The sequence below is a fragment of the Anolis carolinensis genome, chromosome 1, assembly GCF_035594765.1.
Source record: "Anolis carolinensis isolate JA03-04 chromosome 1, rAnoCar3.1.pri, whole genome shotgun sequence".
In the NCBI taxonomy this organism is placed as follows: Eukaryota; Metazoa; Chordata; class Lepidosauria; order Squamata; family Dactyloidae; genus Anolis; species Anolis carolinensis.
Window position 1 is genome coordinate 90,105,601 of NC_085841.1, and position 288,358 is coordinate 90,393,958.

General features: G+C 39.7%; 3 protein-coding genes and 1 long non-coding RNA gene across 10 annotated transcripts; 2 read left to right on the plus strand and 2 right to left on the minus strand.

The window, feature by feature from the left end:
* Positions 1–18,830: 18,830 nt before the first annotated feature.
* echdc1 (ethylmalonyl-CoA decarboxylase 1) lies at positions 18,831–127,268 on the plus strand. 6 transcript variants are annotated; one of them, XR_010005628.1, is made up of 11 exons: positions 18,831–18,945; positions 34,695–34,919; positions 38,240–38,382; positions 44,985–45,037; positions 48,478–48,558; positions 77,984–78,009; positions 97,183–97,261; positions 102,274–102,361; positions 106,374–106,455; positions 125,208–125,410; positions 127,089–127,268. XR_010005628.1 is itself a non-coding variant. In XM_062978967.1 (7 exons), the coding sequence occupies exons 2-7, from the start codon at positions 34,697–34,699 to the stop codon at positions 97,212–97,214; spliced, it is 558 nt and encodes a 185-aa protein (XP_062835037.1). In that variant the 5' UTR covers positions 18,831–18,945; positions 34,695–34,696; the 3' UTR covers positions 97,215–97,624. The 6 variants fall into 6 exon arrangements, 2 of the variants coding, with proteins under 2 accessions (XP_062835037.1, XP_062835027.1); XR_010005625.1 differs by lacking the exon at positions 97,183–97,261 and adding an exon at positions 104,461–104,500; XR_010005623.1 differs by lacking the exon at positions 97,183–97,261.
* Positions 64,574–77,660, minus strand: rnf146 (ring finger protein 146). 2 transcript variants are annotated; one of them, XM_062978952.1, is made up of 4 exons: positions 77,449–77,660; positions 74,775–74,815; positions 68,239–68,396; positions 64,574–66,307 (listed from the first exon to the last, which is right to left on the minus strand). In XM_062978952.1, exon 4 carries the CDS (start codon positions 66,304–66,306, stop codon positions 65,254–65,256), a length of 1,053 nt encoding a protein of 350 aa, XP_062835022.1. In that variant the 5' UTR covers position 66,307; positions 68,239–68,396; positions 74,775–74,815; positions 77,449–77,660; the 3' UTR covers positions 64,574–65,253. The 2 variants fall into 2 exon arrangements, with proteins under 2 accessions (XP_062835022.1, XP_062835018.1); XM_062978948.1 differs by lacking the exon at positions 74,775–74,815.
* Positions 96,895–164,872, minus strand: rspo3 (R-spondin 3). Its single transcript, XM_008122349.3, has 5 exons — positions 164,739–164,872; positions 125,111–125,302; positions 123,873–124,019; positions 122,868–123,062; positions 96,895–97,943 (listed from the first exon to the last, which is right to left on the minus strand). Exons 1-5 carry the CDS (start codon positions 164,836–164,838, stop codon positions 97,759–97,761), a joined length of 819 nt encoding a protein of 272 aa, XP_008120556.1. The 5' UTR covers positions 164,839–164,872; the 3' UTR covers positions 96,895–97,758.
* Positions 164,873–165,083: 211 nt separating this feature from the next.
* On the plus strand, positions 165,084–198,793 carry LOC134298524 (uncharacterized). Its single transcript, XR_010005632.1, has 3 exons — positions 165,084–165,218; positions 172,109–172,167; positions 196,370–198,793. It is a non-coding gene; the product is annotated as an uncharacterized LOC134298524 (long non-coding RNA).
* The last annotated feature ends 89,565 nt before the right edge of the window (positions 198,794–288,358 follow it).

Sequence of the window (288,358 nt, forward strand, 5' to 3'; positions counted from 1 at the left end):
TCAGAATTTTGGTTCCATCTGATGAGCGTAGGGGCTGTATGCCATGGTTTCTTGGTCTGTAAATGATCTGTGTGGCTTTGAAAAATCCCTCAGAATCATGGATATCTGCAAGGTGTTGGATTTCGTCAGCCTTCTTTGCCCACCAGATGTTCTTGAGTTCTTTGGTCCTTCTTTGGACCTCAGCTTTTGCACTGGCATAGATCTTTTTCTTGGCAGCACAGTTGGTGTCTCTCTGCCATGTCTGGAAGGCTTTCCTTTTGTTATCAATTAGCTGTTGGATCTCTTTGTCGTTATCGTCAAACCAGTCTTGATGTTTCTTAGTTTGGTATCCAATGGTTTCTTTGCAGGCTGTGATGATGGAGGTCTTCAGTTTGTTCCAATGTTCCTCAACATTTTCAGGGTGTTCTGTGGGTAGATGATCTTTGAGTGCTGTTTAGAGAAGGGCTCGTTTGGAGGGCCCCTGAAGGGCTTGGGTGTTCATTTTATGCCTTGTTTTTCTTCCTTGGAGTCTGCGTTTGGGGATGATCTTGATAGCCATCGTGGATCGGATTAACCTGTGGTCTGTCCAGCAGTCATCAACACCTGTCATGGCTCTTGTGAGAAGCACATCGCAGCGGTCTCTGGCACGTGTAATAACATAGTCCAAGAGGTGCCAATGCTTTGACCGTCTTGAGCTTTGATGTCTTGAGCTTGTTTTTTTGGCGGAAGAGCGTGTTGGTGATGACAAGGTTGTGCTCTCCGCATTTGGTGAGAAGCAAGATGCCATTCGAGTTGGTGTTTCCGACCCCGTCTTTTCCTATGATCCCTGGCCACAGGTCGGAGTCCTGTCCGACTCTGGCATTAAAGCCCTCCAGGAGGATGATTTTGTCCTTCTTAGGTATCTTTGATAGGATGGTGTCCAGCTGACAATAAAAAAAAATCCTTGATGTCTTCGTCAGCATCTAGAGTTGGTGCATAGGGCCATATGATGGTTGCCTGTTGGTTTTTGGCAAGGTTAATTCGGAGGGTTGAAAGTCGTTCATTGATGCCAGTGGGTGCCTCAGTCAGGTGCTTCACCAGGTCACCTCTGATAGCAAAGCCAACTCCATGTATTCTTCACTCTTCTTCAGGCAGTCCCTTCCAGAAGAAGGTGTAGCCTCCTTTTTCTTCCTTCAGTTGTCCCTCTCCTGCTCTCCGGGTCTCCTGAAGGGCTGCTATGTTGATCTTAAAGCATCCCAGCTCCCTTGCAATGATAGCAGTCCTGCATTCAGGGCGTTCGCTGTCAGTGTTATCCAACAGTGTCCATACGTTCCATGTTCCAAAGTTCATTTCTCTTTTTTGGCCACAGAGTGGTGACTCCTCTGGACGCGGCAGTCCAGTCAGGGATAAGAGAGGCAGACTATGCTTAGGGCACCTTTTCTAGCCCCTTCCCCATGTGGGGTAAGCAGAGCGGATCCTAAAAAGGGCTGCTCAGTCATGGATACAGCTGCCGAACTACTCAACTGCCTCGGTCCTTGAGGTAGAGCGACTGAGTCCATATCCACCGCCCATGTGCCAGTCTGACTAGGGGCTTCCAGATTTCACAGTCCTGCCCCCGTCGCCACTCGCTGATTGCCATGGGACTTTTGTAGATTTGTTTTTATTTTTGTTGGAAGATGCCTGTGCGTGATTTTTTTAAATGTGAGGAGGTCGGTGCACGGCCGGTCAACACACAGTCTTCACAGAATGAGGTTCCAGCAGTGGTGTGGTTAACACAATGAGAGAGGCTTTTCATTCTGTTGCAGCCTTCTTCCGCCTTCACAGCCATTGTAACATGTACCATGTTATCCTCCGCCTGCTCCGCCGTTGAGGTCTTTGGGTCTTCGGATTGTGCTTGGTCTGGAACCTCCCCTGCGGCCACTTCTGGGAGTGCATGACTCCAGTGGTTGTGCCCGCAGGTTCATCAGAACACGCAAGCCCCCTCACCACGACAAGGTGACAATCCATCAAGGGGGAACACAGGATTATAAGTACAGGATTATAACTGATTTCTTATATCGCTGTTTCTTTTGATATCCTACTGTAATTCATCTGAAAGTTATATCCCAACCAAAATATGAACTAAAGTAATGGAGAACATAAAGTTTATAAGTTTCACTGATCAGCCATAAGAACACGGTCCAGCTGATCACATTCAACTGAATATTACTGAAAATTCAGTTGTTCCTTATAATTACACTCTTCTTAGTTACAATGAAGTACAGTGCTTGCAGTGAATCTTGGTAAGAATTGCAGCTCTAATTTCAGTACTTTGATTAAAAAAAGAGACTGTTTCACAGTGGTGAATTTACATGGTTGGTTACCATCAGCAGATAACTGGTATCAAAAGGGCCCATCCAGGCAGGCCCATATCCCGGGACCTGTCTGGGTTTTTACTGGAGGCGTCCAAATGAATTCTCTGATAAAAACAAATTAATCTGGAATAAACCAGGAGTTCCCTGTTTAGTCCTCAATTAATTAAGTACCTGATAAGATCTGCGTCTTAAGGTAAGATCCAGGTCTTCTCAGGTGTGGGCCCTGTGTGGATTGGACCCGGGGACCATGTCAATGATTCCTGGTCCCAATCCCCACAGCCATCTGTGTAGATCCCACCCTCTTTTCCCAAGTCTCCAATCTACCACTAAAAATAAAGTAAAACATACCTGGTTGCCATAAGTCCCCTCCCACTTCCTGGCACATCATTTCCTTGCGACAGGAGGACATAAAGATGCAACTTATGGTGGCTAGGGTAAATGGGGGGGGGGCTTTAGGGGGCTGCATGCTATCCCAATTTTAATCAAGGTGGCATGTAGCCAACCCCCAGGGAAATCCCAGGCTTTTTGGGAGGAGTGGGGACACAAATCTGCACAAAAGCAGGTTTTTAAAACCCGCTTTGGCACGGATTTTGGTGCTGTCTGGAAGCACCCTACGAGATGCATGTCATGCAGCACACCACCTGATTACATTTTAATGTGTAGATCTATTGTGCCTGTACTTCATGAACAGTGGTCACATGGACAGGAAAGATTTGGAATTGTAACACAAAAAGTAATTTTTACAAGCTTTGATCAGAATTTATTGTCATGTAAATGACCCTCTAGTTCAGGGCTGCACAACCTGCTGCCCTTCAGATATTTTGGACTTTAGCCACCAGAATGCCTGGACATTGGAACAGCTGGCTAGAGCTTCTGTAAGTTGGAGGCCCAAATACCTGAAGGGCCACAGGTTGTGCAGGCCTGTTCTAGCAGATGCCTAAAGAGACTAGAAGCATTCATAGTGAAATAATAGATTACTTGAAAATGGAAGTAGATGTTTTTCAATCAATTTCTTGCATATCACATAATGGGAGGGGATAGAGTGCACAAGCTCAATGCTCATTCATGTAGCTCTTAACTATCTGAATGTAGCTAATGGAAGTTAAGCCTCTAGGGCTGACAGGGTAATTTTACCTTTTGTGAGATACACATTTTAAATTATGTTACACAGATCATTTAGGGAAGAGAAAATGGCTGCAGGAAATGAGAGAGCAAAAAAAATGGACTGTTTTCATTTTATAATGCATTGAGATAAAATAATGCAGCATTTTCCTGTTTTTCCTTGGGGAAATGCCTTTCAATTACTATAAATATATATTTTAATTACTCCAATAGCAGTAAACCTTCTTCTGTATGAAGTTGAGCTGTGATCAGATGGTTTTAGACTTCATTTTCAAAATGTTGAAGAGCTAGGTGCCACCTAGTGACCTTATAGGAAACAGCAATATTTCCCCTACATTTTAGGCTTTATCTAAAAGAGTTATTCCAGTAATAAAAAAATACTTTTAAAAAAATCAATTAAAACCCATTTGTGGTTATTATCATTTAAATGGGATAAAGGACAAAGAAAATGACCTTCTGATGCATTTTTATTCATTTCTGTTGCATGGCACAGTGTTAAGCAACAAAATATGCATGACTGTAGATGACTCAAATTATATTTCTTCTGTAATAGAGACAGCTGCATTGAAGCCTAAGCATCTGATATCTTGTTTGAATCTTTTTTTTTAATTGATGCACAGCATGAAATCCTCCCACACTCTCTTCACAGAATAATAAACAATGAGTTGTTATAAATGTTCCCATAGTACTAAGTCATCATAGAAAGAGATGAGTGTGAGTGCGGAATATTCAGGACAAGTGTATCTAGGAGGAAACAGTGTAAGCTGTTCGCAGCTCATGCAGTGCTTCACAACTGTGACTACCACTCACCATGGGGATTTTTTTGACAAACCCTTTATTACTGGATACATCCTATACCAAAACCTTCCTCCAATGAAGTCAAGACAGTTATCTCCTTCCCAAATTCCTACTTTATCCTCACAACAATCCTAAAAGTAGAAGAGTGCAAGACTGAAATTTGCCTAAGGCTATACCATGAGTTTCCTGGCTTAATGGGGATTGAATGTTGGATCTCTCCAGTCCAACACTGTAAACCAGTTCATCCCAAGCTACCTGACTGGAAATTTTATTTTCCCAGTTGTGCCACAGATTAGTACATATATATTTCACATGGCTATATTTTTTCATTATTTTCTGGAACCTTGCTAGGGAATCACCATAGACTCACCATGAATCAACATTGGTCTTGGGATCACCATTTCAGTAGTGTTGCATCAAGCTGTAGAGTCCACTGGCTCTCAACTAGATTTGTAAATAAGGTTTTAAAAATGCATTGCCAGGACCAATTGTTGCTACTCCATTCCCATGGTGTTCTGGGGAGGCCCTGCTCTCAGTCCCACCTCCTTCACAGGCGCAGTGGTGGGGACGAGGCACAGGGTCTTCTCAGTGATGGCCCCTCGGCTATGGAACTCCCTCCCCAGTGATCTTCAATCAGCTCCTCCCCTTCTTTCCCTTCAGAAAGAAGTTAAAATTTGGCTATGGGACCAAGCTTTTGGAGAATAACTGCAATGCAATACATGAACATAAAATCTGTGCAATGACAATTTGGAATGGCCCTGGAGTGAGACTTTGGATTATGTAATTTTAGTAATTGATATAACTGTTTTTATTTCTTTTGATTCTTTGTTTTTAATCTAGATGTTTTACCAATTGTATGTTTTCAAGACATACAAGCCGCTCTGAGTTCCCCTCGGGGTTGAGAAGGGCAGGGTACAAATACGGTAAATGAATCAATAAATTTTTAAGCAGCAATATACTCTCCAATATTTCACAGGTAAAAACCAGGACATGTGTGCCCAAAATGGCCAAAGTTGTTAATGAAGAAGAACACACAAGTGATGAAAGTCTACAGTTTCCTTTTACCCATGCCTACTGATAAGGGCAAACTCTATCCCCTCTTCTCTCCTTTTTTTTTAGGTAATAGAATTTTATTTTAAAATTGTAAAACATCCACAATACACATTACAAACATATACACATACATAGACAACCCACCACCCACAATACAATTACCCCTCAATCCACCCCCAGTGCAACCCACCACCTTGACTCCCGACACTGAACAATGTAGAGTTTATGCACAATTTTGTTTAACCCTTTGTGCTTCTGGGTCAATAAATTCCCCTTGTTTTTATCTTGTCTTAGATTCCCTGGTAGGATATGCTAAGGCCAACTTCCAATTTCTTTAAAAAAGAAAGAACATGGCTTTCATGTTTCAGATTGCTAGAAATCTTGGCCATCTGTGCATAATCCCTCAATTTATCCTTCCAATTTTTAATACTTAATGTTTTTTCACCTTTTCAGTCCCTGGCAATCATTATGCATGCAGCCTCAAAACTGTACAGTGTTCCCTCACTACTTCGCGGTTCACTTTTCGCGGATTCGCTGTTTCACGGTTTTTCAATAAACTCTAAAAGACTATTATAAATCATAAAAAATTACAATTTAAGGAAGGGAGGAAGGAGACACCAAAGGGAAAGAAAAGGAGCCCAAGCAGCAACGTGAGGAGAAGGAGGCAATTTATCAACACACAATTTGTTGATAAAGAGTTAAAATAGTGTATAACTACTAAAATAATGTACAAGTATTAAAATAAATATAGTGTCCCTATTTTGCGAATTTTCACTTATTGCAGGTGGTCCTGGAACCTAATCCCAGTGATAAGTGAGGGAACACTGTACATGCAGATTTCTCTTTCCGGCTGCACTAGTTCATCACAGAATAACCCTAATAGACACACACCCCTCTTCTCTCCTCACACTGAGTTAACTGAGTACACACTATTTTTGTTGTACTATGAACTTAGTTTGAAGCAGCTGAAGCAAGCTGAAGACAAATGGGGAAGGTGAGAGGACAAAACATTTTAAAAGCAATTAAAAAAGCGGGACAAAATAGGATTAATTGGGATAATCCCTGTCCAGTCAAGACAATTGGAGGATGCACAGCAAGTGAATGATATGTTTCAGTAAAATATTTTGTTATTTTATCATTTCCTCTGGAAATTGCTACGGATTCTTGCTCATATTAGCCAGATTGCTAAATGTGAGTATTGTTTCCGTCTTTGGCTGGCAGCATAGGTCTGTGAGCTCATAAAATTGACAGTTGGTGTTAACAGCTGTGCAGCACTCATTACATGTTTAGAGTTGAAAGATGGGAGCAAACTGGATGTACATGTTCAGGTCTGACCACATCAACCATCTGCTAGGGCAAGTGTAGGCTGAATGTAGATCTGGATTTATTGGAAGAGAGGGTGAAAGGTGGTTCTCAAGATGATGGACTATAATTTAGTCATCCTTTACAATTGACCAAGGCTGGTGAAAACTACACTCCAGTAGCAACTGAAGTGGCAAACATTTCCCACTCCTGGTCTACTGGGTAAATCTCTAATTTGTAACAGATTTACAAAAATGTCTGACACTTAATTATTTAACAATTGCTTTAAGGTGAATCCCCCTATCTCCTGCCCTAAATTATATTGCTAAAATGGAGAAAACTTACGGTAACTCAGAGAAACTTGTGTATGAAAGAACAGTGAGGTCCATTTAGTTTAAAACAAATTGCAGAGATCAACATTGTAAATACTGAATCATTTTCACCAGACGTTGGTTGATAAACCTAAAACCAAAACATGCTGTAGATCCTGCAAGCTACTGTGCAATGAGATGAGTTCATTGATTTGCTCCATTATCCCATCTTATCTTGAAAGTAAAACAAGAGCAGAGCTGGTTCATTCTTGGATGGAGATCACTAACAAATAACAGGTGCTATGGAGTACATTTCAGAAGGACATGCTGGCAAAATCACCTGTGAGTATTTTTTGCCTAAAAATTCATAGGATCATCATAAGTCAATAGGCAACTTCAAAGCACACACACACATAGTCCTGAACACTGCAGCCCCATTGTAAAAATCAATTGATGACTGGATATTTGTTGAGTCAAAACCTAAGACTGGTATCTGCATATGCATATGTAGTCGTAACTGGCTCTCTTTCACAACTAGAATTCATAATCTCGTAACTGGAAATTGTACACACTGGGGTATACAAACTGGTGCTCATAGTAATTTAGACTGAAATAGTATACTTGACTAAGGAAAGGTAATGTAAGAAATGATGGAGATTTGTGTGATTCTGACCTATTTTCTGACACTATCTGAATGTAAAAATAGAGCACAGGGGTACTTGATGATTAATTGGCCTATTTCTTGTTAACAGTTCATCCCTTGAAGATTAGCATGAAATCAATTTTGTTGAGAAGGGGCCACACTCTTATTCAGAGGAGTTATATTTGTATTGGTGGAGGGAATAGAACTGCTATATATAACAGAACTCTCGGGAACTGCTGACATTGCAGAACTGCAATGATAGCCACCAAATAACCACTTCACTCAAAAGTATGGACTATCATAGAATCATAGAATCATAGAATAGTAGAGTTGGAAGAGACCTCATGGGCCATCCAGTCCAACCCCCTGCTAAGAAGCAGGAAATCGCATTCAAAGCACCCCCGACAGATGGCCATCCAGCCTCTGCTTAAAAGTCTCCAAAGAAGGAGCCTCCACCATGGCCCGGGGGAGAGAGTTCCACTGTCGAACAGCTCTCACAGTGAGGAAGTTCTTCCTGATGTTCAGGTGGAATCTCCTTTCCTGTAGTTTGAAGCCATTGTTCCGTGTCCTAGTCTGCAGGGCAGCAGAAAACAAGCTTGCTCCCTCCTCCCTATGACTTCCCTTCACGTATTTGTACATGGCTATCATGTCTCCTCTCAGCCTTCTCTTCTGCAGGCTAAACATGCCCAGCTCTTTAAGCCGCTCCTCATAGGGCTTTTTCTCCAGACCTTTGATCATTTTAGTTGCCCTCCTCTGGACGCTTTCCAGCTTGTCAACATCTCCCTTCAACTGTGGTGCCCAAAATTGGACGCAGAATTCCAGGTGTGGTCTGACCAAGGCAGAATAGAGGGGGAGCATGACTTCTTTGGATCTAGATGCTATACCCCTATTGATGCAGGCCAGAATCCCATTGGCTTTTTTAGCAGCCGCATCACATTGTTGGCTCATGTTTAACTTGTTGTCCACAAGGACTCCAAGGTCTTTTTCGCACACACTGCTGTCAAGCCAGGCGTCCCCCATTCTGTATCTTTGATTTCCATTTTTTCTGCCGAAGTGAAGTATCTTGCATTTGTCCCTGTTGAACTTCATTTTGTTAGTTTCGGCCCATCTCTCTAGTCTGTCAAGATCTTTTTGAATTCTGCTCCTGTCTTCTGGAGTGTTAGCTATCCCTCCCAGTTTTGTGTCGTCTGCAAACTTGATGATCGTGCCTTCTAACCCTTCGTCTAAGTCGTTTATAAAGATGTTGAACAGAACCGGGCCCAGGACGGAACCCTGCGGCACTCCACTTGTCACTTCTTTCCATGATGAAGACGATGCATTGGTGAGCACCCTTTGGGTTCGTTCGCTTAGCCAATTACAGGTCCACCTAACCGTAGTTTTGTCTAGCCCACATTTTACTAGTTTGTTTGCCAGAAGGTCGTGGGGGACTTTGTCGAAGGCCTTACTGAAATCCAGGTACGCTACATCCACAGCATTCCCTGTATCGACCCAACTCGTAACTCTATCGAAAAAAGAGATCAGATTAGTCTGGCATGACTTGTTTATGAACTATCAGGAATAAAATCTCTGACAATATTGCAGCACATCTAGTTTTACTAGGCTGTACTTATTGACAGATACTTGGAGTTTGACAGAAAAAACCAATGGAAGTCCAATATCTTTATGACAAACTTAGAAGAGGACTTGCTCAGTTCATGTCACCAAAGGTCTCCTCAACAACATCTTGATTTTCTGGACTCACGGAGGGTAGATGGTTGAAGACCACCAGAACTTAATTTACTTTTTCTGTCAGCCTTTGACCAATATATACATGGGTAACTTGGGGCCTCATCACACTTCAGCATTTTCCCACTTAAATCCGTGACTCCTGCAGAATTCTGGGGTTTGTAGTTAGAGACACTCAGGGCTTTTCTGAATGAACAGTTTAAAGGTCCTTCCCTAAACTAAAAGTGGATTGAAGTGGGAAAATGCTCAAGTGTGATGAGGAATGCACATATAAGACAATTTTATATTGTACACTTGAGAAACATTATGCATACTTACATACTTCTAGTTTCTATCAAGAACAACTGTTGTGGATGAGTCTCTGAGTAGTAGTAACAACAGGGAGTTGGAGAGTAGGCAGGCAGAAAGGTCTACTCGGGAACAAGATCCTATAGAAGAGCAACAGCAGGAGAGGATTCGGCAAATACTTACTGAATCCACTGATGAAGGGTCTTTTGAAGGGTTTGATGGGGATGCTGGGTTTGACAATGAAGCAGTTTCTATAAGAAGTGCTGGGTGTGACACTGATGAGGTTGTGGATGAGATGGATTGGACAAAAGTAGCAGAAGTGGGTGAGGAGCCTACAAGTAGTGGCACATTCAGAAAATCTGTTGGGAATGAAACTTGGAGGGAAGATGATTTGTCTGTTTTTGGGAGGGTGTAAGTAGAAGCAAGAGAAGGGCCGCTTGGCAGGCAAGGCAAAGAGCAGCTCGGGCAGCACAACTGGCAGCTGAGTGTGGGGTGTTGTCTGATTCTAGTTTGGAGGAGAATGCAGAAGTAGCTGAGGGTGGGGTGTTGACTGATTGCAACTCAGAGGAAGGTTTGTAATAAAAGGAGGGCTGGTTGCAATAGGGACCTTGCAACTGGCAAAGTGTATGCTGGGTTGCATGTTATGCTGGGTCGTGATTCCCGTGAGCCCTGTGATTCCTGAACTTTGTGGATTCTTTGGGATTTGCTACTGTTTTGGTTTGGACCTCGAATCACTTCTGGACATCGTGTTCGCTCTTGTGCCCTGACTTTGAATTGGACGTTGATGCTGCTGCTATATCCTGTTTGCTGTGGATGACCTCTGGACCGGCTTGACTTGCTGCTGTATCCTGTTTGCTGTGGATGACCCCTGGACTGGCTTGACTATGACTTTACTTCATCTTGGAATGTGTTCGCTGAAACAATAGCGAATACCTCTGCCGGGTATTTTGGTTAGTGGGTTGGGATTTTTTAGGACTTTGGGACTCTCTGTTTTACCTCCTTTTCGACCGGTTGGTCTGTGTTTGTTTTTGAATACTATTTTGCTGCTGTTAAGCATTTTTGATTCTGTTGAGCTGTTTCTTCATTAAACTATTGTTACTTTGTACTTGGGACTGACTTCGTGGTATCTGCACCTTGACAGATTGCCAGTCACCCAACACAGCTCAAATATGGCCAGTTTGCAGGATGCGTTGGATCAAATAGACTTGCTTAAAACCAGGATCATCCAGATGGAAGCCGGGTGGCAGGTTCCAGCAGTTAAAGGTCGCATTATGTTGCCTGAAAAATCTAACTGTGACCGGGATGCTTTGCCAGTATTTTTTGCACAAGTTGAACTTTATTTTGGGCAGATTTCACCAAATGAACTGCCAACAGACACTGCAAAAGTATCTTTCATGTTAAATCTGCTAACAGGACCAGCTGCAAAATGGGCTGTAAGCCTAATCACTGGGAACAGTCCTTTAAAAAATAATTTAGTTGCGTTTCGTAAGGAGGAGGCTTTTGGGGACCCGATGCAGAAAGAATCAGCAGGATGGGCACTATATAGACTGAGACAAGGAAAAGACACTATTATTTACTATTTGACTAAGTTTAAGTTGTTAAAAACCAGCTTAATTGGGGAGAAGAAGCTTTATGTTACATTTTACAGCTGGTTTGTCTGAAGCAATGCAAGACGAGCTGGTTAGATTTGAACCTGCTACCACCTGGGATGAGTTAATCACCAGTGTTAAGAATTGACACTCGCATGGAGTTTAGGAAAAGAGGGCATTTGGGGAAAGAATTATTACTTGCACCTAAAAGTCCCACTGTGTCTAATAGTGAGGAAGAACCTATGCAATTGGGGGTTGATAGGAAATTGACAGAAGCAGAAAAGACCTGTTGAAGAAGGCTTAATTTGTGTCTATATTGTGGAGGTGGTGGACATTTTGCAAAAGATTGTGTCATTAAACCATCTAAGATGCAGGGGAAAGGGCAGCCCTAGTGGGAAGTGAGTCCAACTCACTGGGGCCAGCAAATAAGTTGCCCAGGCGTACAAAACATGTCTTTGTAGAGATTAAATTAAGATTACCTAATGGGAGCTGTGTCTGTACTTGGGCATTAGTGGACTCAGGCGCTACTGGATAGACTTACATAGATGAGCAGTTTGCATTGGAACATGATATCCCTATAGTATCAAAGCAAATACCTGTTCAGGTGGAATGGGCAGATGGGAAATTGTTGAGTACACAGATGGTTTCTCAAGAAACATGGGGGGTTTCGTGGGGATTACAAGGGTTAGTGGATCAGTTTGTGTGGGATATTACATCATTACCTAAGTATACCATAATTTTGGGCATGAGTTGGTTGACTAAGGTAAATCCAGATGTAAACTGGGTTACAAGAACCATCACTTTAAAGAAGCAGCAATGTTTAACCATGTCACTGCCAAATGAAGATTTGGAGGGAGTACCTTCCATCTATTGGGAATATCGGGATGTGTTCTGCAAGAAGGAAGCGGATAAATTACCACCGCATAGACCATATGACTGTGCAATTAATTTGGTAGAAGGGGCTAAGTTACCTTGCGGGCGGTTGTATGCATTGACAGTAGCAGAGCAATAAGCTTTGAGAGAGTATCTGGATGAAAATTTAGCAAAAGGTTTCATTAGACCTTCTAGTTCACCTACAGCTGCGCCAGTATTTTTTGTGGCCAAGAAGACTGGGGATTTAAGGTTGGTGTGCGATTATAGGATTCTTAATAAGTACACCATTAAAGATCGTTACCCTCTTCTATTGATATCAGAATTGCTTTCTAGAGTGCAGGGGGCAACTATTTTCTATAAGTTGGATTTACGTGGGGCTTACAACTTAGTACGCATCAGAGGGGGACGAGTGGAAGACAGCGTTTAATACGTGTTTCGGAGCTTGGGAATCGTTAGTTATGTCGTTTGGTTTATGCAATGCTCCAGTGGTGTTTCAACGCTTCATGAATGATGTATTTTGTGACCTGATTCATCGATTTTTGGTAATTTATTTAGATTATATTCTTATATATTTGAAGACTGAACAACATCATCAACAACATGTACGTATAGTGTTGGAGAGACTCAAGAACCTTGACAACTGTGTTGCCATCATGACCAAGATAAAACAAAAATATATTATCAGTCTGTTCTGGATAATGAAAATCAGAAGCCCTCTTATTATGTTCAAGGATATTTCAATATATGTTTCCTACCCATGGCCAGCAGGTGAGGTGCCAAGGTCTAATGCAGTGGTTTTCAACCTGGGATCCCCAGATGTTTTTGGCCTTCAACCCTCAGAAATCCTAACAGCTGGTAAACTGGTTGGGATTTCTCAGAGTTATAGGTCAAAAACATCTGGGGACCCCAGGCTGAGAACCACTGATCAAACACATGAAATCCACATGTGTTCTCTTGATATTTGCTCCTCTTCTATAATTGTATAAAGCTGGCTAGGGAACAGACTTGTTTTCTGCTGTCCTGGAGACAGGACTTGGAGCAATGGGTTCAAATTACAGGTAAGGAACATTAGGAAGAACTTCCTGACAGTACAAGCTGTTCAACTCTGGAACTCTCATCCTCGAAAAGTGATAGAAGCTCCTTGTCTTGAAGGCTTTTAAACAGATGTTGGATGGCTATCTGTCGGGGGTGCCTTAATTGTGCTTTCCTGCATGAACTAGATTGAACTAGATGACCCATGGTCTCTTCCATTTCTATTATTCTATTTATGTATTAATTTATTTCAATTATTTATACCCCGCCCTTTTCACCCGAGGGGACTCAGGGCGGCTTACAAGTGGCAATTGATGCCGTTACACTGTTATACAATGAACTAAAACGTTAAAACAGACATAAAATACAATATACAAAATTTAAAACAATGCAAAGCGCTTATGCCATTCATCCACCAGACCTTATACAAGAGCCTTAATTCAGACCGCGTCGAAGCCAACACATGCTTATTCTTCAAATGCCTGCATACATAGCCAGGTCTTCAGTTTTTTTCTGAACCCCAGAAAGGATGGAGCCTGCCGAATGTCACTGGGGAGGGAGTTCCACAGCCGGGCAGCCACCACCGAGAAGGCCCTGTCTCTCGTCCCCACCAGCTGTGCCTGTGAGGCGGGTGGGACCAAGAGCAGGGCCTCTCCAGATGATCTTAAGGTTCTCGTGGGCTCATAGGGGAAGATATTTTTCGGACAGGTAAATTGGACCAGAACCATTTAGGGCTTTGTAGGCCAAGACCAGCACTTTGAATTGGGCTCGGTAGCATATCGGCAACCAGTGAAGCTGGCTTAACAAGGGAGTAGTACGCTTCCTGTATGCCGCCCCAGTTAACAATCTGGCTGCCGCCTGTTGTACTATTTGGAGCTTCCGGGCCGTCTTCAAAGGCAGCCCCACGTAGAGCGCATTGCAGTAATCCAACTGGGATGTGACCAGAGCGTGGACCACCGTGGCCAAGTCAGACTTCCCAAGGTACGGGCGCAGCTGGCGCACAAGTCTTAGTTGTGCAAATGCTCTCCTGGCCACCGCTGAGACCTAGGGTTCCAGGCTCAGCGATGAGTCCAGGACCCCCAGACTGCAAACCTGTGTCTTCAGGGGGAGTGCGACCCCGTCCAACACAGGCTGTAACCCTATACCCTGTCCAGCCTTACAACTGGGTTCATTAAATAGACTGGGTTACAAAACACTTAGACAGATTTATAACAAGAGTGAAAGCTTTTAGCTAAACAAGGCTGAGACTTCGAATGAAACAGCTGCATATTAACAGTCTCTTTAAAAAAGCAATATTGAAGATTAACTGCATAACGTTTGTAGGCAACTTTATGTTAAGACAATCACTTTTATATAGTCTACCATGATATTCAATTTTCTCTTAGTGAATACGGTTAGCATCTGCTTATGCATAATGGGCATGGATTTCTATTTAGTGTGTTTGGAAATGGCATGTAGATTTTAGGACTTTTGATTAAAACTGTAATTTATTCTGTTCAGCATCAGCCCCTGCAGAAATAATGAAATAATTAAGTAGTAAATACTAGAGATGCTAACAAGATTCTGTGCATTGGAATTTCCTTTTACATTTCAATGTTCTGGTTCTGCAACAGAACAGATAAGTTATTGAGCTATTGTTTGTATTTTTTAAAATGTTGCAAATATCAAGTGCACATAAAATTGACTGTTTTCTGTTTGTGCTTTTTTTCAGGTCCAAGTTTCTGGTGTGCATCTGTGGCCACAGACAGCAGAAAATGTGATCTGTGTGCAGACAATGCAACAAAACACTTCCTTGATATTACAGTATCATCTAATCAGAATTCCTTTTTATGATACAATTTTATTAGTACATCTGGAAAGAAAAGGAGCTAGGGCTTGTTCTTGTTAGGCAGAGCCAGAGAATTGTTATAGATCACAGCTGGTAAGAGACAGTAGTAATTTACAGCCCCTATTTATTGTTCCCTAGTCATTATATTCCCATGATAGCCATCCAATCTGGCCTTTAATTATTACACCTTTAACTGGTGCTACACAGCCCGGGCTTCTTCCACTAAGATTCACCAGACCTTAAGGTTCAATTGCCACCCATTGGGCTTCTGTATGTAAAATGGATGAGAATGCTGTATTGAGTTGGCCTTGGATAGAACCGTTCTTCTGCGCAAGAACATTGATTCATTGGATAGGCCAGCAAAATGCTCTGACATTGGGCAAGTCACCTTCTTTCAGCCGGAAATGACTTGAAGGCACACAACAACAACACATATGATGGTATCAAATGATTCTATTCAGCATATTCTCTCATCATGGATTTTTTTTCTTTCTGGTACCAAATTTAAGAAGATTTCAATTAGTACAGCTATTTTTATCATTGAAACCTTAACATTCTAACCTTAAATTAGTATGTTACATTTCCCACACTCTTAAAATCTTTGAGAGTTTTCAAGCACTCTTTTTTATGTCCCATTTGACATATTTTCTGTCCCTCTTAACATTATATTTTGAGGGTTGCTGTTTTCTGGGCTGTATGGCCATGTCCCAGAAGCATTCTCTTCTGATGTTTCGCCCAGATCTATGGCAGGCATCCTTAGAGGTTGTGAGGTGTTGGAAACTAGGCAAGTGGGGTTTATATATCTTTGGAATGTTCAGGGTGGGAAAAAGAACTCTTGTTTGTCTGAGGCAAGTGTGAATGTTGCATTTGGCCAGCCTGATTAGCACTGAAAAGCCTTACAGCTTCAAAGCCTGGCTGCTTCTTGTCTGAGGGAATCATTTGTTGGGAGGTGTGAAATGGCCACAATAGTTTCCTGTCTGGAATTCCCCTATTTTCAGAGTGTTGTTCTTTATTTACTGTCTAATTTTAGAGCTTTTTAATGGAGCCCCCGGTGGAGTAGTGGATTAAAGCCTTGTGTCACAACCCAGGCTGCAGAGCACCAATAACCATACACCGAGGCCAGATTCTATCTAATATCTTTATTGAAGGAATATATAAAGTTAATAAAAGCAAGTGTATGAAATAGTCCAGAAATAGACCTTTCAGGAAAGGTCAAAATTAGTCCAAAGAAACAATGTCCAATATGAAATATTAAGGTCCAAAGTTGTAATCCAATAACCGAAACACTCACTTTGCCAAGCAAAGTGAAGGGAGACGACAAGGTCCTTTAGTCCATGAACTAGAGCGAGGCTAAGAAGTAACTTGATTCTTGGGAAAACAAGGCTTGATTCAAGGCAACAAGAAAACGAGGAACAAGAACAAGATCCGTGGTAATTTACTTGGCAAGGTCCGGGAAACAAGGCAAGGCTGAGTCCTGGAAGGCAAGGCAAGATCCGTGGAGCAAACAAGGCTGGAAACGAAGGCTTGGAATCAGGAACAAAGGCTTGGAAGCGGGAGTAGCTGTCCACACACACTACTCCAGTAGCTGACGAATTGACTCCGCAAGATCCCTTCGTGGGCAAAACACCTAAATAGGGTCTAGTTTTCCCGCCAAAGAGCAGTTCTCTGGAGAACCAGAAACGAAAGCTATTCTCTGAGTCCAGATGCATGACTCCTTAAAGTTTCCCATGGAAAGCAGGCTTAATCAGCTGAATGCTTAGCAGCTATCCTAGCACTCCTGCAAGACGCCTGTTGAACTCCCCTCTGTTGTTTACAAAAATCATGGCGAGAAAACGGGGGAGATTTTGGCTCGGGGCTTGTTTGACAGACTTCTGGAAGACAAATCTCTTGCAGGTGCAAGGTCTCCAAATCTGGCTGGGAAAGTTCCAATTCTGGCTGAAACGGTGAAAAACCCAAGTTTTCCTCTTCATCTGGCACAACAGTGCCAGGAACGGGACTACATGGCCCATGGGTCATCACACCTTGTGACTTGAAGGTTGGGTTGCTGATCTAAAAGCTGCCAGGTTCGAATCCCACCCGGGGAGAGCGCAGATGAGCTCCCTCTATCAGCTCCAGCGGGGACATGAGAGAAGCCTCCCACAAGGATAATAAAAACATCAAAACATCCGGGCGTCCCCTGGGCAACGTCCTTGCAGACAGCCAATTCTCTCACACCAGAAGCGACTTGCAGTTTCTCAAGTCGCTCCTGACAAGGAAAAAAAAAGCTTTTTAATACTGGTAGCCAGATTTTGTTCATTTTCATGGTTTCTTTCTTTCTGATGGAATTGTCTACATGCTTGTGAATTTCAATAGCTTCTCTGAGTAGTCTGACAGGGTGGTTGTTAGAGTGGTCCAGCATTTCTGTGTTCTCAAATAATGTCCAAGCTGGTTCATCAAGTGCTCTGCTATGGCTGACTTCGCTGGCTGAGTTAGTCTGCAGTGCCTTTCATGTTATATTTTCTTCCCTTTGCTCAGATATACACCCACACAAGCCAGCCTTTATTCATATGTTTTTATTTGGCTAGTAAATTGTTTCTGGCTCAGGAACTGCTGCAGTTTTGATTTTAAGGGGCATGTTCAGCTATAGGCAATGCCCAAATATGACAACGATATTATGAAATACAATTAAATGCATTTAGTTGTCCTTTTAGTCATATTAAAATATAAATTTCTTACAAGCCCCCAGTGGCGCAGCAGATTAAACTGCTGAGCTGCTGAACTTGCTGACTGAAAGGTTGCCAGGTTTGAATGTGGGGGGCAGGGTGAGCTCCCACTGTGAGCCCCAGCTTCTGCCAACCTAGCAGCTCGAAAACATGCAAACGTGAGTAGATCAATAGATACCACTCCAGCAGGAAGGTAATGGTGATCCATGCAGTCATGCCGGCCACATGACCTTGGAGGTGTCTATGGACAATGCCGCTCTTTGCCCTAGAAATGGAGATGAGCACCAATCCCCAGAGTTGGACACAACTAGACAATGTCAGGGGAAAACCTTTACTTTTACCTATGTTCAGCTATAGGCAATGCCCAAATATTATAATATTATGAGATACAATTAAATGCATTTAGTTGTCCTTTTAGTCATGTTTAAATATAAATTCCCTACAAGCCTTAACAGCATCCAAAGGCTAAAGCACTCCTTCCACCCCTTAGCTAATAAAAAAACCATTATTTCCAGCCATCTGTGACATGTCTCCCTTCTCACTTATGGATTTCATTGAATGCTCCCTAGGTTGGTCCATACAGAGTTATTGTTATTGTTGCAACTATTGTTGTTGTTAATGCCCTGATTTTATCTCTGGAATTAAGATTAAAAGAAGCACAAAGCCTAAAAGAAAACTATAGAATGTAAAAACCCACAAAACATAAATAATAAAATAGAATTAAATGTTGCCATTATGTAAAGCAATTCAGTTAAAATCATATAAAAAAACACATAAGGATAGAATTGTTGTCTCACTTTCATCAGTGGGAAAGAACTGTGAAGTACCAAATTATTTATGTATTTGCAACTATTTACGGTCTAAGCAGGCATGGGCAAACTTCGGCCCTCCGGGTGTTTTGGACTGCAACTCCCACAATTCCTAACAGCCTACTGGCTGTTAGGAATTGTGGGAGTTGCAGTCCAAAACATCAGGAGGGCCGAAGTTTGCCCATGCCTGCCTGGGCCTATGCCTTTGCAGCTCAAAGTGAAGCCACGCGGGGGCGCATGCAAGCAGCCACTCACGGATGGGATGCTGCGGACTTTTGTTGTGCTTTGCTCCGTGGAGAGTTTAAAAGGCGTCTTATATATTCTTCTGAACCCATCCCTTCAAGGCCAGAGTAGCCAAGCAATCCCTCTCCCCATAAGGTTTCACAAAGAGACCCTAAAACGCCTCTTTCGCAAGACTGAGAGCCCACTTTCGGGGTGTTTTCAGTCTGCACTGAGGCGGAACGTATCTCTCCAGCGACGGTTTCCTCGCGGAAGCCTTTTCCTGTAACACCAAAGACTCACAACAAGGGGGGGTTGAGAAGCTGTGTCCTGCTGCAGGTTTGTGATGCCCGCTTGCATGTGTTTGTGTGGCACTGGGCGCGATTGCCTCCTTCCCTCCCGGGCGGAAGACCCTGGGCCTTTCTAGGGCCCTTCCACACAGCCATATAACCCAGAACATCAAAGCAGAAAATCCCACAATATCTGCTTTGAACTTCCTTATCGGAGTCCACACTGCCATATATTCCAGTTCAAATTCAGATAATGTGGGATTTGATTCTGCTGTGTGGAATAGGGCCCCAGACAGGCCCTATATCCCAGGATCTGATCCCAGGTTTTCTGCTTTAAAGTGGATTATATGAGTCCACACTGCCAGATAATCTGGGATAAACAGAAAACCTAGGATCAGATCTTGGGATATAGGGCCAGTCTGGAAGGGCCCACTGCATCTAGGGGCCCTTCCACACAGCCATATAACCCAGAATATCCAGGCAGGAAATCCCACAATATCTGCTTTGAACTGGGTTATCTAAGTCCACATGCCATATATTCCAGTTCAAAGCTCTGTGGAAGGGGCCTACACTGCAGAATGAATGGCTTTTAACAGCCATGGCTCAATGCTCTTCCTCTGTACATTGTGGGCAAGCATACAGGTGCTGAATTGTTCGTTCTGCTCCACTGTCGCACAGGTGGAGGGGGCCATTCATTTTGGATTTCCTCCCTCGTGGGAGTTGTCAGCTGCTGAGTATACCTGTCCTGTCTGGCACAAGTCTGTCCATGCAAAGCAGGTGAACATAGTAAAGTAAAGGTAAAGGTTTCCCTTGACATTAAGTCCAGTCATGTCCGAGTCTGGGGGTTGATGCTCATCTCCACATTTGCATGATTTTGAACTGCTGACCTTTCAGTCAGCAAGTTCAGCAGCTCAGCGGTTTTACCCGTTGCGCCATCGGGGGACCCAGGTGAACATAGCACTGAACAAAACATGAGAAATAATCCCAGGATGCCTTGAACCTACACCTGTTGATAAACTCTACAAGCTAGCTGGCATTCCCCCCCCCCCCCGTCCCCCATGTGTGACGGGAAGTTGCTGCTCACTGTGAGAGAAATAAGGTTGAACACCGTGAAAGCTATCCACTGCATGGCTATCAGTCTCCTCCCAGTAAACTCAAATCAAGGAAAAGCTTCATGAGAACCACCACTCCTCTTAATGTTCCTCTAGCAACAGCAAGGGTATCCCCCTGGGCAGCTAAACCAGGCAATCCCAACTGGATGGTCTCCCATGAGGGCCTGCCTCCAGGGGCAAACCAAAAATTGGCATTTTGGAAGTTCCTGAAAAGATTCAGAAGCAGAGTGGACAGATCAAAAGACAACCTGGCAAGATGGCACTACCTGGAGGAATCCTCCACCTTGTGTGACTGTGAAGCAGAACAAACAACTCCGTACCTGTATGCTTGCCCACAATGTCCTGCCTCATGTACAGAGGAAAAGTTGTTTAAAACTACAGACAATTAGGTTGCTGTTGCATTGGTGTTAAACTGTTTATCTGTTTGTGATCCCTTTATTTTATCAGTTATAAACGTATTTATTATTATGCAATGCTTCTGGCACAACATAAAAAATGGGAGTTGTAGTATTACAACAACACTTTTAGCCTTCTCTGCCAAAGATTGCTGATGCCTCACCAAATTACATATCCAGGATTCCATAGCACAAAGCCATGGTGGTTAAAGTGGTGTCAAATGGCATCAATTCTGCAGTGAAGATGCACCCAGAGCTTGACCCTCATTCTTCCAAATACACTGCCGCTGTGTTTTGCCTTTGCTCCTAAATGTTGGGAAGTTCAATTGTTTTATTTCCCCCTTTGGCTTATTTTTAGTACAGGCTGAACATTCCTTTTCCAAAATATTTGGGTCCAGAAATATTGTTGATTTTGACATTTTTTAAAAAATAATCTGGCTTTTGGAATACATGTGTTTGCATAACTCATAGTTAAGGATGGGAGTGAGATGAGAGGAAATCTATCCTTCGGAAGGGGAATTCACTCCTGAAAGAGTTATTATCATGGGGAAAAGGTGTCTCTGCTTAAGCTTTCTTGCCAATGCTTGTTTCCACAACAAGCCACATTTTTCAAAATCCAATTCTCACAGGGATAGAAAGTGCAGTGAGATGTGTGTCTGTGTGCTTGTATATTGGCTGGAGCTACACTTTAAAATGTACCTGTTCTAACTTGCATACAAATTCAGCTTAAGAACAAATCTACAGAATCTATCTTGTTCATAACTTGTGGACTGCCTGCACATACATGGAAGAGTTATCTTAGAGGTGGGACTCACATTTAAGAACATAATGCATTTATGTTTGCAATACCCCTTTTCCACATAGCCTGAAGGTAATTGTATACACTATATAGTCAATTCTCAGTTAATCTGAACTCTCAAAAGAATAACACTGTATTCACAAAGCTGTTTTTCTAATACACTAAAATGTGTTACATTAAACTTGTCTTTATCTTATTTTAATATTCAATATTAATAACAAGTCAATACAGAGTATAGTATGGTATAGTATGGGGCATAGTATTAGTTAGGCCTACTTTTAATAGTAACTCTCAAGCAACCAAAAACTACATTTATCTACCATCTCCCAATCTCTGTGAGTGCCATTTAACTGAGAGTCTACTCCTGTATTTTTAATGATCTTGTGCGTGAAGGAACATTAATGTGCACTGAACCATCAGAAAGTCAGGATTTCAGATTTTGGAGTATTTTGAAATTCCAAATAACGTATTCTCAACCTAGGGTTTCTCCCCGTCTCTTGTAATTGAGTTCTCTTGTTTTGCATGTTTTGTTTTTTCTTTGTTTTCTGCTTCTTTTCTTCCTTTTCTATTGTTCCTGGAGTGTGTACACCTGCATGTTAATATTCAAGGAATCAAGTTCAATCTGCATCATAATGGCAGTGTAGATGCAATCCTAATACAGAGATATTAATCTTAGCAAATAGTGAGTCATTAATTGGTTTCAGGTTTACAGCTCCATTACATCTAGCACTTAGGACTCTCAGGGCCCTTCCAGACAGACCCTATATTCCAGGATCTTTTCCCAGGTTTTCTGTTTATCCTAGATTATCTGGCAGTGCGGACTCCTATAACCCAGTTTAAAGCAGAAATCCTGGGGTCAGATCCAGGGATATAGGGCCTGTATGGAGAGCCCTCACTCTCTTGTGTATGTGCCTTTACCATGGATTTTAGTATCTTTCTGTGTGTGTCTGTATTCAGATATAATCTTTTAATGTATATGCTTTGGAATGCCCCCTGCCTATTAAATTCTGAGAGTGCTACTTAATAATATTGCAGGGTCTCATAGATTATGTTTCTTTCTATGCTTTAGATCAGGACTTCTTAAACGTTTCCCACTAGTGATCCCTTTCTGCCCAAGAATTTTTTTCATAAAGTCCATTGTAAACATTTTACTTTTGCAAAAAAAATTGCGACCCCAACATTGAGCTAAAGGGACCCCATTTGGTGTTGTGACCCACAGTTTGGGAAGCAGTGCTTTATATAACAATTTTAAGACTACTTATTGATGAAGTCCAGTTGACTTTCTGCATGTGTGTGTTGTGTGCCTTCAAGGTGTTTCTAACATATGGTGAGCCAGAGGTGAGCCTATCATGGGGTTTTCTTGGTGAGATTTTTTCAGAGGCGGGGTTATCTTTGCCTTCTTTTGCAGCTGAGAGAGTGTGACTTGCCTAAGGTCACCCATTGGGTTTCTGTGGCGGAATGGAGATTTAGAACTTGGTCTTTATAGTATTAGTCCAACACTCAGACCTCTACACCACACTGGCTCTCTTGCCTCTCTCTTGACTTTTCGTTGTTTTCATTTTCAGTCAATGTTCTAATTAAACATGCGTATGTCACTAGTAATCTGGATACGTTTGCTTTGTAGACTGTTTTCTGTAGGTCACCATCTCTTTGCAGTGACCACTGTAGTTTGGTTTGTGTCGAATGAACTATGGAAACCTGGAGAATGGGAAGGGATTGCATTAGATGGTTTGGAGTTCCATTGATTGTATCCTGCCAAGCTGTGATATACTGATGATGAGGAGAGGTAGCCAGTTTTCCCTTATTTTAAACGAAGAAATACTTGGCAGCCCCTTTTTTCTGTCACTCTTAGATTTGCATATTTATGTGCAATCTCATTCACACAACGGAAATAACTTGGGAGTAAATGTGCATGCAATTGCTTCCAAATTTCACATCTATCTCCTGTTGTTCTCCTGTTAACTTCTTGTTCTCCTTTTGATTAGTTATAAAGTAATTAGAGTTGATGGTGTGGAAAAAAGGTTTTCCTGAAGCATATCCTGAAGCTATTACACAGTTTTCTCTTCCTAAAGCTTATATATAATGAGTTGACAGTGAAATGTGAGTGCACTGAATTATTGTCACTGATAGCAAAAAAAATATATCTAAATTTTATTACCAAACTGACTACCAGTTTAATGCATATATCATTGATTATTTCCAACGTTTAAGGTGTATATCATTGATTATTTCCAAATAGTTATGCTATGAATGTCTGTTTGCTCCTTGTAAATCACTACAGCTTGAAATGCAGCCACATTTGTAAATATTAGGGTGGAGGTTGACATACTTGTCTAGGCAGAAATTATGTTTATAAGCAGAGCAAATTACAACTCTCACTCCACAAGATTTGGGTAAGGCTGTTTGCAATTCATATCAGCAGCTCAATGCATTATTCTAGCACAGAAATGTAACTTGGAAAATGGTTTTCTGGGTTGGTATATCTATCTTTAAAATATTGCTGTTTTCTAAGCTCAAGCATAGGAAAGTGTGGTGTTAGGCCAAGGCAAGAATGTGAAAGCTTCCTCCCCAGATGTTAGACTCCAGCTCCCATCACTCTTTACTCTGTTAGCTGGGACAGATGGGAACAGCACTCCAGCACCATCTGAAGGGCTGTACATTTGCCACCTAGTCCCAAGAAGTGTAAATGTTCTTACAGACTCGAGTTTTATAAGTTTAGCATTGTCACATAAGGACTGGTATCTAGGAAGTGGTGTCCTAATTGCAGAATGATCAGAAGGGAAAAAAAGAAGAAAAACCAAGGAAACAAAGCCCATGGTTTTATTTTTCATGCTGCAAGATTGTAATTTAGAGATGCATGCAAGGTTTTATGCTCTCAAGTTGGAGAGCAGTGTGTAGATGAGAGCTATGGTGTAAGATAGTCGCTCACTCAAAAAAGTGAGTGCATTTGTTCAGTCCTGCATTATGGGGCTCTTGGGAGGGAGATTTATTTCATGTTTTCTATATCAGAGGATCTCAGTTTGTAATAAAGTACAGTAGAGTCTCACTTATCCAAGATTAACGGGCCGGCAGAACATTGGATAAGTGAAAATCTTGGATAATATGGAGGGATTAAGAAAAAAAGCCTATTAAACATAAAATTACATTATGATTTTACAAATCAAGCACCAAAACATCATGATTTACAAGAAATTGACAGAAAAAGCAGATCAATACACAGTAATGTTATGTAGTAATTACTGTATTTACGAATTTAGCACCAAAACATTGCAACATTTATTACAAAAACAATGACTACTAAAAGGCAGACTGCCTTGGATAATACAGAACCTTGGATAAGTGAAGCTTGGATAAGTGAGACTCTAATGTAATATTTAAATTCATGTCTTTCTTTTGTAGTGTTACCATATTATCACTATGTTCAGGTTGACGGGTTAATACAAGAGCTTTGTACAAATTAGCCGTGGCCCTTTCCAGTAAAAACTAGGTTTTAAACCCCTAGTGCAAAACAATTACTCATTTTACTTGCAGTTTCATTTTGAATATCCAGTAGATATTAGATATAATGCGGAGATCCCTTTTTAGTACTTTGAAAACTATTTTATGTACAGTCTGTATATGATGTACATTTAGGAAGAAAGGAAGCTACTGTGTTGTTTATTTCTTGTGACAACATATTGCTTACTTAAAGGCAGTAATTTTCACAGATATATCAGCAACCTACTCAATTGCATTTTAGCAATTCTAATTTGAATAAATAATATTTAGATTGGGTTGTTGTGAATTTTCTTGGCTGTATGGCCATATTCCAGAAGCATTCTCTCCTGATGTTTGGCCACATCTATGGTAGGCATCCTCAGAGATTGTGATTTAGATTGACATTCAGACTGACATGTGAACATAACATAAATTGTACTTTTGAAAGGGTATGTCTAAAAGTCATTTTTGTGTTCAGAAAGAGAAATCAGATATTGTGCCCTGTAGCTCCTGAAAACATAAGTAAGTGGGCCCTAAAGGAAATCCGAACTCTCCTTAGAAGGCAAGATGACTAAACCGAGTGCTGTAAGGAATGGAATTTGGACATGGTTTTTAACCTGTTTTAACCTTGTTTTTATTAATATTGTGTAATTTTTCATTATTGTTTTATGTGATTTGTTTTTTGTCAAATGTTCTGTACAATCTATTTGAATTGTTTAGTCTATTGTCGTATTTTACGGCATTGAATGTTTGCGTTTTATGTTGTGAGCCTCCCTGAGTCCCCACGGGGAGATAGGGCGGGATAGAAATAAAGTTTTACTTACTTAACATTTAAAATCTACTTGACTACTGGAAAGTCAGTGATTAAATGAATATTGTGCTCATAAATACAAAAGTAGCTAAGATTTGTAAAAACAAACCCTCTGAACAAAAGAGTAAGATCACTCCTGTAATTTTGCTGTGTTTTGTCAGTTGTTGCCACTTCTGTATCCACTTGTTCCTCATATTTTTAAAAAACAAGTCTTAAGTTACAGCAGTGGAAAAAATCTCTCCCATTGCAGCCCTAATCATATTTTGCAGGGAAAGAATAGGAAAAATGGGAGGGGGGACATTTTCCTAATGAAGACAGAAGAGAAGCTCTTTTCAGAGATAGGAACATCTCAGGAAATCCTGGAGAAATAGAGTTGGTTTGGCAAAAGACAGAACAGAAGAAATGTTGAGGGCAATGGAACTGATGAACCATAGTTATGGATGCAGACATATGCCTTAGGATTTTTTTTGGTAACAATATATCTTTTTTAAAAAGCCCTCCCAGGGTGGAAATAAAAAATTGCAGTCAGTACTAGGAATTGCCATCAAACAGTCTGGGTCAATGGAAACATCATCTGGGCATTTTATTTTATTTTTTAAAAGAACTCCCAACTAGAAATACTGCAACCTCTTGCACTATTTGCTCCATCTGAAGCAGCCCGTAATTACATGCTGTGTGCCAACAGTGTGCCTGGTGTGTTATAGATTGCTGTCCGAAGTGTGGTTTTGTTACTTCTGAAGAGGAAAAGGCCCCTTTCACCATTGCAGGTGAATGCCAGAAGATGATTGACGTTTTCCTTGTAACTTTTCCCAATACACCATTCTCATATTTCCGAACAGATTGTTGTGCAAGATTATAACTTTATTTCCCCCCAAAGAGAGCTGTATGTTTCATCTTTGAGTGCAAATATAAGATGTCCTGTCTGACTTTACCAGTGTGGTCATCAAGAGAAAAGAATGCCATTTGAGTATAATTAGGAGTTTTCCCAGACTCATACCCCATTTCTAGCCATCCTGTGGTCTCTGTTGGCTTGATATTCCATATATGAGTTGTTTATCTTTTAATTTTGTACTTTTCTCTGTGACTATACAAATACTGTTGCTTTACAACTCCCACAGTCTCTTACCATTTGCTAGCTGATGATGGAGGAGTTGTTGTAGCCAGCTCAGCTCACCTCGGAAGTGTGAGTTGTGATGCTGTGTGCATAAGATGTTAGTGTTTTTAAATGAAGAGTAGGTGGGAGACAGGTACGTTCAGTCTAAAATAATCACAACAGTATTAATTTGTTTAAAAACATTGTTATATTCTGCATCAAGCACCAGGAAATTATGCAGCAGACACAGCACAGTGTGACTAATGGCCAGTTTGTCCCTGTTCTTGGAGGAGAAACCGGACCTCCTAGGGCCCTTCCAGACAGGCCCTATATACCAGGAACTGATCCCAGATTTTGGGTTTCTCCCAGATTATCTGGCAGGGGGGACTCATATAATCCAGTTTAAAGCAGAAAACCTGGGATCAGATCCTGGGATATAGGGCCTGTCTGGAAGGGTCTCTAGTCATTCAAAATATTTCTCCTGGTAGTTATAGCCCTTTGTGTTGGCCCAGCAAGTTCCCCGTTTCTTTTAAAAAGGCATCTCCAAAAGGAAAAAAAAATCTTTCTGCAAAAGTGTGACTACTCTGGTTGATATAATGTGTTTGGTGATTATCTGTGTCTGCCATTACAAATTATTATGACGATTGAGAGGCCTCCTGTGTCATTGTTATCTTTGTCACCTCATCTGACTCCACAAAAGTGATTGGAAGAGGGGGGCAAAATGTGCAACTCTCAAAAGAGCTATTAAACAATGGAATGTGTCACCTTTGATTGTGGAAGGGTCTCCTTATCTGAAAGTTTTTAAACAAAGGCTGGATGTCCATCTGTTGGGGATGGTGTTTTCCTTACTTTAGGAGCTCCCTTATTTTTCCTCATCTCTTAGACTAGACCTTAAATATCAAGGTATTCTAACTGGAAACTTAGTAGAGGTGGTCATCCCAAACAATGAAAGATTTACTTCCCTTCCCATACTAAGTTTCTACCCTGTCTTTAAAAATAACATATTGAACTGGAGTAAATGTAGGAAACTGTCATCAGAACTATTACAGAATACAATATTTAAGGAGAATAGTGGAATAGAGCTGATATGGGTAGTGGCCCAGTTGATTGTGGTGTAAAACTGAGGAACATGAAACTCTTCAATAGTGAGACTGAAATTTTTTTCACCTTCTTTACTGTGCTAGCTGGGTTGGTGGGAATTTCAATCCATCCATGCCTTAGATGATCACATATTGTCTAAAAATAAGTATGATTCCTCAATGGCATCACTAAAATACACATAGTCTGTGATAGGTGCTGGGACGAAGAAGTTCATTCTCAATGACTCTGTTGGATTCACAGACGCCTTAAAGGGTCAGACTTAAAAGTGTCTTCAAAACAGAGTTTATTGAAACAAAAGGAAAAGGATGCAGAGATACTTAAAGGCAGTTCCACTGGTCAAAAACTCAAAAACCCAAACCAGACCTGGTTCAAAAGGGTAAACAGAAATGTAATCCAGATCAACTGGATGCAAAAAGCAACAAGTCAAACAAAGTGCTCTAAGGCAAAACAAAAAGGCACAGTACACAAATGCTTAACAAGGAGTTGCAAGAAGAGAAGCGTCGTCAGCGAAGTCCAAGGAATCCAAAGCAGTGTTGCTCCCAACTGCAGATCCGAACATGAAACAGGCAGCAGCAAGACTATAAGAAACTTTCCCAATAACCAGCACACGAACACACATCAACACCTTGCTATCTGCAAAGACCTCTCATCCCTGAACCCACTTTTATCTACAAACTGACCACCACCCGATCACCATCTCCCACTGCTGCTCCCAGCTCTTCACGTGAATTCCTTTGACTCTCCCTCCATTTCCTCCATCTCCTGTCAAGACTTAGATCTCCCCAAGAATCAGTTGGATCCCCTGATTGTCAGTCTTCACTCCCAGAGAACCCCATAAAGGTATCACTAGTTGTTGGTGCCTCACAAATTGCTTGCACTTCTCTTATCTTAGTCCAGTCCATGGTGTCTCCTTCTCCTTCACTCATTGACCCATCATCCCCAGAGAATCCCTCAAACGATTCTTCATCTGTAGGTGCTGTAAGTATGTCCCGAATTTTCTTTCTCTGCTGCTCATCATCAGATTCTTGCTAACAAATAACCCTTTTTTCCCTTCTAGCACCCATACTACTGTTTGTAACGTTACTCACAGGCTCTACTACAACAGACTGCCTTTGTTTTATATCTGAGTTCCTTGACTGCTCTTGCTGGTATGACCCTACACAAGACAAGGCAATAAAATATTTTATTGTTTGCCATAAAGCTAATCTGTAATTTAAAAAATGCACATCCAGGGCTGCTCACCCGGTACAGATGGAAGCTGTTTTTTATTTTGCCCTTTATGACTACAGGTAGTATAGGTAACAGCTCCCAGAGATAGCATATTCCTGCTTTGGTTACAAGTTGCTGCTGGTTACTTTCAAGGACTTCCGTACTTGGGCTTCACTCTTCCTTCCACTATCCTATAGAGGAACATTTGGGCATACAGAAGGTATGAAACAATAACTGATTATCATTTGACATCCCACCTAGCGTTCTTTAGCAACCCACCTAGAACAATCTTTCTGAAATTATCTAAAATCTTCTTGGTTTTTTTTCCAACTTTTGAGAAGTTGGATGAAGTATCTCTTGTCATTTTGGCATCTGATTTGAATTTAATTGATCTGACATAAGATATTCTCTGTGTGTTTGGTTTTCCACTATATTGTCTGTCAGCTATTTTCAGCTTTTTTGGATGAACTCAATATTAATTCTATAACTATGATTATAGTTGTAAAGGGAAATAAAATGTACAGGTGTTGCTCCATAAATTTTGCTGGGAAGTTATTAACAATTACTTCCCCCTCCCCCCGATTAATTGCTTTGAGTTTAGGGCAGAATGAGAGAAGGTATGGGCCAACTCTTGTGGTTTTTCCACTATTATATCTGCTTTCTTAAAGCCTCTTTTACTACTTTTAAAGTGAAAGATTATTTATGAATACTGTGTAAAAAAGAAGTTTGTATTTTTCTGAAAGACTTTGCATGTGTATATACTAATTTTGATGCAAATAGAGTAACTTGATGTTCTTATATAATTTTGCATGCATAAAAATAGAGAAAAAGAGAGACTATTATTTCAAGATCTTCCTTTTTTGCCTTCCCACCACCAAATGAACAATATCTGAAACTGTAATTCTGTACCTATCTAAACAGTCTAGAGGTGGGCTCCATTGAACTGAATGGAATTTATTTCTTATTTTTATTTATTTCTTAGTAAGTTTGTATGGGATAGCACTGTAAGCACTGACAGCATATTTTTGACACTAAAGACAGGACTATTTTCACATAGAAAACTCCCAAGAGGTAGCAACCGAGGCAGTGCACACATGTTCCAGATTTTGCTCCTTAATGGATTTCCTTTTTTTTGGTCCTTCAGAAAAAGACAGGCGAGGAGAAATAACTGGAGAATTGTAAATGTAACAGCCCCATGTAAAACGCCTTGTCTTAAAGGCATTGTGTGTACACTCACGCAAATGTATTTCTGTTGGCCTTTAAAAAAATAATGATCTACATAAGATCTCAGTGACTTCATCCTTTCCTGATATGTGGGCCTGTATCTCCCTCCATCCATGTTGAGAATTTTAGGCCAATATCTCATGCAGACCTAGTTGTCGAAGGTTGGGCTTCTATGAAACATCAAAGGAACAAATAAAATATATCAGTACATGAATATTTCTTATTCGTAATGGTCTGGACCACTTATATAGTAAACTATCTTGGAGATGGGAATCCAGTTTCAATATGAAATTCATTTATGTTTCGTGTATATCACATACATGTAGCCTGAAGATAATTTTACATACAATATTGGTAATAGTTTTGTGAAGGAAACTAAGTTTGTGTACATTGAACTAACAAAGAAAATGTGTTGTTACTTGAGCAATGCATTAGGCGAATTTTGGATTTTGGAATATTTTGGAATTTTAGATAAGAGATGCCAAATCTGTATAACTTTGGAAAATCTTTCATTTGTCATATATATATAGGGGGAGGAGAGGGAGAAATATCGTAAAACACACAGTGCTATAAATGAGATGAAGCTAGGCATAAAAAATACATGTTAATGGAAAAGCAAACAGTAAAGAGCTCAGGTGTAATTTTGTTAATGAATGCTTTCTTCATTCCTATCATATTTAGCTTAGGCAAAGAATTTCTCATTCAGAGGCAAAACTGAAAGTACTGTAACAAATTATTGTTGCCTTTTGTTCTCTTTATTTGTCTGAAAGGTTCAGGATTTTTATTTTTGTTAATGCAACAAAGAATGTAAGAATTATAGTTTTACTAGATTTTAATGTAATCACTATGAATGACAATAAAAAAGAAATATTTTCAGGGTTGCCTGAGTTGACCATGCAGCAAAATTGAAAGTCACCAAATTATTCTTAGGCCAGTCAAGAGGCTTCAAATACATTGTGCTTTCCCTCAAAATTCACTGGCTTCTTCATCACACGTGGATGTTAAAAATAATACAGGAGAAGAAAAGTGATGATGATGAAGCCGTGATGGGTCTGCATCTTTTTGAGAAGCTGGTGTTCAAGGTGGTCTTGACTATAGATTGATATAGCCAGTGGCCATAGCCCTTCCATAAGAGGATTGGGGGCAAAGAAAATAAAGGCCAGGCAATAAAAACTTCTGTATTGTCAAAGGCTTTCATGGCTGGAATCACTGGGCTGTTGTGTGGTTTCAGGGTGTATTGCCGTGTTCTAGCAGCATTTTCTCCTGACGTTTTGCCTGCATTTCTGGCTGGAATCTTTTAAAAAAGCTGTTTCTATTGACAAAATAACTCCCTTTATGGAGATACATCAGTCAAGAGTAGGTACCTTTGTAGATATTTCTGTAATAAAAAGCTCCTCTCCAACTCTCACAGCCCCAGCATGGGGCTTCCTCTTTTGTTGTAGCAATACATAAAATAATGGTGAAGGAAGAGGTAGAATGAGAGTAAAAAATGTAGTCTTCTAGGTATTGTTGGACTCTAGCTCCCATAATCTCAGGCTGACTACTGTGTGTGCAGGCTAATGGGCTTTAGAGGAGATCTTTGAGCTGTTCGCTTTATGCTAGAGACATAACTTGGAGGTAAGAGTTTTACATATACAGTAGAACAAACCTCAAAACCTATTTATATTTTTATGTTCATTTATTTATGAAATTCCTGCGCTGACCTTTATTATTATTTTTAAAAAGTTCTTCTCAGTTTGCAATCAATAGAAGTGTTTTAAAACAGGAAACAAAAAAAATGAAACAATACTGAAAAAACCTAAAGTGTACACCATAGGTTCAAAGTTGCCTTTCAAAGTCTGTCTTCTTCCAGTTCAGGAGGTCCTCTGTTGCAGTATCGCAGATGAATGGCAGAATCTAGCTCTGCTGAATTAACTCCATTGAAGGAGAATCTACCACCTTCTGGAGCTTTGTCTGCTACTCAAACAATTTGAGGAGGTTTTATGAAAATCCATCTTTTAATTTGAACTTTTTGAATCAGGTTCTGCTCTCTGAAACAACAACAAAATGCTCCTAATCTGTGTGGCAGCTCTCCAGTTATTTCAGGCTGGTTATTGCAGTGCCTTTTAGTTGTCTCCTTTACAGGCTGAATATATTCATCTCCTTCAGGATCTTTTCTTAGTTTCCAAAAACAATTCATGGTGGCTAAGACATTTTCTTATAAAGATACAAATTTAAAACTTGTATCAACTCCTATAAATAATCATCTCCTCCCCATAATAAAAGATGGTTACTAGGACTGTGTGATCAATTAAAAAAATGTTTCAATACTTATTATGAGATGTAGATTCAACAATTTATTGGAACTTATTAGATATAATTTACTAATGAAATTATGAACAGCCCTAATGGTTACATTTTAGCAAACATACTTTGAGCAGCTGTCTAAAGCAGCATTCCTCAACCTGGTGTCTTCCTACTTGAGTCAGGGTCTCATGGGAGTTCGGCAAGACATCTAGGGAGCATTGGTTTGAGCAAGCAAATGATCACAATGCAGACACCAAAGGAATAAGTTAAATGTAGTGAATGTCTGAAAATGCCTAGTAGATGTAATACAGTCTTTCCTAAGATCCCTCATCCCTCCAGCTACCAACTTTTCCTACTCTTAGAGGAAGAAGTATCAAGAGCCAGGCACCCTGTAGTGGGGGAGGCACTTGTGCCAGTCCAACTTTATAAAGGGGTCAACTGTAAACACTTTAACCCCCCTCCCCCAATGGCCCTTCCATTGGGTTTAAATCCAGCTCTATGATTACTGTTTAATGAACTTCATAACCAATGATGTCATGTTTGGATTTGTCATTTTAATTCTTCCTTCCCAATCCCACTTTTTGTATCATTTCTTTTAGCTGGCAAACAGGAACTGTCTCATTTGTCATATTGTAACCCATCCTGGGAGTCTTTTGGATGAAAAGTTGGGGTAAAATTATGTTCAATAAATAAACTAAAGAGAGAACTTCAAAATATTCTTGGTGCCTGTTTGCTTAATTGGAACAAAACTAAACTGTCAAGGAAGCTTTGCAAAAATGCTAATTAGCTATTTATATTACCCAGTTTATCAAATCAAATGTCACGCATTCAATAAATTAAAAACTTCACCATGAATGAAATGTTAGTATTTGTCAGGACCCAGGCCGCAGAGCACCAATAACCATGAGCAGAGACCAGAATCTATCTAATATCTTTATTAAAGGAATATATAAAGTCAATAAAAACAGGTGAAGAATATAGTTCAGAAGTAGACCTTTCAGGAAAGGTCAAATATAGTCCAGAAAAACAATGTCCAATAGGTGATATTAGAGTCCAAAGTTATAATCCAATAACCGAAACACACACTTTGCCAAGCAAAGTGTGGGGAAATGACAAGGTCCTTTAGTCCAATGGAGCTTGACAACAAGGCTGGAAAACAAACTAGATTCTTGGCAAACAAGACTTGATACGAGGCAACAAGAAGCAAGAAGCAAGAACAAGGTCCGTGGCGAGGTCCGGGGAACAAGGCAGGCTTGGAACTAGAACAAGGTCCTGGAAACAAGGAACTGGAGTAGCGTAGTCCACACACGATCTCACTCCCGAAGCTGACGAATTGACTCCGCAAGGATCTCCTTGCGGGTAAACACCTATATAGGATCTTGTTTTCCCGCCCAGGAACACTTTCCCTGGGGAACAAGAAGTGAAACCCAGACTGTGTCCAGATGCATGACTCCTTAAGATTTCCCAAGGGAAACAGGCTTAATCAGCTAATTGTCTGGCAGCGATTCTGGCGCTTCGGCGATTCGCCTCCCTAGCGCCTCTATCTCGATTATAATTATCCTTGCGAGAGAACGGGGGAGAATTCTGCCCAAGGCTTGTTTGGCTGACTTCTTGAGGGCAAACATCCTGCAGGTGCAAGGGCTCCAATTCTGGCTGAATCGGTGGGAAACCCAAGTTTTCCTCTTCGTCTGCCACAATAGTACTAGGAACGGGACTACATGGCCCATGAGACATCACAGTATTCTGGGGAGAAGAAAGAGAATGAAAATCAGAAAACTTCTTTTCAATTTGAAAGAAAGCAAAGCATTTTATTATGATGCATTCTCACTGGTGCCATGTTCTTCAGAGTTAATGTTAGAAATACTGCAATCTCTCTTACTTTCTAGGTGTTTGAACTGAATCAAGAGTTGAAGGGTGTTACCTTTGAAAGCTTGTAAAGGGATGATGCAGTCCCCCCATGTAGTGTGTGTGTGTGTGTGTGTGTGTACACACATACACTTCTTAGAAGAGTTCTTGTTCACATTTCCCTCAAGTTTATGGATAGGGTTAAACACTGTATACTGTATAATGGGTCTGTTATACAGAAAGATCAATGTTTCTTTCCTAACAGCTCCTGTCCTTTCCTTATAACCTCTCTTTCTGCATGGCTGTTTTGTGACTTTGCTGTTAAGTTGAATCAAAGTTGTGCTCTACTTGGGCAAAGCAGAGCTGTTCAGTCTTGAGGGTGGTTTCAAAAATGTAATGCAAGAGGCACTTGCCTAGATTGATTTTTCTCATGTTTTCCTTTCTAGAAATGACAGTCTCATTATTATGGAAGCCTTTCCATCGAATTGCAAATGGCAGGCTGATGCAGCAAAGGACAATGTCTCTTTATAATCAGACCCATGGTTTTCGGGAGGATGAAATCAAAGCAAAGCTTCAACAGTTCACTGGTGGATCTGTTGACCTTTCAAAGGAAGATGATGGGATTGGGATACTCACGCTGAACAATCCAAGGTTTATGAATGCATTTACAGGTATTACAAATTCTTAATGGGTTTGCGGCGTCTTAGTATATGCAAGGATAAAAATGATACTTAAGTTAGCACCACTAGCAGTGACAAGAATTTGATATTGAATATAAAGTTGTTAAATGAGTCTTGTGTTTCACAGATACTTCTTAATAATGAAAAAATACTTTATACCTTGAAAAAATTGTCAAAATAGTTCACTGAGCCTCCGCCATAAGTCCCAGTTCTTTCCGCTTTGTGGGTCAGATCTGGCAGCTTGTTCTGAGGTACTTTATTTCTTTCTTAATTTAAGGGAAAAGATTGTGACCACCCAGCTTTGAAAAATGTTTGTATAATTTTATATACAGTATGTCCTTGCATAAAATATGAAAAGATATGATCTTGATAGATAATTTATTAATCGATTTCTTCATTATATTTACTTCTGGTCTTTCCCTAAAACTCCAGCTATGCAGCAATAGTCATAAGGACATACAATATTAAAGCAGGTAGACTTCAGTCATAATTCAGTCATTATCACTCAGTGCTCAGCTACTTACAAATCTCTTGTACAGCTTTTGCATATGTTCTGATTTTCTTCAATCACCAGAGGAAGGCACTATCAGCTGTCATGCATACATCTGTATACCCTCACTATTAGTATTTGAAATTCTAGGGATTTATCATGACTGACTGGGGGAAAGATCACAGTGATGGAGGATTTAAGACAGAATATACTGAAACCAGCACTAAAAACGACTAGGTGATAGGCAGTAGCAGAAACCACCCAGGCATATTCTCACAACATGAGCAGGGCTTGGACACTGAACAGTACCAAATGTTGTGAATGTGAATGTAGTGGGATTTTCACTTCAGCATCTGCTTCTAAGTATTCTTCAAGGCTGAAGAAAAGGGCATTGAGGCAATGTTAGTCTTCAGGAACAGGAACTGTCCCCTTTCCTATTCTACTGATAGAAGCCATTTTATAGTCAGGAAAATTTATTGGATACAATCCATGGTTGATTCTATCACCTCAGTGTTTTGGCAGAATATTTCACTGATTTACATCATGAAGTAAACTATTGTTCAGCATCCAAACTATCCAGTATTATTAGGATAGTCCAGATGCAAGGTAACCAAGCTATGAATTATATCGCTGAATCAAAATATGAAGGAAACACATCATAGTATTCCCCCTGCTAGTGAGCACTTTAAATTTTGGACAGCAATAAGTAGTAAATAGTAGAAAGTCATAAATAATGGTATGCCATAAGTGCAGCTATTAATGTCAGACAACCTTGAGGTTTATAGATAAAGTTTTCCCTGTTTTATAAATAAGGTAAAGAATGGATGTCCTGCTGCCATTTTGCTTTCTCCTTTCTCTGCATCAAACTATTCTAGCCACATTCCTGCAGTGTTGCTGAGATCTTTCCTTCTTCCTTCCCCCACAAAAATACTTGTGGAGGAGAAACAGATAAGGAAGAGTCAACTTTATAGAAATTCATCTTCTTACATGATCTGTGTCTTAATTGGATTGTTAATGCACATTGATATTTTTCCTGCTCTCTGAACCATCTGGTTTTCAGAGCCAGCAATGTCACTTGTTAGTGCAAAGGTGAAAGACATCATCTGTTCCTGTAAATTGCAGGAGGCAGGGATGTTGCCAACAACAGTGTTTGCCTGTGGGGAGAAACAGTTTACTCTTCCCATCTTGCTTGGTTTAAAGTAGGAATGGTCACCTGGGGCCCTCCAGCTGTTTCTGGACTGCAGCTTCCCTACTGCTTCATCTTTGGCTATTCCGAAAAAGTTGTTGGGAACTGCAAAACATGTGGAGGACCAGAGATGTCCACCCCAGCAATAAACCTTCTCTGGCTGCTTTGTTGCTTTTGAGTAATACTGTATTTCATCCAATCTAAGGTGCACTTTTTCCTGTTTAAGGGGTTTCAAAAATGAGGTGCGCTTTAGATTCAATGGCACTTTAGATTCACTGTTTGTGAATCTAAAGTGAATCTTACCTTCGATAGTGAGGAGGGATCCAGCCTCAATGGCTGTACCAGTTCCCCTCTATTTTGTCCTCTGCCTCAGCCAGATGGCTATTTGGCATCTGGCTGAACTAAGCACTGCTTTCTGCTTTCACTGCCTCCCCAACAGGCCCATAGACTTAGTAAAATACACACATGCAGACAAGATGATTTCTTCACACCCCTCCTCTTCCTACAGAAAAGATTGTACTACAAAGCCACATTCAAACAAAAAGTTTGCATGCAGAGGAAGTTCTAAAACTATTCTAAGAAAATTGTTGGGTTTTTTTACATTGACATTTTGTTGCACCCCAGCGAAGGTCCACCTTGCTCTCAACACATCACTGAGACAGACTTGGTATAAAGAGTTTATTCGTAAAAAGGTAGTAAAAAGTAAGGCAAAATGCAATAAGAAAATGCAATCATGAAAATAGAATTCAATAGAATCCAAAATCCCAGGAAACAGTAAATCAATCCCTAGATGTCAAGGCTTAGAACAGGAACATGATCTTCAAAGCAGAATCCAAAGTACATGATACAAACAGGAATATGAAGGCAAGAATACTTTCCCAAAATACATAGGCAAAACCTGAACTAGAACTTGAGGCTTGAAACAGGAACAGAGAAAGCAGAGAATCTTGCACTAAAAGCAAAGTTGCTTGATCTGAGATGCTCTCCCCGCATCTCCTCTATTTACCCATTTTTGCAAGACATGAATGCATTCCTTTGCCCTTGAACTCCCCTCTTCCTTGCAGAGATCCTTAGAGAATGCCGGAGAAGCCTGGTTCTCAAGAGTAACCTCGCCTCTCTGTCTAATTGCTGCTCTCTATCATTATCACTATCTGAAAGTGAAACATCTGGGGATTGTTGACTTTCCTCATCCCGTTCAGAAGGCTGGGAATCTCTCCCCACCGGGTCATGCTGATCTGAAGCCTCTGCTATCTCATCTTGGCTCTCTGCCTGTGGCACACTCAGAGCTTCTTTCTGCTGCTGCTCAGACTGCACAACATTTTCAGACTGTAAAACCCCAAATACACCTTCATCATCAGACTGAGCCACAACACATTTCAAAAATGGGGTATTACTGGGCTTGGTCACCATGTGAGCCGCCCTGAGTCCCTTCGGGGAAATGGGGCAGGATACAAAAATAAAGCTGTTGTTATTATTATTACATTTGATGGCATCATAGATTTGGTAAAATATGGTAACTTATTTTATCAAAAAGGATAGATGCCAGTAGCACATCTGCCTCTTCTGTTCTCTGAAGCTTAATATAAAACTGCACACTAAAGATATCCCTTGGCTGTTCTTTCTCTTTAATGGCAGGAACGATGATGATAGAACTGCAGGAGAGAGTTGCTGAATTGGAAAGCTGGAAGAATGGGAAAGGGCTTATCGTCCATGGTGCAGAAAATACATTTTGCTCAGGATCTGATCTGAATGCTGTCAGGACACTGTCCAGACCACAGGCAAGTGGTAACTGGAATCAATTTTCCATGCACTCTTTAAAGTTCTGAAAAGTTAATAGTTCAATGGAAGACAATCCAAAAACATCAGTGTTGCAGAAAACTAATAATAAAAAATTGAAATTATTCTGTTCCAAGGTTGGGTGCTGAGCACGCTATCAGTGTTCCAAAGACTAGTGACAAATTACTAGTGTACATTTGATTTATTACCTAGATTTCTAAAGTTACATCACCTTCCTTCAACATTTTTAATCAACATTTTTTTATTTTAAAACTTACTTTTTTCCCTTTCAGACCATTCAGAGGAATAAGAGTTTTTACAGATAGAATGATAAGCATGATAGATTTCCCATATTGCTAAAGAATATCATTTTCCTCCATATCCAATTCAGTAAAAGAACAGGAAAGAAATCAGAGTTTGAAAGGAAGCTATGTAGACTGTTGTCCTATACACACTTATCTGGGAATAAGTCCCATTGATCAGAATAAGTTCAATGAGAGCATTTAAATTTACATTAAATTTACATTAAAGGTTGTAGATTTCTGAATAAATCCCTAGTGTCGAATTGGCTATTATCCTTATCAACAATGTGTGTTTGCTAGTTTTCCCTACCAACATCACATCTTACTGAGGAAACCTCTGTGTAACTACAGGGTCGCAGCCTTTGTTAAATATGGACAACAAAATAAACAATCATTTTAAAAAAGCCTTGAATGATGGAAACTAAGGGCATTGGTTCTGGATAATCAGTTTGATACTGTAATGCAATAATAGGCAACATGTGGTCCACAGGCTGCATTTAGGCAAAGCGTGATCTTGGTAACTTGCACATGACCCTCCAAGCCCACAGATTCCACCCCATTTTAATTTTAATTTGAGTCTTTTGGGGGACAAATCTTTGCCTCCAAATCACCACAGAATCCTGCTATAGTTTAGTAACCACGGTGTGAAATGTCTTTTTCCACGCAATTGTGATATTGGGAGTATAGTGAGCATGTTGTGAATGAGGTTGATGCTTTCTTGGGGATTTCTTACAATCGCCAGGAGGAAAACTCCTGTCTATTTCTGATGATTGTACTGGAGGAATTCTGTGATTCCCAAGAGAACAAATGTACTGTATGTTCATTCTCCATTCTTTGGCACATGTTAAAGTTAGTCTTTATATTTCTAATAATAGAAGCATTGCATTAGTCCTAATGTTGCAAGAAACCCCTCAGACCCCCCAAGATGGATAAGAAGGGAAAGCCCCCCAGGCCCCTAAGATGGATAGGAAGGAAACTCCTCAAATCCTCAAGATGGATAGGAAGGAAACCCCTCAAACCCACAAGATGGATAGGAAAGAAACCCCTCAAATTCCCAAAATGAATAGGAAACCCCTCAGACCCCCCAAAATTGATAGGAAGGAAACCCCTCAATCTCCCAAGATGGATAGGAAGGAAACCCTCAGATTCCTAATATGATTAGGAGGGAAACCTCTCAGACTCCCAAAGTGGATAGGAAGGGAAAGCCCCCTAGACTCCCAAGATGGATAGCACAGGAACGCCCCCAAAACAACAGGCAGCAGCAGGGACCAGCAGCGGAGAGCTGAGGACAAGGAGGAGGATGTTGGGGCCTTGGGCTTGGTGTTCCCAAGTGACTGCTGTTGTTTCTCCCACTCGTGCACCTTTTTGGATGGCTAATGCACTCCTTAACCAGTTGGCCTTTGCTTGTGGGGGCAGCAAGGTGTGTGTGTGTGGAGGGGGGGAGCAATCCCAACCAAAATGCTTCTGGTTCTAGCAGCATCTTAATTTTTAGGATATTTTCAATGTTCTTGTGTATTGTTTTTTTGGCTTTAGGGTCTGCCCATCACATGTGGTTAAAAGTTTCTTCTTTTTACTGACATTTCCAACAAACTTTTTTAAAAAAAATTTGGATCCATCTTTGCTATCCTTTCCGATGTCATGTACCATCTATACATCATCTTGTAGAAATTTCTCTTAGTCCATAAAATCTTGTGAATTTAATCTTTGTTTTCCACATCTGTTCCCACTTTTCTAAATTAATATTATGATCCCATTCTTTGCCCATTGAGTCATACAATCTTTAACCAGATATTGTTCTGTATCTAATTTTGATGATATTTTATAGACTTTTACAATAGACTTTTGCAAAGACTGGAACAAAACAGTATCCATTTTGTTACCTTTCCAATCAGTGCCTATCTTCTTGTCCATTTGACATCTTCCTTGTAATTGTCCATATTGAGACCATGAAAATTGTATTCCCTCTTGTTGTAGTTGGCTTGGTCTCCACCCATTTTTGTCCAATGAAAGGCTTCTTTGGTTGATGTCCGCTTTGAGTAGAATATTGGTTTGTACTTTTTCCATACTTTGTATAGTGTATTTCTTAAGAGATGGCTCTTAAAATTAGAATCAATTGTTTTCTTATATACCAAGTATCCATGCTGTCTGTATCTTAAACCATGCCCTTCTAGCTTCAGTATGTTGACTATATTATAGAGGAAGGAACTGGAACAATCTCTGAGTATTCCTTGCCTTTAAAAACCCTATGAAATTCATGGGGTAGCCATTATTCAACAGACAGCATGAAGGCACATACACATACATAATTCTTCATAACTTATGGCACATCATAAATTTGGCATCCATCATGTTGACATACCAGTGTCTCGGCAGCTTGTTTTTTAAAAAAACAACAAAAACAAAACAAAACATGTGACAAGATGTGAGAAGGTTGTTCACCTAATGGCTGATGTCATAGCTTGCGGGAAGAGCATTCCAAAGTTAACATTAATTTTAATAATGTACTGAAGGCATTAACAACTGGTAAAGAAAACTGTTTAAAATGGAATACTTTTTTTCAGAGGTGAAAAAAACCTACCACAAAGTGATTATAATGATTTTGAGAGGAGGACAGAACGATCACTCAATAAATCTTACAAGTTAGGGTTGCCTTAGTTTGCATTATGCTGGGGCATTTGGATCATTTAAATACAAGAGTTGGTGATACCTGAATAGATTGTGTTTATATACTTCCGTTGTTATGCTCTGGTTTCCCTTTTCAGTTCTTATTTTAGCAACAGACTACTTTGTGATTGTGTCCAAAATGACTGAACTATGGCTTGCTGAGTGTGGAGATAAGAACAAGCAATAGTTTACCACTTAGCTGGAAATAAGGCAGAAACAGTACTCGAAAGAGAAGGTTCCTTCATATGTTGTAGTGCCTTTTCATACAGACCCAATTCATGGGTCAATTCATTGTGATGTTTTACTTCATATGGTTCATGGTGAGCTTTACACTGCTTCCTATGAATTTTTCAGTATTCAAAAACACGAAATGCAGAGTTGTATGTAAACACATCTGGATCAAAGAAGGCTGGTGCATTTATCTATGACATCCATTAATTTTAAGGCCAAAGATTTCCATTCCAAACCTTTTTAAGTTCATCTTTTCATGGACAAGAAAAAACAATCCAGATTTAATGATTTCTGTGAAATGAAGATAAACATACAGTGGCTTGCAATATGGGATTTCTATGTGTATCATGGGCTAAAAACACAGGCAGACCCTGCAATATGACATTGCATCCCTTGTTGCTGAACTTAGCTGAAATGTATCAAGAAAATGGCAGGATAGCTGCATGATTTATAGTTTTCTCTTTCGCAATCACACCCTCCCTAAATACACTGTGCACTAGTCTGATGGTCTCAGGGCAGGCTTTTAAACCAACCCAAACATAGCAGAGTCCTATATCAGTTGTCAGGAGAGATTTTACTGCACAGCTTGACCTTGTACCGCTCACTGTTTAAGAAAACTCTTTGACTCAGTTTTCATTTGAACTCACAGTGGAAGCTTTTAATTGTGACACCTTGCTTGTGGAGCCCCTGATGGTGCAGTGTGTTAAAGCGCTGAGCTGCTGAACTTGCAGACCGAAAAGCTGCAGGTTCGAATTTGGGGAGCAGAGCGAGTGCCTGCTGTTATTTCCAGCTTCTGCCAACCTAGCAGTTCGAAAACATGCAAAATTTGAGTAGATCAATAGGTACTGCTCCGGCAGGAAGGTAACAGTGCTCCATACAGTCATGCCAGCCACATGACCTTGGAGGTGTCTACGGACAACGCCGGCTCTTCGGCTTAGAAATGGAGATGAGCACCAACCCCCAGAGTCGGACACGACTGAACTTAATGTCAGGGGAAACCTTTACCTTTACTTTACCTTGCTTTATGATGTCCCATCAGTAAATGACATATGCAGAGATATACTCATGACAGATATCAGCAACAGATGCTAAATTTGCTGCTAAATTTGTAAATACAGTAATTACTACATAGCATTACTGTGTATTGAACTACTTTTTCAGTCAAATTTATTGTATAACATGATGTTTTGGTGCTTAATTTGTAAAATCATAACCTCATTTGATGTTTAATAGGCTTTTGCTTAATCCCTCCTTATTATCCAACATATTCACTTATCCAACATTCTGCTGGCCCGTTTATGGATAAGTGAGACTCTACTGTATTATATGTATATACAATATATTATATTATTATGTATTATTGCAAATTATGTTGTATATTGTGTGTGTATATGCTATGCTGATAGTATGCTCCTGTATACAATAAGGTTACAGTCAATGCAATCATATATAACAGTGCTCATAAGATTGTGAATTTAGGGAATTATCTTCTCAGTAGGAGGAACTGCAAAGGAGAAGCTGTAGTTCAAAACTGCTTTTTTTTCTGAGAGTGAATTGTTGCTTGGTGTGATATCATGACTTTGCCAACATGGTTTCATCTTAGCACCATTTTATGTGCTCAATTCCTGATTAACTGAGATGTTTTATGTTTCAGCATATTAATTGCCACATAGCGTTTTCTAAGAAGTTTTGTATCTTAAAAACAAAAACAAAACCTAAGCCACTAAAAAAACCCAATAATTTTTAATAACAGCCACTTTCATACAGACACTTCCACTGTAGTGAGTAAGTGTTGCATTATTCTGTGCCCTCACCTTAAGTCTGCCAATTATGGCAATCCTAAAGTGAATCTTTCATGGGTTTTTTTTTTTTTTGAAAGATTTGTTCATAGGGGCTTTGCTTTTGCCTTATTCTGAGACTGGGAGAATGTGGCTTGCCCAAGATTACCAAGTGGGTTTTCAAGATAAAGTCAGGATTTGAGCCATGATCTCTATAGTTGTAGCTAAATATTTCAACGACTACATCTTGCTAACTCTCAAGACTTGAATAGCTAGTGTTTAAGAAGGCTAATTGACTCCTACCTTCAGAGAAGATATGCCTTTGAATACCAAATACAACAGTGAAAGGTCTATTGTACCCGTGTCTTGTTCTTATGTGCTTCTTATAGGCATTTGGTTTGCCATTGTGGAATCCAGATACTGAACTATATAAATGTACTGAGAAAAGTTATTCTTCAGTTTAAACTATGAGTGCATTTCAAAAAAAAAATTAATGACATTTCAGTTGTGTTTAGATATCTTCAAACATTAATATGTTTATAAAGGTCTACACTCCACAACTTGTATTTCTGGTTACAATTTGAAAGTTCACATTGACTGTGCGAAAGCAGAGACATTCTAAAATCATTAGTGTGCCTTTGTATTGAACATTTCCACTGTGAATCATTATTGTTATTTCTTTTTCCTTCTCCTCAATTAACACACACAGCTTTGTGTTCAGTGGCTGTTCAGCCCTCTGTTCTGGTTTCTTTGTCTGCTTTTTAGTTGGATTTTTTTTTTAAAAAAATGAAATAATGAGAATGCTAGTATGAGAAAACAGCTTTGTTCTCTGGATCTCTGAATGTTCTTCTTGTATTTGATTCTGATTAATTTTATTTATACGTGACTTTTGGATTGTACCAAGGATATGTTTTGATAGAATAAAAAAAGTCAATAAAAAACAATCTTCCTTCTCTTGCTGCTCAGTTTCACAATCTTACTAGGTGTTACTGACTGCTGTTTTAGGCTATCGGTGATCCAGATTCTCTCCAAGAATTTAGGAATCAGGAGGAGGAGGTGGTGGTGGGGTAATGATAATGTTTAAACAAGCATTTAAATAATTTTTTTAAAGTAAGGACCTAGTATATCTTCTGGAGGAAAAGAGAAGCAATATATGTAGAAATTATTCAGTTTATATATAAAAAAAATCAATAGCCCAGAAATGTAAATATTTGTAAAATATTGTACCGGAGAAGCCTGCCCATCTCTATATGCGCGTGATCTGTGAGTCCATTGATTGCTAGTGTTGATTTGGCTGGCTAAGCAGGTGTCCCCTTCTTCCCTCACTGCTCCATGTGTGTTCCTCCCAAAGCTGTGTGCTCTGTGGAAGAGGACAACCATCCCAGATTGAAGGAGTACTGTTCTTCCATCAAGGGTATATATGATAACTGTCCTGTCCTCTTAGAACATTCAAACAAATTCAGAGTCAATTTGTAGGAGAACATAGAGTGTATGTCTACACTGTGCCACAATTTAAGAAGTGTATTGGTTTTGCACAAAACCCATTGTTACTATCTTTCTTAGGTTTTCAGTAAGGCATTTTCCCCTTCAGCGTTTAAGGTTAATTTATTCTGCTTTTCTAATTTGCAGGATGGGGTAAATATGTGTATGTTCATGCAGAACATCTTAACCAGACTCATGAGGTAGGTTCTGGCTTTACATTTCCGTTTTATTTCTAAAATGTGAAGACACTCAAACTGATGAACAATCAGCATTTTCAAAAATGGCATTGAATATTTAGTGCTATTTGTAAGGCTGAAAGGTTTTGGAAACTGGACAGTTGGTTCATATAGACACATCTAGCATAATTGCTAGATTCTTGGGTTACAGATTTTTGCAGAACACTTCAAAGGAATAAAATATACTAGAAAGTAAAAAAGTACTGGAGGTGTTTTTGAAAGACATAGAAGACAGTAATCTTTCCAGAGTGGGCATGAAATATCACCACAATTTACACAGGGGCTTAGGAGGTACATGTAAAAAGGATAAGAATGTTAGTAAAATTCAGACCTGTTCTACCCTACTCCCCTCAAATAGGTTTTTTTTTTCCTCTCAGGTTCATTACTGTCTCCTCAATAATTTAAAATTCATATTTCTCATGCGCATGTGTTTTGTGAGTTATTTTGGACCTTAAATTTAATGTTATTTATTTATTTTGTGTACCGCTCTTCTCCCCCAGGGGGACGGAGTTGGAGATGAGAGAAATGTTCTCTATACCTCACATTTTAATCCAATTCTCCATCATTTGAGACATTTCTCTAATGGATTGTAGATTTATTGCTTGCAAGGATTTGATCATAGGTATAAAGCAATCACTCTTCAAGGTCATCCAAGAATAACGAAAATTGAATGGCAGACTAAGGTGAACTAGAAAAAGGTATTCTAAAATGCTTGGGACCCAGAGGTATTTTTTAATTTTTTAGATTTTGGAATATTATGTTTGCACATACATACGTAGTGAGATATCTTGGAGATGGGACCCAAGTACAAACTCAAAATTCATTTATGTTTCATGTATGCCTTATACACATACCTGAAAGTAATTATATACAATAATTGAAATCATTTGTGATGTAATACAAGATTTGTGTACATTGAAGCATCAGCGAGCCATTTTGTCATTATCTCAGCTATCCATGTGGGCAGTTTTGGATTTGGACTATTTCAGATTTTGGAATTCAAATTAAGGAATTCTCAACCTCTCAAAGATTACCTAGTCCAATCCCAGGTCAGTACAGAAAGTCCACTATTCTAGCATCTGTATTAAGTAACCATCTTTACTTAAAAACATTAAAGTCCCTAACTTTCTGAGGAAAGACATACCCAACACCTCCAATTTTTCCTCATTGGTTAATGTTCTCTTTGGATTTTCATCCTAACAAAATATAGTTTGATATTCTTGCCTTTTACCTATTATGATTTGGACTCTATAATTCCATTAAGGCAGCCTAGAATAATATTCACCTTTTTAGCTGCCATATTCCACTGCCAGCTCATGTTAAATTTGTTGTCTTCTAACACCTTTAGCTCCTTTTTACACATTTTGCTGTCAAGCCAGGTGTTTCTAGTCCTGGATTTATTTGTACATCAGATTTTTACTAGTATAAATGGAGAACTTTTCTTAAAATCCATTTTGTTAGGTCCATTTCTTCATCCTGACAAACTTGTCTTGAATCATGTTTGGCTTTTAGTGACACAGTTGGTTTAGGAACATCTTTTCTGTTTCTTTGTGCAAATGGATTATAAAGATTATTTATAAATATGTTGAACAAAACTATGTCCACAGCATCCTTTTTGTCACTTAGTGAGTTGATGATAATGCATAGTTCACCAGCTTGCCAACACGAATATTGTGAGGCAGTGTGGTTCAACCTTTAGTTACCCGAGGGCCAATCAAACTTTAGTATAGGAATGTGAGGGCCAGAGAAATTCCAGAAAGAAAATACATTACATATTGTATTCAAAAATAATTTTTTTTAAAATGTTAAATTAAAATATTTTTCCAGTAAGAAGGGGAAGGGCCAACAAAAATGAATTGGTTGGACCACACTGTTGAGGAATCTGTGTATATATTTGAATGTTGAGTAAACTTTACAATTTTCCCTGAATAAGTGCTTTGGTCATGCTTAAAATTGTTATCCTAAAATGTTCATGTATTGGTTCCCCAAACTGTAAAACTGTAATAGTGAGCACACACAGGTGTGAGTGGTTTTTACTAACATGTGTACCCTAGTCGTTTATTAATCGGTTCCATCGTTTCTTACGAATGAAGTTTTTCCCCCCATCAGTTTAATATACAGAGGAAGCCAAACCTTAGGCCTCTTCTAAGGTACTATTTTTGTCCTGGAAAACAAAGCTTATGACAGTTGTCATACACATTCTACAATGCTTGCTCTGCATCTTTCTTCTAATCATTTTGAACCCACAGGGACTCAGGTTGACAGAAAGTGTAAAAGTTAGATCACTAGACTGTGAAATTAATATAGCATTTGGTTTTAGGGCTGTTGAATATGCCCAGCCATATTCACTTTGCGCCTTGAATGACATTTTTCAGATATCTCAGGGATTGCATGGATATTGCTTACTGGAAATGCAGCTCAAACCATCCCCGATGGTTGACATAATAATGGGACTTTCTCAGAATTTACCAAAATGAAGTTCATGTTTTCTGAATTTTATGAGAAGGGAACGGCAAGTGATATTTCATTGGTAGAATTGCACTCAGACCCGGTTCTTCATTGACGCCACTGAAACCGCCGCTTCGGGTGTGCAGCCCGCCAGCAGCGGCGACCATTGGGTCGCTCGCCGCGGAACCAGGAAGTATTTTGTATTCTCGCAAGATCTTGTGAAATCTCGTGAGATTTCCGCGAGATCTCGCGAGAATACGAGCTACTTCCTGGTTCCGCAGTGAGCGACCCAATGGTCACCACTGCCCGCCGCCGCCAAGTTTGAGGTGGGGGTGGGGGCGTAATTTCGGAGGTGGGGGCGCGGCCCTAGGTTGGCTTACAACCTGAAAAAACCTAGGGCTGCTCCTGATTGCACTTCAACTTCAAAGATATCTTCTGGATTCTACACTGCCCACATGGTTACAGTGATTCTTTTAACTGTTTTGGGCATAAATAGGGTGAACAATTCCCAATTTAAAAGGGACAGTGATAGTATTTAAAAACAAAAATGCCAGAGTTGTTGTATGCATTTCCAATGTATGTTGACCCTAAGGCGATCGTATCATGGGATTTTTTTAGGGCTGAATGTGTGACTTGTCCAAGGTCACCCAGTGGGTTTTCATGGCTGAACAGGGAATCAAACCCTGTTTCTAGACTCAGTTCAATTCTCAAACTATTATGCCATGCTGGCCTAAATAAGCCTAAAGTATTTCAGTCTCTTGTGTGTCAGTATTGAACTTCTTGCTGACACAAGTTCTTCAATGTACGTGTATTTAGTAGTGTGGTATTTATTTTTTGCAAAGCAAATATTGATCCTGATTGCAAATAAAAAACTTCTTACTATTTGATTTTGCTGACTGCCTTTATGTTTGCAATTTCAAAATGTATTTTTCCTCTTGACTTCTTCCTTGGGACAGGTTGCCTTTAATTACAGTTGCATTGATTCAAGGGAAAGCTCTTGGAGGAGGAGCAGAACTGACCACTGCATGTGACTTCAGGTAAGATTAAATGTATCGCTGAATAGACATAGACTCCATGCATACTGGGTCCCCCTGGGGGAGAAGAGAGGCATAAAAATTAAATTAATTAATTAATTAATTAATTAATTAATTTTCACTCGGGATTTCACCCTGAGGAAGAGTGGCGGTAGTTCTCTTCGACTCCCTTGCCTTTTTCTCTTCTGGGCTGTAATATATTTTAGGCTTTTATTTAATTTCATTTTAACTATATTTCACTTATAGTCTTTATGCCTTGGGTGTCCAATGGCAGACAAACAATTAACATTTTAAATAAATTATAGTAAAATAATTAAAAACAAATGATAAGTTTTGACTAAAGAAACCAGGAAATCCTATATGTGTTTGAATTCTGCAATGAACATAGGAAACTAGACTCCCTTTAAAAACCTGATATAGAGGCCTCAATTCTCCCTTAGAGCATGCATCCAATCATGATACAGATCTCTTCTAGCTACACAGATAGGAACAAGTCTACGCCACTCCCTTGAGTCTGGTCTACTAGGGACAAACAGGAAATCTATTTCAAATCTCACTTTTTACTTTCAGCTTTCTGGGTTGGGGGGACATGCCAAGTATTTATCACATCACGTTTCTTGTCCCATTGTTGGACGTGCTCTGTCAAAAGCTGTCATTAGATGTGTGCCACCACTTACAGGGTGATACCTGTTTGTGGTGTTAGGAGTGTCCCCCACAAGACGTTGGTCCTCACTTCTCCTCAAACTGTCCCCAGCTACCTACTGCTGCCACCTCCCATTTACAGACAACAATAATATTCTGTTTTCTGCATGCTGACCTATGTATAGTCATTTCTTAGTGTCCATGGACTCCACCACTGATGGCTTAAATTTAAAAAAAAATCTAAAAAGCAAATCTTTATTTTGTCATTATATATAAAGAACCTTCTTTGGAGGCTTTTAAGCAGAAGCTGGATGGCCATCTGTCAGGGGTGCTTTGAATGTGATTTCCTGCTTCTCGGCAGGAAGCCCATGAGGTCTCTTCCAACTCTGATTCTATGATTCTATGACACCATTTTACTATTCCATTGTATATAATGTGACTTATATAAAATGGAACAGTATAATGGGAATTGTATACAATGGAATGGGGAGTCTAAAACCAATCCCCAGCAAATACCAAGGGCACACTGTACTTTATATATAGTATGAGGAGTGAGATGTACTGATCTTAGAATACATAACTGAAATAATAAACTCAGATTTCCTTATTTATTGAACACAGCATCTAGAACAAACACTCATTTCATAATAAAATAAAAAAACTAATTCTATATAATAATCTATCATGTTTTCCTTGTTCCTAGCTATCACCAGCTTACTATTTTATTTACTTTCATGTTTACATAATTAACTCCCTTCTTACCTGCCACAAACAGGAACTCAGGGCTTTTATGCCATCGTTATATCAATTCTTCCTTTTGTCTATCACCCATTCTTCCCCTTATTCTTCATTTAGAATGAGTAACTACAGAATCCTCATCTATTTTAGCCCTGTTACTCTCCTTTACCAAATCTAGAGTTAAAATGGAGATTATTCCCTATGAACATAGATCATTATTTATGAGTTACCATAAGGAATTCTTGTTCCTTGCAAGTGAGTTTGAGAATATTTCTTGTTCCTTAACACCCTCCTCTCCAGATACATAGGTATCTGGTCCCATCTGTTCTAACCTTGACCCACATATGGGAAGTGGTCCCCAGTATTCTTCCTAATCGGTTTCCAGGCTGAATTTTTCCTCATTTCTGCTGTAGTGGAACTGATGCATCTCGTTTGGTCTACAAATCACTTTTTGTGTTAGTAATATACCTTTACATTCAGACTTGGAGCTACTTATCCTGCGTGTTTCAGCAGGTATTACATGCCCAAAACATCCATGTCAGAAGAGTCTGAAATGGGGAATTACAGTGTGGGAATATGGCAGTAGGGTGGTGATCTTTGGGAGCTCCCAGAGACGCAACACCTTGGACGATCAGGTGAGCAGTTGCTCCCCCCTTTCCAGGCGTATTGAGACCGGAAAGGCTGCAAAACCCCACAGAGGATCGAACCGACAGCCCAAGAACTGTTTTTCCCTCAAGGGAGGTGGTCAGGGGCCTGGATGAGACTCCACAGGGAAGCGGATCGCCAAGGAAGCAAGCCTGAGGACTGGATAGAACTCAGGACTACTGCTGACCCCCCACATTTTAATAGATAAGAACAAATGACTACAAGAACATGAGTAGAAGAAAACTCTTTCTTCATGGTGGAAAAGCATCTATTAAAAAAAGAGAAATTGAAGGAGGAGAGAGAATGGTGGAGGGAGGAAGGGAGGACTAACAAGGAAAAGGACGAGGATAAGTAAAGAGCGTAAGAAGGAATAGAAGGAGACATGGAGGACAGGAGAGGGTTGGGAGTAAGAGATGAAACAAGACAGACAACGAATGGCATCAATTAAAAAAGAACAAAAAAGCAAAATAAAATAGAAGAAAGAAGTACAAAATTAGAAACGAGACAAGAAAGATTTGAGCAACAACAGATGGAATTTCAACTGAAATACAGAAATGTGTTAGAGGATTCAAAAGAAGATATCAGATTAATAATAATAAATATAATGGCTAAATTGATGGAATACACAGAAGAGGATATGGAGGAAGAAATAGATAAGGTGTACAGGATTTCTACCAGCTATGCACGACAGAACAAAGTGGAAAGGGATGTTATAGTACACTTTACAAAAAAAAAAGACAAGATATGAAGTTTTAAAACAAAATAATACGACCTCTTTATACTTTAAAGGAAAGAAAATAGCAGTACTGAAAAAAAATACCATCATCGACTCTTACAAGAAGAAGGAAATACCTATTCTTGATGGAGGAAGAGATACCATATTACATTCCGGTGGGAACGAATGGAAGGAGTAATGGTGACATACAATGAAGAACGATACTGGCTTACAACAGAGGACAAAGCACAAGACTTCTACAAAAGATTAATGAAAGACATGGAAGGAAAAGACCCAAGGAAAAGACCCAGAACAATATCTCCAGAATAGATGGAATTGCCTTGTGGAGTGACCCCAGCATACTTGGACGATGTAGATGATGATGATGATGAAGAAATTAAATATGGAATGGACAATTAAATGCTATTCAAATAGGGTTGTTGTGTGTCTTTCGGGCTGTGTGGCCATGTTCCAGAAGCATTCTCTCCTGACGTTTCGCCCACATCTATGGCAGGCATCCTCAGAGGTTGTGAGGTACAACCTCTGAGGATGCCTGCCATAGATGTGGGCGAAACGTCAGGAGAGAATGCTTCTGGAACATGGCCACACAGCCCGAAAGACACACAACAACCCTGTGATCCTGGCCATGAAAGCCTTCGACAACACGCTATTCAAATAATTTGAACTGCGTGAACTCCCCAAATAAAAGAAATAAAAGGTTTGACCAAATAAAGAAAGGAAACTATGATTTGATAGCCCTACAAGAAACACATATAAATCAGAAGCATGTAGCCCATTTAGTTAGAAAACATCTGGGCAAAGAATTCTATTTGGCAGCACCACAAAAAAAAAGAGAGGAGTAGTGATCTATGTAAAAGAAAACATTTTGGCCAAACTGGCATTTAAAGATAATGAAGGCAGAATAGTAGGAGTTTGTTTAGAAAAAGGGGAACAAATATTATTAATTTGCAACTATTATGCACCAAATGATCCCAAAAGTAAATTTATAAAACAACTTACAGATTAATCATGAAACAAGAGGTCAATAATGGGAGACTTCAATGGAGTGCGTGACAATCAGCTGGACAAAAACACCCAGGGAAAAAGGAAAGCTCAACAGATCTGGGAAAGCTGCCTTAAAATTTTATTAATTTACAGAAAGAGCTGGGAATGCAAGATGCGTGGAGAACACATCATCCAAAGGAACGGGATTATTATTCAAGCGGACACATGAGTTGGTCCAGAATTGACATGGTCTGGACCACAAAAACGATCACTACACAAATTGACACAATTAAAATACTACTTAGAAGAGACACAGACCACTGCCTGATAGAGACTGTTATAAACAAAAAAGTAAGAACCAGGAAATGGAGATTAAATGAAAATTTGCTGCGTACAGAAGAAGATATAGAAAAGAATAAGAAGTTACTTAAAGAATATATTATCCTAAATAATACTCCGGGAATAGAAACCCAAGTGATCTGTGATGCCAGTAAAGCGGCAATGCGTGGAAACTTCATACAACTAAATATGATGCAAACAGAAAAACAAGAAAAAAGATGAAATTCAACAAGATACCAAAACTACAGAAGGAAAGTTAAATGTAAATCCTAGAAATAACAAATTGAAGTATGAATTGGAATTATTACATAAACAAACAAATCACCTAGAAATGGAGCAAAGAGCAAAAGATCTGAAATATATAAAACAATATAACTTTCAAAATGCGAATAAGCCAGGGAAATGGCTTACAAGAAAATTAAGACAAAAGAAGAACGCAAAATCGGTATTGCAAATATCAGATGAGAATAAAACCTATACCACAGACCAAGAGATTTTGAAACAATTTAACAAATATTACAAGAAATTATATAAAAGTGACCAAATAAAGAAGGAAGAGTTCATCGAATACCTAGGAAAGCAAAATATCAAAAGACTCTCAGAAACAGAAAGAGAACTATTAAATAAAGACATAATGGAAGAGGAGATAGATAAAGCAATAAAAAAATTAGACACATCCAAAGCTCCAGGACCCGACGGCCTTTCAGCAACATATTATAAAACACTAACAGAGGATTTAATACCCCCTTAAAGATAATTATGAATTAAATACTACATGACAAAAAAATGCCAAGTTTTTGTAAAACGGCAAATATCACAATGGTTCACAAAGAAAAGACAGACATAACGAAAGTAAAAAACTACAGACCCATTTTACTATTAAATATTGACTATAAATTTTTTACAAATATAATTGCGGAACGATTAAAAACCTTTCTTTCTACATGGATTAAAGAAGAACAAACTGGCTTTCTACCCAACAGAAACATAAAAGACAATGTAAGAAATATTATCGATGTAATAGAATACTACGAGACCCATAATCAAAAAGAATTGGCAATTTTGGCAATAGATGCAGAAAAAGCATTTGATAATTTAAACTGGGATTTTTTAATTAAAAAATTGATACTAAAAGAAATTGATGCAAGCCACTATTTTATCAATGTAATTGAAACAATTTATGAAGATCAAGAGGCCAATATTTGGATAAATGGTCAGGAAACCAAAAAAATAAGGGTGGAAAAAGGAACAAGGCAAGAATATCCCTTCTCCCCTTGATTTTTATACTAGCACTAGAATTTCTGTTAAATAAGAGATGACGAAAACCTTAAAGGAATAAAAATTAATAAAGAATCATACAAACTGAGAAGTTTTGCTGACAATCTTATCTGCACGATTGAGGACCCTTTAAATAATATTGATCAATGGCTACGGAAAATCGAATAATTTGGAAAAGTTTCAGGGTTCAAAGAAAAATCAATGATATTACCTAAAACAATTTCTAAAACAAGACAAGAAAAACTTCAGGAACTTTCAGGGCTCCATATTGTAATAAAAATCCGCTATCTGGGTATAAACATCATGGCAAAAAATTCATAGCTACTACATAACAAATATGAAAGTAAATGGAAAGAAATTAGAAAAATCTTAAGAATTTGACTTTTCTAAAACTGTCTTTACTAGGTAGAATCTTGGTAAACAAACATTTTGTTTCTTTTCCAAAATCTACCCATTATTAGGAATAAAAAAATTTTTAATGAGTGGAATAAAGACATACTAATATTCATATGGAATAATAAAAAAGCCAAGGATAAAATATACAAATTTGACTGAGGACAGGGAAAAAGGCAGGTTTGGATTATGAAATCTGAATCTGTACTTTGAGGCAAGTGCCCTAGAAATGGGTCAAGGACTGGACAACCTTAAGTAAAAGATAAACTCTAATACTGCAAGGACATGATCTATGTGCAGGTTGGCACGTGTATCTATGATACAATAGAAAAAAAGATAGAAAAATATTTTGGAAATCATTTTATACAATCATCGAGATTTGGGACAAATATAAAGGAAACTTCTACAATAAATCCCCTTTGTGGGTTCGAAAACATGCAAACGTGAATAGATCAATAGGTACTGCTCTGGTGGGAAGGTAACAGCACTCCATGCAGTCAGGTCAGCCACATTACCTTGGAGGCATCTATGGCCAACGTCAACTTTTCGGTTTAGAAATGGAGATGAGCACTAGCCCCCAGAGTCGGGACACGACTTGGCTTAATGTCAGGGGAAAACCTTTACCTTTACCTTATATTCTGGAGCATGTAGTACCATCATGTATCATCTTTGCTGATATTCAGGTTTGCTATGCATCTCATTGTATTTTTTATTTGCTGATATTTTGGAAATGGAAATGAAGATATTTACACCAGTTTTTTCTGTGCATTTTGTTACAGTTCATTATATGGTGCCTCTTTATGGTGATATTTGTCTTGGGCGACTGTTTCCCCACCTGCATAGCCTCCTTTGAATGTGAAGTGTCTGGCTCATATCCCATCAACCAAAGCTCATACTACAAGCTGTAAATGTCAGGTCTTTGTTTTTTTTTAAATCTGTAATTAGATGGTAGACATAATATAAATTTTGGCAGACAGCCCTAATTAAGATATTTGGCACTGAACAAGATGAAATCAAAAGAGCCTGGTGCAGAAATGGCTCTTCAGTTTTGCAAAAAGACATTGTAAAAAAGTATACATTGGTTATGCAGTTTGGATATTACTGTATAATTACAGTCACAAAACAGTTATCATTAGGAACATGCCTGAGGTGAGAAGCTTTACTTTGATATCACATGTTTTATTATTCTAACTGATGATTTGGCTTTGACTTCAATCAGGATAAAGAGCACCTAGCATTGTGTTGTCGAAGGTTTTCATGGCCGGAATCACAAGGTTGTTGTGTGTTTTTTGGGCTGTATGGCCATGTTCCAGAAGTATTCTCTCCTGACATTTCACCCACATCTATGGCAGGCATCCTCAGAGGTTGTGAGGTATTATACAACCCTGCAACCAGCATTATTATCAGTAACACTGCAATGGCAATAATAGGGCCATTGTAGAGTATGCCTTGTTTTTATGTTTGTTTGTTTTAACAGAATGATTTTCTCTTTAAGAACATAAGAAAATTATGTTGGATCAAACCAAAGATGAACTTCACATTCAGCTCACAGTGGTCAACCAGATAGATGCCTATGGGATCCTGTTGCCCTCTCCAGCAACTGGAATACAAAGGAATATTACTTTGATGCAGGATAGTCCCAGTGGTTCTACCTCAGTACTGTGGCATTTTAGAATAAATGTTATTATGAGAGACTCATATCACAAAGACTGAAACAGAGTTAGCACTAACAGAGCTGGCTCCATCCTTTAATAAATTCTTGGAAATGGAAAAGGGGGATTTCTGGGGTGTTTACTAACATAGTTGTCCAAGACTGTAACTCCTTTAGGAAACTTGCTACTGTTATCTGTATATCTCATCTATATGCAAGTTTCTCCACGCCAACCATAGTAGTGCTTCTCAACATATCAGTAGTTTTGAGTACTGTTCAGTCTAGGTTTGCTGAGCGAGGCTTAGAGGCCTGACCAGAATAGCAACTGGAGGGTGTTGAATTCTCCAGCATGAGAGGGAAGTAGTCAATATTAATTTTGGGTAATACAGAGGCCAAGTAGAGTGTAGCAAGACCTGGCACATCTTTTGTGGGAGATTAAGTTTAACAAAGCAGTCAGCAAAGTATTGAGCCTAAAATAACATTGTAATAGCTAGTACGTTTCCAGTGAATTAAGGGGCTAGGGTTAAGAATGAGGCAGGGGCAGAATAAAAAATAGCCACAGTGTAAGCCATTAGAAATAGTATTAGTGAATTCTAAATGTGCCCTTTCTGTTGAGACTTCACAAAAAGAGATGACGTTGGGGGCAGCTGAGGTAATTGTCGTATCTAAGATTTTCCATATCCAAGACTTCAATGAGCTTGAAAATGTAGTGGGCAATTTGTATTGCCACATTGAACTAGAAATTAATTCTAACTTCTTTATTTGCACCAGAGAACTGTAGGTGTGCAGAATAAACTCAGATGTGTGTAAGAGAAAAGGGTAAAGGATGAAAAAGAGTGCTAAGGAATGTGGGTGGAATTTAGGCACAAGCATATGGTTTCATAACACTGTGCCTCTTCTCTCCCCACTCACCCACACCCTCCTTGCTCTCCCATTAATAAACAACATAGCTGTGGTAGACAAGATAATTCTATTTTTTGTTTCTCCTGAGAACCAAAACAGTCCTTTCAAATCATTGCCCTTTCGGCCCATTTTAATTTTAACCTTGTAACAATAAAGAACTCACATTTTTTTTCTCTTATAGTAGTGATATTAATCTGTTTATTTCTTCAGTGGAAAACAGGACTTGGATTTAAAAATAAGTTTTTAATTTTTTAATGTATTTGCCTTTATTTAGTGGTCTCTCTTTGGCCTAAATTTCATAGAGCATTTGCATATTCATGAGTTCTTGAGAAATGCAAGCTGACAGGATACTGCTTCAAGCTTGGCAAGTGTGTTTGTGCAAGCCACTGATATCTCTGAAGCCACAGAACAGTATGGAAAACAGAGCTTGTCCCCCAATACGTGGAGGCTAGTGAATGGTGTTTGGTTTCTGTTCTTTTGAGTCTTCTATTGGTCTGTTCTATGCCTTACCTTGAATCAGTGTTGCCCAACAGAGATCTGTGTGTCATTTTGGAATATTTGCAAGATGCAAGATTAAAGTGTTCAAAATACAAATCACATTATGGCAGTTCACAAGTTCCAAACATGATAGGATCTGCAGATTTGTTCTTAAGTTAAATGTATATGTAAGTCAGAACAGGTACATTTTTAAGTGTAACTCCAGCCAAATACACATATAGTTTAGCTTTGGATAGCATAGGGGAGGAGGGTTAACACGGTTAGCTTTTTTGAGCCACCTATGAACTGAACTGCACCCATAAAATTCTGTTGGTGGAGAGAGGACATTTTTATCTGTGCACATTGAAAAGCAGCTCTGGAGGATCAGCAGCAAATGTGAGATATGGTGCAGAAGGCTGCAGGAAGGATACACCAAAATCTCCTCTTTCCTGATAGACAAGCTAAACTAATTTCTGGTGGCTTTGGCAATCCGGTCTTTTTGACAATAATATTTACACACATTTTAATGACTCAGTTGCCTCTTAGAAGTTTTGCTTGTTATACTTCGTTTTGCTCACCACCCTACACCTATGGCAGCATCTCTTAATCTCCATGTTGTCTGTGAATGATCCCAACCTCAAATCATATACTTTCTTCCTCCTTCTTAACTATATCCCCACAATTTCCAATAAACATACTTTTCTGTCTACTTGTCTCTTCACACTCCATCTGTCTTTGTCACTTTTCCACAACCCTGGATTTCTTTCCTTATCTATGCTGCTTTTTTCCTCTATCCTCCGTAAAGCACTTTTTGGCAAGGGTTTATCACTGCAAACACAATACAAGATAAGGAAGATTTAGAGATGTTGGAAGAGATGTAAACTGCAGAGCAGTAGCTGCTGGCAAACAACTCACTGTGGGATACCTATTCAAATCATTGGCTTTGCCCAAAAAGAGATAGAAATGTCATTAGCATCCGTTATAGTTTTCTCCTGCAATACAGCATTACATTTAGGAATGTGCAGTGTACTGTGGTCCGCCTCCTCTCTTTCTTCAGTACAATAAAGAATGGGAGTATTTTCATGAGATGCAACAAAATGCAATATCCTCCCTTTACTGGCAATTAAGCATTCCCTGCTACATTGCTGTAATATCGAATTAAATCCCCAGTTCTGCTCTTGGCCAAATCTGTATTTTCTCTGCCATTGTTCCATGTCCAAATACTGCAAGTTGTCTGATTTGTTCTCTAAAATGCCATTCTCTTGATCTTGTCTAAATTACAAAACTGTCTTTGACTTTCTCTTTTCACACAAAGCACACGAAAAATTGGCTTTCTTTTCAGTGCTCTAATCACTATCTGGACTGGTTTCAAGCTGACTTGAACCAAAAAACCTCAATAACCTTCAGCTCTTTGTGTTACATCATGTATTTTATCATACCCGTTATTTTACTGCAATGTACTTTCATTCTACCAAATGTACTTTTCTGCATGTTCCCCTTCTGTGCTCCAAATATTCCCCTACTATTAAAACTTCTCCAGGATCAGCTGCAAAATATCTGCAAAACTCTTTCTCCACAAATAAGTCTTTAAATTCTGCCCGTGTGCATTGCCCAAACAGCGTAGCCTTTGTTACAGAAAGCTCTTGGAATGTCATTGCTTTATAATCCTGGGCAGTAGATAGAATATTGATTCAATCATACTTGAAGTAGATAAACCGAAATCAATGTTCTGTGCCTTAACCTAATGGTTATAAGAGCTCAAGAAAACAAAAGAGGACAGTGGCTGACATCCTGTTCAGAAGTTACAAGACTGGGATTCATGTTTAGTCTGCTAATGCCTGAATCTGACCTCAAAACTTACCTTTTGAGATTTTTGAAAGCCTCTTTTGGTCACATTGAGAAGCAGTACCTTAAAGGGTCTCTCCAGCTGCCTGTTCTCAATGCATCTCTTGGACTGAAATAGCACTAGAGGGTCGGCTAATGGTCATGATGATTCTAAGTTTTATTAAGTATAGACAAGTCATGCACTTGTGTTTTGATTGGTCCTAGTTCTGCCAATTATGGAGATCCTATGCTAATAACAAATCTGTTCAGATATACACATGTGTCCTTATCTGAATAAAATCCAAGCTGATGCTATTGAAAAAGATTCCCTCCTGCCCAATATTATGCCCACTGAATTGACCACATTTCTGAACTGGAATACAAATGTTATACCTAAATATGAATGTTTGAACACACTGTATTAAGGGATTTTGGATTATTTTTACACAATCAATTTGTTTGTTTTGGATTTTTAAAAAAACCTGAAAATCACTTCCTGGGTGTGCCTGCCTGACATTAGAAAACGTATACTGTCTGCAAGTCTTGCTGCCCAGAATTGTGCTTTGCATAGAAATGAAGCAGAGGACTGAGAAGGCCTGACTGCTAAGCTTCAGTATAAATTAACAACAGAATACTTATTTCTCATTGACAGGTTAATGACCTCGGAGAGCGAAATGAGATTTGTCCACAAGCACATGGGCTTAGTGCCAGGCTGGGGGGGAGCTGCCAGGCTCGTCCAAATCCTTGGCAGCAGCCCTGCCCTCCGGTTGCTTAGTGGGGCTGAGAAAGTGGATGCCGAGAGGGCCCTTTGCCTTGGCCTGATAGAAGTCGTGTTGCCCTCATCAGAGGAACGCAGACCTTTACAAGAAGCACGCACCTGGCTCAATCTGTACACCAAGGGTCCACCTGAAGTAATTCAATCTGTGAAGAAAGTTGTTTCAGCAGGAAGGGAGCTACAGCTGGAAACTGCCTTAAGGATAGAAAAGGAGATTTTTGGAACTGTTTGGGGTGGTCCTGCCAATCTGCATGCCTTGGCTCAGAGAACAAAACATAAATGAGTAATGCGTAAAAGAAATGGTTCTTTTGCAAACAGTTTCGTAGGAAACCATTATGAAAGTTTATTACCTCAGTAGGCATTAAACTTTCTGGGACATCTGCCCCATACCTTCATTCAGTAATGTAGCATCTGTTGGTACCACAAGTGGGCATCTACCATTGCCATTTTTTTTAAAAAAAATCAATTTTACTAGGTAAAGCAGAGCAATAGTTTCCTTTATCCATCTTACTTTCATTTCCCGTGGTCTCTGTTCTTTTTTTTTGGCATACCCACCAGCTAGGCAACTATAGCTTTGAGGTAAAGGAGAATAATTCTGCTACCCTGGGAATGGGGAAAGATCAGGCAGCAGATTGAAGGGTTGCGTTTGTGGTCTTACGATAGGAGGGACCAAGGGTTTATATTACACATTTATGCACGGATGTTTGTAGGGCTTTACACAGATGCAGAAGCTTCTCTATAGCCTGTGTTGGGGAAATGTTTGAGACTGTGATATTAGGATGTGTATCTTTGCTTGGTCATGATAAGTTATTGAGTGACCTTGAGTGGCAAGTTACACTCTCAGCCTCAGAGGAAGGCAAGAGCAAATTCTGCCAAGAGAATCTTGTGACCAGAGTTGCCTTAGGTTTGCTATAAGTCAGAAATGGCTTGATGGCATACAAGGGCTTCCCTACATATATGACTTGGGTATTTCAGAGTCCTTGTAACCTAGAAGTCTCAATTCCCTTCTAACCATTTTGTAATTAATGGGAGATATCAGAGACACATGACTTTGGAGAGTCACAAGTCTTGAAAATGTGGCAGAGCAATGCCCGTCTCTACACAGAACAGGAAATTGCTGCTAGAAAGCAGATGATGTACAGGATAAGCATAGATCTACATGTTAAAAAATAGGATTCCATTTAAAATCCTGGGTAGTTAAAAACTCACCATGGCAACTATGATTGTACCCAGAATAGTTCTAAAGTGCGCATTTGCCCCTAAGTTGCAAATCTCTAAATTATCTCTAAAATGGGGATAAAGGAATTTTGGTTTTGAAAAATCCAGAGAGAAAGCATATAATCATCCTCTGTAGGCCCCAAACATTTCACTTCCAGTAGTTTGCTGTATACTGGGGGTAGTAACTGCTTGCATTTTTAACTACACTTTACTTCCAACACACTTTCATCTGGACAAGATGGAGTAGGGAAATCCCAGTTGCAGGTAAATATGCAGATATATTTTTGTATCATCGGATCTCTGATTGATTTGGATGTGGTGATGTTATTTTTATTTGTGTCACAGAGTATGGCTATATTTTTTGAAATGTATATCTCCATAAAAATTTAATTCTAGTAAAAGTAGTTACTATTTGAGACAAATTTTGTTGGTGGTTTCCTGGCTCCAAGCTCTTTAAGATAATCATGAACAAGTAGAACTTTTGATGTATTGTATATACATCATGCACAGAAAACTAGCACATTGAGAACTGACCTAGAAGCACAAAAGTAAATTGTAATGGGTCAAGCCTGAATGTGACCAGTTCTTAAACTGCATGGAAACAATTCTCACAGCAGGGCATGTTATTTTAAATATTCCCCCCAATATGTAAAACTTAGGTTTTGTTGAATTTGCTTTGATTTGCACACTCAGTCCTCTTTGACTGTTGTACTCTGGCTGATGTTGCAGAGCTGAATCTATTGAAATGAAGACATACTATCAAGTTATAAACAAGTATGTTAAGAAGTCTGTATATATCTCCATGACCCATTAAACAGACACATTAAACAATTTATCAGCTGGAAATACAGGAATAATTAAGATTAGGTATGCAAGGTAGTGTGTGTTACACTAATTTATTCCTATAATATTAAATGTTATCACTTAAGATGGTTATATATTTGGGGAGACATATATTTTAATTGTAGGATTTCCCATGGATACCAAAATCCAGGGATGCTTATGTGGTTTGCTTTTTGGATATTTTTTGGGGAGAGGGGTATTTTGAAGCCATGGCTGGCAGAATCCATTGATATGGGGACTGACTGAATATCTCTGATCTACAAACCTAAATTATTTTGTGTTAATTACCTCTCAAGAGCAGTTTTTCAAAACCCAACATTTTCTTTAGGTGTGTGTGTAAAAAAAAACTACATTAGAACTGCCCACACTCTATAGTAATTTGGTAAGTATCATTCACACCAAACACGAAATTTGATATATAGCATGACTGCTGTACCCATAGGACACTTATGTATTTATGTATTCTGTATTCTGACAAAGTATATAACCTCTAGACCAGTGACTCCCAAAGTGGGCGCTACCGCCCCCTGGTGGGCACTGCAGCGATCCAGGGGGGCGGTGAATAACTATTACCTTTCTATTCGAAGTTTAAAAAATAGTTTCATAATTTCAAACTTCAGTGTTTCTAATTTACACCTTTCTTTACTATATTTTACAAAAGGGGTAGAAACATTAATATATCTTTCTGTTTAATTGCTATTAAAAAATTAAAAAATAATTTCCAAGGGGGGCTGAGTAATATATTTTCTGGAAAGGGGGCGGTAGGCCAAATAAGTTTGGGAACCACTGCTCTAGACAGTTTCTTGGTCGTTCAGTGGAAGTTTATAGCATTTCGGGGCTGGAAATAATTTGTTTAATTAGGATTTGCTTTTATTCAAGTTTTGCATATCCACCCAAAATCCGGGTCGATATCTCCCATAGATGGGTGGTGATGATGGTATTGTAATTTAGGTGATTGAAATAGGGCTGTCAGGAATTTCCTGGATCCAACAACCAGCTAGCTACCATGATTTGTTGATTACGAGACTATGGATTTTGTGAGCTACTACACACAATACCATAGTTTAATATATTACATTACTACATTATTTCCACTTTATGTACAATATAACACTTCCACATGGTTCACCCTAAAACTTGCAGACATTTAACAACACATAGGGCTCATATTGAGTTTTCGCAGTGTGCTCAATGTCGACAGCCAATTATGATAGCACAAGGCAGTGTCTGAAATAAAAGACTCTTGATAGTTCAAGGGCTATTATAATTTCATTTTCAGATACCAAATTCTACAATTACTACATTCAAAAGACATCCATTAAAATAGTCTCACTGAAAAACACAGGTAATTGACAAAAGTATCATTTTTCCATGTTTAACAGCCTTGAAGCAAAAAGCAGCCTCTATAAAAGTGTTTTCAATGCAAGGTCTTTTTTGCAGAATGTACTGGTGAACAAAATAATTATACAGTAGAGTCTCGCTTATCCAATCTTCACTTATCCAACGCAGTCTGCCTTTTAGTAAATGTTTTTGTAGTCAATGAGCAAGCCAGCTGCAATTAACTGCAATGAATCACTCTGACCAGGAGGTCATGAGTTCGAGGCCTGCTCGGAGCCTATGTTTGTCTTTGTTCTATGTTAAAAGGCATTGAATGTTTGCCTATATGTGTAATGTGATCCGCCCTGAGTCCCCTTCGGGGTGAGAAGGGCGGAATATAAATGCTGTAAATAAATAAATAAATAATACATTGCGATGTTTTGGTGTTGAATTCATAAATACAGTAATTACTACATAACATTACCATGTAACTAACTGCATGTAAACCCTAACTGCTTTTTCTGTCGATTTGTTGTAAACCATGATGTTTTGGTGCTTAATTTGTAAAATCATAACGTAATTCGATATTTAATAGGCTTTTCTTTAATCCCTCCTTATTATCCAACATTTTTGCTTATCCAACGTTCTGCCAGCCCATTTATGTTGGATAAGCGAGACTCTACTGTACTACTACCCCTTGGACACCTCCAGCAGTGAACAGCAGTCAGTAGTATCGTCTCAAATACCCTTCTAGTACCACAGCATGGGGCCCTGAATTCTGGCTCTATTACTGCAACATCTATGCAGTGGCATCATTTAGTACTCACTGTCACACTGTACTGCTGTAAAATGCATATTAAAATTTTTCTTGTCATACGTTACTTAAATATGGTTGGAAAAAGTACATTCTGTCAGATAGAGCTCTGGCAGAAAGCCAAGCTACAGGTTACTATTTTGGTATTTGCACTACATAACCAAGTTTATATCAATTCTATAGGCTGATATATATATATAATAGGCAAATCAGGAGAAAGGGAAGAATTTTAACCATTATTATGCCTGTCTTCTCTTTTCTACAGGACTTAATGTGGTAAAGTCTTTATTTTCCTCATACACACTAATACTCTAGTAATGTCCAATTTTAAAAGCTGCACTTACATCATAGAGCTGGCCAAAGGCAGTGCCTTACCTTCCTTTTTTCAGAACTGCCTGCAATGTGACATGGGTACCATCCCATGTGGAAACAGCTCAGATGGTTGATAAAATGTAGTTTATTAAATTATAAATTTTGTAACAAAACCAAGACAGTACGAGGACGCAAACAAGCTACAGGGACTAGACACAGAGCCAATGAAGACACCATGAAGTGCTTACAAGTAAAAACTCTGCAACAGAAGTGATTTTACATTTCAGTCAGCAAGATGATTGGTTTTAGTAAAACATCTGAGCTTCAGAAGTCACACCTACTTTATGTTAAAATTAAGCATCCTGTTCAAATCCAAACTCTTGTTCATTTCCAGTTTTAATACTCCTTCCATACATCAATCCATGCAGATAGTAAATATACTTAATGCAACAAATAATGACAGTTTCAAGTTGTACAGTGGATATACATTGGTCAAAAGGGGAACAGGAGTTTTACTGGGGGAAAGGGCATATACTACAAAATAAAATATGAGACATTTACAAAACTGGGTATAGCTAAGTAGTCATCAAACCATTAACATGTACCCAGATGTTTTTAACATTAAGTCTTCCAGCCAAGACATGTTAAGAGACTATACATAAGGTTAAAGTTGGATGATCACGTTTGCTTTTCTCTTTCCCCTTCTCCCACATTGAAACATTTTAAATACACTGTGAGGCTGGAGTGCAATGCCAATACAGACAGGATGTACACATACAAGACTGAGTTTTAAAAACATGGCTCTAGATTTAAACTTCAGTTATTGTGCACTGTCCATCAGGCCTCCTAGATCTTACGCTGGTGCTTCCCGCCCCACTCCCTGCCACTGATCTGTCCAAGGCTGGCTGGTTTGCATTCAGGTGTCTCTGCTGAGCAGTGGATACAGGCAGCTGAAGTTGGGCAGACACTTCCTCACTATCGCTGCTAGCATCCGATTCTGTCTCCTCAACGGAGGTGTCAAGAACTGGCACCCTACCAGAAGACGATGATTCATGGTCTTCCTCTCCCTCACCCCTATGACTCATTTCAACCATACTGTCTCCATTTATTTGCAAGTTGGCAAAAGAGTTCTCTAGAGTGCTTGCATCAGGTGATGGCGTTGCAGGACTTGTCAGCTGACCATCTAGTGAAGGGAGGGGTCTAATAGCAACGGTTGCTAGAGGCTGCCCAGCAGCAGCAGCTCCTAGAACTGGTATACTGTCTGCACCATCGGCAGAGCTCTCTCTTGCTAGGTTGATAGCATTAGAATCACAGTCCAACCTAAGCCCAGCCACTCCCTTCTTTGGAATATCTATTATGTCCCGTTTTATTTTCCTACGGCGTCCATGCTCATTTCTCCTATACTGAACCATGTTTTCAAGATCTGCCACATACAAGAACCCAGCAATTAACATTTCAGTGCTCTTTTTACCTTTAGAAAAGGCATCTTCCAGTTCCCTACTGGTACGTTCATCATATTGCCACCAGCCATTTCGGCCTTCATAGTACCAAGCATATTCCCCATTTCCTCTACTGGCTGCTTTCAGTTCCTCAGGTGACAGTAAGGTTGGCTTATCAAGAAAGTCCTCTGGGATCTCCTGCCGACAGAGTGCACAGCGCTTTCCCAGCCAGGAAGCTCCTTTTACACACAGATAGCAGAAGACATGTTTACAAGGCAGACTCACAGGGTGGACACATGTTTGCAGACAAATAGCACATTCAGGGACCATAAGGGATGGCCCTGCACCGGAACATGATTCATTTGTCTTCTTGTTAGTTGGAAGCATATTGATTGAATGATCAATTTCACCACAGCCAGCCATCCTAGGGAAGAGTAAAAGTATTACATAGTGTGACATGACTTAAAAAAACATTTTTAGCCCCAACAACTGAATATTTTAAAATTACAAAAATATGCAAAGGAAATAAAGAATCATTTAAAACAAATGGTTGTAATATATCAACTGATAATGAAGAACAACATATATTAGTAAATGTACACGGGGCAGAAAAACTAGATTCAAACTGCTCTTTAGGAGTGAAGTTCATTATTTCCTTAGATTCTTAGAATGCTGAAATGAGGCACTTTAATACATACTACCCAGAATCTCTGGAAATCAGAGTTCACAGAATTAAGTACAGTAGAGTCTCACTTATCCAAGCTAAACGGGCCGGCAGAAGCTTGGATAAGCAAATATCTTGGATAATAAGGAGAGATTAAGGAAAGGCCTATTAAACATCAAATTAGGTTATGATTTTACAAATTAAGCACCAAAACATCATGTTAAACAACAAATTTGACATAAAAAGTAGTTCAATACGCAGTAATGTTATGTTGTAATTACTGTGTTTACGAATTTAGCATCAAAATATCATGATATATTGAAAACATTGACTACAAAAATGGCTTGGATAATCCAGAAGCTTGGATAAGTGAGGCTTGGATAAGTGAAACTCTACTGTATCACAGACATTACATGTATGTTTGTATAATGTATCAGGATAGCTCTCCCCAGATTCATGCAGTACTCCCTGTATTTTAGAACAAGACCAAAAGGCCAAACTACTATATGCTAGGGCAAATGCAATTTAGGATCGTATGGTGCTCTCTAAAGGTGAGTTAATTTAATAAATTCACAGCCTACTGGCTGAAAATTGGCAAAAAAAGGTATTCAGATATGGGTTATCTGAATACATTTTGTTTTTCCTTATAAGTTGCCCTTATGGTTTATTTATAATGAGAAGATGACACTTAAAAAAAGACCATTCAGTGGCTTTAAAGACCAGCTGCCTAGATTGGAACTGGGCACATTGTGCTTCTGTTTGTGGGTAGAGGATTACTGCCTTTATTGTAAGGGGGAGATTATTGTTTGACCGCTTGGGACTTATATTATGAGCACCAGCAAAATTTAACTGGAAGTTTAATAAAATGCTGCACCATTTTACTTGAAATTCTCAGGTGAAAGTTACAGAATGCTGATGCAAGTGAAAGCAGGTGCATGGCTTTCTAAGACATCACTTTAAAGATTAAGCAGGTCACTGGCATTGTTTCCATAAAAATAGTGGCTTTGATCAATAGTGCCTCACTCTTCCCTTTTTGCCCATAGCACAGTATCATAGAACAACAATGATCAGGCAATTAAGCCAGTCTTTTAATCTAAGGATGACAAGGGTGATTTTGTCAAACTAATTTCTCCCGAATTAAGATTTTAGAAATTAGACCTACCCCATATAACTGCCACATTTAAAAAAAGAAAGTAAAAAAGCTTTCTAGCTGAAATTGCTGCCGAAGGTATTCCTACAGATTTGGGGGTGGGGGAAATACTTATGCAAACAGAAAGCACCAGTTTGTTTTTGTTTATTCAACCTTTACATCCTAACAAAACAATGTTTCACCTTTAACGTGTTGAGTGTCTTGCACATTTTAAGTAATATAAAATGTAGAAAAGTTAAAAGGGGGAATGTGAATATTTCTCCAAGACACCATATGCTACGTCTCAATAAAGTAACAGCTCAAACTGGTGCGTTCCTCTGCTGGCATCCAGAATTTTACTAAGCAATACAATTAACCTTCTGTTGCAAAGTTATAGAGAGCTTGATGACAGCCGTAATGTGCAGTAACCAATGCTAAAAAAGAGGGAGTTACTCACTTGTTCCAGTACTGCAATATTTATCTGCTCTGACCCAGAGACTCACACAAGTTATTTTTTAAACTCCCAATTCACAAAGTATTTTGATCACTCTGATGACCTTACCTTTCTTTTCTTTTTCTTATTGCTCTTCTTGAAACATATTGCAAAATTAATATGACATATTTCGATGTATCTGATGAAAACTTTGTACCCTGTTTCCCACTGATAAACTTATTCCTCTTGCATGCTGTTTGCTGAACACGTTATGCCAGAATGAATTCCTCTGCAAGTTAAGAGAAGGGGGAAAAAATATCAAACTATGATATTTAGCTAGCATAACAAAATATGCACATCTGTATAATCTTAAGTACTAATAAGCATTTTACGCTTTATAACAATGGTTAACGCAAGGCGTATTATACAGAAGGAGAACGAAATAGGGAACTAATAGGGAAAATAAGCATAGTGAGGCAGCAACTATTTCAGCTGGGATGGCCATTATTTTAGACAGTTCTGGGAGAGGAGAACACAAATGACAGTTGGTCCTAATCAGGTTAATGGAAAGAGCAAACAAGTCATTTCTAGAGCCATGGCTCTGTAAACCAGTGGTTCTCAACCTGTGGGTCCCCAGGTGTTTTGGCCTGCAATTCCCAGAAATCCCAGCCAGTTTACCAGCTATTAGGATTTCTAGGAGTTGAAGGCCAAAACATCTGGGGACCCACAGGTTGGGAACAGTAGTTTTTTCAATAGAACTCCATAATATGACTCAAACATTATATGTAAAGGACCAGCTAGTCCAACCCCCTGCTATGAATGCCCTCAAATTCCTTAAAGATCAATGCAACAATCAATCTACACTGGTAACTGAAGTAAGCTGCCACTGTAAGGCACTTTACAAGGTTAGGGACTTTGGAAAGAATGTTTGAAGAGTTGGGTTTGTTGCAACAAATATGCTCATTGGAATAACTGAAATAGTACTTGTACAGGTTCAAACCCCGGGAGCGGCATGAGCAGCCGCTGTTAGCTCCAGCTCCTGCAAACCTAGCAGTTCGAAAACATGCAAATGTTTTTGGCGGGAAGGTAACGGCGCTCCATGCAGTCATGCCGGACACATGACCTTGGAGGTGTCTACAGACAACGCCAACTCTTAGGCTTAGAAATGGAGATGAGCACCAACCCCCATAGTCAGAAATGACTGGATTTAATGTCAGGGGAAACCTTTACTTTTTCCTTTACAACAGAAACGACCCTGAAACCAGTTGTTTATTTAAAGCATGCATTCTGCTTGATGCCCTCTTGCTTAGTGGCTTCCAGAGCAGATGCATCCAAGTTCAAGTCTCCTCACTTAACCAAATGCAGTGACCATTCCCTTCTGTAACATCTTCAACATCCTCTCATGGCAGCTTACTATTTAATTCGCCAATTGAAATACTCTGGTTTCGTTTTTCTAGACAGCTATTTAATCAAGAAACATTACATTTCATTTGCTGCATGAGGGGTTATATTGAAAGGCATTTCTTATTACACTTGAGTATACAGCACTTTTAAATCGCCAAGACAGATCTATTTAAGGGAAATTTTAGGGCAAACATTAGAATCATCTCATATGTATGCAGGCAAGTAAAGCTAAGAAATTGACAGGTTGTGCACGGAGGTTAATGGTAATATGTATTTCTGAAAAGAGCACTGAGAAAGTTTAAACTGGTCTTTCAATTATAGCTTTGGCGTATTGATCTTCATTCTAAAATCATCCATATGCTTATGGAATTGTGTGTGTGTGTGTGTGTGTGTGTGTGTGTGTGTGTGTGTATATAGAGATGGAGCAAATTTGAATATCACAATGCTTGCAATATCTATATATAAATGAGTGATGGCATCACGGCGACCAACAAAACAAAACTACAGGCCCCCCAACCTCGAAATTTGACAACACAACCCATCATCCATGCCTCTAGGTTGATACAACAAAAAGAAAAGAAAAATAAAGTCCTAATTAGTGGGAGAGCAATAATTGTTTTTATCCAATTGCTGCCAGTTAGGACTAATCTCTGCCCACTTGGTCTCCTAGCAACCAACTCAGCCCAGGGGACAGGCAGACTTAGGCCTCGGCCTGTTCCACAGATTATCTAATTTGCACTGGATTATATAGCAGTGTAGACTCAAGGCCCTTCCACACAGCTATATAACCCATTTATAATCTATTATCTGCTTTGCACTGGATTATCTTGACTCCACACTGCCATATAATCCACTTCAGTGTGCATTTTATACAGCTGTGAAGAAGGGGCCCCATATAATCCAGTTCTAAGCAGATAATATAAGATTATAAATATAATATGTAATAATTACTGTGATATAGAATCATAGAATCATAGAATAGTAGAGTTGGAAGAGACCTCATGGGCCATCCAGTCCAACCCCCTGCCAAGAAGCAGGAAATCGCATTCAAAGCGATTAATAATAATACAGAACAATATAATCTCTAAAATCAGGACAGTAAATAAAGAGCAACACTCTGAAAGCATAAGCCACAGCAATGCATGGCCGGGCAAAGCTAGTGTGTATATAGTGTGTAAGAGATGGAGCAAATTTGAATATCACAATGCTTGCAATCTGCAAGTGTGAACCAGTTCACTATACATTTGGAGGATGATGAACCATCAAAGTAGAGTTAAAAACTTACATCTAAAGTATCTGTCAAAACTTGATATCAAAATCATATCTTCACATTTACAGTATATCTTTTACTTAAATAAAAAACAACAAATTACCTCTATAAGACTAATCATAATCAAATCTATATTTTAAAAAGGAAGCTTTTTGGCAGCTGAAATTCAGTTAATCCCTGCATTGAAGCTGCTTTTTTAAAAAGTTACATTATATGTGGATGATTTGTTCTGCAGTTGTACTGTTTAGTTTTCTGATTTGTTATTCTTCCTTCCCTCTGTGTGAATATGTATATGGTACATCTTTGGCACGACCCATTGTTTTTACTTGTTAAACTGTATAAAGTGTCATGTGCATTTGATGCTGCTATATAAACAACAAAGATGTGTACACATCAAAATGCATGCCTTGATGTAGATGCTACCTGCCATGCTAGATTGCTTGTAACAGCATGTTCATTTCACTGTGCGGTCTGGGTTATACTAGAAACAGATATGGCAGCTGAAATCAATGATAGTATATGCACTTAAAATGCTGATTCCAATGAGCATGGATTTCAATGCTTCTCTATATAGTTTGACCTGGTGGTTGTTAGAGTGGTCCAGCATTTCTGTGCTCTCAAATAATATCCTGTGTCCAGGTTGGTTCATCGAGTGCTCTGCTATGGGTGACTTCTGTGGTTGAGTTAGTCTGCAGTGCCTTTCATGGTCCTTGATTTGTGTTTAAGCAAGGCTGCGTTTGGAATTATGGGAGTAGGAGTCCAAAACTCCTGAGGCATGGGGAAACTTGGGCCCTCCTGCCAGGTGTTTTGGACTTCAACTCCCACCATTCCTCACAGCCTCAGGCCCTTTCCTTTCCCCCCTCAGCCGCTTAAGCTGTACAATGGGAAAACAAATATGCTATGAAGCCAGGAAATATACCTGCTCATATTTTAGGTGAAAATGCCATTTTGCTCTTCTATACACAGCAGCTGTGGTGCAAAAACTAGCTATAAAATAATAATAATAATAATAATAATAATAATAATAATAATAATAATAATAATAATAATAATTTTCTTAAGATTTAACCTACAACCAAAGCATCCCTGACATGTAGTCATCTCTATTTGAAAACCTTCAATGAATGAGAGCTAAATCTAATTCTAATTTTATTTCTTACTGGCTTCTCCCTATCTTATAATGAAAATAACTTTTTCTACAGCAGTTTTAGACTGTCATAGAGAGACAAATGAGCATTAGTAATAGCATTCTATGGCTTTTGCCTGAAAGAGAAGATGTTTCACCGTTCGCAGTGAAATCAATACTAATTAGGGACAAAAATTATTTGTTCACACATTTAATCAAAAACAGATTTTGATTCCAAAATGTTCAATTCCAAACACACATGGCTATCCCAACATGTATTGTATTGTTGTGGTTACCAATGTAGGTGGATTTGTTCTATCCTTATTCTACTTCTTATGGATGATATAAAGGATTTTTTTCTGATCATGTACTTGCAACAAGCCTTAATTTGTAAAAGAAAACTGGCCCACCATTGTCTTGTTTACTGACTTCATTTTGTCAAATGTGAACAAAAAACAAGCATGATCAAATATGACCAAAACTTGGGCCATCTTGCTTCCGATGACAAGTTTTGCAACTTGCAAGCAAGCAAAATCTCCTGTGTTCATTTGTAAAAAAAATAGCCTACAAATAAATTTCCATCTCTTATATACCTGCAGTAAAAACAAGTGAGGAAATCCCAAGGCTCCTGATTGCTACAAAGAATAGGAATGGTACTTTCATTTAAAGCACTTAGCTGCCACCTTTAAGGGTTTTATATTATCAAGTACATATTCTACATTCCATTGCCTAAGTTCACTTTACAATATAAATCTGAGTGGTGGGGAAAAAATTAAATGTCACCAAAAAGTAAATACAACTTAATAGTGCAAAAATGACACTACCCGCCGAACCATGTTTACAAGCATTGGGGAATAGAACACAAATCCAATTGGTGCTGAAAAGAACAATATCTATAACCTGAACTGCAGCCATTGATAAACATCTGCAGGCACATTTTCATTGACAAAATACATTCTGATCTGGACACAAATTACCGTCAACTATTTCATTCCTCAATCCTGTAATTGTGTATTGCGCTTCCATTAGCAGGCCTTGTGTAGGTCTGAGATGGGGAGGAAGATGGTTTTCATCTAATGGTACAAAGTATGTCTATACAAAGATATACTTTGTGAAGCACAAAGCAGTGGTTCCAATCACTCTAGTAAAGAATCTAGAGCCCACCATGCCAGAAACAAAGGTATTATCTTCAGAGAATAATATTTATACATTTACTGTAATTCCGTTGCATTTATAATATACAGTAGGATGATGGGATGTAAGAGGGATTAGAACATATCCTGAGCATCTAAAGTTACTATTAATATGCCACTTGTTCACATATAAATACCATGTAGTCTCTCCAAGAGATGTGTCTTACACTTGCAAGAAAACATGAAGACTGACGGACAGTGAATTCTTAGAACAATAGGAGTATACAGGCTCCTATTGTGTGTCGTTCCCTAGGCCAGTGTTTTTCAACCTTTAATTCTCCAAATGTTTTGTATTTTCACATTCAGAAGCCCTAGCTGACATGACCAGCACTGTAGAATTTGAACAGTATGAAATATTGAGAGGGAAATAAATCATTGACATACGTAAGACTGCCTTCATCTAAGCTTTACTCTCAGCTAACATTCATCATGTACAATCAACAGTACTTTCTAGGCAATAGGTAATCTCTTTCCCTTTTTAGTGATTAAGAAACTTTACCTACTCACATTATCAATAATAACATGTATTCAGTTACATCCATAAATCTTCAAAAAGAAATGCAATGGCCTAATTTATTTGTTTGTTCCAAATGTGACTTAAAAAGTGAGTTCTAAACATTAAGAGTCATTCCTCAAGATGGTAAGAAAACTTGTACTTTGGTCAGCAGATTAAAGAAATACAGTCATGACAAAGTAATGTTCACTGTTTACTGTTGCATGTAGACCTGTTCAGGTTTGTAACAAAGATACCAACATTAAGGGGACAGATCATTTATGATTAAACTATGCCCCATAAATACTGTAGCATGAAAAAGTCTGGATCCATCCCATAATAAGATAGAAACTATATGTCTGTCCTATCCACTGAAGTTGTTATTGTTTAAGCCTCAAATATTTTCCAGATGTAACACTGCAGTGACAAAATCAGCAACAAGCCCCATGGGTGAAGAGAAAACATTTCTTCACCCAATATGTTTTCTTAAAACATTAAAAACCAACCAAATTACATGCCAAGGTTAAATATTTAATAGTAGTGCAATGCATTTCAACTGTAATGGTTCTTAACGTAGCTAACAAAATTTTATCTATAGATATGGATCGTATTGCTCTCACAATAATAGACCTGAAGTATCAGGTGCTGTCAATGGTATCATGTGGCTCTTTGTTCTGTTCTGCTCCCAACAAGGAGGGGGAAAAAACCATCCTGGCCATTTCCCTATCCATTTTTTCTGTTACCATTTGAGGTGAACAGTACAAGAACACCATACCAAATAGTTTTTTAAAGTTTGCAATAATGTTTCTAATTACATCATAAACAGCAAGCCACCCAAGGAAAAGTTACCATCCTGTTTTTGTTTTTAAATGCTGTACAGGTATAAAAAGCAAGGCAATTTCTCACCAGATTCAGAACAAGACAATCTCCTACTAAAGTCACCCTCTTTTTCTAACCTCTCAAGATTTGGCATGTTGTGATTATTTTACAACCACCCCCCCCCCCCCAAAAAAAAAGAAATAAATAAATTGGGGAGAGAAAGACAGTGAATAGAAGGCAGAAAACTGAATCAAGCCCTAGAAACAAGTGCTCAGTGACAGCCAGGAACAACATTGTTGTCTCTGCCTCATCCCCCACTCCATCCACAAATACAAATAAGATAAAAATTCCCCCACACACCTCCACTGCAGGAAAGTCAGCCTCTGGTGGAAGGCTGGTATCTGGAGGAGGACAGCGAGGAAGAAGGCGGTTACATTAATTCTCTTTTAATATTCAATTTCTGTACGTTTCTGACTGCATTGTTCTTTTTTAAGTGAACAGCTTTGAAACCCAATTTTGAGGGGAAAGTCAGATATAATAAAGTATAAAACACCATAATAAACATATAGTAATAATAGCCTAATTCCATTTTAATATTCACTTTGCATAGGCTTTTTCTTGATTTGTTATTTTTTACATTGTGAGCCACTCTGAATCGCAATGTGATGGGGGAATGTATAAGTAGAACAAATATTGTAATAAACGTAATACTGTTATTAATAACAGTCTAATTTTGTTTGAATATTCACTGTGTAGGTTTTCAATTGCATTGTGACTGCATAGTGAGCCACTCTGAATCCCAATACTGAGGGGGAAAGAATACTGTAAATAAGCATAACAAAATAATAATGTAATAAATATAGCAATATTTATTTCTTTATTTATATACAGTAGAGTCTCACTTATCCAACACTCGCTTATCCAACGTTCTGGATTATCCAACGCATTTTTGTAGTCAATGTTTTCAATACATCGTAATATTTTGGTGCTAAATTCATAAATACAGTAATTACTACATAGCATTACTGCATATTGAACTACTTTTTCTGTCAAATTTGTTGTATAACATGATGTTTTGGTGCTTAATTTGTAAAATCATAACCTAATTTGATGTTTAATAGGCTTCTCCTTAATCTCTCCTTATTATCCAACATATTCGCTTATCCAACATTCTGCCGGCCTGTTTATGTTGGATAAGTGAGACTCTACTGTACCGCTTTTCTCATCCTGAGGGGGAATCAAGGCGGTTTTAAACATATAAATGGCAAAAATTCAATGCCATCATACATAATAGAAAATCGTAATACCTGAGCAATAACATATAACTATAAATTAAAACCATTAAAACCATTAAACATAGGCATAAACATTTAAAACACTAAGACAAAGAATTAAAAACATCCTAATAAAAATATTAAAATCACATGATCCAAAAATCGTACACCATGGCTGTTGCGATTGTCATTGCACATATTTCCTAATTATTTCTTGTACTGCATTACTGACCAAATGCTTGGTCCCACAACCACGTCTTTGTTTTCTTTCTAAAGGCCAGGAGAGAGACCGCTGATCTAATCTCACTGGGGAGAGAGTTCCAGAGTCGAGGAGCCACCACTGAGAAGGCCCTCTTTCTCGTCCTAAAACCATACTTTGTTTTAATACCCGCTTTGCATATGTTTTCTTCCATTGTAAGCCATTTTGAATCCCAATTTGGAGGTGAGAGCATGACAATAACAAAGCAATACCATTATAAATGTAATGATCTTAACACTAGGAGTATGATATATAGTAATGAGCACACAACTCCCCTGTTGCACCAGCTCCACTGGCTGCCAGTCTGCTACCAAGCACAATTCAAAGTGCTGGCTTTAGCCTATAAAGCCCTAAACAGTTCTAGCCCAGCTTGCCTATCTGAACTTATCTTCCCTAATGAACCACCTCGAAGATTAAGATCATATGGGCAGGCCCTTCTTTTGGTCCTGCCTCCTTCGCAAGCGCAACTGGCGGGGAGGAGAGACAGGACCTTCTCAGTGGTAGCCCCTCGGCTGTGGAACTCCCTAGCGACATAAGATTAGCCCTGGCTTGGGGATCAGGCTTTCAGATAATAGCACAGTGCAATAACAGATGTGTAATATGTGAAATGATCATGGGACGGCTTTAGACTACGATTTTTGGATGGCGTGGTTTTAGCTGAATGTAATGTTTTTAAATGTTAATATGTATTCATTTTTAATTTACAAATACTTTAAGCTTATGTTTTATATGCATTTTTAAGGCACTGAATAATTGCCATATTTTAGTTGCCCTGAGAGCCCTTCGGGGTAGAGAAAGGAGGGGTATAAATAGGGTAAATAAACAAACAATCTCACTGGGGAGTGTTCCAGAGCTGAGGAGCCACTGCACAGGAGGCTCTGTCTCTCGTCCTAAAACCTACCTCTATTTTAATGTCCGCTTTGCATAGGTCTTCTTACATTGTATGCCACTTTGAATCCCAATTTGGATTCAAAGGCATAAATATATATTTAATATAATAAGTTCTGTTTTAACATCCACTTGGAGTAGATTTTTGACTGACCTTTTAAAAAAAAGTGAGTCGCTTTGAATCCCAATTTGGAGGGGAACTCGGGATATTAAAAAACACATCATTGTGATGATAGAACAATAATAGCAAAAAGAATAATAATAATCTGCTGCACAGGCCGCCTTGCCCAACAAGTGCCCACACAATCCTATGGGAGGAAGGAGAGAGGACAGGCTCGCTGGACTGACAGAGATAGTCTCCTTTCCCTCCCTCTCCCCCTTGCAGGCCGGCTTGAATCCCAGGGCCAGGCGGCAACGGAGGGGGCCTTTGTTCGGCTCCGGAAGGAGAAACGGCTGCGGAGGGGAGGCGGAACTAAGGCAGAAGAGCTGCGGCGCGGGGGGGGGGGGGAGAGCGAGCGAGCCCAGGAAGAGGCCCGGCCTCCAGAGCCCTCAAAATAAACGTATAGAGAGCGCTTTCGTCGTCGTCACACAACCCCTTCCTTCCTTCACTCACCTCGCCAATCAACCCTCCGCCACCGGTAGGAGCCGATCTACAGCTGTCGCTCCGCCGTCCCTTTCTCTCTCAAGCTCTCTTTCTTTCTTTTCCCCCCTCCTCCGCCGCCTCCTCCTCCTCCGCTCGGTGATGAGGCTGCGCCGTCCGTCCGTCCTTCCTTCCCTCTTGCCTGCCTTCTCCCTCCGGCTAGCTCTGCCGCGAGAGAGCGCTCGAGCTCCCCCGACGTCATCACGCATGACGGGAGACCGAGGTGGGCGGAGCCAAAGCGGGAAGAGCAAGCAGAGCCGAAAGCAAAAGGGCAGAGGACGGCGAAGGATGGGGGAAGGGGCGTGGCTTTGGCCTGGGAGTGGGCGTGGCTTTGGCCGAGAGACTCTGCAATAGGTTCTACACCAGGCGTGGCCAAAGTTGGGCCCTCCCGCCAGGTGTTTTGGACTTCAACTCCCAGCATTCCTCACAGCCTCAGGCCCCTTCCTTTTTCCTCTCAGCCGCTTAAGCTGGGATCTAAATCGTAACATGAAATTCGTTTCTGTTTCAGGTACACCTTATACACAGAACCAGAAGGTAATTTTATACACAGTATTTACATCATTTTGTGCATTACCCAAAGTGCTTGGAACCAGAAGTACAGTAGAGTCTCACTTATCCAACATAAACGGGCCGGCAGAACGTTGGATAAGCGAATATGTTGGATAATAAGGAGGCATTAAGGAAAAGCCTATTAAACATCAAATTAGGTTATGATTTTACAAATGAAGCACCAAAACATCATGTTAGACAACAAATTTGGCAGAAAAAGTAGTTCAATACGCAGTAATGCTATGTAGTAATTACTGTATTTATGAATTTAGCACCAAAATATCACGATATATTGAAAACATTGACTACAAAAATGTGTTGGATAATCCAGAACGTTGGATAAGCGAGTGTTGGATAAGTGGGACTCTACTGTATTTGGATATTTTTTAGAATAACTCACAGAATCATAGAGTTGAAAGAGACTCCAATGTCCATGCAGTCCAACAACCTTCTGCCATGCAAGAATACATTACTAAAACACTCCTGACAGATGGCCATCTTTAGGAACCCCCAAAGAATGAGACATGTGTTTGCATATATACATACACACACGCAGACGAAACCTAAATCTAAACATGCAATTAATTCATGTTTCAAATACACCTTTTACACGTAGCCTGTAGCTAATCCTATACACATTTCTGTGCATGAAATTAAGTTAATGTAGTGACCCATTAGAAAGCAAAGGACTTTCAGCCACCAATGTGAACAATTTGAAATTTTGGAATAATTGTAATTGCAGATATTACAGAAGATGACTAATATAGTCATCTTCTACCTTCTGCATGCTTATATGGAGGTGGCATCTCTACCAAGTTGAGTGTGTATATATATATATATATATATATATATATATATATGGTGTCAGAAGCGACTTGAGAATATACTGCAAGTCGCTTCTGGTGTGAGAGAATTGGCCGTCTACAGAGATATTGCCCAGGGGACGCCCGGATGTGTTGCTGGGAGGATTTCTCATGTCCCTGCAAGCTAGAGCTGACCGATGGGAGCTCACCCCGACTTGTGGATTTGAACCAGCAACCTTTAGGTCAGCAACACAGCCTTCAGGTCAGCAATTCAGCTGGCACAATGGTTTAACCCACTGTGCCACCAAGCTAAATAGAATTGAATAATCATCCTTATCCAGGCAAAGCAGGCTTTCCCCATTGTAACAGTAAACAAGCCTCATTTCCTGGAGACGTATGTTCTTTAGCATCCTTCTCTGGAATAAATATGTTCGTTATCAAAAACGGACAAATCACTTTTGTCCGCCCTTATCAGGAATACTATGTTTGCCTTCAAGTCACCTGTTGACCCCAAAGGATTAGATTCTTCCTTTGATTAGTCTAATTCTTCCTCTGAAATATAGTATCCAATGGTGCTTTCCCATCCAAGTGCTAGCCAGGACTGATCCTGCTTAGCTTCCAAAATCCAACAAGATCTGGTGCCATTAGGGTATTTCAGCCATAAATGTATTAAATCATGCTTATTTAATGACGGTATCAAAAACACTGTTCCGTAGTTTGTGGCCAAATTGCCTACCCCTGGAATGCTCTGAATGGGATACTTAATAAGCTAGTATTTATCCTTTCAGACCTGCCTCTGTGCCCCTGCTTCTCTTGATCACAATTCAGCTGCCATAGTTACATAGTTTTTTATTGGAACAGTATAGCTTTTCATTCAGTACACAAGCTGGTATTATCATATCCGTGTTGTGCCAAGAGACCATTTAAATGTGATCTCCCAGCTGTGCAGCCCTTACTGCAGGGATGCAAAGCACAATGTAACAGTCAGCCCTCCATATCCATGGATTCTGTATCCATCTATTCAACCATTCATTGATTGAAAAATAAAATCCAAAAAAACAAACCTTTATTTTGCCATTTTATGTAAGGCCCTATCTACACAGAAGTTTAACTGCATTTAACCGCATTATCTGAGTCTACACGGACCATATCATGCAGTTCCAAACATTATATGGCAGTGTAGATGGGGCCTAATGGACACTATATAGTGGATCTTGACCATCCATGAACTTTGGTATTCATGGGAGGTCCCATTGAATTGCCAACTATGGCATTCAAAATGTTGGATTGCAACTCCCAACAATGCTTGCAATCATGACCAAAATTATGCTGGGAGTCACAGCTCTACTTTATTCACTCCTGCCTCAGTGAATCAGAGGATAATGATAGAATTGTAAATTTTATATGCTATCATCTGTTTTAATGATTCTTACTTTTGGTATAAATGTGTATTTGTTTTGGGATTTGGGTGGGATGGGTATTTACTTATGTTTGTTTTACAGCATTGAATGTTTGCTGATTTTGTTGTTCACCACCCTTAGGAAGGATAGGAAGGTATATAAATAAAGTTGTATTTATTATTATTATTATTATTATTATTATTATTATTATTATATGAATTATTTACTGGTAACTTAAGGATAACAAACTTAAATGTGCTCACTGCACTTCTGCTCTTTGGCTAATAATGTTTGAAACATTGACTTTTAAGTGTGCTTCATTAACAAATGCAAAGTTTTTTTTATAAAGCACCATATTAACTCTCCAAAGATAATTGCATGAAAGTCTTCTGCTGCAGAGCAAATATAATGATGATAATTGCTGTGTGCCTTCAAGTAGTTTTTGACATGGCAATCTTTCATTGAACCTTTCATTGGGTTTTCTGAGGCTAAGAGCATGAGTGCCTCAAGGCCTTTCACTGGGTTTCCACAGCCAAGCAGGGATTTGAATCCTGTTCTCCAGAGTTATAATCAATTGCTCAAACATCATACTTTGGACAGTACATAATATATCAGAAGGGCAGGAGGCAGGCAATATACTTATAGGAAATATTAGTATGATGGACCTCAGAATGAAATCCCTTGAAAGGATGAGACAAAATTTGATTACCAAGGCTCTTGTGAAGGGCTTCAATACAAACAGTTATTTTAGGATTAATGAAGGCTATATTGAACACATGGAAGGAGTTTCTAAAAGATATTGGCCATGGCCCCAAGGTATCAAAATATAACAACAGGGTGTGATAATATTCTGACATTTGACTTCCATTTTCCTTTGTATACCAAATCCCAAAAGGACTCTTCCTCAAGAATCCCACTATTTCTACTCTGCTAATCTGACCTTCCGTTTATGATAAGGTCCAAAACCGTAATTCCCTTGTTGCCACCACCTCCTTCTAACCAATGGAATTGTCTAGAACAGTGATTCTCAAACTGTGCTCCTCCAGATGTTTTGGACTTCCCCACAATTCCTAACAACTGGTAAGCTGGCTGGGATTTCTGGGAGTTGAAGTCCAAAACACCTGGAAGAGCACAGTTTGAGAACCACTGGTCTAGAAGGCAAATGAAGAATATGTTGGCTCTTACATGCAAGAGGTCTCCTATCAATGCTATATCTCTCCTTTATGAACTTATGATCATTTTTTCTAGAAAGACATCATCCAAGTCTTCAATCTGATTTGTGGATGCTCTGTACAGAAAGTGAGAGTCCCAGTCGGGGGAGTGGGTAGTTTCATCTGTATTAACACCAAAACGTTGCATTTCAAGCTTGACCAGTCAAAATCCTGCCCCATTCCCCCCAAGAAAACAAAGCAGGGTTATAGGATGAAATATCACCAAACTATCCCTTTGGACTAGTAATGTTATTAATGTCCTTGCTGTTTGCAATTTATTTATTTATTTACAACATTTCTACCCCTCCTATCTCACCCGAGGGGACTCAAGGCGGCTTACAAAACTGGCAAAATTCAATGCCGATAATACAAACCACAGTAATAAAATAAAACATAAACATTTAAACACCTAAATATAATCAAATAAAAACAGTATACAAAATTTAAAACATAATATTGCTTACTTTAATTTAAAACATAATATTACTTACTCATTAGCATTGAATATCTGGCTTCCTTTCTGGGGGCATCCTTTGTTCATTAGTTGCCCTTGGCTCCCGTGTCTGGTTTTCAGAGTGTTGCTTCATATTTATTTACTTTATTTATTATTAACAAGATAATTTTACTGGAAATAAAAGACATAAGAACAGTGGTTCTCAACTTAGGGTCCTTGGATGTTTTTGGCCTTCAACTCCTAGAAATCCTAACAGCTGGTAAACTGGCTGGGATATCTGGTAATTGTTCGCCCTCATCCAATCTGACACAGCAGCCAGACACCGGTTCAGGACCTGAATGGCCTCCTTAGTGACAAGTGGGAAGGAGTGACAGAGCTGGACATCATCTGCGTACAGATGACACCGCACCCCGAAACTCCAAACTCCAAATGATCTCTCCCAGCGGCTTCATGTATATGTTGAACAACATGGGGGACAGTACTGATCCCTGCGGGACCCCACAAGACAATGGTTGTGGGGCCAAGCAGGTGTCCCCCAGTGACACCATCTGGGAACGACCCTCCAGGAAGGATCGGAGCCACTGTAAGACAGTACCTCCAAGCCCCATCCCGGCAAGGTGTCCCAGAAGGATACCGTGATCGACGGTATCGAAGGCCGCTGAGAGGTCCAGCAGAACCAACAGGGACACACTCCCCCTGTCCAGTTCCCGGCATAGATCATTGACTAAGGCGACCAAGGCTGTCTCGGTACCATGCCCCAGCCTGAAACCAGACTGCGCCGGATCCAGAAAATCAGTGTCTACCAAGAATGCCTGGAGTTGTGCAGCCACCACACATTCCATGACCTTGCCTAAAAAGGGGGGATTGGAAATAGGCCGATAGAAAAAAAAAAAAAAGGAAATAGGCCGATAGATGTCCAATTGAGTGGGATCCAGTGATTGGCTTCTTCAACAGCGGTTTGATCATAGCCAATTTAAGGCTCGCTGGAAAAATGCCTTCCCAAGGGAGACATTCACCACCACCTTCACCCACTCAGCCAATCCCCCTCTGGCTTCTCTCACCAGCCAGGATGGGCAGGGGTCTAGGATGCATGTGATTGACCTCACCTCTCCAAGCACCTTGTCCATGTCCTTAGGCTGAACCAATTGAAAAGAATCCATCAAAATAGGACAAGCAGATGCTCGTGCTACATCCTCGGAGACTGCCATTAATATGGTGTCAAAACCAGAGTGGATCAAAGTGACTTTGTCCGCAAAGAACCAGGCAAATGCTTCACAGCGGGCTGCCAAGTTGTCAGGGATCCCCTCTTGAGGGACGGGATATAACAAACCTCTGACAACTCGAAAAGCTCCCCCGGACGGTTCTGGGCATCACAATTCAAGAGGGATATTGACAAGCTGGAATGTGTCCAGAGGGACCATGTCCTCTGAGGGGCAGCTTAAAGAGCTTGGTATGTTTAGCCTGCAGAAGAGAAGGCTGGGAGGAGACATGATAGCCATGTATAAATATTTGAAAGGCTGTCATAAAGCAAAATGAGCAGGCTTGTTTTCTGCTGCCCTGGAGACTAAGGCCCCTTCCACACAGCTGAATAAAATCCCACATTTTCTTTAAACTGGAATATATGGTAGTGTGGACTCAGATAACCCAGTTTAAAGCAGATACGGTGGGATTTTCTGCCTTGATATTCTGGGTTATGTGCCTCTGTGGAAGGGACCTAGGACTCAGAGCAATGGGGTCAAATTACAGAAAAAGAGATTCCATTTGAACATTAGGAAGAACTTCCTGATCATAAGAGCTGTTCAACAGTGGAACTCGCTGCCTTGGAGTGTGGTGGAGGTTCCTTCTTTGGAGGCTTTTAAACAGAGGCTGGATGGTCATCTATTGCGGATGCTTTGACTGTGCTTTTCCTGCATGGCAGAGGGCTGGATGGGAAGGCCCTTGTGATTTCTTCCAGTTCTTTGATTCTGTGATTCTATGATTCTATGTAGCAAGTGACACCTCTTAATAGGAAACACAGTCATGTTTGCATTGAAGCTCTCTTATCTGAGCATGAATCCAACAAAGCCAATGATATGAAATTGTAGTGGTGATTCAGTGCTAAGTTAAGGTAGTTTGGTATGCTTTTGGAAATCTAGTTTGGTTATAGAGTTGTTCCATACTGCACAAAATATGATGGACGACAGTTCTTTCATCAGCGTTGAGCTAGTAAAATGTCTGCTATGTAAAGACCTAACATACACTAGTACCATTTGACAAATTTATCATACACTAGCACAATTTTACAAATAGGCCATACTCCTGTATGCTCTGTTATTTTATTAGCAGGACAATAGATAAGAATACTGAGGAGCAGTGCCCAATGTATGGGAAAACTAGTTGTGAAGCTAAGGGCAGCTTCCAGAAAACATGCTCTGGCTGTCTACAGAAGGGCTGTTACAAAGAATGGCGCATCACTCATAAGATAAACCACTCTAAAGAAACTTTACGTTTTGGGGCAAAAAAGAATGCCATAACTTCATTAACATTAGGTCTTCCAGCAAATAATGTTCCCCACCCCAATTTGCCCAATTGGGACAAGATGGACAAAACACTATGGTTTGGTTTTGTTTTCTGATGGGAATTATGCAATGTTCTTTATCTATTTATGTTACGATGCATGTTAAAAGATTAAAAATGTGGCTAAGATCAGGTCCCAGATTCTCAGCCTCAGGTGAAGTCAATAGCAATCCTCCTCTGAACAAATCTTGCCAAGAAAACCTTGTGATGGATTTGCCTTTGGTTTGCCCTAAGTCAGAAACGACTTGAAGGCAACAAAAATAAACACAAATATTTGTATCGGACCTCGCAGTTGTGTAGCAAGTACCTTGAATTGTACAATGGCAAATCAGTTCCCTACCCACTAGTTGAAAGTGTGTGAGAGAGGAGAAGCTATGGTACATGCTTACAAGAACGATTGACTACACTATGGCTGGTTTTCCATAACCTCTAAGGAAACAACCAACCTCTTGTGCAATGATTTTTCTACTAGCCTAATGCCCTAACAAGAATCTGTCCTTTCTATTTACATTTTTCAAAGAAAGCTATGGCCAGGGCCGGCCCCACCATAGAGGCCACGTGACGGCGCCGCCTCGGGCGCAGGTCCCGGGGGGCGCCGTCAGGCTGGGCGGGAGGCGGGGCACCGCTCTGACAGTGCCCCGCCGCCCGACCAGTGCGCCCTGGCCTTGTGGCTCCCTCTTTCGCCGCCCAGGGAGGGGAGGAGGGATCCCATCCTCCCCTCCCCGGGCGGCGAAGCCTCCCTCTTTCCAACCCTGGCCGCGCCTCCCACCCAGCGTGGGAGGCGGGGCCAGGGCACGCTGGGTGGGAGGCGGGGCCAGGGCGCAGGAGGCGGGGCCGGCGGGGGGCGCTTTTCAGCACCCCCGCTTAATATTTAAATTTATCTCTGACCGGCCCTGGCTATGGCTTTCAACTTTTCTTAAAAGAAAAGAAAAGAAATGGAAGGGAGAATGTGAAAGAGAACCTTTCAATTATAAAACCAAACCTTGATGCCTTGACTAAAAATATTAAAGGGGTTTCAGTCTCTAGAGTGCTAGTTAACACTCGGTGCCACTGGTGCCATGAAAGCTCTGGGCTGGGCAGGAGGGGCAATCAAAGCAAGGCACGAAGCAACTTAGTATAACACCTGAACTCCAGTCCCTTTTCCTTCTCTCCCTCCCCTCCCAAGGTTATTTGGGTTCTTTATTCACAATTCCAGAGGCTCTTGTTTTTAAAAGTAATAAGGCAGAATGTAACCATGACAATGATGTTTTGTTGCTTGGAAGGGCTATAATTAAAAATGGGAAACATCTGTGGCAGCTCCTGAGATTGTTTTCTGGGAGGACTTGAGGCCTCTGTCTTTTTATTACGCTGACTTCACTGGGACTAATTAGGGTGCACCCATGCATATGCAATGTGTCGCACAAGAGGGCACCAGATCTTAATTAGGTCTCCCCACCCCCACCCCCACCCCCTTGCATTGACTGTGGCAAATTAATATGGCATTAAGAATTCATATTTACATTGACTAGAATGGACTGCTGTCAATTACCCAATTCTCTTGTGGGATGCGCCCATTTTATCTTTCCATCAGTAAACTATTTGTATTCCAAGCCAGTGTCATCTGGTTGAAAACATGGGAATTATGGCACTAATGCCCATAACGTCACAATAGAAGTTCTACCGTCCATATAGAGGTATGAAACTAATATGTTTCATACATGTGTCTATTTTTGATGTTTTTTTATAGTTTTAATTGTTTAATCTACAGATGTATGTTTTTATTTAAATATGTGATATATTTTTTATATATGTAAGGCTTTAATTTTGCCTTTTATTATGTTGTAAACCGCTTTGAGTCCCCCCAGGGGTGAGAAAAGCGGTATAGAAATGCACTTAATAATAATAATAATAATAATAATAATAATAATAATAATAATAATAATAAGAACAACAACAACACAGGCTCATGAGTCACATGTTGGGAAAAAGGAGTACAGGATTCTCCATCAGCAAGCCAAGTATGTTTTGGAGTCCTGTTTGTTTATAAATACCCCGGGATTTTGGTTTTTTGGCAGCTGAGTTGAATTTCCTGCCAAATTCATCATATTGTTGGGTAGGGGCGTTAATGCACCAAATAAGAATTCAGCTCCCTCCAAATGAAAATTTCCTTTAGTCCCCACATTTCTGGCATTGTGGCAATTGATTTTCAGTGTCTCACTCTCACTTACTATCTCATTTTCATGGGTTGTCATTACGTAGTAATACTGTGGAAATCCAAAGGCTTCCTGTTTGAAGTATTTTATTTGGCAGCTAATCCCTACTGTTTATAGGGTGTATCAATGTATTTTTAATAAGGATAGGAAGTGCAGATTTTCTTTTTTTGGTGCCCCATTTTTCATCAAGTGGTTATGCTCATCTTATCTCCAAACACATCTTCTTTTAATGCCCCATGTCTATTCTAATCTTTTGTTGTCTCCATTTTTGTCAAAATAGAGATTACAGTCTTCTTGGAATCAAAAACACTTCTGTTTTGCATCCCGTATTCAGTAAAGTGCTGTAGATTTTGATGCTGCTCTGTAACAAATTGATAATTAAAGTATTTTATAATCCCTCGATTAGAGTTCACTATTACCTCTGTATCTGCTGGAGATGTTTTCCAGGATGACTCGTGGATACTCAGAAATTATGAATATTGGTAAACTCTGTATTTCTTTCTTTTTTTAATGATTTTTATTCAAATTTTCTTTTGTGTACATAGGTTAAAAAGGATAGGGTAAGTGAGGAAAGGATGGTAATGGGATTGGGATACAACAAGAAAAAAAGGGGATTGGGTAAGGGTTAACAGGATTATGGGGAATAAAGGGTGCTGTTTGGTCTTCCACTTTCTGTCCTTTGTAGTTTAAATTTCATTTCTTGTTCATTTTCCCTTTATAATCTGGTCTAGTTCACAATATCCATTCTCGGGTTCACCTTTTGTTTATTTTTCCTTTGATTTTTTTCTTATATTCTTCATATTTTTCCCAGTCTGTACGTTTTATTGCCTTTCCTCTACTTAATTTAATTAAGTATGTTATTTTATCTATATCATATATATCATCCAATTTCTCCAACCATTGTTGTTTTGTTGGGATTTCTTTTTGTTTCCAATATCTCGCAAAGGTTATTCTTGCGGCTGTCACTGCATAAGTAAAGATAATGTCCTCATTTTGATTAAAATTTATCATATTTTTGTCTTATTTCTTTTTGGATTGTTAATTGGTATTGTCCATTCTTTTTTATTAAAATTTCTTTATATTTTGGCCAGCTTGTCCATACCAAAAAAAATTCTGGTTAGCCTCTATAGGTGATATACATAGGGGTATTTTGATGTAAATCTTTTCCTTGTATCTTTCCCATACTTTTATTAATGAGGACCTGATAAAATGGTTTCCAAAATTTTTCTCCACTAACCTTTTTTTTGTACCAGAGATATCCATGCCAGCCTCGTCTCAAGTCAAAACTTTCCAATGCCAGAATATTGTCTTTTTTCAATGTTGCCCAGTCTTTTATCCACGTCAAGACACATGCTTTGTAGTATAGTTTCAAATTTGGGAGTCCAAATCTGCCTCTTTTCTTTTCATCTGTCATTATTGTATAATTTATTCTTGATTTTTTCCCCTTCCATATGAATTTTGCTATTTCTTTATTCCATTCCACAAATATTTTATTATTCTGTAATATTGGCAAGTTTTTGAATAGATACAAAAATTTTGGTAACACATTCATTTTAATTGTTGCTATTCGGCCCAGAAGGGAAATTTTCAAATGTTTCCAATTTTGAAGATCCTTTTTGATTTCATTCCATTTTAATTTATAATTATTCTTCAATAATTGTGCATTCTTTGCCGATAGCCAAATCCCCAGATATTTAATTTTTGTTACTACAGTAGAGTCTCACTTATCCAATATAAATGGGCCGGCAGAATGTTGGATAAGCGAATATGTTGGATAATAAGGAGGGATTAAAGAAAAGCCTATTAAACATCAAATTAGGTTATGCTTTTACAAATTAAGCACCAAAACATCATGTTATACAACAAATTTGACTGAAAAAGTAGTTCAGTATGCAGCAATGCTATGTAGTAATTACTGTATTTACAAATTTAGCACCAAAATATCACAATGTATTGAAAACATTGACTACAAAAATGCGTTGGATAATCCAGAACGTTGGATAAGTGAGTGTTGGATAAGTGAGAATCTACTGTATTTGGATATCTGTCTTGTCCTCTATTTCTTCTTGATTCTTCTTTGATATATTTTTTGTTAAGATTTTTGTTTTCTTTTTATTTAGATAGAAGCCCGCCACTGATCCATATTCTTCTATTTTCTTTATCCACTGTTGAATTTGGGACTTCGGATTCTCAATAATACAGATAAGGTCATCAGCAAATGCCCTCATTTTAAATTCATAATTTGCTACTTTTGTTCCTTTTAACTGGTTATTATTTCTGATGCTCCTTATTAAAATTTCCATTGCAAAAATAAAAATTAGAGGTGAAAGTGGGCAACCCTGACGTGTTCCTTTGTTAATCTGTATTTCTTTTGTATATTGTACATTTACTAAATTTTTTGCTTTTTGTTCAGTATAGATTGCATCAATAGCATTATAGAATTGGTGTCCTATATCAATCTCTTTAAATAATAGTTTAATAAATGTCCAGTTTAAATTATCGAATGCCTTTTCCGCATCGATCGATAATAGGGCAAGTTCTTTTTGATGATACATTTCATAGTATTCTAAAACGTCTACTATGCATCTTATGTTTTCTTTCATATATCTTCCCGGAAGAAATCCCTTTTGTTCTGGCCCTATCCAAGTATTTAGAAATTCTTTAAATCGATTTGCCAATATATTAGTAAAGATTTTGTAATCCACATTTAGCAAGGATATAGGGCGATAATTTTTTACATCTGTTTTATCTGTGTCTGCTTTATATATTGTAATAATATCCCCTTCTTTCCAAGATTCAGGAATAGTTTTCTTTTCCAAAGCTTGATTCATTATAATTTTTAAAAAAGGGAGTTATCTCATCTTTCATGACTTCGTAAAAACTTGCTGTGTAACCATCCAGTCCCGGAGCTTTGTTGGGTTTTAAATTTTTTATTGCCTTCTTAATTTCCTCTTTTGTAATTTCCTTATTAAGATATTCTCTTTGGGTTTCTGTAATTTTGTCTAATTTTTGTTCTCCTAAATAAATTGATATCTTATCTGGATCTTCTTCCTTTTGATTATATAATTGGCTATAATAATTTCTAAATTCCTCTCTTATTTCTTTATCCATCGTATATTCTTTCTCTATGCCTTTAATTTTTATTATTTGTTGTTGTTGCTTTTTCTTTCTTATCTTCCTTGCCAACCAAGCCCCCGGCTTATTAGCATTTTCAAAATTATATTGTTTCACAAATTTTAATGACTTCACTATCTTTTCCAGTTCTAGATTATGTTTATCTCTTTTTAATTTTCCTAATTCATTTATTATTTTTTGATTCTTGGGATTTTGTTTAAGCATCAATTCATATTTATCTATTTGCTTATTTATTTGTTCTATTTTAAAATTCCTTTTTTGTTAACTCTTGCTTTCTGCTGTATGAAGTGACCCCTCATTACAGCTTTGTATGAGTCCCATACTGTTTGTTTTGTTACATCGTCTTTGTCATTTATTGCAAAAAAATCCTTTGTCAATTTCTTATTTTCTAATATTTCTTCTTCAGATTTTATGGGATTATCATCTAGTCTCCACCTCCAAGCATTCCTTTTGTAATTCATTATCAGTTCCAGTGGGCTATGGTCCGATTTATCTCTTGACAGAATATTTATCTTATCCATTTTGGTTATCAGTGAATTTGTGGCCCAGATCATATCGATTCTGGACCACGATTTGTGTCTATTTGAATAGTACGTGTAATCTCTTGTGTTTGGGTTTTTGATTCTCCATGCATCCTGAAGATCCAGCTCTCTTTTCAAGTTTAGGAAATTTGTTGGAAGTTGGCCAATTTTTTCTTTACTCTTCCTGTTTGTCTTTCTCGATTTATCCATTTTTTGATCTGTCACCCCATTAAAGTCTCCTAAAATGATTATATGGTCTGTGCTTACTTTTGAAATTTGTTCTCTTAAATTGTTTGCAAATTGTGTTTTGGGTCCATTTGGGGCATATATATTGCAAATAAGGATTTTCTCTTGATTAATTGTTATTTCCACTGCCACCACCCTTCCCTCCGAATCTTTTAATTTCAATTATGCTGGGATACTCTCATTAATATATGTGACCACCCCTCTTTTCTTGTTCAAATTGGCTGAAAAAAAATCTTTTCCCATTCTTTTGTTTTTCAGGTGGGCCACATGTTTTTGGCAAATATGCGTTTCTTGAAGGGCCACAATATCAAATTTTCCTTTATTAATTTGCTTAATGATACTTTTTCTTTTATTCGGAGAGTTGATCCCATTTACATTGTTTATGTATATTTTTAACTGGCGTGTTATTTCACTTTTCATCTTGACTGATTTCATTTATCTGATCCACCTCTTCTTCTTCATCCGTAATATCCAAGTCTTGAAGTCTTGCCTCAGCTCCTAATACTTCCTCTTCTGGTGAGTTGTGTCCCGGTCTTTTTGGTTTTTTCTTTTTTGCTGAGGGTGATGTTGAAGGTCCGCGGTCTGTGTCTTTTTTAAGTACTTTGTGAAAGGCTTTTGTTTTGTCCACCAAAGTTAACCAGTGTTTTTCATTTCTGTAAGTCACCATTATTCCCTCTGCCTTTTCCCATCTGAAACAGATTTTTTGTTTCTTCAATTCATCTGTTGAGAAGAAATAATTTATTCTTTTGTTCAATGTTGTCAGCGGGAACTCCTTCAAGATCACAATTTTTATCTCTTTATGATGTATTGGTTTCTTACTATTCTGTATTAATATTTCATCCCTTATTCTCTTTCTTGTAAAATGTACAATCACATCCCTAGCCACTTTGTTCTTCTTTGAGTAGTTTGTCTGGATTCTATAACATCTACCTACTTCCATTTCTAACTTATGTGGAGGGGTTTGTAAAAGATCGGCAGTTAATTTTAATATTGTTTCTCTTATGTCCTCATTCTCTTCTTGAATATTTCTAAATCGGAGTTGAAATTCTAATTCACATTATTCTAATCTTTCTTGTAGCTTCTCTATTTTTGAATTCTTAATTTCTAGACCTTCTATTTTTTTCTTAATTTTATCTTGAGATTTTTCCAGTTTTGCACTGTTTTGTTTTAATTCTTTTATATCTTCAAGTGACCTTCTCATTTCATCCTTCAGTTGACCAATTTCCTCTTTTATTTCTGCTCTCAGTTCTAACATTTGTTTTTTGTATTCTTCTGATCTTTTTTGGACTTCTATTTGGTAGTTTTCCTGTTTTTCAGCCAGTTTCTGAATTTCCTTCAAAAGGTCTTTCATAGATACATTCTCCGATGGTATTCTTGTCATACCTTTATCTTTCTCCATTTTTAATTTAGGTCCTGCCATTTTTAGTTCAGTCCAGTGGTTTTCTCCTAGTTATTTCTTGTTAAATTATATGTCTGCGTGTTCTTTATCTCACCAGGCCTTATCTCTTCCTCTCTTCTGTCGCTCTTCTTCTTTCTTCTGTTCTTCTAATCTGTTCTTTTTTCTATCCTCCGCTCTCTGTTGTCTTGCCTCTATCTGTCTTTCAGTCCTTTTATAACTTCTCCTGCTTTCCGTATCCATGGAGAGCTCTTCCCATATCCTTAGGTTTTAATCAATTAACCCGGCAGTCTTTGGTCATCTGTAGCGTCTTTTCTCTATGCTCTTCAGCCTCCTGTCCGTCCTCCTTTATATTCCGTGTATGCTTTCCTCTTCCTTTTCCGGTATTTATCAGGTTATTACTTGGATAGGAGGCTCAAGTTCCTAGTTCCGCCCTTACTTCCGCCCTTAGTCCTCTTTATTTTCGTCTCTCTCCAGCTTTCCCAGTCCCCGGATAGCTTCAATTCGCCACTTCTGCCCTGGGATTGTGCTCTGCAATTTGTGTCCTTTCCGGATTTTCTCTTCCTCTCTCGTATTGTTTATGAAGAAGAGCGATGGTAGACACAACAATATGGTTCCCAAGGTCGCACGTCGTCGCCTTGGTTAGTACTTTTAAATTCAGCCTCTCCTCTTCTGTATATTTCAGTCCTTTCCAGTCTATTTTGCCGCTTATAGCGTTCACTTTTTCAGTACTCCCAAGTATCCTCTTTGCTTTAATTTTGGACCTCCCAAAACCCATAGTTTCTATAGCCTTTATTTTCATAAACTCCTAGTCCTTATCTCCACATAGAATAGAAAGCTTTTTCTTTGGGAAAGCACTTACTTCTCCTGCCGTTGTGGCTTGTTAGTTCTTCTTCTTTTCTTCAAATTTAAAATGGGCCGGCTGGCGGAATTTGCAGGGTTTTCGCCCTGCTTCTCTCCTCCCGGACTGCGCCCTCCGCGACACACCGGATCCGGCAGGACACTCGCCTTTTAGCAGTGCCTCGGATCGACTGTTGCCGCCTCGGAGGCTTGCATCCCTCCCTGACTCGATCTGCAGGGAGAGGGGAGCTAAAAGCTCTACCCATCCGGCGAATGGAGATGGCTTGCTAGGAGCCCCTAGCAAGTCTTGCCCACTGCCATCGTTGCCCACCGGAAGTCCAGTAAACTCTGTATTTCAATTACTGTATATTTGGGCTGGAAACACACCATAGAACCACACTGGAGGAACTAGAGAGGCCCACAAACACTTCTGAGGGGGACAGTGTTTTTGGAGAGTCGAATCTTTTGGATATCGAATCTTTATTAGATTCTTTCGGATGGCCACAACTATGCAATCCACTTTGAGAGTTGAGACATAAGGGTATATTGTTCTACAAAATGTACCAGAAATATTTACCCCAGAGGACTAAATTCCTACCGATTAATTTGATTCTGAAATGCTTGCACTAAAAATTTGCAGTGGAAATTAGGTCCACGTATCTCCAAATTAATCTGTGATTATTTCTCCATGTTGGCTTCTGTAGAGATACATGGAAGTATATCTGTTAATAAGATCTTCACATTTCCAGTAATTGAATAGTACATGGAACTGGAGAACAATTGTCAATGTATGGAAAAAGATACCAGTCAATTTTGAATTGATCAGCCACCATACAGCTCATACAGCTCACACATAGTGAGTTAACATAGTACAGTAGAGTCTCACTTATCCAGCACTCACTTATCCAACGTTCTGGATTATCCAACGCATTTTTGTAATCAATGTTTCCAAAACATCATAATATTTTGGTGCTAAATTAATAAATACAGTATTTACTACATAGCATTACTGCGTATTGAACTACTTTTTCTGTCAAATTTGTTGTATAACGTGTTGTTTTGGTGCTTAATTTGTAAAATCATAACCTAATTTAGTATTTAATAGGCTTCTCCTTAATCTCTCCTTGTTATCCAACATATTCGCTTATCCAACGTTCTGCCGGCCCGTTTATGTTGGATAAGTGAGACTCTACTGTAATTAAAAGCAATTTCTAAAAATTGCAGTCTGTCATTATAAGTTTCCTGGTTGGAAAAGTGGCATTTTTGCTTAAAATTGAGATTTAATCATCATCATCAGCATCATCATCATCGTAGTAGTAGTAGTAGTTACTCCATCTATATCATTTTTTAAAATCACAGACATTCTATTTGGAGCTGCTCTGTGGTACAGAAAGGTTACCTGTCTGGCAAAACTTGCCTTCTGTTGTAGCTTACCTTCAAATTCTTCCTTCTGTTGTATCTTCCTATTTTGTTAATTAACAAATGAAGCAATGACCAATGCTTAGCTGATAGGTAACATCATATGCAAAGAAATGTTTTTACTTTATTTTAAAAATAGTTAATGTTAATCATATTTTCACACCAAGACAGCCATTGTTAACCTCTCTGTCATTCCAAGCATGAGCATCATAAATCACATTTTGAAAATATGAGTCCAGGCAAGACTGCCTGTATTCCAACTTGCTGTTTCAGGGAAGAAGAAATATGTGTCATCACTTTGACTTCACTAAACATCAGTGCTCAGTAAATTTGTGTTGCATATATAAGGTTGTATAAGGTTCCAAGGACTCTGTCTTTATAGAAGTCACGATGATCTATGTAGGAAAAGCACAAATATTTTAAATGGAAAACGTAAGAAAAATATGTAGAAAATAATGTATGGACATAGTCATTTCGATTGCTAGTAGTAGCAACATCATAAGGCAAACTAGTTTGAAGTTGGGTCAATGTCTATCTTGAAAGTAGGCTTTGTTCAGAGTTCAAGATTTATTTATTTTTTGTGACAGGAGCAATTTGAGAAACTGCAAGTCACTTCTGGTGTGAGAGAATTGGCTGTCTGCAAGGACATTGTCAAGGGGATGTCTGGATGTTTTTGATATTTTTACCATCCTTGTGGGAGGCTTCTCTCATGTCCCTGCATGGAGCTGGAGCTGATAGCAGTGGTTCTCAACCCGGGTTCCCCAGATGTTTTTGGCCTTCAGCTCCCAGAAATCCTAACAGTTAGTAAACTGTCTGGGTTTTTTGGAAGTTATAGGCCAAAAACATCTGGGGACCCCAGGTTGAGAACCACTGTGCTAGATGGAGATCATCCGTGCTCTCCCCAGGGTGGATTCGAACCAGCAACCTTCAGGCCAACAACCTAACCTTCAAGTCATCAGTCTTGCCGGCACAAGGGTTTAACCCACTGCGCCATCAGGGGCTCAAGATGGTTGCTTATAAAAGTCTGAAAAATCTGCACAATAATAACACTAGTCAAACTTTGCTGTTATAACATAATCTTGTCGTGTTTTACCTTAGGAAAACTTTGAACTTGGTTTCAGATTTTTAAAAATGAAACAAAGGCAAGTTGTAATAACTCTTCAACTTTACAGGAAGTTAACACCAACACTGATTTCTACAGTTTTTGGTCTCTTCTTGGTTACTACCATGAACTTCAGATTTATCTATGAATGAGAGAGCTCCAGGTAACCCTATCTACTCAGGAGATTTTTCTACCTGCAGCTTAAGCTTGATCTACATTGCCAGTTTCAGAATGTAGATCAACTGCATTGAACTGGATTATATGACTCTATACTGTCATATAATGCTATCCGATGCAGTTAATCTGCATTCTGAAACTGCATTATATGGCTTTGTCGATGGGGCCTCACTTTAACCACATTAGCTCCTGGTGGAATTACAACAAGTGAGAGGAACAAAATGAGCCCTGCCACATTGCCTATTGGTTCTTTGAATAGTGTAAATTCGAAAGCACAACATGTTGTTATTGTTGTTTTGTCCAACCAATAATAGAATTTGTTTCACCAGACTGGATGAATAAATGATTGGTTTATTGAAGTTTGAATTTTAGTCACTTAATCTAGTGCTTTCTCCTTGAAAAGTACCTTTACTTGGCTGGATAAACATGTTAACCTGTAAACAGTTGTAAGATGTTGTTGTAATTGTTGATGTGTGCCTTCAACTCATTTTTGACTTATCTTGATCCTAAGCCAACCCCGTCATTGGGGTTTCTGAGGCTAAGCACTTGGGATTTCCCCAAGATTACCCAGTGGATTTTCATAGCTGAGCAGGGATTCAAGCCCTGTTCTGTAAAGTCTTACTACCACAACAGATGGACAAAATTGCCTCTCGTATGGTGCTCCCTCTTCACTTGTGGCACGGAGCCCGTCAGAACCCATCCCACGACGCAGATCTCCTTCCGGCAGAGCTCCGTGGCACAATTGAGGAGGGAGTGTTGGCAACACAAGAAGCTTCCTGTGTTGCATAGGCAACAATGGGAGGAAGCCCAGTGGTGAATGCTATCCCCCCATGGGATGGGGTGAGGGGGAAGCTGGGATTCCCCAGGCCCCCATCCAGGCCCTGCTGCATTTGCCACGATTTGTGGCAAATCCCAGTCTTAATGTGATGAAGTCCTTAGTCCAATGCTGAAACATTATACCATGCTGATTTCATCATATCTGTTACACTTCTCAACATCTTTGCCTGTGATTGATGTGACCAAAATCCTGGTTCAAAGCAAAGTCTCTCTTACTTTTAAGTTTAATATATTCTACCCACAAATATACACATATATACTTTACACAAGCAGACTTCCATTTGCACAATGTGACTTCCATCTCTCTCAATTCCCAGGAGCCCCATCCCACCATAAAATCTGTCATGGAGGGTCTGGGATGTTGCAAAGGAAAGGAAAATTGTCACTCCCCATGTTCCGTTGATAGAAGGTGCTCCATTAATGGAAATGCTTACTTGGATATTGCCTTATATACGTATTTAGCAAGGTTTACCAGTACAATTTCTAAAGACCAGCATCTTTTTCCTTGGCAACAAAATAGGTTGTGTGAGAATTTTTAATTAAAGTGGGAGGGAGGGGAGGAATGAACAGTGCAAATGACATTATATATGTGGTCTATTTTTCTCTGTTCTTTATTCACTTAGTGTTTTTGTCTGTTTTCTACAAATATAATTTGTCAGTCACTGGAGGATCTGAAATTTGATTTAAGTTACACAGAGTTACACAAAGCATAGAACAACACACTCTGTATAGTTATAGTTTAGACCATTAAAATTTTTTGCTGTCCTGCGGATAAGAGCGCTGCATAGCTAAACGCCATTGCTGGTCTTTCAGAAGAGCTCTTAAAATGTTTACTGTTGCTTCTACTTCTTTTCTCCCTTTGCTTTCAGAGTCCTGGAGCAGTTCGTTCTGGAGTTTCTGACTGCGCTCTGGGATGAAATCCTGACAACCACAAAGTTCCTATAGACTGTGGGTTATCAAACTGTCGACTCCCACAACTTCTTGAGAGATTTCTTCCTTTTGATTCATATGTAACATATATAAGTATGCGCATAGGGATACTGCATCTTTTACTTAGATATCTCTTGCTTCATAAACAATAGACTGGAAAAAAATTGTACAAAGGAAAAAGATGTTTTTTTCCAGATGTCGTTCAATATATTGCTATGACTTATACCATATTGATACTTATATACAAAACTTTAAGTTGTCTCTTAGAGATGCATGGAAGCATTTAATATAACAGTTTGAAAGTATCCCATTTACCACCAAAATCTTGGCTCATGTCAGTCTCTTGAATAAAATGTGACTGCATGATGAATATAATAGAAATTATTTGGAATGTTGGTTAAGATTTACTAAAACTGGTAATATAGTCTTTTTGTGGCTTAACTGGGGAGCACCAGGTCCAGGGACCTGGTGGAGATAGCAGCAGCAAAAGTCTTTAAAACAGTGGTGTTAGGCAGTTAGTGTGCAGTGCTTATGGGTGCTAGTTTCTGCGGTTTATCCTGTGTTCTTCTTTTCTTGGGTTGTGTTTTACTTTTGTTTTCTCGTTCTCGATTTTGCCTTCTTGCTTCCCGGCCTCTGTTTTCCTGACTGGTTTCCTTGCTTTCTCCCCTCTTTGGCTTTTTCCTCCTTTCCTTTCTTCTTCCTGCAATAGACGGTTATAGTACACAATAAGAGATAATTTTTTTCAGAAAGCATAGTTATTTACCCCCATAAAAATCAGAGGTGATAAAATTCTGCATTCTTAGTTCAGAAAAGGGGGGGGGGGACACAGACCCTAACATAGATCCATTTCCGATGTATCAGATACATCAGGAGTGATAGCAGACAATGGCAGAAGATAGCCTCGGCCCTTGACGAACTACACTTATTTTGTTCTTTAAAATATATAAAAACAATGTATTTATTTCCTCAATATCACCATACCTGAAATTTGGCATCCTTTTTAGTCAGCATTCATTAAAAAAACAGACTGTCATGATTTGTCCAGCCTTATATTTTCCGCTATAGTCAGTAATGAGTAACACAGATGATCTATTCACACCTATCTATAAACACATAGGCACACTCTCAGACTAGTTACAATTAGCTATTCAAGTTGTGTGTTTATTTGGAGCTTGAGCCACTTATGTGTACAAACTATGGAAAGCAATATGCATAGAAAGTTTAAGAGTTAGAAAATTATTTACAGTGTACTGGTTGTGATGCTTCTTTAATGATGTGGCTTAAAATAATGTGATTCCTACAAGGTAGATCCGCCCCGCCCCCCAATAATAATTAGAGAACAAATCATGACAAACAAATAATTGCCCTGATTCAAAACAACCTGAACAGTTTACATTGCTTTACGTGAACTAACAATTGAGATCCACTAAGAGGCACCATTGAGCTACAGTCTCTTACGATCTGCACAAAGTGGAATTCTTTATTAAGAGAAAGATTAAAGGAGAGTGAAGACAAGCATTACACTTGTTCTGGCTGTATACATTCTGCATACATATTCCCTCTTTTCTCCCATTGTTTATGTTTTCGAGATCAGTCTGGTTTACTATATTGAAAGTTCACAAGGATGGACTTGTGCCAGCTTACGCCTTATGATCAGTGGTGGTATTTAGTAGCAGAAACGCTGATGTGATGACTTACTAGGTCTTATTGCTTAACTCATAGAGAACAAAAAACATGAATGTAAGAATAAACAGATATGATATCAAGACAATATGTTGACCAGCATGGAAGAGATGTGATGGATAAACTCCCATAGACAGTGGGACATTGATCCAAATTTTTTGATTACAGATTGGAGCATTTTGCAGTTTGGCTATATTTTTCAATAATCTAAACCGTGTAAAAGGGAAGCATTGTATTGAAAAGATCAGTTGTTTCTCCAGCTATTCACAGTGAATTCCTTATTTGTTTACAAACGAAAATCAAAATAGGCATTTCACTTTACATCCAATGAGTTTCTTCCATCCCAGCATGATCAGCTGGAAATTTAGTCCCCAATGTGATGATAGCATGGGTCTCTATGGCGGAAAGCTTAGGTGAGGTATACATAGCCTATAGGACTTGTGTCATCTTGCCCTTACCCCTGTAAAAACCATTAGTCAGTATGGCACAAAAAGGAACAAAATATTTGTAATTCTGGTTAAAACATCCATGATAGATTTTTAGAAAAAGAGAGCCATCTAGAAGAGTCAGCATTTCAAAACATAACCAAAATGCACAACCTCTGAAGTGATTCTTGTTTTGCTCCTGGGTCAGCTCTGCACTACCTATAGTCCATTAATGCAATGTTACGTAAATCCTGGGCTCCTTTCTCATTTCCAAGAAGAATGACCAATTTTCTGGAGAGAAGCCAGCTTCCAAATACACTCAGACTGAACTCTACAGCTCTCTGCCAAAAACATAATTTTACGGATCCCACTCCCAAGGCTCATATTAAGAACAAAATAGATTGTGTTTTCATTTGCCAAGCTTTCTTGTTATTATTATTATAATTTAATAAATAAAATTCTCCTCCAATATTTCAGGTACACAATGGCCTTGTTCCATGACTGGAGGTCAAGCAGGCTACTCATTGCCTCGAAAGAAAATTTCTACAGTCCCTTCTAAGACAATTCAAATGTGTAATTAATGCTCTAAACCCAGCCTAGACCTTCATTTCACAGATCTTGCATCTGACCCGTTCTTGGTTATATATAGTCAACCCTTCACATTCGCTGGGATTAGGGGCACATATCCCCTGTAAAAGTGAAAAACCATAAAGATATTACTCTTTTGTCACTGTCTACTGCAGTGTTTTCAACCTGTGGGTACAGATGTTTTGGCCTTCAACTCCCTAGCAGCTGGTAAACTGGCTGGGATTTCTGGGCGTTGTAGGCCAAAACACCTGGGGACCCACAGGTTGAGAACCATTGTATCTATTGGACACTGACCACAGAATTGCACTGGAAGCCCTAGAGATTTCTAGAGGGTGTTCTCTCTAGAAATCTCTAGGGCTTCCAGTGCAATTCTGTGGTCAGTGTCCAATAGATACAATGGTTCTCAACCTGTGGGTCCCCAGGTGTTTTGGCCTACAACGCCCAGAAGTCCCAGCCAGGTTCTCCAGCATGACTGAAGGAAATTGACCAAAGAGTCACAGTACAGGACTTAGAGACTCCCAAAGAGAACATTTCTTTGTAAAAATGTTGATAACTGGGGTTTGCCTGTATTGCCATTTCTGGTATCAGATGTCTATTAATGTGACATTGGAACTAGAGGGTTCATTCTAGAGGGAACTAGAGGGATGTAGGACATTGTGGGGAAATAACGGAATGTATCACATTGGAAGGTGAACAAAATCCACAAAAGTCAAAACCACAAATGTACATAGCTCCTGAATCTAAAAGACATGTTCACCAGCAGAAACAAAGACTATAGATACTGCAACCAGATACAGCAAACTCGGGGGCCAACTATGCACACACATTTTGTTTGGCTAATCTACTACTGACATAATTGTGTCATCCTCAACACCAGGATTCAGTTGTTCACCTTCCAATGCGATACATTCCGTTATTTCCCCACAATGTCCTACATCTCTCAACAAAGAATGTACCCTCTAGTTACAATGTCACATTAATAGACATCTGATGCCAGAAATGGCAATACAGGCAAACCCCAGTTACCAACATTTTTACAAAGAAGCTCCTTTTTGCAAAGTCTTTTCATGGAAGCCCCATCCAGTTCTCCTTGATTACAACAAGCTTGTTTTCTTCCACACAGAAACACAGTAATCTAAATTAACATAAACCATATTATTGCCTCAATAATCAATAGTACTAAAGGGAAATTTTAGTTGGAACATGTATTAAATGACCATTCAGTGACTGAAAAGCCAACACATGGGTTGATTAGATTGTTCCTTAAATTTAACTGTTTTAGTAACTGAAGATGAAACTTACAAAAAGTCAAGACTTCTTTCTCAATGTGAATTTGCGCTATTAGTAGAAATACCTGTATTGGAAAAGCTTGCTCTTGGCCATTGACAGCCTAATCCCTCCCATTAGATTCCCTTGAGGTCATGCAGAGACATTAGTTCATCTGGTGGAGGCAACAGACTGAACCAGAAATACAAATGTGATGCTGCCTTATGTCAGAGCTGCATGTTTAGTCTGCCTTTCGAGAGATAATCAAGAAAAGTTTTACATGATAAGACACAGATGCTTCCACCTACAAGATACCTGAACTTTTTCTACATTACAATAGAAAAGCAACCAAAGGAAATATCTGATTTCATGCTAAGCCATTTTTTCAATCCAATAACTTTGAAAGGAACAGCATTGGATTTGTCTAGAAACTCCTACTTAAATTAATTGTAATAAGCCAACAAGTAACACAGAGATTTGAAATAGTGTGTAACGTAACATAGATTTTTCTTTTCTCAGTGTAGTTTATTTCCTTTATTCCATAAATCATAGGGCTACAATCAATCTGAAAGTACAAAGGCCAGCACATCTGTCCCAGAAAAATACACCTCCCTCCCTCCCTCCCTCCCTCTCTCCCTTTCTTTCTTTCTTTCTTTCTTTCTTTCTTTCTTTCTTTCTTTCTTTCTTTCTTTCTTTCTTTCTTTCCCTGCCCCCCTTCTCCCTCCTTTCTCTGCAAATTAACACACAATGTGGACTACATAAAAAGAGAAAAGAAACAGTGAAACTCTAATATATATCAAGGGACTTGCAAAGAAGATGGTTCCCATCTGACTTAGAAAAGTAAGCCAAGACCAGTGTTAACTGGGGCAGAGAAGGAGAAAGATATTCTTTCCTCACCAATATGGCAATGCTTCCTGAAATCCAATACAGAAAGAAAAGCACAGTAAAAAGCAAAGTACCTCATATAAGGCAGAGGTGTAGGGCCATGTCCTAATACCAGAGAATAGCCCTGTGTTTGAAAAGTTGCCTGAGAACAGACCTCTAAATGAAAATGTTCTCTATCTGAAGGACTTTCAAGACGGTATGGAAAAAAAGAACTGTAAAGAGAGAAAGAAGGAGCCTTGAACAATTTGCTCCAGGACAGCAAACTGAACAGGTACTGAGATCACTCTGTTACTACTTTTCCCTCTATGGTGAGCCATATTGTACACACATGTCTCCACAGTTATGGTTTGGGCTTTTGAGGATTTGATGATTCCCAGATTTGATTAAAACGTTCTTTCTAGGAATCTCTAGGTCCTACAATGTGCCTCTATTGTCAACTTCCTCCAGTCATGCTGAAGAACCTAGAGATTTTCAGAGAGAATACCTATGTAGGAATCTAAATCCTCCTATGCAATTATGTGGTTGGCTTCCAGTGGAGGATGACCACATAGTGTTATCGTGTCAGAAGCAACTTGAGGCAAGCTGCTTCTGGTGTGGCCATCTACAGAGATGTTGCCCAGGGGACACCTGGATGTGTTACCATCCTGTTGGGAAGCTAGAGCTAGAGCTGACAAATGGGATCTCACCCAACCTTCAGGTCAGCAGTTCAGCTGGCACAAGGGTTTAACCCACTGCGCCACCGTGGCTCCTTTATGAGCACCATTGAAAGGAGGAAAACTCATAGTCTTGAAAGACATTACATTTTAAAAACGCAGCTTTTGGAAATATCTAATTTTCTTACTATATTTTACTAGAAGAAAATATTTATATTTATTTCAAGATTTAAATACTGCCTTCTCTGCCAAAAGAGAGTATCTGAAGTTGAGTACAAGAAGAATAAAACAACAGTAAAACACAATAATTAGAAAAATTAAAACACGTATACTTCAAAGCCATCAAAAACCAAAATGATAAAATCACACTATTTGTATGAAGACTTTGCAGGCCGAACTCTGTACCCTGACATACTTCCTTGAGGATACTAGGGCTGGCTAATGGATGTTTGAGCATCCCTACTGTAGAGACGAGCGGTTTTGGCAGTCATTTCTGAAATGGACCTGCCAAATATTTTCTGGGGTGCAGAAGCTTCTGAGTTTTATTGTCTGAAAATGCCTTGAAGATTAAATTGGCTTCTGCAAGTGGTGCCAAAATATAAGCAGAAAAGTTAACTGATGACATAAATAGAATTTGATGAAATAAAAATGCTATAGTTGGGAATTATTCATTTTATTATTCAGTTCAGCTTTAGCCAGCATGGCTGGCCTGGCAGCCCCCATATGTGGCACAGTGAATCCATTCTGGATTATATCTCAAAGCTGAAGTTGCCAAACTTTTTTCAAGTGATAGGATTTTGCACTCTGGAAAGCCTGTTTAAAGTTCCAGCTGCTTGGTGTTACAGGTTGAGTAACTCTTATCCAAACTGCTTCTGTATGGGATTTCGGGGTGATGGTAGATTTTGTCAAACCTGAAACTACATATACATATTGTATATACTAATGTAGAAGTTTAGAAATGTTTGTCTAAAAAAAAAAAAAAAACCTGAGTCGACTTTCCCACTGGTAGTGTGGTACTGTACTTTAATTGTTATAAAAAACAACCATATGTTTCTCAGAGTACAGGGCAAAAGGCAAGAGCTTAATCCATGGAGAAAAGTTGTGAGGAGAGGCGGATAAGAAATAAAATTATTATTATTATTATTATTATTATTATTATTATTATTATTATTATTATTATTATTGACACTAAGACAGAGTGTGGTACAGCAAACGAGATGTATATGCTGGATTTCATATCACAAAATCACAAGTCGAACACTTCCCAAGTGTTTAGGACTGTGTGATGTATTTTCGGATGCGTTCAGATCCCAGTAAGGTGGCCTTTTGCAGTTGGCAGATTGTAATTTTGTCAATGTCTATTGTTTCCAAATGCCAGCTGAGATCTTTTGGCATGGCACCCAATGTGCCGATCACCACTGGGACCACCTGTACTGGTTTCTGCCAGAGTCCCTGAAGTTCAATCTTGAGGTCCTGATAGCAGCTGAGTTTTTCCTGTTGTTTTTCGTCAATGCGACTGTCACCTGGGATGGCAACATCAATGATCCAAACCTTTTTCTTCTCCACAACTGTGATGTCTGGTGTGTTGTGTTCCAGAACTTGGTCAGTCTGGATTCAGAAGTTGTTGTTGTTATTATTATTATTATTATTATTATTATTATTATTATTATTATTATTATCATCATCATCATCATCATCATCATCATTATTATTTCAGGAGAATCTAAAAGAAGCATCGACCTTCAAAGTATTCATGGGTAATATCTAAACTTCAGCATGCCCTTGAGTGATACATGAAGTTGCCTTGTATATATAGATACAGTACATAATGAAATAACTTGGAGATTGTATCCAAGTCTAAACACAATGCACATTTATGATTCTTGTATTCTATGTGCACATGGACTGATGGTAATTTTATACAATATTTTAATAGTTTTGGGAAAAGAAATATGTGTACCATGAACCATCAGAAAGCCATGGTGTCTCTATCTCAGCCACCCATGTGGACAATTTTGGAGGATATTAGATTTCAGCATTCTATATAAGAGATGCTTAACCTGTAATTCTAAGAAATATCAGATGTAACAGAACTTGTATTACTTACAGGAGGAAATACAGTATAGTATGGTATAATATGGTAGGGCACCTCCTGCTGTCCCATAAAATATTTGCTTTAAGCAAATTTACTGAAGAGAGAGAACAGACTACTCAATGAGTAAATAATTTGTGTGCTTTCTGTATTAAGACTCTGCTAAAGAAACCTTGCAATTCTTATGAGAGTCATTAATTTTGAACTTAACTTCTTTCCCCTGCATATACTTCGGCTGCCCTATACCTCTTTTGATTCCCCCCAAATTACAGCTGTATTATACATAAGCAAAACTGTAGTGTCATGTCCCATATTGATTTCATTTTTTGCCTCAGGTCCAAGAGCAAAGATAACATGAGAAAATAAATTGTATTTAGTTGCTTTAATGCAACTTAATCTTTTATATGACTCTTACAAAGGTAAATGTTATTCTCTTTGACTTTTGTAAGAATGTAATACGTTTATTCTTTTTAAATCCCCAAAAGAACTTGCAGTGAATTTATGCTTGTTTGTAATCCCACAGCTTTTAAATTAGTTGAAATGGGCAGCCAGCTTTTAATAAACAGACCAAAGGAATGTAACAGATTACTTCTCTGATTCATTCATGAGATGACTGAGGCCTATTATTCAATAGGTGGCATTATGTGGGCGTTTTAACAATATGTTGAAAGACAGTCTGTCTTGTCTTTATTTTTTTAATTACTAACATTTTCATTTCATGTCTTCATAACTCATGTGATTCATAATCATTTTTGGGAAAAACGTCATGGGCTAAAATAGTCATAATTCGATGTTTGGAGATGCAGGTCAGATAAAAGACAATATTTTTTTTCACAAAATACATATGAAAATGTGATGTGGAGATGACCACACATTTAGACTGATGACTTCAGAAGGAGTTGGGAGATAAATAGAGATACTGGAACAGCTGTTAGTAGCTGATACTGTTTTTGACTAGCATCAAATTATGTCACTGAATTTCACTTGCTGATGGATATCATCAGAAAAGGGTTGTTGTCCAATTTATGGATTTGCCATAAGCATCTACTTGGTCATTTTTTTCTGCTCTACATAAATCACTTGTCTGATCCAGTATGACTTATTTATGATCATTAGGCAATGTGATTTGCACATGTGAAATCCAAATGTAACACTGCCATCACATAATGAAGTACAGCACTTTAAAATTAATTTTTCAACATCTTTTAGTGAGCAGATGGCCTACTTGCTGTTAAAAAACTTGCGGTTTACCGGCATCTTTCATATTTATACATCATGAATCAACAGGGTTCCCTCCACATTTTACCTGGTATTAACAATCTGTAATCTCTTTTAGATATACCAACATACATGTCCTAAGTAATGCACATTTGTTAATAAGGAATGTTGATGCTCTTTAGCAGAGGATCAATGGCAACTTGCATCTATATAGATTGACTAAGGATGATTACAAGCAACAGTTTAATCACACATTTACCCCTGATGTAAGTTTACATTATTTCAGCATCATAATTTTATTTTCTTTGCACTGAAAAAAGGAAACCAAGACCTATGGTGTTCCCATCAAACCACTTCTCTTAACTTAAGAACAATTAAAAGGAGCAATAAAGAATGAAAAAGGTAAGTCACTATATCTCAATCTATGCATATCTGTATATATAGATATATATCCATGTACAAAACTAGATATTTTAGTCACAAATATGTCCAAAAAGCCTGGGTTGACTTATCCTTGGGTCAAAGTACACACTGTATCTTAATTGTAATAGAAAAAGGAACCACCCCTTTTTCTGAGCAGAAAGGCGAAAGCTTGGAGCTGAGTTCATCCCAGGAGAGCCTAAAAGAAGCACTGGCCTACACTACATTTTCTGCCATGGCATCACTTCTGGCCTTTTTCAGTGCCTAGGTGGGAAAACAGCTGCAGCAGAGACAGGGAGTGGCTGCCCCCTTAAAGTAGTATATGTGATATTTCAGGATGTGGTAGCAAAAATGATGTCTATCTGATTGCTAGCGAGCTTTGGATGGCACATTTTACTTTTGCAATGCAGGTCGTGCTGCACATTTGCAATTCTAGTAGTAGTTATGGTTGAATCACATGAAAATGTCTCATGATGATGTTTCATTTCTTCCTCAGCCAGAAATGATAGATGATCCCTCTACCTTAGCTAATTTGTAATGCAACTGATGTGAAAACAGCCACCAGACCACAACAGAGGATAGACCTATTATTTCAAGTAGAAAAAAAACCCCAAAGATTGAGATTAGCTTGCCCAACAAGATTAGGAAAAAGAAAATATTGGAACTGGGGAAACTGGGAGATGTGCATCATATGATATTGTTGTTAGGCAGGCTGATCTGAGAAAAGGGTGAGAGGCTATCTAAGGTGCTGGATACAATTTCAGGAAACCAGCACCTTTGAGTCTGCTTGAGAGATGTGTGGGGATACAAATACTACAAATAAACAAAATAACATTTTTAAAGCCCTAGATTAAAATCTGTGGAGGATTTTACCAACTATGAGCTGACCTATTATCACTTAGTGCAAATATGAGTGTGTTTGTATTGCACCTGTCAAATATTATGAGTATTATAAGTGCTTTTTCCAAACTTCAGCAAGCAACACTATCTATTTAAAGGTGGTCAAAGTTTAAACCTGGAGCAGTATGCCACCCAAAAGCCGGTAATTGCAATCCTGACCCTCCCCACAAACTATTTGAATAATGTTTTTCTGGCAAAAAGAGTTGTCTTTTTTCTCCAAGAAATTTGCAGGATCAACAATTTACTTTGAATGGGTTGCAGGTCTCCCCTAGTTTTTTTTAACCTAAACCAGAAGTGATTTTTTTGCCATTTTGATTTTCTTTTTATTTAGTTGTGTGTTTTGTTTTGTTTTTGTATTTTTGATGCCCCCAGAAGTTTCCACATGGAGAAACTGGCCACTGGACTCATAATTTAATGTCATGAATCTTTGCAAATCATTTGCAAGATTACAATAGATTCTTAAGACAATGTCAGCACTATTCCTGTATGAGGAAGCACAACATCTTAAGTGCAATAATAATTTCTGAAGTATAAGAAAGGGTGAATAAATTACATTACATTTGTATATATTTTGGAATTTCAGTACTTGGATTCCCCACTGGAAATCTCCCCTCTCCCCAATCTCTATTCAGCTGTCCAAATAGTCAAGTCAGTTTCTGGGAGTTTAAACTAAATCCTCCTGGTTTTGCAATACACATTTCTACTTAGGCAATAAACATCTGTCATCTGCCATTCATTAATATTAATTATAAATGCTTACATGTTCAGAGCATCCAAGTCCAGCAGCTGAGATTTTTCCATAATCTGACCTTGTCAGAGTTTGTATAGAAAGGGTCCTGTTATATGGGCGCCTTCCACTCCTAGCCAACAATAAGTGGAGTTTGGAACAAGAAACCAAGTGTCATCAGTAAGAGCGGTAGAAAGGAAAAGGAGGAAGGAAGGAAATTTAGTGGGAAATTTGAACTTCTTGACCTGATATGTTTGCTTAAAAAAATCAACAGACATTGTCCATTGTGACAGCGTGCCATCCATTACATGGTACTACAATAAAAGGTTATGTGAGGTTGTTTGGAATATACAATGGAAAAAAACAGTTCCTGGTTATGTTTGGGTTTTACGGCTTTGTCCATTTAGTTTATTATTTCACATCAAATAATGCACTTAGTGTTACTCATAACAATTAATTTATTCTGGGTTTTTTTTACAAACAGTTCAAATACTCTGGTGAAGAATTGATATATATGTAATTACATAACACTTTATGAGCCAAAACACAGCTTAATTCCAATATCATGGAAATACTTCTATAGCTTTCCCAACACTTCACAAAATGTACTATCCAAACAGCTCCTGCATTATATGGGTCTCTGAGTCAGTCCTATGTATCAGAAACAAACAATGTGCCATTGTTAGAACTGTAATTGTTATTATTCCTATTGTTTTATGTGGAGAAAAGAACTTTGATTTCCTTAACATTTCAGCAGAAATATTTTTCTCATAGAAATGTGTGGATTTCTCCATAGGTTGTGTGTCTATTGCCATCATCACAAGCACATAAACATTAAGACCTGTTATATCACTGATATTGGATATTTTCTTCCTACTCTCCCCTGCCTCACAAAATGTTAACTATAATTTCTGAACAATAACTTTATTTAAAATGCATTTCAGCAGGCAGGAAAAACAACCCCTGGCACCCTTATATAAGCAGAGCCTACAGGCAGGCATTGTTTCCTTTAGATAAAACGAAAGATTGATTTCATACTAGTTTTGCATTAGGAAACCCATGAAGAAAAAGCCAAACTAAAATTTAACTTGATTTCTGGTTCCTTTTTTAAAGTCTTGGTTCAGGTTTGCTTGAAGGAGTGCCACTTTGCTTGACAAATATGGTTTGTATTAAGCAGGAGTCTAGACGAGATGATGATTTAACCATCCTTTTTGGACCAGATGCTGTTGATACATTGCTGAAACTGTAATTGTTTTTTTAACCTATGTGCTTTGACTTGGATACTTTCTAAACCACTTCCTAATAAGTGGAACTGACTATGCCTTGCAGAACTTCTCTCTATAAAACTTTGGTTAAGGTGATATTTTGTCTGCAGAAAGGAGATTCCAGTGATTCAGTACCCTTATGAAATCAACCCATAAAAATTCTGGCTTATAGTACAATAGAAAGTAAATACTACTTTGCTGTGTGGTTGACACTGCTATAACTGTGTGGCTATACATGGAAATATTCCATGGAAAAATAATTAAACAGTACTAAGTTTTGCCATAATTACTTATAAAAACATCTCTGTGGCTGACATTCCATAAAGTTTTACATGCTTTGGCCATTTTTTTAGAGGTGCTTATAAATTATTCATTCTTCTCTTCCTTGCTGTCCTTCCTTTCGCCTCCACTCATTTTATTTCCAAATTTTAATGACTGACATTTCAGATCCAAAGCATGCATACCCACTGACACCATAGATACTGGATCTCAGGGTAGACGCTTCTCCCTTCAGCTAATCATCATCATCATCATTTAATTACTTATTAATCGGCCTCCATCCAAGATGCTCTAGGTGATTTACAAGATAAAATTGTAAAGGATAAAAACATACATACAAATATTGATAAAATTAACATAGATCAAAAGCTCTAGTAAAGATAGCCCCAAAGTGTGAGGCAATGTGGCTACTTTAAGAAACTTCCCAATTGGCATCCACAAAAAACTTGCTCATTTCCTGAATGGGAAAATCTATATTTATATATTTATAGAATAAATACAATTTGATACCACTTTAACTATCATTGCTCAATTCTAGGGAATCCTGGGAGTTGTTTGGTGTGACATCAGTACTCTTTGACAGAGAAGGCTAAAGACCTTGGAAAACTAGAAGTCCCAGGATTCCATAGAATTGAGACATGACAGCAAAAATCTGTTGTGACTACTAAAAAGGTACAAATGTTGTACATAAATGTCATGAGTTTCCAAGCACTTCAAACACATCAGGCAAAACAGTAGCAGAAGAAACAGGTGGAGACAAAAATTTGGACAAATGTATGGAGATTGCAGCTTAGTGGTGACTATGAATTTTAAAGTGTTTGCTGGGATGTTTGTTAATGGTTTCTCTCTATCACCACTGACTAGAGAGTTGGCTGAGTGACTGTTTCATTGGGAAACAGGATCTCTACCTCCACTACTTACAGCATGAGCATTTTTGGGGGGCAAATGCTGGGCTCATTAAGCTTTAACTGAACTTTGCATGAACCTGTCTTCCAGAAGACTAGGAAAAGAGCAGGGGTGGGAGCTGTGGTGCTGGTGGCAAGGTATGAAATCCAACATCTCTCTCTCTCTCTTTTTTTTTTTTTAATGGCAGGGGTGGTTCCCTTCTGTAGAAGTCTGACTGTTGGTAGAAAAAATGGAGAAGCAGCTGTTAAAACTCACCTCTTCCTAAACCAGCTATCCTACTCACTATGAAATATATTGTAATGTTTCTATATATTTCCTGTATACTGTACTTTTCTTCATTATTTGTGTGTGTGTGTGTGTGTGTGTGTGTGTGTGAATATATTGGGATATATATACTTTTTCTTCTTTCCCCCCCCCCCCCCCCAAGTCTTTACATGAGTTCTCCTGCTACCATCAAAAACCTTATTTTCCCAATTATTCCTGAAAATACCTCTTCCCATGATTCTATAATTTCCCTCCTTTGCTTTCCTTCATTGCATTCTGCCCTCTCACATGCTTTCATTTCCTTCTCTTCTGGCGTCTCCTGTGTGTTTCTCGTCCTCCCACACTATGTTTTTGCTCCTGTTACATCCTGGTCCTGTGCATACTTTACTTAGATAGATTTTGCTGAATTGACTTGTGTTATTCTCTCCCTTAATGGCATCGTTCTTGCCCCCTTTTCCCTTGCCTTCAAATTTCTCATCTCTGCCTCCCAAACTTTTTGCTTTTGATACAGCATTCTTTTCATCCTTCACTACATAAGCACAGAGAAGACCACACACTGACAATTTTTGTGCTGTGTGCCAAATGCCAACAGAAAAGCATTCTGCACATGCTTAGGGGTAAACAGTCACCCACTTCTTGCTAGTTCTCTCCCCCTGAAAGGAATGAATTATGACAAAACCATCACAGCTCCTTGCCAGACTCTTTGATTCTATCCCCTGATGCTTGTGGCTAAAGGAAAAAACAGAGACAAACATACTGATGATAATTGTTTGGTGACACTAGGCTCAGTGCTTTAATTAAAATTATAGTATTAATAGGCTGCTCAGCTGCCTGCAATCAGGTATTTGACTAGCTCTGCAGATGCATTTAATGTTTGATATTAAAATACCTGATCTGTATTAATCTAGATGTCCAAAGAAATATATTTAGTAGTAGGGCAGTAGAACCAAATTCCATTTTATTCAAGTCACAATAGTTTTATGATTTAAGTGAGTATGAAGCGCAAATTGTGTTCATTTAAAATCAGATGGGACAAATACAAGGACTGTATACATTGCTCAAATATTAAGAATTTGGAGTTAAGTCTATTTGTCACCTTTTCACATTTTCTGTGAGTAGAAAAGAACAGCAATTATAAGGCATGTGATGGTGGCAGAGAAAAAAGTGTTAGCTTTGTGCTTCGCAATTCCTATGGGTTGTGTTAAGGGCATAGCTTTTTACATTCAAGAACAAAAATGGTCTAGAGTAGCTGTATATATACCATTGTATATGCCAGCCTATCTCCATATGTCTGTCCAATTCTCTTTCTCTCCACTATGTGTCAGTATTTTACAGGTAAATAGCAGTCATCTGGCAAGCTGTGAGAAAGCAGGTTGCTTGTATCTCTTCTTGTAGCAGTGTGAACCCCTTGTAAATAACAGTCTGGGAAAGGTGCCAGGTAGAGAGACTTCAATGCATGGGGAGGACTGGTGGAGCAGACATTGTTAGTGTAAATGCCTGGTTTGTTTTGCATTGATTGACTCAAATCTACACAGATCTATATGACATTAGGTTAAAGTCCAAGTTGTCTGGCACAGTCAGGATGCTGTTAAATCTTCACAAAGACTAATTTTAATTTATTTTTCTTCCTGTAAATCTTTGTTCTAAAATGGATTACATATCATTCTAAATTGATTCTGTGAATCATTTCTTTTGTTGATTGGGGCTGCTTTTACACCACATCAGTCGAACCACCTGAAAACAAGCAGTTCCACTAACAGGGTTAAAACTGTACTGACCCACTTGAGCGAGTTCACAAATGGCTTCCCAAATGGTTTGAAAAGTATAGCATTAATTGTAATGTGATAATTGGACCTTATTTCCATATATCAAGCATATCTATTTAGAATAACAAATGTAATACACCACCAATTAGTTTGGTGTGATAATTATGCAAAGAAGTAATTAAAGTATCTAAAATAATCTCAGTACTGCAGCTCATTACATTTTTCTATATGGCTCTCGTGTTTTAACAAATCTCGATGCTGAAATCAAACCTCTGAATAACAAAGAGTCAATAAAAGAGTGAATTTATTAATTTGCTTTTTCAGCAATGTGTAAAAATAAAGTGGAGCCCCTGATGGTGCAGCGGATTAAACCACTGAGCTGCTGAACTTGCTGACCAAAAGGTTGGTGGTTCGAATCCGGGGAATGGAGTGAGCTCCTGCTATTAGCCCTGGCTTCTGACAACCTAGCAGTTTGAAAACATGCAAAATGTGAGATCAATAGGTATCACTTCTGCAGGAAGGTAACGGCACTCCATGCAGTCATGCCGGCCACATGACCTTGGAGGTGTCTACGGACAACGCAGGCTCTTCAGTTTAGAAATGAGCATCAACCCCCCAGAGTTAGACATGATTGGACGTAATGTCAGGGGAAAACCTTTATGTTTACTTTAAAAATAAAGTATGGGTTAAAGTATAAACCCTCTCCTCCCCCCCCCCCCCCCCCAATACAGGGTGTTTGAAAAAGAACTCCCTATTCACTATTTAAGTTGAATGGTGATGTATTTTCTCTAGTAAAATGCTAAGAGTATTCAGCATATTTAAGTGTTTCAAATAATATAACCTGATTAATAAAGCTGTTTACTTGCATCACATCCAGCATATTTTAAAGAAAAGCTTAGAAGAGGTGAGAGATGCCAAGTGACCCCCTCAGTTACCATTTAGCTTGTACAAAGAGTGCAGAAGCAAAAGAAACTGAAAAGATGAAAAGTGCAATCAGTACTCAAAATTCTCTTGGAAAGCCACAGGCAAGGATATACTTTTCCCCATGTGGAGCAATGAAACTGGTGTAGAATTTGAAATAAAGGAGCTCTAGAAATGCTAGACCTTTTCACACTGTCTTCTGCTTTGCCTCCAGCATTCCTGATCAGCAGGGTTGTAGCTCATACCACAAAAGCTGGTACAATACACTGCAAATCCAGTTCACCATTTATAGATGTTACTTTCCCTGCTTGCACATGATTTCACTTTCAGAAGTTAAGTTTGCTTGATTTACATTTGTTTGTGCTCTGAATTAGACAGGAGATTTTCATTTGGAACACCATCCATGGTATGCGCTTTGCATGAAATATGTCCTGGGCTTAACTCTTGGCAGCTCTAGGTGAAAGATCTACTTTCTGTCCTATGAAATAGTTTTCTACCAGCTCCTGTGTGGCAATGGGAGAGGAGGAGAATTCCCACTCATATAGAACAGGGAGGTGGTTATTTCCTGGAGCGGAGATGCAATTTGTATTTGCACCTGAGTATCTGTCAGATAAGTACCCCCACATGGTGCTTGGAATAGCATCCCATCACTTTAGTGTACATGCACATTTTACACATGTATCTTTTAATATAGTTATTGGTAAAATAATTACAATATATCATTTTAAACTGGTGGACAGAATGCTACTCACTCATTTATCATCATGGCATGACTACTGATGATGTCTCCTATCATTCCAATTAGCACTAATGATAGCAGTGTAAAATAGACAATGCCTATTACAGTAGATAACAAAGTGCTTAGACTCATTTACCACCAACAGAATCTTCTTTTCTGATGTGAATACCTTTTGGTTGGGTGGAATTTTTAAACACCATGATGAGGGGATTAAACTCATTAAACTCTTCCACCCCACACAGATATGCTGCTTCTTGGGCCACTACAAGGCTTCCCCTCAAATTTTTCAAGCACATAGGCAGCTTTTTACCTTGATAAATTTAGAGAGAAGTAATGAATGTTGCTTCTTTCTTTTGAGTTGTATTCGGGTCACCAGGGTTGTATTGAGGGCCTTCAACAGAGTTTTTGTATCTCTTAACAGTAGACAACAAGAAGCAGAATCATGCTCTGCTGGTTATTGTTATGTACTTTTAAGACATTTGTCAAGGTTTTTTCAGAGGTTTGCCATTGCCTTCCAGTGAACCTGAGCCCCTGTCCACACTGTCATATAATCCAGTTTCTGAATGCAGATTATCTGCTTTGAACTGGATTATGTGAGTCTACGCTGCCATATAACACAATTCAAAGTAGATAATCTGGATTCAGAAACTGGGTTATATGGCCGTGTAGATGGGGCCTGTGAGATTACAGCTTGTCCAAGGCTACACAGTGGATTTCCATGGCTAAAGAGGGAGATTTGAACCCATGTCTTTCTGGTCCAAATCCAATACTCAAACTATAACAGCACACTGTGCCCTCTAGTGATCTGCTCCCTCAGTAAAAATCCTTGCAAGAAAAAGACACCAAAAAGAGAAAGGATCTTTTTGGCAGAAAACCTTCTACAAATTAAAAACAAGCAGCCAAACTCTTCACAAGAGATTCCTAATTACAGTAGTAGCTTGGAAGCAAGAATCCAAGTTAAGATGACCTAGCAGCATATGCATAATGTCAACATAGTCAACAATGAGATATGACCGTTAGTTTAATGTTAATTTCAAAGCTTCAGCAGTCTGGAGAATAACCACAAATAAAGGGCATTAACTGCAACCACACTGGTGTCATTCACACACTGTTACTAGAGAAGCACATTGAAGTGATACGTTTCAGCTGCAGGTCCCTTAATGCTTACTGAAAATAACACAAGGCAATTTTTTTTTTCACGTAGAAGAGGATAGGGAGAAACTTGAAGCAAAATACTTCATTTCCCCCCAATACACATAGTTCTAATTTGAGAGTTTTGTAGCATTCTTATTTTCCATTACAAACAGAGCCGACATTTTTCAAGTGTAGGCGAACAGAATTTTGGCGCCCCCCCAAACCAATCACTGAAAAATAAAAGCGTTGGATAAGCGAAAATGTTGGATAATAAGGAAGTATAAAGGAAAAGCCTATAAAACATCAAATTACATTATGATTTTAAAAATTAAGCACCAAAACATCATGTTTTACAACAAATCAATAGAAAAAGCAGTTCAATACATGGTAATGTTATGTAGGAATTACTATATTTGCAAATTTAGCACTAAACATTGAACAGGGATATAGGGCAGTGTGGACTTAGATAACCCAGATAGCCCTCAGTATTAAAAAAAACCCTCTAAAATCAGGACAATAAATAAAGAACAACACTCTGAAAACAGAAGAAATCCAGACAGTAAACAATCAGGGACAGCTAACACCTCCCAAAAAAAGATTCTTCCAGGCAAGAAGAAGCCAGGCCTTGAAGCCACAGGGCCATTAAATGCTAATCAAGGTGATTAATTACAACATTCACACCTGCTTCAAAGAAAAGTTCTTTCTCCCACCCTGGACCTTCTACAGATATATAAACCCCACATACCTAGCTTCCAAGTTCCTACAGACCTCACAATCTCTGAAGGCCCCAAAGGTGGGCTTGCGTGGTGCGAAGGTGGGTCTGCGCTGGCCGGAAGGCCCAGCGCGGCCGCTGGAAGGCCCGAAAGAGAAGGAGGTGGAGAGTGGTGCCCTCCTCCCAGGGCGATGGTGCCCCCGGGACGATGGCGCCACAGGCAAATGCCTATTTCGCCTTATGGTTGGACCGCCTCTGATTACAAATTATAATCTTGCCACCATCCCACTGTAGATGGAAGAACCTTCGGAGACTAAGCTGTATTAACTCTTTAGTCTTTGTGCTCTTAGGGTATTTCTGCACTAAGAAGAATTCCAGGTGAGGATTTTATTTCACAACAACAACACCTTGTTCAAAGGGGTTTACTGGAAATCTAGACAACACTAGTTTCCACAGCTATCCTTCTTATATTTTCACACCCCATTTTCTGCTTATATTCTTACCAAGAAAAATAATGATTGGGGGAAAGATGGGTTAGCCACACAATTCCTTTCAAGGGTTAGTAGCACGAGCTTCCTATCTAGAAACATCACTCAGCTGCTGAAGAATCCAGAGGAGCATCTTTTCCCTCTCACCTTCCTCTCCAGTATTCAGGATATTGAGCTACAGCAAAGCATTATTTCGGACTAAAACTGATGTCTTATGGCCTCATTAAAACAACTTTTTAAATCCATAAAATGAATATCGTTAATTGAAGGTTCTACATAAACTCTTTTATGCTTTGACATCTTGGACAGTAGTCAAAGGCCAACATCCACTTTTGTCCTTGGTCTCACCTGACTTTAGTTAACACCTGCTCAAATGAGGTGTGTAGTGTTGTTTGGAGGAGGGTTAGCCAGGTAGACTAAACTGTTGTATTATCATAAAACATACTCATCTGGGAAGATCAGGGCAGTAAAGATGGGGCAGCAATGCTCTTAATGCTATTTCATTGCTCTGACTAATGGAATTGTAGGCCATAGCTGTGCTAGTCTAAAATATCAATGAGTGAAAGGACATTGCAACATCCTTGGAGACAAAAGGAGGGTGCATCTACACTGTAAAACTAATGCGTTTTGACACCACTTTAACTGTCACAGCTCAATGCTATGGAATTGTGGGAATTGCAAGGTTTACTAAAAAGGTAAAGGTTTCCCCTGACATTAAGTCCAGTCGTGTCCGACTCTAAGGATTGGTGCTCATCTCCATTTCTAGGCCAAAGAGCCGGCGTTGTCCATAGTCACCTCCAAGGTCATGTGGCCGGCATGACTGCATGGAGCGCCGTTACCTTCCTGCCGGAGCGGTACCTATTGATCTATTCACATTTGCATGTTTTTGAACTGCTAGGTTGGCAGGAGCTAGGACTAACAGTGGGCGCTCATTCCGCTCCCGGGATTTGAACCTGGGACCTTTTGGTCCGCAAGTTCAGCAGCTCAGCGCTTTAACACACTGTGTCACCAGGGGCCCCTTGACTAGTGTAATCCTAAACCTCATAAGGCTCAGGTCAAGGTGGTCTGAATGACTGCATTCTTCCTTCCGAACCTGTCCATGCTTGAGATCTCTCTATCCTGCCAACTTCTAGATTGGATTTTAGTGGGAACATTTAGAGGGTCTTCCCAATGGCTGCCCCCAAGCTCTGGAACTCCCTTCACAGAGACATTAGACTGGTGTTCTTTTTGACCTCTCTGTGCAGACAGGTAAAGACTTTTGTATTTAGAAAGACATTTCATGTTTCATTGTATCTCCTTAACAATGTGCTAGATCTTGCTAAATGTTGTGCTGGTGTGCTTGTGTGTATGTTTTAACCTGGTTTTGATTTTTTTATAATTTCATTTGTATTTTCTGAATGCATACCTATGTACTTTTTAACATATTTTAAACATATTTTTAAGCCACTTTGGGTCCTAAATAGGAAAAAGGCAAGCTAGAAATAAATATAACCACCACCACCACAACCACTATAACAAATCAACCTAACATGATAGTATTGACTCTAATAGGAAACTAGAAACAAAAGGAGCACAAATGTGGATGTTGGTGGACATCTTTAATATGGAGCAAATGTCAACAATATTTTCGGGCAAACATTCACGTTAGCCTCAATAAATCCATGAGTTGTTATAATATAGCTTGTTTCCTTGATTATAGTAATGTGAAAGCTATATACATTAGTATTATGAAGCCTTCTGCTAGAGGTAAAGCATTTATTATCTACAAAAAAAAAACCAAATCTGCAAGAAGGTATGACATAATAATCTTGGTAGGCAAAAATCAGACAGCTGTAAAACATTACAGCATGCTTCCAGATAACATACTTTAAAGCTATCTAGTAAAGACTGCACATTTGAGAATGCTGTATTAACTTCATGTATTCAGTTCATATATCCATCATTATATTGGGTCAGCAAAAAGCAGTAAGCACTTCAAAGACAAAAAGAATTGACTGCAATGGGATTACATGGGCTTTGAAAATGTGCAAGATATTTGAAAGGAAAGAGGAAGCACGTGTTTCATCTATTTCATAGGCAATGCAGTTGTAATGCACATTTACTTGGAAGTAAATCCAGTTACAATCAAAAAGGAGGAAATTTAGAAAAAGAGATATTCCCTGAGACTTCAGCCAAGACCTTGAGACCTGTCTGAAGGATTAGTCTTTCTCTTTCTTCAGTAGACCCAATTATGATGTTTCTATTGGGACTACTGGGGGTAATTTGATTGAATATTAATTAAATCTTTGCTCATACAAATAAAGTTGCGCAGATTATTATAATAATGCTTTTTTAAGAACATTAAATTAGTTGCTTATTTTTCAACCCATTACATTTCATTGTACATGTTGGTGTCAGCAAGAGAAATCTAATCATTTAATAACTTAAACTCATTTAAATTGTGTTGCATTGTCTTCAGCAAAAAACAACAACAACAACAACAACACACACACACAGCTAATACAATACCAATGAATAGCTTTCAAAATTCTAGTTAAATAGAATTTAGCTGAAGATCAACCAAAAGCCAACATGACATCCAAGAGGCAACTGAATGTTTATCAAATCTAGTCCACAAATATATTGGCTGCTCTACATGGACTCAAGGAGCCCCGGTGGTGAAGTGTGTTAAAGCACTGAGCTGCTGAACTTGCAGACCAAAAGGTTGCAGGTTCAAATCCCGGGAGCGGAGTGAGCACCCGCTATTAGCTCCAGCTTCTGCCAACCTAGCAGTTTGAAAACATTCCAATGTGAGTAGATCAATAGGTACTGCTCTGGCGGGAAGGTAACGGCACTCCATGCAGTCATGCCGGCCACATGACCTTAGAGGTGTCTACGGACAACACCAGCTCTTCAGCTTAGAAATGGAGATGAGCACCAACCCCTAGAGTCAGACAACACAGGACTTAACGTCAGGGGAAACCTTTACCTTTACCTTAATACATGGACACTCATAGGAATGCATGGACTAATGGGGGAAGGAGAGATGAATAAAATGATTGTGCCAGAATTATGTCCTTCCTCTCTTCAAAAAAGAAAGAAAGAAAGATTTTTATTTGGATTCAAATGCATGATATAGATGTAACAAAGCGAATCTAACACCCCAAAGGAGGGCAGATGTTAGATCAGATCAGATTGTCAGGTCTCAAGGTCTTAGCTGAAGTCTCAGGGAATTTCTGTTTTCTTAGATTTCCAGGTAGGGAAACAAATCCCAGAGTTGGAGACACTTGAGGAGAAGTATAATTGATTTCTGTATGTAAGCTGGATTTCAAAGTTGAGCACACATCTCCACCCATTCTGCACTAGAACCAAAAATCTATGGTTAGCATGAAGGTTCTGGTATGTGTGCTGCACTTATACACTGTTGATGCATCAGAAACCCTGGAGGGATGAATACACAGAGAAAAACTGGATATGTACACTTGACTGTTGCACTGCTTGGGGTTAAGTAAGAAGTGAAATGTCAATGGTACAACTCAAGCTGTTTCAGATTGCACAAGCCTTGGCAATAGGGCTGCTGTGTCTGGCCTTTTTCTCCTGAATGTGGGCAGTGAGCCTTCCATGAATCCCACCAAAGCCTGGAAGTACACCTCAAGTGTCATGTAAGAGCAGCCCTGGACCTACTGGAGCAACTGGATAATTTTTACTGCCTATCTTGCTGTACTGAAGCAGAACTGCTGGGGAATTGAGGTAATCTAAGTTGCTCTTATTCAGATATATTTAAATATTTGTGCGCTACCTCAAATCTTGAGATGACTGGGAATCTCACAAGAAAATCAGTTATATCAATTTAAAATTGGAAAAATAACAATTTCAAACAATAAAAACAATTTAAAAACATTAAAACAATTGAATCTATGGATTCACATAAATATAAATATAATTTGGCCAGGTTATAATGAGGCAGCAGAAGGAAACTATCAATTTTGCTTCCAATGAGATATAACACTTGAGAAGGTCCTTCCCCATGGCCACATATAGTGTATTTCTCCAGCTGATGGATATAGAGGAGGGCAATTTATGGGATTTCCAATCCTCTCTTGGCTTTTCTCTACCATAACCCAAAATGTTGTAAATTAGATTGGATTTTGACATGTTGAGCTGTTTCAGCTTCTTAAATTTTTGCTCACTTTAATATTTTAATGTGATTTTCATTGCTATTTTATTAGTGTTGCTTAATCTTTTTTTAACTTACTATGGAAAAGCAATTATGATTGCCTTTTAATATTTGTTTTTGGATCCTGTCTTGTTAGTACTAGATGTTATCTGACAAACAACTTAATAGGTTTGAAGAGTAAAACAATTGAGAGGACAAAATTCAGCATTAATAAAATAAATTGCTACACAATTGTAAAAACTAGGGAAACATGTCTAACTATTGCTCATCCTATGTTGCTTCTGTTAGTTATTACACTATTCTAATTATAGTATTTTCTTTATTAAGAAGGCAGAAGTACTGAAGTCATGTAAAAGAGGGCCTTTCAAATTATTATTTTTCTCTCTTGTCAATAACCAAGAAAATAATTATTAACAGAAGGAAAGGAAATGTGAATGGAAAAAGGTTTGTGGCATGGTATGATTTACTTCTTTAGCAAAATAAAATGACTATCCATTTACATTACGATAATAAGAAACAACAGAAGAAAAGGTTTTCTATAAACAGCTGATTTATGAACTTGTAAACAAGCATCGGAGATTTTCTTGGAAGCATGATTTCCAAGAATAAATAGTTTTGCCAAATGACCATATTGGATATCCAGAAGAGGTGTAATAATTGTTCTCTGTTATCACTTGGCCATCGTACATATTTTTCCATGTAGATATTCCAGAAGAGAATAAGGCAATGTATGCCAGACAACAGGGCAGAAGGCCCAGTACATCAGAAAGCACCATCAACAGCAATGAATGGAGACACTGAAGTAATGGTCAGCACAGCTCCCCTTTTGCAGCCATAAAAATGAGGTGGACTCATGCATAGTTCAGAAAAGGAATAGCAAATTATATATCCCTTCAGAGACTTAATTCACTTCTTTTTGTTGCCAAACTTGATGCTGACCACAGAACTGGCATTTAATTCATATAACTCAGCAGGGAGGAGTGTGCGGGAATAAATGCTTCCTGCTCTCCTGCCCAGTCTATATTACCACAAAAGAGTAGAGGAAATTGTCTAACTCCTACCATGACCATCCCTGCACAGAAACATGCATCAGAGAGGCTGTAACTCGGATGGCAGGACCTGCAACATAGGACTGTCTTACTCTGACCTCATACTGTGAACACTTTGAGTACAGGGAGGACTCTGGTGGAAATAGAACATACAGAAAAGTATCAACAGTTTCCCTTTTTTTCAGATATTCAGTTGGCAGACTGTTTGAGGCAGAGTACCTTTTTGTACAAAAAGTCGACCAAATGAACATCTATAAAAAGTGTCCTTTAAATTTGTCCTCTGTGAATTGCAATGTGTGTCCTCCTTCCTTCCCTTTGTATGATACATCTTGAGACCACCATGCATGGTTGATTCAAATACCTGCCTTCAGGACTCTGGGAACTGTCAGTGGATCAATGCTGACTGGACAAAGGCAGATCATGTAGTGGGGTGCTCATACATTTACTGTAATGGAAGACTTCCTTTACCATACATACAGTAGATCCTTCCATGTCTACTCAAGTGGGGGTAATAGGACATAATCTTCATTAAAGAAACATGATATATCTAGAACCTCACCACATTATCATCATGTCATGCCATGCTTTGCCATTGCTTCTGTTTACAGTGCGGCTGTCATGGTTGCTCAATTCTGTCCTTTTTGGATCAATGTCCACACCCTTCATTGTTCTAGTGTGAGCCAGTGACTCAGGAGATGGCGCAGTACTGTATTTCTCTTCTTGGGCTAAACAGAATTGTCTGCCAGCCATCATATTCAGCTATTGGTAACTTGTAAATGATGCAATTAATTAAAAGTTCAAAATATTTAGCTATTCTCTAGAATGATTTCATGAACCTACTTGCATGTTTTGTTAAGCAGCATAAAAAGAATATATAATTCTTATGATCGCTGCAGAACACAGAAAATATTTGGTTTATAAAGAGGCAAAAGCTTGAGTCAAAATTCCAGACGTGCCATGTAGATCTTTTAAAGCTGTTCTTTAATGAAAGCAAAGTCACTATTAATGCCCAACAAAGGTTCTGATGAAATAAGTCTTTATAAGGAATTGGTATTCATCACTTACTGAACAACAATAATCTTAAGTACCTGGTTCTCTTGGGCATTTCTTTCTTTGTACAACACATTTTCTTGTTTCGCTTGTATGCGGACATAGTTTGCCTCTTATAGAAGGAAGCTGTATGATTTCTCTGACCCTTGTTTCATTTCCTCTCCTGAAGCCACATACTTTTCCTCTCCTCGTGCAAGGGCTCCATTCGCTCCACTCATGAACTCTGCAATGTACTGTAACAAAAATATGACAAGAATCAGTCTAGAGATGCATAGCCTTATATACATACAGAAGCTATATTGCACATTCTTTTTTCACACAGTATGCATCATATATTTAATGCATCATTTTTAATACAGCACCTATAGTTACACTTTCGAATTTATTATCAAAAGATGACTCACAACTTAGAAGGTCTTTTAAGACAATTAGAAAAAATAATGGAAGACAAAGGTTTTTGCTTATAAAAGGCTTTGAGATTATAAAAATGTTTTATTAATTATAAAACATTTTCTTCTATGTTAGAGGGTTTATGGATTTGTATACCAGTTGTTAGGGAACATAAGTAAGTGAGTACTATATTTTTTATGTTCTGCTTGTTGAAATTTCTATAGGCATCTGGCTGGCCACTCTCAGAGTAGGCTGCTGGACTGGATAAGTCTTTGGTCTGATCTAGCACGATTCTCATTGCTCTCAGCTTTCAGAAATTTCCAGCTAGGGAATAATGTGGTTACGCCAATAATACCATGTACAAAATAACCCTTGGAATTGTCATGAGGTAGATTCCTATCTTTTGTAAGAGAAAGGCTGAAGGTACATCTGGGAGAAAATATTTTTATATGGCCCCCATTGTGATTAATGCCTGAAAAATCTGCCCCTCTATCCAACTAAAATGTCTTAAACATAAGGTTTATAGTTATTCTTTGCATATCTCTGTTTGAATTACATACCCATACAGGTATGAACAACCAATAGAGCCAACATAACTCCAAATGGAAGGGGTTTGTTTGGGTATATATCTCAAAGACAGAGAATTCACGTACCAATATTGTTGCACTCCATAGTATGATTGTTGGGTTCCAGCCAGTCAGGGCAGTTTTCAAGGCACTTTCCATGGTGTAGATAAAACCCATTTTTACATTTCATGCAGAAATTTTTATTGAAGCAGGCTTCACAGTCATCTTTACATTCTAAAGCACAAGAAATAAGTAATTATTGCAGCTGTACTCATGCATGTTTAAATACATAACAGATTTGAGTCAAATCAGTGTGAGATCATATAAACATTAGAGAGCAGCAAATGAAGATGCCAAGAACAGAAATGGCAGCGCTTGGTAGAAAACCACCCCTTACTCCATGTCACTGAAGTGATTAAATGTGGGCAAATTTGACATATCCCATCACACGTGTTTACCCCCGGTTTCTCCAGTTGTATAGGGTGATTCCTGAGCTCAGAAGACTATCTTTGCCCATCTTCTTTCCAGACACTTCAGAAACACTTCCCTGACGAGACATGACAGGAAGTTCTGCACCATCTAATGGTCTATGTTATACATCATTTCCTGTCTGTATTACAAGTGTTTAGAAACCCGGGGGGGGGGGGGGAGGCGGTGGCGTGCATGGGATAGCGTCCTAAGATTAAGAAACCTGTCCTGGCAAAAGAAGCAGTTATGCATAGTACAGATTGCTTACTATGTGCATTACCATAAATACTGTTCCCTGCCCAATTCCATAGACTTTTTCTATCATTCATATACTTGCTATACTTTCCATATTTACATATATTTGCTGATATGATTTTTCACAGTTTTGATTAAAATGTTCTCTCTAGAAATTTCTAGTTCCTTCAGTGTAATTCTATGGACAACGTCCAATGTAAATTGACCATAGAGTCATGCTGGAGGACCTAGAGAATGCTAGGGAGGTGTTCTTTCACATAAAAAATACAGTCAGTCTTTCACGTTGTGGGTTTGACCTTTGCTGATATGATTATTTACAGTTTTATTAAATTGTTCTCTCTACAATATCTTAAGATGAAAAAGAAATGCAAAACATAAACTAGAAACTACATAAGGTTTCTGTCTGAGTAATTGTCTCCACCTAAAATTAGGGTTAGGTCCAACTGGTCAAAATTAATCCCAATGTCTTTTACCAGTGTCTGAAATACTATCAGTAATTCTCATGCTTTTTGTGTAGTTTCAAAAGTCCAAGGCTTTTCTAATATCTATATTTATAGGAAAGCATTTTTTAAAAGTTAGTTGTAAGTTTCTCATCTACTTACTTATGCACTCATTTCTTTCTGGGGATCGTTGTCCAACATGTCCAGGGGGACAGGATGAAACACACACGCCTATCTGTTTAATGTCTCTCCTCTCCAGATGAAAAAAGAGTCGTGGGTTACATGTCATGCATCCATTGTATTCAGAACATGTTGCACATCCTACTGGGCAATCTCGGCTCATATTGTGATGCACTAAGAAGAAAAAATACCAGTTATTTTAACTGTGGATAACATCTCTGTAATCTGCAAACTGAATACTGAAAACTCATGCTTATGGCTTTTTCCATCTTGTAATGAATAGTGAGTGAACTTTGTTATTCATTGTATCCATTTTAATGCAAACACTTCTCAATTCTTTTTGAAAGAAAGAAGAAAAAATATATGCTAATTTTGACATACATTTGGAAGAAATCAGCACTGTGTGCAATAAGGACTGAATTTGGTGGCAATTTTCTGTATGTTTACTTGTAAATAAGCACCATAAAATAGCTAAAGCCAGCATGATGTGGTGGTTTGAGTGTTGAACTATAACCAATTTAATCATGGAAACACACTGGGTGACCTTGGCCAATACAGTCTCTCAGCCTCAAAGGAAGACAAAGACAAATTCCCACTGAACAAAATCTGCCAAGTAAAAATCTTATCACTCAGTTGACATACGTCAGATGTTACAACAGCAAATTATTTCATGGGATAAAAATCTGCACCCTTATATAACAATGTAAATCATAGAAAACAGAAACAAATTTCACTAAGGTAAATAGGGTTTATTCTCATTTCCCCCAAACTGTATAAACACTCAAGCCAGAAACTTTCAATCTGCCACAATAAGTTACATCAGGGTGGGTCAGACTGCTTAGAACAGAATTTCATAGTAAGTTCAATTTTCCACTTTCCAGCAGTAGAAGAAGGTAGTCGTAACAAGGAATTAATCCTGTGGCTTTCTAAGGAGACACCACACTGAAGTATCATTCAAGAAAAGGATACCTTCAATCTCTATCTATCTATCTCAGGCCCTCATCCACATGGCGGGCGATAGTGGAGGATTCGCCATGCAGCGTGGTGAATATGACAGGTAGCAGGGGGGACTTGTCACCCTGGACCCCACATTGCCCTCACCCCCCCCCCCCCAAATTCTTCTCAATGAGAACGGGGGAAGCCAACAGTTCAGGGACAGAGCCTGCCAGAAGTAGATGCACATCATTTGATGGGATCTAGTGGGCTCCGTCCCTGAACTGAGGTGAAAATGTCGTAGGACAGGTAACTTTACCCATGTGATAATAATAAATAAATACATAAGTTTATTTATACCCCGCCTCCATCTCCCCCAAAGGGGCCTCAGGGTGGCTTATATGGACCAAGTCCGGATAAAAACAATAACAATATAAAATACATCAATAGAGGAAAACATACACAATTATAAAATTTAAACATTAACCTATAAAAATAAATAACAGACTTAATAAAACATGAAATTAAAACAGCGAGGTTGTAATAATAGACTGGGTAAAGTGCAGTCATATATCTCCCACCTTCCTCCTAACACATGATCCAAAATATATGCAATGCTTTTAAAAGCACAACCCCTGTTAATTTAGAAGTTAAAAAGCAATTAAATAAATTTCTATTTAAACAAAACAAGTTAAAAACATTGAGGTATTTTTTGCCAATCTTATAATGTTTAGGAAATGTGGATTGCAATGACTAGGCTGGGCTTTACATATGTCAATGGTGCAGAGGTATTGAACATAGCTGAGGTCCTAACACTTTTAGTGAAGTAAGCAAGAGTGAGCTATCATGGACAACTCCACATAATAGAGAATAATACAGGTTCTGAGCCATCTTGACAGCCTGGACATAGAAACCTCCTGTTTCGTGAAGGCTAGGTAAAATGAGAGGGTATCAGATAATGTAAAATGATCAGTTGGTCTTAACAGCATATCTTATTTTTCACTTGTGTATTGCTTATCTCTTTCAGAAGGAAAATTATCTCCTACATCTGATGAAATGTCAACCCTGAGTCTTAATGTGGGATCTAAATAAAATGTGAAAAGCCTGCATTGAAGACATACAGATTTACTGTTACTGAACAGGCTCCAAATCCAATACCTTTTCTGCTGAAGTGTTTGTAATGAAAAATAAAGTCTTATAAGATTAAGTGGCACTTTTTCAAAAATTCAGATGAAAGTTTGTCAAGGTCTTAAGATGAAAATTCAAGTCCCAAATGGGGAAACAGTGAATAACAGGTCTCTCTCTCTCTCTCTCTCTCTCTCTCTCTCTCTCTCTCTCTCTCTCTCTCTCTCTCTCTCTCTCTCTCTCTCTCTCTCTCTCTGTGTGTGTGTGTGTGTATGTGTATGTGTGTGTGTGTGTGTATGTGTGTGTTTTTATTTTTAAAGGTTGCAGCACTTCCTAGGGAACTTCTTAATATGGAGATGTCTGGATAGGATACATAATATGGCCCCTTAATCACAGATGTAGAGCAGCTAATTGTCTGTTCAAAGATCTGAGTCTTGAATTGAGGTCAGATATTTAGGAGAGTAGGACTTCCTTGATGATTGCTAAATGTGATTGTAGAGATTTCCTAGAGCGCCACCTGCAAAGGCCCTCGATGTGATCTCATAAATGCATTTACTGAAGTCCCTATGAGCTGCTAAAAAGGATTCTGCCAACTTATTATCATATCTCTAGTTCAGTAATATATTCCTTTCAATATATAACTTGTTTTGATTAGGGTGGGAAACAAATAGGATGTTCAGTGTGAAAGAGGCCTAGTACCCTATACTGATAGAGCTCAGGGTGCAGGGGAGACACCAGGTTTGTGCTCACTTTTCCATCTTCACTCTCTTGATTACTCTGGAGAAGAAGAAAAAAGGCATAACACAAAGTCCACGCCATACTGAGGCTAAACATCAATTTTCCAGTTGTGTCTGAAATCTAGAGATAACTTAACACATTAGGGTTTGCTAGGGAGGTAAATAGGTTGACTATGAGAAGGCCAATTCTCTTTCTGGCTAGTTTGAAAACTTGTGGGTTTAGGGCTGGTTCCACTTATACTAGACCCTTCTGGGGGAGCCAATCTGCTTTGAAGTATTATTTTCCTCAAAGGTATTGTGGTGTGAAAGAATTCAGGTGGGCTTCTGTCCAAAACAGGAGCAGAAGTGATTTCTTCATCATTGTGATGTTGTTCCCTTTTTATGCAGAATGCACACATAGTGTTGGCTTTGGTTAGCAGATCTCTTTCTTCTATGGTATTTCTGAAAGTGAGATGCACCAATTCTAGCCAGTTTTTACTGTAGGCCTGTTATATTGAGTTGCAATGGCTTTTCCCAGATCTAGATGTTATCTGATGTTAGCTGCACTCTTGGTTATTTAAGAGGGGCAGAGATAACAACCAATGTAATGATTTCTTCAGTAGTCAAAAATAGAGACATGAAGGTGGTGTTGGAAATCTATTAATTGAAGATAAAGCCATTTCTGTTTCCAGAGGTAGAATCTTGACCACAGATCAACATGTTGATATAGGGACTCAGAGTACTGAAAAGGTCACGAGGTCTATTTCAGAATATGGATAATGCCCTTTGCTGGTGTCTATGATCAATCTGGCTTGACAACAGTACATGTAAATGGGCTCTGTCTTAGTAGAACATAAGCTGAAGTTTGGGGGTGGGGGAGAAGCCAATGCAATTCTTGACTGCATCAGTAGGAATATAGTGTCTAGATTGAGATGATAGTCCCACTCTGTTCTGCTTTGCTCAGCTTCACCTAGAATACTGTGTTCAGTTCTGTGAACCACAATTCGAGAAAGATTTTTTTGAACTGGAATGTGTCCAGAAGGGTGACCAAAATGGTAAAAGGTCTGAAAGCCATGCCCTATGAAGAATGGCTTAGGAATTGGGTATGCTCAGCCTGGCAAAGGGAAAGTTGAGATGTGACATGATTGTTAAAATATCTGAAATAATATATTATGGAAATTTGTTTGCTGTTGCTCTAGACATTAGGGCATAGAGCATGGATAAAACTACAGGAAGGGGTTTGACCTAAACTTCAGAACAAACTTCCTGATGTGTTAGAAGTGGGATATGCTGCCTGAGTGTGATGGAATCTTCTTTGGAGATTTTTAAACAGACTGAATGGCCATCTGTTGGGAATATATTCCTGTATGGCGGAGGGTTAGACTAGATGTCCCCTGTGACTTTTCTAATTCTATATTTCTATGATTCTAGGAGAAGACTAAAGTTAATATTGTGTTTGGTTTCAGCTAACAATATGATGCAAAGCAGCCACATCTGTGATCTTAGCTCTTGCCAAGAACTGCAAAAAGTGCAGGTTTCCATCATCCATAAAGGCTTCAGTTGTGGTCAATTTATTTACCCCTTGGCACACTTTAATATTTTCCCAAGGACCATCTGCCAGTAATTATTTGGCCCATCTGTAAGAAGTCTGGGCAAAAAAGGAAGCAGCCAAAGTATTAGCTTCAAGTTATCTGTGTAATATGATTCTGTGTTTTTTTTTCTGTTTTGGTAAATCATCCATTTCACTTTAATTCTGCTGAGTTAGTTGGGATTTGACTGAACATTGATTTAAGTTATATCTTCTCATTACAAGCCTAATCAATCTACCAGTCTAATTTATTTATGTATTTATTTATTCATTCATTTATTTTATATTCCATCTTTCTGGCAATGTATGGCATTGTGCAGAGGAAGGATATCCATCTAACTCAAGTTAGACTAGACCCATATAAAAGAAGGTTCCAGTGGCAGTCAAAGCAGTGATGTTCCTCATGGCATTCAATGTATGAAGTTGCTGTTTAACTGCTTTAAAATTTTATTCTAGAATTGTTTTAGACTGCTTTTATGAGTTTCAAAAGAGTATTTTAATATGTTTTTAACATGTGTTTAATCTCTGTATTGTTTTAATAGGTTTTCATTTGTCCATTGCCTCAAGAGTCCTTCTGGGCTAGGAGTCAGTATAAAAATACTTTTAAAATAAAATAAATGTTTGCTCTTCAGGTTTTTAAAACGTTAAACCAGGATTAATACAATTAGTGCAGTTCTCAACTTGAGAATATCTTTGATAAGATGCTATTGGGGAGAGCTGGGGTGTGCTCTCTTTCAATAATGCTGGCATGGCTGACTCTTTTCTTGCTTATTTCACTGTGTCCAATCTGCATTGTTTCCTACAGAGAGATACAAGACAAGGTATGCAGAGATTGCTGTTTTACCTTGTTCTTCTGCTCTCTTGGGTAGAGAGAGCAGATGCACAGGCAGTAACAATATGATAGTTCAGATGACTAAGGACCTCATTACATTGATGCTCAAAGAGCGGGTGCTAGCAGAGGGATTCACCAGGCAGTGTGGTGAATCTGGTGGGCAGTGGAAGAAGTCACATGCCATGCATCGTTCACACTGCCTCCTTACCCATCTCATGGAGGGAAGCATTGCTACCTGGCATTCCCCTGCTCTCATGCTGTTCTTTCCTATGTTCTTTGGACAGCATCCTAGCATGCTTCCCAGATGCCGGAAGGATGGAGCTCTGGTGGAAGTAGCCCTATGTCATCTTATGGGCTCCAGCAGGCTCTGTTGTCCCAGTATCCTGGAAGTGTCCTAGTAATGTGATGAGGTCCTCCGAGAATGCAATGATTAGTAGTGGGCTACCTCTAGGTCTTGGGCCTTAGGGGGTATCTGGCATTTGCTGACTGTGATGCTCATTATTCCTTTCACTAAAATGCAAGTTTGTTCATTGAAGGCCAAATCTTGTGTAACCTAAGAGAGTTACATTTTACTGTAGGAATTCACGCATCCATTCTACAGAAATACCCAATAAGCCCCATCCCCTCTACCAAATTCTCATTCTTTGGAGACTAGCAGAGAGAGAAAAAAACCCCAATTCTGCAATCAATTATCAGAGAAACACAATTTCTTCAACTGTACATAAACCAAAGCAGAATGATGAATTCTGCATGAAGTCAGTTGAACATCACAGACAACAGTTGTAGGAACAAATCAATCCCTGGCCTTCTGGAACCACGTTTTTTTTATTCTTGCTTGTGTTGAAATCCTCTTGTGACCCATATATTCCCCTGATGTCATCCAGCTTGTAATGATGAGGAATGTACCAGCAAATATTCTCCATACCCAAAGTTCTTTATAATGAAATCGTATTGCAACATGGACTTGGCTTATTACTTTAGCAAATGTCATCTTAAAATGTTTAGAACTAGTAAGGAAAGGAAGAAATTATCCTTACACTGGTCAAAGAAAATTAGAAATGCATATAAGGGGAAGACAAAACAAAGGATTCAGTTCGTTATCAATGGGACTAAAAATATGAGACTATGATATATTTTTATGTCTGCCAGGATGGCTTGAGCATTGACTCTGAAGACTGGTTTGAATTCTTGCTCAGCCAGTGAAATTTTCTGGGTGGCCTTATACAATCTCACAGTTGAAGAAAAAAACAAAACAAAAGGTAAACCTCTCTGAAGGCAAGCATTTGAATTCCTACTCAGCCATGGAAACCCACTAGGTAACTTTGGGCAAGTCACAATTTTCAGAAGAAGGTAATGGTAAATCCCCTCTGAATAAATATTGCCAAGAAAACCCCATGATAAGTTTGGCTTAGGGTAGCCATATGCTATAAATGACTTGAAGACATGGGATGTGCAGAGCATTTTCAGCCCCAGAAAGCACATACAATGAAGGCTGCATATATTTACAAATGTATACACAGCTCCCTCCCCCTCGATGGATTGTCACCTTGATGTGGTGAGGGGGCTTGCGTGTTCCAATGAACCTGCGGGCACAACCATGGGAGTCACACACTCCCAGGAGTGGCCACAGGGGAGGTTCCAGACCAAGTACAATCTGAAGACCCAAAGACCTCAACGGCGGAGCAGGCGGAGGATAACATGGTACATGTTGCAACGGCTGTGAAGGCAGAAGAAGGCTGCAACAGACTGAGAAGCCACTTTCGTTGTGTTAATCACACCACTGCTGGGACCTCAATCTGTGAAGACTGTGTGTTGACTGGCTGTGCACCGACCTCCACACATTTAAAAAAATCACGCACTTCCAAGAAATGGAGGACCATCATCCTCGAACTACGAGGGATCGCCTAAGTAAGTAACACAGCTTCCTCTCTTGTACGTATAAACACATTATTTCAGCCTGTTGCTGAGCAGAGGGTCTGTACCTCTTTGAGCGTCAACTCTGTGAAAGGTGATTCCTAGAACATCTTCCTTAAAAATTGGTTCATGACGTCATCTTTAGTGATGATAACAGCAGCAACAATAGCAAATAAATGTTTAACCACTGATCTTTTGGCTTTGCGAATTGTACGTGGCTGTAAACACTTTACAGGGAAGGACTTCTGCAGCTGTGCAACCCTGGTGTAATAAGACTGTGTCACTGAGCTCTTTGAAGTCTCAGCTCACTAATGTACCATCCCTGATGGGACGAACTGCTTCATGATGTTATGCTATCCTAAGACTGTGAGATCACACTACTTTGAGACTTGCAATGTGAAACATTTATAATAATATATGGACCATGCTGGCTGAGTTAGTTTTTCTGATCTAATAATATCCCAGTAGAATATTTAGTTGGAGAGACCTACAAAACTGGTTCCAGTAACATCTAGCTGAGTGTTGACAACACCACAGAGAACCAGCTCCCCCAAAGTGTGATGTTTCTCATCTTCTCTTTCTAAAAGTTATGGTTATACTTAAATCTCTGCTTTGAGTCATTAGCCAATAAAATCACTGGAAAGGTTTTTCAGAAGGTTTTCCAAACATTTATATTGGACTTGAACCAGTAAGTACAAATATTTCTTATTAAAACATATGAATTAAAGTCACTAGGTAAACAGAACGTTTCAAAGAGATGGACCCGATTTGAAATCGATTTGAAAGGGTGGGTATACAATTTCAAATGATGACTGCTAGATACTTCTCCCAGTGCACAGGCAGTCCCTAACCTCAGTCATTCACAAGACGGCGATCATGCAACATAAGGTATTTTGTTACCCTGTGCAATTCCCCTTACATAAACAGCCTGTTTCCTCAAATTGTCACTACCAATGATGAAAGTTCTTTGACACTTGTAGATCAATGCCACAACACTGTTGAAACAGATTCAGTCTTACTGAACACAAAATGTCTCATGTTGGGGAAAAACTAGAACATAAGATTCTTAAAGCTTCTCCCTTGAAAACAGCATCAGTCTGCCACACTTAGTGGTTCTTTTCCCACATAAGTAAAAAAAAAATTACATTTAATTGAGGGACTTTATCCCACAAGATAAGTAAAGTGTTTGGGATTGTTTTTTTCTCTTAAGCTTTGCAAAGCCCCATTTTGAAATGGATGATTTTCCTAACCCCATCACACTGTTTCCCTCTTTCTGCTTTCTTTTCTAATTATTGGTTTGCCTTCTCATCACATGGGATACATATTTCTCCTCCCACTGTCTTCTCACTTGTTTTCTTTGGATATTACAATTTCTTTTAAAAAGTATAGACAGCTTTTAATTCAAAAGGCAAGTCTATTTATTTCACTTTAAAAAAAGAGATATAAATTACAGTTCCTTCCTTCTCAGTCCCAAAATGGTAATAGTGGAAGAAAGGAAACAATACTGCCCATCTCAGCTCCTCCCTCCATTATGATATCATCATTATGTTTACAGATGGGCAAGGAGGAAGTCCCATCACATGGTACATTGTGCATTTTTACACATTTCATGTGGATAATTGAAAAAAAAGTTGAATGCCAATCGACAAAGGGTGGTTCCACACATACATTAAACCCACTTCAGAATGGGATTAAGAAACCTGCTCCAAAGGGGGTATAAATCCACACAGGAAGAGGAAAAAGGGGCTTTCCCCTTTGGCTGTCCACATACCATCCCGGGGGTTTTTTTCATGTCAGGAGAAACTTGAGAAACTGCAAGCCTCTTCTGGTGTGAGAGAATTGGCCATCTGCAAGGACGTTGCCCAGGGGACGCCCAATTTTCTTGATGTTCTTACCATCCTTGTAGGAGGCTTCTCTCATGTCCCCGCATGGAGTTGGGGCTGATAGAGGGAGCTCATCCGTGCTTTCCCCTGGTTGGATTTGAATCTGGCAGCCTTCAGGTCAGCAACCCAACCTTCAAGTCACAAGGCTTTAACCCACTAAGCCACCAGCGGCTCCTCAGGGTGACATGTGGCCATCCAACCCCCCCCCCCAAAAAAAACCCTTTAAAATAAAAAGAAAACTCACTGGGAGCCTTTTGTTTTCTCCTATCTAAGGGAACGTATCAATGATGGTCAAAAACATAGGGGGAGCCAGAAGCGATTTTGGCCCCCCTCCTTCATTTTGGGCATCATTGATATGTTCCATCAGATAGGAGAAGAGGCCAAATGGCTCCTGGTGAGTTTTTATTTTTATTTTTTTAGGGGGTTGTGGGGGTTTTGGGGAGGAGGTTGGTGCCCCCACAGTTTTCCAGGCTGATTCAGCCTGGAAAACACGGTACTACTGTCTGGGCTGCCCCTTCAAAAGTTCAGAACTTTTGAGGGAGCAGTCCAGGCAGCTGAAGTAGGGGCTTATCCTGTGCCTTCTAAGAAGGCATGGAATAAACCCACTAACAATTATAGTTGCAACAAACCAGAGTTTTCCTGGTTTGTGGCAAATGAATTTGTGTTTCCCTAGGACCTTATCTGGATGGCCTCCTTTTAATTGTGGGAACTCTCACGTTAAAGGGGCTGTCTGGGTGCATCCTTAGGAAGCGTAGGAAAAAGGAGACTCTAGAAATGGCGAAATACCTGGAACCCACTGTATGGACTTGTGTCATGTGATGGGCTCCGTCAATTGTCGTTTCCTAAATGTGTAGAAATGCTGATTTTATTGTGTGTGATGAAGTCCTAGGTGAAGGTGAAATTTCATCCTTGGTCAGATTCTGAAGAGAAAATAGTATAGTTCCAGAACGCAATTACATGCAATTCTTCCCACCTCCTAATATTCATATAATATATACCTCAACCTTAATGAATTATTTATTTACAGTATTTATATTCCGCCCTTCTCACCCCGAAGGGGACTCAGGGCAGATCACATTACACATATAAGGCAAACATTCAATGCCTTGACATAGAATAAAGACAGAGACAAACGCAGGCTCCAAGCTGGCCTCGAACTCATGACCTCTTGGTCAGAGTAATTGGTCTCAGCTGGCTGCAGCTGGCTGCTCACCAGCTTGCGCCACAGCCCGGGCGCACTCATTACTGCAACAGACAACCCTGTACCACTGTAGAATTTAACCTGGTCCCCTGTAATTAGCACTGCAACTACTGTCTGCAATAGATCATCGCATAGAACACCTCCGGGTGAGAAGGGCGGGATAGAAATATTTGAAATAAATATTTGAAATAAATCGCATAGAACAAACATGAACACGATCCTTTGTTTTTCTATGAAAATGGTAATGAGTTCTCTCACCTCCTTGTGTCATCATCATGGCATCCAAACCACAGTTACTCCATCTGTATTTTGTGTGGTTAGAGGTTAGAATTCGGAGTCTTAAATTTTATAGTATCACTAGCTGTGCCCGGCCACACGTTGCTGTGGCATTGTCTGGTGGTGTTCGTGAGAACTTGTTGAGGTAGCGGTGGTATTGAATGTCTGTTGTATGGTTGTCTTTATGTTTAGTATGCATTTAGTTGTTTGTGTACTGTGAAAGTGGTGAGGGTAGAGGGGGTCTATTGTATTGTATAGTATTTATATGTTGTCCATGTGTTGTGAATGCTTGGATTGTGTCCTGTTGCATAGTAAAAAGGGTTGGGCTCTTGGATTCTATTATTATTATTATTATTATCATCATCATCATCTTCATCATCATTATTATGTAGAGGCTAGATGGCCATCTGTCAGAAGTGCTTGGATTGTTATGGTTGAGCCTTATGGCTCCGATACTGGGAGACGTGGTTGTAAGACTCCTCGGGAGTCAGACTCTCTTGAGGAGCGAGAAAGGAAGCGGCTGTGGGACTTATTTGCAGAACCATCTGACGAGGACTCCTTTGAGGGTTTTACCGAGAGAATGGAGGAAGAGATGGTTAGCTCAGAGGAGGATGACATGGAATGGACTCGTGTGAGGGAGGATTTGGGTGCCACCGGCAACAATAGTATGGAAGGCGATTGGGGGCCTTCAGGATTAGACCCGTGGACAAGCTGGAGGGATGGAACGGGATCCACAGCTGGGGATGCTGTGGGGCGTAGTCAAAGGTGTTTCAGCTCTGATGAGGAGGATGAGGATGAGGCACCTGGAATTAGGGTAACAGCTGACAGCGATGAGGAATTGTGAACTGGCATAAAATGGGGTTTAGAATCCAGGGCTAATTGCGTTGGGCAAGGTAATCTGGACGAACGCTTGGGCTCTTGTTGGGAAATTCCTGAAGACGGGTGTGATTCGTTTGCTGAATACGTAAGTTACCAAGGACACTGGGCATAGGCGGCGGGAGGAACTGTGTGGGCTTTTGTTGTGCAACCTGTGTTTAATCTTAATAGCTTGGACCTCCGTCGTCTTTTTGACGAACATTAATTGCCTACTCTGGACTGACTGGCTGACTGACTGACTGACTGACTGACTACGACCTCGGACTATCCTTCCTGTGGCTATCGTTGGAACTGGTGAACTAAAGACATCTGTACCTGGCTTTCGACCTCGCTGACCTCGCGTTCTGTCTCTGACATGGATTGTGTCCTCCTGCATAGTAGAAGGAAGTTGATCTGGATAATCCTTAGGGGTCACTCCAAACCTTAGGACTGTATGATGTTGTTGTTGTTATTATTATTAGTATTAGTATTGAGAGGCTGGGTGGCCATCTGTTGGGAGTGCTTGGATTGTGTCCTGCATGGCAGAATTGGGTTGGACTGGATGGCCTTTAGGTGTGTCTCCTAACTGTCTGATGCTATGATTCAATGTGTATTATTATTGTGCAGATATTGGATGGTCATCTGTCAGGAGTGGTTGGATTGTGTCCTCCTGCATGATATAAGGAAGTTGAACTGGATGATCCTTAGGGGTATCTGCTAACCTTAGGATTGTATGATATTCTTCTTCTTCTTCTTCTTCTTCTTCTTCCTCTTCTTCTTCTTCTTCTTCTTCTTCTTATTATTATTATTATTATTATTGAGAGGCTGGTTGGCCATCTGTTTTGAGTGCTTGGATTGTATCGTCCAATGGCAGAGTTGGGTTGGACTGGATGGCCTTTAGGGGTCTCTCCTAACTGTTTGATTCTATTATTCGATTTGTATTATTACTGTGCAGATCTTGGATGGCCATCTGTCAGGAGTGTTTGGTTTGTGTTGTCCTGCATGGTAGAAGGAAGTTGAACTAGATGATCCTTAGGGGTGTCTCCTAACCTTATGATTGTATGATATTATTATTATTATTATTATTATTATTATTATTATTATTATTATTGAGAGGCTGGGTGGCCATCTGTTGGGCGTGCTTGGATTGTGTCCTCCATGGCAGAATTGGGTTGGACTGGATTACCACAGTAATTATTTCATATTACAGTAGAATCTCACTTATCCAACATTCGCTTATCCAGTGTTCTGGATTATCCAACGCAGTCTGCCTTTTAGTAGTCAATGTTTTTGTAGTCAATGTTTTAAATTCATTGTGATATTTTCGTGCTAAATTTGTAAATACAGTAATTACAACATAGCATTACTGAGCATTGAACTACTTTTTCTGTCAAATTTGTTGTATAACATGTTTGGTGCTTAATTTGTATAATCATTACCTAATTTGATGTTTAATAGGCTTTTCCTGAATCACTTATTATTATCCAACATTCTGCCGGCCTGTTTATGTTGGATAAGTGAGACTCTACTGTATATTTATAATCTTATATTATCTTCTTAGAACTGGATTATATGAGGCCCCTTCTACACAGCTGTATAAAATGCACACTGAAGTGAATTATCTGGCAGTGTGGACTCAAGATAATCCAGTTCAAAGCAGATAATATAAGATTATAAATGGGTAATATAGCTGTGTGGAAGGGCCTCGAGTCTATCTGATTTTAACTGGATTATATGGCAGTGTAATCTGTATCTTATAGGCAGTGTGGAAGAAGCCTGAGGCCTAAGTGTGCCTGTCCCCTGGGCTGAGTAGCAGAGTTTAGCCTTCTAAGTGGCAGCAATTGGATAAAAAACAATTATTCCTTTCCCTCTAATTAAGACTTTATTTTTCTTTTCTTTTTGTTGTATGAATGTAGAGGCATGGATGAGGGGTTGTGTTGCCAAGTTTAGTCTTTTTAGGATGTGTAGTTTTGTTGTTTTGTCCTAGGCCGAATTTTTTTTATCCTTTTATATATTTTATAGTATCATTCATTAAAAACAGGACTTATGTTAATCCTTTGTTTTCTTATGTAAGCATCACAGTCTCTTGTGTCTATTCTCACAAGAAGCTAACACCCATTGATTTACCATGTCCATAATTGCAGAGTCTTCCCCATTCCAACACCACTTGACCTCATGGTATATTTTTCTCAGGTAGAAAGAATGTTTAGGGCAGCAAAACAATTTCTGATACTGCATGATATTCGAGTAGTACAGGACCCTAAATAAATGAAGGGCATCTCCTGCTTTGGCAACAAGGACCAAATCTTAAAGTAAGCACAAAGTAGTGGTGGATGTAATTATTGCACCTAATGCAGGCCACATTATATTATCAATTCAGGGGAAAGAATTAGTATTCGCTTAACATTTGTGGAGTACCCAGCAACATGGTCCTCCACTTTGTGGACAATGTTTACAAAGTGATGTGAAGTCATGATGGAATAAAAGCAGCATGGAGAAAAAAAGGGCAGAATATAGAAAGATAGGATTACTGCAGTTTACTCCCACATGGAAAGTATCACATCAGTTAGAATGTACAGAAACAAGACATGGTGATTTGAAAGAAATTGAATAGAACATAAGTGCAAATAGTGAGGGAGATTTGATATGAATTTATGCAGTAAAAGGGACACAAGTGAGAGCATTCAAGATTGCTTACCCTTTTCTGCTAACTGCTTCACATTTGTATCTTTCGTTTTCTTGTTCCATCACTCTTGAAAATGTTATCTCTTTAACCTTGCTAAACACTTTCCCATTAAGTATAGCCCAGCTTTTCCACTCACTTCGTTCTCTTAGCCTAAGAAATATCCTGTTGTAGACTTTAGTTTGGAGGCTCGCCAATAATATAGGTATAGATTGTTTAGATATTGCTGTGTTTCTCTGCCAGTGAATACCAGGTGCTGGGAAAACCACCTCTGAGTATTCTTTGCCTAGGAAAAACCCTATGAAATTCATGGGGCCACCATAAGTTGGCGAGTGACTTGAAGGCGCGTGTGCACACACACATACATACACACACACACACACACCTGTTAGCAGTACTTCTAACAGTAATTAGTACTTTTAAAGGTCTCCACCTTTCCAACCATATTCCAATGTATTTTTTCATGTTACTGCTATGCTTCAAAACAAATTCAAGTAGGAAGCATTTTGATGAGTTATTTCATTTCATTTCATTATTCCTTTTCATTTCATATGGGGAGAATGTTAGAGAGGGAATAATGTGTTTAATCTGATGAAAAAGTGTGGCTTTGCATTTAATTTGATTTTGCAGAGTTGTCTTTGAATAAATTACCTGGGTTGCTTTAGCCTGGTTTTGCCCAGGGTTCAAATTCTTGCAAACTCTGACTTTGTGTGTCTCTTAAACTTCTATGCCAACCATTTGCTGTCCTGGCTGAATTTTTTTCATTATCATTCAAGGGCAACAAGCCAACTTCAGGGTGGTTTATATGAAATATTTATAAATGACTGCTTTTGGTAGACAGGTGTTGGTAGGAGATCCATACCAACTCCACCCATGATCTCTCTCCCTGCTATCTTTCTCTATAGTAAATTGTTAGTTACCCCTGGTTTCATGAGATAACAATCTAAGAAAGACATTTCTTAAACTTTGACGATATCTGAGTGTCAAAAGTCTAAGAATCAGTCACACTAAAGAGGGCATCTTCATGTAGTATTTCAGATTGGCCTGACAGTCTCTTTTAATACCCAAACCCCATAGTTATGTAAATTAGCTCTGGGGAATATGTTAGAAAACACTATATAAAATGTAATTGTTCCATTTTCCATTGAATTAACAATGACTGATCCAAAATCAATTGAACAGTTATACTGGAAAAATGTTGCTGTAATTATTGATGTTATGTTATGTGTGCTCAAGTCATTTTTGAATTATGACAATTCTATCAACATCCTAGATATAACTCATATAACTATCAATATCCTAGATATAACTCATTTACTCAGAATGTTGGTTTCTTTAACTGCTTTCAGTGCATGATGCCCTGGACAACCCAATATAGTTTTCAGGCTAAACTTGTCTATTTGCTGCTCATGTGAAAAGAAAGAAAACTTATTAGACAACCAAAGCTGCTTCTACAGAAGTAACCTCAAACTGTTTAATTAAGAGTCTTGGAAATCTATGAAGTTCGAGTGATTTTTTTAAGGATGAGTCAGCTTGGAAGGTGTACAAAAATGCAAATTTAGATCTACAACTTCGTCATCATTGAGAAACAATTCCACAAAAGAAGGTCAATTTTGGATTTACTACACGTAGTGAGTGGCACAGTGGTTTGAGTACTGGAGTACAACCCTGAAATATTAGAATCCCACAAACTTAGCCTCAGAAACCTCTGTGATGCCAGACATGCTATGATGGCCGTTGAAATGTTTCAATGAAACTTTGGAAGAGAGGAACTATAACTTTCCATAAGTGTGTAAAGATATTTTATTTATCTAAGACACTGGATTGATTAAAAACACTGTTGGTAACAACTTAACTATGATGAAAATAAAGGATTCTTCACAGCCTTCAGGCTTAGACATTACGCACAGTATTTGCCAAACTTGCAAATAAAATACTACTATAATATGGACTAATTTATGTAAGGAATTGGGGGACCTAAAGCATAGAAGCGACAGAAGAAAGCAAATTGAGAATTATCAGGCCAAATTTGAAATATTGTGTGCAAAATGGAAATAGTAACTTTTTTAACTAAGTAATGGCCTTTCTACTGTTGTGAGTTGCCCTGAGTCCTTGTGGAGAGGGGACAGGATATGAATAAAGATGATTATGATTATGAGGATTATTACTACTACTACTACTAGTAGTAGTAGTCTTTGGGCCCTGGTGAATGTTTAACCTTACCACTCTTTAGAAAGCCCTGGGTCTTATCATCATAAAGCCCTGGGTCTTATGGTCATAAAGCTTTAGGGCTAACCTCTGCCTAATATCTTATTTTTTACTGATTTTGATGTCATTTTTGTATATTTATTGATTTCTGCCTTCTTTCCTTACAAATCTTAACAAAACATCGTGTGTATTTTGCTAGTCTAGAAAAAAACATTTTAATAAAAACTCTGAAACTATATTTTCTAACATCTGCATGATGATACATTAAACTTTCCCCTTGACATTTGAACCTTAGCACAATGAAGTTGACAAAATGTGCATCATGTCATGAATGCCTTCCAATAAAGTAACAGTACTCAAACATAGAAAAAAAACAAGCAAACAGAACCCCAAAATTAAATTTAGGTGATTAGAAAATCAGATGAAGATCAAACCAGAAAAGTTGGCTCTATAGAACTTTTTCAAAGTTAAGGAGAAAGCCCACCAGGGATGGATGCAGTATTTACTCAGAATGTTGGTTTCTTTAACACAACAGAAATAACCCCCAGATTAGCCACAGGAACTACCATTGGTTGCTCACCATCCAATATTTTTTTTAAAAAAGAAAACCTGAAAAAAATCTTTTTATCCAGAGAAAAAGGATATGTATTTCCCCTCTCCTCAAGCAGTCCAAAAATTTCCTCCAAAATTTATAGGAGGTCATTTTAGGCAAAAACACAAACCACAAGATAAAGGTATTTTTACTTGGTCAATGTACCTTGTGGTTGCTTTGAAAGGAAATCTAAACTGCATCACAATATACTTTACAAAAATACTAGTAGACATTTAAAGGAAGGCAGAGGCAATTTATTTCCTTGTCTCACTCCACTCCAATCTCATCCTGTCATAGAGGATAAGATGTCTATAAAATTTAATATGTTTGATAATTGAGGATTGCAGACCGTATTATCTTTTGTCCAGGAAAAAGGAGCCTACAATAACAGAAGTTTATAAATATGGTACATAAATTTCTCAGCTACTACAACTGTTTCAGAAAATCTTGCTGGCTATACATGGGAGGGGGAAAGGGGAATATACCAACTACATTGGTTTTTCCCATGTATATATTCTTCCCCACATGTAAATCCCATTCAAACCTGAAGGCTACTGCTGTATGTGTGTTGCACTCTAAGGGAGAATATTGTTCCTGAGTTCTCATTACGTTGTCCCTTTAAACTGTATTTCAAAACTACTAGTTTTCAAGGGTGTTGATGCAATTACGTGGCGTCTCTTTTGACTGGTTCTCTTCCAACAAATAAGTGTTTAAAATGGAAGTATTATGTTCTGATTTGTAAAGCAAGATCTTATGACATCTTTCCATATTTAACTAACCCCCAGATAACCAAATGGGATTCCAAAAGTGTTTAGATGTGTTTAAGCAGTTGGAGATGCACTATGACACACAAAACAAAGTAGTTTCTTGTAAAGTAGCAGCCATATCACAAAATATTCTTGAAATTTCAGTTTCAATAGTCTGCTAGTTATAATAAGGAATTTTGGTTCATGAAATCTGTATTTTTGGGAATATGGAACAGTCCATGTTCTTTTGGATCTTAGCCAAACAATGTCTAAGAAGTGCAACCAACCCTCTTGTGATTAGAGGGAACTTATGTGATCCTCATGCCAAATGTTGGACTTATGAGTGTTAGGCTTATGTCAACACTCATGCCAAATGTCTGTCTCATGTCCTGGCTTACTAACCACGGTTGAAACAGAACAGTTCCCTCAGGAGGACTTTATGGACAATTGGTTTATCGAGTACTAGAGATAGGTGCTTTTTATATCCTCCAGTACATGAAAGCATAAAAACAAAAGGCTTATAATGAAAGTTCTATACAGATTTATATTAGGCTTATATTGGTTGTTGCTATTGCTGTTATAAAACATTATCTCTTGCCAGATATGTTTTTACAGCTGCCACTGATACTTTGCAGGATGCCGATGAACATAACTCTAGGAAAGTATTGAGCAGGCACTGGGTGTGCACTAATGTACCCAAAAGCTGAGTTTAGCTACTTTAATAGTAACCTAATTACTTCAGCCATCACATCTTGCATATTTGCTCATCAGCTCTAAAGCTGTACAGATATCATTTAATTCACACCATCAATATCACACAACTACCATAGCAAGTCTCCCTTACATTACAGCTTTCTGAAACCAGAGCTTCTGTCATGCATGTTTTTATTTTATTTTCTTCTTTAAATTCAACACAAAGAACAGCAGAAATATATTTTACTTTAAAGCCCTTATTTTTTTCTCAGAACATATACAGGCAGTCTCCAAGTTACAAGCAAGATAGGTTCTGTAGGTTTGTTCTTATGCTGAATTTGATGGTAAGTTGGAATATATACATTTTTAAAATGCAACTCCAGCCAAACATATACTGGTATATCTTTTAACTTTGTATAGCATAGGGAAGGGTTAATACTCTTGTGCATTGTTTTGCTGCCTGTTCAGAAGATTTTGCCACACTTCTGAAAAATTTGGCATGTTGTGGAAACAAGGATTGGTGATAAACCTTCAGTTGAGACACCCCTTTCCATAGTAATTCTTTCAGAAGGGGTAGATTTCTCTCACTTCCTGTTGTCTTGCCACTCTTCTTAACTATGAGTAATTTGTAAGTAAGGTGTTTGTAACTCAGGACTGCCTGTATACTACAAAAAAAAAACCCTTGCAATCCTAGTTTAGGAGTTATAGAGCTGGCTGCAGAATTTTTCAAAAAAACCCAAAACAAAACAAAAAACGAAACAGGAAACACAGTCACTCAACTTTATTGCTGGCCTGAATAAATGGTGACCCAGCAAACAACACAGCCCACCAGCCATATATCACATCCTCTCAGGTGCCTTGACACACCCATTTGTTTCTGAAGCCCCAGACAGAATTCCCAATCAAGGTTCTTCAGTGAACCTCTGGTATCCACCATATATGGTTATGTTAGTTTTGGTGGGTTCATGTTGTGTTGTGTCTTACTTCCTTGACTTTTACTCAATATACTTCAGCAGTGATTCAACATCTTTTCTCCATTCTTAGGAAGGTCACTGTGTACTCTATATTTAAACAGCATTAAAATACACATACTTTTAGAAGGCGACCCCAATGGAATTTACTTCTAACCAAGCATTATTAGATTGGCACCATCGAGGCATATATTCTTATATTGAATGGATTCATAGAGATAATTTCATAGATATTAATTCTATATCGCCTAGCTATAATAAAGGAGCTTTGTGGAGCCCTTAAAATAGACAATTTATTCAAGAATTTATCTGGATTATTTTAGCAAAGATTGTGTAATTCACTTTATTTATTTACAAAATCTTATCTTTGTTACATTAAAAATTAGAAAATCACTTTTTTAAAAACACAATTTTGCCCATTTTCTGTGCTTACACAGAATTGCAGTTAGCAGAGCAACTCTAACTGAGGGTGCATCCAGACAGCCCCTTAGAAGCAGGAGTTCCTGCTTCTTCCAGATGATGCACCACAGAAAATCAAGTACATTTGACACAAAGAGGAAAAGTCTCCTTTGTGCTGAGATTATTTGTTAGCGGGAAATAAGCAGATCTTCTTGAAAGACCCGTGTATTTCCAGCTGCAGACGCTGTGTAGATGGGATCAGGGATGGTGCCATATGACTTCTGGTGCCCATCTACATATCTGTCTCAGGTTTCTTGGACTGGAGCCCAAAAAACCTAAGACAGCACCACCTCCTCCCAAATCCCCTTTAAAAGCCTTAAAACAAGAAAACAACCCACTCAAAGGCCATTTTCCTTTCTCCAGAGCTCTTCTGGCTTGCTAGTGGGGGGGGGGGGGGGGGAGGAGCCATTTTCGTCCTCTCCCTCTCTTGTTGGGATCATTGAGCTCCAGAGAAGGGGAAATGACTTTTGTGTGAGTTATTTTCCTGTTTTTAAGGCTTTTTAAAGGGTTTGTTTTGTGTCCTGGTGCCCTGCTAAAAAACCTGGCAGGGCATCTGGACTCCCCCCCCCCCCCCCCGAGAAAACCACACGCTTTCAGCAGGAGAGTGGACTTCAATGCAAGTCCAATCAGGTTTTTTTAAACCTGATTGGACTCACATTAAAGTGCTGCCTGGAACCGCCCTTAGGCTCAGATATATAAAAGGGTACCTATCGAAATGAAAGGAAATGAGAGGATTTTGATTTTCCTCATGTGTACTAGGTCCAGCACAGAAATTTATTTTTTGACAGCAAATTACTTACAAACTTTAACTATTTTCTATTCAACAAAACAAACCTACAACCAAAAATCAAACAAAGATACAGGAAGACATATTTCGCAAAACAAAAGGACCACATCCTCCTCATAAATAGGGCTGCCATTTTGAGGGAGAAGCTCTTTTTCAACTTCTGATGCTCACTGGTACAACATAATGTGAAGATGGGTCCAGAACATAATCCTGAGATATCTGCTGTTTATTTAAGTGATTCCAGCAGCACAAAGGATAAATGGTGGGAAATACAGTGGATAGGTCCCTTGGCCAATGCATGATGAATTTGTGGAGGGAAAGTGTAGTCATGATATCACACGGCTGCCATAATGTCAAAATGCACAATAAATGCAAGGAGAAGAGATTGATATAGAATGACAGGAAAAGAAAATAATTCCCATATGAACTCCTGCTTTTTCCTCCTTTGTTCTTATTTTTTTTGTGCCCCACCACAGACTAAAGTTCATCCCAAATGAACATGGATATATCTCAGTGGACTGGTTACGAAAAATGTCTGGGTTCAGTTCTGATCTGTAATAAGTTGAAACTGTGGCCACTGTCACAGGCTTGAACCAATTCAAGGTGCAGGTCATTACCTACAAAGCCCTAAACGGTTTAGGACCCACCTACCTTCGTGACCGTATTTCCCCCTATGAACCTGCACGATTTCTTCGCTCGTCGGGGGAGGCCCTTCTCTCGCTCCCACCACCCTTGAAGTTGCGGTTGGTGGGGACGAGGGAGAGGGCCTTCTCCATTGTGGCCCCCCGGCTCTGGAACTCGCACTCCAGGGAGATCAGGCAGGCCCCTACCCTCCTCTCCTTTCGGAAGAGCCTGAAAACATGGCTCTTCCAGCAGGCCTTCGATAACTGATCCAGTAAGTCTGACCTGTTGCATTTCCAATAATAGTCCCGTAATTATGCCTCTTACAGCACCTTGAAGGCGACAACAATTTGGATAATAGACCCCTTCCTGATGATTTTGACAAACTAGCACTTTGGCCCAGGTTCCTCCAGATTTTATCCAAGATTTTATCTTTTGTCCTTGTATGTGATTTTTTATGACTTGTTTTTATTGTTATTTGATCTGTTTTATTGCTTTGCTTTATTGTTGTGGACTGGGCCTGGCCCCATGTAAGCCACCCTGAGTCCCTTCGGGGAGATGGGGCGGGGTATAAAAATAAAATTATTATTATTATTATTATTATTATTATTATTATTATTATTATTATTATTTCCTTGGGTGATTGTGTAGTAGTCATGTGCATTTTGGATTTACCTTACCAGCTTTTGGCAGGGCCCTGATCCATTTTCGTCTGAGCCTTATGAAATTGGGAGGTCAGACATTTGTTTCTTTGTTTTGGGGGGCCAAAAGATTCTTTCAGCCCATTTTTTTTTTGGGGGGGGGCTTCACCTGTAGGCCCAAAGTGTCCAGGATTACGGATGCAGGCTTTGGGCATATGGGTGAAGGGCCTTGGGCCTATGTATCTGGGCCTTGTGGGGCTTGCGGCCGATTGCCAAGTAAGGAGTGCTCCTTACTCAGCAATCAGCCACAGGCCCTGTGAGGCCTGGGTGCATAGGTCCAAACCCTGCACCCATAGGCCCAGGAGCTTTGGGCTTACAGGTGCAGGCTGAGTAAGAAGCGCTCCTTACTCAGCGCTCAGCTGCAGGTCCTGCGAGGTAGGCAATCGATCCAAAAAACAGGCTTGGAGCAGATACCAGCTCCTACCTGCCTTTCATTTCAAGTTGGTTTTTGTTTCGCTGGGGGGGGGGGGATGGTTCTGTTTCGTGCCATCTGAATGGACGGTATGAAACAGAAATACGAATTAAATAAATGTAACAAATACCACGCACATCACTATTGTGTAGGCACTCCATAGCATAACATTCCTAACTCAGATATTGTGCCTGTATAAAACTGCACTTAAGCTTCCTCCTTCTGGATATTGCTCGATACTTCGTCATACTTCTCATGATTGTTATATATGCCAAGTTCTCAATAATTTTCTGATGGAAAATATGCTAAGTGAAATTATATAGAAGGTATAACATAGGCATTTCAAATACATATTAATTTCTGATTCTGATGATAAAGTGAACACAGGCAACCAGGTAGTTTGTTATCACCTGCACAAAATTGGGATTTAACTGTCTTCAGCCCCATCTGCCCTGCCAAATAATGCAGTTTGGAACTGTGTTATATTATCAATGTAGTCTCATATAATACAGTTTAACTGCACTGAACTGATTATATGAATCTACATTGACCACATAATGAAGTTTGAAACTGCATTATATGACAGCGTAGGTGGGGCCCTAGTTGCTCTAAGAACAAAGTAGCTACCACACCATCTCCTATCTTATTTTGCTAGGGATGATAGCAAATGTATGTGAAGATCTGTGGATACTGAAAAGAACTCAATAAATAAATGCAACCACTATTACTAATATCACTTGAATAGTAAACAGCTGCAAATACATTGAATACTATTTAACCATTGTATAATAACATGTGAGTATTGACCTTAAACATGGGCTTAGTATTCCTTGCAATTAGAAATGACTTCTTAGTAAGATGAAAGCATGAATTCTATTTCAAAACACACTTTAAAATCAATTATGATTACAGTTACAGTGGCTCATTGAAGGACTCTCTGTTGCACATATTCATTGTTGCATTTGAAATAGGAGCCTTCTGTGTTGAAGAAATCATAATAGTTTCTCTGAATAGCTATAAATAGAATGTACAGTTTTACTCTATTATATTAACATTGAATAATGTTTCCCTTTTAATAAGAAAAATAGAAGAGAGTAATTGTGTGTATTTCTGGAATAAAGCAAGAGAGAGAAAAATCTCACTGGTGGAAAAGGATTTGCCAAGATAAACCTTGGAGCATTTTATAATTTAATTCTGTTCCACATGTTTATTTTTCTTTTGGAAATTCTAAGAAGAGATTGTTCCAATCATTTTAATAGCAGCAGAGTATATTTTTTTGAAATGTTGAAAAAATGTAAGACCTCTGTTATTGGAAGGTGCTTGCTATTTTTTCAGTGCAAGTGTTCTTCCCTTCTGACCTGGGATATTAGATCAAGATTTATACATCTGACCTGACTTTAGGTAGTTAAGATTTATTATTTTATATTAGCTTTATGTTGCCTGCAAGCTGTTTATTTACAACACAGTGTATATATTTATGGCAGAAGAAAATGTGGTTGTATGTTACAAAACAGTAAAAATGTGTTAGGGAGAGTCCCATGGATTGGTGAAAATAGCCTCCCTCCAGCTTCTGAAGTATTATTGTTTTTGTTATTTCAGCATTAACATGAAAAAAATCTTATTCCAGTTTGATTAATGTTAGAGGATTCCAAAAGTTTCATTATGTTCAAATAACTACTGAAGTACAAGTAAGGCTTCTATTGGCAATCAGTTACTAACACAAAGCACAATATGAGCCATGGTGGCGCAATGGGTTGAACCCTTGTGCCGGCTGGACTGCTGATCTGAAGGTTGGGTTGCTAATCGGAAGGTTCCTGGTTCGAATCCGCGAAATGGGCTGAGCTTCCATTTGTCAGCTCTAGTTTGCAGGGACATGAGAGAAGCCTCCCGGCAGGATGGTACATTTGGGCATCCCCTGGGCCACGTCTCTGTAAATGACCAATTCTTTCACACCAGAAGCAACTTGAAGTATGTTCTCAAGTCGCTTCTGGCATGACTTAAAAAAACAAAACACAATCTCACCAAAAGTCCCTTCTACACTGGCCCAAATCTGAGTGGAATCAAAATTTTAAAATGCCAAAGCCACCCATCTTTAGCAGCCACACAAGTGGGTGAAACTCTGCCTTTCTGGCAGGAGTGATGGCCATATACTCACCCATGCCTTTTTGTGATCAGCATGGGGGTATGGCCACTAGTCCTTCCCCTTGCCCCAAAATGTACTGTAAATGCCTAAATACCAAGACACAAGGCTTCTCTGGAGCTCCTTGCATGTCAAAATGAATTGCCCCCTCCCCTCTCCATTTTGATACTCCAGGAGCTCTGGAGAAGCCTCATGCCTCAGTACTGAGACTTTTACAGTACATTTTGGGGCAAAATGGGACAGGGAGGGGTGGGTGTCACTGTCATCACTCCTCCCTGGGCTGCCTGAGCCCATGGAGGCGGGGTGGCTGTGAGGATGGCCCCTGGGTTGGGCCTGGCAGTCCCAAGAGGCAGCTCCCACAGGGCCCATATCTGGAAGGTCCATGTCTTACCAGGTATTATTTTACCCAGAATAAACCTAGATTTCCTGGTTTATTCTGGTTAAACTGCATTAGTCTGGCACATCGTTTGGACACCCCAGGCAAATGTGCCCCTTACATCACATTAAAGGGCATGTAGATGGGGTCAAAGTCAGAGTTAAGCTGAGCTTTATATCTCCTGTGTAAAAATCAAAGGAACTTTGATGAAATTATTACCCTTTCATGAGCTTTTGTTTCTTGTTGTGCTCCACATTGGGCATGTTCAACTGTGCATGCAAACCATTTGATACCTCACTTTCAATGCAAGTGTTCTTCCCTTCTGTCCTGGTATATTAGATTACGATTTATACTTCTGAGTTGACATTAGGTAGTTAACATTTATTCTTATGTATTTACATTATGATGCCTGCAAGCTATATATTTACAACATACTCAGTAACTTGCAGCTACTCCCTCCACTAAAGAGCTCTGTGTTCCTTAATTTTTTACTTGCTTTGTTTTTATAGTCTATATTTCTGTTTTAATGTTAATATTTTGTTTTAATGTTTGTGTGTTTGTATTTCAATTGCATTGAAATACATTTAATGTAAGCTGCTTTGAGTCTTCTCTGTAGAGTGAAAAAGTGGGGTATAAATAATAATAATAATAATAATAATAATAATAATAATAATAATAATAATAATAAATTAAAGTTGTGATCTTATTTAAAGAATCAAATGGAGTTTCCAATCCTCTTTGCCAGTATTTATTTGAAAACGAAATTCAGGTTCTTTATTTTTTCTACATTTAACAGTGTAAACCTGCACAAATCATACTTGATCGTAATATATTCTGAGAACTTCTTGACAGGTTTGGAAATTGAATCAATTGCCCAAAATAGTGGTGGGCTCCCTTTTTATTACAAGCCAGCCCGATAGGGAAATAATCATTTCATTTCAAATGTAGTGCTAGAAAATAGTTCTGTGGATGACTTAAAATACCACAAGCACCAAATGACAGCACGTCCCTAATTATCACCAATTGACCCCATCTGAGACTATAGTCTCAAATGCATCATCAACATGCTACAACCAATTCTTGAGAATAACATAACCTTCTCACAAGCTCTTGGTGGACAGACCTTTCTTGGCTTACAGAGAACCTACAAATCTTAAATGCTCCCCACTAACTAACAGGATACACAATGTGAATGATTATATAAAGACAAGTCTCTGCCATGAAGCCAGATGCCAAGTGTGTCCCCACAACTACGTTGGAAGCAATATTACAACATTAATAACATAGCTTGCAACATCAGAGGTGCATTTATTTGCTCTGCCTCCAATGTGATGTATGTCAATCTGTGCCAGCAATATCTTTCTACACCCGCCATTAGATAAACAAGACAGTCTCTACACATAAATTGAGACAAATATAATAATACATTTGCAAAACATTTCAACCTTCCTGGACATGCAGCAAAGGATTTACAGATTGAGTCCCCAAACAAAGAAGTCACAAAGAAAGACTAGAAAGAGAAACAGTTGAATTGAATTAGATTCATAAATTCTAATCCATTTCTGAGGCATGAACAAAGACATGGCATACTACATATGCTAATACAAGACTCCATAAAACAAAAGGAATCTTCTCAGAGAAAGTACTGAACCCTGAGAAATTGACTTTTGGGAAGCAAATTTATTGCTTTCACACATCAACACTAACTGTTCACTTTCCTCAGACCTCTGAAAATTTAGAGCAAGGGACAGGATTTGCATTTTCCTGGATCCTATTACATTCCATCACACTCCTACAACTGTATAACTATGTTTTGATTGTGAGGATTTAATATTGCGCTACACTGCATTTGAAAAAGTGGATTCCGTAACAGTTGGCACTAAATTTAAAAAATGTTTTAAAAGTGTTTAGATGTTTCTCTCTCCCCCCCCCCTTCTTCCAAAGTTTATAAATGAGTTATGACAATGTGAATAAGGTGCAATAAAAGCTATAAAGTACTTGCAGGTTCTGGTGCCTGTCGCTTTGGTGAACAAGCACTGGGGTAATGTTTACTGTTGCTAAGTCACTTTGTGGGAGAGCTGTTGCAAGAAACCTGGATGGTTTTCCTTTCTCTGACCCATGGCACAGATAGGAATCAAATATCATGTTCTTAAAATTCTCTTCAGTAAATTATGTAGGATCACTGAATGCACTGACAACAAACATAAATTTTATAGAATACATTAAAGTGCCATGTTTTTGCAGTTTAGATTTACACACAGGGATCCAAGGATGTGGTGCAGGTGTTTCTATGCCAGCTAGCTATTACAATTATGATTTATATTTGGATTTAGTTCAAATATACTAAAATCTAAAGCAAAGCAGAACCTGATGTTGCCAGGTAACACTAAATAGGTAAACATTGCTGAATCCTACCAAAATGACAATCTTTTAACATAGTTTCTTTCCTATATAAGATGGCTTTTTGACAATAACTAGTCAAAAGAAAGCAACATGGAACCCTTTGCTAAAAATGAATTAAATTGGTACTAAGTAAATAAAACAACTGGGACATGTTATACTACAAAGACAATGGCTTCTATTCCAAAATAATGTAAAAGTCCAATCAATTCTGAGCCTCAGAAGACTCATGGTAAATAGCACACTGTTCAGGAATACCACATTTAGAAGTATTCCCATGTCTATTCTATTCACTTTCCAGAGACAGGACTTAAAGGAGAGAAGACATTAAAAATTCTTCCATAAATATTTTGTGTTAGTAATGAATCTTAGGATCTATTTCTGGAAGCTTTATTGTGGAATATGTTATTGTAGGGTCTTGTCCATGAAGCTTACAACGTTAAGTCTGTTAAATCTTTAAGGTTCTACAAAAGCCTTTGATATTTCTTCACGGGTATAAGCTGCACACTAATCTCTTCTATGAATGGAAAATTCATAGTGAATTCATGGCGAGACAACAGCAGTTACATGTAGTGTGACAATAGTGTTATGAAGACCTAAGTCTATTTAGTTTTAATGGCAGATGATACCAACCAGGGATTATATGCATGTGTGTGCTGTCAAGTAACCTGTCAATTTACAGCAACTCCATGAATTTCGTAGGGTTTCCTTAAAGTAAGAAATACTACTCAGCAGTGGTTTAAATAAGTGCTTCCTCTGGAATATGGCCTACAGCATATGGTTTTCATTGGTGGTCTCTAATCCAAGTGATGACTAGGGATGTCCTTGCTTAGCTTCCAAGATCAGATAGCATCTGGTGTTTTGGGGTATTTCATAGGGACTCTAACTAGTATTATTTGCATGAGTGTTTCCTAATATAATCTTTTGGCTTTTTAACCTTAAGAGCAGTACTTTAATATGACTTATTAGCATACTTAACGTAACCATAAATCTGAGCAGAGATTGTAATAATTAAAAAAAGAGAATCCATTTTGAAAATAAAGATATACCGTAATCTCCTTGCGTAGTACATAACTACGAGGAATTAAAGAGGTTTCTAATAGTTACATAGTGCTCCTTTTCAACATGGACCACCTTAAAATGATTTATGTCTTACAGGCAAGAAAAAAGACATGTAGCATCAGCTGTAGAATCAAACCAAATGTCACTCCCAATACCAGTGAAGCATTCACATAAATTAATAGTTTCATCTACAATCTCCATTTCATTGTCCAAAACAAATTTAAATTCATGAGGGGCTTTTCTGGAATTCTATGCCTTAAATCCAACATTAGTAGAAGACAGAAGGGGGAAGGAAGAGATGAGATGTGGAAGACAGAGAAGAATATTGATTGATTAAAATTACACCTTGCGTTTCCCTTAGAATAGGAGCCAAGATGGATTACGGTATTTGTAGATCAACTGGAGTTAGATTACCAGGTCATAACAACTATCTGGGGGCAATATCATGGTTTCTATAGGGCTAATCCTAACATTTCTTTTAGGCAGAGTTAAAGAAATTAATGGAATTAGATATGAAGTTGCAACGAAGTCAGTTTTGCTAACTTGTCTATTCTAGGTGAAACTAATGTTGGATTCAAGGTATAGAATTCCAGAGAAGCCTCTTATTCATTTAAATTTGTTCAAATAACGTTATTGTCTTGGATGATAAAATGAAGATTGATTATAGATGAAACTATTAAGTTATGTGAATGCTTCACTGGTACTGGGAGTGACATTTGATTTGATTCTACAACTTATGCTACATGTGTGAACTACAAAACAAGTCCACCCGCCATCCCTGTGGCACGTGACATTCCTCCTCCTCCTCTTCCATTTAATTTCAATCCTGGTTTTGGTCATCAACTCTTCAACTTGTTGCCATGGTGGAATCTGTGTCAGAAGGACAGCAGAATGTGTTGGAGTGTTGGCTTGTAATTCCACAGACCACAGTAACCTTCCACAACAACAGCATGAGATTGGAATTGTGAATACTGATTTTCAGGACTTATCTTTTGCCTAGATTTTAATCTAGAGGAGTTAAGAGATTCTCATAGGACACTATTCTGCCCCTCATTCTGTTTAATAACTGCATGAAAAAACATGAAGTATCATTAGTGGTGAATGTTGATGACACAAAATGTTAGAACCCTCAGTTTTAACAAATTTAGATGTAGCAGCTAAAGTGCTAAACCAGTGCTTGAGATCAGCAAGGAACTGAATGTCTGTCTTTTGTCAAGTAGTAAAAAAATATTTTCACTTTATGCATTGCTAGAGCACAGAGGGACCGTGTGGCCTGTTCTGTTTTTTTTTTTAAGTCAGTTTCAGATTTCCAAAAGCTATGCCCCCACAGCCTTTAAATGGCCAAATGAGCATGGAGGAGTTATTATTGGTTCTTTCATGCACTTTTTAGGGTGATAGGGTTTTGAAAAATTGGTGGGCACAGCCTACCAACATTAAGGAGAGGAATGACACACAGGTTAGCCTAAGTTGCCTATCCTTTCACCAAGTCCATTAAGGAAAGAAGCTGATTCTTGGAGTGGAAAGAATAAAACTTTCCTCCTCCTGCCATAGTGAAGACTAGGTGGAACTGCTACTTAAAAGCAATAACAGAAAAACCCCAAGAAACATCCAAAGGGACACAAATAATTGTAAATCAGCTGTGTATAGCATATAGGCAGAAGAAACACAATATACAAATGCTTAGCAAAATTGTACAATCTAGATAGATGAAAATATGTTATTTTCCTGAACAGCCATGAAGAATTAAAGCAATTTCAGAACACTGTTTGATCTGTTCCCTTCCAGAAAGGGCACAAGTAATTTCTGTGGCACATAGCACTTTTTGAAAACTGCTGAGATGTTACTAATATTGTAGCATTTCCACAGCAGAGACATATTTACACATTGTGCTATAAGAGTTTCTGATAGCTATGGCTTATTGCAATCACTATAGTTTTTTCCCACAAGTGACCAAACAAAGGGTAGCTTGTTTTCCCTATTTCTAGCCTACCACTTTTGTCCTATTTTCAGAATGAACAATTGGAGAAACAAAGCAGAGACAGACATATGACACACAACATCATTGCTCTGATTTTATATAAATCAGAATTTGCAAGTCATCATCAGAGTATGGCATCTTTCATTTGCACTGGCTTTTTTTTTTCCGTGTCAGGAGCAACTTGAGAAACTGCAAGTCACTTCTGGAGTGAGAGAATTGGCTGTCTGCAAGGACGTTGTCCAGGGGATGCTCAGATGTTTTGATGTTTTACCATCCTTGTAGGAGGCTTCTCTCATGTCCCCGCATGGAGCTGGAGCTGATAGAGGGAGCTCATCCGCGCTCTCCCCGGGTGGGATTCGAACCTGGCAGCTTGCAGATCAGCAGCCCAACCTTCAAGTCACAAGGCTTTAACCCACTACTCCACTGGGGTCTCCTGCACACTGGCTTACATACCATGATTTCTTTCTAGAAAAAGGTTCCAACCTAACAACAAACCAGAATCAACAAACCACAAGCTGAGTTACTGTTATGTGTCAAACTGGTTGCTGTTGTCTGATCATTGTTATCCACGCACTAGAAACATTCATTTAATGGTGGTGGTAATGCAGTATCAGTGTAACATAGTACAGTGCGATCGGACCAGATTTCAGGCACATCTCATCACTTTTGAATAACTGCATTAGCTACAGGTTTGTTTTTGGTCTCCTTCTACAAATTCCAACTCTTGGTTTTGATATTTAAATTCCTATATAGTTTAAGACTAATATTCTCATATGAAGCTACTTGGGCATTAGGATTGTCTTCAATGGCCCTTCAAGTTCCTCAACATGCCAGGTTCCAAAACCATGGTTTGATTACGGATTCAGATCCTGGTTTACAATAAAATTATAGTTCACCAAATCTAGCACTGAAAGCATCGAATTCTTCCTGTATATGAATGAATGAACATTGAGAGGGAGAGATAAAAGCTCTAAGTTCCAACCAAGTATTGGGTTGCTGTGAGTTTTCTGGGCTGCATGGCCATGTTCCAGAAGCATTCTCTCCTGATGTTTCGCCCACATCTATGGCAGGTCTCCTCAGAATTTGGAAACTAGGCAAGTGGGGTTTGTATATCTGTGGAGTTCTTTCTCCCACCCTGAACATTCCATATATATATATATATATATACCCCACTTGCCTTGTCAGAATATTTTAACAGAATGTAGAGATGAAAGGAAAAGAAACAAGTCCCTTTAAGTCAAACTGATATTCATCATCTACAATGATCTTAGAGAGAAGAAGTTTGTTGCCCTTTATTCTGGGAATTATTTCATTGATGATTCATCTGCTTGTACAAAAAAGCCATCATAATTGCTCTGGAAACCTTCAAAAATAACTTGATTGTTGAATGGGCATTATTGGTTTCCATATGAATGCCAAGCCCCCATGAATACAGGAGGCAATTCTACTTCATTTCCCCTGTTCCATACTTGCTGGCTGCTCAAGAGCAGAGGATGACCACATAGCATCATTTTATAGGGTTGTGGTCAGAGTTGTTTCTTTATTGTTCCACTGGCTGTGGCCTGGTTGTCCGAGTCTTTGTGCTTATAAGTAAACTCTCAATGTCCGGATCTGAAAAGGAGTTTCAAAAGACATTTGTGGTAAGGCCTGAGATTCTGTTGTCCAAAGCTGGTGGAGAAGGAATGCCAGAAATTCCATGAGGCTGTTATGAAAAGACAGGGGAAACTTCAAACACAGTAGGTCTTCCATATCCATGAATTGAACCATTCACAGCTTGAAAATATCCCTCTCCCCGCAATAAAAAAAATATCCAAAAAAGCTAATTTAGATTTTGTTTTTGTATATGAGGGCCACCATTTTACTACACTGGGACTTGTACATCTATGGAATTTGGTATCCATGAAGAAAGTCCTGGAACCAGACTGAGGCAGATACTGAGGGCACTCTCTAAAATAAATAAAATGAGATGACTGAGGCTTCCCCATCATTCCTCTTCACCATCAGACTCACTTCTTGGACCATGCTCATTCCCTCTAAATAGTCTCCCTCCATCATTGTCTCATTGCCCATTTCTGGGTTGAAGTGAGGAATGTGAAAAACACTACAGCCTCTTCAATTTCTACTCTGAGGATGCACCTACACTGTAGAATTAATGCAGTTTGGCAACACTTTAACTGCCATGGCCCCATGCTGTGGAATCCTGGGAGGTGAAGTTTTGCAAAATCCTTATTTAGCCTTCTCTGCCAAAGAGTGGTGGTGCCTCACCAAACCTATTATTCCATAGCACTGAGCCATGGCTATTCAGCTGCATTAATTCTACAGTGCAGAAGCAATCTTAATTTTATTTCTCTCTGGGGAAAGGAAACATATGAATAGTGAATTAAATGCAAATTTTCCTCTAGGATTGTGCTGCAACTGATTAGTTTAATTACACTATGTAACAAAATTTGAAAAAAAATCTGTTCCTCATTTGAAAGTGTTATTTCCTGTTTAATTGTGAAGTACTTGCTTTGAAAGTAGTTGTTATACTCTAGAAACATTGTGTTTGTGGCTGCCGCAAACTATGTTGAATTGGTTGAGACTCTTATCAGATATTAACTGAAAAACGATTGCGAAATGTGCTGCAGGATGTCCTGCAAAAACAATTTTTTACAGTTTAATAAGCTTTTTTCATGTTTTTATAATAGAACCAATTAGGAAATGGCACTTATAACCTAAGAACCAAAAATGTGTTACATATGACACAAGAAGGCTGCAGAATTTGAAAAATACCACTAACAAACAGGAGTAAGACAGAAACTTGATTGCATCCCTGGGGTTTTGCTTTTGTTTTTTAAAGCTGGCACCACTTCTTGTCAGATGCATAAAATATGCAGATGTGAGCATCCCTCCCTAGTCACCTTGGAAAATTGCTCTTTTTCACTATTTATCTACCTTCAAACCTAAAGTCATAGAAAAGGAGCCTTTGAAGTAGATCTCTTTGCCTGAAAACAATAAGAAGGCATTCTCTCCTGCTCTGCTTAACTTCTCCTCTGATCCTGTTATAGTCATTCGATCCTTACCTTTTCCTCCTTTCCCTTTGCTGTCTCCAAGTACAAGTTTAGGTGCCGAGAGGGCTGGCTTTGAAGTCAAACATGATTTGGTAAGGAGAGAGGCAAAGTGGGGCTTCCTCCTTGGCCTGGGGGCAAATAAATATCTCAGACAACAAGCCTTTGGCAGGGTTGCTATGAGTTTTCCAGGCTGTATGGCCATTTCCAGAAGCATTCTTTCCTGACATTTTGCCCGCGTCTATGGCCGGCATTCTCAGGAGGTTGTGAGGTCTGTTGGAAACTAGGCAATTGGGGTTTATATATTTGTGGAATGTTCAGGGTGGGAGAAATAACTCTTGTCTGTTTGAGGCAGGTGTGAATGTTTCAATTGGCCACCTTGATTAGCACTGAATAGTCTCACAGTTTCATGACCTAGCTGTTTTCTGCCTGGGGGAATCCTTTGTTGGGAAGTATTAACTGGCCCTGATTGTTTCCTGTCGGGAATTCCCCTATCTTCTGAGTGTTGTTCTTTATTTATTGTCCTGATTTTAGAGTTTTTAAAATACTGGTAGCCAGATTTTGTTCATTTTCATGGTTTTCTCCTTTCTGTTGAAGTTGTCCATGCTTGTGGATTTCAATGACTTCTCTGTGTAGTCTGACATGATCGTTGTTGGAGTGGTTGATCCTTTCTGTGTTCTCAAATAATGTGCTGTGTCCAGGTTGGTTCCTCAAGTGCTCTGTTATGGCTGACCTCTCTTGCTGAGTTAATCTGCAGTGCCTTTCATGTTCCTTGATTTGTGTGGGCCATGCTGCTTTGTTTGGTGGTCCCGATGTTGACTTGTCCACAGCTGCATGGTATACTGTAGACTCCTGCAGAGGTCAGAGGATCCCTCTTGTCCTTTGCTGAAGGTAGCATTTGTTGGATTTTCTTAGTGGGTCTGTACATAGTTTGTAGGTTGTGCCCCTTTGTAGATTTGGCACCTGCAAAAGAAGGGACGCGTACCTGCGGCAGTGACCGCCAGGGGGCGCTCCATCCACAATTTTAGATCTTCGTTATCGGGCGAACAACTTGTCGGGCGATTCCGAGCATCACCAAACTCTGGAGAAAGACAGCTCACCTTGAAACCGAGCAAAAGAGCACGCCTGGCATCCTTTCGGACCAAAGAAAGCAATCGCGAGATCGATTGGGGAGACAGGCTTTTCTATTTATCGGATTTCAACCCTAAAAGAGTAAAGGATTCGCGCCAGATACTTCTCTACAGCCATAGTAGAAGTGATGTAGTCTGACACCAGGCATGGCTCAATGCTATGAAATCACGGAAGTCATAGTCTGACAAGGTGCCTCCCAAACTATAACTCCTTGGATGCCGTAGCATTGAAGCCATGGCGGTTAAAGCGGTGTCAAACTGCATCAATTCCACTCAATGCTCCCTGTGGGCTCGTTGCCATCGTTCGGTTATTTTCAGTGGCTCTGCACTTCATAACGGGCTCTTGGCTGCATTTACACAGCAGAATTAACGTAGTTTGGCACCGCTTTAACTGCCCTGGCTCAGTGCTATGGAGTCCTGGCAGTAGTGGTTTGGAGAGACGCCAGCCTTCTTGGGCAGACACAGCGAAAACCCCCATCAAACTGCAACTCCCATGAGCCAGGGAATGAGTTCAAGTGGTGTCAAACTGCATTATTTCTACCGTCTAGGTCAGGCATGGACAAACCTCGGCCCTCCAGGTGTTTTGGACTCCAACTCACACAATTCCCTCACAGCCTCAGGCCCCTCCTTTCCCTCTCAACCGCTTAATGGATCAGTGCTGTTCTTTATTTACTGTCCTGATTTTAGTGGGTTTTTTTAATGCTGGTAACCAGATTTTGTTCATTTTCATGGTTTTCAACTCCCACAATTCAAATCAGGGCAGTGAATAAAGAACACCACTTAGAAAACAGAGGAATTCTAGACATGAATCAATCGGAGCCAGCTAACACCTCCCAAAAAAGATTCTCCAGGCAGGAAGCAGCCAGACCTCGAAGCTGAAAGGCTATCCAATGCTAATCATGGTGGCCAATTGCAACTTTCACACTTGCCGCAAACAGACAAGAGTTCTTTCTCCCACCCTGGACTTTCCACAGATATATAAACCCCACTTCCCTAGTTTCCAAGAGACCTCACAACCTCTGAGGATGCCTGCCATAGATGCAGGCGAAACATCAGGAAAGAATGCTTTTGGGACATGGCCACGCAGCCCGGAAAACTCAGAGCAACTCATTCCTAAGCATATTGCCTCGCAGCAGGTGGGTCGCACTTTTAAAGTTTCTCCTCGACTGACTCAACGAGACAGGCTCCGAGGGGAATAGGATGGCGCTGCTCATATTTTAAAAGCCTCAGAGAAGGGTCGCGGTGAGAGCTTTTGCCTAGATCTCCTTCCTTCGATGTCCTTTGTCCCCGATTAAAATGTATCATCGAAGAGTCCGAGCCAATTGGACCAAGGGATGGTCGCATTGTCGTTAAAGCTCATCTCATTCTTGGATCCAGGAGCTAAGAAGCCTCGCGTCCCCCCTCACGGGCTCCTTGGGCTTTTCCTGCGTGGGACGGCCTCAGAGAAGGTCCCGCTTTAGTTCCGGGGGGGGGGGGGGGGAGTGGCTTCGAGGGAACAAAGGGGTCTTGGACGGGGGGAATGAGGGAAGCAACGAAGTGGGGAAGCAAGGACGCTCAACACCCAGAAGAGAGAAACATTCAGAAGAGAGAAACATGGGGATTCCTGAAGGACCCTTACAAAGCGGAGAGAGGAGACAATCCCCCTGATTCCTCCCTCTGCTTAGAAAAGGAAAGGCAAGCCGGGAACACAAAGGAGGGCGAGGAGATGATAGCGAGGTAAACCCTTGTGGGGTGCCTCCCCCCCCCTCCCCCGCCGCAAGTGTTTGTACTACATGTGCCTTCCAGTTTTCCCTCGACTTATGGCAGCCCCGTTATTTCCATCGCGGTTTCTTAAAGCAAGGAGGTGGTTTTGCCAGTTTCTCCCTCTGAAATTCCACCTACAGCACCTGGCGGTGTCCTTGCTAAGTTTCCAAGATCAGTTGGAAACGCATAGAGCCTCCCTTCTGAAGATTTTAGCAGGAGACATTCCTTGTCTTTCCTTTAAACCTTCCTTTAAAACCTACAGAGAGATCCTGCTGTTGTCAAAGGCTTTCATGGCCGTAATCACTGGGTTGCTTTGAGTTTTCCGGGCTTTGTGGCCATGTTCCAGAAACATTCTTTCTTGAAATTTCGCCCACATCAATGACAGCAATCCTCAGAGGTGGTGAGGTCTCTTGGAGACTATGCAAGTGGGGTTTATATATCTGTGGAAAGTCCAGGGTGGGAGAAAGAACTCTTGTATGTTGGAGGCAAGTGTGAATGTTGCAATTAATCACCTTGATTCGCACTGAATGGCCTTTCAGCTTCAAGGTCTGGCTGCTTACTGCCTGGGGGAATTCTTTGTTGGGAGGTGTTAACTGACCCTGATACCATGCAGCTGTGGACCCATCTACATAGGGACCACCAAACACAGCAGCCTTGGCCAAGCACAAATCAAGGACCATGAAAGGCACTGCAGACTCACGCAACCACAGAAGTCAGCCATAGCAGAGCACCTGATGAACCAACCTGAACAGGGCATATTATTTGAGAACACAGAAATGCTGGACCACTCTAACCATCACCATGTCAGACTACACAGAGAAGTCATTGAAATCCACAACCACGTGGGCAATTTCAACAGGAGGAAACCATGAAAATGAACAAAATCTGGCTACAGTATTAAAAAGCTCTAAAATCAGGACAATAAATAAAGAATAAAACTCTGAAAACAAGGGAATTCTAGATATGAATCAATCAGGGCCAGCTAACACCTCCTAACAAAGGATTCCTCCAGCAGGAAGCAGACAGGCTTTGAAGTTGCAAGGCCATTCAGTGCTAATCAAGTTGGCCAATTGTAACATTCACACTTGCTTCAACAGGCAAGAGATTTTTCTCTCACCCTGGATCTTCCACAGATATATATACCCCACTGGCTTAGTTCCCAACAGACCTCAAAACCTCTGAGGATGCCTGCCATAGATGCAGGCGAAATATCAGGAAAGAATGTTTCTGGAACATGGCCATACAGCCCGGCGCATATGCAAAATGGAGGTAGGTGGGAGAGTCAGTTCTTCTCCAGCACCGGACTTGGGATTTTAGCAGCGAGTCTAGAGGTGAGTGGACCACCTGGAAACAAGGGGCGAAAAAGTGGACAAAGTTGACTGTGCGAGACCAGAGTAAAGGATACTCGTGGGGAAACCGCGGGTCAAACCTGTGGCAACTTGAGTCTCCTTGTGAAGTGGAGAGCGAGTGATCACTAAGACAGGTCTCTCTCTCTCTCTCTCCCTCTCTCCCCCCCCCCCCCCCTTCCATCTTCAGAATGGAAAAAGCCACCTTCCTTCTCAATCTCGTCTGAAAGTATGACAAATTGGGGATGCATCTGCACTGTGGAATGACACCGCGTTTCAACTGCCGTGGCTCAATGATATGGAATCAGGGGAGTTGGAAGGTCCGCCTGATGAGTCCCCGAAAGGAGATCGGTCCCTGCAGTTTCTCTTTTCCGCAAGGGATCTCCGGACAAATGACAGGGAAGCTGCGAAGGCTCCGGATCCGACGGACAAGTCGGCAACGTATGGCTGATTTCTTCCCAAAAGCCCCCTCGCTCCTTTGAGGTTGGGAAGTGGGGATTGCTAGAGGCAGCCCGGGTTTAGTTTCGCGGACTTTTGTGTCTCTCCTCCGCCACTTCTCCTCTCAAGGACCATCTGCACTGCCGAATGAATGCAGTTTGCTGGCTCACTGCTGTGGAATCCCGAGGATTGCAGCCTGGTGAAAGACAAGCACTTACTGGGCAAAAGACCTTGTAAAACCTCTGATTCCATAACATTGCGCCAGGACAGTTCAAGAGGTGTCAGTTCTGCAGTGTAGATGCACCCTCAGAGGCCAAGAATGAATCTTATTTAGTGAAAAAAAGAATCTGCGAAGCCCACCTCCTCGAAGGGGAACTGAACCACCTAAACTGGGCTCTACAGGCCAATGGAGACTCCACCACAGACATCAGAAGAGCTGCAAGGCCAAGACCAAGCCACGAGAAGAAAGACAAAGATCCACCCGAAGGAAAAGTGTTCTTACCAGACATCCGCATAGGAAAGCTGATGAAGAAACACAACCCACAAACTATCTACAGACCCAGCAAGAAAATCCAACAAATGCTATGTTCAGCAAAGGACAAGAGGGATCCTCTCACTTCTGCAGGAGTCTACCGGATATCATGCAGCTGTGGACAAGTCTACAAAGAGATCACCAAACGCAGCAGCATGGCCCAAACACGAATCAAGGAACATGAAAGGCCCTGCAGACTGATTCAGCCAGAGAAGTCAGCCCTTGCAGAGCACTTGAGGAACCAACCTCAAGTCAAAAGATCGAATGGCCATGCAATAAAGCTGACATCATGAAACTTAACTTGGACACAGCATATTATTTGAGAACACAGAAAGGGTGGACCACTCTGACAACCACCATGTCAGCCACTGAAATCCACAAACATGTGGACAATTCCAACAGAAAGGAGAAAACCATGAAAATGAACAAAATCTGTCTACCCGTATTTTAAAAATCTCTAAAATCAGGACAGTAAATAAAGAACTACACTCTGAAAACGGGAATTCCTGACATGAAGCAATCAAGGCCGGCTAACACCTCCCAATAAAGGCAAGAATCAGCTAGGCCTTGATGCTTTTCAATGCTAATCAAGGTGATTAATTACAACATTCACAGTTGCCTCCAACAGACAAGAGTTCTTTCTCCCACCCTGGACCTTCCACAGAGATATAAACCCCACTGGCTTAGTTTCCAACAGACCTCACAACCTCTGAGGATGCATGGCATAGATGTAGGAGAAATGTCTGGAGAGAATGCTTCTGGAACATTGGCCATACAGCCCGGAAAACTCACAGCAAAACTCACAGAGATTCCAGCCATGAAAGCATTGGATGCCAGGTGACAAGAAGTGGCATAAGGAGGCTATACAATCCAATGCCCAGCAGCACCCAAGGGCCACTGTGTTTCCTATGAGAGACGCACACAGAGAGTACATCTATACCAGGCATGGGAAAACGTGGGTGCTCCAGGCGTTTTGGACTCCAACTCCCACCACTCCGAACAGCCTCAGGCCCTTTCCTTTCCCCCCTCAGCCGCTTAAGCGGCTGAGGGGGGAAAGGAAGGGGCCTGAGGCTGTTCGGAGTGGTGGGAGTTGGAGTCCAAAACGCTTGGAGCACCCAAGTTTGCCCATGCCTGGTCTTCACTGTGGGTTGAATGCAGTGGATACCAATTGAAAATGAATCCAACCCGGGCTGAGTCCCCAGCGGAGGCGGCGCCCACTTACTTTTTCCCTGCCGCCGGACTCTGGAGGCGGGCTGCCGGCTGCCGACGGATTCCATCAGGTTCCACGCGATAAAGACCCAAGACACCAGTCGCAATTGCATAGTAACCTTTGTGAAAAGTTCACCTCCCGCGGGGTCCCTTTTGGGGGAAGACAGAAGAGGAGGAGGAGAAGCCTGTCCTCTTTCGCCCGGAGTCCCGGTTCTCCTTATTGCACTTTCAACTCGTCCCAGCTATGGCCTCTTGGCAGGAGGAGCAGCAGCAGCAGCCTGTGGGGCAGCGAGGCGGGGAAGGGGCGCAGCCGGGCCGGGGCGCGCATGGTGCCCCCCTTCCTCCTCCGCCTCTCCCTCAAGCCCCGAGGCAAGCCCATGGGTCTGCGGGCAGCGGCGGAGGCGGCAGCATCTCTGGAAGGCAAGGGCGGTCAGCGCAGCAGCCTCATCTCATCCCTCTCGGCGCCAAAGGGAAAAGCCCCGAGCGGCCAAAGGTGCGAAGGAGCAAGCCTTGGAGGCGCTCTCTCTCTCTCTCTCTCTCTCTCTCTCTCTCTCTCTCTCTCTCTGTCTCTGTCTCTGTCTCTCTGCCTCTCTCTTGGCCCTTCTGCCCCGGAGAGCGCGTGAGCCTCTTTTTTCTCCTCCCAGGCAGAGGGAGTTTTTTTGGAGCCCTCCTGAAGCGGGCAAAGCCACTCGCCTCGCCAATGGGATGCGGTCGCGCGTGGCTTCCAATCGCCGGCTGGAGCGCGCGAGGAGAGAGGGAGGGAGGGAGGGAAGCCCCGCCCGGAGGGGAAAAAGGAGGGGGGAGGAAAAGGAGGAGTGCGCCCCTACCCACCCACCCACCCACTCCACTGGTCCGCCCAACCTGGGTCGGGGAACCCACCACCGGGTGAGAAGTCGCCTTCGTTTCCAAAGCAGTGCGCCTACAACTCCAGGACAACTTGCTATTTCTGTTGACGAAGGCTTTCTGCCTTGGTCAGGCCACACCTGGAATACTGTGTCCAATTCTGGGCACCACAGTTGAAGGGAGATGTTGACAAGCTGGAAAGCGTCCAGAGGAGGGCAACTAAAATGATCAAAGGTCTGGAGAACAAACCCAATGAGGAGCGGCTTAAAGAGCTGGGTATGTTTAGCCTGCAGAAGAGAAGGCTGAGAGGAGACATGATAGCCATGTACAAATATGTGAGGGGAAGTCATAGGGAGGAGGGAGCAAAGCTTGTTTCCTGATGCCCTGCAGACTAGGACGCAGAACAATGGCTTCAAACTACAGGAAAGGAGATTCCACCTGAACATCAGGAAGAACTTCATAGAATCATAGAATAGTAGAGTTGGAAGAGACCTCGTGGGCCATCTAGTCCACACACACACACACACACACACACACCCCACTAAGAAGCAGGAAATCGCATTCAAAGCACCCCCGACATATGGCCATCCAGCCTCTGCTTAAAAGCCTCCAAAGAAAGAAACTCCACCACTGAGTTCCACTGCCAAACAGCTCTCACAGTGAGGAAGTTCTTCCTGATGTTCAGGTGGAATCTCCTTTCCTGTAGTTTAAAGCCATTGTTCCACGTCCTAGTCTGCAGGGCAGCAGAAAACAAGATTGCTCCCTCCTCCCTATGACTTCCCCTCACATATGTCCCTATGACATACTTCCTGACTGTGAGAGCTGTTTGGCACTGGAATTCTCTCCCCCGGACTGTGGTGGAGGCTCCTTCTTTGGAGGCTTTTAAGCAGAGGCTGGATGGCCATCTGTCGGGGGTGCTTTGAATGAGATTTTCCCACTTCTTGCAGGGGGTTGGACTGGATGGCCCGTGAGGTCTCTTCCAAATCTACAATTCTATGATTCTATGATTCATGGCTGGAATCACTGGGTTGCTGTGAGGTTTCCGGGCTGTATGGCCATGTTCCAGAAGCATTCTTTCCTTATATTTCTCCTATATCTGCGGCAGGTATCCTCAGAGGTTGTGAGCTCTGCTGGAAACTAGGCAAGCGAGGTTTATATATCTGTGGAAGGTCCAGGGTGGCAGAAAGAACTCTTGACTGTTGGAGGCCAGTGTGAATGTTGTAATTAATCCCCTTGATTAGCACTGAAGGGCCTTTCAGCTTCAAGGCCTCACTGCTTACTACCTGGGAGAATCCTCTTTCGGGAGGTGTTAGCTGGCCCTGATACCATGAAGAGAAGTTCCATAATGCAAAAACTGTAATTTAGAATTCGGGCTCCATCCATAAACTTCAGTTGACACTCATGCGGATTTGATTAATCAGTTAAATGTCATGAGTAAACCTGGTCTTTTGTTAAATTTGTTGATAAATTTCGGGGGGGGGGAGAGGAGGTGTTGAACCCCTAAATCCACCCCCTTGGCTACAGCCCTGTGTGGAAGGCCCAGGGTGGAAAAAGGTAATTAAATAAGGTGATTAATTACAACATTTTATTTATTTATTTCCCATGCTTGTATTGGAGCCCCCGGTGGCGCAGTGGATTAAACCCCTGAGCTGTTGAACTTGCTGACTGAAAGGTTGGTGGTTCACATCTGGGGAGTAGTGTGAGCTCCCGTGGTTAGCCCCAGCTTCTGCCAACCTAGCAGTTTGAAAGCATACAAATGTGAGTAGTTAAAAAGGTAACGCCCCATGCAGTCATGCCGGCCACATGATCTTGGAGGCGTCTACAGACAATGTCCGCTCTTTGGCTTAGATATTGAAATGAACACCAACCCCCAGAGTCAGACACCCGCAAACTCAATCAACAATTGGGCCACACAGTTTACAAAAAACTTACACACACAGGCTAGATTCCTTCATAAAAACTCCAACCATCACAAAAGTCAGAAAAGAAGGACAATAAAAGCCCTGGCAGACCATGCACAAAGAATCTCCTCCAAAGTAAACTAAACTACCTAAACTGGGCTCTACAGGCCAATGGAGACTCCACCACAAACATCAGAAGTGCTGCAAGGCCAAGAACAAACCCCGAGAGTGAAGCTGATGAAGAAACACAACCTACAAACTATTTACAGACCCACTAGGAAAATTCAACAAATGCTATGTTCAGTGAAGGACAGGAGGGATCCTCTCACCTCTGCAGGAGTCTACCATCTACCACGCAGCTGTGGACAAGTCTACACAGGGACACCAAAGGCAGCAGCATTGCCTAAACACGAATCAAGGAACATGAAAGGCACTACAGACTAACTCAAGCAGAGAAATCATCCATAGCAGAGCATTTGACGAACCAACCTGGACACCGCGTATTATTGGAGAACACAGAAATGCTGGACCACTCTGACAACCACCATGTCTGGCTACACAGAGAAGCCATTGAAATCCACAAGCATGTGGACAATTTCAACAGAAAGGAGAAAACCATGAAAATGAACAAAATCTGGCTACCAGTATTTTAAAAACTCTAAAATCAGAGCAGTAAATAAAGAACAACACTCTGAAAATAGAGGAATTACAGACATGAATCAATCAGGGGCAGCTAACATCTCTGAACAAAGGATTGCCCCAGGCAGGAATGAAGCTTGCAAGACCATTAATGCTAATCAAGGTGATTAATTACAACGTTCACACTGGCCTCCAACAGACGAGTTCTTTCTCCCACCATGGACTTTCCAGAGATATATAAACCTCCCTTGCTTAGTTTTCCAATATACCTCACAATCACGCTTGCGAGGGTGGTGGGATCAAGAGTAGAGCCTCCACCAATGATCTTAACCTTCAAGGTGGGTCACAGAGGGAGATACGTTAGGACAGATAAGCTGGGCTAGAACTGTTTAGGGCTTTATAGGCTAAAGCCAGCACTTCAAATTGTGCTCAGTAGCAGACTGGCAGCCAGTGGAGCTGACGTAACAGGGGGGTTGTATGTGCCCTGTATGTTGCTCCAGTGAGCAATTTGGCTGCCTCCCGTTGGACTATTTGAAATTTACAAACAATCTTCAAAGGCAATCCCATGTAGAGCGTGTTGCAATAATCTATTCACACTTGCCTCCAACAGACAAGAGTTTTTCTCCCAGCCTGGACCTTCTACAAATATATAAACCCCACTTGCTTAGTTTCCAACAGACCTCACAACCCCTGAGGATGCCTGTGTGTCAATCTAAAAGCAGGATTATTAATAGTAATGATAATAACACAGCCCAACCAAAAAGTGAATCTCGGTGTTTTGACTTTTAGATCTGTTCCTGGGGTTATTTGGGGCACAGATTCTGAAAATTACATTGGATAGACCACACTTTTCTTTTGATTTTTAGTGTTTCCTTCATGCTTAAAAGATATTAATTTAAATACTAAATTAAAATATCCTGATTTTATGGGCGAGCAGAGTGAAGAGTGGTATATGGGATATGTTCTGTATCTGATAGGGGGAAACTGGTGCCATTTTTGGAATTAGAAAGTCAGATATTCCCAGAAATAGGGATAACATTTGAGGAATAAAAATGTGTGTTGGCCAGTGTAATATTACTTTTACTGTCATGACTCAGTGCTATGGAATCATTGAGATGTAGTTTCACAATGTATTTGTCTTCTCTGTCAAAGGGTGCTGGTGCCACCCCGAACTACCCCAAACCCCCATATCATTGAGCCATGGCAGTAAAAGTAGTGTCAAACTGTATGAATTCTACAGTGTAGATGCATCCAGAGAGAGGGGGAGGAGTAACTGAGGACTGTCCCTATCATTAGATGGGTTCAGGCTGCATCATTGAAGTAGCATGGAAAGACAAATCATTGCTATCAATGGTTTAAATTATGGGTATGCAAGTCATCCTGCCAGGTGGGCAAGCCATACCTGTGGAGGGGAGGGTGTTTTGTTAAGAAAGAACCCAAACTACAGGGCAGAGTTTAGGTATTAAAGGAGAACAGTCAGCCTTCCATATCCATGGATTCTGCATCCAGTTTGTAGTAAGGCCTGAGGTTCTGTCTTCCAAAGGGAATGCCAGAGACCCCAACACGCTGTTATGAAAAGCTAGTGGGAAATCCAAAGTAAATAAAGAGCAATACTTAAATATCAGGAATTCCAGACATGAAACAATCAGAGCCAGTTAACATCGCCCAACAAAGGATTCCCCCAGGCAAGAAGCAGCCAGACTCTGAAGCTACAAGGTTATTCAATGCTAATCAAGGTAGCCAATTGCAACATTCACATTTGCCTCAAACAGCCAATTTTCTCCCGCCCTGGACATTCCACAGATATATAAACCTCACTTGCTTAGTCTCCAACAGACCTCACAACCTCTGAGTATGCCTGTCATAGATGTGGGCAAAACGTCAGGAGAGAATGCTTCTGGAACATGGCCATACAGCCTGGAAAACTCACAGCAACCCAATCCAAAGACAGTTTGTATCCAAGGATTATGTAGCCACAGGTTCAACTACCCACAGTGTGAAATTATTTTTTGAAAAACCCAAATGGCACACCTTGATTCTGCCATAAGGGGCACCATTTTACTACACCATGCAACAGGTTATCCCAAACTAATAAAACTATAAATACTATGATTTTGTACAATGGGGCCACGATGTCAAAGTGGTATCTGTGTGCAGTGTGTATATAATAGAGCTTGACTTGTACAGTATGGTAGTTAGCATTTGCAGCTCTGCTTCAGGCAGCAAAATGTTTTGGACGAGCCATAGTGAAAGAGGGCAGAGGTGATGCCACACAGTCTTCTCTGTTCTTCATAACTATGCTAGATCCGCATAGCAACAGGGACCTTGGTTTTACTTATTAAAGAGCTCCTTGTCAAGGTACAATATTAAAAGGTGTAAGTGAGAAACAGAAAGAAAATGTCTTGTGCAGAAATATCTACACTAGGACTTTGTAAATTCTGGGCCACAGTCCAGATGTGTGTTACTAGGTAGGTTTCACAGTGCGGTCCCTTCCTTCCTTCCTTCCTTCCTTCCTTCCTTCCTTCCTTCCTTCCTCCCTCCCTCCCTCCCTCCCTCCCTTCCTTCTTTTCCAGGGCCAACAACAAGCAATTAGCTCCACTAAGAGATCAGCTCTTTTTCTTTTCTCCTCTCTGTTATACCTAAACTGTTAAGTTCCATGTATTGTTCAGGGTTTTCATGGCTGAAATCACTGGGTTGCTTTGAGTTTTTCAGGCTGTATGGCCATGTTCCAGAAGCATTGTCTCCTGACATTTTGCCCACATAAATGGCAAGTGTACCACACAACCTCTGAAGATGCCTTTCATAGATGTGGGTGAAACGTCAGGAGAGAATACTTCTGGAACATGGCCATACAGCCCGGAAAACTCAAAGCAACCCTGTTACGTTCCATTTTCATGGTGCTATTAAAGATCTTGCTCAATCATGTTCCATTTCAATAAGGATCTTTTATCTCTCTTCCCACATTTTTCCAGATATCTCATTCCTTTTCTTGATACATTTTTTCCTAGTTAGAAATGCAAGTCTTGAAGAATCAGAGACACTGCCAGAAGTCTGGGAGAGAGAAATTTCTTTCCATAAAAAAAATCATGCTGTCATTCTGATTTAATAAACAAGAGGACAGTCACCAGAAATAGGTGGTTGCTTTGTAAAGCACAGTTTTGTTCACTCTAAAGAAAACTAGATGATATGCCACCTGATCCAAATACATTTATTCAGGAAGGATGCTGATTTCAACCTTGTTCCTTACTTAAGCATTGCAGGAAAGGGGGGGGGGGGAGAAAAAACAATCAGAACCCCGGTGGCGAAGTGTGTTAAAGCACTGAGCTGCTGAACTTGCAGACCGAAAGGTCGCAGGTTCAAATCCCGGGAGTGGAGTGAGCACCCGCTGTTAGCTCCAGCTTCTGCCAACCTAGCAGTTCGAAAACAGGCCAATGTGAGTAGATCAATAGGTACCGCTCCGGCGGGAAGGTAACAGCGCTCCATGCAGTCATGCCGGCCACATGACCTTGGAGGTGTTTACGGACAACGCCGGCTCTTTGGCTTAGAAATGGAGATGAGCACCAACCCCCAGAGTCAGACATGACTGGACTTAGCGTCAGGGGAAACCTTTACCTTTACCTATGTGTTTATTGAGAAGTCAAGACCTTAGGTTCTGTGGAGCATACTCCTGACTAGATGTATTATGTTGAAGGACTACAACCTAGGTTGGACAACTATTTGTCAAGTAAAGCCCACTGAATTCACTACAACTTATTCCTGATTAGAGGCACATGGAATTAAACTGTAACGTGGATGCCATTCACACAGATTTTCCTTTCAATATGGTGGTGGGGCTTTCACAATGTCTCCTTTCAGGACCATTTTAGGCCTTTTGAAAAACAAGAAGTAAACTGTAACTATTGATAGCCTATCATCCATGAATGTATACAGTTTTTTATTTAAAAAAAAACACACATAACCTTTGACCATTAAGGGTTCCTTATCATTTTTGTCTCCACAGTATCCCTTTTGAGATGTGACCATAGAAGGATCTGCATTGGAGCTCCTTTCTTTTTTGAGGTACTTCTGGGTCATCCCTTTTAAAAGAAGCAACCACAGCTCTGTGAATACATGTTAATGCCACACAGGACCTGCTGTGTAAAACAACTTGCATGAAGATGTTGTTTCAGGAACATCTGCATGATATGAGGAACCAGTAAACGTAAATACATTTAGGCTGTACAAGTGATAGTGCAATTCAAAGGTATAATTTCAATTTTGCTAGTTGACTATGTTGGAAACAGCAACCCCCAAGCCTTTCAATGTTCCGCTAATGGTTACTCTTGAAGTAACAAGTTATGCTTTAGAGTAAAAAAAGACAGTAGCAATCCAAATGTTAGGCTGGCTGGTGTATGCCTGGCTGTTTGCATGAGAAGAAACTGATCAGAAATAAGTCCACAATTTTAAGGACTTGTCATGGTTTTCCAAATGAAAATATGTTAAATAAAAACATTTTATGCTTATTCAAAATAATTTATTTTAAAGCAATGTTTCAAATTAACATAATTTTTTTGGATACATTTAGAACAGTGGTTCTCAGCCTGTGGGTCCCCAGGCATTTTGGACTACAGCTCTAGAAATCCCAGTCAGTTTACCAGTTTACCATCTGGGGACCCAGAGGTTGAGAACCACCGATTTAGAATATTTAGACATATCTTTGCATAACATAAAATCTTGGCCTTTCATTTGTGATTGCATTTGTGAGATGTAACCATAGTGGCAATTATTTTTCTTATTGCTGCTTTTGCTGGTCATTCTGATAATATTATATAATTTCTGCATTTGTTGCTACTAGTGCTTCCTCTCCTTCCTGCTTTTTTAATCCAAGAAAACCAAATTAGTTTCCCCTTCCAAAAATTTTGCTATGATAAATCACTAATGCTATTCCAATAAAAGTTTAAAACCAGATTCTATTTAGAGTGCTATTAGGAGTTTTTAGAGTATTTAAATGTGTTTTAAAAATGTTTTTATTTTTATTATTGTTTAAATTGGTTTCATTTGTTTACTGCCTTGGGGACCCTTGTAGATGGGAAAGCGATATATACATACTTTACATTTAAATAGATAAAACACTTCCAAAGTGTAAAAAACGAATTAAATTAAGTTCAACAAGAACTCTAAAAGACCAGAGTCCATGTGCCCAGTTAGCATAGAAAATCAAGAGAATAACTTTGAGCAGGTAACACTCTCTCAGCCTTAGAGGAAGACACTGGCAAATCATATTATAGACATGGTTGCCATTTCGTAGGGGTCAACTTGAAGGCACTTAACAATAAAAGAAACACTTCGGGGGTCAGATGGGCCTACCCATACTGTAAATTTTTAATTCCATATTATTCCACCATAACTGTCATGCTTCTGTCCTGGGATTGGCAGATTAAGGAGAGGCATTTCTAATACTCAGCAAGTGACAAACCTTAAGATTCACTAGGAACCAGAGGTTAAAATGGAACAATTGTGTAGTGTGATTGGGCCCATGGGCTGGGATTCTACAGTCAACATCAGATTTTTTTGAAATAGAAGGGAAAGTAGATATAATCATTTATACATCAAAAAATGTCAAGATGGATTGGCCTCAAAACTGCAGGGTAGGTAAAGGTAAAGGTTTCCCCTGACATTAAGTCCAGTCGTGACCGACTCTGGGGGTTGGTGCTCATCTCCATTTCTAAGCCGAAGAGCCGGCGTTGTCCGTAGACCCCTCCAAGGTCATGTGGCCGGCATGACTGCATGGAGCGCTGTTAGGATCTCTATGTAATCAATTTCAGGATCTCCTATGCTGAATTTGAGATTACAAAATAACCTATTCATAGGAATTTGCTCCTCTCTGTAGAGTTTCCAGGGGTTAGATATGGCATCTGATTTCTCTGATTGTGTAACATCTGTAAGGAAAGTGTTTGGTTGGTTAGCTCAGGGAGGTCTAGTATATGCTGTTCAGCATGATGCTTGCAATTGTAAAAATGTGGTTTCTTGTCCCACTTTATCCTATGGGCTTCATAAATTTTATTCCACCCATGCTAAATTTGGATTGTCTCTTAAATGAGCCTTATATGGGAGAAGGTTTAGAGTGGCAATGACGGTGGCTGGTTACCAGGGGGATGAGAGAGAATGCGGGACAAGAGGCCCAAGCCTCAAACAGAAAACAGAAGATATAAGAAGAAATCTAACATTTTCCCATTTCATTAAACACTCACATGGTTTAATTCATTTATTGCATTTTTGTTTTACTGAATTAATTAAATGTTTGTCAATTATCGGAAATACTTTGATCTGATTATCACTAAAATAAACCCTGTTTGTGTTCTGAGAAAAGTCCAGACAGAACTTGCATTAGTAAGAACATTATAAAGGAATAATTTGTATGATATTTCCAGAACCAACACCTCTGTTTATAAGTATGGCCCCATCTACACTGCCATATAATGGAGTATTATTGTAGGGGCCCATGGAGACTCTAGTAAACCAGGTTTTAAATCTTCACTCAGCCATGGAAATACTGTGGGTGACTCTGAGCGAGTCATACTTTCTCAGCCTTGGAGAAAGCAACTGAGAGACACCAACGGCGTCAGCTATACTTAACTTGAAATCAGCTGAATGTTGGAACTTGTTCCTAGATAGAAATGGCTGCAGCAGCAACTCCCATATATATTTATGTATCAAAATAAAAAGTTATTGATTACTTTCAACTTCTTTCATCTACCACCATTTTGTGATTGGCTTCAACCCTGTGCTTATGTTAATGGCAGTCATTTCCACTGTTCTCAAAGGAGCTCTAAGGACAAAAGGTTTGAGAACCCGCATATAGAGTGTGTCTAGTAAGTCAACAGGTAACATCCCACCCCCATCCATATATATTTATGTTTGGATACTTGAGTAGATATAGACACATCTTAAGACATACGAATATACATAGATATGCTGACCACTATTTTGCCCCCTCCTGTTCCCAAATCTACAACTTTAGAGTGCAGTTTTTCTGCCTTCCTATTATATATGGGGTCCCCCCCCACTAAAAATCACCTGAAGAGGAAACTTCAATTCTGCATTAGTCTGTTGCAGCAGACATTCCAAGAACAGCAGGGGCAATTACAACCATAACATAGGATCTGGCACTGCACCTTCAACAAGATTGATGTGCCTAAGCATGGAGTACAGCTTTGCTTGGCATATATTTATGCATATGCTTGAATGTGCATAAAAATGGGAGATGTGAGATGGAATTGAAAAAGAGATCAGGAGGTGGTGTTTGAACTGATGTCTTTTCACAGTTGTTGAGAGATGTCAAGGGCAAGGTAATCTGGATTTGTTCCGTAGAAGATTCTTTCTGGATACCCTTCTAGCTCCATTGGTCTGTTTTTTCCTCTTTGTTGAGTCAGTATTGTGATTTGAGAAATGTGTGATCTAAAACCTTGAGTAAAGAATCTCTGCCCAACAAGTCTGAGCAGCTTTGGTTGTATTGTAGGGCTTGGCTGTAGACAATACTTTTTATGGTATGCTCTCTGCAGAAGCTATAAGCATGTAAATATGTGTGCCTGCCAGTAAGTGTCTGCTTTAGGGTGGTACTTATATGTCCATTACATAGTTGTACAGAGGTGTCTAGAATTTTTTGACCAAGGGGTTTTTTGTGTGTGTATGTGTCAAGAGCGACTTGAGAAACTGCAAGTCACTTCTGGTGTGAGAGAATTGGCCATCTGCAAGGATGTCGCTCAAGGGATGCCCGGATGTTTTTTTATGTTTTGACCATCCTTGTGGGAAGCTTCTCTCATGTCCCTGCATGGAGCTGGAGCTGATAGAGGGAGCTCATCCACGTTCTCCCCAGGTTGGATTTGAACCAGCAACCTTCAAGTCATCAGTCCTGCCAGCACAAGGGTTTAACCCACTGCACCACCAGGGGCTTCAAGGTAGTCTTGTGTGAGGTTGATGGTACAGTAAGAAGTATTGAACTTCTGGTGGAATTTCATCAGTGCCTCTTTTCCATGAGTCCATCATGAACTCTCAGAGAGAGCAAAGGCTTTGCAGATAAGGAACGTTTCTGATCAGCCATAAGGATTTTGGTACACTGTAGCCAAACCTGTGCAGATGACAGCACCCTTTATCAGTACAAGTACTTTTGTATGAATGCAAAGTAACAGAGCTCAGCAGCTAGATGTGAATTCCCATATCATGTAAAGAAGCATCTATAGTGGCTGAAATGAAGTTACTGTATCTGGAAAATCATAGTGTTTTCTCAGATAATTACTGGCATTCCTTGTATAGTAGTATTGGTGGCATAATGTCTGAGAATTTAATCCATGTACTACAATATCCCAACTGAGTTGACATCAGTATCCCACACAATAGGGCTGCTAGGGTTGTCTTGTTTGGATTTCTCTGTCAAAAGATACAAAATGCCTGATGGAGGAATGATTACATAGACCAAATATCACAAATCTATAGGGAAGCCTTCCATGAAGCTATATAGTTCTTTCTGGTATTCCATGGTGGAATACCAAGGAAGACGGACACCTATAAAACACAATATTATAGATTTGTCTCTTAATCCCCTGTAGTAGGCAACTTGCACATGATTACAACAGTTCCTCTTATTTGTCCTATAGTTTCTGTAGATGGCATCATGTTCAATATGACTGAGATTGGCTGGTAAATGATATTGCTGATTACTTCTGGTTTGGTTGGGTAGAGGGGACTATCTATACAAGGGTCTAGGTCATCTGGAAAGGGATTCATCCAAATCTTCTGTAATTGGGAGGATATATCTTGTGTTTGTGTGAGAGAGTGTGTAGTCCAAGAGTGTTCTGGAAAGACAGTGAACTGCAGACTGCAAGAGGAAAAAAAATCTAAGCAACCATAGTGTGTGTATTTGGTGGGGCAGAAATCATTAGGGATATTCTTATGGAGTTCAATATGACATCAGGATAGTAAAGGTAAAGGTTTCCCCTGACGTTAAGTCCAGTCATGTCTGACTCTGGGGGTTGGTTCTCATCTCCATTTCTAAGCCGAAGAGCCGGCGTTGTCTGTAGATACCTCCAAGGTCATGTGGAGCGCCGTTACCTTCCCGCTGGAGCGGTACCTATTGATCTACTCACATTTGCATGTTTTCGAACTGCTAGGTTGGCAGGAGTTGGAGCTAACAGCGGGCGCTCAAGCCGCTCCCAGGATTTGAACCTGGGACCTTTCGGTCTGCAAGTTCAGCAGCTCAGCACTTTAACACACTTCGCTACCGGGGCAAATCACATCAGGACATGATAGTATAAAAACTGAAAATATTACTTTATAAATGTCCAGCAGCTGAGACAGTGCTATTATAAACCCATAATTCTGACTGTTTGAGTGTTTAAAATACAAGAACATAAGAAAATTCCTAGCGGGTAAGAGCCAAGTTTCTTCTAAACCAGCATTCTAACAATTGCTAACCACATGCTTTTTGGGAACCTTACAAGCACAAGGCAACAGATTTCTCTGGCTGTTTGTCCCCAACATCTGGAGTTCAGAGGCATTCCATCTCCAAACAGGTTTCATTTAGCTATTATTGCTAATAGCAGTCTTTGAACTCTGTGATACCATAGGTATAATGATTTAAATCTAAATCTAACTGTTCTTTCACATACTCTTTATTCTCTTGCATTCCCACATGTTTTAGAACATACATCTTTTGTTTCTGATATTCAGCTTTTGAAATAAATCTGCTGTGATGCTGGGATATGTATCAATACAGTCTCACTTATCCAACATAAACGGGCCGGCAGAACGTTGGATAAGCGAATATGTTGGATAATAAGGAGGGATTAAGGAAAAGCCTATTACACATCAAATTAGGTTATGATTTTACAAATTAAGCACCAAAACATCATGTTTAACAACAAATTTGACAGAAAAAGTAGTTCAATACGCAGTAATGCTATGTAGTAATTACTGTACTTACGAATTTAGCACCAAAATATCATGATGTGTTGAAAACATTGACTACAAAAATGTGTTGGATAATCCAGAATGTTGGATAAGCGAGTGTTGGATAAGTGAGACTCTACTGTAGATGTTAATTTCATACTGCAAACAGAGGATTAAGGTATGATATCATAGTCCTCAAGAATCAAAAGAACAGAACTTTCAGTGGAGAAGATGAGGTTGTGTCTGATGTTCTTTCTAGATGAAGGTGCCTGTAGATTGCCTTAAAAAAACATGTAGACTTTAGTAGTCAATACAGTGCTGAGCAGGCTGGCACCCACAATTTCCATAATCTCATATCACTTTCCAGCTGTAATAAAATAATTGAGTTGGAAGATGCTAGAAGGACCATCTAATCCAACCCAATGTCAGGAAAGAATACACAATCAAAGCATTTTTGACAGATGACAATCCAGCCTGTTTTTGAAAAACCTCCAAACAAGACTCCAGCACACACTGAGGTAGCATATTTTTACCACCAGGAATTTCTTCCTAATGTTCAAATGAAATCTTCCTGTGTTGTTGTTGTTGTTGTTGTTGTTGTTGTTGTTGTTGTGTGATTTCTGACTTATGGCAATCCTAAGGTAACAGGGTTTTCTTGACAAGATTTGTTGTCTTTGCCACCATCTGAGGCTGAGAAACTGTGACTTGACCAGAGCTGTCCAATAAGTCTTCATGGCTAGGTCGGGATTTGAACTCTGGTCTCCGGAACTATAGGATTCATCATTCTGCACCGTAGAATTAATGTAGTTTGTCACAACTTTGTCATACTCAATGCTATGGAATACTGAGTTTTATAGTTTGGTGAGTCACCAGGTTTGGCCAAGTTAGCTACACATTGTACAAAGCTACAACTCCCATAATTCCATTGCATTGAAACATGGACTCCAGAGAGCTCTAAAACTGTATTCAGAGTTCCTTTTTTTTCTTCAACTTGTGACCACTTTTTACCGAAGAAATTGTTTATGTGACCCTGGGTATATAGGTATGTAAAATTGGTATACAAATCAAACTTTTTTTGATACAACTCCCAGAAATCCCAGACAATTTACTAGCTGTTAGGATTTCTGAGAGTTGAAGGCCAAAACATCTGGGGACCCACAGGTTGAGAACCACTGTTCTAAATACACAAAAATCAAACCCCTTAAGTGTGTGTGTGTGGGAGGGGTGTGTATGAATGCTGTGGATGGTTGAATTTGTGGATGCAAACTCTGCAGGAAGATTATGGTGAGTCCTTCCTTCTCCTTCTCGCTTATATACCTCCTTTGCATTTTCTCATCTCATCTCCTATTCTCCCTCTTCCTGATGGCCGTCACCCCAGCTTTCAAATTGATTTGAAAACGCAGCAGAGAGTTCCATAGATTACTCTCCAAAAGAACGGAGCGGGACCGCAACAGACTATTATTAAAAGACCTTTTTTCCTTCATTTTCCTCTTCCCTGAACTATGTAACAAATCCCCCCAATAAAAGTAGCATTTATTTTAACAATAACACTCTCTATCTGGTTATTTTGTATCTTTCCCTGACTCCTTCCTTCGCATGCAATCGCTCTCTCTCCCTCCCGTCCTTTTAACTCCGGCTGAGATTCCCTGCCATAGATTAACATGGCGGTCGATATAAATTGGCTCATATCTCTATCAAAATTACCCCTAGAACGCTCCTCTTTTAGTCTTAACCCTTTCTAAGGCTCCTGACTCGAAGACAACCAGCAGACCCGGAATCGGTCCAGTTTTCGGCATCTCAACAGCTGACTGTCAAACAGAACCGCGTTTCTTTCCAAGCCAAGTTGCTGCTTTATCCCGGGGTTTTCTCTCCCCGCGACTCGCGGAATGGTTCTCCCTGGCCCCTTTCTGTGAAATGGGGATGGGGGGATCGCTCTCTCGCTGGGGAGACATAGTTCACCAAGGACCCTCACCCTCTACAGCTGCCAGGGGATGCCCGGACGGGGGGCCCTCCACGTTTCATTCATAATTTCATAATTTTATGAAGGAGAAGAACACTCTTCCTCAGACCTACCCCTGGGACTTATGAAATCCTATACTTCCAAGGACTACAACATACATGTGTCCCTTCCCCATGCCATCTCTATGAATTCCTTATGAACTCTTTCCCCTCATGTATTTGTGAATTTTCATATTCTATGTACATGACTCACTGTTGTATGAATTTCAAATCGTTGGGCTAACTTCATGAATTGTGAAATCATGCTGCTTGAACCCCACTTCTATGTTGGATTCCCCAGATGTTGTGTACTTCGTTCTTATCAAATGTTTTCAAATGTCTATATCATTCATGATTCCCCTTTATGCAATGTCACCCACCTTTATGGATTCTTCTTTATTTTCTTGAAAGCTGCCTATCTGCCTATATGTATTTATACTCTTTGGGATCCCCGGAAAATATGTGTTTTTTCCCAGCTGGGTTTATATTCCAACTTTATTTTTAATTTCCATTTTATCCCATATAATTGGCAGATCATGAAATCAAATGGGAAATATTATGACCCCAACCTGAACTCTAGCCCCATGACTCAAACCTCCCTTCCCAAAAACAAAAGGATAATCTGCCACAGTTTAATCCAATCTCATTCCGATCGCATGGACAATATAGGGTTTAGAGTCACCAAATTCCTAAAGGTGACTCACCCCCAAGGCAAACATCGTCATATTCCAGGCCAGGACGCCGCTGGAAGGCACCCTGTGGGGCCGTCAATGATGGCTCATCAACACCCATCACCCCTTCCTGTCTGACACCCCAAAGACATATCTAAAATCTGCGAACGTGACAGGACCCCGGACATCCTTGATGGGTGTCATTAATTCCTTTAGAAATTGGCTGGGCCAGAATTAATCCGATGTTTCCTGTCCGGTCACCGCATTGTTTCTATAGCTCCCGCCTCCTCCTCTCTGATTGGCCCAAGGGGGGACGGAAAACGGCTCCCCATTGGGCCAGCAAAGCAAGGCGGGAAACGAAAGCCCGCCTCGTTCAACCTCTCAGCCTATCCGCGATCAGATGGGCAGGGAAGCGGGGCGGGAAATTCAAAGGGCTGTCAGACCGAAACATTGTATAAATATGACTTTATTTGAAACATATGTTACGCTAGTGGATTGAATGATCACTATTAGCGTCCTTTTCAGCTGAATTGCTCAATAAAACTCCTTGGCGGATTTTCCTTCAACGTGGCGGACCTTCTTCATTTCAGGCTTCAGGTTGTATTGCGGCTTATATTCTTCTTTTGGCTTCGCCAAGGTCCGTTCCCTCAGGACCGGATCGGCTTCCTTCTAAAGGGGCCCGATCCCCCCAAACGCGGTCGACAACATAATTTGGCTTTACCACGAAGGGACTTGCTTGGAAGTTCCAAAAATCAATTTTTTTAGGCTAAAATTCCAAGCGGCGACCTTGGTCCAGATATTCTGGGACAGGTTGGGGAGAGAAACGGCTGCAAGGAGGGCCCTCCGACCAACAATTTGACCTCATTTCGCATCCAAATTTCTCTGGCAGCCCCTTTCTCTCTCTAGATCTGATTCAGGGTACTGAACAAAGGAGCCAGATAGGAGGAAGCAGATTTTTAGCTCCTCGAAGGAAAGGCGCCAACGTGAAACAGGGGACGCCCTGTAAAAAATAAAAAGGGAACCGGCCCCGTTGTTAAGACCCAGGTGGGCGGAGTTCTGGAGGTATTGCACTTCGGATCAGGGCTCGGTAACAAATTCCTGGTGAAACGCGGGAACATCTGGCGCCCGGTGGTGTGCGAGAACAGTCTGGCTTGTGAGATTACAGGTTCTAGGATCGTGGGGTAGGGGAACGATTGTGTTCCCAGGGCACCTACGGATCCCAAGAACGCCAGCCATTCAGCCTTGGTGTAGGGAGAACTCTTGAAAGGACGAGTGCATCCAGCCGGTGGGTGAGTCGTTACTCCATTAACTGTCAGGTACTGGGCAGGGGCTGAGCCAGGGATGGGTGTTTGTTCAAGCACGTCTAGGGTGTCCCACCCCAGCAGACATCCCCAGGGATTCTCCATTGGGAAAGATCCTGGCCAATTGGGGTGGGCTTTGCATCAAAAAACATGGTGCAGGCCAGGTTGGGCTAACTCAGAGCACGTAAGTGGCCCCTTGTGGCCCTTGAAGGGGGAACAGCTTGCCCCCCGTTTGAGTCACCGAATTCGGAGTGTTGACCTAAGGTGACTCACCATGGGGAGGGCAAGTGGTCCCAACTTGCTTATGCTGCAATGTTCATGGTCCTAAGCCAGGGAGAGAATCGGAGGGGGGGGGAGGAGGGGCCCACGTCTTCCCATGCAGAGATTTGGGCTCCAAAAACAGCCCCCCCCAGAGATTCCCCCCTAGACCCTTTTCCCCTTACCCCCTCCTCCAGAGGATTTTCTGGACACATTTGCTTGCCCCACCTTACCAAATCCGACCCCCATCCCTTGCCTCACCACATCCCCCGTTCCCCCCCCTTGTTCTGAGTCTTGCACCGACCCAGAACCCCCAAATCGACCCTTCAAGGGAACCTCTGCTTCCCGGGATCCCACTCTCCCAGACTCACTCTCCCAATTCCCATTTCCCCCCGTCTCCCTTCCGTTTCCCAGCCCTCTATTCTCTCTCAGCCCCATTTCCCCTCCGTTGCCCAACCTCCTATTCCCTCTCCACCCCTCCCCAACCGAATCCCTCTCAAGCCTTTTTCCCTTCCACCCCAAGACTTCTTCCCCCTTGCAGCCCCCCTCCCTTAATCTCTCCCTCTCTTCCTCTCGCTCGTCCTTTTTGACCAGAGGAACAGGGGGAAAGGAGGGGCCATGGGGGGATGAGACCTCAGAGGAAGGAGGAATTGACTGTTCAGAGACCAAAGAACGTTCATTGCCATCCTCTGTTTTATCTGAAGCCTGAAAATTGGGTCAATAGTTCTCCAAAGAATTATTTTCCCCTCTCTCCCTCCTTTTCAAAGCAATCTGCTTCTGAATTTTTGAGTCACAGTTCAATTCCCTTTTTTCCCTCTCCTTTTCTGTTTGCTTTCAAAACTTTACCCAAAATCTCTAGAAACTCCCCAAAGATCCCAGCGGAACATAAATTTTTAGACTGTAAATTTGCATTTTTGTTGGTTACAACTTGCAAGTGGGACCTTTGATCTGGCATTCTTTCCAAAGCATCAGGTCACACCTTGAAATTTGCTCAAACCAAAGGATCCTGTGTCTTCAAAGACTCCTTTCCCTTTTTCTTTTTTTCCTCACCCAATCCCTTTGGGCAACCCTGAAAAAAAAACCCCCCTTTTTGAATCTTTCTCTCTCAGCCCCCCCCCTCCTCTCTGGGGGGTTATTGTGTATCTTTGGAAAACCTTCCATCTTCAGAGACTGGCTGAGTCCTGCCTGGGGCTTCCCTGTTCTCTGAGTAGTATTCTTTGTTTGATTGCCTTGACATTGGAGCTTTGTATGTCCTTTAAATGTGGGGAACCAAGTTTTGTTCCTTTTCCTCATGATTTTCTTCCTTGAGCTATCCTCTCTGTTTCTCTCTCTCTCCCTCTTGTTTGCTATCTCTTGAATGACTGTGTATACAATGGGTTAGGGGTTTTACTAACACTCTCTCAGTATAAAAGGGACCGTTGGGAACTGTAGAATGGGGATCCTGGCACCCCAGATGAAAGGCACTCCACCCCGACCTGGACTACCAGGACCATCATCCGCTCCTGTGGCTATAAAGGGACTCTGAGAAACCCAGCTCAGATGAGGCGAGAGCAACCAGTGGGGTGCCATCACGGTGATGAGGCCCCCACCCACAAGCTGGCTCCAACCCCTGGCAGGGGTCGTAAGGCTGATCCTGAGCAGAAGAACATCCCCTTCAACTGCAGGGAGGAAAGGGCGCCCCCACGAGACCAGGAGAAGGCTGGCAGGTAAGGGCGACCCCTCCTCACCTGAAGAAGAGGTGGCAGAGGCTAAAAGTGTGTCCCCATGGAGCCACGGACAGGACCCTCGCTGTTGGTCACTGGGTCAGGCGCGAGTGGGGAGCCCTAACATGGCTGCAAGGGTGCCAGAGGAACCTTCAGTATTGAAAACGTCCCAAAAGGTATGAATGATTTATTTCCATTTTTTCCTCCTTTTTTTCTTCCTTATAAAACTAACCCTCCACTCATAGGGTCTTGGGGGAAGGGGAGTGGGGATGGGACACGTGATCTCTTTTCTTTGCTGTCTTGAGGCATTCTCTATCCCTTGGACCTCCTTCCTGGGTGGAGGTGCTGGACCTGGCTGTGGACACTAGGAGGCGCCGGGTGAAGATGGCATCACAACCTCCTCGAAGCCCTCCTGACCTCCTACACCGCTTGCAAGGTGCTGGAATCCTGGAATCCATGCCAGGATCCATCAAGAGTGCTCCTGAACCAGAACCAGCCCCCACCAGCGGTGAGGAAGACAAAGATCTGTGGACAGCTGAGCTGGGAGACGACCTGAAGGTGTTGTTCCGGAAAACACCTCCTCAGGGACCGCCGCCCGCGAACTGTCCTGACCCACACCCTCCCGAGGCCCGGAGAAAGACCAAAAGCCAGAGACCAAAGCACAAGACCCTCTCCAAGGACCTCTCCAAATTCCATCCTTCTAGCACCACGGGAACACCCCCATTTGGACCTACAAACATTTGACAGCTCGCTTTGACAGCTGTCAAATCGGCCCTCACTTCAACCCCCGCTCGGAAGAACTGAATACCTTAGTTTTCCTGCTGGGAGCTGTCCGGCGTGCTGAATCAGGAGCCGTGAGTTCTAATTTTCACTCTATTTTTTTCCTCCTTGGGAGCTGTCCGGGGTACTAACCCTAACCCTAATTCTCATTTCTTCTCTAACCCTCCCTGTCAATTCTAGCCCGGTGTTGTCCATTAGCTTCCCATTGACAACTCTCTAAATCGCACACATAGAGAAAAACTGTCTCATTTGAATGCCCATTTGGTCCTGCCCCCAGGATGGTTTTTCCTGTGTGGACAGACAGCCTATGGTTATCTACCTGCCAATACCTCCATGGGGAATTGTGCCTTGGGTAGGCTGTCTCTTTTTATGCCTTCCAAGAACGACCTAGAATTGGCACACTCTTTGGGTCGGAAGGCAAGATCCATTCAAAACTTGGATCCAAATTGTGACCCCTCAGTGGTGGAAAAAGGCATCCCACAATTTGTGGCGGCTGCATTGTTCACTCCTGGAGTGGCCTCAGCCATGAATTATAGGGCCATAAAGCACCTGGCCTGCGCTCTGGTCAAAAACATCAATTATACCTCTCAAGCCTTGGCATCAGTGGCAAAGGAAAGGCATGAGCTGCAGGAGGCTGTATTAGATAACAGGGCAGCTATTGATTTCCTCCTATTGAAAAACCACTATGGCTGTGAGAGTGTAAGGCACATGTGCTGCTTTAATTTGACAGACCAGACTCCTATGATTCGTAAATCCATCGAGGGTTTGGATGATTTGGCCTCAGGAATTAAGGAGACGACTGGATTCGACCTTAGTTTTCTGACCGATTGGCTCCCTTCCTTAGACTGGTTGAGGAAAGGTTTTCTCCTCTTTCTAGCTGTAATCCTTTTCCTCCTAATAATAAGCTGTTGCTGGTCGCATTTGCCCGCTCTGTTCCAAATTTGTCGCAAAAAGAACCATTCGAATCCCTCTCAGCAGATGGCCATGCTGCCGCTAAGAGGTTATAATGCTTATGCGGTAGGGCAGGGGCGAAGTGGGCTCCTCCCATCTTCGCCCCGCCCTTACCGAGTGGGGAATATGATGGCCGTCACCCCAGCTTTCAAATTGATTTGAAAACGCAGCAGAGAGTTCCATAGATTACTCTCCAAAAGAACGGAGCGGGACCGCAACAGACTATTATTAAAAGACCTTTTTTCCTTCATTTTCCTCTTCCCTGAACTATGTAACAAATCCCCCCAATAAAAGTAGCATTTATTTTAACAATAACACTCTCTATCTGGTTATTTTGTATCTTTCCCTGACTCCTTCCTTCGCATGCAATCGCTCTCTCTCCCTCCCGTCCTTTTAACTCCGGCTGAGATTCCCTGCCATAGATTAACATGGCGGTCGATATAAATTGGCTCATATCTCTATCAAAATTACCCCTAGAACGCTCCTCTTTTAGTCTTAACCCTTTCTAAGGCTCCTGACTCGAAGACAACCAGCAGACCCGGAATCGGTCCAGTTTTCGGCATCTCAACAGCTGACTGTCAAACAGAACCGCGTTTCTTTCCAAGCCAAGTTGCTGCTTTATCCCGGGGTTTTCTCTCCCCGCGACTCGCGGAATGGTTCTCCCTGGCCCCTTTCTGTGAAATGGGGATGGGGGGATCGCTCTCTCGCTGGGGAGACATAGTTCACCAAGGACCCTCACCCTCTACAGCTGCCAGGGGATGCCCGGACGGGGGGCCCTCCACGTTTCATTCATAATTTCATAATTTTATGAAGGAGAAGAACACTCTTCCTCAGACCTACCCCTGGGACTTATGAAATCCTATACTTCCAAGGACTACAACATACATGTGTCCCTTCCCCATGCCATCTCTATGAATTCCTTATGAACTCTTTCCCCTCATGTATTTGTGAATTTTCATATTCTATGTACATGACTCACTGTTGTATGAATTTCAAATCGTTGGGCTAACTTCATGAATTGTGAAATCATGCTGCTTGAACCCCACTTCTATGTTGGATTCCCCAGATGTTGTGTACTTCGTTCTTATCAAATGTTTTCAAATGTCTATATCATTCATGATTCCCCTTTATGCAATGTCACCCACCTTTATGGATTCTTCTTTATTTTCTTGAAAGCTGCCTATCTGCCTATATGTATTTATACTCTTTGGGATCCCCGGAAAATATGTGTTTTTTCCCAGCTGGGTTTATATTCCAACTTTATTTTTAATTTCCATTTTATCCCATATAATTGGCAGATCATGAAATCAAATGGGAAATATTATGACCCCAACCTGAACTCTAGCCCCATGACTCAAACCTCCCTTCCCAAAAACAAAAGGATAATCTGCCACAGTTTAATCCAATCTCATTCCGATCGCATGGACAATATAGGGTTTAGAGTCACCAAATTCCTAAAGGTGACTCACCCCCAAGGCAAACATCGTCATATTCCAGGCCAGGACGCCGCTGGAAGGCACCCTGTGGGGCCGTCAATGATGGCTCATCAACACCCATCACCCCTTCCTGTCTGACACCCCAAAGACATATCTAAAATCTGCGAACGTGACAGGACCCCGGACATCCTTGATGGGTGTCATTAATTCCTTTAGAAATTGGCTGGGCCAGAATTAATCCGATGTTTCCTGTCCGGTCACCGCATTGTTTCTATAGCTCCCGCCTCCTCCTCTCTGATTGGCCCAAGGGGGGACGGAAAACGGCTCCCCATTGGGCCAGCAAAGCAAGGCGGGAAACGAAAGCCCGCCTCGTTCAACCTCTCAGCCTATCCGCGATCAGATGGGCAGGGAAGCGGGGCGGGAAATTCAAAGGGCTGTCAGACCGAAACATTGTATAAATATGACTTTATTTGAAACATATGTTACGCTAGTGGATTGAATGATCACTATTAGCGTCCTTTTCAGCTGAATTGCTCAATAAAACTCCTTGGCGGATTTTCCTTCAACGTGGCGGACCTTCTTCATTTCAGGCTTCAGGTTGTATTGCGGCTTATATTCTTCTTTTGGCTTCGCCAAGGTCCGTTCCCTCAGGACCGGATCGGCTTCCTTCTAAAGGGGCCCGATCCCCCCAAACGCGGTCGACAACATTCCTCTACTTTTACTCTGTTGCCTGGTCATTCCTTTATCCCTCACCCATTCACATGGTCAGCTGCCTCCACTGGGCTCATTTCCCTTCCCTTAAAAGCTTCAGCTAGGCCTCTTCTCTCCCCCCTTTGATAGCAACAAATGGCACTACTGCTACTGCTCTGCAGTGGGGGAGCAAATAAGCCTTTTGTGACCCCAACATTTGGGGTGGGGACCCAGTTTAAGAATCTCTGCACTATGGAATGCCAAGTGCTTCTCTGTACTACAAATCCTAGGATTCCAAAAAATGAAACAAAACTGCCTTAATTGTGTAGTGAATATACCCTAGGAAGCAAGTTCCATTGTAATCAGTGAAATTTTCATTGAGTAAACATGGATCATATCAACTGTTCTACTCAAGGAGTTAACACATATCACAATTACAATAGATTCCACTTACTTTTCTTTTTAAAAATACTTCACTGGATTTCATTGGTGTATTGTTGATGTTTGGAATCTTCATGGAACTGAAAAGGAACCTGGAATTTAAAATATTTGCTGTATTCTAAAACTGAAATAAATGCCAGGAGAATGCTGTCACCTGATTGAATCACTTCAAGTGATAAGTGAAACAAGCAAAGATTACTTCATAAGCAACCTTGAGTCTATCATGCTGGCGAGACTCAGTTTAGTCCCTTTCTGTCATCTTTTCTGTAATGTGAGACCAGATAAAGATGGTTGTGCAATTCTCTGCCCATAAATGGAACAAGGTGTTGGGAAAGTTTTATGACACCGTTTTGTCAAGGGTAAGAATAAATAATGCCGGTTGATTTATGAAGCCAATAGTACTAGTTAGGATTACTTCTATTTGGCAAACAGAAAGCTGATTCCATACCATAACTCTATAAAAGAGTATGAACTTATTAGCTGTAAGATCTTTGAGAGAAGCCGTTCTCTCTGTCCCATGGCCTTCTCAGGCTCCTTTGATGGAAACAGGGGAGAAGGCCTTCTCAGTGGCTGATCCCAGATGTTGGACCTCCCTCCTTATGGAGGTTTTACTCTCCTTCCCCTTGCAAGTAAGAAAAGCCTATTCTGTTAGGTTTTTAGGATTTATTGTGACAGACTTCCAGGGTGTGCTGCTCTGTTGAGTTTTTATATTGTCTTTTAATTAATTTTAAATGGTTTTCACTCAACAAATGATTCAATTTGTTTACAATAACATTTGCATGTATATATTTCTACAATTTGTAAGCTGCTTTGAGTTCCATTATTAGAAAAGGGGGAAAGAAAGATTATAAATGAATGAAATAAATGTGTTGGGGTGATGCAGTTGCTAAAACAGTCTGGAGGAAATTGGGAGCTTTAATATACAGGCAATCCCTGAGTTACAAACATTCGACTTACAAAGACTCATAGTTAAGAATGGGGTGAGAGGAATCTACTCCCAAGGAAGAGGAATTCACTCCTGAAAGAAAAGGTGTCTCCACTGAAACTTTATCACCAATTCTTGTTTCCAAAATAAGCAAAGGTTTCAACATCCAATGATCACAGGGACAGAAAGTGAGGTGAAATCTTCTGAACAGGGGCACAGACAGCAAAACAAATGTGTGTGTGTGTGTGTGTGTGTGTGTGTGTGTGTGTTTGGAGCTACACTTAAAAATGTACCTGGCCAGACTTAAAACAAATTAAACTTAAGAACAAGCTATAGAACCTATCTTGTTCATAACTTGGGAACTGTCTGTACAGGGAAAGAGACAAAGAGAAAGAGATAGCAAAAAGAAAGGAAGTGTGGACTTCAGGTATTAACTTTCCCTATTTTTTCCATTTGATCTCCCCAAATTTGGCAATGATGCTGTGAATTCTGAAAGCTCATACAATCCAACTGTCCCAGTTTGGCAGGCACAGTCTTGAGCCTGCTTTTAAAGTGGAACCCTTTCTCTGTCCTCCTTCTACTTCTCCCCTTTATCCTTGGCTCACTCAACGGCTACAAACTGAGTTCAAAGTACAAAAGTAGTTTGCACTCGATTAACTCTGCAAGAGGGCTCAGAATTTTGCCCTTCCCAATAGGCTCAAGTAAAGGCAAACTGCAGCCTCTCCAATGATCTCTTCACATGGGGCTAAATTCGGCAGCATGTGCCGATTTAGCCCTGGTCAGCCACTGAGCTGGCTGGTCCCCATCAGATGATGCCAGCACAGCTCCGTGGAGGGCACAGCAAGCACATGCCACTGCCAGGGCAACACAGCAGACCTCCAATGTTGCCATTGCAATCCATGAGGGGAGGGAGCCCTGCACTCACACTTCTCCCCATCTGATCGCCCTCAGCTGGAGTCGGGCAATGCAGGACGTGGGGCGCTGGGTTCCCCGAACCCCTGTACAAAGTGGAGCACCTCCGGCAGCTGTGTAACAAGGTTGCTAGTTTATGTTTTCTTTCACATTCAAAATGTTTTCTGTTTTGACCACATTCTATTGCTGTTTCCAGAGGTAAGTATGATGAGGTCCTTAGACATTCTTCCCAAGTTTACCCTGGTAGACTGCCATATATTCCTTATTATAAGAAATGTCCTCTATTTGAAGGTTGGGAAGCATTTCCTTTTATGTAGACTCAACAAGATATTTGGGGGGGGGGGGAAGCGGATATTTTGAGTGCAGGACCTTCATAAAGGCAGAAAAGTGTATATCATGTAATTTATGTGTGTGGACAGTATGCTAACTTTATAGAGAAACACATGCATGATTTAAATCAATACTTTATTTATTGTTTAGTAGAAAGTAAACTCATTAATTAGTGCTTCCTGATTGTCAGTCAGGCATGTCATTAATTTTGACTGTCCTTTAATTGTGCTTTGAAAACCTGGAGGGCATCAACCTTTTGAGCAGACAACAAGTCATCACTGTTAGAAAGGACAGATGAACGTTAAATAACCAAGAAGTACTGAAGAGGTCTTATAAGCATAAAACATAGCACATATTTCCAAAGCACTGGACTACAAGAGGCAGAAAAGTTGCAGAATAAAAAAGTGCCTTCTGATCTTCAATTTTAAAGGCCACATGTAGTGCAGCTTTCCACAGACAGGTAAATGACAGGAAATGGGTGACACACAGAATGGAATATCAACAAGTAGATCAAGATACCCCAGGACAATAGCAATAGTAAGTTTCAATGCAGATCATTTTTTCTCATGCAATACCCTTCAGCAGCAGTTCATTCTGACATAATTTGGTCATTCTACACTATCAAAGGCATTGTGCAAAAAATAAAAATGCTCATTAGACTCAAATTACTGAGAAAAATGTAATACCTCCCCCAGATAGCATAATATATTGCTACTGAGACAGATTTACAAAATAAGTTTGTGGGCACTGAAGACATCTCTTAAATTATATTTGTGATGCATTTAATTATATAAAACCTAACACTGAAGGATTTGCACTGTTTCCCTTGCCCTAATGACTATTGAGTTTGCATTGATTCCACGTATATATTGTGCTCACTTAATTTTGTTTAATAGTATGGCTATCCTCAGCAGCTGAGCTATCTCCAGAGGTATGCACTCATCACCAAGATGATTTATTTATGTCCCTTTCTATTTGTGAGTGTCTTTTCACCCATTTGTTAGAGCTATCATTTGATATGGCTTTGAAAAGGGCAGTATTGCACAAAGACCAAAATGTTTGAATTGTCTGATATGGGTGCAGTCGTGATAGGCAGAATCACATTTATACTGATTGTGATTGAAATGCCAATTGCGTTCCTTGGAAATAAATATTGCATGTGGTAGATCTTGCTTTTTGACATTCCAGCACAGGATTGCGATCAGTTTTGACAAAGGCCCCAGAGTTGCAAAACAGCTTGACTTTGGTCAGATTGGTAATTAATGAGGTGCTAAGAACAGCTAAGCAAAGCATCCTAGTCAGAGACTGCATGGCTCAAGATAAGAAGAGCCCCCTTCCAATCATTTCAAACAACAGAGTCATTTAAATAAACAAAAAGGGCAAGTAGTTGCTGGACCGGGTTGGTTTGGAGGGTCTATTAGCATAAGAAGATAACACTGCAAGTCCTAAACTAGCTGGTATAACAACATTCATGTTTCTTTGTCCATTTTGTCACTAAGAATTAATTTTCCCTTCCTGTTACTAAGGAAGAAAAATTTGAACGAAGTCCAAACCCCAAAAATGTGAACAATGTGGGACAAAGCCTGATCACCCTCTCATTGTAGTCTATTTAACAGTAGTGGTCACATCTCTACTCTGAAAAACCACGCTATCCTCCAGACCATGTTGACTGGGAAATTCTGGGAGTTGTAGACCAAAGTTAACTTCTCCCCAATCTAGTGCTGGACTGACTGGCAAATGGCAGCCCTTGAGGCAAACCCTACCAGACTTTAAAGTGTCTTGACTTTCAGTTCCTAAGCTGCCCTCATTAAAAGCTGTCAAACACAAGAACACCCTTATCAGAGACAAGGTGCTGATTTTCTTGGCTATTGTTCTATTGTTTAAGAAAGGCCTTCCCCTAGGCAAACAGGCCCTAAGCATAATCTCTAGAGAAAAACTACTCAGTAATATCTGTATTGGTTTGCTAATCTTTTTGCCCTTCAGCCTTGGTTTTCTGCTGAATGTTCTGCTGCTATCCATGAAACCAAATCTAACTTTGAGACAGAGCTTGGAAAAAATGGCTGTTTGGACTAGAATTCCACTAGCCATGGTAGTCAGTGTTTCTGTTGACTGGGGAAATCTAGAAGTCATTTAGCTTTTCAAAAAGTGCTCTGAGTTACATTTTTTTGCCCAGCCCTCATTGGATCCACAAGAACTTATCTCCTCAATGACCACAGCTCTGCTAGGTTATGCCCAAGATCTTGAGTCAGTACCCTTTCATTATTATATTTTACATCCGTTACAGTGCTGAAAAGTTAGATTCACTTGTTAATCTGTTGGTTCTACAAGCAGTGCCTGAGTTACAAACATCCGACTTACAAACTTTTCATAGTTAAGAATGAGGGTGAGATAACAGGAAGTGAGGTAAAGCTATCCCTTGGAAGGGAAATTCACCCCTGAAAGAGTTATCACAGGAAAAGGTGTCTCCACTGAAGCTTTATCACCAATCCTTGTTTCTACAACAAGCCAAATTTTTACAAATCCAATTGTCACAGGGACAGAAAGTGAGGCGAGATCTTCTGAACAGGGGTACAGACAGCAAAACAAACACCACAGGGGATTAACCCTTTCCTATGCTATGCAAAGTTAAAATATTTATATATTTGACTGGAGTTACACTTTTAAAAGTACCTGTTATGACTTACACACAAATTTAACAAGAACAAACTAACAGAACCTATCTTGTTTGTAACTTGGGGACTGCCTGCATTTCCAACGCTTCTACTACTTTTTTTGGAATAATAAAAACCTTAAGAAGATGGCATAAAGTTTAAAATATTCCAGCCAAAATCCATAGAATAAGAAGCTGATTTCGGAAGAGCATTCTGACTATGAGAAATATTGAAATGAGAATTTTAAGGTATTCCTGCCAATTGGCTGAAAGTGATGCAAGTTCTTACATATGTCAGAAAAGCATAACATAGGAAAGATATCATATATTCTGTTACACTGTTTGTGGAATTTTCTTCTCATCTCTCTAATATGGATTAAAGCCAAATGCCAAATTGTGATGAGGTGGTATGAGCCTGCATAAGGACTCAACAATTTTGGGGTGTTCATTGTGATGTTCCATTCTCTTCTATAGGTTTTTATTCTTATTTATTTGATGTTCATATTAGCTGTGAATCACATTTTTGTTTTCAAATGTTATGGTCTTTGGTTGATGCATTGTCTTTTTTTTAAGTTGGTGCATATGTGTTTGAGATTCTTTCCTTCTGCACTTGCTGGAGTTTGCAAGGAGAATAGCAATAGTTGAAATGCAGTCAGTATGGAGGAAGTTCCCCAGTGTGGATAAATGGATAAGGGGTCAAATACTTAAAGCCCATGTAGACAAATATTGGGGCTTCATCAAAGTTTTGTTTTGTAGCCATTGAAACCCTTTCCCATTCCTTGGACTATTCCTTTTCTGCCAAAAGACAGAGGGAGAGGGAGAGATTACTGCTGCAGGAACCTCCTGGAAAATGAAAGCTACCTTTTCACAGCCCCCTGCACTGTTTAAAAATGCCTTTTTCAAATCCAGATGTGGACCTTGAGGAATCACTTTTTTAAAGGTCATCTATGCTGTAATCAGAATGCTTCAGGGTCAATAAGTACATGACCACCCCTGCAAAAAAGCTGCCCATACCAGTTTAGTCAAGCTTGCCAGATCCAGCTTCTTCTTTTCTTGGTTAAAACAATATTATTCAGATTGTTTTCTCTAGCAGGTTCAATCAAGAAGGAGATATCTTTAAAAAAGAAAAACAGGGCTTAGGTCCCTCCTTCCCTCTGGAAGATGAGCTCATCAGACAATTTCTTAAGAAGGAGCAAGTTCAGCTTTTGACAGGGACAAGACAGCCGTTGTGGTCAGAATCAGAGACTGAGCTAATCTGAGGAAAGGTCAGAATTGAAAGTGGAAAGGATTTTTATGGCACAAAGAACCAGTTTGCATTTCTCAGAAGAAGGCTAGAATTTTAGGATATGCAAGTGTTAATGTTTATGCTCAATCTGTATATTTGGGAATAAACATTACAAAACAGAAAATATGTTAGTAACCTCATTCCAAGGAAACTATACTCCAAAGAAACATTGGAACCTGTGAAGTCTTACCACTTAATAACTTAGTTTGGGTGCATAATAGTATTTTCTCCCTTGAAGCAGGTTAAAAGTAGCATATGTGTTGCTATAGCTCCCAAAACAATGTTTTTCAATTTCCAAACACTTTCCCAACAAGTGGGTTTTTTAAAAAAAAATCCAAGATATATCAGACCAAAAACAAGCTTTGTAAACATTTCTTAAAGTAAATCATTGTATCAGCATGGCCTAAATATCCTAAAGACACCAGATCAGGTCTGATCTTGACAAATAAGCAGGATAACCTATGGTTATTACTTAGATGGGAGACCACCCATGAATACCCTTTTCTGAATATTCCTCTCCTTAGAAAATCTTATGAAATTCCATAAGTTAATAAGTGACTTGAATACTCATATACACATGTACATTTTTTTTACAATAATCAATATTTTTACAGTTATAGTAAACTGTAATTTAGCAACCAGCATAATAAAGTATCTAGGCTTAGGACCAACTGCATTACAGACAGGTTCCAACAGACATTTTATCTCAAATATGTGTATGTTTTGGTTCCTCAGTTATTTGTTTCTTTTTAATGGAATTTAGCTGAAATACTACTGTTCCTCTGTTCTTTTACAATGTTGCTGCTAAAACAAGCATCGTATCAATAGTCTTGGGCTGTTAATACATATATTATTCAACCTCACATGTATAACATAGTCCAGCAACAACAAAAAAACCTGGTGTCTTGATTTTCAGGCTTCTTCACGGGGTTACTTGGGGCCCTGATTCAGAAAATTGCATTGAATAGCCTACATCGATTCTAAATTCCTATATATGTTTATCATTATTTTCTGTGAATGAGCAGATAAAAACTGCTAGATAGTATATGTTCTGTATCTCAGAAACTAGAGTTGATGGGGGGGGGGGCTGGTGCCATTTTTGGAATCATCAGGCCAAATATATCCAGAAAAGGGCTAACATTTGAGGAACCAAAATGTGTGTTGGCCAGTGTAATCTTAATGAAATGTTTATTTCTAAATAATACATGGAAGCTGTTAATTAAGGTTTGGGTGAAAAACATTTTAAAATAAAAACATTTGGTTGCTGGGAAGCTTGTTGCTTCAGCTGGTTTGTGACTATGAGAAATTGTAATCATGCTAATCAGTATGAGATGTAAGATGTGATTTGGTATATTGCTGAATCATGTCATAAAGCCACCGAAACCTGTATACTCAATTAGTCTTCTTGTGTGTTTTACCCCTGTAATTCTTGAGGGACATGTGAGGATATTTGTCTGAGATGGTATGCCATAGAGCTTCAAGGATGGACAACTGTGGTGGGTCTATGGACTAATTTTCAGTCCAATGGCTGCCCTAATGCCCGGGAGGGGACATCCTTCTTGTTTTGAATAAAAGTTATTATAATATTAAACAGTGAACAGCCCCATTTTGCAAATGACTAGTTGCTATGTCTGTGGAAAATGAAGTTACCCTATCCTTTTGGGCCAGATAAAAGGCCGTTCAAGTTGTCAGGAGGAGTCAAAAACCATAAAAACAGCTTTGAAGAAGCCAAATTTTGACTGTTTCCACACTGCAGAATTATAGCAGTTTGGTACCACATTTACTGTCATGCTATGTGATCCTGGGATTTGTAATTCTTTGAGATATTTACCTTTCTTTGTCAGAGAACTCTGGTGTCACAAAAACCTACAAATCCTAGGATTCCATAGGACAGAGCCATGACAGTTAAAGTGGTGTCAAACTGTGTTAATTGTGTATTGTGGATGGTCTCTTCACCGTCCTACCTCAATACATGAACTAACCTCACCTTATTTTTCTTCTTCCAGGTTTTCATCTGAAATGCAGCCCCGCAAACTAATTAGGTGGACCTCTACCAAATTAGTTTGCCAATGGACCTCTAGTGATGGTGTACACATTCTGAGCATGCTCATTGAGCAAGGGATGATCTCAGATACTAGAGAAAGGTGACATAACTGGAGTTGTAATGATGAAACCCACTGGTTTGTGTGGGATGATTTGCTGGACCTACGTGAGCTTTTACCAATGCCTGTTCAAAATATTTTACAGATTTTACTTCTAGTACTTCTTGCATGTTACCCTAGTAATTAAAATTTACTGTAACCATATAATGTTTGCAGAAGTCAAAGGCTTTTTTTTCTTCAAAAGGAATGTTCAGGAAAGCCAAAACCAGGACATTTTTGTGGGATTTCTGCTAGAATGTTTCTGTAATGAAAATGAAACCTCTGTTATGAAGCTTTTCCCTGAAAAATACTCTAGAGGGAGTCAAATCTAAGAAAGTTTATTTATGTTTTATGCATTTCAACCATGTGCCTTTCCAAAAACATTCTGTGTGCTTCCTGTTTATCTAGTTTATCCCTGCCTATTAATAAGTAGCCTTTGTTTGTACATATTTGTACTTGTTCAGATTGGACAAATACTAATGGCACTCAGAAAGTCATTATTTAAAGTTGCTTGTCTCTGTCATGAGATTAAATAGTATAAAAATAAGGTTTGGCTTTATATTTTAACTAACTAAACATAATTTTTGTCAACTGAAAAGTTAGAATGAAGAACGTGTATAAACTAAATAAACAGAGGGACATACTGTTTTCAAGCTGGGTCATTCCCCTGGGTATTTTGTATAATTTTAGGATGTTATGAAAATAAATGTTTAGATTTTGAAGGTGTTTGGAAAGGGACTTTAGATCAACTTTTTTCTTCTATTTATAGAAATAATACTTATTTTTTTCTTTGCTGTCCAACCTAGTTGATGCAGTAGGAAATGTGTGATCTATCTTATATCTTAGACAAAGGCAGCTAACAGTTGTTAGGACAGTGTGTAGAAGGAAGCAACAGTAAATCATTTTGAATGTATTTTACTTTGAAAACCCTATGATAACACTCACTGAGTATTGTTTTGATTGAGTTTTAACACTGTTGTTTTATATTCTTGTTTTATTGAATTGTGCTTTTATCTGGATTGTTATATTTAACTATGTTTTATCTAAATTGTGTTTTTGCTTTGATGGATTGTTTTGTATTTGTGTCTATGGGCATTTTGTCCCATATTAAGTCGCTCTGAGTATGGGATTTCCAGGTCAGAAGGCACTTAACCAGTTACTGGGGATGACACAATGAAATGAAAGCCCCAAAATGTACAAAGCATAACATAAAAACACAGAATGCAGAAATCATGAATTAGAGAAATCTGGACATTGTAACTCAAGAACTGGAGCATCAAAACTTTGCTATACTTGGAGTGAAACAGCTAATGGGATAATTTCAGTCAGATCCTTACAGTATGTTTTACTATGGAAATGGTAATCTATGAAGAAATGGGGTAGCATGAATAATGGGGTGGCATGAAGAGTGGGGTAAGAAGTAGCAAAAACAGTCAGGGGATATAAGGTGAAGTCTGAGAAAAATTAATGAGATTTCATGGAATCCCTGGCTGGCATCCTTTCAGTATTTATAATGTCATAAACCAGATTTATGTCACTCTTCATTTTGGAGTTCACATTAATGGTTATTGTACTATTGCAACAAGTGGATGTCCTCCTGAAACCTATTGTTTTCTGCCCACCAAAACTATGTGAGGTCCTATTGCAGCTGTCTGTTGAAAAGTACCTCACTACAAGAAGAGGACTGAAAGCATCAAATCACACTGTCCTGCTCTCCAGGTTTTTTGGCAATTTATTCATTATGGTAGCTATATCTCCCAATGCAGAATTGTGGCACTTATCAATATAACATTTGGCCCAATGCTACTGGCCCTGTTGTAACGGACACAGAGTGTTTTACTGTTTTAATTGGGTATGATATTGGTTTTTAAGTGTGTTTTACGATTGTTGGTTTTTACTATATTTTGTCTTACATGTGGCAGTAATCTTGCAATTATATAAGACCGCTCTGGGTCCCCCTGGGGGAAAAGAGCGGTATATAAATTAAATAAATAAATAAATAAATAAAACCAATATAGTGAAATCCAAGTTTCTGCTTTCACCACAGAGACAGTAAAGAAAGAAGTGAGTGACTTGGAAAAAAAACCCTGAAACAAACCAAAACAGGCTATGTTGATAATTATAAGTAATAGGTATTCAAAAGTAGGAAAAAGGACAGAAGCAGAAAATGTCTGAGTTTGGTCTAAGATCAAGAACTGAAGCAGGAGAACAACATATCAAAATTTCTGAGAGCACAAAATTGCAAACTCACTCTTCAAGCAACTGAACAGATGACTGTATGTATGGACATCACTGGTTGGCCAATATAAATATCAAATTAACAACAACATAAGTGCAGTCACATTCCCAAACTAGTGGCAGACTTGTTGTAAAGCATGATGTTTTGGTGCTTAATTTGTAAAATCATAACATAATTTGACATTTAATAGATTTTTCCTTAATCCCGCCTTATTATCCAACATTTTTGCTTATCCAACATCCTTCCAGCCTGTTTATGTTGGATAAGTGAGATTCTACTGTAACTGAAAACAGAAGCTCCATTCTCTCTGCAAAAAGACGAGTGGATTGTAGCACCAACATTAAAATTTAATATTAGCCAATATTAAAATGCTAATTTTAAAGATTAGAGTAAACCTAAGGAAGTACACCAAATCAACAACAGTACTAAAATAATATCTATATACAATCTACAATCAATAAAATTTGAAGATCTATTATGTAGACAGGCAACCAGATGAACTCAGGAATGAAACCAGAGACATTATCAGGGAGAAATAAAAAGACAATTGAAGCCACACACTAAAAAATTATATACAGTGAAAGTGAGACATATTTCCTCAAGAGAAACTCTTTTAAAAATGAACCCACAATTACAGACAGTGAAATGAACATTGCTCTCAAAGCTCTTGGGAGAAACAAATCACTAGAAACAGTTGGCATACCAACAAAGGTACTTTAAGTTATAAAGACAGAATATAGCCAAATTCTGAGAAAAAAAAAGCTGTTAGGAAATATGGAAAGCAAGTCACAGACTGGAAGCGATAGGAATTTCAGTCCCCAAGAATGGGGACCTCAGGGAATACAATAACCATCAGATTATCATTTTAACCTCTCAAAGGAATGAAGTGATACTCAGGATTTTACAGTAAAAACTTTATCATATATGAAGCAAGGAATGTCAGACATCCAAGTTAGATTCACAGAGAAGGAGAAGCAATAGAGATCACAGAATGATAGAATTGGAAGAGCCCACAAAGGTCAGTGGGAGGATGTGGGATTAGCCGGACCAAACCCGCTCCCTGTGGGGAAATTGCCAGCAGTAGCAGTTCGGGTAGGTCTGACTATAATGAAAAACTACAGACCAGTATTGTTGTTCAATAACAATTAGAAGTTGTATATTGATTGAAAACCTTTCTTCAGGATTTTATTCATGAAAACTATTGTGGATGTATACCTAAAAGACAAATGAGAAATAGAAACATATTAAATATATGAGAATATTTGGAACAAAATAATGAGAAACAGGCCACATTGATCTTTTTGGATGGAGAAAAGGTATTTCATAATCTAAGTTGATGATGATCCAGCAGCATCATTTTTTCATTTGAAGAAAATGAAACTTGTTTCCACTCAAAATTTGTGCTAATGGTGAATTGTTAATTTACATTTACATAATGTTGGGATTAAATTGCATCCTTAAAAAACACAGGCTAATGCGATTTAACTTGGTGTAAACCACAATATGAGTGGACTCGGGTTTAAAAAACACCAGAGAAAGTCAGAATTTTGCATCAGGATTCGAACCTTCCCCCATGTTTGGGCTATGGGGACAACCATCCTGATCCCTGTGCAGGATCCAGGATAGCCACCCCATACTCCTCTGGGCTCCTCTGAGTTCAGACACTCTCTTCCTGCCCCCCAATCCCACACCCAAAAGCAAGGAAATCTCTTTCCTATTTCTTTATCATTCAGTGAGAAAGGGAGGAGACTCACACTTCTCAAGCTGCTTTATTCACTGAATGATGAAGAAACAGGAAGAGAGCAGCAGGGAATGGGGGCACTGGGGGTTGGAATCCTACCCCATGCCCTGCCCCATCAAACCGGCTTCGACACGGCTGGGCTGTCAGTCCAGTGTCCCATTGGATTGACATTGTATGGCCTCAATGTGACTCGGAATTGGTATTTTTCATTATGGTTCTGAGCCACATGATGTGCCTGTGTGGAAGGCCTCTGAGTTCTATCAGACCCCTTCAAATGACATTTGAACTGTCAAGGTTCATATGGAATTTTGGGGTTTATAGTTTTGTGTGGCTTAGCAATGTAAAGTACACTTCCACCTAAACTGCAAATCACAGTATTCCATAGAATGGGACTGTGGCAGTTGTGCTATAATTGTTTACTGGTGAACGGGCCAATAGTTGGACGACTGTTTCCTTTCTAGGAATGCCTGGCTTTCATTATCTATCTTTCCTTACTGAAAACCAAATTATCTCCCACACATGAGTGTCATCATTCTCAATATGTAATTTCTATTCAACCAAAAGGAAATGTCACATGGCAAATCGTAATTATTGGCTGCCAGTGATGGATGGTGGCAGCTGTGGGTGCAACCTAGCTTTTTGTCAGATATTTAAGGAGCTATCAAAGAAACAGAATGCTGCCTTTTGGTCTGATCCAACACGGTCCATTTCATGCTTTTATCTAAGAAGTTTATTCATATTGAGCTCCAGTAAAGAAAGTAAAGCACAATTGCTCCATTGGAAACTGCACTTAAATTATCATTTAACTTAGGAGTGCTTAATTTAGTTGAATTGTTTTTCAGGGATGTTTAACTGCTTTGAACAGCATTGATTTGCACTGTTAATTAGAAGTGGAGCTGGGAAATATTTCTTGTTGGAATGACAGCTCCCTATAGTTAAAAAAGTTACTTTCCTAAGCTGGACTCAAAAGATTCTTAAAAACGGTACCCCCATGAGCAGGTAACAATACTGGCTTAAGCAGATAGCAGTGCCATAAGAATCAGACCAGTATGTTCTCTGCTTTATTTTTAAAAACACCCATACAAATAAGAAGTCCTGTTAACCATGGAAACCTAATTTCTTGAATTGGATTGGCAATGTTAGTGTGTGGTTTTGGCTTATTCGAAGTAGTAATTATTCTTGTTATAAGAGTTGGTGTGGCACAGGATTCAACTTCCCCGATGGCCTCCTGTACTCTGGGTGGCCTTAAGCTGAAATTTCCCCAACCTCAGTTCTGCTACACCTGCAATATGACATGAGAAAAATAGCTAGTGGCTTTGCCTTAGAAAGTTTTATTGATGGGGCTAAAATTGCTAGTGGCATGTTTTGCTTCATTTCCAGACTGGATTTGATACAAAAATGAGATAACTCATGAAAGGAAAAAAGCTGTCCAATCATAATTCAGATTCATTAGTGTTCTAGGCACCATGCCCCATGGCTTAAATCAAGTCTGCACAACTTGAGGCTTCAACAGCCTTAAATGCACCTAATAAGGTCTCTTCCACCATCTTAAGCACGCAGCTGCCCTTTTTCGTAAAATGAGGGGAGGATGAGGGTAGAAAAATTGTATGTGTGACACAAGAAAGGGGGCATTGGTAAAATGAAGACAATAGTTCACTTAAGAACGTGGTACTTCAGGTGTCAGCATTCAAGATAGGAAATCTGTCATTGAACTAAAAACACATCTTGCAGTTTACAGTAATTTTGGAAACTACATGGCAAAAGCATACAACATATAGTAAATCATAGGAGTATACTGGGCATATATATTAGACAAACCTTAATCAGCAGTCAATAAACCATAATGGAAAATTATTTATTTATGTTTAGTATAGTAATAGGCAATTGTTTAAAGAAAAAGATGAACTGAGAACACCTTTACAATCTAGATCAGGGGAAGGAACCATTTGGTTCCCATCTACACTGCCATATAATGCAGTTTTATAATCCAGTTTAACTGCATTGAACTGCATTATATGGCCATGTCAATGGAGGCACAATCTAATAGCTCCTGGAGGTCTACATGGTTCCCACCCTGGTCTAGCGATCTTCAGTACATTTGTTAAATAAATTTAGCTTCAGTTTCTTCACTGTTGAAAAGAAGTTTGCAATGAATGGAATTGCCCCATCTTGGCCAGTGGCTTATCTGCAGCAGAGAAGCAAATCCCCACAGTTGGATTTTATAGAAGTCAGTTCTGAGCAAAGTTCTGTACTCAGGTTTTTGTCACACCTGCTTAAAGCTGCTGTTTTGCTCCAACTGACTATTCTCTAATGGCTGTGCAGTGAAATCTTGCTATCTCCCTTGACCTATTGATTCTATATTTGTAGAGGCCAGGCAAAGAGCAAATATTAAGCTGCTCTGTACTATTGAAAAGGAGGAAAACCAGATGGCGCTATAATGTTAATGTGGGACAGATGAAACTGAGTCACTAACAGACAAGTCTATCTCTGGTTTAGGCCGAAGACTCTTGACTTTCATTCCTTTTGTTAGTGGTGCGTGATATAGAGCATGAGCAGAGTGAAACTGAACTGAATTGATGTAAACTGACAATGAGCAAAATTATACTAATTCTGTATGTGTTTGCAACCTGTGTACTTAGGCGATCCCTCGTTGTCCAAGTATGATGGCCCTCCAAGTATAGTGTCTTGGTGCAAGCCACAAGACAAGACACTAATCTGTGTATACACAACGTGCCTCCAACAAATGGAAATGGAAGTTGTTGAATGAAAAGGAATGTATAATGGTGTCATCTTGCGTGGAATGGGATCACTCCTGATGACTTTATAAGAGTGAGCAAAGTTTTGTTAAAACAGCAAGTCTGGAGTAAATGCGAGAGAACAAGGACACAGAAGCCTACCAGTGGCATTCGCTAAAGGAAACTTTTATTTGGTGGGTCAGATGTTGTGCATAAGCTGTATCCTGATGTTAGTACTATATGTTAGTAACCTTTGCACGCTTATACTCATTGCATGCTAGTTTACACTTATTCTCTGCAGTGTATATTTATGGTAGTATCCTGTTTGTTAGTGTGTCAACTCCCCCCACCACACACACTTTTAATCTCTCTACATTATTCTAACCTGCATGCATTTTGCCTTCAGATTCTTTCTGCCATTATATTATTCATTTGATTATGGACAAGTAATTTGTAAGTAAAGCTACTACTATTATATGCTATTCAAAAAGGACTAAGTCATTTCTTTTCTCTGTTAGATTATTTATGTGTTTGGTATGAAAGTGGAGTTGGTAACTGTTCAGCTTCTGCCTTGCCAATTTGATTACTCCACTTTAGAGATTCACTACTGTTCTCACATATAAAACAGGGCTGTAATGGTGGAAAATAATTGGATGGTTTCCCCTGGAATCATCCACTAGTTATATTTAACTAAAAGTACAAGGACTGGAGCAGAGATAACTTCCTGGTCAAATCATTTCATTTACTTTAATGCTAAAGCCTAGGGAACATTGGAGATGATGTATTACAACCTCATCAGACAGGAGGAATTTAGCACCCTAGGATGCTTTCACTCCATCTTCTGGTCATCACATGCCATCATGTGACTTTCGGCAGCGGCCCTGCTCCCAACCAGGAAGAAAGTGTCACTAGAGGCTTTCCCCAATGGAGCCAGCACAGGTCCTCTCTGAAAGGGTGATGCTTTCTTCATGTGATGGGAAAAGCACTGCTGAGAGGGAGCTGCACACAAGGTGACAGATTTGCCCCACTGCCCCTCTCCTTTCACTGTGATGCCACTGTGATGCCAGCAGAGCGGGATGCTTCACCTGCCCTTTGTAATGAGACCCACAGAGGTGTAGTGCTTCATTCTTCTTCACTCAGACACAACATCTTACTCCTGTAGGTGTTAATGGCAATGAACTCTGGGAATATGTTATAATAACAAAGAGAAAAATGGGGAGGGGAAAGTTATGTGTAGTACATTCAGCATTGTTCATAGCTCAGTTGAGATGTTTTCCTCACACAATTCAAATACTGTGAGGATTTTATGTTTGAAATTCATAATGTATTTTAATAGTTTTAACTGTTTTGTGTGCTGTTTTATATTGGTTTGTATGGGCATCTAATTGTTGCCACTGTTGTAAGCCACCCTGAGTCCCTTCGGGTGAGAAGGGCGGGATATAAATGTGAGAAATAAATAAAAATAATAGTTAGCTCTACCCACCTCAGTAACAATCTGAGATACCTGCAGTGATTAGTCTCTATTCTTCATTTAAGGTCCATGTATGTTCCAGATTGTAATTTGCTAAGACATGTTGAATCCTCTGCTAAACAATACTAATGCACAGTGCCCAAGATATGTTGAAATAATAAACAGTTTCTCTTCTTGGTGCAGAACAGTAATTGATAGGTGGCTGCTGAAATTCTTTTGCAGAAAATTCAAAATGCCTAGTTATACTAGGAATCGGAAAAAATTTAGGATGGGACCGTGACAGTAAAAGAGGTATCAAATCGATATAACTGTATAATTAACATATAACTTTAGTCTCTCGGTGTAATTTACCACCCTGATTGTACAGAATTGTAAATAACATTTGGAGTCCTTTTAAAAACCAAATAGCTCCCACCATGGACATTAACTCTTCAGTAGGTGTAGTCACATAAGAGAGGAGGATATCAGGCATGTCTTCTGTTTCCCCCATGGAGTTCTAATCATCTGGCATGTAAAAGATTAAAAAGTCCAGCTATTTGAAACATATTACTGCAGTTTAACCTATTATTAAGTAAGAGAGCTTTCCATGTCGTTAAAAAAAAAGAGGTTTGTCTTCCTAAACTGGAGCAAGAACCCTTTACATTTCCATTGCCCAATCTGTTATATAAGATTTTGGGCTAAGATTTTGTAACCTTCGAATATCACTGCAGGACAGCTTTTATAAAGACACATGATTTCCTTTTGCCTTTGAAGGGGCCTCAGTTACTTTTTGTGCTATGAAGAGCAGGAGACTTGTCAGACCACAGGCTTTTAGATTTATGGACACATTTCATATCCTGTTGAAAATTATTACTATTTCAGCTGAGCTCTGGGTAAACAAAGCATGTTGCTTATGAGACAGAAAGCCTATAAAGATTAGCTGACAAAATGGGTGGTGGTTTGTGCAATGTCAACACTGGACACACACATAGTGGACATTTTATTAATATATTATCTTGACCAAAGTATATTAATATCCAATGTGTCAGGAGCTAGAAAACAAGCAGCTCTTTTGGATCTGGTTGGAAATGGGCAACATTATGCTGGAAGTCTATTTGAGCTGCAAGACCAGATTAAGTAATGCTGAAGACTCGAATCAGGTGGGAACCACCCCCCTCCGAACTGTTGTTCAATCACAACACCCAGCATTCCTCTTTAGTGGGCATGTTGGCAAGGGCTGTGGGGACCTAAACAACATCTGGGAACCTATATGATTCCCATACTTGTCCTAAACTATGTGAAATGTAATACCCCATACCATTACCCCTTCTTCAAGTGTATTAGTCTACATTTATGTAAAAATTGGTAGAATCTTTCTTTGTGCATTTAAAGGTCTCTCATAATCTAAGGCCTTAAAAATCCCCTGATGTTAAGTCCAGTCATGTCTGACTCTGGGGGTTGGTGCTCATCTCCATTTCTAAGCTGAAGAGCCGGAGTTGTCCGTAGACACCTCCAAGGTCATGTGGCCGGCATGACTGCATGGAGCACCTTACGTTATCCTATATCAAAAGCATGCAGAAATATCTCCAATGCAGAAATGCACAAGGAGATATAGCCACCCAATCTGCACAGGCATCCCAGAATTTTATACTACGCCAAATGTCTTCATTTTCCTCTGCAGTCCCTCTTAAAATGAAGACAGAAAGTGAGAGGAAGTCCCTTCCTGTTGCTAATATGGAAAGGACTTCCACATGGACCCAGAGAGGTGTTGGGGAAACCATTGTAGTTGATATGGAACCATAATGTTATAATTGTATAGTGTAAAAGGGTCCTAAGTAAGTGGGTACCATATTGTGGTCATATTTACTTATGGCAATAAATACTTTACTGTAAGAACAAAAACTGTAAACAGTTTCAGACATTAATATGTTAAATGAACATTCAGTGAAAAGAAGTGTACATTTTGGGGGATGAAAATTCCAACTCCTCATATAGGATGATGGCATCTGAGCTAGCAAGGACTGAGCAACGATTTTGGTAGTGACATCTTTATGAAAATATCAACCCAATGTCTTGCTCCTGTAAGGTGAAAAAAAGACCAATTCCAAATAGAAAAGGCATTAGAAATCAAGTTGATGATTCCACACTGCCCTTATACAAGTGTATGGAGTGAGCATTCTCAGCTGAATTCTATATATAATTCTGATAATCACACCTAAAACACATATTGTTAAGAAAAGGGCAGCAAAAATTACCAAGGTTTGGAACAACTCCCCTATATGCCTAGGTAGACTTTGCTGGTCTGCCTCCTCCCCATGATTAACCTGTGCCACACTATTGACTCATAAAACCCAACTCATAGCTGCCATCCTGGAACATCCCTGTCACCTACCTTGTACAATCAGGCTGTTTCACTTCTGTACTGACATGAAAGCATTGAAGTGATGGCAGGGGCTAGGTATCTCCTCCCCTCCCCTTCTACTCTTACCCCCTCTCTAGTACCAAGTTAGTAATTTTTTAAAATTTTCAGCAGTACAGTATTTGACTTTAAAAAAGTAACTGTAAAATTGCTTTGGAAAATTAATCAAATATCACAGAACAGAAGTGTGGGAAGCCAGGTTAAGAGACTATGCAGAAGTACAGGTCTGGGACCACGGACTGGTGATCTTGCACATTTGGACAAATAGAGAGACGTGTGATAATGAGGGTGCTCATACAGATATGGAGCTGCTATCAGTGCGTGTATAGTTGCCATGGTATGGCAGCTTTGTGCAATAAACTGCTTAGTCAATCACCAGTACAAGGGCAGTATGCCTCTTTGTATCAGTTCCTATAGAGTGTAAGATGAAGGAAGCAGTTAAAATCCCTCAGGTGGATTTCACTTACAGACAACTGGTTAGTCAAGTGCAAACAGAATGTTGGACTAGATATTTCTTTATCTTACCCAGCATGTTCTTATATTAGCCCAAAGCTTCTGAAATAAGTGTAGCAAAATCTCAAAATAAATGTGCATAGGATAGATAGCATGCAACCTTTGTTCATCCCTGAGGGCTCAGCTACAACAGATGACTTGCCTCCACAGTGGTACAGTTTTGCCTGATCCTTTGGAGTGAGGGGCTCAGCCTGTTGGGTCTAATCTTGTTGAGCCCTTCCCTATTCCAGCCCCCTCTTATCTGATAACTGTTACCAGCAACCACTGTTAAAAATACAGGTGTGTTGTTTCCCCCAATCATTAGAGCCTACCAAGCTCTGGGGGCTTTAGAAAATATGCAAGTTGCAAATGTAAATATACAGCACAGTATCGATTTGATTTGGGTTAACAGACTGAAGAAAGTGATTCCCTTTTCTCTTCCACCTCCCCTTTAAAAATGCTGACTACTATGGTTGTCAAATTTAGAGGCTTTGTGCAGAAACCCCTAGTGAAAGATCTTCAAACAAAAACATCATTATAAGGGAAAGTCAGTGAAAGGATTATATCTCAGACACTATACATTTTACAGGGAGAGAAGACAAACGGCTATTTCATCAGAGGTAAGGAAAATGCAAAGTATATGGTGTCCAAATACACTAACGTGAAAGCTTGAATGCCATCAGGAGTGACCCAGGGAGAGAGAACAACTTGTTGCTTAAGAACATATGGTACTGACTGACTTCAGGAAATATTTTAAGAGCACACACATATTTCTTCTAGTTTTTTTAACTTCCCAGGAGAGGAGGAATAAAAACATGACAGAAATTAATATGAAATGGCAGGTATTGCAATTTTCTCTTTCTTCAGTGGAAGCAGGATACTTGATATTGATGCAGGCCATTTTTCTCATTATTATTTACAGAAATTACTATAACCATCCAATTTACTACATGGCAAAGGTTGAAGCTGTTTTACAGTTCTCCTCAAGCTGTAATTGATCAGATAAGTTCATTCACCTAATTTCACTAAGTCCATGTTCTTATTTACCCTGGAAAGAGAAGGAAGAAATATTTCCCTGGTACTGAAAGTCAACAAACAAAAATGCTGACATGATACATTTTTCTTCATGGACTTTTGATAGGCTTCATTATTCTTTTAATTTTATATATATCAAGTAATATCTTCCCTTCATGCAATTCAGGCCAGCTCTCCAAACCATTAATCTTTCTTTTAATCCTGTCTTCTGGGGTATTAGCTACTTCATCTAATTTGCTGTCATTTACACATTTGATAAGCATGCCCACTTTCTTATGACACCCTTTCAAATATTTATACAAGAACAGGATGGCGACCATGTCTCCTTTCGACCTTCTCTTCTACAGGCTAAACACCCAGCTCTTTAAGTCGCTCCTCATAGGGCATGCTCTCCAGACCGTTGATCATTTTAGTCACCCTCCTCTGGAAATGTTCCACTTTGTCAATACTTTACTATTCTTGGAGACTGAGATTTCAATTCCTGCTCAGAGATTGAAGCCCAATGGACAAGTTATACTCTCTAAGCCTCAGAGAAGACAAAAACAAACCCCCATTGAAAAAATCTTGCCAAAATACCTCTATGAGAAGGTCACCAAAAGTTGGTAATGACCCTATCATAGGGTATAACTCCAAATAATTGCACTTAAGTTTGTCACTACAATACTTGCGACTTCATAGATTCTGTGGCTAGAAATAAGACGGAAAAGGGCATTGGATCCACCTGGTGGTGCAATGGTGGCAGATGGAAAATGATTCATACCTCACTTCAAGTGACATTACTTTTAGTTACAGGCCAATGCAGCTGCTAAACCCAAAGAGACCTAATAATGGCAGCCGAGTACATTCCATTGTCCTTATGGGACCATTTGCACACTTTGCCTAATTAGTATCCTGGGAATTATTGCCTGAAGCTGTTTCTGCTTAACATTGAAACAAAGCAAATTAGGTGGAAATATTGTTTCTTACTCAAGGATACATGTGGCTATCTCCACAAAATGCAGAACAAAATTTAAAAATATCTGTAAAAGAGAGTTTGAAAATAAAATACATTGTGACCTTGAGTACATGTATTATTTCAAAAAGAATAAACATTCCCCTCTATAAAATGCATACAAACATTGGAATATGCACCATACACTTTTGAAAAATCAGCAAAATAAAACAACTATAAACACACTAACTCTATTTGTTTTCCTTCTGATATGGAAATAATACAAGTTGAACTCTCACATTGTCTAAACCAGTGGTTCTCAACCTGTGGGTCCCCAGATGTTTCGGCCTTCAACCCCCAGAAACCCTAATAGCTGGTAAACTGGCTGGGATTGCTGGGAGTTGTAGGCCAAAACACCTGGGGACCCACAGGTTGAGAACCACTGGTCTAAACTCAGCTCTCAATATGCTGCTTTAAGCTCCTTTTGCACAAATAACACGAGAAGGCAAATAAGAGAATAGAAAAGACAGCAGGACTAAACAGGCTGTGGCTTCCATCCCCAACCTCTAACACAATACACACTTTATCTTGCTATCTGTATAAAGAAGCAATGGGTGACTTTCCGGGTAACTACTGTTGTTTATTAAATGCCAATGAAACAAGGTGGTAGCCCCCAATATGCCTTATAGCATCCCACGACAGTCACTACCAACCACATCTTTCTCTATGGTGTAGTAAGATGAATGAGAATATTCCTTTCAGGGACAAGTCATATTCACTATGTTACCCAAATCCTAATTTTTAATAATGTAACTGTGATTTGCTGAGAGCACTTGGCATGGGACAGGGGGGAGGTCGGGGGTGGCGTTGGGGGGGGGGGGGAGACCGAGGGGGAAGCTGGGGAAAACCTTCCAGTGCAGCCTCCCAGGGCATGGCAGGAGGGTGTGGAGAGCATAACATGTGGCTGCATAGGGCTCCTCCTGCTCTCCACCGCTGCATCTTCATGCTAAGAGAACGGGGGACAGGGGAGGGCCAGAGAAAAGAGCCCAAGGGGCTGCATCTGGCCTGTAGTTCTGAGTTTCCATACCTGCACTAAAATCAGTGAGGAGGTCCGGTGCTTCCTATTATTTATACAGGTGCATGGAAAGGGCTTAATTGCAGTTATGTTTTATAGCAACACTTTCTGAATTCTTTGTCAATTAACAGTGGCTGATTTTGCGTTATTTAGCAAAATTATTTATTTTGGTCTTATTGTGCTCTTAAGAGCATGTGTTAGTTCAATACATTAAAATGCTTGCTACAGTTACAGTATGTATTTGATTAAAAAAATCCCATAGACACAAACCAACATCACATATGTTGAAAATAGCAACAGAAACTTTGGAACCAAGTGTGAATTAATTAAGATGATGTAAAGTCATGTCTCAAAGCAGCAGGGCATGGTTGTCTCAGGAAACATGACTGTTTTGTGATGATGAACATAAACTGTGTGTAAAATGAATTGATCAGAAAGCTCAAGACCTCAAACTCAGTGTCTCAGATGTAGCCTATATGCTGGCAGTAAACAAACTTTAAAGCAAAAAATATTTGCAGCATGTGAATCTCATCATCCAATCTAGAAGAAAACATCATCACACTACTGTTTGCCCCAACTGTATAAGTAAATCAAAGATAAATCATTACAGCAGTGAAATTAGCCAAAAAATTCCAGCCTCTTTTCATTAAGAGAAGAGACTGAATTTTATAATATATTATTGTTTAACCAGACTATGGAAACTGCTGTGAATTTTTTTCAAATCATTAAAATAACAAGTTGTGAAGTATACTTGCTTTTAATGACATGCTACTGTTTCCTGCAGAATCTGCTCCAGTCCAATGGTTCTCTGTGCACATAGAAAAGCTGGTGTACATTTTCTTGATATGATTTCAGGTACAGTTTTCAGAAATAAGATTGAAAAGCTAGGGCTGAGTTTCTATTTGCCTTCCCACCCAAAAGAGGAGCAAGGCAACATGTTTCAGCATTTTTTATGTCAACAACAATATGAACATATGATATGAAACAACCAGGGTAGGTAGGCCTTTCATAAGCAACTACATTTATTTTGAACCTTCTAGAGACCACGTGAATACTTCTTTCAAAATGTATGCTACAATGTTTCTTTGTTTCTTTCATCAGCTTCCACTTTTCTTATTATTTCCAGTTTGGTGTCCAGATCTGTAGATCTTTTAAAAAATATATACTCAGAGTAACTGATGAATCACGCTTAATGCTTTCCCCTCTTCTCTCTGTTTTGCTGTTCACACACACTCAGTCAGGGATTCTGGAGGCAGCAGCTGTTTACCTTGCCTGTTATAAGCAGGCACACAGAGCCATAGGATTGGTTAGAGCAGAATCCCATCTTCCCTACCTCAAGTTTTATTGCACTGTCCTGCAGACATGCCACCACACTTCTTTGTTAGAATCTGCTAATGGAAGCATGGTTAAAATCCTGTACTCTGTGCCCACGGAAATATCTTTACTTTTTAGGATGTTGTTATCCTAAAAAATCCCCATAGGATTTGCCGCCCTGAGAAAGCAACTTGGAAGTTAACTTAGTTACAAAAAAGGCAAAAGTGATGTCAGAGCATTTTTAATAAAAGATGTTTTAAACAATGTAGGCAAAATTGCTGGGGAGAAGCTTTGATAAGAACTCTGGAATGACAGTAACATTCACAATTTGGGCCCAATTCAGTGCAAAATTACTATAACATTCCCGGCCAATGCAACATAATTTTTGGAGCCTCCAGTTGTGCTGCAGGTTAAACTGCTGAGCTGCTGAACTTGCTAACCGAAAGGTCTACAGTTTGTTTCCGGAGAGCGGGGTGAGCTCTTGCTGTTTAGGCCCAGGTTCTGCCAACCTAGCGGTTCGAAAGCATGCAAATGTGAGTAGGTCAATAGGTATCATTTCAGAGGAAGGTAACGGTACTCCATGTCGGCCACAAGACCTTGGACGCGTCAACAGACAATGCTGGCTCTTCGGCTTAGAAATGGAGATGAGCACCAACCCCCCAGAGTCTGACACGACTAGACTTAATGTCAAGAGGAAAACCTTTACCTTTACCTTTATAACATTAAGACAAGTAGATGTGTTAGTTGGAGAATGAAAACATGAAACATTTGACTCAGGACTTTAACACACGAGGCTAATAAAAGCCCTATTACAGCAGATTAAAAACTTCTTTGGATGGAGATTACTGCACAATATTGTATCTCTCTTGGAGTCACATTGTACTTGAAAATAAAGGATAGGGGAGATGGGGAAAACATATGCACTGGGCAGAGCAAATACAGATAGGAAGTGAAGCTATGTATTAGACAAATTGTGGATTTTGAATTGACAACTGCACAACTGCAGTGAGGTATGAAAGTTATTATTCCAATGTAAATGTATTTCTGTCTCCTTAAAGAACATGATTGTGATGAGACATCCCGTGATAAAAAATTTTGTGTAGTAAGCATTCTTGGGACCTTATAATGCCACACAATTATAACCACAATTGACAGCCATCCTATGGAATCAGGGAGCTTATGGTTTGTAGAGTCACTAGAAATCTCTGGCTAAAATTTTAAGTGTTCCTCCCTAAATTGCAAATTCCAGGATTCCTTAAGATAGAACCATGAAAATTAAGGTGGAATTGTAGTGCTACGATTGTGTAGTGTGAAAGCACCCTTGGTCTCAAGAATTTCATTGTCTAAACATAGAAAGAAATTGAGGCAGTGCCTATTTTATTTCAGAGCTTTTCTTCCATTTGGTTTTAATATGTTAGGCTCCCTCCCCAAAGTTCAACAAGGCTTGAATTCACCCAAACAAAAACAAAGGCTGTGATAAGGAACCATGTGTACGCGAGTGTATGTATTAAGTGAGCTTAAAGTAAAACATACATACCTTGAAAGCTTTTTCTGATAAGTCCAATTTAGGGGGGATGGGGGGAGTGTAACTGTGAAGCTAAAAGCATGATTGCCACAACAACTTAATCTCAAACACAATAAAACAATTCAAATATGCCATATTAAGGGGTGAGCAGGCAAATTCCATTTGAAGTATGTGGAAAAATCTATCAGCACTGTGGTATTAAGAATGTCTGGATATGTAAGCAAAGCTTCAAATTCTCCCCAAAGTCACCAATTTGATATAGATGAATGATAGCTATTTAAGGACTTGGAGGTGTTACTGAAGAAGCCAACATACTGGCAACTCTTTGTTGATTATTCCTATGTAATGCACTGCTATCTATTACTGTTAAACTGATTATATTAAAAGAAAGATCATCCTCAGTAACTCTTCCTGAAATAATATTTTGAAATCACTAGTAAATGATATATTGTTAAAAAATATTGTTTGTCTCATATTAAATAACTTATCAGTAACTAAAGTTATCTCTTGAAATTCAGAAAAAGCAATAACATTACTCTTAATAAGGCTTTTCCATGTCAAGGGTATTGTAGGTGATACTGACAGTTTAGGTTTTTAGCAAGCATAAATGTAGTAAAAATCACTAAATTACATTTGATGAAACTAAAACAGGCTTGCCAGCTCATCACACTTTTTTTTTTGCTTCTTACAACACTGGGATTCCTCTTTGGTGACAGATCAGATGACACAGGCTGAGGCCCCTCTCTATCTGTGAGTGAAGTGGTGAGGAAGTGTTGCATTCTAGCTTCCTACCCACCACAGTGAGTGAGTTTTCTTTTGGGTCGCTCCAATGGAGCTATCCGTGGTTTTCAGACATTCCTCCCATCTGATGGGGGAGACAGCAATGCACCAATGTGCCTTGCCACGCTTTCCCCTGTCTGGTGTGGGAAGCGACAGGGTGCCAATGTGGCTTGTCCTGATGTCCCCAAGTAATGGGGAAAGAGGGAGGGCGAGCAACTTGCCACAAGGCACCACATGTGCTTTCTGTTTCACCAGTAATTGCGGGCAAAATGGGACAATAGAGGGGAGGGGCTCATCAGTATGATGAGATCCTTAGGCAGCATTGCCAATAGGAAAAGATGATAGGAGTTGTAGCCCAATGATATCTAGATGACTATCCTGCTTTGCTCTATGGTTAATGTTTCCTTAGGTGGGGAATTGGTTGTGGTAATCTCTTTCTAATGGGACCTGGTCAAGAAAGTGAATATTCTCAGGGTGGTTCGTGAGAAGGCCTTACTGGTATTATTTAAACTGTTATGTTTATTCATATCATGATCTGATCACCATGCTCAATATATCCCATATGCATGGGGGTATTGGGATAACCATACAAACGGTTGGCTAGGGTAGATTCTCTCTCACTCAGACTCAGCCCCCCCCCCCCCCCCCGCTCCCGAATCAAAATCCTGACTACGGGCCTGAAGGTAGGTAACACTGCAGCAGTTTTGCTTTTGCTTCCCAGAAAGCGCAGAATCCCATCCCCTCCTCTCTTGTATCCCCTACTAAGTTAATTGAGTTTAAACTGAGGCCCCATCTGCACAAGCTTTAAAATCCAGAATGATTGGGGGCGGGACAGAAATGCACACCCTTGCAATGTTCATTCACATGGAAAAGATATGTTTAAAATAGTGAGGAGAAAATGAGAAATTGGCACTCAGTGTATGGATGCTGCAGAGCAGAAACTTTGGCAGAACATGTGCAGCACTCATGTAAACAGCACCACCTCTGGAAAATTCAGATAAAAGAACCTGATATGATGCTCTCAGGAAGGTAAATAAACACCTTTTCCTTCCCTCCCTGAGAAGAAATTGCTTTCCCCCTTTTGTTTTTATTAGAACATGAACTTCATTGTTGATTCTCATCTGATGTGCCTCTGAATTCTGTGCATTTCTCCAAATGGGGGAAGAAAAAAGTGTTCTGTTCAGCACGAGGGGAGCTTTATGGGCCAGAGGGAGTTTTTTCACTGTCCCTGGAGGATGTGTGGAGACTCTCCAGAGTGGAACTGGATTTCTTTAATCCACATTCTGAACTGGGACATTTTAAAAGCAGTTGAAAATGAGATAGCAGAACTTTTCAAAAGTAACTGAAAAGGCCGGATGAAATGGTTTGTCCAGAAACTATAGTCTAGAAAATTTACTTTTTTGGATCACAATGCCCAGAAACCCCTAACTAGCATGGCCGGCTATTACTAGAATCCTGGGAGCCATATTCTGAAAAAGTAACTTTCCCAAACTCTGCAAAAAAATCATACTAGAACACATGCATGAAAAAGAATTTTTCTTTTTGCTGCTGTTGCTGTTTGCCTTCAAATGAAAAGCTGCTTGAGTTGGTAAACATACAAGGTGGCAGCAAGGTCTTTTAAAAGATTTTGATAGAATATAATAACTTATATAAGGGAACTGAATTGCAGCATTTGTCGGTTATATACTTGGCTACTGTGCTGTGTGTCCCACATATGAATCTTTAACAATAATTCTAGTAGGTACAAAATACAAAAAATCCCACTTCAAAGTACATATATTTAGTTGTTAATTATACTAAATATCCAGTTCTGCAAATCCATCTCAAACCACATCACTTTTTTTGAGCCATGGTCTTTTTTCAGTAAGGTATGAAAGGAGCCTATTGTGTCAACATTTGACACTCTCATTTGAATCAGCCTTTTTTCTTTCAAAATGTTTTAAGTAGGCCAACTTGCACATCAGCATAGTATTTCAGTACTTACATTTCTGCATTTCCATATCTGGCCAATGGTATTGTTTTTCCATTCTTTGTCTAGCAGAATCTTAGCATTTAAGCACTAGCTGTCTGTGCTCCAATTTAACTAAGATTTTCATATTTTTCAATAAAATAAATATGAGTATCAATGGAATATCATTACCAATACTGTCTTTTGTACATCTTCTTCTAGCACTTTAGAAAATACACCCCTGATGTCCCACCAAAAAGTAAATAATCCCAACAGAGATGTGCATTGTCGGCTTTTTCATTCAGAAAAAAATACGACTATTAATAAACGGATTCCTTCAAAAACTGTTTCTTCTCTAATGGCATTGATGTTTTTTTACTTTCATGCCACTGTTTTTGTTGTTTTTGATGATGGAAGTTAGGGACCCAGAGAATATACACCCTAGTTTTCATTGCACCTGTGCATAGGATGGAACTGAATGAGAGAATCCCACAGAGATCCCTCCAGTACCAAGGCTGTCTCCAAATTCCATACTTAACTAAGTATTTTTTTTCTTGTGTGACCAATAGTGCTGTAGAATTTGAAAAGGCACAAATGAAGGGCAAAAGTGAGAAATGTATTAAGAGGAAGGCACATCAAGCCAACCCTGGTTGGGAACGCTTTCTACCTGGAAACCAATGTCCTCACTGTTAAAGAATGTGTGGATCAGGAATAGTCCTCTACAGTCACCAACAGACCCACCACCAACTTGGAAGGCAATCATACTTGGCCGCTAGTGATAGCCTATGATGAATCTTGTGTGACCACCTAAAGAAAAATAATTTAACTATGCACTGCTCATTGGCTAAATAGTCTTCCTTTTCCCCATGCAGCTGATGCCTGGTAATGTAGGTTAGAGGAGTTACAGTTGTGGCAAAATCATGACAAAGCAGTGGTAAATATGGCATGAAACAGTTACCTAACCATAATAATATTGCAATCAGGTTTTGTGGGGACAGGTCAGGAGATTTTACTTTGTCACGTATAAGCTGATATCCAATTCATGCCTTCATGGAGAGGGAGAAGAATTTGTATTGGGGGTCAATACTTTCATTTTACCTTGTCTAGCCATAGCTATATGTTGAAAACTTATACTTGGTCCATATTGAGTTAGAGTATTGTTGTTTAGCTTTTATTATCATTGCATACAGGTTTGTTTCTCATATACTTGGTTACTGAGAGGACATTACTATCATTGGCAGTGAGGCCACAGATGCTGTAGGAGAGACCGGTGGAACTTCTGTATTTTTGTGGTTCAGGTAGATGTGTATTTCCTCTTCTGTTTTTATGCTGGCAGAGTATGAAGATCCCAGCTAAGTTATATCAGTCAGCTGCCAGGAGTGCAGATCCATAGGAACACCTGGTTAAAGCTCCTTTCCATTTTAATTTAAAGTGGCTGCAAGTGATAGCTTATGATGAATCTTGTCTGTTTCTATGAAAGTTTTATATCCCTCTTCGTTCAAAACAACTCTCATCAAAATTTGAAAAGACATAAGATTTCTGGATATACCATATTAGCAAGAGACTCTTACATGGTTGTTGTTATTTTAAATGATAGCTATATAGACAGGGAATTAAAAGTGTTTGAAGTAAGCAAGCAACAAACCAATATGCGAGTCAGTTATATAAGGTGAAATATATCTGTACATTAGGTTGGCATTGATAAGGACAGATGATTGAAAAGTGTGTGAATCAATCGATCAATCAATTAGCAATATAAAGGGAAGAGATTTCCCTTGCACCAGCTGACTCTGAACTCTTACAAAACATACAATGCAGTATAGAGGCCTCCTTCAGTAATACTTCCAGAAGGGTGAGGCGCAGCATGAGAAGGGATAAAAATGCAGAAAAGGAGGGACTGGCTTGGATTCAGATACCTGATTCTGCCTGCGACATCAAGAGAAGACTGTTCTCCATTCCTCAAGAATTGGAGCTGCTTCCTCAAAAGGAAGCCATTAGCATCCAGTTGCCCTTCCTAATGAGTGAAGAGCAGGAGAATACTCATGTTCCAACTGGCCCTTATAAGGTACTAGCTGTGCCCGGCCACGCATTGCTGTGGCGAAGTATGGTGGTATGGGAAATAAAGTATTGAGGAATTGGTGGTAGTTAAGGTCAAGGGTAAAGATTTTCCCCAGACATTAAGTCCAGTCGTGTCTGACTCTGGGGGTTGGGGCTCATCTCCATTTCTAAGCCGAAGAGCCGGCGTTGTCCGTAGACTCCTCCAAGGTCATGTGGGATGACTACATGGAGCGGCGTTACCTTCCCGCCGGAGCAGTACCTATTGATGCACTCACATTTGCATGTTTTCGAACTTCTGGGTTGGCAGAAGCTGGAGCTAACAGTGGGGGCTCTCTCCGCTCCCCCAATTCAAACCTGCGGCCTTTCAGTCCAGAAGTTCAGTAGCTCAGCGCTTTAACACGCTGCGCCATCAGGGGATATTATTTCCTAAAGGCTGTGAATATACAATATTTCTGATTGGTTTTTTTTTGTTTGTTGGAGGCAAGTATGAATGCTGCAATTAGGAAAAATGATTAGGATGTAATGGCCTTGTAGCTTTAAAGCCTGGCTGTTTCCTCCCTGAGTGAATTTTTTGTTGGGAGGTGTTAGCTGGCCCTGATTGTTTCCTGTCTGGAATTCCCTTGTTTTCAGAGTGGTTTTGTTTGCGATATTTTATGTGCTTCTACTGTCTGTGGCCCTGAGAAAACAGAGGATTTGCCAGACTTTGAGGATGGGAATACTTTGTTGGGAGGTGTTAGCTGGCCCTGATTGTTTCCTGTGTGGAATTCCCCTGTTTATTTACTGTCCTGGTTTTAGAGATTATATTGTTCTGCATTATTCTATCCCAGTAATTATTTCATATTAAAGAAGAATCTCATTTATCCAACATTCGCTTATACAATGTTCTGGATTATCCAACGCAGTCTGCCTTTTCATAATCAATGTTTTTGTAGTCAGTGTTTTAAATTCATTGTGATATTTTAGCGGTAAATTTGTAAATACAGTACAGTAGAGTCTCACTTATTCAACATAAACGGGCCGGCAGAATGTTGGATAAGCGAATATGTTGGATAATAAGGAGGGATTAAGGATAAGCCTATTAAACATCAAATTAAGTTATGATTTCACAAATTAAGGACCAAAACATCATGTTAGACAACAAATTTGGAAGAAAAAGTAGTTCAATACACAGTAATTCTATGTAGAAATTACTGGATTTATGAATTTAGCACCAAAATATCATGATATATTGAAAGCAATGACTACAAAAATGCTTTGGATAATCCAGAACCTTGGATAAGCGAGTGTTGGATAAGTGAGACTCTACTGTAAATACTACATAGCATTACTGTGCATGGAAGTACTTTTTCTGTCAAATTTGTTGTATAATATGATGTTTTGGTGCTTAATTTGTATAACGATTACCTAATTTGATGTTTAATTGGCTTTTCCTGAATCCCTCCTTATTATCCAACATATTCACTTATCCTGCCGGCCTGTTTACGTTGGATAAGTGAGACTCTACTGTATATTTCTAATCTTATATTATCTGCTCAGAACTGGATTATCTGAGGCCCCTTCTTCACAGCTGGATAAAATGCACACTGAAGTGGATTATATGGTAGTGCGGAGTCAAGATAATCCAGTGCAAAGCAGATAATATAAGATTATAAATGGGTTATATAGCTGTGTGGAAGGGCCTTGAGTCTACACTGCCATATAATCCAGTGCAAATTAGATAATCTGTGGAAGAAGACTCAGTGAGGCCTAAATCTGCCTGTCCCCTAACTGAAACCTGGCTGTCCCTTGGCTGGTTGCTAGGCAACCAAGTGGGCAGAGATTAGCCCTCTAAACTGGCAGCAATTGGATAAAAAATATTATTGCTCTCACTCTAATTAGGACTTTATTTTTCTTTTCTTTTTGTTGTATCAACCTTGAGGCGTGGATGATGGGTTGTGTTGTCAAATTTTGAGGTTGGGGGGCCTGTAGTTTTGTTTTGTTGGTCGCCGTGATGCCATCACTCTTTTATATATATAGAAAGAAAAGGAAGAGCATTGTCATGCTCAGTGCTAAAGAAAACAACAATGTTGTCTTGAAGGCCCAGAGAAGCAGAAGAGCGAGTCTTGGATACAAAGGGATTACTGATATTGAAAGTAAAGAAGCACATTTTTTTTAAAAAAAAAAATAGCCTACAATGTAATTTAAGACTATCCCTATTTGAAAGGGGAAAATTAGCCAGTTTGCTTGAGATATGAAACCGGAATAATTTGGATTTTTGAAAAGGTTAAGAAATTATTATTGATGCTGAACAGAGAAAATTTTGACAAAAAGTGCATGCACTAAGAACAAAAATACAGAAGGGAAATAAAGGATACACATGATGGAAGTTTTAAATATATAGTCATATATATATATATATATATATATATATATATATATATATATATATACACACACACACACACACACACACACACACACACACACATACACACACACACACACACACATACATTATATATATGATATAAACTGTTTTGATGTATATGCTTATATTGTAAGCCACCCTGAGTCCCCTGATGGGTGAGAAGGGCGGGGTAGAAATGATGTAATAAATAAATAAATAAAAATGTAAGAGCCCAAAATGTGACTGTTGACAGCTTCATTGCTGCAGTTTCTTCCTCCATCTGGGAAGGAAGAGGAGTAAAGGCTGGAAACAAAAGCATACCTTCTGTTTGAAATCATGGACAACTAGTGGCCATTAAAAATATTTGGTTAAGTGGACAGTCTGATTCAGAATGAGGCAGCATTGCATTTTCATATGAGGAGATGTTGGTGGTGACCATAAACATAAAACTATGCATCTAGGTCAGCAGCTTGCAGTCTATTCTGATTCAGCACAGACTCTCTAGGGCCTCTCAGCCAGGAAACACTTTCCCCACTACCTTGATGGTGTCACAACTGTCTTTTCCTTTTCCTGGTGGGCACATGGCATGGCACTTAGGCCTGAGCCATCACAAACCACTAAATCAGCAGGCAGAAAGGAATTGTGGGGCTGCTGGAATGTTTGGATCTGCCAAGAGGAGCTGGTCCACTGGTGGCTCCAAAAGAAACATTTCTCAGTCCTCTTGCATAGATCTATTTTTCCCCTACATAAATATCCCATTCTTGTTATGATGGTCTCTGGGCCAAGCTTCACTTACTACGTTGGAGAACTATATCCCTCTTCTACTGCCTTTTTAATAATTGATTACCGTTGGCTTTAGCGTATATTACTACCTCTTTCCCTAGGGAAAAATTGCCTCCTGCTCAGCTGTAAACTATGTGGTGCAATTGTCCAGGTACTTCTGCTCAAAGAGTAGTGAAAATACTTAATATTAGGTCAAATGCAGTAGCAGTTGCAGCACGTGACCCTGCATTTTCAGTTAAAAGAGCTAGGGCAAGGAATTGTCTCAATAAACAAAGGCACATGCATCATTTTGGCAAGTTGCCTGCACCCAGCTTCTGCCCAAGAACAACACTGTTCATGATGAAGCGTCTGCCATCTAGAGCTGGGCTATTCATTGCTTAGCATCAGTGCTGCTCTTTATATAATTCCAAATCAGCTTTCTTCATCTAGTTGCAACAAAGACGTGGACTTTATTTTGATGCGCCAAGTGACCTACCATTATGACAATGCTTTCCTAATCTTCATCATAACTACGGCATATTCACAGTATAAGGTTAAGATAATGTAATGGTAACTGAATCTTGGTTTCTGCTAGTTTAGAAATTTAAAATCTGAGTGTAAATGTTTATGTTCAGATTTGTTTTGCTACCCCAACTTTCTAAAATAATGTCTGTTTTGCTTATTCAGCAAGAAAGTGGAATCAATTTAAAAAGCTGTAAAATGTAAGGGAGAAAAGAAAAAAAGAAAGAAAGAACTGATAATCGATTGGATCTAGATGCAGTCATGCTTACAGCAGATCCATAGAAATAAATGATACTTATGTTAGAAACACTATCTGCCCCGAGCATGACTAAGTCTGGACCTAGTCCAATTAAACTATCTCAGGGAAAAATGAAAATTGGTTGACTCATTAGGAATGTACAGGGCTCTTTGGGGCTTTTGAAAACGTTTAATATGAATTTAATCTGCTCTGCCTCACAAATACTTCCTGTTGACTGCATTAAACCTTTCAATTTGCTTCCACATCAATAGTACAGATTTGCAAAGGACTGGACTAGTTACCAATGCAAGCAGTTTACTCTGCATTGTGTCAGTTCATGATATTGTGGACCATCAATTTATTTCACCATATTCTGAGTGCCAAAAAGAAAAAAGAAGGAAGGAAGGAAGGAAGGAAGATATAGTGTTTTGATTATGAAGGATAAGATAAAGAATTTGAATCTGTGTAATCCATTCGCTAACCTTGGGCAAATCACACTCTCCTAGTTCCAGGGAAAGGCCATGGCACTCCCGGTCTCCAAATAAATCTTTCCACAAACCCCTATAGTTTAGCTGTGCATTTTAAGAAAAGACTGAGGAATGGACAACCTTTGTGTCAGAGTAAAGTGCCTGTCTTGTTTACTGAGTAATTCCTGATTACCTTCCCAGGAAATATGAGTATCCCGCAACACAGTTAATAAAACTCTTATCTGGCTATATATTTTGCCAGATATCTTTCCCTCTTTTGTTCTTGTCTCTCTTGTCTACTTTACAATTGTACCCCTTGCGGGAGTGTTTTTGGACCTTGTTGCATGTCCAATCATGTCCTGCTTGAAAGCATCCAAGGACAAAGAGATTAGCTTTTGACTTTGCTTTTAAAATTAGTCATTACTTCAGTATTAAAGTCATTGGAAAGTTTTGAGATTCACAGACGAGGTGTGAGGGTATCATTAACAAGGAAGCATGTGGCAACATGCAGGCCAGAGCAGGGAGTCATGAGGTTCAAAATGACTTGCTCATGATGCAATTTGGAAGCAATATGGTTGGCATCTTGATGCTGAAAAGGTTGGTGATGTGCACATGCTGCTTCCCTCAGCCATGGCTTCCTTCCCGAATGTTTGGTTTTAAATGTTGTATTCACAGTAGCACAAGGAGTTCTCTAGTACAGAATTTTTAAATACCTCATACTATAAATCCCACAATCCTATACAGCAAAGTAATGGCAGGTTAGGTTGTGTGCACAGTACACAGTTATAGAAATTTGGTACTCACAACAGGTTTTAATAAACTCTGCAGGACTGTTTCTGCATATGTAAAAAGAGGAGCATAGAAAAGTGAGCAGGAGTCTCAGTAATGTTGTACTTTTTCACACATCAAGGAGCTTGAGGGCAAAAACCTCTTTTGATGTAAGAAATCTTTTAACTTTCCTGGGACAGTGTATGCATATGACTTCAAACTGAGTTATGGTGACCCCGTGAATTTCATAGGGTTTTCTTAGGCAAAGAATACTCAGAGGTGGGTTTGCCAGTTCCTTCCCCTGAAATATAGCCTACAGCACCTGGTGTTACAGACAAATATTTTCTTTATCTGACCTCTCTCTGAGTCATAAATATGTTTGTCATCAAACATCTTAGATAGTGAATCTCAACTACTGAAACCTCAATTAACATTTGGTCTCTGCCCAAACTTTCTAGGAACTGCTGCTTTTAATCTTGTTCTGGAAATGGGCCAGACGGCATTGCAGAATTTCTGCAGGTGCGGCAATTCTGGCCCCGTGCCCACATGATATCCTCATTGTAAAGATATTAAAACATGCTAATTGCTTTGGCTGCACACTTCCAGATTGATAGGATTTGAATATGACTCTCAAGACAGAGTAAATTATCTCACATCTGTAGAGTTTGGAGAGCTTGGGTCCCTTAGCATAAGGAAATACATACAAATTTTGATGGCAGCCTTAATTTTTTTTTTCAGGAAAGAAGGAACAATGTATTTTCTAGTAAACTCATAAGTTGTAAACAGACACCATAAATGTACACTGGCATTTCAGATTCCTTCCATTTCATTAGTTTTAAAATTGATTGTATTTTTAAAAAAGAAATATGATTGTTTGCATATAGGGAATTGCGGTTGCCTTCAATCTGTGGTTTGTGCATCCTGGAAGTCTTAGTTTGAGTACAAATCTAGTCATTCCAAATTGATTACACAAACGCTATAGATATTTAATTTCTCTGGTGTTTATAATATGTGGTGTAGCTGATTAGATCCTTCGATTTTGTGGTTGACCCAGCAGTTTATAATTCAGCAGGTCATAAACTTTTAGATGCATCCATGTCTCATAAACAGAATGTTGGAGTTATTGTTGTAAGTCCAATTAAACCTTTCCAAAGTTGCTTTTACTCAAAAAAGTCTCTGAGACATGCTTTGTCTGGAATCAGCTGTTTTCCAGTTTTGCTTTTATAGAAAGTATTTATTTTGTAACTTTGCCATCATTTTTAAAGCAGAACATTAATAGTTGGAGGGCATTTCTGAAGGAAGGGAATTAAAAGTAGAAAACCTCCCAAGCAATGAGAAATTCATACTGAGTTATTTGACACACCGCAACTAGGCACAAGAAACTGAAGCTGAAAAGGTAATAAAACTTTGGCAGAAATTCTCCATTGAATATTAAGTCTTCCCTTTGGCAAATTAAAATCTGAAAGTGATGGAAATGTAGGCCAGAAATCCTTCTAAGAACTTGTGCATATTCCTTTCCCCAGTGGATCTAATGCATTGAATTATTCCTTGCACATAGCAGCTGTGTTAACCAGGTACCAACACTTTAGTTAGATCTATGATGTACCAAAGAGTTTGGAATAGAAACATATGTAACCATGTGTGATTGTTTATTTTACTTGTTTTCTTTACTTATGTGACAGATTTTGCTCAAAACTGGGGTCTCAAGGAAAGCCTGCAATAAAACTGAAAACAAGCACAAATTAAAAATACAAAGGCTCAATTTGCATTGACCAATTAATGCAGTTTCAAACTGGTATTTTAAAAAAGTGCAAATGATTACATAGGAAAACCTGTAACCAGTTTGAGAATTGGATGGTGATTACACAAGCCCCAAAGTACTGATATGTATTGGCTTGCTTTTGTGGGAGCTTGTCTGGCTACCACAGCTTGAAACTAGTTTTGAACTGCAATACATTGTCAGTGTAGATGGATCCAAAGAGTGATATGTTAAAATATGTAATGCAAAATAAAATCTGCACGTTGGGGTTAATGTAGACCAGAGATGTCAAACTTGTGGCCCTCCAGATGTTTGAGCTTCCAATTCCTAGAAGCTCTAACCAGCTTGTCCAATGACCAGGAATTCTGGAGACTGAAGTCCAAAACACCTGGAGGGTCACAAGTTTGACACCAATGGTGTAGACAGTTGGACTGGCTCTAATTCAATCTAGTCCACTGTTCATATGGGCAGACAACATCATCCCCTTTTCTCTGTGCCCTGCAGTATGGGGACATCACCATCATGTCACCCCTCTTCATTCTTCACTTCACAAAGCTGAACAAACACAGTTCCTTCAACTCTTTCAAATGTGTTTTTTTATCCGTACCTCTTATCATCCTTGTTGCCCTTCTCCAACTTCCCCATATCCTTCAAGTCATTGTTTTATTTTCTATACTGGTCGATTTTGTTAGAACTAGAATAGATTCTGTCTAACTTGAAATATATCTATTTGTGTACCATCTGTTTCTGATGATGTATTTCTTCCAAGAGCTCTGAGTGCAGCTTCCACTTCAGATTCTAAATTGGAGGCTCATCTTCAAATTGTTCTTCCTTGAATGAATCTGACATATTCTCTCTCTCTCTCTCTCTCTCTCTCTCTCTCTCTCTCTCTCTCTCTCTCTCTCTCTCTCTCTCTCTCTATATATATATATATATATATATATATATATATATAATTCTTCAGTGTACAGTCATCCCTACACATGTGTGCATTTCTTTTGTAAATTTGATTATTCACAGATTTGATTAAAATGTTCTCTCTAGGAATAGATCTTCCAATGTGATTCTATGTGTAGCTTTCCCAAGTCATGGCTAGAGGACAGAGGCTTGTAGAAAGACCAACTCACTACGAGTATTTATGTTCTCCAGGGTGATTCAACCACAGACTCATGCTGAAATACCCAGGAATTCAGCTGGGACCTCTCCTATTGTCCAGGAATTCCCAAAGGTGATTGACTGAATATTTAGTCTAGCTAGATATTCCTTGTTTATATATTTTGGACTTCAGTTCTCTTACTGCTTCATTTTTCAAGAGCAATGTGATTTTCTTTTCTTTCTTTTTTTTGGGAGGGGGGATGACAGACTGTTGGAAGGAAGGTGCTGAACAGTTGTCTTTTTCTGACCAGTTAGGATTTTACCATCTTCTCAATTCAGTGGCTCTACCCTTTCCTTATTCTTCCTCTTGCTATGAATAGAAACAAAAACATCTTTTAATCATTTTTAACTTCTCTAGCAAAACTGACCTCATTCTGAACTTTAGCTTTTCTTTCTTACTACAAAGGCTGGGTATTTCTTTGAATTCATATTTAGACACTCCTTCCTCCTCCTTCTATTTCTTATACATGCATTTTAAATCTCAGCTCATCTGAAAGTTTATTGTACATCAATTCTGGTTTCCTTAGACAACTCCAGTTTTCTTCCTCATTCGAATAGCTTCCATATCTCATCTTTGCATACTGAACTCTATTGCCTTGGAGCATTTCTGACCATGGGATCTCACCCAGTAGTTCCCTAAACCTATCAGCTTAGAAAACTGTTTTTTCAAAGTCCAGAGTGCGTATCTTATTAAAAAGCAGAACATTTTTATTGTGGCCAATGACCAGCATTAAAAGATCCAGTATAGCATGAGTAAAACATACATTTAGGCATTAAAATACAACTTAAAGGGTGAGTTTTAAAAAAGTGCTAAGTATGAGACTTAAAATAGCATTAATAGCTAGTATATTTAAATAGCAATGTCAGCAATGATAAAAGCTAATATAAAATAATAAAACCTTTAGAGACTGCACCAACAAGCTATTGCTGATGAACAAATGCTTGCAACAGGAGAAAAGAATCTGGGGGGGGGGGAGGTATGAGCATATAGGGAACACGTGGGGGGACAAGGACGGTGGGGCACAGTTAAACACAAGTCCAAATACTAGGGATTGGGAGCACTAACTATAACTGTTATTACAAGTTTCCAGTAAGTTAAAATGCTAGCTCATTGTACTGATAATCACTTGACAAATTTTAAGCACTGCTGCATAGAACTTACCAACTTTATATGTTGTAACAGCGTTGGCATCCAAGAGGACCATGGTGGTGTGAAATTGTCCTGAGTGCCCTGGGTGTTTGTAAAACAGTGGTGATATGAGAATATTATGAATGTCTCTGTAAAACAGACACTGCAGAAGTACATGTTCTATTGTTTCTATATGTCCAGAGTCATAGGGGCACAGTCTTTTTCAGTATGGGGTCTTCCGATATTGACCTTTGAATATGGCAGATGGGTGCTCATAACATTATGCCACGTATCTGACTATGTTTGACTTTTTTGTCCTCTGCATAACCATTTCAAGGAAAATTTGGTCATTGCCACTGTCGATCGGCTCTTTTCTGCTAATTAGGATCAAATCCAAAATAGATGATTTCCTTGTTGCCTCATTCACCCCCCATACAATGGAATTATCTGCAAGGCAAGTGAAGAATTTCTTGGACTTTAAATTTCAGGCAGAATTTGTCTTCAAGTAAATATTAGAGTGGTACAAGTCTCCCATTATTACTATATGTCTTCTATTTGAATATTTTGTCATTTGTTCAACAAAGACATCATCCAAATCTTCAATCTGGCCCTTAGGCTTAATCTTTCACTATAGGGAATTGAAGGGAAGAGCCGTCTCCTATTATGTGAGCCAGTGTGGTATAGCAGTTTGAACACTGGAGACCAGGATTCAAATATCCACTAAGGCATGGAAATCTACTGGATGACCTTGGCTAAGTCATACTCAGTCTTAGAGGAAAACAAGAGTGACCCTCCTAAACAAATTGTGCAATGAAAATGTGATAGGGTCATGGTAAAGTTGCCCTAAGTCAGAAATGATGAAGGTACACTACTATCACCATTGCCACCACAACAACCCGCAGTATGATGTCACTGTTAGTTTGCTCCCTTTTAATGAACTTCCTTATTTGGAAGATAAATGACCAGGTAATAGCAGGTGCTGTAGGAAAGCAATAGCAAATCTTTGAACTCATCTTGCCAAGAAAACCCTACAATCAAGTCACCTTGATTTGAAGGCACATGGCAATGACAGAGTATAGCTGACCAAAATTATTCTGTTTCCCAACTTTTTTTTTAAACCCACCCAAACCCTCACATAGCACACTAGCTTGAAAGTTTACATAAAATAAATTCAAGCAAATTTTGCACAGACAGGGCTATGCCAGTATTGTTTTCAACTCTAAATTTCCCTCTAAGAATCTGGTATGGTGCCAAATCCTTAAATTGCCTTTTAAACTCAAGTGACATTGAGAAGCAATTTGAGGGTTCTTTGGCAGAAGGGCCCAAGATGAAAACTATTGGAAAAATATAGTGCACAAATGGATGTTATGTATTCCCCTCTGGACCAAAGTCTGTCAATTTCCAGTACCGAATGAATAAATACATGAAAATCATGAAAGGCATTTTTGTTTGCTCTAAGCACTGAATATTTGGGGTAAGGAAGATCATTAATATTCCTTCATGCCTTTGGGGCCTTGATTAATGTCTTTCCACACTCTTCATGACTTTCTCCCCCCCTCCCTGGAAAACATACTTGGCATTTAGGCGTTTTAAAGCAATTTCCTTCTTTGCCCTCACCTGGGAGCTCGGCTGTCCCAAAACCTCCTCCTGACCCCAGTATTGTGTTTTCATTTAAAACAGGGGTATGTCTATAAATGTCAGCCATACAGGGCAATTAGAAGTTTGAAAGAGCTGTAACATAAACCAGCATTATAGTGAAATAGATACCACCTTAAAGCTGCCTGCAATTCACTTGCTCTTGGAAAGACAATATCCTGCCATTCTCCCATGGTGGCCTTGAATAGAACACATTTGACTGGGACTTGACCCATAATTCAGATAAGCCACTGCACGGCTTGAAACAAAAGAGAAACACAAGCAAGAAAGGAGCCCAGCAAATTGGGCTGGATGTTTGCCAGCGGGAGGCAGAAATGTGACACTAGGTTTAGGTCTTAATAGCTGCCTGGACTGCTGTTGGAGAAATCCAAAGTTATCCCTTGCTTCTCTGTGTTTGCAAGGCAGAAGAAGGCAACTGGGACTGAGATAATGTTCCCACAATGTTTTATATTAATAGACATTATGTCTATATTAATAGACATAATCGTTAGCAATGGTCTTGATAAAGACCTTTGGTGTTCATCCATTTGTAGAGAAAAAAAAGCACACTTCCAATTTAAAAGGATTAAAAGCAATGCTTTTGGGTTTGAAAAAGTTAGCCATTTACAAGAAATGCCCAGGGGACACCCGGCTGTATTTACTCAGTCTTCAAGGAGGCTCTTTCCATGTCCCCCTGTGATCAGATTAGAAACCTTGTTTTATGTCATGTTTTCAGGTGAGGTGAAGCTGATGGAGTTTAAGAGAGAGCAGTACCCTAACTGTGAACTGTTTGTCAAGGGAAACTGGACTAGCACTTTTCTCTGTTGTCTTTTAGACAATTAATTAAACCACCAGACATATCTGCAGGGCCGGTCCAACAATGGAGGCCGTTTAAGCGGCCGCTTCGGGCGCACGTCAAGGGGGGCGCTGTTGAGGCTCCCTCTCGCACTCCTCGGCCCACTCGCACATCTCTCGCACTCGGCCCACTCGCGGCCCTCTCGCACTCGGCTCAATCGCGCCCCTCTCGCACTCGGCCCACTCACGCCTCTCTCACACTCGGCCCACTCACGCATCTCTCTCACTCGGCCCACTCGCGCCCCTCTCGCACTCGGCCCACTCACGCATCTCTCTCACTCGGCCCACTCACGCCCCTCTCGCACTCGGCCCACTCACGCATCTCTCTCACTCGGCCCACTCGTGCCCCTCTCGCACTCGGCCCACTCACGCATCTCTCTCACTCGGCCCACTCACGCCCCTCTCGCACTCGGCCCACTCGCACCTCTCTCTCACTCGGCCCACTCGCACCTCTCTCTCACTCGGCCCACTCGTGCCTCTCTCTCACTCGGCCCACTCACACCCTTCTCGCACTCGGCCCACTCACGCCTCTCTCTCACTCGTCCCACTCACGCCCCTCTCGCACTCGGCCCACTCACGCCTCTCTCGCACTCGGCCCACTCGCGCCTCTCTCTCACTCGGCCTACTCGCGCCTCTCTCTCACTCGGCCCACTCACTCCCCTCTCGCACTCGGCCCACTCACGCATCTCTCTCACTCGGCCCACTCACGCCCCTCTCGCACTCGGCCCACTCACGCCTCTCTCGCACTCGGCCCACTCACGCCCCTCTCGCACTCGGCCCACTCACGCATCTCTCTCACTCGGCCCACTCACGCCCCTCTCGCACTCGGCCCACTTGCGCCTCTCTCTCACTCGTCCCACTCATGCCCCTCTCGCACTCGGCCCACTCACGCCTCTCTCGCACTCGGCCAACTCGCGCCTCTCTCTCACTCGGCCTACTCGCGCCTCTCTCTCACTCGGCCCACTCACTCCCCTCTCGCACTCGGCCCACTCACGCATCTCTCTCACTCGGCCCACTCACGCCCCTCTCGCACTCGGCCCACTCACGCCTCTCTCGCACTCGGCCCACTCACGCCCCTCTCGCACTCGGCCCACTCACGCATCTCTCTCACTCGGCCCACTCACGCCCCTCTCGCACTCGGCCCACTCACGCCTCTCTCTCACTCGGCCCACTCACTCCCCTCTCGCACTCGGCCCACTCACGCCTCTCTCTCACTCGGCCCACTCACTCCCCTCTCGCACTTGGCCCACTCACGCCTCTCTCGCACTCGGCCCTCTCGCCCTTGCAGCCCTCTTGCCCCTGAACAAGACCTGAGGCCAGGCCTCTGGGCCTGCTGCTCCACCTGCACCCTTCCTGGATTCCTCCCGCAACGCCCGGCAGCCCTCCGAGGCTGGAAGGAGCTCTGGCAGGTCGAGCAGGCCTGTGCCCCTGCCATGCACCTCCTTGGGGACCCTCTCAGCCATGAAGACGGGGCAGGTAGGAACCCGTCCCTGTTCCCAGCATTTCGCCAGGCATGTCTCCAGGGCAGGCCTGGGCCAACTTGGCAACTGAGGGGGGAAATGGAGGGGCCTGAGGCTGGGTTGCTGCAGGTTTTTCAGCTGCCTGGCCATGTTCCAGAAGCTGGAACATGTGGGCCTACTCCTAGGATTTATAGTTTCCTAAGGCCCCTTCTTCACAGCCATAGAAGACAGATTATCAAGGCAGATAATCCACATTTTCTGCTTTGAACCAGATTATATGCATCCACACAGCCATATAATCCAGTTCAGAGCAGATAGTCTGGATTTTATATGGCAAGGTATGGGTTCTTCTACATAACCATATAATTGAGATTATGAAGGCAGATAATCCAGGTCATATGCACTGAACCGGATTACATGCATCCACACAGCCATATAATCCAGTTCAGAGCAGATAGTCTGGATTTTATATGGCAGGGTATGGGTTCTTCTACATAACCATATAATTGAGATTATGAAGGCAGATAATCCAGGTCATATGCACTGAACCGGATTATATGCATCTACACAGCCATATAAAGCAGATAGTCTGGATCAGAGCAGATAGTCTGGATCTTATATGGCAGGGTATGGGTTCTTCTACATAACCATATAATTCAGATTATCAACGCAGATAATCCACATTATCTGCCTTGAACTGGGTTATCTGAGTCTACACTGCCATATAATCCAGTTCAAAGCAGATAACCTGCATTTTATATGGCAATACAGAAAGGGCCTAAGGGTATATTGTAGTGTATATTGTAGTGGTGTACTTCAGAGGGATGCATATATCTCACCAAAGGGCAGCTGCACTTTGGAATTAATGCAGTTTGACTCCAATTTCATTGCCATGGCTCAATGCTATGAAACCCTGGGAATTGTAGTTTTATAAGGTCTTTAAACCTTCTCTGCCAAATAGTTTAGATGCCTCACCGAACTATAACTCCCAGGATTCCATAGCATTGAGCCGTGGCAGTGAAAGTGGAGTCAAACTATGTTAATTCCACGGTGCCTCACTTCTTCCAATGGAGAAATAAAGATACAAGTGCCAGTTAAGTCCAGTGGATTTCTTTATTCATACCAGGGGTCCCCAAACTTTTTAAACAGGGGGCCAGTTCACGATCCTTCGGACCGTTGGAGGGCCAGACTATAGTTGGCCACCGAGCAATAATAAATATATATATAAATAAATAATAATAACAATAACAATAAAAAAGAGGGTTGGAAGACACCCTTTGGGCCATTGAGTCCAATCCCCTTCTGCTTTGTGCATCGAAAGCACAAGCAAAGCACCCCTGACAGATGACCACCCAGCGTCAATGTGAAGAAGAAGAAGAAGAAGAAGAAGAAGAAGAAGAAGAAAGAGGTTTGGAAGAGACCCCTTGGGCCATTTAGTCCAACCCCCTTCTGCCTGTGTGCACCAAAAGCACAAGCAAAGCATCCCTGATAGATGGCCACCCAGCCTCAATAATAATAATAATAATAATAATAATAATAATAATAATAATAATAGGATTGGAAGAGACCCCTTGGGCCATTTAGTTCAACCCCCTTCTGCCTGTGTGCACCAAAAGCACAAGCAAAGCATCCCTGATAGATGGCCACCCAGCCTCAATAATAACAATAATAATAATAATAATAATAATAATAATAATAATAATAATAATAATAATAATAATAGGATTGGAAGAGACCCCTTGGGCCATTTAGTCCAACTACCTTCTGCCTCTGTGCACCAAAAGCACAAGCAAAGCATCCCTGATAGATGGCCACCCAGCCTCAATGTTATTATTATTAATAATAATAATAATAATAATAATAATAATAATAATAATAATGGTTGTAAGAGAAGAAGAGACCCCTTGGGTTACTTAGCCCAACCCCCTTCTGCCCTTGTGCCGTGGGGCTGGATAAATGGCTTCGATGGGCCGCATCCGGCCCCCGGGCCTTAGTTTGGGGACCCCTGATTCATACCATATGGAGAGGGGCAGATTTCTCGCCCTTTTCATGATATTGTTTAAACTTCCACTCTATGTCTAATTTTTGTTTTGTGTAAGGTAAAGGTAAAGGTTTCCCCTGACGTTAAGTCCAGTCATGTCTGACTCTGGGGGTTGGTGCTCATCTCCATTTCTAAGCCAAAGAGCCAGTGTTGTCCGTAGACACCTCCAAGGTCATGTGGCCAGCATGACTGCATGGAGCACCGTTACCTTCCCGCCGGAAGTGGTACCTATTGATCTGCTCACATTGGCATGTTTTCGAACTACTAGGTTGGCAAAAGCTGGAGCTAACAGCGGGCGCTCATTTCGCTCCCGGGATTTGAACCTGGGACCTTTCGGTCTGCAAGTTCAGCAACTCAGTGCTTTAACACACTTCGCTACCGGGGCTCCTTTTTGTTTTGTGTATTTTATGGAAATATGTTTCCATATGTATATTTTACGGAGTGTTTTTAAATTATTATGTGTTCTAGCAATGTTGTCAACCGTCTTGAGCGGGTAAGAAATAAAATTATCATTATCATTATTGAGTTGCTGTGCATTTTCTGGGCTGTCTGGCCATGCTCCAGAAGCATTCTCTCCTGACATTTCACCCACATCTATGGCAGGCATCCTCAGAGGTTGTGAGGTTGAGGCAAGTGTGAATGTTGCAGTTGGCCACCTTGATTAGCATTGAATGTCCCTCACATATTCATAGCTGGCTGCTTCCTGCCTGAGGGAATCTTTGTTGGGTGGTGTTAGCTGGCCCTGATTGTTTCATGTCTGGAATTCCCCTGTTTTTGAGTGTTCTTTTTTTACTGTCCTGATTTTATTTATTTATTTATTTATTTCCCATACTTGTGTCCTGCCCTTCTCACCCTGAAGAGGACTCAGGGTAGCCTCACAACTGCCAACAATTCGATATCCGATTGTTTTGGGGGGGGGCGCCAAAATTCTGTTCGCTTACACTTGAAAATTACCTTGGGCCGGCCCTGCATATCTGCAATCCAGTTGTAAGGTTCCTGTAGAAGCATTGCTGGAAAAACTGAATTCCAGTCTCAGAGAAGTGGGATCCCCTTCCCCTTAACACCACTAAAAGATTCACATGCTGTAACCTTTCCAAACAACATATTTGGAGATAGCTGTGCTGCCTATATAGCAAAATATAATAAATTCCAAAATATATAAAACAGTGATCTATTTATTGGACAAAAAGCCATGAGTGGAAAATGTGATGGACTTCCAAACCTTGATCATAATTTTAACCAAGTTGAAAATTTAGTTTAGCTCTGAAGTTGGTTGAAATGCATCTAGTTTTCTTTGCTTTTTCAAACACCCCTTTGGATTTAACCTTGAAACATGAAGGCCCAATATATGGATCTTAACAGGAAAACATTACCAAAACAAATGCATTTAAGAACAAAAATGAACAAAAACATCCATTGAATGCAGTTTCAAGATGACTTGAAACTGTGGTAGCTACAAAATGCATGTTGCCAGTTCTCACTGCAGCAAGGATTGAAGGGGTAACAGTGCATTAAAAAATCACAGGAAAGTCTGAGATACTCCCTTCAATGCACTGCAGCAGATCCCAATAAGTCACAAGTCAAAATCAACTCCACAAAAATTGGAGCATATTGTAGACACCCGCCTTTCACTGAAGTGGTTTGTACAATTCAGAATACAGGAATAAAGGGCTACTGAAAAATGCCCCAAGGGCATGGCTGGCTAGCAGGAGGTCAGTTGAGCTCCTGGGATGGGTAATTGATTGCCTACACTTCTAACTGTCTATTTCCCCCTTTCTTTACTTATACCTACAGAGCACTGAAGAAAAAAAGCCCCACAGAACAGTTTGAGGTCAGCTTCCATGGTTAATGTACTGTAATCACCATCCTGGCCACAAACCCATTTCCAGATCTGTCAGTCTAATCACCCAACAGTAAAACCAGTTCCTCCTAAACCCATTCCAAGCTGTAGTAAATGCTCAGTGTAGAAGGGCCCTTAAGCACAACTGACAGAATGGCTGTATCAGTTTGCCTGCTTAAATTTTTTGTTTTAGTCATTTATGCTTCTTTGAATCTTTTTAATTCTACAGCCCAAGCAAATAAATATCTTATCCCCTTTTCTAATGTATGATATTTTGTCATGGTTGTGTTCTCGCCTTACAGTGGATCTTTTTGTTCATTTTTGTTCCTTATAAATGCATTTGTTTTGGTAATGTTTTCCTGTTAAGATCCATATTCTTGGAATGAGATAATATTTGAGACTTGGGGCACCTTTGTAATGTTTAGCAGTCTGTAAAACTGGAACGTCTAAGAAAACATGCTGTGAGTTGGCGGAAAGTAAATTTCAGCCACAAGATTTTGAGTAACAGTTCAAATATCATCTTAATCACAAATGCATTGGATTTAATTTACACATATTACTGTTTTTCAGTATCAACCCTATTTCTCTCCACAATTCAAAAAGGATATTGACAAACTAGAACATGTCCAGAGAAAGGTGACCATGATAGTACAAGCTCTGGAAACCAAGCTCTGTGAGGAACAATTTTGGGAGTTAATTATATTAGAGAAGAGAGATTGGGAGGTGATATGATAGTCATATTTAAATTTCTGAAAAGAAGTCACACAGAAGATGAAGCAAGCTTTCCCCCCTTCTTTCTTCAGAGATGGAGGGCACTTCCAGACATATATTAAACTCACTTCAGAGAAAGTTTAAGAAACACACTCTGAAGCGGGTTTAAGTCCCCACAACCCAGGAGAAACAATGGGCTTTCCTGTGGGTTTTCTCCATTGCAACGTTGTAACTATCATGCTGCAATGGGAAGACTCCAAACCCCCTCTAAAAGCCTTAAAATAAAGAAAACCTTAGCGAGATGCCATTAAACTTTTCTGGAGCTTCCTGGAATGTACCACTCATGTGCGAGGTGGCAGCAGGGATAGGAGCGATTTCCCTCCCTTCCTGGCACATCCTTGGTATGTTGCAGGATGCTCCAGAGAGGCCTAATGGCAGCCCAGTGAGGTTTATTTTTAAGACTTTGGAGAGGGGTTGGGAAGGGGGTGGGCTCCAGAAGCTCAAAAGGTACTAGATGGGTGTGGGGACTGACCCTTGGGTAGTCGCAAGAATATCCAGGGGTCAGTCCCCACAGGGCCCATAGTCCATTGGAACTGAGCTTTTCACAAAGGCCCAAATCTAATGGACTATCTAATTAATTCAGGATAAAGCAGGGTTTTCCTGCTTTGTCTCGAATTAATTCGCTTTTACCAGAAGTGTCGTAAAAGTGCGAGAGCTTGCGCAATTTGGGCCCTATCTGGATGGCCACTAAGGGTGCATCCACACTGTAGAATTAATGCAGTTTGACAGCATAGCTGGATGCTGGTAAATCTTGGGATTTGTAGACTGGTGGGGCACCAGCACTCGTGATTCCATAGCTTTGAGCCAGGGCTGTTACAGTAGTGTCAAACAACATTAAATCTATAGTATAGATGCACTTGAGGACACAAACCAATTGATGCAAATTACAGGGGAGAAAAATCCATCTAAATTTTAGGAAGAACTTTTTGACAATAATAGATGATCAATAGAAGAAAAGACTATTTTGAAAGATAGAAATCTTTAAGCTTAGGTTGGACTGCCATCTTTCAGGAGTGCTTTAGCTGTATATCTGAAATGGCAGGAGGTAGGACTAGATGCAGTCCCTTCCAGCTCTAGCATTCTATTGGGATGGTAGGAAACCTTTGGCCCTCCAGATGTCTACAATACCACAATCCCTGTTGATTGACCATAGTGCTTGGGGTTTGTAGGGATTAGAATTTCAAGTCAAAACATCTGGAGAATCAATGGTTCTCCATGAAGGGATCATGATACTGGTCCACTTACACTTCATGATATTGGCCAAAATGGTCAGGTGATCTATTTTCAACATGTAATTTGAGAACAGCAAAGCAACATTAATCTACTTTGATGGTTGAATAAACTTTAACTCTGCATGTGGTAGAGGGGAAAAACCTGGGGTGCACCTACACAGTAGAATTCATACAGTTACCCCACTTTAAACTGCCATGGTTCAATGCTATGGAATCATGGAGTTTTAGTTTGGTGAGGAAAATTGTGCACACAGCTTTTCTCTTTCAAACTTCGTTTTCACAATAACTTTGCCAAACAGGTCAAATTGAGAGAGAGTGCAACCAAAGTCACTCACTAAGGACCTCATCACATTAGGTGTTGGCTCCGAAACTATATCTTGTAGTTTGACCTTTGGACTTGTGGCCCAAGTGGGGAATGCTTCAATGTTGACATTATTATTATTATCTTCCCCATCAGAGTGTCACAGATGAGCTACTTTTTTTTGGCAATGAGAGTGTAACAGAATTACATTTCAAAAATAAAGTATCAGGTGGTGCCAGGTGGGTTTTGGGGTTTGGTAAATAACATTTTCTTGATATCTTTAGGTCAACTTGATGGCAAGATAATAAAAAGGACAATGTGTTTCATTACAAATATCTCTTTAAAGTACGTTTCCAAACTCAGAATATGTTACCAAGCTGTGCAACCATGTTACACAATGTTTTGCAGTTTATTATGCCTGTTCACAATCAAAACTGGTACTGCTCCACTAAAACGTCATAATCATTATTGTAAACATTAATCGCTCTGTCTTCTATGGAAAATAAGTAGAAAAATGCTGGGCAGACAAAGTGACTTCTATACAGGTCTGGAAAAACCTTGTCAGAGAAGGCAGGATGCTACCATTCCATTGGGCTCTTCTGTTTCTGCTTGATATTCAACCATGCAATTAGCTAACATTATGTGGGTGTTCTTGAGGTTTTCCAGCCATTTCCAAATGTATTGCACACTTTAAGTTAACCTGACCACAGTTTGCTTCATAAGCAGATTTCTTTGGTGGCCTGAAAGATCCAAAGCCCACTAGAAGTCAATGAAAAATTCCTATTGTCTTCAAAAGGGACCTACAGCAAATTTCATGTCTGGGAATTAACTATCTGGCAAAATGCTACTGTTTCTGGATATTTCAGGATCTCAGCAGTTAACTGGACTAGACTTCAGTCCTGGGAACAGAGGTGTGATACTGATGTCCATGGATGTATAGATATGATACAAGCTGCTGAGAAGCATGGCAGAAATTCTCTAGAAAGCTAATTTCTCACATCTTGTTTATACTTTAAATGCCTACTGCGAATAGAGAGTATTCACTTGTAGTATAAATAAACTCTGGAGCAGAATAGCCCCAATAGCAAATATTTACGTTTTTTATATTGTGTTTTAATATTGATGTTTCATGGAGCAAAGAAGAGAACAAGGCAATGAAACAAGGCAATGAAACAAGGCAATGATTCCAGAGCTCCCAGACAAAAACACAAGAAAAACCAGGTAAGATGGAATTCTGCTGAAGCCAGAAACTCTATTCCATGAATACAGAACCACAAACAGATACCAAAGGGTGTGTATTAGGATCCACAGGCAAAGACAGGGACACATTCTTTAAAAAGACCTTTCTGATTATCCTATTTTGTAAATAGCCCAGTGTTTTTTTTGCCTTGATATTGAACTGAATGACCTTATAAATGGGTTACATTAAAAACAAATGTACATAACAAGAATATCTGGGGGATCTGGCTGAAATTCTGAAGTAAATTTACAACAGGGTAATAATCAGGGGTAATAATTGAAAGTATCCACTGGAATAATAATAATAATAATCATCATAATATAACTTTATTTTTATAGTAAAGGTAAAGGTTTTCCCCTGACATAAAGTCTAGTCATGTCCAACTCTGAGGGTTGGTGCTCATCTTCATTTCTAAGCTGAAGAGCCAGTGTCGTCCGTAGACACCTCCAAGGTCATGTGGCCAGCATGACTGCATAGAGCACTGTTACCTTCCTGCCGGAGCGGTATCTATTGATCTACTCACATTTGCATGTTTTCGAACTGTTAGGTTGCAGAAGCTGGTGCTAACAGTGGGAGCTCACCCCACTCTCTGTATTCGAACCACCAACCTTTCAGTTAGCAAGTTCAGCAACTCAGTGGTTTAACTTATATCCCGCCCCCATCTCCCCAAGGGGACTTGGGGCAGCTTACATGGGGACAAGCCCGATTCAACAAAAATTAAAACCAAACATAGATTAAAACATATCCCAATAAAATCATGTGGTTGTTTAGCAGTCAGGATCTTCTTTGGATAGGACAATATGAAACTATTTATTAAAATAAAAGCTTGAAAATAGCAACTATAAAAAAGATTGCATTCCAAGGCCAGTTGGCCAAGATGTGATGTTTGATTGCATGTTCAATGTCTTGGAGAAAATGACATCCACTAACAAAGATAATACTAAATCTACTTGCCTTTATGCTACCACCAGAATGCCTTCTTTGTTTTTGCTTTTTGGCTGCTGTAGTTTCTCAACCATCTTTGAGGACATCATTCATACAACATATGGCACTAATTCAAACAGTATCACCAAATCATAGAGTTCGGTGGCTAAATTCCTTCTGTTGACGGAAAAGTTGCTAGCTGATATATGTCTTTGCTGATGAAAGTCAGTTTGTGACTCCAAGAGTGTGATAGTCCAAAGCAAATGGAGTGAAAAGGAATATGTTTCTTCTTTAGAAAAGAGTAAGATGTGAAATCAAATGTTATTCCATTAAAACAAATCCAATCAAGTGTGATATATTGATGAAGGATGTGCTGCTGGAACTCAATACATAGTTCTCAGGCTTTGAGATGGTATCTTTACCATTCCTACTGGGAAATACTAGCTGTTACACCCAGAAATGTTTCCATGAGCCCTTCCACCCATTGTTGTTGTGTACCTTCAAATATTTTCTGATTTATGATTTTTTTTGTAAGCTTTGTTCAGAGGCTAAAAGATCATGGTTTTCCCAAGGTGATCCAGTGGTTTTTCATGGCCAAGTGTGAATTCAAAGCCTGTTCTCCAGAGTTGTAGTTTACTGCCCAAACCACTGCATCACATTGGCTCTCCCTTTCCCTCATGGTTAGCTCTAATTGTCCCTCAGCTCCCCACCCTTGCCCTATAGCATGTGTTGTAGTTGTAATTTTAGCCGAATGCAGTGGTTCTCAACCTGTGAGTCCCCAGATATTTTGCCCTTCAACTCCCAGAAATCCCAACAGCTGGTAAACTGGCTGGGATGTCTGGGAGTTGTAGGCCAAAACACCTGGGGACCCACAGGTTGAGAACCACTGACCTAATGTATATTTCTCAGATGAAACGTTTTCAGTACGCATCAACTTGGGCAGATATGATTACTGATACTAAAATGCCCATTTCTTTTCTTGCTGTTCATCCATCTCGGTGCTATACAGTCATAAAAGTACTTCTGTGCAAGATTTATTTCTACTCCATCTGTATAACAAACCGTACATTCAGCCATCTATAAATTATGCAGATCTGATCTCTTCACTTCTTCCATGCTCCGTGACACTGCCCAGCAATACAAATCCTTGCTACATGAGACTTTTTACCATTTAGATGAAGGATGAATGATGCCAACCCTCCAAATATCTGTAAATTCAAGGAAGCCACAAGAGTATAGAGCCCAAGACCAGCATTTTCTATGCCAAAACCAAAACCAAATCCTTGAGTGACAAAGAACCTGCTTTGTTTATTTTTTTGGAAATGATGAATGTCAGAAGCCATTTTGTGCTATATGAGATGAAGTGTGTGCCAAATTTAGCCCAAGGACGCACTCAAGTTACCATGGCATTTTTGTCCATAGGAGGGAGAACTCCAAAATAGTTATACGTAGGCCAAATGTACTCCAAAGGTACACCTCAGCTTTAAGAAAAAAACAACTGAGGCGGCCTGCTTTTACAACAAATGTTTACAAGTGTACTCTTTTTCACAATAAAAAAAACATTAGAAATAAAACACATCGGTAAAGAAGGCAATGAAAACATGAAAATAGGAGAAACGTGGGAAGAAAATGCTCCCAGAACACAGCCATACAGCTTGGAAAACGCACAGCACCCAGTGATTCCAGCTTCAACAATAAATAAAAATAAAGAGATAAATAAATGTTTTTCAAAAAGTTGTTTGTTGTCACATGTTTAAGGGATAGGTTGTTGCCATTATTTGTCACAACATTGAAGCAGTATATTGTTACTTGAGTTACTGCACTGCTTATAACTTTTCTTGTTACCTTTTTGAAAAGCGAAACATCTGAATTCTTAAAACCTGAGCAATTGACCCCGAAAATACCTTAGAAAAGTTAAAATGTTGAAGTATAAAACTGGTCCTCCCACACAACATAGCAGTAGCACTTTGAATCCAGTTTTGCTGCCATGGCTCCATCATATGGATTACTGGGGTTTGTAGTTTGGAGAGGCACCAGAACTTTCCGAACACACATTCAAAGTACTCTTCCCTAAACTACAATTCTCGGGAATCCACATGATGAATCCATCATGACAATGAAAGTGGAATCTTAGTGCTAGACGTGTGTAGTGTTAGAGGAACCCAGAGGTGGAAAATATGTGGCCCTCCAGATGTTGGGCTGCACGTCTTGGAGGCTCTAGCCTGCCTAGTCAACAACAGGGTGGACCATAGGAATTAATCCACAATCTCTGATGACTGCATTGTACTAATAAAGCAACTAAACATTAGCTTATTATATTACTTCTGAAATATAATTTTGTTTCACAGGACTGCTTACTACATTTTGAAGTTATATATGATCCAGACATATAAAATTGACTAAGTTACTTTCTGTTCTAAGATTAGCAAGGCTAAAGGTGGTGATGGATTCTCAGGGTATGATTCACTGTAGGGCCTCAGCCTTCAGGGATCTGGTGCACTGAAAAACAGACAACCAATGGATTACAAAATAAATTTTACAACTCAACAAATCAGATAGTAGCTGCAAAGTCAAATACTGATGTGTTCCATGAGTGCCGAAATTTATTCATATGATCCAGACATGGCAAAGCACCAAAGAGTTAATAGGCTCTTAGTAGAGGGCCCTGAATAAGTCTAAACCCAAGTCACTGGAAAATCTATTTAAAGAAAAGAGTAACATTTGGTTTGGAGGATGAGAGGTCCAAATACAGTCTGTAACACGATTTTTGCTCCTAGGTTATAAATATTATTTCCTAATAGGTTCTATCATAAATACATGGAAAAGGTTTATTAAACCGCAAAAACCTTGTTTTTGCAGTCTACACATTGAAAGGATAAAAATGGCATATTTTCATTAAGGAAAATTATAAGCAAACTGCGTAGCCTGAAGGAAATACCTTCAGCCACAAAAATTAAGTTTCTGGAGTATAACTACTGTACTTTCAAAGTAAGTACTGCATAATTAAACAGGAAATAACGCTTTCAAGCCTGTAACAGATTTTTTTTTCCCAAATTTTGTTACATATGCATTTTTTCTCAGGGCCTATGGCCTGTCCAAAGCTCTAATGCTCCTTTTGGCTCCTGTGTGTATCTTTTGCCCTGTAAGAAATGCATGAAGGCCAATATGCAACTGTGTCTCAGACACAACAACAGTCCTAGCCTTGGCTTGCCTACATCTCTACCCCAAGCAGCACTCCATCCTGATTCTTAAACTATGCATTAAACTCAAGCTCCATTCCACTGGCAACTGGTGGGTCCCATGTTAACAGTGATATGAAGCCACTCCAGGCTTAAAGGAGCTCTCCAAGGTGCTGACCCCATTCCAATACATACTCCAGCATCTTAGATAGTTCATTTAAAGCTAGCCAAAATATGGAACAGACTCACTGACATGGAAGTCTCTAGCTGTGCTGCTGCGCTCAGGAACATTTGTTGTAATACTGCATTCTGCACTCTTCTGTTTATGTGAAAATAAAATAAATATTTAAACAAAACTTTGTTAACCTGAAAATTAAGTCAATATTTAAACAAATCATAGCACGCAGCCTAAGGGTGTTCAAACTTTAGCTGTAACCTGACCAAAGAAAATTTCAACTGGAATGAGCTCCATATGTCCCAGAAAAAAAAGAACGAAGAAAACTCTTAAGAGTCAGAGTGGTTATGTTTTAAATCTTCTACTTTTTCTGTATGAAGGTTCAAAAGTAGCTGAGTCTACATCCATGTGGTTCAGTTTCATTTACTCTGTTGGCTTTGCATTTCTATATTGGAAAGATTTTATTGACCAAATTGCATATAAAGTGAGTCTGGAGTAGGATTTTGTGGTGTTTTTTCTAAAAAAAAAAAAAAAAAAGTTGAGGAGGTGATTTACATGCTGGCCAGAATCTATACTCCCCAGACACAGAGCTCTTACACTCAAGTTTGCAAGGTAAAAATCAATAAGACAGGGTTTTTTTTTTTAAGGGAGGCAGGAACCTTAGGGAAATTTCTTGCACACTACTCTGGCACTTTATTGCAAAGCTCAATTTATTGCCAAGGCACTAAATCTTCATTATACATGACAACCTTTCTTTCCCCCCTGCAGTCCTGTCCTTTAGATTTTATTACAACTTTTTAAAACCCAGAAATCTTCCTAAGCCATTTTCAGTCACCTAGTTTTCCAAGGATTTTTCCAGGTGATGAAGAAAAGAACAATCTAGCAACTGAAAGATATCCACATATTCCACATTTCAGTCGAATAGGCATGGAGCAGATGGAAAAGGGGATGTCATCATGTAGGCTTTGTCTCATATAGATATAGTTAAATAGAAATTTAGGTAGAAGTAATTAACTAACATAATTGAATAACATAAGCAAAACATCTTGACTTCGGCCTTCTTTAGTTGCTAAAGATTCTCCTTTAGCAACTAAAAAGGCAGAAGCTAAAATGTTTTGCTCATGTTATATTTTTTAATTCTGTTAATCCTCCTCCACACACACACACATGGATAAATTTGGGAGAAGTGATGTTGGTTTGCTTTTTAATTACACACAATAAGGACAGAAGATAGCATTATAGAATACAAGACTATACAGGAACTCAGGAATAATTGAAACCTTCAGTGTTTTTTCCCATGGCAGTCTGTCTGCCTTAGATGTCTAAAATTTTGAATAAATCAGAATATAAAATATAAACATATTTAAAAGGTTAATACAATAGTGCAGAGTTTTCCTGGTTGGAGTCCTACATTGGCAGAGCACATACATCATAAATGAGAAACTCACCAAGAAGTAATAAAAACTTTGTCATTCATCTCTTATTACACATAATAGATGCTTGTTATACAATGTTCACAGTCAATGATCACAGTTGTGTGAATGTGCTATTGAGAAAGAAGTACTGGATTATTCCTTTCTTACAGATTACTCTATTTTCAAAATGCTCAAATAAAGGAACAATAACAATCGCAATCAAAATAATAATAACAATGCAGCTTGAGGCAGGATACATCATTAAAACAAGATATAAAACACTATTGAAAAACAGCAAGATGCACAGAATTAAAATATAAGTTAAAAACCACTGATAAAATGCAAATTTTTAAAAATTCACCACGTAAAATTGTCTGGTTAGGCCTGCTGGGTTTCAATTGTGCCTTAAATTCCGACAGTTGGCAGGTCATTCCATAGTCTTCTTGGGGTGGCCGATGAAAAGGTCCCTGGGGTGCATTGTACAGGAGAAGACGATCCTGTAGATGACCTGAACCCAAACCATGTAGGGCTTTAAATGTCAAAACGAACATGAAGGTAGCTGTGCCAAGAAATAGGAAATGTGCAAGTAAATGCTATAGGATGTACAGAAATGGCACACATTGCCCCACCAGCTCACGGTCTAATGCTGCATTTTGATTAAATATGCTGCGAGCACATTGGTTGCTTGGCATTCTTCTTTTTCCTCTCTTTGTGTGTATATGTGTATGTGCCTTCAAATTGCCTGTTAACTTACAGGAACCTCATGAATTTCATAGGGTTTTCTTAGGCAAGGAATACTCAGAGCTGAATTGCCAGTTCCTTCCTTTGAAATATTGCATACTTAATGATAACCACATTCTTTTGTAGCAAGTTACTTTACTTGAAAAACCAAAGCTTTTTTCTCTTCCCTTCTTCCACTGAAATATGTTGATGGGCTAGTGAGAGTGCCTGACTGACAAGTGTACATGCTAAGAACATGTCTCCAGAGAGCTACAATATCAGTGTAATATCTCTGAAGGGTCTACCATCAAAAGAATTAAACTTAATCTTCTTTGAAAATGGGCTTACTTACAAATTAATTGGGGATGGTCAAATACATGATCTAATGATGGAGAAGGAGGAGGAAGGGGAGGAGGAGGAGGCAGCACTATTATCAGTAATTTTTATTTTGCTCCTTCTCCTCTCCCCTTTCCTTTCCCTCTTCTTCCTCTCCCACTTCCCTTTCTTATTTTACAGAAAACCACTTCACAAATATACAGTATACAGAACATACAATCCTAGAAGCTGACATGCAAACTAGATAATTAGTAAGTATATACTAATTCTACCAGAAATGCAGTGGCACCTGGCATTTTTGCATCTTTTTACTTGAACTGGGCAAAGTTATCTTCTGGTTGAGAGCAGGGGCTGCTTCACGCATACTCATCATTTACATATGTAACCTAAGTACAGGAAAATATTTTATGAACCTTGGGTTTATAAAAAATTGTATGATGGGTAGTTTGCACTTGGTGACATACTCCAAGAAACTCATTTTTTTGATGACAGATGGGACCCCTCCCCCACGACTCATTTATTTCTCCATTTCCCTTCATATGGCATTTTTGTTATACTAAACATTTAAGGAAGGCGAAGAGCAGATGGCAATAAATGTGGAAGTAAGAAGGCATTTTTATCTTCCTGTCATTCAATGGAAAGATGAATTAATAGCGGATATCTTTTTTCATGGGAGAAGGGGTCATTCATCAGCATAAAACTACAGAAAAATACAGTACATTCATTGTTAATGAATCCTAGAATTATTAGAAAGATGGGTGAGAAAAGTAAGGTGAATCACTAATCAACCTTCTACAGGCTCTTGGTCATTTAAAACAATCAGGTACTTTTCAAAAAGTCATAGAGATTAGCCAGACGACTATTTTTTTCTTACGGAAAGTTTCATTAAACTCCCAAGGTAATACCTTGCTAGATTTTCACAACTTTCCCAGAAGATTGGTTGGGCATTCAAAGAGATGTATTAAGAAACCCCTTGGCATTTGGAGATAGCATCACTACATCTTGACAAGATGAGTTTTTGTTTTTGTCATGGTAGGTACTTTGAATTAAAGAAAAAATATTGCCTTGTGTATCTCCATCACTTTTTTGAAAACTGCCTGAACATATTTTTAATGGGGAGCAAGTCCTAACATATAAGAGATTCCTTATCAGGCTATTGCCAACTAGCTTACTCAGTGGGCTTCTGACAAAGGTGAAATTCAAACCAGAGACTTCCTCATTCATATCACATCTTCTCAGCCATTAGGCTATGCCAGCTGCCTGATTTCTTTTTCATCAATCTCTTCATTGTTTTCCTACATGCCTTTGGTGTACAGTTTGGAAAAAACAAGGCTAAATGGTTCTGCACCAGATGTGGAAGCAGACAGATCTGTTCTCACACACCTTTCTTGAAGGTAGTGAAAGTGGGGGCCTTGGCAATATTTGCCTCAGTATAGGTCAGCAATTGGAATCATGCAGTCCTCCAAAGGTTGTTGGATTGCAACCAGATCTAGCCTGCAGAGCCAAAAGAAAGGAATGCTAGGAGTTACAATCCAAAAACACTTGAAGGACTGCATAACCTCCAGCCTTGGGATAGTCATAAAATGGATGAAGGGAAACATGTTCAAGAAAAAACATTGATAATGTGTCCATTAGCAGGGTGATCATGATGATCAAAGTTCTGGAAATCAAGCCTTAGACGGAACAAGTCAGAAATAATTTAGCTTGTAGAAAAGAAAACTGAGAGGTGGCATGGTAGCTATCTTTAAATAGCTGAACAGATAAAGCAAGCTTGTCTTCTGCTACTCCAGAGACTAATACACAGTCAAATGGATTCAAATTAGAAGGAAAATGGTTTCATCTGAACTATTATTTTACTATAAGAACAGTTTAACGGTGGAATATACTGTCTTGGAAGGTGATGGATTCTCCATCTTTGGAAATATTGGATGGGCATTAACTGAGAATGCTTCAGCTGTCTATTTCTGCATGGCAAGGAGTTGGACTAGATGACCCTTATTGTCTCTTCCAACTCTAATAGTCTATTATTCTATATGCATTTCTCCCCACAAGTGAGGATATATACATATACAGTAGAGTCTCACTTATCGAAGCCTCGCTTCTCCAAGTTTCTGGATTATCCAAGCTATTTTTGCAGTCAATGTTTTCAATATATCCTGATATTTTGGTGCTAAATTCGTAAATACAGTAATTACAATATAACATTACTGCATAGTGAACTACTTTTTCTGTCAAATTTGTTGTGTAATATGATGTTTTGGTGTTTAATTTGTAAAATCATAACCTAATTTGATGTTTAATAGGCATTTCCTTAATCTCTCCTTATTATCCAAGATATTCGCTTATCCAAGGTTCTGCCACTTGGATAAGTGAGATTCTACTATTTATTGTATACACACACACACACACACACTCACACACCTATATCCCCCTATGTCTCCCTAGACAAAAGGGAGAGAGATATCTACTAAAGACAGGTGCCATAACATACTGATAAGGGCAGGGGTTGGCAAAGCACCGACAGTGAATTATATTCGGCCCTCTTCCTCAGCCATTTCTGTGACCCTCCAGACTCTCCTAGATCTTAAACTTCCCAAAGATGCAAAAGCCCCGTTAACTGCAATCTAGCATCTTAACACATTGTAGGCCCATTCAAAACCTACCAAATACTTTTGTTTTTTGAAGCATCTATTTTCTATTCTGTTCCATTTGTCGCTGTTTTCTTTTCATTTTTAAGGGTGTGTGTGTGTGTGTGTGTGTGTGTGTGTGTGTGTGTCTACATGGCCCCTCAAAGTCCTAATTATGGTCCTATGCCTCACCTAAACTGTTAGCTGCCTGGTTTACAGACAATGCAAAGATGCTGCCTATGTGCTGGTCTTTGTTCTGGAACACTAGGATTCCACCCAGCAACAGCATTAGCATTCTTTTTATAGCTAGCTGTTGTGAGTTGGCCTTTGTGTAATGAGCATTGCTGTGCAGAAGTTAAGAATCTATTCTGAGCACATTAAGAAAGCACTTTGGTGACAGGTATGCCATGGCAGACCTCAGGAAGCTCACATTACATTTCTTTTACCATATGCCTTTGTCTCCTTTTGTGTTTGTGTATGTTCCGGATGTGTCTCCTATTTCATTTTGATACTCCAATTGATACAGTTAGTTCTTTTGTAAAATGGTTCGACAGATAGTTGAGCATCCAAACACATTGTTTGCAGATGAACAGCCTTACCACCTGCTGCAGTTGCATAACAAAAGTGATGAGATATTGTCACTTTAGTTCTCCCCTGTCAGTAACCTCATTTTGTTACTAAGCTTTGGAGATCGAGCAGAAGAAATTGCATCAATGGCATGTGTTGGATAAATGTCATCCAATGTGTCACTATGCCAGAGGATGAAGGCTGCTGCCCTTTTAAAATGTGGACCTCAACTCTAGATCATCCAAACATTGGATTTTGAGCTGTGGATAAGATGACTGTTAGAACTGGATGGCAGGCCTTTCCACCAGTTGGATGCCTCTCAGGAGAGATCAACTGACAGTGATATCAATATTCCCAGCCCAATGTACATTGAGCTGATGCTATACTGCATACAATAGCATTTTTGACATCACTTAAATTGCTATGGCTCTGTCTTACAGAATCCTTGAATCTATAAAGCAATTAAAATCCTCTGCTTAGGAAGCTCTAGTCCAGTGGTTCTCAACTTGTGGGTCCCCAGATGTTTTGGCCTTCAACTCCCAGAAATTCTAACAGCTGGTAAACTGGCTAGGATTTCTGGGAGTTGTAGGCCAAAACACCTGGGGATTCACAGGTTGAGAACCACTGAACTAGTCAATCCCCTGAACTGCTGTACTAGAGCTCTCCAGCAGAGAATTCTAAGGTATGTCACCCAAATATAGATTCCAGAAGCACACAGGAATCTTGTTACAATTAACGTATTATCTGTAAGTATATTGCAGATGCACCCTCAGACCCTAATCCAATACCTGCTAAATGGCAATAAATTCCATTGAGCTTAACTGGATTTGCATTTGTGTAGATATATGTAGGATTGTGCTATTGATTTAATTATTCATCTTTCTTTTTGCTGCAGCAACTACAAATGATTAAGTAGGTTGGACTTGTTACATCTCGTATTCTGAAGCATTGCTAGGAGGATGAAAGGGATGATTAAAAAATCTCCCTTGCGCATTTATTTTTCATGGTTTTCAACTTCAGCACATTGAACCCAGAAAGATATTAGTCATTTTTTTCTCCAGGGTGACTGATGGAAACTAAGCTGGAGTGATAAGAAACACCATAATATTTATGGATTGGAACAAAGCGCAATATAATCTGACATGCTACTACAATAATGTGAATGTATATTATTGTTGTTTTAAACTGTTTAATTTATGATGTTTTATACTTATTATCAATTTATTTGGATTTTTGTTAACATGACTTTAATATCTTGTAGGATGCTTTGGGTCCCGTGAGGGAGAAAAGCGGGATATAAATAAAGAATTATTATTATTATTATTATTATTATTATTATTATTATTATTATTATTATTATTATTATTATTATTATTATCCTGAATCTAGGTCATTTGGACCTATCTCATCAGACTGTTGTAAATTTGGCAGCATATCCACTGGCTCCCATTACATGATGCACAACTACTTCTGGTGGGGCTCCATGCTTAAAGGGAGTGGAGCATGCCACCGCAGTGGCAACACAGGGGGCTTCGGTGTTCTGTCAGGAACAATAGGGGGTAGCCAGAAGATCGACGCTTCCCTCCATGGGGTGGTGAATTGGGTCAGTCGGGCAATGCAGGGCGAAGGGCAACGGATTCCCCATGTCCCCCAACTTGCTCTGCCAGAATTGCCACAATGCGTAGTGATTCCAGCAGCCTTTGTGACAAGGTCATTGGTTTTAAAGCTCCTCAGGCTATGCCCAAAACATGTTTGAGGCAGAACAGGTCTCTCAACTAAAATTTGTTGTATCCATAAAACAAATAGGAAATTGCATTCAAAATCAGTGTATTTCTTCACAGTTTAAGTAATCAAGGAAAACATCCCAAAGTTAAAGCCTAGAGGAGAAATCTACCCTGTTATTGTTATTCCATGTTGTACATTAATACCTTGATGGTAACATTAGTATAAGACTTTAAAAGGACACCAAAATTTGAGTTATGTCCAGTGTTAAACTGGTCGAAAAATCTAGTGGGGTTTTCATGCATTTTAATATTTTAAAGTTTAATGCTTTTAATAACACAAATGAATTAATTTTTTTATTTATTTTATATTTATTTTAATGTATTTACAGTGTTTTACCTTGCATTGTTTTGTATTTATTTAGCTGGCTTGAATCCCTATATTGGGAGAAAGGTGAGAGAAGGTGAGATAAAATAAATAAATGAATAAGTGTATAAAATTTCAAACATTAATATTGTTTAGCTAGTGGTTTGACTACCACCAGCAGAATAATTAGCACAACTAGTAAATGCAACACGTACCCTGAAGACATTGTGATGGGTTGTGCCCATCCTTGCAGACTGTAACTTGTAATGGTGGATACAATGTGTAAGTGGATCACAGAACTTGATTTCATACATGCCTGAGGATGAACAAGGTTTAAGACCTTAGTGCTACGACAGGGTAGAAAGTGTGGCCCTCCAGATGTTGTTGGACTACTCACTGGCATTAGGGCTGTTGGGACTGGCAGTCTAACATGTTGGACTGCATAATTAATAATACTAATACCTAATTAGTATTTTTGTTTTTCTGCACAATATATTATTCTGAGTCACTAAACTTTGCTTAGTGTTCACATTACTATTTACAATTAGGAAATGCTTGAAAAACTATTTTGCATCCTATGGTTTATTTTTGTACAAGCCATGCTAGAATTCAACCAAGAAATTCAGCAGAGAATAAATATATAGGAGCCACTAAAAAAATAAAAAATAAGAGCAGCTGTGTTACATTGATGCAACTGTGATAACTACTTCAATATGAATGCTGTTATTATTTGAAGGCCAACATATCAGTGTGGAGTCAATTGAAAACACAAGCAAGTATGTCAAAGCATGCGGAGATGCTTTGATTTATTACATACCAGACTGATATCCCACTAGAGCTATTACAGATTTCTAATTGATTTTAAAATATTACGATCAGAAAGAAAAATGGGACTCAGAAATGGCTTGAATCCAAGCATCAAGCTGGTGGGATTTATAGCAAAGATGTGTTCTACAGCATTCATCTTCCTCAAGCATACCATGAAAAGTAAAGAAGGATGCAGAGAAGCAGTGAGGTGTGGTAGTCTGAATGTAGAAATAGAACTTGTGGAGAACAAGATTTTAATAATTGCTCAGTCATTGACACTCACTGTGCAATCCTGTGTAGGTCACACTCTTTTGGCCTCAGAGGAAAGTGATGAACAACCCTTGGCAAGAGAACTCCAACATACGTAAACCTTAAGATCACCATAGGTCAGAACCAACTTGAAGTTTCCACATCAATGATTCGGGATGTGTATAGGCTAATGTAGAATCCTCTAGGCACAAGCAAACTAGAACTCAACTGGAGTTGAGTGGAGGAAAAGATACAAATATACAACAAATTAATACATATATGGTTCCTGCAAAAAATAATGAAGTTTGTAATAGAGCTGTTCACTGCCTACGTTCATAAAATAGGAAGCATTTCACTTTAGCCCAGTCCTGTCTTTCCCCATTAATCATTAAGTGCTGGGGAGTCACAAAGATTTTAGCCAAACCAGAGTGCAATGCTATATCATGAATAGGCCATTCAATACATGCATACACCCAACCAGCACTTGCCAATTCCGCTTCTACTATGGCTAATCCTTACAGAGCAGATTCTGGGAGACTGAAAGGTGAAAAAAGAAACAACATATTCTGTCCAGATATACCCTTGGATTTTACCTCTCTTCTGGTCTGGTGGCACTCACCGCTTTTAATCACATAAGAAAATAAGAAAAGGAAACTCTTGTTTCTTTTTTAGAACTTATCTTTTTTTCCAAATAGACATCATGCAGATCAAGGATCAAACCATACTAAGTTTCAAAATGAGAACAGTGACAAATAAGGATTTGCTGGGTTGCTGTGAGCTTTCTGGGCTGTATGACCATGCTCCAGAAGCATTCTCTCCGGATGTTTCGCCCACATCTATGGACCTCACAACTTCTGAAGATGCTTGCCATAGATGTGGGCAAAACTTCAGGACAGAATGCTTCTAGAACATGGCCATACAGCCCAGGAAACAGCAACCCAGCGATTCTGGCCATGAAACCTTCAACAACCCAATAAGGATTTTTCCTATGTGCTACAACCTAACTACCCAGAAGGTACCAGATCTGGTTCTTGCTGGGAAAGGAGACTGCCAATGAATACCAGGTATTGTAGGCTATATTTCCGAAGAAGGAACTGGCTAATCACCTCTGAGTTTTTCTTTCTTCCCTAAGAAAATCTTATGAAAATCATGGGGTCAGTATACATCAACAGATGACTTGAAAGTACATAAAACACACACTACCAGTTCTCCACTATAAAAATGCAGGAACAAACAGGGAAATAGATCTTCTGTGGGTGAGTGGGTTTCTAAAACAATGCTGCCGAGAGTTACAGCGGGGGGAAAAATTAGTCAGATACCAATTGTTTTCTTGTGTTGTCAATTGCAGGCTTCTCCCATCTTTTTAAGGGGGAGAACTTATACAATTGGTATCTTACTAAATACTTTCCTCCCCACTGTAAGTGATGGTATACCCTCAGACCAATAACGGCATCCAAGTTGAGCTCACCTGTTCAGTCACTGACTAACTTGGAGAGCATTGCTAGCCTTCATTTTGCTCAACTGTATCCTATTCCTATTGTCTTATGTTAAATGTTGTAGAAATGTGTATAGTACCATATATACATGTATGATGTGTTTTTTTAAATGACTTGTTTTAAAAGTTGGTTTTGCGCACATACTTTTACTGTGCACTCTAGGCTTAACTTTATCCATGCTGAAATTATGGGAGTTTTGCCATTAATGTTCCTTGGGGAACAGAGGACGCTTAACTATTCTGAATAAAACAAATTGCTGCTATGTTTCCTCTGCGGGCCCCTGTCATTGAGATCTGTGTTCACATCTGAGATTGACCACAGGTATTCCTGAATGTGTGTGCCTTGGCAAACTGGAACACATAGGAAACTATCAAGCATTTAGAGGAACTGTTGACAATTTCCAGTCACTGCTAATTGCTCAGTGCTTACTTGGGCCTCGGCCATATCTATACCTTTGTGTCCTTAATCATAAGGCACCCTTTGGATAATATGTCACACCTGGGACAGCGTATAATTTATGGCTTGCAGATGGATTACCATCACAGCTCACTTGGATAAATTTTACTTTAGCCCCAGTCCCATGGGGGCTCTCTTTTATAGCACAGTTATATCCATTAAAATTATGACTTCCAAAATTTTGTTGTATTTTATGGCTAACATGAGATATTTATGACTGTTTCTGCTTAAGTGGACATTTTCTAGAGATTTACTAGAGAAATAATTCAGGCAAGTAGCTTTATGGTCAGAGGTACTGCCAATTTGTACCCGATCTTAAATGCAGTGAAAGGGCAGGATGGATACACAAAAACACACAGCAAAAAGGGAAAGAACCCTATACTCATTAGTCTGCACAGATCTTAATAATTCATAATTATTTCATTCATATAAACTACAAGTGTATTCAGAAAACATTTTCCTGCAGCTTTAACAACGGCGACAAAACCCATGCATTTCAGTAGATTGGTCAACCAAAATACACAAATAAAAATAATACTTCGGCATTTTTCTTCTGCCAAGGTGGTTTAATGAAAGAAAATAAAAACAGGCTACAAATCACACAAAAATAATTTAAAATTATATAATAAGATAATAGCATAACATTGTAGTGATTTCCTACTGTAGTACATGTAATCAAGTATTTTGCTAGTTCATGTATCCTAGCAATTTGACTAATGAAAGAATGAACTGAATGAGGACAGGAACATATATCCAGTTCCTTGAAAACAATACATATTTTAAAAGCATCAATGTCATGAAAAATATGTTTTTTTAGTATCCATCTATACTAGGGCACATCCACAAGTGGGCATGTCAAAGATCAGTATATCCACACATTAACATTGAATAGTTTGTCACATTGACAAACAAAAGAAAATCACAGTCTGTTAGAAAATCCACCTGGCTTTTGATTTCATTAAGGAATGCTGTTATGATTTTTAAAATGCTGTTAGGGAAACAGAAGGTACATTAGGATGACATAAGTGTGAATCCTACTGGTTAGTTATGACTAGTTGTAAATCTATAGACCCAATTGCTGAATGGTAATTCAATACAAAATAATTCCCATTGATGTATCTACTTTAGTTAGGACTAAGGATTGTGAGATGGAAGTACGAGTTATACTAAACTGTTGAAGTTTTACAGAATTTCACTCCTTACATTACAAAAATCTTCAAGTTTCCTGCAGTATGACTACATGTGTTCTTAAAATGTGAATAAGGAAAGAAAAAAATCTTGAAATTTCTAAATAATACTCTAAGAGTGGTTTTCAGCCAGTGGTACACATATCACTTGTAAGCTACAGAGGTCTTAGTGGAACACAGATGTTTTAATCAAAGCAATAACAATATTTCCAACAATATTATAATATTTTTATACTCTGCGTGTGTTATAGTTACCATAGCAGTAGGGGTGTGTGAAATTCCATTGGTTGAGTCAGATTTCGGATACCATAATTTCGGAAATCCAGCAGCCCTTCAGGGCCTTCCTGGAATGAAAAATGGACCGCCTAATCTTTCAGTAAAAAATCAGGAATGATTAATTGATTTGGACTTATTTTTCACATTATATTCTGACCATTTGTTTTGCCAGCACAAATAGCAATCTCTCTGTGGTGGGGTGATGGGGCTGAGCAGCAAGCGCAGCCACACATGCTGCATCATGTTTCTCAGCCAATTAAAGGGATGGTTCTGTCCATTCTCCTCCGCTCTTGTGGCATGTGCCGGTTTGGACTTCAAATCACAAAAAACCCTATTGTGGTTTCGCACATCCCTATATAGCAGTAAAAATGAATTTTTTTCAGCTGATTTTTGAGGAAATAACTTGTAATAACTTTTAAACTGTAGATGCTGTATATTTCTGTTGATATGCTTTTAAATTGCTTTAAGTCCCATCATGTTTTAGTATTATACCTTGTTTAATACTTTTTACTCTTATGTGTTTTGTCTCTTCTGAAGTTATTGTTATGAGGTATGATGAATATCGGTTCTGGGAGAGAGATTACCCTAAAATCAAGTACATGTTCGGGTTTAAGACAATCATAAACTTGAGAATCATTTTATGAGAAGTAATTCTTCTAATTCCATAATTATGGTTAAATAACATTACAATTCAAATTGTTTAAATATCTTCAAAACTATCATAGTAAGACAACAATCTGCTTAAATAGGAGTTGGACCTGTAGTGTCTGTCAATTGAATTGGAGCCTGCATCTAGAATCTAGATTTTCATTATTCCATCTCTACAAGCTATGTGCAGAAGACACCATTACAATAATACTGTCATTTTCTTTCCCCAGTATCCTATTTTTTTAATCTTTGCCTGATGAAAAAGACTATCAATCTTCAAAAGTGAGCATTATAGATCTTGTGGTGGTTTTTTAGTTGCCCTAATGAATGTATCAGCACAAGATGGATTTGGGATTTTACTATTTTTTGTTTTATAGTCAACAACAGCTACCCTGATACACACTTCAGAATTTATTACATTTTGTATGCTTTTTCTATACATCCTATTGTGTTCTGACCAGACTAGTCAATGTGTATGTTAAAAAAGCATACATTTTGAGCATATCATTTAAAATTTTATTTTGGTACACTTTCATATTGCAAATTTACTTCTTTAAAAAGTATTTTAATGTTTAATAAAAGTCTAATCCAGTGGTTCCCAACCTTTGTTTGACCAGGGACCACTTGAGCAGGGACCACTTTGACCAGGGACCACCCTCCAATATTAGTACCAAAATGGTTACAAATCAGTTTTTGATCAGCTTTAGATTCAGTTTGGTTATTTAGGGTGCTAATTCAGAAAATTGCATTGGATAGACCACATCAGCTCTAGTTTGTGATACAGAACATATGTCATCCAGTAGTTGCCATCTACAAAAACTAAAACTAGCATGCTCAATCAATTGATTGTATGGTCCCTCTATCCACCTGTAATTTTATTTACTTCTTCTGACAAAATATGTAATCTCTAGGTATTTTCTATGTTCTCCAGCATGATTTCATGGTAACCTTCCTCCTGAAGTTGTTTTTTCAGTAGTGTTGCCCATTATCCATGGTTTCATGTATCCTTGTAAAGTCTTGGAACCCATCTCCCATTCATACAGGGGGTTGTACTGTGTGTATGTGTATTTGTAATCAAATGAGTACTTTCAATATTGTTCTCATTGGTCCTTGCTATTTTTTAAAAAGATTATGTTTAATCAAAATGGTCACCAGAGCTATCCAAAACTGAGTAGTACAATCTTCCCATATCTAGGGTTTGCCCATCACTACATAACTTTTTGCATTAGCATAGCTGTTTGCCATAAACAAGCCAATGCAGAAAGATACGAGTCACATGTAAAGGGCTTTTGCCATACTGTGTGAACAGCCCAATTCTGCAGTCATAGGATGCTATATGCATAACTGCCAGACTAGTGAGTTGCTGCATTGCAGGAATACACTGATGACATGAGAACGAAACATCTTGTATACTGTTGTGAATTGAATGCTTTAAAAGTGGAATTTGGGAAATGATATTTTATTCCCTGTGATCTTACTAGCTGAGCCTGGGTTTTTTACTAAGAGGTTTTTCACTCATCATGCATGACCTCAATTTGTACTGGAGAAGCAAAAAAGAATGCTAGAATCCACGTGCCTTGGTTAATGTAACATGGTAACCATTACCTCTGTAATTGCATGGTGAGGTCGTGCAGCATGATGTAATGACAGGTTAAATAAAGACAAGCCAATTCTCTCTTCAAAAACGAAAGATCTCTGTCCCATTAAAACATTACTCTGTCCAGGGCTAGCTTGTAGTTATTAAAGCAGATATTCCTCTGATATTTCAGAAGTAACAATGGCTTCCATTAGCTTGTGTTATGTACAAGCTTACATTTTAAAGGGATGCATAATTGATTTAATGCTTCAAAATGATTACTGATAAGAACTCTTCCCCCTCTCCCTCTAAGCACCATCCCAAAAAAGGCAGTCAGAGTCTATACTGGCTCAATACCTCACATTGGTTTACCCCAAGGCAGCGTTCTTGCACCGACCTTATTTAATATCTTCACGAACGATCAGCCACAACCACCACTCACAAAGAGCTTTATATATGCTGATGACCTTGGCCTTACAACACAAGCGAAAGATTTTGAATCAGTTGAAAAGCAACTCACTAATGCCTTGAAAGTTCTCTCCAGCTACTACAAAGAGAACCACCTGAAGCCTAACCCTTCCAAGACACAAGTGTGTGCTTTCCACCTACGTAACCGTGAAGCCAACAGGAAACTGAAAGTTACTTGGGAAGGCCAAGAGCTTGAACACTGTTTCCATCCTAAATACCTTGGTGTCACCTTAGATCAAACACTAACATATAGGAAACACTGCATGAACACCAAGCACAAAGTAGCTGTACGCAATAACATCCTGCGGAAACTGACTGGCAGCGCATGGGGTGCAGACCCACAAGTAATAAGAACATCAGCCCTGGCCTTGTCTTTCTCAACTGCAGAGTATGCCTGTCCTGTTTGGCACAAGTCTGCCCATGCAAAGCAGGTGGACATAGCACTGAATGAAACATGCAGAATCATCACGGGATGCCTTAAACCTACACCTGTTGATAAACTCTACAAGTTAGCTGGCATTGCCCCTCCTGACGTGCGACGGGAAGTTGCTGCTAACTGCAAGAGAAAAAAGGTCGAACATTGTGAAAGCCACCCACTACATGGCTATCAGCCTCCTCCCACCAGACTCAAATCAAGGAAGGGCTTCATGAGAACCACCACTTCTCTTGATGTTCCTCCAGCAGCAGCAAGGGTGTCCCTCTGGGCAATTCTAACTGGATGGCCCCCCAAGAGGGTCTTCCTCCAGGGACAAACCAAGAATGGGCAACTTGGAAGTCCCTAAACAGACTGAGAAGCGGAGTGGGCAGATCAAAAGACAATCTGGCGAGATGGCACTACCTGGAGGAATCCTCCACCTTGTGTGACTGTGGAGCAGAACAAACAACTCCGCATATGTATGCTTGCCCACAATGCCCTGCCTCATGTACGGAGGAGTTGTTGTTTAAAGCTATGGACAATGTGGTTGCTGTTGCCCGCTTTTGGTCCAAAACTATTTAGTTGCTTGTGATTTCCTTCCCCCCCCCCCCATCATTTTTGAAATGTATTTGTCATGCAATGCTTTTGACACGAAATAAATAAATAAATAAATTGGATCAGAAATCAAAACTGGAAGTCTGAACAACACTTAAGGACATCCAGTTCATCATGCATGGTAAAATAGGATAACCTGGTTTTATCCCACATTATGCAAAGTTCGGGAATCATCTTGGTTTTTTGATAGCACGCCAGAGAAACTCTGCACTTCAAGGTGAATTTAGACAGCAGACTGGATACAAAGGAAACTGGTCTGTTGTCCATATGGGCCAACCTCACTGGTTCAGGAGAAGTGGAATGGATCGGGGTGAGTTATTTTTCTTGCTGCAGCAGCCATCTGGAGAGCTTCAGAGAGCTTCTGGTCACCATCAGAAATCTCTGTCTATTGTATCCATTGTATTAAAACAGGGTGTACACTAGAAGCTCATTCACACTACACAGTTAAAACACCATGCTTCCCCTCTAATAATCATGGCTGTAGACTCCTGGGATTTTCAGATGAGCAAAGGGCATTTAGGATTCTCATCCCAAAGGCTCCTCCTGTATCTTTGCCCAAACTATAAACCCCACAATTCCATAAGATGTTATCATTGCAGTCACAGTGGAATCATAGCACTCCAATTGTGCAATGTGGATGGGTCCTAGTACAGAAGATCAGCATATAGCTAAATGTGGTACATTTCCCTGGAAGCAATAAGTTTAATATTTGCTGTATAGTAAATGATTCTGGGTTATTAAAGATATAGATGAGCACCATTTATGACTTCTGAAAATAGAATAAATCAGGAGGTCTGTTTTGGAGGTGATTGATGACATTGTTTTATGTTCTTGTTGTTTTAATAAAGATATCACTCAGAGATAGATTTAATTAGAAACTTAAGCACTTTCCTCAAAATTTAGAATAGTTTGTAATGTAGAAATCTGCTATGGAAGGTTGTTGGACCAAGATGCAGAACCTCTGGGGCAAATAAATTTAGTAACTTGGTGAAAGGGAGAGAAGATCAACAAATAAGAAGTTTAGCAATAATACACAGTTGTTTTTGTAGCATATAGCGATTGAAGTCCTTTTCACACTTACCTTCCTTCGTGCAAGGACTGCTTTTTATTTTCTGTTCACATGTTTGTGTAAGTTAACACTTCAATCAAAGAACTACATGGAGAAACACCACTTGGTCCTAATAAACCAACATGTTTTGTGCACATTTGCTATGACCTTATTTACCATCCTCCTATTTCACACTTATTTTGCAGAGAAAAGAGCACAGTCGAGAGCCCATGACATTCCATAAGCAAATTACAATTTGTTCATGATTTGTAAAAATAGCTGTGGTCATTATAAAACCCTCTCTGACCAGCTGAAGTCATGCTGGATGCAATATGAGATATAATACTGCCAACATGTTGTTTTGAGTTTCATGAGAAATCTTGTGCTTGGCATAAATTGTGTTTCAAATTGCAAGGGAATGTTCACAGATTTCTCTCCCTTTCAGGTATTTTGTTTGCAAGAGTTATGTTACTGGATAACATCAAGAGCCAGCTCCCAGATGCTACCAACAATGTACAGTTGCAAAAGAAGTGTACATAAAGTTAATGACAACAGATGTTTTTCACCTCTAATACCATTCCAACCTCCCATTGCTTAAGATTTTTCAGCTGTGGCAACACTTGGAGGGACATTGTACATAATGATTTTGCACTGAAAGTGGCACAAAGTGTTTGGGGAAATGTCAACCCACCTTTGTGTATTCTTAAGAAACCCCTATAACAAAAGAAAGGAAAGTAATCTTTGATAATAATGTATAAAACTGACAATATTTCTGCAAAAATCACTTCATAATTATCTTCTGGTTGTTCTGCCACTGTCACAAATCAACTCAACCCAGAAACTGCAGGCAAGAACTGTTGCTCTCTGACCTGCTTCAAATCTCTAATAATTAAGTTTTGTAATTGACTTTTCATTAGCCCCGTTTGGACCAAATAGTAATTATTTTTATTTTTAAAAAAACATGGTGAACAGATATGCACTTCTTGATACTTCTTTTAAAGCGCTAAAACCTATAAATTACTCTTTAGGCCCTTACACTTCCTGGCTCAAGAGATCTGCTAGAAGAGGTCTTACAGCTGTGATATCAGAAATGAATGGAATCCTATATCTATAAAACAAATATACATGGTGTGATGGAGAAACAGCTCTCTCTCTCTCTCTCTCTCTCTCTCTCTCTCTCTCTCTCTCTCTCTCTCTCTGTCTCTGCTATGCTATGCTATTTTTCTGTGTGCAAGAACACTTCTGCACAAAAATTCCAGATATGAGCCCTCAGCTGCTGTTTAATGTGTTATACGATCAATGCAATGTGTCTACTCAAAAATACATCTCATTGAGTTCAGTATGGCTTATTCCCATGTAAAAGTCTATAGTATTGCATCTTAAGAACTGCAGGCTTACTGACATCTTCTGAAAACTAAGCCACGGTTTAACCAGAAGTATGTTAGAACTACTATGGAAAAATTCACAAGAAGCCAAAAAGAAAATGGAATGTATGTAAAGGATAACCAATGCTAAATAAAATAATTTTATGAACAATAAGAAAAAGAAATGAATGGAGTCCTTTTCAGGATGTGATAGTTCTCATCCTGAAGGAGGAACAGCTACGGTGAGGTCCAGGAAAACCCATGGAAACCCTTTACTGAAGCACCTAGCTGTAGACCTCTTGGGGTCTATTAAGGAGTTTCAAATGTCCCATTTAAGTTCAAGATATTGAAGCAGGTTGTGGATAGCATAGCTAATAATGGAGGTATTGTTTTAAATGTTTTAATGTATTTTATAATTCTGTTGTAAAATGTTTATTTTAATTGCACATCATTTTAAGGCATCGAATAGTTGCTATGTGTAAAGCTGCCTTGAGTCCCCTCCAGGGTTGAGAAAGGCAGGGTATAAAGGCCATAAATAAATAAATAAAGTGGAGTGTTGAGAGGTAAGGAACAGATTAGGAGCTGTATACAATTGCTTTAAAATTATTTAAGCACAAAGAATAGTTGCTCCTTTCCATTGCTCCTTTCCAGATGCTTATTCATCAGTCCCAGAAAAAAGGTTCTGGTTTAAATTGAATATTAACACAACCCAACAACAACAAAAAATTATGGGCATCATATGACCTCATCACATAAGGTCCCTTTCGGCAGCATGCAGCGGTTCGCCTATACTTTTCCAACAGAGCCCACTGGCTCCCATCCCATGACATAGTGCAACTTCTGACAGGGCTCCATCATAAAAGTATAGATGAATTGGATCATGCCATCATGGCAACAACACAGGAAGCTTCCCGTGTTGAACAGAAGTCAATGGGGGGAAGCCAGGTGGCTGACGCTTCCCCCCATGGGATGGGGGCTTAGGTGAGTCAGGCAATGCAAAACATGAGGTGACAGGTTCCCCATGCCCCCCATGGATTTGCCATGATGCATGACAAATCTGGTGGACCATCTGATGAGGTTGTTGCTTTTTAGGCCTGGTCCTGGGGTTATTTGGGTGGCTGATTCAGAAAATTGCATTAGATAGATTGCATCAGCTCTAGTTTCTTAGATATGGTTATTATGGTTTTATATGGGCAAGCTGATGGCAAATGGTAGATCACAGATGTTATTTATCTGAAAAACTAGAGCTAATACAGAAAAACTGGTGCCATTTTTGGAATAAGCAAGTCAAAAATACACGGAAACAAGGCTAACATTTGAGGCACCAAAATGTGTGTGGGCCAGTGTACTCTTTAAAATAATCTGCATAAATGTGTGTTTGAATCCATTTATTTTTAGGCTTTTCAAATGTCAGCCATGGATAATAAAATATATCTTTGTTGTTATACATGGAGGGAAGAAGCAGCCATTGGTGGAAATTGGGACATTGAGATAATATTAGTCAGGGCCTTTAAAGAATCAAGGAACATGTTCTGCCAGACTGAATAGGCTTTTAAACTGCAGCTTCTTGAAACTACTTAGAAATATGCAGTACTTGTTGCAATGGTTATTTTTCCATCTCTTGTTTCTCGGATTAGCTCCACAGTAGACCAAAGGGCAGGTTCCCTCTTACCCTCTATCCCAGTCTAGGTCAGCCTGCTCCATTTTCCTTTAAGAGAAAGGCAAAACCATGTTTGAGTATTCCATGTCAAAAAAAACCCTATGAAATTCATCGAGTCGTCATAACTCAACCCAAAATATTGAGGAGGGGGAGGGAGGAAAGGAATTGGAAAGGGAAGGGAGGGATGGAGAAAATTGTATGTAATTTGGCCAGATATGGGGAGAAGAAAACAAGATGTAGTTTGACCATTTTTTGCCTGTATCTGCAAAATTAAAGCAGACTTCCTCAAGCCTTGTACCAAGGGGGGAATTAACCCAGGATGTGAGAATGATGAATATATTCACATCTAAATGTTTAAAATTCTCAGACCCAGAAAAAAGCTGTAGATCCCTTTAGATTTACTACATTAATTAGAACCACCTGGTTACAGCTTGTCCAGGTACATCAAAAGAATGCAGGCTAGATTAGATTATGGCCTAAATCCAGTTAACTGAAATAAATCCATTAAATCAATGGGAGCTTGGTAATTAATTTAATTTATTTCTCAAAATATGTCTAGCCTGCTCTTGACTGTGAAATGTCAGAACATATTCTTTATAAAGCCACACAAACAATTTAAAGCAATTCCAGATTAAAATAATAACCTTGTTTAACTGGGATAAAAGATTAAAAATTGAAAAGTTTAAATCATGTACACATACATGCAAAGGCAAATTAGCCACATTTTGACTTGGTTCTGGAAGGAAACCAACATTGGTGCCCATGGGATCCCCCCTCCCAAAGGGATGGCATTCTACACTTGGGATACTATAACTGAGAAAATCCTGTCCTGTGGTAAAACATAGAGGAAAGTCTCTCCTGAAAATTTCAGTTCTAGGGTATGCACACATGATAGGTCAATATTTAAGTCAATCACCCTCAAACACACTGAAACATTTTTCATTGTTTAAATAGAAAACTGCATGCGTGTCCATTTTGGTTCTGGTTGTATTCTTTTGCAGGATGCTGTCAACAACATACAGTGTAATTGTGTTTTCTACATGCCATTAGAATATGTAGAACAACTACTAACTGTGCTTTCTTCAATTTCTAATTCACATGCTGGTTGCACTACATGTTGGTTTCTTTTCTGCAGTTGCCACTCAGTTAACATCTGGTCCTTCGACTGTTCTCATGTCAGCCACCCACATCACTGGCTATTCATTCTTGATATTTCAAGTCTGATCTTTAGGTCAGAGCTCCATGTGCAGCTTTCCTGTGTGGTTTCTCAACCCAAGAGTCTACAAATTAGTCAGAAACCATCCTACCTCAAGCACTACAATTGTGGTCAGTCTTCATTTCCTAGGACTTCTTTAAATATTTTTCAAAGATGAAATGTGCAGATTCTGGGGATATTTTTCATTACAATGTGTATTAGTCTTACAATGGTTTACCTTTATTTAACAGATATCCACAATACAATACCATTAAAAAGCAACAGGTTTAACATATTGATTTAATTCAAAGCACCCACATTCTATCTTTCTTTCTGGCTTTTAGACTGTTTCGACTTTTAAAATTATGCATGAGAGCATTTAACTTATTTTCATTGTGATTTTATTGCAAGCCAAGCAGCAACTTCATGATATCTATTTATATATCATACCTTCAAAATGTGATGAATAAATAAATATTATTTCATTCTCAGAGAAAATAGGAGACTAATCTGGAATGCTTTTAATTAATTTTTACTCCTTAATGTTACAGAGTTGATTCTGTGAGGATATGCCCGGAAGTGGGTGTTCTTTTTAAAAGCAAGAGACCTATGTATTGTTATAAAAAAGGACTCTTTAGAATAAGATTGTTTTTTGGTCTGGTCCTTCTTCCTTAGCTGGTCTTTTGAACTTATTACATAACTCAACAAGGTTTTATAATCCAAGTTAAGTAAGGCAATAGATTCCCCAAGGGAAGGGATAAGAAGACAACAAATTAATTTAACTGATAGGTTTTCTGGGTGATCTGATGTAGTTCAGCAAGAACATCTAAATATTATTTTACAATAGCAGCAGCACAGTGCTTCCAATACACACACTTATGAAGTTATATAAGACTATCTGTGCCCGGCCACGCATTGCTGTGGCGAAGTCTGGTGGTATGGGAAATAAAGTATTGAGGAATTGGTGGTAGTTAAGGTCAAGGGTAAAGGTTTTCCCCTGACATTAAGTCCAGTCATGTCTAATTCTGGGGGTTGGTGCTCATCTCCATTTCTAAGCCGAAGAGCCGGCATTGTCCGTAGACTCCTCCAAGGTCATGTGGGATGACTGCATGGAGCGGCGTTACCTTCCTGCCGGAGCAGTACCTATTGATGCACTCACATTTGCATGTTTTTGAACTTCTGGGTTGGCAGAAGCTGGGGCTAACAGTGGGGGCTCTCTCCGCTCCCCCAATTCAAACCTGTGGCCTTTCGGTCCAGAAGTTCAGCAGCTCAGCGCTTTAACACGCTGCGCCATCAGGGGATATTATTTCCTAAAGGTTGCGAATATACAATATTTCTGATTGGTTTTTTTTGTTTGCTGGAGGCAAGTATAAATGCTGCAATTAGGAAAAATGATTAGGATGTAATGGCCTTGCAGCTTTGAAGCCTGGCTGTTTCCTCCCTGAGTGAATTTTTTGTTGGGAGGTGTTAGCTGGCCCTGATTGTTTCCTGTCTGGAATTCCCTTGTTTACAGAGTGGTGTTCTTTGCGATATTTTATATGCTTCTACTGTCTGTGGCCCTGAGAAAACAGAGGATTTTTCAGACTTTGATGATGGGAATACTTTGTTGGGAGGTGTTAGCTGGCCCTGATTGTTTCCTGTGTGGGATTCCCCTGTTTATTTACTGTCCTGGTTTTAGAGATTATATTGTTCTGCATTATTCTATCCCAGTAATTATTTCATATTAAAGAAGAATCTCACTTATCCAACATTCGCTTATACAATGTTCTGGATTATCCAACGCAGTCTGCCTTTTCATAATCAATGTTTTTGTAGTCAGTGTTTTAAATTCATTGTGATATTTTAGTGGTAAATTTGTAAATACAGTACAGTAGAGTCTCACTTATCCAACATAAACGGGCCGGCAGAACGTTGGATAAGCGAATATGTTGGATAATGAGGAATTAAGGATAACCCTATTAAACATCAAATTAAGTTATGATTTTACAAATTAAGCACCAAAACATCATGTTAGACAACAAATTTGTCAGAAAAAGTAGTTCAGTACACAGTAATGCTATATAGTAATTACTGTATTTATGAATTTAGCACCAAAATATCACGATATATTGAAAGCATTGACTACAAAAATGCGTTGGATAATCCAGAACGTTGGATAAGCGAGTGTTGGATAAGTGAGACTCTACTGTAATTACAACATAGCATTACTGCGCATGGAACTACTTTTTCTGTCAAATTTGTTGTATAATATGATGTTTTGGTGCTTAATTTGTATAACGATTACCTAATTTGATGTTTAATTGGCTTTTCCTGAATCCCTTCTTATTATCCAACATATTCACTTTTCCTGCCGGCCTGTTTACGTTGGATAAGTGAGACTCTACTGTATATTTCTAATCTTATATTATCTGCTCAGAACTGGATTATATGAGGCCTCTTTTGCACAGCTGGATAAAATGCACACTGAAGTGGATTATATGGCAGTGTGGAGTCAAGATAATCCAGTGCAAAGCAGATAATATAAGATTATAAATGGGTTATATAGCTGTGTGGAAGGGCCTTGAGTCTACACTGCCATATAATCCAGTGCAAATTAGATAATCTGTGGAAGAAGCCTAAGTGAGGCCTAAATCTGCCTGTCCCCTAACTGAAACCTGCCTGTCCCTTGGTTGCTAGGCAACCAAGTGGGCAGAGATTAGCCCTCTAAACTGGCAGCAAATGGATAAAAACAATTATTGCTCTCCCTCTAATTAGGACTTTATTTTTCTTTTCTTTTTGTTGTATCAACCTTGAGGCGTGGATGATGGGTTGTGTTGTCAAATTTTGAGGTTGGGGGGCCTGTACTTTTGTTGTTTTGTGAATTGCCGTGATGCCATCACTCTTTTATATATATAGATGGCAGTAAATAGCTGTACTGGCAGCAGGTTTGGCTAAGGGACCCTTGGCCTCTCTTCCAACTTTTCTGTGATTCTGTGAATTAGGAATGTGTTTTCATGTGGAAGGACTGTGAGATGACTTTTCGCATCAATATGGTTTCTAGACCTTGGAATTCTTTAATTCCAAATGTCATTCCCCTGCAGCAGGTAGATATTGGGGTTCCAGTAAAAGGCAAACTAGAACTCACAAACCTGAAGTATGCCTTTTACATAATAGGTGATATCCCATAGCAGAAGCATAGTCTTGGCAGTGTATCTATAAGTGACTGCGAAGACCTCTTCTGGATCCACATAGCCTTTCACATTGAGAACATAGATTTTCAGATGGAAGGCGGTCACAAAGACCTACTACATAGGAGAATAAGTCAAGACCTTCTTCGGATGAATGCCATGGACATAGTCAGAGGCTCATTTCGGAGAGGAGAACCATTTTGGAGGAGATGGCATGCATTTGCTCTTTTCACCTGTCTTCCTGCTGTGGCTGAAGATTATGTATACTGTCTGGGAGAAAGACAGACAGGTGGAACTGAAACTCCAGAAGTATCTTTAAAGTAAGACTGTTTTCTTAGAAACCTGTTAGTGAATTTGGGGATCTCTTTCAGGGTGTTTAATGATGTACCGTATTTTTCGCTTTATAAGACGCACTCCCCCCCCCCCCCCAAAATAGAGGTAAAAAGTCAGTGCGTCTTATAAACGCAATATGACCTCACCTGGGCTTTCTACCGCTGCCTGGAGGCAGCTGAGCCGGTTGAGTGGCTCTTTCCCTGTGCCTCCTTCGGGAACATGGGATGGGCGGCTGAGCTCCGCCTCTGCCCTTTGCAGCCTTCGGGAGCGAGGGCAGAAACATAATACCACCCTCTGCCCCTCTGTCTCCATCAGGAACAAGGGCAAAGCGGCTTGGCCCCCCCCCCCCGCCCCTCTGCATTCTTCGGGAGCAAGGGCAGAGCAGCTCGGTACCGTCCTCCTTCGCTCTGCCTCCATCGGGAGCAGAGGCAGAACGGCTGAACTCCACTCCTGCCCCTCTACATCCTTCGGGAGCAAGGGCAGAGAAGCCTGATACTGCTCTCTGCCTCCATCAGGAGCAAGGGCAGGGCGGCTTGGCCCCACCTCTTCCCCTCTGCTTCCCTCGGGAGCAAGGGCAGAGCGGCTCGGTACCATCATCTTTCCCTCTGCCTTCCTTGAAAGCAAGAGCAAAGCAAAACAATCGCTCCACGAATTGCTGATAAAAAGCGCTCAACTCTGCCCCTAGTGGCTGATGTTGCGGTAATGTCTACATATTACATGTTATTTTATTAAAATGTTCTAGGTCATCTTTTAGTTCAAATTATTTTTCCCCATTTTCCTCCTCTGAAAACTAGGTGCGTCTTATCATCAGGTGCGTCTTATAAAGCGAAAAATACGGTACTTCCTTCTACATATCTAGAAGGAAAATGATCTAATTCAGGAACCTCTAAAACTTCTAGCCACTTGAAGAACTGGGGCCCACTTTCACTGCCTTGAGGAATCCTGGGACATGATAGTTTGGGGGAGAAACATTTAGAACTGTCAACCAGAAGGAATGCTGGTGGAAGGAATATAATGGCTAGAACCCACTGGTTATATATGCATGTGTTTTCAGAGTTTAGGTTGAAGTGGGAGGAAAGGAGGCATTGGTTAACCAGCATCAATTCCAGATACATTTCTGCAGCTAGGGTTAAGACAGTTGAGGTTGCTCTTCCAGATGTCTAGCAAGATCTAAGAGGAGAACCTCAGTTGTTTTCCCTTGAATTGATCTGGTTTCTACCTGGTTACCTCCCCTCTCTTTCCGCCTCCAGCTAGTAAGCAGTTGAAGGGATACCATGAGGCTTGAGAAGGCAGCATTATGCAACTCTATATGTATACAGAATGAAGTTCTACACATTCTGATGATGGATCATGGCACAGCTATTTTAATCAAATTGTTAGTGTCAAGCAGAGTAGACCCACTGGATCATCCACATTTACAGAATGTATTTACCAATCAATAACTAATTAGAACTAGTGTTGGATGTAGGCCTCAGGCTACAGTTTGGCTGAATTATTTCTGGAATCCATGATATACTAGAAAAAGGAATGTAGCTGTAACCCAAAGATATTAAGCTAATGAACAAAGAATTCATTCTCTAACATAACAGGCCATTTTCTATTATTAATCAACCCCTTTTTTCTTTGACATTGATAAGTGGTACCCTTGCTTACAGAGATTAAAAGATATACAAAATAAAATATTCAGTAAGAGGAAGAAAATACAATAGAAGTGAGTAACAGTGCAACCCTTGTATATTTTTACTCAGCAGAAAGCTTATTGAAGTAGTGGTGCTTAGTCCCAAGTAATGTGTTTAGGCTGATTGAGAATTTTTAGATTTGAATAGACAGTGCAAGAGTTATTTAAACAAAATATTATTCATATTCACAAGTATATAAATGATGAATGTAGCACAAACAAATGAGGATGGTTATTCTTATTTTTACTGACTTGTTTTTGTTTTTATCCTTGTTATTGTCTGTAACATTTTTGTCTGTATCGTAATCATTACAATGACTTTAGTTTTAGGGCCAAAGGGAAATATAAATCTTGTGCATCATTGAGCCCCTGTGATGATCGCATTAGGTTAAAAAAGGTAAAGGTTTCCCCCTGACATTAAGTCCAGTCGTGACCGACTCTGGGGGTTGGTGCTCATCTCCATTTCTAAGCCGAAGAGCTGGCGTTGTCCGAAGACACCTCCACGGTCATGTGGCCGGCATGACTGCATGGAGCGCCGTTACCTTCCTGCGAGAGCAGTACCTGTTGATCTACTCACATTGGCATGTTTTCGAATTGCTAGGTTGGCAGGAGCTGGGGCTAATAGCGGGCGCTCATTCCGCTCCCGGGATTTGAACCTGGGACCTTTTGGTCCGTACGTTCAGCATAGAATCATAGAATAGTAGAGTTGGAAGAGACCTCATGGGCCATCCAGTCCAACCCCCTGCTAAGAAGCAGGAAATCGCATTCAAAGCACCCCCAACAGATGGCCATCCAGCCTCTGCTTAAAAGCCTCCAAAGAAGGAGCCTCCACCACAGTCCGGGGGAGAGAGTTCCACTGTTGAACAGCTCTCACAGTGAGGAAGTTCTTCCTGATGTTCAGGTGGAATCTCCTTTCCTGTAGTTTGAAGCCACTGTTCCGTGTCCTAGTCTGCAGGGCAGCAGAAAATAAGCTTGCTCCCTCCTCCCTGTGACTTCCCTTCACGTATTTGTACATGGCTATCATGTCTCCTCTCAGCCTTCTCTTCTGCAGGCTAAACATGCCCAGCTCTTTAAGCTGCTCCTCATAGGGCTTGTTCTCCAGACCCTTAATCATTTTAGTTGCCCTCCTCTGGACGCTTTCCAGCTTGTCAATATCTCTCTTCAACTGCGGTGCCAAAAATTGGACACAGTATTCCAGGTGTGGTCTGACCAAGGCAGAATAGAGGGGGAGCATGACTTCCCTGGATCTAGGCACTATACCCCTATTGATGCAGGCCATAATCCCGTTGGCTTTTTTAGCTGCCGCATCACATTGTTGGCTCATGTTTAACTTGTTGTCCACGACGACTCCAAGTCTTTTTTGCACACACTGCTGTCAAGCCAGGCGTCCCCCATTCTGTATCTCTGATTTCCACTTTTTCTGCCGAAGTGAAGTATCTTGCATTTGTCCCTGTTGAACTTCATTTTGTTAGTTTCGGCCCATCTCTCTAGTCTGTCAAGATCGTTTTGAATTCTACTCCTGTCTTCTGGAGTGTTAGCTATCCCTCCCAGTTTTGTGTCGTCTGCAAACTTGATGATCGTGCCTTCTAACCCTTCGTCTAAGTCAGGGGTCCTCAAACTTTTTAAGTGGAGGGCCGGTTCATGGTCCCTCAGATTGTTGAGGGGCCGAATTATCATTTGAAAAAAAAATACAAACAAATTCTTATACTCACTGCACATGTCTTATTTGCAGTGCAACCCCCCCCCCCCCCATCAACAATCATTTATGAAGGGGACTCAGAGCGGCTTACAAGTTTTATGTACATACAATATATTATATTATTAGCATAGCACATTATTAGCATTATATATTACTATATAGTACTATACCATTATACCATAATATTATTAGTAATATTACATTTAATATTTAATATATTATTATTATTATTATCTATATATATAAAAGAGTGATGGAATTCGAGCACCGAGCAAAACAACAAAAGTAAAGGGCCCCCAACCTCGAAATTTGACAATACAACCCATCATCCATGCCTTAAGGTTGAAACAACACAAACTCACTTCACGGAGCTCCACATGGAGAGAACCCACAAAGCCCCATTGGGAGCCATGCCCGGGAGGGAGGAAAAGAAAAAACATAATGGCCGCCGCCGCAAGAGGAAAGGCAGGCAAAGGGAAAAAGCTGTCCCCTGGGTCCTAGCGCCCGCCCATCATCCGAATTATTTCTCTCCATATACTTTCCCTTCTACACTATCCAACCCATTTTAACACTCAATATTTTAAATATATGCTATCAACCATGACAATCAACACTATCTGACTCCTAATATTTTAACAAGCTTAAAATCACAACACCAAATAAAAAACAACACTTTTAAAACACAGGAATGCCAGACACTAAACAATCACGGCCAGCTAACACCTCCCACCATCTGCCATGCAGGACACAATCCAAGCACTCCCAACAGATGGCCACCCAGCCTCTCAATAATAATAATAATAATAATAATAATAATAATAATAATAATAATAATAATAATAACAACAACAACAACAACAACATCATCATACAATCCTAACGTTTCTAATATACCCATGATAACGTACTCTATACCCATTCAAAACACCAACATCTCTTATACAACTCTAATATACCGATGATAACGTACTCTATCCCCATTCACAACACCTACAACATCTCTTATACAACTCTAATATACCGATGATAACGTACTCTATCCCCATTCACAACACCTACAACATCTCTTATACAACTCTAATATACCGATGATAACGTACTCTATACCCATTCACAACACCTACAACATCTCTTATACAACTCTAATATACCGATGATAACGTACTCTATACTCATTCAGAACACCTACAACATCTCTTATACAACTCTAATATACCGATGATAACATACTCTATCCCCATTCACAACACCTAAAACATCTTATACAACTCTAATATACCGATGATAACGTACTCTATCCCCATTCAGAACACCTACAACATCTCTTATACAACTCTAATATACCGATGATAACGTACTCTATCCCCATTCACAACACCTACAACATCTCTTATACAACTCTAATATACCGATGATAACGTACTCTATCCCCATTCACAACACCTACAACATCTCTTATACAACTCTATTATACCGATGATAACGTACTTTATACACATTCACAACACCTACAACATCTCTTATACAACTCTAATATACCGATGATAACGTACTCTATACCCATTCACAACACCTACAACATCTCTTATACAACTCTAATATATCGATGATAACGTACTCTATCCCCATTCACAACACCTACAACATCTCTTATACAACTCTAATATACCGATGATAACGTACTCTATACCCATTCACAACACCTACAACATCTCTTATACAACTCTAATATATCGATGATAACGTACTCTATCCCCATTCACAACACCTACATCTCTTAGACACCATTCATACTTACCTCCAATAGACAAAAACACCCAATAATCACAAATATTGTATATTCGCAACCTTTAGGAAATAATATCCCCTAATGACGCAGCGTCTTCAACCGCTAACCTACTCAACTTCTCCAATGAAACGTCGCACGTTTGAATTCGAAAAATGGAGTCAACCCCCACTATTACCCCACCTTCTCCCAACCCAACACTTCCAAAACATCCAAATATCACTACATCCAATATCATCCAAATAAACAACCAAATATCAGTAGTCCTCTGACACAAAACTAACAGCGCTCCATACAGTCATACCACCCACATGACCTCCAAGGACTCTACAAACAATGCCACCTCTTCGACTTACAAATACACATGATCACCAACCCACACACTCACACACGACTGGACTTAATATTAGGAAAAAACCTTTACCCTTTACCTTAACTACCTCCAATTCCTCAATACTTTATTTCCCATACCACCAGACTTTGCCACAGCAACGCGTGGCCGGGCACAGCTAGTTATATTATACAATATTATTATATTGTATTATTATTATTAGCCGCCCTGAGTCCCCTATTGGGTGAGAAGGGCGGGGTAGAAATACAGTACTATAATAAATAAATAAAATTATATTGTACAGTAGAGTCTCACTTATCCAACACTCGCTTATCCAACGTTCTGGATTATCCAACGCATTTTTGTAGTCAATGTTTTCAATACATCATGATATTTTGGTGCGTCTTGAACTACTTTTTCTGTCAAATTTGTTGTATAACATGATGTTTTGGTGCTTAATTTATAAAATCATAACCTAATTTAATGTTTAATAGGGTTTTCCTTAATCTCTCCTTATTATCCAACATATTCACTTATCCAACATTCTGCTGGCCCATTTACATTGGATAAGCGAGACTCTACTGTATTACATTATAATATTTATTATCAATATTATATATATACACAATATATTATATTATTACCATATCATTCATTTATAATATTTCATTTACAATATTGGTAAATGAAAAAACAATACATACAATATTTAAAAAGAAAAATAATTTTAACCAACATACTGTAAACTTATCAGGATTTCAGTGGGAAGTGTGGGCCTGCTTCTGGCCAATGAGATAATCAAATAGGATTGTTGTTGTGCCTTCAAGTCATTTCAGACTTTGGGAGAGCCTAAGTCTAAAACTGAGGGCGGGGGCCAGGTAAATGGCCTTGGAGGGCCGCATCCGGCCCCCAGGCCTTAGTTTGGGGACCCCTGGTCTAAGTAGTTAATAAAGATGTTGAACAGAACCGGGCCCAGGACGGAGCCCTGCGGCACTCCACTTGTCACTTCTTTCCATGATGAAGACGACGCATTGGTGAGCACCCTTTGGGTTCGTTCGCTTAGCCAATTACAGATCTACCTAACCGTAGTTTTGTCTAGCCCACATTTTACTAGTTTGTTTGCCAGAAGGTCGTGGGGGACTTTGTCGAAGGCCTTCCTGAAATCCAGGTACGCTACATCCACAGCATTCCCTGTATCGACCCAACTCGTAACTCTATCGAAAAAAGAGATCAGATTAGTCTGGCATGACTTGTTTTTGGTAAATCCGTGTTGACTATTAGCAATGACTGCATTTGTTTCTAAGTGTTCGCAGACCACTTCCTTAATGTTCTTTTCCAGAATCTTGCCTGGTATCGATGTGAGGCTGACCGGATGGTAAGTGTTTGGGTCGTTCTTTTTTCCCTTCTTGAAAATAGGGACCACATTCACCCTCCTCCAATCTGCTGGGACTTCTCCCGTTCTCCAAGAACTCTCGAAGATAATTGCCAGTGGTTCTGAAATAACTTCCGCTAGTTCCTTCAATACTCTTGGATGTAGGTGATCTGGCCCTGGGAACTTGAATTTGTTTAGAGTGGCCAGGTGTTCCTGGACTACTTGTCTCCCTATTTGGGGTTGGATTTCCCCCAATCCTTCGTCCATTCCATGTTGCTGAGGTTGAAGGTGGCTTTCTTTTTGTGAGAAGACCGAGGCAAAGAAGGCGTTGAGCACTTCTGCCTTTTCCCTGTCCCCTGTCGCCATCACCCCATCTTCTCCTTGCAGAGGCCCTATCGCCTCCTTTTTCTTCCTTTTTCTACCAACGTAAGCAAAAAAGCCTTTTTTGTTGTTCTTTATGTCCCTGGCAAGCCTGAGCTCATTTTACACTTTAGCCTTGCGAACCTTTTCCCTACAGATGTTGGCTATACGTTTGAATTCTTCTTTGGTGATTTCTCCCCTTTTCCACTTCTTGTGCATGTCACTTTTGAGCTTTAGCTCAGTTAGAAGTTCTTTGGACATCCATTCTGGCTTCTTTGCACTTGTCTTATTTTTCTTCTTTGTTGGCACTGTTTGCATTTGCGCCTTGAGTATTTCACTTTTGAAAAACTCCCATCCATCCTTAACTCCCTTGTTTTTTAATATTGGCGTCCATGGAATGCCGCTCAGTAATTCCTTCATTTTTTGGAAGTCAGCTCTCTTAAAGTCCAGAATGCGTGTTTGACTTGTCTTAGTTTCAGCATTCCTTTGTATTGCAAACTGCAAGAGCACATGGTCACTTGCCCCTAAGGATCCAACCACTTCAACTGTATTGATCAGGTCTTCCACATTTGTTAAGATTAGATCAAGAGTTGCTGATCCCCTTGTTGCCTCTTCTACCTTCTGGACCATAAAATTGTCTGCAAGGCAACTGAGGAATTTGTTGGACTTTGTACTCTTGGCTGAGTTTGTTTTCTCCAGCAGATATCGGGATAATTGAAATCGCCCATGACTACTATATCTCTTCTTTGTGCCTGTTTGGTCAGCTGTTGACAGAAGGCTTCATCAAGTCCTTCATCCTGACTCGGAGGTCTGTAGTAGACACCCACGACAAGATCTTTTTGAGTCCCGGTTCCCTTGATTCTTATCCAGATGCTTTCAAGCTGGTTTCCCGGATTGCAGTCTTGCATTTCTTCTGCTTTAACGCACTGTGCCACCAGTCTTGCTTTAACGCACTGTGCCACCAGGGGCCCGATGATCACACTATGGTGATATAAATCTTCATGTCAGAAAACAGCGTCATTTCAAGAAGCCTGGTGTCTGTTATCATGATAAAAAATATGTTCTTTTCTCAGAAAATAAATCATTGGTATGAGCAGAATAACATTCATTAAGCATTACAGACATGACATATGATCTACAGTGCCAAAGAAATTAGGTTCAGTAAAAGTTTGCAAATGTCTATTTTCAGCATAAAACAGGAAGTCAATTCCACACCATTTCCAACTAAAAGTGTTCGTCAGATGGTAATATAAATCACTTGATACATGCCTGTGTGTATATACATGTATAACTGTCCACCCTACACATTCACCGAAGTTAGGGGCATACAAAAGTCATGGAAATGGTAAAATCATGAATTAAAAGACACTATTTTTAATACCACAGAGAAGCCTACCTAGGAAACTTTTTGTCCTCCCGTGTGAATCTATGGTGCTCTTCCACTGAGGTTGCTGTGAGTTGGAGTCACATTAAAGGCACATAAGAACAATGTCATACAATTACATTGAAGAGAACTTTGGACCCAGAATTGCTTTTTTAGCTTGAAACAACTAGATTAGCTACATCTTTTCATGTCAGGAGCAACTTGAGAAACTGCAACCTCACTGAAGAGCGGACTGGTAAATGCTGGATATGGTTACTGTTCATATAAAACAGAAGAAGTTGATAGAACTTTGTGTGTCCACTGTGTTTTCTTAAATATGTTCTTAGCTTTCCTTATACTGTTCTGAAATGGAAAAGACATTTCTTCCTTACAAAAACAACCAGAAGAGTAAGAAACAAAAAATAAACATGAAAACATCAATGTATCAATAATGGAAGAGAACTAGTGTAGTGCAATAGTTTGAACATTGGGCTATCACTCTCAGGACCAGGATTTAGCCATGGAAATCCATTGGATGACCTTAGGGGAAGTCATTTCCTCTCAGCCTCATAGGAAAGCAAAAGCATAACCCTTTGAACAAATCTAGGTAATAAAACATCATGATCGATTTGCGTTAGGATTGCAATTACTCAAAAATAACATAGGCACACAGCAGCAGCACACAGCAGCAACAGTAATAAAGGAGCAAGGTCCATGAAGGAAAATCATCCCACTGTGGAAATGTTTTCTGTTAGAAATTTATTCTGTTTCACCAATATATTTATTATTAAGCAGAAAAGTTTGAAAGGGATTTGTTCTTATTTCTTGTAAGTGGATCAAATTTATTTTAGACTAAATCTAAACCTAGAGAAAATATTGTCATATTTATTCTTATTTTCATAGTCTTTTGGCCACTTTAGATAAGATCCATTAGATAAGAAAAAAATTCTTTTCTTTAAAAAAGACCATTAAGAAGAACTAATTCCAATATTAGCTCAATGGTGGCCAAAAACCATTTTGACTGCTTTGTAAATTTAGTGGTTTGAATGCTATAATAAGAAGGAAGGATGATTAAAAACAAAATGCTATTGCTTTATTCTCGCCCCCCAAAAATTATTAGTAAAGGCAGGAAATGTTTGGGATAAATGCAAACAGACTTATATCAAAGCATGCCAGAAAGGTTTCATTAGTTGGTGGTTGATAGCTAACTAGCAGGTTGCCATTGTAACCTTCTATAAAGATAGAGAGAACATGACTAGAAGGTGGCTTCTACATGGTATGGAAAATTTCATAGCTGTAAGGATTAGTCAGGGGGCTTGCATGATGAAAGCTTCTTTACGAGATGGGATTAGCAAATGCTGCTTAAAATAAGAGTTGTGGTATTTGTGTTTAATTAGACATACAAAATTTTAAAAAATGGAAAAGATAGGCCAAATTCTGCTAGTGAAATACATAGGTGCATTAATTTGCACCAGGAGTAAGCAACTCTGGAGGGTGACAATTTTCCCCCTGCCCAGACAGGCCACACTGTTGTATTTTGGCATACTGGAAGTGACATCATGTCACTACCGGCTGTCATTGTGGGCAATTTGGGTTTAGAGTGGGAAGTAAATCACCGTATTCATGTATAGGTTTTTTTTTGGGGGGGGGGGGTGGCAATCATCCAAATATTGATGTGAAAAAATAGTTTAAGGACTGGGGACTGGACCCGGAGGGGGGTCACCCAAAGGTGACAATTATGGTCCCAGGAAAAGCATGTGACCTATGAACTGCATTTAGCTTACCCCTAATGTATAGCCATTTCTGTTCTTTTATAGTTGTTGCAGGCAGAAGCATCTAGCACCTCCATCTGCAACATCTTCTTACTTTCACTCCAACACAACTCTATGATAGCTTCCAGAGGCAGCATACCAGAGAATTGTCTGGAAGACCTAGAAAACGACTAAAGAGACTATCTTCCCCAAGTGCAGGTAAGTGAAAATTCATATATGGGCTACATTGTTATGGGGGTCTTACTGCTTTGGACTAACACTTACCTTCAAGCTGGCTTGAAGCCATGGAAGCCATGCTTTTGGAAGCCATGGTGTAAAAAGTGACTTTTTTGAGCTCTGTACTAGTAATTGTGCACTTTCTCTACAGAAGAACATGTGGAGTATGCAAATGGCATCTGAGAGTGTCCCGGAGAAGATGGGGGACTCTTGCATCAGCAAAGAATACACAGTCTGCCTTTATACTTCTCCAAGTATAAAACAGGAATGTTGAAATTGGACCAAATTGACACTGGTGGCATAACTGGTAACAAGGGGATATGGATTGCAGGAATTCCAGATCCTCGAAGCATGGGAGGAATTTAGAAATTGCTTGTGCGGTCTGTCTTCAGAAGTGAGGCATGCATGTGCAATGTGCTTCTTGGTCTCCCCAGAGCTCAAGCCATTGCATTTAATTTAAGCAAGAACATTCTTTCAGCTGTATAGGGATAAAGGAAGGCAGAGGATGCGAGTGTGTGTGAACACATCCAGCCAACTACTGGTTTTGATATGCTTTAGATGAAGTTGTTTTTTTCTCTGTTCCTCAAATACTGGTATGTACTAGGCAGATGTGCAGTATCAGTAAAAATTCTCACACTATTGTCAAAGTTAAAGACTGGAATTCTAGTTTCAGAAAATAAAAATGGGGTTAAAATGGAAGTACAGTAGAGTCTCACTTATCCAACATAAACGGGCCGGCCGAATGTTGGATAAGCGAATATGTTGGATAATAAGGAGAGATTAAGGAAAACATCAAATTAGGTTATGATTTTACAAATTAAGCACCAAAACATCATGTTATACAACAAATTTGACAGAAAAAGTAGTTCAATACGCAGTAATGCTATGTAGTAATTACTGTATTTACGAATTTAGCACCAAAATATCACGATGTATTGAAAACATTGACTACAAAAATGCGTTGGATAATCCAGAATGTTGGATAAGTGAGACTCTACTGTACTAGCCTGAATAAAGGCAATAAATAAAACAGTTCATTTAATTTACCAGCACACTGTCATACACAAACATCAATAACACTATGTAACAAAATATGAAAAATCTTCTGTTCTTAATTTGAAAGTGTTATTTCCTGTTTAATCGTGCAGTGCTTACTTTGAAAGTGATTGTTATACTCGAGAAACCTCGCTCTTGTAGTGGCCACAAACTATGTTGATTTGGTTGAGGCTCTATGAGATATTCACTAAAAAATTATAGCAAAATGTGATGCAGGATGTCCCAGGAAAAAATGTTTTTGCAGTTTAATAAACTTTTTCCAGATTTTTATGATAGAACCAATTAGGAAATGACATTTATAACTCAGGAACAAAAATCATGTTACATAATGTAATTAATTGTAGTTCCCAGATCATTTAAAGGTGACTTGCAAGAATATATTCTATTGGTTATATTTCAGTAATATAGCCTGAGGGAGGAGGAGTGAAGTATTGTAGAGTGAATCACAATTGATTCCAATAGCAAGCAGTGATAGCTAGTGGCTTTCATGACAATTGGAGTGATCAATATATTCTTGATTTTATGCCAAATTTTATACAAACTATCCAAAGTGCTGAATCTGTTTTGGGAATAGGGTTCAGTAACTAGGATAGTTCCTTTAAAGTTTGGACTAAACTCCCGAACGGTTTTGTCGTTTCCCTGTTATGGAAAGCAAGATGTCAGCTAAGAGGCAAAATGGAAACTTCCCATGTAATTAAATAATAATAATAATAATAATAATAATAATAATAATAATAATAATAATAATAGAAGTTTATCTTTAACCCAACCTATCTCCCCGAAGGGACTCAGGATGGCTTCCAGATATAAAACATAAAAATTGGCAAATAATCCTGTGTTTTCTCAGAAAAGCCTTCCTCTGTCATTTAGTGGGATTTATTGTCTAGTTGATACATTTTGGCTAGCAAGCTAACCCTGTTAACATAGGGAAGCTCCTTAAGAAATATATCCCATAATTTTCAGTGATGTTTATTCCCAGGACACTGTGTATAGCAGGGGTTCTCAACCTGGGGCCGTATGATCTCCAAAGGGCCCCAGGATATTCCAAGGGGGCCACGGGTGAAAATCATGTAAAAGGAAGGCCACGGCACAAAATTAGGAAGCCACAGTGAAAACTAAGAAGTGGAGAAAATGATATGGAAGTTCATAATGATATAGACATTTGTTTCTGTGATCTGATAGACATGGATATTTCAGCATGGGTTGTTAATCCATTTGTTATGAATGCTGCAGGCATTGATGTTTCTTCGCAAGAAGTGATAATAGAGCTACAGGGCAGCCAAAATAATTTGCAGTCAACAAGAACACATTTTTGGATCATATCTAAAATGTTTCCACAACTTTGGGATAAAGCAAAATATATTTTTGAGGCATTCTGCCTCTGTTTCTCCATTTTTTCCCCTCACAATTCTGTAAATTAAGTGTGACTGAAAGAATGGACATTCCATGCAGTCATGCTGGCCACATGACCTTGGAGGTGTCTATGGACAACGCTGGCTCTTCGGCTTAGAAATGGAGATGAGCACCAACCCCCAGAGTCAGACATGACTGGACTTAACATCAGGAGAAACCTTTACCTTTACTAATACTATTCATTATATCATGTTGGATTTTTATAGTTCCTGTTGTGTTGAAATTATAGAAATAAAGCAAAATCACTTTATATCTGCTGAGGGGCAATTTCCTGGATTCTTATTTCACAGGTTCAGCTTGTGAACAGTAAAACAGATGCTATGGCTAATTATATCTTGAATTCTGTCATAAATTGGTTTTAATCTTTGTTGGATTGGTCTTGTCCCCATGTAAGCCGCCCTGAGTCCCTTCGGGGAGATGGAGGCGGACCATAAAAATAAAGTTGTTATTATTATTATTAATTATTATTATTTCCATATTTGGTAGAATCAGGTTTTAGTTGTGTGAATTACGTAGTCAACCTAACATGGGATTGCCTTAACATAATGGACAGAAGAAATCTTCAATAATCTCTCATGGCAATAGAGCTGGATAATAATAATAATAATAATAATAATAATAATAATAATAATAATAATAATAATAATAATACTTTATTTCTATCCCACCCTATCTCCTCAATGGGGACTTAGGGTGGATCATAAGAGACAGCGGCAAACATTCAGTGCTGTAAAGTGCGACCAAAAACAAATAAACAAACCATAAATAAACAAATAACACATTAGACATCAACATAAGACAATAGTGAAGCATTACAACAAATTAGGCATCACACAACTAAAATATATGTTTAAACAGATAGAAAGCTTAGAAATTAAAATGAATAGGATGTAAACATTAACATTTTAAAAGCTAGAAGAGCACAAGGGTCACATTGAAAAATACTTATAGTATGTTTTCTATTTAATTATTGTATTTTGTATAAATTAAAAGAATTATTTAACAATTATTAAACAATTAAATATCTTCCTTTCTACCAGTAGACATGGGGGGCACAAGAAGGAAAAAAGGTCTGGAGGGGAGGTTGAGAAACACTGATGTATAGGAGCTGGTGTTGCCAATTCTTTTTATCCTACACACTTATATCAAACCCAGTCTTGGCTAAATATGTCAAAGATTTTAACCATTGGAGGCATTTGTCACATTTCCATATCTGGTCTCAAACAGGCCTCTTCACTACTTGGCACAATCATAGGGATGATGGGTTTCCCAAATATACCATGCTGTGTTTCTTTTCAATGCTAGCCATATCATTAAGATCAGTGGAACAGCTGGCACCGGTAGCAGACAACAATGACCACTCCTCAAGCAGCTCTGACTCACCCACCTCAATCATTCATGTCTTTACAAGGACAGAGGTGTGCTTGTTGCATATCCCCTAAACTAATCTTTGAACCTCAGGTGTGATGGAGAGCCAATGCTTCCAGTGTTCCCATTGTCAATATTTAAGACAGATGCAACTGAGAACCTTCCTACACTGTCCTAATATCCCAGGATCTCATCCCAGATTATCTGCTCTGAACTGGATTATATGAGTCTCCACTGCCATAAATATGGAAGGAATTACACTTAAAAGTGTACCTGTTCCAACTTACATATAAATTCAACTTAAGAACAAATCTACAGAACCAATGTGTATTTAATATAATTATTATGTGTTTTAGCTGTGTTGTAACCCGCCTTGAGCCATGAGGAGAGATTTATTATTATTATTATTATTATTATTATTATTATTATTATTATTATTATCTTGTTCAGAACTTGGGGACTACTCAAACTGGCCAAGTTATTTTGGAACTGGAGTACAAAAAACCTATAAGCATCTTGCCCCATCTTTCCTCATAAATTTCAACAACAAATTATATTTTTAAATTATTTATATATAAAAAAAATAAGAATGACTGTGTGGTTTAGCCACACAGACCACTTGGCTATCAAAACCTACTGGATAACCTTGGAGAAGTTACACTCTTTCAGCGGTTGAAGAAGGCAATGGCAAACCTCTTTTGAACAAATTCTGCCAAGAAAATCCTTTTTTGTGCCTGGGTTTACAAAAATCAATGTATTTTTACTTTTGACAAAGGGCAATGCCTTATTTATGCAGGTGCAAAGGGGTATCAACATGTATGCTGACTTACATAAAGGCAGATCTAGTACTTGGAAATCATACAAAAACTCTGATGTTTTTTCTAACTAGCCTGCAAGGTCTGGTCATAAGGTCAACATATGGAATTGATTTGAGGCATTATTGAAATGAGAGTGCAGTGCCACTAGTTTCTTACTTTCCTCCAACTAAGCAATAAAATATTATTGGTACAATTTATTGGGAATCTCTCCACTTTCAAGCCAGATTGTAACAATTGGGATTGTACAAAAGAGATACACCAACTCCCATAGCATAATAAACCAGTAAATATTGCAAATCCTACAAGGGTACCAATTTGGCAGGGACAATCCCAATTATCCTCTGTCATCCTAATTTTTCAACTGTTTTTAAAATGCCTCTGCTTTTCCTCTTTTGCTCACACTTTCTTTCTTTGTCCTCAGATTACATCCTTTGGTGCAAACTGAATTCAAAGTGCAAAAGTGGTTTGTACTCAACTCAGCAAGGAGTGAGGAGAAAAAGAGTGGTGCTTGATTCCTGCTACTTCTGAGTAGGACATGAACCAATGGATTCAAATAAGAAACAGTATGATTTTTCTATTGTAAGAACTATTCATCAGTAAGATGAACTGCCTCAAAGGGTGGTTAGCTGTGCATTCCAGCATGGTAGGAGATTGGATTAGTTGGTCTTTTCCAACTCTAAAATGCCATGTTTCCATGGTTCTATACAAAGCAAAATGTTGCATCCTTTCATAATTTGTTTGCTCTTCCTGATTAATAGCTTTCTAATCAGACTCCAATATTGCTTGGACAATTTTCACCTGTAAATGCTGAAGTATTGCCTTTTTTTGATATATCTGGATACCAGAAATACATCTTTAAAATAATAGCAAATTCATTGTTCTGAAGAAGAAGTGTAGCCAATGGTGAAAAATGCTGGAATTAGCAATTCAACTACACCTGGAGGATAGCATATTTCCACCCTTAATCCAAGCTAGAGTAGACTCACTGAATTAATAGGATTTGCATGAGGTTGTTCACTTAGTATTCAATCATTTATTGAGTTCAAATATCAGCCTTGACCTATTGTAGAGAAACTGGAAAAATGGAAAAGGTTGTTTTAGCATATATAAAGAATTATTAACTAGTCTAGGGTTTTTTGTCTTCACAGCAACAGGCATTTTGAGTTTTTTTTTGTTTTTGTAGAAGCGGATCTAAATACTCTCCTAATTCTGTTTTTGTGTTAATTACTAATGCTTTTCATTTAAAAATGCAGTTAGTTCTAGCATTTAGAACAGTGGTTTCCAACCTGTGGGCAGTGGCCCACTGGTGGGCCACAAGACCTAAAATAAGATCTGTGAGACATGTGGGGAAAATCAACTCTAGATGATTAAATATGGTTTTATGTGGGCGAGCAGATGGCAACTACTGGATGGCATATGTTCTGTATCAGAAACTAGAGCTGATGTGGTCTATCCAATGCAGTCTTCTGAATTAGCACCCCAAATAACCAAACCAAATCTAAAGTTGACCAAAACCCGATTCGTAACCCTTTTAGTATTAATGTTAGAGCGTGGTCCCTGATCAAAGTGGTCCCTGGTCAACGTGGTCCCTGGTCAAAAAAAGGTTGGGAACCACTGATTTAGAAGATGTATTGTACAAACAGTTTTACAAGTTTGCTCTTTGAGTGGGTTTTACATACAACTTCTCCTCTAAAGTAATATTAGCACCGAGAGTCAAGGTTGCAAATAGTCAAGGAGTGTGGAAGGCTAACTGCCCAAGCTTTCTAATGTAACAAAGCTTTGCAAGTGTTGTTGAGAGTTTCCTGGTGCTGACAATTTAGAGACAGAACGGTGTAGAGGTTGCATCTTTATATTCCCACTATAATTAAAGCACATTTTCATGTGTGGAGTTGCACTTAATTGCCTTGGAAATACTCCAACTGCAGAAACTCAGAGCCAAAATCCCATTTCTGATCATAAATTACTGTGTAACTATATTCATTGTGGGTCTAAAAATTCAACTCAACAAGTCTATTTGGAGATTAATTCCAAAACTAAAATATAGTCTTATTAAAGATAGATCTCCAATTGTGCACAATCCCCGTGTAATAATAGGAGCTTGTAATGCAATCTCTTAATTTTCTAGTGAGGGAAATGTGCAGATGTCATGTGCTTTTTCCTGACTGCACAGTGCCTTTTAGACTACTTTGGTGAGGGGGAGAGAGTCTAGTATGTGGGAAGTAGTCTATAGAATATTTACATGATTGGAAATTAATGTTGGCATGGCAACAATTTAAGCCTGAAAGGAGATCAGGCACCTATAAAAACAAAGGCCACAGCAAATTTACAAAGTTCTAGACAATCTCATTTACTTAGACAATCTCATTACAAGCTCATTTACAAATTACATAGATAAGTTTTTTTAAGGACTAAAATGTTTGTTTGTTTATTTTTATTTATTTGCCTCGCTACTCAGTCAGAAAAACTCCCATGGCAGCTTAAAATGGTAAATTTGACATTCCTCTCCCCTCAGAATTACAATCTAAAAAGACACAAAACACTAGGAAAATGTAATGGCAGTGAGGAAGATGATTAACAACTTTATCATAAAGGCCAGGCAAAGCATCCCATTTCATCTGGCTCCCAGCGAGGAAAGAGGGAGCAGCAGGGCTAATCTGTTGCTCCATGTGCTAATCTGTTGCTCCTCCCACAACGCTTTCCCCATCACATGGGGAAAGCATTGCCCTCATGGAGAGGCCCTGTCCTGGCTCCACTGAACCAGCACAACACAAGATGTTTTTATTCTGGTTGGGGGTGGAGCCACAGATAATGTTGTCTGATGGCTGCTGTGGAGCACCAACCCCCAAGAAAGCTCTAAGTATCCTAGGACGCTTATTTTGAGCCATGTGATGAGGTCATTTGTCTAGCAGATACTGTCAGTCCTTCTCTCTCTTCACAGTAAGGGCAGTGGCAGTTGGAATGCAGGGAGGACATTTCATCTGCTTTTTGACCTAAACATGAAGGAACTGTGCCTGCCTCCTCTTCTTCACTCTCTCCAAAGCCACAGAAGTGACAGTTCAAATGGAACAAGGAATTTTCTATTGCTTTTGGGCCTAGGCTTGATAGAGATATGTGTTGTTTAGGATACAAAATACCAGAATGTTCCCAGATGTTAATATTGGGCAGAGCGAGGTTGTCACCTGAAAACACAGATGTTGAACATTAATAGTCACAGACACTGTTCCTCCCCACCCCCAATATTTTGCTCCAGGACAGAATACATATGCTCCCCCACAACCATCACATAAAACAATTTAAAAAACCAATCTGGAAACAAAAAAATGCTATGCACTGAGAGATGCAAAATCTGTTGCTTCAGAAAATAATTTTGGTGATTGTAATACTGATAATAATAAGTATTGCTGTTGTTACTGTTTTTCTCATTATAAAAGCAGACAAGTTTTATCTCTGGTGAAGCAGGTTTCCACCAGCATTTTGAAAACTAACATTTTGAACATGCATATTTTATACTTTCAATTTTGTAATTCTCTTTCTCTTCTCAAGGTAATTTTTCCCCTACTTAAATGTAAATTATACAGGGATTCTAACCCAGATCCCTAACAGCAAAACTATGCCTTGAGTTTTGCAATGTAACCATCTCTGTTTTCAATAATTGTAACAGTCATTATAGTTAATACCTTCTAGTGTTGTGTCACGCTTACTTCAAACGACCAGCATGAACACAGACCAAAGGTAGCTGTTATCAAAACCAATCTTTATTGAAGAACACACGACTTGGGAAAAGTCGAGAATGACATAATGTTTACACACAATCATTTTTATCACCTTTGCTACAACGTCACACCACACGTAAATATCATCACCAAACCCCACCCCACATATCACATTACTACCACTACAACACCAACTATTCATTAAAGCTGTTTTGATTCTCACTCCAAAAGTTCCCATGCTCCGGTGCCAGGTGTCTGCATGAGCTATCGGGGAGTGCTTGTTGTTATGGCTCCGATTCCAGAGCTTGCAGACTCAGCTCTGGGAATTGGCTCCATGACATGGCGCCCCCCCCTGTCGCCGACCTCTTCTTCTGTGCTTCGCCCGACACAACTCTGAAACAAACCAAACATGAATACTATATATCCATTTTATCCAAAGTCCCCATATACTTTTTTAACAAGCTGCGATGGAATACCGGATGTATTTTCCCCAGACTTTTTGGCAAGAGTAACTGGAAAGTCACTTCGTTTATGATCTCCTGTATCCTGAAGGGTCCAATGAATTTGGGGCTTAACTTTTTCGAGGGCAGACCTAGTTTTATGTTTTTTGTACTTAGCCATACTAAGTCCCCCTTCTCCAACTTATCGCCCTCCATTCTTTTTCGATCTGCGAAGGTTTTATACTTTTTGTGTGCTTCCTTTAAGGATGCAGTCACTTGGCTCCAACATTCTTGCATCTGAGTTTTCCATTTCCCCACCCCTGTTTCTTCATTCTCTGGCCACCTTGGCAATTGGGGTAACGGCTGGACCTCCTGCCCATAAATTATTTCAAATGGAGTTTTATTCGTTGCGGAATGAATTGTAGAATTAAATGCTAGTTCAGCAAAGGCTAGCCACCTAGACCAATCGTTTTGTCTCTTATTTGAGTAGATGCGAAGGAATTGCCCCAGTGTCTGTTGGATACGTTCTTCTGCACCGTTTGTCATAGGGTGGAAAGCGGAACTCATGCTCCTCTCTGCCCCTAATATTTCCAAGAATTTTCCCCAAAATTTCGCCGTGAATTGGACACCCCTGTCACTGACCACCCTGCTAGGACATCCGTGCAGCTTATAAATATGATTTATGTACAAGTCAGCCAGTTTCTCTGCTGATGGTAACTTTGCCAGCGCTATAAAGTGAGCTTGTTTGGAAAACAAATCTAATACAGTCCATATATAACGATGCCCCTTGCTGACAGGTAATTCCCCCACAAAATCCATAGCCACACATTCCCAAGGTCTGGTAGGTTCTGCCACAGGCTGCAATAGTCCCATAGGCCTCCCCCCCTTCGATTTATTCATGGCACAATCGTCACACTGGGTAATATAATTTTTTATGTCCTTTCTCATCCCTGGCCACCAACAATGTCTTGCTATGGCTTTCGTCGTTTTTGTAATTCCCATGTGGCCTGCGCTCTGGTTATCATGGAAACGATGCAAAATTTTAGCCCTCAAAATTGCAGGAACGTACAATTTCCTTTTTACAAACCATAGTCCCCCCTTTTGTTCCCCTTTTTCTGCGTTGGATAAAATCCATTGGTCCCCTTCGTATGATTGCGCCAGTTCCTTCTCCCAAA

Coding starts and splice junctions, on each gene's coding strand:
- echdc1 (XM_062978957.1), top strand. CDS start 34,697: ATGACAGTCTCATTATTATGGAAGCCTTTCCATCGAATTGCAAATGGC. Junction 34,920..38,239: donor GTTTATGAATGCATTTACAG/GTATTACAAATT, acceptor CTTTAATGGCAG/GAACGATGATGATAGAACTG. Junction 38,383..44,984: donor GGACACTGTCCAGACCACAG/GCAAGTGGTAAC, acceptor TCTAATTTGCAG/GATGGGGTAAATATGTGTAT.
- rnf146 (XM_062978948.1), bottom strand. CDS start 66,306: ATGGCTGGCTGTGGTGAAATTGATCATTCAATCAATATGCTTCCAACT.
- rspo3 (XM_008122349.3), bottom strand. CDS start 164,838: ATGCAATTGCGACTGGTGTCTTGGGTCTTTATCGCGTGGAACCTGATG. Junction 124,020..125,110: donor AGAAAGAAATGAGTGCATAA/GTAAGTAGATGA, acceptor CTTGTGCTTTAG/AATGTAAAGATGACTGTGAA. Junction 123,063..123,872: donor TATGGAGTGCAACAATATTG/GTACGTGAATTC, acceptor TTTTTGTTACAG/TACATTGCAGAGTTCATGAG.